This window comes from Trichosurus vulpecula, chromosome 3, assembly GCF_011100635.1.
Source record: "Trichosurus vulpecula isolate mTriVul1 chromosome 3, mTriVul1.pri, whole genome shotgun sequence".
NCBI classification, from domain to species: domain Eukaryota; kingdom Metazoa; phylum Chordata; class Mammalia; order Diprotodontia; family Phalangeridae; genus Trichosurus; species Trichosurus vulpecula.
In genome coordinates, this window is record NC_050575.1 from 174,692,802 (window position 1) to 174,981,159 (window position 288,358).

Genomic DNA, 288,358 nt, shown 5'->3' on the forward strand with positions numbered 1-288,358 from the left:
TAAGACTGTAAGTTGCAGGTCATTTACTGACATGCATTAATAGAGGGAGTCTTCTTCATCATGTTCCCTTCACAGCTGAAATCACAAGACTGACCAAAACCTATGAGCAAAACCCTTCTCCAGGCCCTTGGTATACAAAGAGGGAAAAAAAGGAATTGATTCTTGCTCTCAAGGAATTTACATTCTACTGGAGAGATAAGGCATGTTCGCCAACAAATAAACAAATGAATGAATAAGTAGACAAATTAATTAATAAATGGATGAATAAGTGAATGGATGAATAAAAGAATGAGTGGATAGATTGGATAGATAAATACATGAATGAATGAACAAATAAATAAATGGATGAATAAACACAGACTCTATAAATTATTGCCCCTTTTTGCATATGGACTTTTCATTTGCCAAAAGGGGACCAAAAAAGGACATTCCTATGAGAAAAGCACCCTGAGAGAATTCAGAAAACCTGAGAAAAAACTACTCTGAGATCAACATACTGAGAGGACCTGATTGAAAGCAGCCCAAAGGCACAAGTACTGACTGACTCCTGGCTGAAGAATCCATATTTCTTCCCATCCCTACCTGTGCCCCTGTCCCTGCTTGGCCTTGGCCCTCTGCTCCAGTTCTGCCCAGGCCCTATAGTAGCCAGGATCTATCCAATGAGTGGGAATACCAGTTAGTCTAAGAATTTCCAATCAAGCAATAGTGGGACAGGAGTGGTCAATAAATAAGCATTTATCATGTGCCTTCTGTGTACCAGGCACTGTGCTAAGTGCTAAACTAAAGTGAGCTGGAGTCATATGTTGCTGAGCTGTTTGAGAACAGGCACATATATAATTTCAGAACCTGAACTGGAATTTGATACTATCAACTAGAGAAGATTTATTTCCACCCTGGCAAACTATGGCTCCCTTCCCCCAAAGCTGCACAGAACTGGCAGGGACCAAGGTATTGACTAGAGGAGAATAAAAACAACTCTAGCCTAAACTTTCAAAGTAGATGGAAGGAGGCAATGACACCAATGTCAGAATGGTAATTGGCACAATGAATAAAACACCCACAAACAAATATAGATCCCAAGTTCTTACCAGTAAATAATTTTTGCATATGTACCTCCAATATTTGCTTATTTATAAATTATATATGTACATGTATATATGTGTGTGAACATACACACACATATGTGTGTATGTATATGTTGTGTGTTATATATGTTATATGTGTTCATATACATATGATCGTGTTGTGGCCAGGATACTAATGGAACTGGGGAGGCTTGAGTTAACCCTTAGATTCCCACAGCAACAGCTTGGAAGCCAAGAAGCAATGGAGCATACCTGAAGCAGTTTGAAGCAACTTTGCCCCAAGGTGGGTGGTGGCTTTGGACCTTAGATCACATAAATAAAAACAGCTTTAGGAATTTAGTGGAGAGCTCCTAAGACCTCAGGGAACTTCCTTTCCAACTGCTTTTATTCTTTTTCCTGACAACTTTCACCTGTTTTTGCCTTTTTGGGCTATTTTTTTTCTTTACTCCATTGGGAATTGTTTTTGCTGGGGGAGAGAAGTAATTAGATATGTTTTTATTAAAGGGATTGTTTATCTCTACCTTCAGGTTCTATGTGATCCATTGTACCAAATATTCAACCACAACAGAATTATTAGTATTACTATGCTTATAAATATATGTAATTGTAAAATTTACCATACCCACCTACCCAGCAAAACTGAGCATCATGCTCCAAGGCAAAATATGGATTTTCAATAAAATAGAGGACTTTCAAGCTTTCTCAGTGAAAAGACCAGAGCGGAATAGAAAATTTGACTTTCAAACACAAGAATCAAGAGAAGCATGAAAAGGTAAACAAGAAAGAGAAATCACAAGGGACTTACTAAAGTTGAACTGTTATGTTTACATTCCTAAATGGAAAGATGATGTGTATGATTCATGAGACCTCAGTATTAGAATAGCTGAAAGGAATGTGCATATATATGTATGTGTATGTATATATATATATATACATATGTGTGTATGTATGTATATATGTAGGTGTATACATAGACAGAGGGCACAGGGTGAGTTGAATATGAAGGGATGATATCTAAAAAAATAAAATCAAATTAAGGGAAGAGAGAGGAGTATATTGAGAGAGGGAGGAAGGGAGAGATAGAATGGGGTAAATTATCTCGCATAAAAGTGGCAAGAAAAAGCAGTTCTGTAGGAAAAGAAGAGAAGGCCGGTGAGGGGGAATGAGTGAGTCTTGCTCTCATCGGATTTGACCTGAAGAGGGAATACCATACACACTCAATTGGGTATCTTACCCCACAGGAAAGAAGGAGGAAGAAGATAAAAAAGGGGGGGATGGATAGAAGGGAGGGCAGATGGGGGTGGAGATAATCAAAAACAAACACTTTCGAAAGGGGACAGGGTCAAGGGAGAAAATTCAATAAAGGGGGATAGGTTGGGAAGGAGCAAAACATAGTTAGTCTTTCACAACATGAGTATTGTGGAAGGGTTATACATAATGATACGCATGTGGCCTATGGTGAATTGTTTCCCTTCTTAGGGAGGGGGAGAAGGAGGGAAGAGGGGAGAGAATTTGGAACTCAAAGTTTTAAAAACAGATGTTCACAAACAGAAAAAAAAGTTTTTGCATGCAACTAGGAAATAAGATACACAGGCAATGGGGCATAGAAATTTGTCTTGCCCTACAAGAAAGTAAGGGAAAAGGGGATGGGAGGGGAGTGGGGTGACAGAGGGGAGGGCTGACTGGAGAACGGGGCAACCAGAATATATGCCATCTTGGAGTGGGGGGAGGGTAGAAATGGGGAGAAAATTTGTAATTCAAACTCTTGTGAAAATCAATGCTGAAAACTAAATATATTGAATTAAATTTTTAGAAAAACAGCCAAAAAAAATTTACCACACCTCTAATGATTAAGGTACATTATAAAACTCAGGAAAGCCAGAGTGGTACAGCACAAAGAACACTGGCCTGGGAGTCAGGGAGGCCAGGGGTTAAGTCTTCTCTCTTTGACACCTGCTAGCCTTGTGGTCCTAGACAAGTCACCGGACTTCTCAATGATAAATCCAATACCATCAAACTTAAATGCAAACAGATCCCTATGACTAAGGCATGTTGACTTAGAAAACCACAAATTAACATTGAGGAGCAGCTAGGTGGTACAGTGGATAGAGTGCTGGCCATGGAGTCAGGAAGACTCATCTTCATAAACCCAAATCTGGCCTCAGAAACTTACTAGCTGTGTGACCCTGGCCAAGTCACTTAACCGTTTGCCTCAGTTTCCTCATCTACAAAATGAGCTGGAGAAGAAAATAGCAAATCAGTCCAGTGTCTTTGCCAAGAAAACTCCAAATGGGGTCACAAGGAGTTGGACATGACCAAAATGTTGAATTGAATTTTTATTTATTTTGTCAAACAATTTCCAATTACATTTTCGTTTCCTTTGGAGACAATGGGGGTTAAGTGACTTGCCCAGGATTATACAGTTAGTATCTGAGGCCAGATTTGAACTCAGGTCCTCCTGACTCCAGGGCCGGTATTCTATCCATTATGCCACCTAGCTGCTCCTCGATTACATTTTAATCTGGTTCCCACTTCCAGAGAGGTTTGCAGGTCAGTTGCGTAGGGAATTTGACACCTCCATTCTAGGCAACTCTTTAAGAGTTTATGTTGCAGAGAAGATGCTGATAGTCATTGATGGAGGGAATTTCTTTACCTGCAACTTCCCCATACCAATAATAAGAATAGTTAACATTTATAATATAACACTTACTATGTGCCAGACACTGTGCTGAGAACTTTACAAATAATATCTCATTTGATCCTCACAAACAACCCTGAAAGGTAGTTGCTAATATTATTAATATTAACTAATATTAATATTTAATATCTATATGTTATACTTATTTATGATGTATTTTATATTTTTAATAATAATATTATATTAATAATATAATATATTCTTTACTTTACAAATAGGGAAACTAAGGCAAACAGCGGTTAACTGACTTGCCCAGGGTCACATATCTAGAAAGTGTCTGGGCCTGGATTTAACTGGGGGTCTTGCTGACTCCAGGCCCAGCTCTCTACCCACTGTGTTACCTAGCTGCCTAATGAAAACACAAGTCCAGTTCCCATCTCTATAAAACTTACACAAACACTAGAAATTTTAAGATGAGATAACAATGAAGTAATACTTGTCCCAGAGTAAATAGGGAGCCACGGGCGTTTACGGAGTGGGGAGGTGTTATGGACAGATCTAGGTTTTTAGAAAAAAAATTGACTTTGGCAACTTTGTGGAGGATGCATTAGACAGGGAGAGACCTAAGGCAAGGAGACCAAGTAGAAGCCTATTATGATAGTCAGGTGAAGATGATAAGGCTTTGAACTAGGGTAATGGTTGTATGAGTAGAGAAGAGATTGATATGAGAGAAATTATGGAGGGAAATATGACAAGATTTGGCAACTCACTGAATATGTGGGGGGAGGGAAAGTGAGAAGCAGTTTGGTGAAGTGGAAAATACACTGGACTTGAAATAAAGGAGACCTGGGGGTTCAAATCCCACCTCAGACATTTACTAAGGGGTGAGACCCTGGTTATCACTTAACTGCTCTGTGCCTCACTTTCCTCCTCAGTAAAAATGAGGGGAATTAGACTCAATGACCTCCAACTCTCCTTCCAGCTCTAAATCTATGATCCTCTGAGTTAAAGAAAGTGTGAAGGATGAGAATCTGGATGACCAGAAGGAAGTTGATAAACTCAACAGAAATAAGGAAGTTCAAAATAGGGAATGGTTTGGAGGAAAAGATAATGAGTTCTGCTTTAGATATGTATGTTAAGTTTGAGATGCCTCAAAGACATCCAGTACAACATACGCAATGGGTAGTGTGTTATATGGACCAAAGTTCTGGAGAGAGATGAGGACTTGGATATAGAGAGCTGTAAATCATTGCATAGAGATGATAGTTAAACCCATGGAACTGATAACGTCACCAAAATAGAATCCACAATGTGAAGAAAAAAGACCCAGGACAGAGATATGCAGAAGATTCATAGTTAGGAGACATGATACTGCGGGTAATCCAGCAAAGAAAACTGAGAAGGTGGGGTCAGACAGATGAAAGAAAGAGGAGAAAGTAACACCACCAAGAGAGTAAATACATAGTAAGGGAGGACAGAAAACAATGTCAAATGGCACAAAGGGGTCAAGAAGGATGAAGATTGAGAAATTAAGACTTGGCAATTAAGAGATCAAGTATAACTTTGGAAAGAGCAGTTTCAGCTTAATGATGAGTCAAGGAGAAGGAGAAGGCTGAGAACATGGGACACTAAAAGAATGTTGGTTCCCCACACAGAAAAAAAGAAGTTCACAAAGGGGATGGACAAGGTGCGGGGACAATGGGTGGGAGTGGTAGAAATTTTCCTGTGCAACTGCTCGGACTGCCTAGATGTGGTTATCTTATAACTGCCTTTAGGGAGGGAAACCACCGTATAGACACTGAAGTTACAGTCACTGAAAGCCAGTGGTGTGCTAACACTGAAAATCTAACAATCAGCTCAGGAGCTGGCTCCAGTACATTGCTCTGGCAGGGTCCCAGCTTTGGAGACTATTATTCTAAGAGACCAGAAGCAGAGCACCAGCCGTAGCAGGCCAGCCCTGGGGTAAGTGGGCAGGTTTGAGAACCAGTACGCTAGTCCTTTAGATAACCTAGATTAAAGACCTCAACTTTGTGAGTCAACCAAATTGGAGACAGACACATTCATATCTGCTACTTTAGCACCTCCATTTTAATGATGTCACCCACCACCAACCCCTCAACCTATAATTAAGGACCTGAAATTGGAACATGAAAAGTGACTTTGTTCACGGGGATTGTGAGCCTCTCCAACTCCAGAGTTAGGCTTCCAATGTACAGAAATAAAGGGCCCAATACTTGTGAATATCTAAACTTACTGGGTTGAGTATTTAGAGAGAGAAGGCAGGAGAGGACACCAGGTCAAGGAGACATTCTCATTCTAAACTCACATGTCATCCTAATCAGGTACAATCCTATATATGGCCACCAGGTGACACCACTAACATGTCAGATAACTAACAGGTTGTCCAAGCCTTGAACAAATGGCCCCAGGAGAGAAAGAAGGCAGGAAAGGGCGGGACTATAGGGGACGAGAGCTGTCCCCTCTGGTTGTACCAACTGCTTGGTTTCTGCCAACCTTCCAGGCACTCGAACAGAGGAAAAAGTACAATTCCTGTTGTGACTACACAATCTCAGAGAGCACTGAATAGGAAATAGAGGAAGGGTAATGATAACCAGGCAGAAAGAAGGAGGAAAGAAGAGTATAAGAAATAGAAAGCAGAGGTCTAGGGAAAGATCCAAGCATGAGGGAGCTAGTGGCTTTGGAGTTAAACTGATCCTTCTCTGACTGAACTGGGTGCAGGGTCCATAAGGGGCCTCTAGAGTTTATTGAGTAGAGAGAGAAGGGGGGTGGGGCAGGTAGAGAAAGAGAGAGGGGTGAGCTTTAGGAAAATCACTTTGAGGGGTATGTAGAAGATGGGTTGGAGAGGGGAGAGACTTGAAGCCAAAAAAGGATGCCTAAAAAGATTATGAAAATAACCATGGTTTGGTAGAATTGCCTTTGTAAGATATTCTGCTAACAATGTCCAATATTTGTGAATATTAGCATATATGTTGAGCTCTGTTGCTGTAGAACCAGGAAATCCTTGATATTTTTCCACCCAGAAAGATGCCCTCTTTGTTTCCTAGTTCTAAGCTATTGACCATGAAAGCACATGCATAGCATGTGTATACACACACACATACACACACACACACACACACACACACACACACACACACGCCCTCAGTATTTTGAATAAGTACAGAGTATATCGAATAAGAACAGGGTCATGCTTACATGAACTGATGCAAAATGAAGTGAGCGGAACCAGGAGAACATTGTACACAGTAACAGTCACATTGTGCGATGATCAACTGTGAACAACTTAGCTTTTCTCAGCAATGCAATGATCTAAGACGATTCCAAAAGACTCACGATGGAAAATGCTATCCACATCCAGAGAAAGAACTATGGCGTCTGAATGCAAATCAAAGAATACTATTTTCACTTTCTTTCTAGTTTTTTTTTGGTTTTTTTTCCTTCTTGTGATTTTTTTTCCTTTTTGTTCTGATTCTTCTTTCACAACATGACTAATGTAGAAATATGTTTAACATGATTGTACATGTATAACCTATACCAGATTGCTTGCTGTCTTAGGGAGAGGAAAGGGAAGAGAAGGAGGGAGGGGGAAGGGGAGAGGAGAAAAATTTGGAACTCAAAATCTTATAAAAATGAATGTTAAAAACTATCTTTACATGGAATTGAGGGGGAATACTATTAAGTGGAGGGGAAAAATATAGGGCCACATCCCCCACGTAGACTCTGAGAGCTCCTTTGAGAGACTGGTCAGGTCACCCCAGTCATTGGAAGCAGTTCCCAGTAATGGCCAAGACTGAATTGTTGCTGGAGAATATGACTGCAGCTTCCTAGATAAGCCTCATTCTTGGATTTCCTATTTCCTTTGTACTTACTCTGTTCTCTGACTTGCATTCGAGCCCCTTCCTTATTGCAGATTGCTTGAGCCAGGTTTCCCCTTTCCCTTGGGTGTGTTTCATGGCTCCCCAGGGCAGCTGTGAGATATCTCTCTCTATTTCTGTTACCCCCTGCTAGTTCTCTGTCTGTGCTCACTAACTCCCCCATTAGCATCACTCCTCCCCTTCTGTCCCTACTCTTTCATTCTTTCTCCTTCATCCCTTCAGTGACTCTACATCCCTCACAGAATCAAGGGTCTTAGAATCTAAAGATTTGGAAGGGACCTCAAAGGTCATTTAATCCAACCTCCCACCCCATGCACAAAGTCCCTCAAAGGCATCCACGGATACATTGAGCCTCTGCTCAAATACTTCCAGCAACAAGAGAGACCCCCACTGCATGATCACTACCCAAGCAGCTGGTGGGTACAGTGGATAGAGTGTTGGATTTAGATTCACAAAGATGAGTTCAAATCCTATCTCAGCTTCTCCAAGGGCTCCTTATCACCTACAGAATCACCTATAAAATCCTCTATTGGGTGTTTAAAGTTAGCACCTTCCTATTTTTCCAGTCTTTATACCTTATATATCTGCCCGTTGAGTTGGTGACACTGGCCTCCTTGCTGTTCTTCCAGGACACTCCATCTCCTAGCTCCCGGCATCTTTGCTGACTGTCCTTCATGTTTGGAACATTCTCTCATTTCATCTCTGCCTCCTGGCTTCCCTGGCTTCCTTCAAGTCCCAATTAAAATCTCACTTTCTACAGGCAGTCTTTCCCATAATCCCTCTTAAATTTGCTTTTCTTGTGTTGACTATTTCCAATTTATCCTGCATGTAACTAGTTTACACGTTGTCTCCCCCATTAGAATGTGGGTTCTTGAAATCTTTTGTCTTGGGGTAGCGAGGTGGTGCAGTAGATGAAGCACTGGGCCTGGAGTCAAAAAGGCTCATCTTCCTGAGTTCAAATCCAGCCTCAGATGCTTACTAAGCTGTGTGACCCTGGGCGAGTCACTTAACCCTAATTGCCTTCAAAAAATGAAATCTTTTGTCTTTGTATCCCCAGTGCTTAGTACAGTGTGTGGCACATAGTAGGTGCTTAATAAATGTTTGTTGGCTGACTATTAGGTATGTAACCTCGAGCAATTCACAACTTCTGTCTGCCTCACCTTCTAAAAGTATAAAATGGGCATAAAAGCACCTACCTCATGAGATTGTTATGATAATAAAACAAGATAACTTAATGTAAGGTACTTTGCAAACCTTAAAGCACTATGTAAATTCTAGCCATAATTATTATTATGAAGTGGTCAGTTCCATTGCTGGAAAATCCTCATTATTAGAAAATTCTGGGGCAGCTAGGTGGTGCAGAGGATAGAGCACCAGCCCTGGAGTCAGAAGGACTTGCATTCAAATCCAGCCTCAGACACTTTGACACTTACTAGCTGTGTGACCCTGGACAAGTCCCTTAACCTCAATTACCTTGCAAAAAAAAGAGAAAGAAAGAAAATTCTTCTTTATTTCAAGCCTAAAGCTACCTTCCTGTAACTTCTATCAATTGGTTTCCTTCTGTTCCCTACAGCCAGCTCCACAGAATGTCTGCTCCCATCCATTCCCATAGAACAACCCTGAAGTTACATTATGTCATCAAACCTTTTGTGTGTGGTGGGGTTGGAGGGAGAGGGAGATGAAGACAGTAAGATTCTCTCCAGATTCTGTTAGGGAAAAGGAGGGATGGAAGGAGAGCCATGAGCCACTCAGCTAAGAACGGGTTTCCAGGGCAAGCTCTTTGCTCTCCTCAGCCTGAGCCCCAGGAGGATCCAAAAAGATGCACTGGAAGTGGGGGAAAAGGCCAAAACTCCTTTTCCCTTTTTTTCTTTGTAAAAAAATAACACCCAGCATTCTTTCTGTGAGAAAAATATTTTTTCTTCTATTTCAGTAAAAAGTTGGATGCTTTATATTTTTATTAAATATTAAAACAATAATTCTCTGAGAACAAAAGCTAAAAATTTCCAAGATGACCCGATTTCCAAGGAAGCTTTGAATAATAGACAGAATCTGCTGACGCCTAGCATTTGATGTCCCCATTATTCTTGAGCCTGTCAGCAATGATCCAATGAGGATGATAAGGCACAAGAGCACTTATCTTAGATGCATGTAAGTATAAATGAAGGGAGATGAGAGAAGGTCGAGGGTCCCTTGACTTATTGCAGGATAACATGTTGGAGTGGAATTCAGTCATCTCCTTTCCCTTCTTCCTGGTGTATCTCTTTGCACACAGAAAGTGCTTAACAAATATTTTTTCATTCACTCATCTCAGGGGGCATAGCAATGCAGGGTGAAAAGCTAGGTAATGATGCTATCTCTCCTTTCTGGGGCAAGGGGATCTATCTATTTTCTCCCTCACACACTCCGGATCATGGGGAGCACTCCCAGAGAACCTGCCATCTCACTGAGAGCTAAGTGGGCCGAAGCTTCATCTCGCAAACTCTGTAGGAATAGTTGTCCCCGTGACCCGTCTTCCAGTTGATTCCATCAGCCGGGCTCTCATGGGGCCCTCTCAGGTACTGACCATTGAGGTTGGACAAATGGCAATCATTGTACCACCAAGCCCCCTGGTAAGTCACAGCACAATTGCCTTCATATGCATCGTTGTCCCGGTCTCTGGTAGTGAAGCCAAAGTGGTTGTGATACATCAGGGAGTCACCTGCAGGAAGTCATTATTAGAAAATACAGATAGGTCATTTCCCAAAGTGAGTAACAGGCAGGACAGTTATCCCTTCCATATCTGGGGGTAGGAAGGAAGGAAGGTAGTAGGGTATGACACCCCCATCTGGAAAATCCAAATAAAATTTTTTAGTCCTTCCTTCGTATCAGAGAATAAATCTGAATATTTTTGCTTTTTCTTTATGGAATGTCTACAGTACCTTATTGTAAAATTTGGGTTAAGTATTTGATCATAGGCTATTATACAATACCATACACATATTTATGCATTTCTGAATTTCAAAACTTTTTCTGTATCATCTGCTGGCCTTAGCGTGTCATCTGTAGCTTCCACAAAATTCCCCCAAAAATTTCCATTTAATTTCTCATGCCAGCCTGTGATATATCAAAACTGTAATCTAGAGAAATCCTAGAGATGGTTTGTCTGAGGGGGGAAAAAAGATAAGGAACAAAGGTGGACAAAGTCAATGGATGGCTGACCTTCCTGAGGAGTTTGGGGAAGGGATTCTGATGGCTTTGCTGGGTTATGAACTGAGCTCCTTCTTAAAGAGCACAGCTGAATGTGATACATCCCCAGGTGAAATTGGGAACAGAGAATTTTGCAATGATAGGTAGTTAAAAAAAAAAAGACCCCAGGTTAAGAATCATGATACCTGTGCTTTGACATCACTTTTCTATTCGCTAGCCATGTGTCAGCAAGTTTCATGCTCTCCCTAGGCTTTCATATTCTCACCTGTAAAATGGGCTTCATACTATATGCCCCACAGACCCCACAGAAATCTTGTGCAGATAGAATTGCTGGTACTTCTCCCACCCACCCACTATATTTTATTTTGTAGAAGGTAAGATCCCTGAGTGCAGGAACTGTGTCTTTTGTCCTTGTTTGCCCAGTGCTTGAGAGGCAACATGGCACAGCGGATAGAGAACTGACCTCTGAGTGAGGACGACCTAGGTTGGTGCCTTCCCTCTGACACATGTTGCCCTGGACAAGTCACTTAACCTAGCTAGGTGACTCTCTTCAGCCTAGAAGTTTCAGAGAAGGTGCTGACCTGCATTGGTGGGAGTTCCATCACCCAGAAGCTCCCTATATCAATGAAAACAGGTCCAGTCTCCATCTCTGTACTATGTCTCACATTGGAAGTGCCCTATGCCCCCATGGATCTTCCCATCTTCCCTCTGATTGGCCGGTTCCTCCCAGGCCCTCCAGTTTAAGGAGGAGGCTCAGGCTAACCATGTCTTCATTTTTCTCCAGGCTCCACTGAATCTCCACAGGACTTTCTCTACCATAGCCCTTCCATGAGTAACTCTATGCCAGGGGTAGGGAACCTGCAGCCTTGATGACACATGTGGACCTCTACATCCTCAAGTGTAGCCCTCTGACTGAATCCAAACTTCACAGAACAAGGATTTGTTAAGGATTTAGAAGGCCGCATGTGGCCTTAAGGCTGCAGGCTAGACTAGAAATTTGCTAAGAGCAGGAATTGTGTCTTATTTATGTTTAAATGTCCCCCAACACTTTGCTGAAACAAATCAAAAGGCATGATACATTAGGTGAAAAACCACTTCAAAAATTAAAAGTACTAATGAATACTAATGAAGATATTTGACTCTGGTTAGCGACCATAGCTGACCAGACATTTGTGTACTTTAAGCAATGAAAAGGTATTGTCATTATAATTATGGGATGGATTGGAGTATGAGCTTCAAGTTCAAAAATTCGGGTTTCAAACCCTACCTCTGATACTTACTATTTGTGTGATTCTGGGGAGGTCACTTCTATGGGCATCAGACAACTCTCTAGGACATACCTGTTATGTTAATATAGGGAGGCAATCTATGTTGGTGGAGAGAGTCTCCAAACTGAGGAAATCATAGATCCTTCCCATATTTACAAATTTTCACAATGATCCTCAGGGTCATTATATGTGTATTCCATAATTCTCTACAATTCCTTGATTTTTTCTCTCCCTGTAGGATAATGGATCAATCCTTTACGCACCTGCATTTCCATCCACAAAGGCCCCCAGACCTCAGTTTGTAGTTCTCAGTCTCCCCAGCAATCTTGAATGACCTATACTTAGCAAGTGGTGATTGTAGTCAAAGTCTTGGAGGTCAATTCGGAGTTCACTGTCATCTAAGTGAGAAAGTTGGACAGCACCTCATCTATCATGTCTCATGCTCCCAAGAGGGGGTGGGGGTAGTGGGGAGCCTTAGGTTACTGGGAGTAAGCACAGTGTAGCAAAAGGGAATCCTTTCTCTCCTTAGCATCTTTCTTCTACTCCTTTGGACCATCACCCCTCGCCATTTGGAGGGTTCCTGCTCACAGCATGGGAAATAAGAGCAGATCTTATGTTGCAGTAGAGTTGAATACTCTAATGGGTTATTCCGTATCCCTCAATGTCTTGCCAAACCTCAAAGCCAGAACAACAACAACACACTGAGGCGTCTAAAATCAGATTTGAAAACTGTATCTCGTGTATTACTGTCCACAGCATGAGAAGCATCTGAGTCTTTATTGTATGGAGGAGACAACTACTATCTAAGCCTCTGAGAGCATATTTTTCTGTAGCTAAAAGTTGCATTTATTTTAAAAGCATTAATTATATTCCTTGTTTTGTCTCCATACATGTTTTGCCTCAGACAGTCACTTGCCTGGCCTGCCTTTATCCTGGCTGAGCTCAGTCCCTGCACTTAAGTTAGCAAAGGATAGCCATTCCCTAAAACTTGGTCAGAACCATCTAACTTCACTAAGGAAATTCCCAGAATGCAGCTGTCCCACAACTTCTCCAGGCTCCTATTGATCTGTCTTGCTGCGTAGACAAACCAGGGAGGAGCCTATGGACCCCAAGTCCTCTCCAACCTGCACCCAGGAAGAAAGGAGAAACCAGGCAGTCCTACCAGAACTGCCGCTCTCCCTTCCAGACATACACCCTAGAACCTCACCCTGAGCTGTCAGCAAGTGAAGATTATCATTTCCCAACCAAAACTCCCCCAGCCTGCTGCCAAAGCCATTCTTGTAAGCAGCCCAGGACCGGAAAAAGTTCACAGACCCATCAGCGCGTCTCTGGAAAACCTGTGGAGAAGGGAAGAACCTCCCCCGCAACCCCAAATAAGGTGTTCCTGCTTCCTCTTCCCCTCTCCCTCCCAAGGACAGGATAAAAATATAAGCACCTGATACTACTAGCATGAACTGTACATTGGTCTCCCAAGAGCAAGGCCCAGGAACTCTATCCAATAGAACCCTCCAACAGTGTACAATTCCCCACCCTCACATGAGATGATTGCCTCCCTCCTCAGAGCACAGCTAGACCAGGCTGAGATATGCTTGGATCACGGAAAAAGAGAATAGTTCAGCTGGGTTCCCTAAAGTTGATGGCTGTATCCCAGGCCCAAGCTGGCTGTAGTCCACTGTGGGGCCAGCTCAGTCCAAGCACTGACTTAAAGTGATCTCTGGTTCCCTCCCCATATTGACTACGGAAACCTCCTCTTGCCCTCCTCCCCTTTCCCTTCTGGCTGGTGCTGCTGAGGCCAAGAGGCTGGCCTGGGCACTTGGATGTGGGTGGGATCAGAACTGAGACTCCGGTCAGAACAGCAAACTTGACTCTCTTAGAAGCATCTATTTCCTGAGGGGCAGGGAGCAGGAAGAGTGAAACTACAGCAGAAGCAGCTCTCCAGGGCAGCAGGGAGAGATGCATGGATGAGCTGGGCTTATACTCACAGTCCAGCCTCCTCCATCAGTGTTCATGTCACACAGCCACATGCAGAGATTTGCAGTCAGGGAGATAGATGGTATACCAGCCCACTAAGGGTATTCCCTCTACCCAGCACCTCCTTACAATTTCTTGCCCCTGGGGGAGACAAAAAGTTAGAAATGGACAGGGACAAGACCCACCTCTTCCACATACCCTGTCACTCCAACTTTGGGTGCCACTAGGAAGCCTAAGGCAATGGAAAGTTTGGAGGGGAGAATGAGCAACTATGGGGGAGCTATAGTTGCTCTCACATGCCTTTGGGTAGTGGAAGAAACAGGCTGACAGAGTCTCTCAGAGTCCCGTAAGCCCTATGGGAATTTAGGCTGGTTCTCTCCTCTGTTAATAATGAGAAACTGGACACATCTGAACCTCTGACTCAGCCTTCTGGCCCTGGACCTGAGCAGTGAGAAAATGAGCCCCTGGGTCAAGGGGAGGGGTAAGAAGTCAGGAGAAGCAATCACCTGTCTTGCACAGCTGAGTTTCCAGCTCCTCACCTATAAAAGGGAAGAAAATAATCAAGCACACCTGGAAGTCAGGACCCTCATTCACATTTGCTTTTAGGCTGTGACTACATACAATATAATACAAAATACAATTCAGCAGATGTTAATTAAGGACCTACTATGAAAAGGGCAATCAAGGAGAGGCAATTTTGTTTAGATAATAATGGCTAGCATTTATGTAGTCTTGAGATTGCAAAGCACTTTAAAAAGGAGATTTCATCTTATCCTCACACCAACCCTGAGAGGTACTTGTATTCTTATTCCCATCTTACAAATGAAGAAAGTAAGGCAGATAGAGATTAAATGATTTCCCAGCTAGTAAGTAAGGATAGATTTGAACTCATGTCTTCCCGACTCCAGACCCAGCATTCTAGTCCTCTAATTCCAGAAACAGCGTTCTTTCCACTGTCCAATCTCATACCCTGATTCCAATTATTTTCATATCTCCACAATAGGATTTCTACACTAACACAGATGTCAGGGCAGCTAGGTGGAGCAGTGGATAGATTGCCAGGACTAAAGTCAGGAAAACTCATCTTCCGAGTTCAAATCTGACTTCAGATACTTACTAGCTGTGTGACCCTGAGCAAGTCACTTAACCCTGTTTGCCTCAATTCCCTATATGTAAAATGAGCTGGAGAAGGAAATGGCAAACCTCTCCAGCATCTTTGCCAAGAAATCCCCAAATGGGGTCATGAAGAGTAGGACTTGACTGAAAAACAACCAACAACCACCACCACCCCATCACAGAGTCCCAGGCTGAGCCACGGGGAATCAGGGTGATTTTCTTCCCAAGTGTTCCTGCCCTCTCCCAACTCAAAATATTGCCAATATCAGAGGATAGATCTATGTAAGGAGCTCCTAGGTCTTGTGGTTTTTTCTCTTAGACACAGACGGCACCGTGGTCTCAGGGCTGTTTCTCTTCCACCATAAAATTTCATCATTGTAGTTTTCCCAAGGCTAAAGGCAATCTATGTCCCCCTCGTCTCGCTCATACACACAAACGCGCACAGACAGGATGAATATCATCTGGGAAAATTGTTAGTGTTCTCTCATCCCTCGAATGATCGTCAGGTGGCACCATGGTAGGTAAGAGTGTTGGACTTGGGAGCAATAAGATTTGAGTTCAAATTCTGCTTCAGATACGTACCAGACGTGTGACTCTGGACAAGTCACTGAACTTTTCTTGTCTTCCGTTTCCTAATCTATACAGAGGGTAATGATAATAAAAGCTCCTGCTTCTCAGGGTTGTGAGAATCAAATGACAAGGTTTGTAAGCTCTTTGCAAACCTTAAAGCACCACATAAACATTAGCTGTTATTAATATTTATATTTTCCATGTTATGCTTCCCTCCCAAAGCACATAAACTCCTGGAGGAAAGGGACTGCCTTTCATTTTGTCCTTGTAATGAGGATAATATAATCCCCGCCCCCTCTCGCTCTACCTAGAGCATACCCCCTACTTCTGGCCAAGGCATTTCTTAACATTTCCATTAAAAACTCTTTCAGTAATGCATTACCACTATTAGAATCCTTATCATGGAAAATTCTTCAGGTTTAACTTTAATGCCTTTCAAATGTAGACTGATTGGTCCTGTTCTAAACCAGAGGACCTATAATAGAACCATAGACCCACAGAAATAGAGCCTTACCTATTCTTCCAGGCATCCCAGGATCTCCTTTTTCTCCTAGGGATAGAAATTGATTCAGAACTAGATACGTACTCATCTAGATTACAACCTCTTATAACAGCCCAACTCAAGACTGCAAAAAAGGAACAGTTCAGTTGGTATTGGCTATTCTCTGAATGGAACAAATAACTTGGCACTGGCCATTTTCTGAGTGGATGGAGACAGTTAACCATAGTAGAAACTGACTATGGACCTGCAGAGACTGTCCCTCACTACTGAGATAACCTGAGACACATCCTGATGGTCTTCCATCCAGAGTCTTCATTTCTACAGACTTAAATACAGCTTGCTTTCTGGAAGCTTGATAGCTAGGTTAAATGCCTGTTCCTTAGTTTTGTGTGCCTGGATCACCAGAGAAGTTAGGGGGAAAACAATGGGGTTCTGTTTGGCACAACTTTGTTTCCTGATTTGCAAAATTTTCCAAGGCTGGGTTCTGAGGAAAACTGAAGCCCAGAGTTTTTTGCTCTAGAGATCTACCAGTTTATGAGCCTCTCGACCTAGAACAAGAAATTCATGGGTTTTTTTTTCCCATCTGAGAGAAACTGGGTCTCTAGGAACAAAGAATCCAGTGTGGACGTTAAGATCTCCTCACTGCTGCTGCTCAAGAGAAACATGGCCTGGAGGTGTCTACACTTCAAGTGATCTTAGGAGAACAACTGCTTTCCCTTTTATTTGTGCTGCACTATATTCATTTCATGGCAATTTTCCTTCTGTTAGTAGAGGAAATCTGGAGAGCCTGGAAATTTCTGACCTACTCTGCCATCTTCCCACAATACCCCCAAAAACACACTGAGGTTTCTCTCACCTGGAGATTATTTGTCTTCCATTCTCCCCACCTTACCTTTGGGACCCTGTGTTCCTGACTCTCCTGGGTTCCCAGGGGGGCCTCTCCCCCTATAAATACCAAAAAGACAAATGCTAAAAACATGTCTTCCCAAAAATACTGACTCCTCTAAGCTCCATTCCCTCCAACATTCCAAGGGGCCATCTATATCCAAGCCCAGTCCTTGAGGCTTCCATACCTACTCTCCTATGCGCTCAGCAGCCCCCAGTGGTATTACTAGCTTGTGCCAAATTAATTTCTGAAACTGCTCACAATCCACAGACCAAGGCTGTATTGTCTACTCTAAACAGCAACTATATCACTGGCCTAAGAATAAACTCAAAAGGCCCAAATCTTGTACTGGTTCTATTACCTTCTTTGTGGCTCACTAGAAAAAAACCTGAAGACAGAGAACTTGAGTACTGGTTCTGACCCTTATGACCTCCTGCAAGTCACTTAACCTCTCTTGGCCTCAGTTTCCTCATCCATAAATGGGAAGTCCGATCATATGATCTTTCATTCAGTAGGAAGGGACCTTTGAGTAAGAGTACTTGGTTCTCAAGTTTTGCTTTTCTGCTTAAATCTTTTTTTCTCACCCACCAAACATAAGTAAAGTATGTGCAGATAGCTTTTCCTTGGCTACCTTCTCCTCCTCCTCCCTACAACTGGTCCCCTTTCCTGTACAGATGTTCTGTGCAAGGCCAAATAGGGAAGATTTTGCCTTGGAACTCTAATAAAACCCCATATCCAGAGTCACTGGGAGGCCAAATGCACAAAATATCTTCAGCTGCTCTTTTCATAACAGCAAAGAACTAGAAACTAAGAAGGTGCCTATCAATAGGAGAATATATTTTATGAATTTAAAAACTTTATTCTAAGAAAAGCCTTCAACAGACTGCCAAGGGGTCTAGGACACAATAATATTGCACTCTAAGAATCAATCAACCAACCAAGAAACATTTATTAAGTACCCACTATGTGCCGGGCACTGAATCAAGTGTTGGGGATACAAAAAGAGACTAAAAAAGTCCCTAACCTCAGAGAGTTTACAATCTAAAGAAGTGGTTCCAGAAAAACCTGGAAGATTGTATGAACTGATGTAGGTAGCATGAGTAGAACCCAAGAACATTTATTCAATAAAAACAACTTGTTAAGCAACTTTGAAAGACTTAAGACCAACCACAATTCCAAAGGACCAATGATGAAGCAGGTAACTCACCTCCTAAAGAGGTGATGAACTCAGGGTGAAGGACAAGATAGATGCTTTTGGACATGGTCAATGTAGGAATTTGGTTTTCTTGCCTATGCTTATTTATTACAAGCTTTTTTTTTTATTCCTCAATTGTGGGGAGAGCAGAAGGTTAGTGGGAGAGAGAAAAACAAGTGTTTGTTCCTATAAAAATTAATTTAATTTGAAAATAAAAGAGGAAAGGAGGTAAAAATAAACTGTGGCCTCTAAAATAGGCCTGGTTGTCAAGGCTGTACAACCTGTTCTCCTCTGGACCTTCTCTAAATCTGAACAAAGGAAGAATAGGAAACAAGTGAAAAAATCTTTCTGAAAACAAGTCCCTCCCTTTAACTTAGGAAAGCTCATCCAGGAAATGATACTTCACCCACTTGACACCCACATTGCCATTTTCTTTGCACAATTATAAGACTTTCAGAAATTCTTGTTTGCTGAATCATCAGCCATGTGGATGAGGGATGGGCCTTCTGCTGAGACAGAAAACTTCTGTTTTCAATCTAGAGCTCTAAAATGCCATGACCTGCATGATCCTGTCCTACTTCCTCCTTAGGGAGAAAACTATTAACAACTCAGTTTAAAAAAATCTGTTCTATTTTTCTCATTTGTGCTTTAAAAAAATGTTCAGAGAAAGTGTCTGTTATCTAAAATGTTCCTGGCAGAAGGCCAGGTTTGAGAGTTTCATGGGCTAGGCATTGAGAGATTAGCTGTTCATAGTTTAGCTGATAAAAAATAATCTTTAGCCATTTAAAAACGTACAAATTAGTTCGTATACAAAAAATGAATTTAATGGAAGAAGAAGGTGAGTAACTTAGAAGTGTGGTTGCCAGAGTAACTCTTTCCTGAATGGAACAATAAAAGACAGTCTACTAAGAAAGAGGTTGTGTTAAAATACAGTCCATGGCTCAATGACTTTTTCTACCTTTTCTGCTCAAGAGGAATATTGGGACTGGGAACTTGGAACTTGGAGTGTGTTAGGGGGGTGAAGAGAAGAGGGGGGCATATTAAGAGAGTTAAGGGGTGGGCTTTGCTTGGGCAAATTGAAAGCAAATTCTACCAAGGTAGTTAGACCAAGGTGCTATTAAATTAAAAAGAGAATATTAAGGAAGATATTTCCCAAAAAAAATAGTTGGGGATTTTCATAATATATAAAGCATATGCAACACATAGGGATAGGGGACTGGACCAGTGATTTCATTGGTATAAGAAATTCCAGGGTAAGGAACTCCCTTTACCAATGAAGGTCTGCAGCTTCTCTGCATTTATCATCTTAGAGGGTTGCCTCCAAATCACTGAGAGATTAAGTCACCCTGACCAAGGTTACACAGCCAGTATGTTTTAGGAGTAGGACTTGAGTATAGGTTTTTATGACTTCAAAGTCAATTCTCTGCCCACTACCCCACATTTCCTATAATGCATTATGCATACAAATATAAATTAATTACTATTTATGTCATTTTAATTATATTAGATCCTTATAGGAAAAGAAACCTAATTAGATAAATGGCTAGATAATTTGCTAATCTGTATCCTCTTGATTATCCAAGCCCAGAGAAAGCCTGGCCAATTGGTCCATGCAACTATACCTAACATATTACTAACTTCCTTGAATCAGCTAGATTACAGACAGGTAAAGTGCCTAGAATTCTAGAAATAATCCCTTTCTCTAGGGCTGGAGCACCAACAAGTATATCACTCCCAATCTCTCACATCTCTGTTCTTAGAAAGATACCTATCATGCCTGGAGGTCCAACTTCTCCTTTTGGACCAGTTGCTCCAGGAAGTCCAGGACAGCCTTGAAGGATAGCAAGTTTTTCAGAAGCCCCAAGACCCACAATTTTCACATCTGCAAAGAGAAATCATAAATTCAGCAGACATTTTTTAACTTGGCATACAATGGTATGAAGTCATTGTCCTACCCTCCATCAATTTATTTTTTGGTACCATTAAAATAGCAGGGAAAAGAAAAAGTCATTATAGTTTTAATATGTACTTCATGAAGACTTCTTCTGTCTTTTGTTTGTTTTGATATACCCAGCTCCTAGCACAGAGCCTGGCATAATCGAAGCTTAATTAATTGAGTATTGATTGATTGATTATTTAATACATAGTTCCACATTTGTCCACTACTACCCACAGGATTATTGTAGGGATAAATGAGAATGACATTAATGAGAAAGTATTGTAATTGTAAAGCAGTGTACAAATACTCATTATTGTAACAATAATTTTCCTTTGTATACTAGTTAATATTGATTTTATTCATGGGCGTTTTCAATCTTGTCTTCCTGATAACTATTAACTTCCAGGAAGAGTAAAGAGCATAAGCCTTGCCCTGGAGGAGTTGTGAAACAAAGGCAAACGTACAACTGAGTGTAAAGTAGTGTGGTATCCTTTAGAACCTAAACACTCAATAAAATCAAAGTAGAGGTTTGGTCAGAGGTGAGTCTTAGGTTGGACTTCGAATTTAGAGTATGTAGGAGCAGAAAGGAAGAGAGGTCAGAGAAAGCATTGCAGCAGCATGATCCAAGAAAACAAACAAGAACAAGCCCGGTATGGGTGAGGTCATTGAAAAGTGTCAGGGACCACTAGGAAGTAAGTTAAGAGAGGTAGGTAGGCTTTGGATGTCAAGATGAGGAGCCTGGCTTTGTTGGGAAGCAATAGAGAGTCTTGTTGAAGCAAGGGATAACATGATAAAAGGGAGATTAATGTAGCAGTGGTAAATGTAGGATGGATTAAAGGTGGGAAGATTGAAGGCAAGGAGACCAGTGAGGCAATGCAGTAGCAATCCTGCAGTGATGCAATAAAGGTATGGAATGCAATTGTGTCTGAGCCAGTGGAGAATAGAAAAATTCAGTAGCCATCTGAACTAACCCATACCTATAATAATAAAATTACTACTACAACATACCTGGCAAGGTTTCATCTAGCCTCCATCTGAATTCCTCCAATGAGGGCACCTCTTGACACAGCCCATGCCATGTTGGAATTGTCAAGAAGTTTTTCCTGATGTGAAACCTAAATTCATCTCTTTGTTACTTTCCCCTATTGGCCTAGCCCTGGTCCTAAGCTCTGGAGATGAACAAAATAAGTATAATTCCTCTTCCACATGACAGACATTAGTCATAAGCATTTCTTAAGCACCAATCATGTGCCAGACATTGCTAAGCATTGGGAATACAAAGAAAGACAAAAGACAGACCTGCCCTCAAAGAGCTCACAATCTAACAAGGGACAATATGAACTATGTACAAACAAGCTATATACAGGATAATAAGAAATAATTGAGAGAGGAACACTAAAATGAAGAGGAGTTAAGAATGGCTTCCTATAGAAAGTGGGATTTTAGCTGGGACTTGAAGAAAGCCAGGAAAACAAGGAGGCAAAATGAGGAGGGAAAGCATTCTCAGCAGAAAGACAATGAAAAGCCTAGAGCCATGAAATGGATTGTCTTGCTGAAGGAATAGGAAGGAAGCCAGTGTCATTGGATAGAAGAGTATGAATCAGTATCACTGGATGGAAGGGGAGAAGGTAAGATATAAGAATGGGAAAGTAGGAAGAGGCCAGGTTATGAAGGGCTTTAAACAGCAAACCAGAGATTTTGTATTTGATCCTAGAGGTGAAAGGGAGCCCCTAGAGTTTCTTGAGTAGACAGGTGACATAGTTGACCTGTGCTTTAGAAAAATCACTTCAATGCCTTCATGCCCTTCAAACTTGAAGACAGTTATCATATCTCAAAATCTTCTCTTCTCTTGGCTAAGTATCTTCATTTTCTTCAGCTGATCCTCAAGTGACATGAATTCAAAGCCCTTCACCATCCTTGTTGCCCTTCAGCTTATCAAAGTCCTTTCTAAACTGTGGCACCCAGAACCAAACAGATGGGCCTGCCCTGGTCAGACCACCAGTAAGGAACCATTGTCTCCTTATTTCTAGAAGGTCTCTCTTAACCAGCCCAAGATCACATTAGCTTTGGTTGCCATATCATTCTGTTTACCTCTGCAATTCAGTTTCATCTTATCGTAGGATGATAGATTTAGAGTTGGAATCTAGCAATTGATAAAAATTTATTAAGTGCCTACAAGTAACGGATTGTCCTAGGTGCTGGGGGATCTCAATACCAAAAAAATGAAGTAATCCCTAATCTCAAGGAGCTAGCATTCTATTAGGGAAGCAACACATACTATAGAATAAAACAAAATAAACACAATGGAGGGAAGGCATTAAAAGTTGAAGGATAAGGAAGGCCTTCATGGTAAAGTTTGTGTTAGAACCACATCATGAAGGAGAAGATATCAGGTGGAAGTGAGAAGTGAATGCATTCCAGATCTGGAAGATGGTCAGTTCAAAGACACAGAAACAGGAATGCTATGTGTGAAAAATGGCAAGAAGCCCAATTTGGCTGGACCAAACAGTACATACAAGGAAGTAAGATATAGTAGCTTAGAAAGATAGGTTTAGAAAAGGTTGTAAAAGGTTTTTTCAAAGAAGAGAGAGAGAGAAGAAAGGAAGGAAGGAAGGAAGGAAGGAAGGAAGGAAGAGGAAGGAAGGAAGGAAAGAAGAAGGAAGGAAGAAAAAGAAAGAAAGAGAGAGAGAGGGAGGAAGGAAGGAAGGAAGGAAGGAAGGGAGAAAGAAAGAAAGAAAGAAAGAAAGAAAGAAAGAAAGAAAGAAAGAAAGAAGAAAGAAGAAAGAAAAAAAAGAAAGAAGGAGAAAGAAAGAAAGAAAAGAAAGAGAGAAAGAAGAAGAAAAAGAGAGAGAAAGAAGAAGAAGAAAAGAAAGAAAGGAGGAATGAAGGAGGAAAGAAAGAAAGGAAGGAAGGAAAAGAAAGAGAAAGAGAGGGGAAGGAAGGAAAGAGAAAGAGAGAGGGAGGAAGGAAGGAAGGAAAAGAAAGGATGAAAGAAAGAAAGGAGGAAAGAAAGAGAAAGAAAGAAGAAAAGAGAGAAAGAAAGAGGAAGAAGGAAAGAAGGAAAGAAAAGGAAGAAGGAAGGAAGGAAAGAAGGAAGGAAAAGGAAGGAGGAAGGAAGGAAGGAAGGAAGGAAGGAAGGAAGGAAGGGAAGGAAGGAAGATAGAAAAGTTTTATATTATCCTGGAAGAAATAAGGAACCACTAGAGTTTTTAGTATAGGGTAGTGACATAGTCATATAGTCACTTAAGGAAATCACTTTGTCAGCTTCGTGAAAGATAAACTGAAGAGGAAAGACTTTCAGGAAAGAGACCAGTTGGTTAAAAATGAGGAAGGATGAGCTAAGGTCATGGTTTTATGACTATAAAGAAGTTGTTGGTGTGAGAAATGTCAAGATAGCATCTGGTTTGATATAGTGGGATGAGGAAAGTGAGAGCAGAGATAATAGTAAGCTTAAAAACCTGGAGACTAGAAGAATGGTGGTTGGTACCTTGGAACTAAAATAGAGAATCTGAAAAACAGGTAATCTGAGGGGAAAGATAATGTTATGTTTTGGACATGTTGAGTTTGAGATGTCTATAAGACATCTACTTCAAAGTGTCCCATACACAATTGATGGTGGGGAATGAAGCTCCGGAAAGACATTGGGGCTGGATCTATACATCTGTGAGTAATTTGCATAGAAGTGATAATTAAAACCATGGGAATTGATGAGGTCACCAAGAGAAGAAGAGAGAAGAGGCCTTAGGACAGAACCTTCAGGTAAACCTATTAAAATTTTTGTTATTCATGATGAGTCAGTAAAGGGATTGAGTAGGAGGAGAAACCAGAGAGTAGCGTGACAAAAACGCAGGAAAAAAGAGTGTCCAGGAAGAGGAGGCCAACAGTTTCAAATACAGAGAGGTCAAAAAGGATGAGGATTGAGAGAAGACCATCAGATTTAGCAATTAGACCACCATAACTTTAAAGAGAAATTTCAGTTGAGTGATGAGGTCAAAAGCCATAATTGCAAAAGGTTGAGGAGTGAGAGGAAAGGAAGTAGAGACAATAAGCTTTTCTAGGAATGTAGCTGAAAAGGAGAAATATATAGGAAGGAATCTCAAAGGTCATATAACTCAGAAAATTTCCATTTTCTAGATGAGGAAACTGAATTTACAAGAAGTTAAATGACTTCCCAAGATAATATAGATAGTATGTGGCAAAGACAGGCTTTGAACTCATTTTCTGAGTCCAAATCCAGTCCTATTCTCCATTGAGACCCCCTAGGTTCAACCCAATGTTCTAGCCTACAAAGATATTTTTGGATCCTGAATCTGTCAGTGGGTTAGTTATGCCTTCTAGCTTTGCGTCATCTTCAGATTCCATAAGGATTCTACCTGTGCCCTTGTCCAAGTAATTGATAAAAATATTAAGGAGATGAATCTGGAAAGAAATTATACGACCTGCTTTACTGAGTGGATATCGGGGAAAGGAAGGTAAAAGAGAAAAGTGAAAGGGAATTCTAAAATTTCAGGCAACTCTTAAATTCTGGTCTAGAAGACCAGAATTATCATTAACAGAATGGGGGAGTCATATGTGCTTGGGAGAAGATGGAATGTTTAATCTGAAATGTTTAATTTGAGGTGACATTGGGACATCTCCAAGTGGAGCAGCCCAGAAGGTAACTGGAAATATGAACCTGAAGGCTGGGTGAGAAATTGGGACTGGGGTCTCAGTTTGAAGATTATCTTTCTAGAGGGGATAGAAATTTTTAAAAAAACAGTAAGATTTCTAATTTTCTTAGAATCTAAAGTTGTCCAACAGAAAATTTGCTCAGCAGATAAACTCAAAAATCTCATTTGATTCATTGTGAGGCCTGATTCTATGAGAATATTAAGATGAGCTCAGCCTACGGAGATGGTCTGAATTAATTAGCACATTCAATCTTCAGTAAGGACTAGATCTGTTCTCACTCCCCTTGGTTCAGGTAGTGACTGACACACTAGAGTGTGAATGAGTTGTGAGGAATAGGTGGAAACTGGCATTTACACACAAAAGTGTCAAGAATAAACCTATTCATAACTCCCCAACCACAGACTAAACAGAAGAGACTAAATCAAATTGAGAAAATGTACCTTCCTCCCACCTTTATATTTTTTGTATTTCCTTAGTGGCGCACAGTGAATGATTAATAAATGCTTGGCATTTACTTGATTCCTTGCAGAGGCAGGGAACTATGGATGTGGAATATATGACTGAAGTGTTGATTGGTTTTTGTCAAACTGCCCTTTCTTTCCTTCTTTACTTTCTAATCATTGTTACAAAGAATGGCTCAATGAAGAAAGGTGGAAAAAGAAGTATTCAGAAATGAAGGTAATATTTTCAAAAATGGTGGCACAGTGGATAGAGTGCTGGCCTGAAGTCAAGAAGACCTGAGTTCAAATCTGTCTCAGATACTTACTAGCTGTGACCATGGGCAAGTCACTTCACCCTGTTTGCCTCAGTTTCCTCATTTGTAAAATGATCTGGAGAAGGAAAAGGCAAACTGCTCCAGTATCTTTGCCAAGAAAACCCCAAATAGGGTCACAAAGAGTTGGACATGACCTGTTCTTGTTGTTCAACAAGAACAAAGAATGGCTCAAGGAGTGGAGCCAGAAATGAAGGTCATATAAAAACAAAAAAGAAACAATAAATAATGTTTAAATGAAAAAATATTTTTTTCATTTTAAATAAAGAAGAAATGAATGGTTCAAATGTTAGTTCTCTTCTCTTGACAGCAAAATGTATAAGGAAACTAAATATGCATCTCTGAGGCTGTGGTGATAAACCCAGAAATATCAGATCTCCAAAACTACTTAGGGGTTTTCACTCACCCGGACATGTTTCCGCAGCCTGAATAGTCAAGGCCTTAGCACACAGGAACATGAGTATCTGGGTAGCCTTCTCCATGGTAGCTCTGTTGGGATCTTGGCCCCTCTCGTGTTTGCCTCAGAAGCAGATCCCAGACTCTTATAGGGAAGAGAAATCCAACCCTAATCCCAGCCTCTTGATTCTCCCCCTCCTGTGGCACCAGCATTGCTTATCGAGTAATCAAGAATTATATGTCCCCCAAATTAGACCCCTCTTAGCTTCCTGTCTAGCTGGCACCTTCCTTCCTGACAGAGTGGACTCTGGAACACTCAGAGGCTCTCTCAGGGAGTTGAGGTGGAAAAAAGAGTTGGCTCTGAAGTCAAAGGATGTGAGCTTCAATCTCAGCATTGCCACTGACAACTTGGGTGACTGGGCAAGTCACAACCTCTCTGGTTCTCAGAATCCTTATCTGAAAATGATGGGGTTTAACTATATTATCTTAAAGAGCTCTTCCAACTCAAACTCTAACTCTACATATAGTCTTATGCTCAGCTGTATTAGTCTGAATGGTCACAGGTGGGTTGTTGTTTCCAAATGTGGTTTCTCCAGTCTCTTCTAGGAGGTAGAAGAAGCATCATGATACAGTGGAAAGAGGGCTAAATTTGGAGTCAGAGAACCTGGGTTCACTTGCTACCTGTGTGAAGACAGGCAAGTCACTTAACCTCTCTGGGAATCAGGTTCTTCAAATGTATAATGAGGAGATTGGACTAGATGACCTCTAAGGTCCATTTCAGCTCTTAAATCCTATGTGTCTCAAAGATTGGCATTCCAAGACCATTTCTTCTCTGTCATTAGTCAGGAGAAAAACAAATTCATTCCAGTTTTCTCAATCCCAACCCTTCCATTTACCCAGGTGTGAAACTTGGGCATCTTTCATAACTCCTCACTGTGTCTCTGATCTTCCATATCCAAAGTGTTGCCAAGGCTCATTGATTTTACTTTTAACATCTTTCAAATACTTCCCCTTCTCTCCTCTGGCATTGCCACTGCCCTGGTACAGGTCCTTATCACCTCATGGCTAGAAAGTTACAATGCCTACTAGTCTCTCCCCACTCCATTCCATCCTCCACTTAGATGCCAAATCTTCCTAAAGCAAAAGTCTGACCATGTTACTTCACCTACTCAGTAAACTCCCAAGGCTCCCCATCACCTCTGGGATCCAAAATAAAATCCTGTTTGGCATTCAAAGACTTTCCAAAGTGCTCATATGGTTGGGCACCAACCCCTTAACACACATCTTCAGTACACCCTCTAACTCTATGCCCCTATCAGATATCGGCACCATCCCGCATCCCCTCCCCTATTGCAGATTGAGCTCCAGGATCCCTCTCCTCAGGAGTCTTTCCAGTTTAAGGAGTCTCTTGGGGTCTGAAGATGGCACAAAGTCCAGTGCTCCAAAGGTAAAAGCATTTTCATCCCCAAATTATCAATACAACCCCTCAGAAGGGTCAAGTCATTTGGGCTAAAACTCCCCCTGGCTCCAGACAGAACCTTAAGGAGACATTGGCCTCCTTACATTGAACTCGGGCCTGGATACAACAAGATAGTCCCTGTATGTACACAACAATGGGGCATTTGTATAACTATACAGAAACCCAGATTAATCCCCAAATTTCCCTCTTCCTGTTACACAATTAGATCTTAAGCATGGGCAGGCATTTAATCCTTTCCTCCCAATTCACACCTGCCTGCCTCTCTGTTCACCTCTTTTGGAGAAGCAGCAAATACAGAGTAAGTAGCTAATGTTGGACTTGGATTTAGGCAAACCTGGGTTCAAATTCTGCTTCTGACTAGGTGTATGATTACAGGTAGGTCACTTAACCTTTATGAGTTTCGATTTCCTCATCCACAAAATGGAGATAATAAAATTCATCGTAACAGCCTCACTGGATCATTGTATGACTCAGATGAGATTTACTGTATAAACTACTAAAATCCTTAAAACACTACCAAATCATTTTCCTAGATGCTCTGTTTGGGGCACAACTTTGAAATTTTTAGGATTTCCTTGGTAGGAAGAAACCAGGGCCTAGAATGCTACCCTTTATTAATATTTCATATATATTTTGTCCATAATCACAACTTCACAATATACCAATGTATTCATTTGGACTCATTATTTTCAGTTCTGGTTCAAGAGTTTCATTCTTTGGCCCAGTCTACATGGTACCCTTCTGTGGTCCCTGAGATCAGGGACCAGCCTATAATCTCCATGGAAACATTGCTTTGTAGGTTTGGAGAGTTTAGCTAGCATGGTATTAGACATTAAGCACTTTTAAATGCCATCTATTGCATGGAACCTTCAAGGAATGTTGGCATATCAGCCCTAATATTGAGGGTGGGGGGAGGTTAACTATCATTTGGAAACCTTCAGACTGTGGGGCCCCAAATGCATTAAGAGCCACCTGGACTACAGCTCTACCCGTGGCCAAAGGGGAAGTGAATGTTCATTGCTTGGTTTCTGCTGAAACTTTCATCAGTCCCACTCTCGTAGGGAAGGTGGAGAATGGGAGGAGCTGACCTTTAAAGAACCAAGGTCAGAGCCCTATTTTTCTTCAAGGCCAAGGTGGTGAAGAGGACCTGAACCAGACCCCAAGGAAGCATCCAAGTAACAGAATGGTCTGGTCTGCCTCTTCATGCTCCTTTCCCTCTCCTTTTGCCTTTGCCAGAAGAAGGAAGGAGACACATGTCCAGGTGAGTGGGTAACCCGTTTGCTGACCTGGGTACCTCCAAAACTCTTCTTGAAACTGCTACTGGGGAAAAGGAGGCAAAAGGCTCCCAGACCCAAAGCACTGACAAGAACCCAGGATTCAGCAGGTAGACAGAGACTGAGGATGTAAGAACATGGCTGGCCTCCCCAGTGGTAAACCCACGTTTCACAGAGTAGGCACTGTGATATCAGGGCACCACAACCCACCCAATATCTACTCCATTCAGTGACCAAGTGTCTAGAATTCCACCATTTGTATTTCATTCCTTTGAGTTCTCTTAATACTCCTGATTTAAAATGAGAATTCTTCTGGAAAGTGACATTTTTTAGGCCCTTAACCCTACAGCGTGAATGCATATGACTCCTTCCCTTTGTGACTCTTATTGAAGTAGCTGGAGAGGCTACCAGCTTAGGATGCTGGTCACGTACCATGGAGGGTATTCCATGAAAGGGGAGGGGGGTGTTTAGCATTTGCAAGATGCACAAATGGTAATAACAAACTTCCCTCACTCGATGATTTTGCTGAAATATGTCATTCTACATGAGTAGCCAGGTGGTAAATGGCCATAGGAAAAAATACCACCAAAGATGTGATTCTACTTCTGGGTAAAGTGCAATTAATCTAATGGTGACAGTGAACGCTGCAGAACTAAAATTTGTCTAGGACTGAACTCAATTTTCCTATGCCTAAGTTGTTATCATCATTGTCTTATGTATAATATCAAGGTTATTTAAAAGGTTAGCCAGAGGTCATCAAGGAGAAAGGAAGGATGCACTGTGCTTCAGGTCTTGAACTGGGGACAATGAATTCCCCTGTATTCAACTCTGCCAATTACCACCTGTGTGACCTAGGATAAGTCACTTACCCCCTCTGGGCCTCAGTTTCCTTCTCCATGAAATGGGAGAGATAGAATAGATGGCCTCAATACTAGATGGCCTTCGAATTCTAAACTGACAATCCTTTGGTCTATGACCCTACTATTCACATCTCCACTCCTCCATAACTATCCATAGGACCACTGATGATAGATACTTCACTTAACAAGGTGGGTACAAACAAGCCAGGCTAAAGAAGATCAGGTGAATGAGGGCCTCTGGTGATTTGAATTTTCTGGGCAGCTTAGAGATTTACAGAAAATCCTTTGGGTTTTAACTTTTATGGCTGAGACCTCTTTGTGGTACTTGGGTCCCCTTTCTTCCTAAGAAAATTCTAATGACCATCACAGAACCTGAGGCCCCCTCAGAGCCTTGGGGCCATTACTCTGGACATCAATTCTCACAGTCTAGAACATGTTCTAAGTCAGAGGTTGTTAACTTTTTTTTGTCCTAGACCCCTTTGGCAGTCTACTGAAGCCTACAGACCCTTTCTCAGAAAGAAGTTTTTTAAGTGTATAAAATAAATAGAATTGGAAAAAAACAATTATATTGAATACAATTATCAAAATGTTTAAAAAACAAGTTTGTGGGGCCCCCTGAAAGAGCCATGGACCCTTAGTGGGTAGGAATCTGTGAACCCCAGGTTAAGAACCCTTGTCCTAAAGGCTTTAGACCAGAGGTTCCCAATTTATTTGGCCTACTGCCCCCCTTTCAAAAGAGGAAATTACTCAGTGCCCCACTGGAAATCTACTTTCTTTGATCTTTTAATTTTTTTAAATTTGCATCATTTAAAAAATATATAAAAATTTTAATGGCTCATCTTAAATTTAACAACTTATTGTAAATTTATGGAGTTTTTTCCTGCATTGAAATTTTGGTGGTGCAATATTGTGCCATGTAACTGTAGTACTGTATCGTAAATAAGCCATTACAGCCACATATTCCTGCTGATGCATGCTGACTTCCCAACAATGTGTGACAGGCTCACCTGCCAATACTTGCTTGTTAAGACCTGTCAGTGGACTTGACCACTGATTGATTATCACTTGTATTTTGTGTGTTTATTTGGAAATAATGTAATCACTATGACTTTAACTCTGTTACACAGCATGAAACATGTACTACAAAATATTCTTCTCTTTTTTCCTTATCTCCCACCACCCCTTATTTTTATTCAACACCCCCAATTGCACCCAAGGCTATTACTGCCCCCCTGGATCGGTCCAGTGCCCCCCAGGGGGTGGTATCACCCACTTTGGGAACCTATGGTAGACTAGGGGACTGTTTCAGTCAAAGGGTCACACTTGAGGACCTAGAGGACTACATGTGGCCTCAAGGCTACAGGTTCCCCACCCCTAGTTTAGACATTGAACTGCTAACCCGACTGTCCTCTACATCACTCGAATTGCTTATCATCAGCTTAATCTTCTGCACATCGTAAACTTCTGAAATGTATGTTTGAATTAAATTTTTCTAAGGCTACTGCTGTAATTTTACAGATAAGGAAACTGGAGCTCAGAGAGGTTAAGTGAATTGCTCATGGTCAGCTAGTAACGTATCAGAGGCCACATCTAAACCTCCTGACTCCAAGTTGGATACTGCTCTATCCACTCACATGCTACCTCTCACAAAAGACCTTTCGAGAACAGTTTGGTGGTGGTGATGGTTTCTTTTTTTTTCTTCTTAAATAAATCTACACCATGAGTATGTTTTCTTTGAATTTGATGCCTTTTCTCTAACCCAAGAATTATCTATGGCTCACTGAGTTCCCCTTAAGCAAGGTCAGGAAACTGGGAGGCTGTGATTTGCCAGTCCTCATCACATAGGTTAATCTTCACTCCTTCAAGATTTGACCAGAATTTCTCTGTTTTTGAAATGAACTCATTCAAAGGTCAAGCTACTCACCATTAGCCAGGACCCCTTATCAAGGATAAATGAGCTGGTCTATTGGCTGCCCTTCCTTTAGCTCCAAATACCTTCCCTGCTTTCCCCTACTGCCAGAGCTCACTGGCCCAGCTAGTAGAAGATGGGTAGATATGGGAAAAGATGGGTAATCTCAAAATGGCTCTTGTAAAGGGGGAAGTCCAAGGAAAAAAAATGGGAAATAAAGACTCAGCTCAGTTTTCTTCATGATCAGCATGTTTCAACTTTCTGTGTGCTTCCTGCCTTTACTGGAATAGGGAAGGTTAAATTCTTTCCCGGCCCCTGTGCTATTGCTGTTAACATACTCTCCAATGGGGTTCCCAGTCCTGCTTGTATAGTGCAGGCATTTGTTTTTTTGGGGTCAGATTAAGGGTCAGAATTTGCCAGATAGAGAGATCTTCGAATTCTTCATGAGATTGGGGGGGGGGCAGGGGAGTTACTTTGGCTTAGATGTTCTTAGGGACATTACTGGATAGTGCTTTGGAGTTCAAGAAGAATTGGGAAATTGCAAGGTAGAAAAAATAGAGGCTTTTTCCTGGAAACTTTTCAGATTTGGAATGAAACAAGTTGGACTCAGAGCAGTGGGTAGAAGTGGATAGGCTGGTTTGTAATTATCTTTTGGGAAGCCAAGCAGTTTACCAAGGTCATCTCCTACCCCTACCTCTCCCCTCTTTGTTCCAGAGTGAAAGTTGTGGGTCTGGACCCTCAGACAAATTTGCCATCCTCCAAGGCTACCTGGCTTTCCTGGAGCTCCAGTGCCCAAAGGAGAAGCTGGCACAGCTGGATTGAAGTATGTGCCTGAGTCCAGTGTGAGACAATGCCAAGCAAAGGTGGAAAGGATGTAAATGACAGAAGATAACTGTATCCCTTGTTATCAGGAGAATTTTCAGGGGACCATCTGACATCAGACACCATCCCCAACAACCAATCCCTGTCGACCCCACCCCCACCAACCAATTCCTGTCTAATCCCTCTCTCAGACCCAGTTTCCAACCTTATATATTAGGAAGGCAGAATTTATGATTTCAAAGAGAATCTCATATGTGCCTAAAAGGTCTGGAACTGCAGGATATAAGGAATTCTCTAGGCAGAAGGCAGGAGAACTAAAGCATGTATTTACACTCCACAACAAGCCCACAAACCAGTGTCCCCATTTTGATATTTTCATCAAAGCTTCCAGGCCCAATAAGTCCGCCTTACAAGGGTAACCAGGAGCCCACAGAGAAGCGAGATGGTATAAGGCAAAATCGTATACATGCTTCCCCTCTACGGTAAGAAGATTACCCACTAGCCTCTAGTCAGCTCTGCTACCGCTAGGCTCAGCTTCGGCTGTAGGCGTCTCTGGCTCCAACCAGAAAAGGAAAGGAGGATCTTCAAGCTGTCCTCTCCCTCTTATAGAGTTTTTGACATCATCAAGTGCCGCCTGAACGACCAGGGCCGATTGGTTCTTGACTTGGCCCCTCCCCTAGCGTAGACCAGGTTAACACACCTCCCCTCAGCCAGCCCCATGACTCATCACACAGGAAGCTCTCCGATCCCTGGCATGGTCGCTGGGCCTCCTGCCCCGGAAGAGCAAGCCCCAGAGTCCAGGGAAGCTCAACGAGGCAAGCTGAGTCATTCAAAGAAAACAAAGTCCATTCTGGCTACACTATTATATTATATTGTTATATATTATAATATATTATTATATATATTGCTAACACCATCCCATCCTTGGTTACGTTTCCATTCCTAGCTCCTATCCCTGGTTCTTGTCTCCATGGCCATTCCACTTGCCATTAGCATTCCCCAAACTACTCAATAAGAAGCCTTGATGTAGGTTCCAAATGCCCATCCTTTATTGGCTCATAGAATGGCTGCTCTCCCTCTTCCCCTACCTGTGACTTCCACCAGTAAATGTTCAAGGAGTTTCATCTTTACCATATCCTCAGTGTGCATTCTTGCATTTTTTCAGGAGAAAGGGAGTCCTCAAAGAGCCCAGGAAAGATAAGATCAGAAAGAAGCAAAGGTAAGAGATGACAAGTAATGTCTTTGACTGCCTGCCTATCCCAGTTCTAACCTTCTTGGCACAGATCCTAAGCATTAGGGAATCTCCTTTCAGGGCCAGTAACTCCTGTGGAAAGGAATGAGGAATATGGCTGTACATAGAAGGCAGAACCAAATTAGGGAGAGAAACAGCTGGTGAAGATTTCACTTTTCTTCTCCAACCCCCTAACATTCAATTTCCCTTGTGACCTCAATCCTAAGATTTCTGCCTTATTCGATTTCCCATCATTCCCAATAGGACTCCTTCCCACCAGACCAATTCCTTCCTCCCCCATGGGTTGGAGAAGAGGTAGAAATGTGAAAAATACATTTCCTCATCTATAAAATGAGGAGGTTAGACAAATTGGCATCTAAGTTTCTTTGCAGTACCAAGTTGGCCTGTATTTTCCCCTCAGGAAACAAAGGGGCTTCAGGCTCTCCAAGAGCCAAAGGTAAGGGAAGTCCCAAGCACAAGGCTCATGCTTAGCTCTGAGAAAAGCCTCTTGGTCAAATATGGTCTCCTTTGAGCTCTACCTGGAGACTAGAAAAAAAATCATAGCCCAGAAGTGTTAGAGCCAGCTTTGGATGAGTAGCAAGGCAGCAGATTCAGATACAGCGAGAGGAGAGAACAGCCCCAGATGGAGAATCCCCAGCCCAGAACTCAATATACCGTTTCCTGTTCCTTTCTCTGTGGATATGGGAGATGAGCAGTATTATAAACAAAAAGAAGAAATGACTCCTCCTCTAGGTTCATCCTATATCACCACCCCCAAATCCCTCTCCATCCCTTAGCCCTAATGTCACTCCTCACCCCTCAATCCCAGTGTCCCTCACTTCCCAACAGTCCCCCTCTATCTCCTAACTCTTACATTCCAACCATCTTCCCTCATCCTCAGTGTCCTCCTCCATCCCTACCATTCAGTGTCACCCCTTTCCATCTCCTAATGTTGCACTATTCATCCTTCCTGGGGAAGATGGCAGCAGCAGTCATGCCCACATGCAGAAGGGCTGCCTCTGACCTAGGTTTTACTCCTGTAGCTCTCCACTGCCAAGTCCCTCCCACTATCACTAATAGTGATAAGTATAAGTAAAGGGGGCAGATCTTTTAGCTTCTTCCCCTATTTCTAAGGGATCAAAGGCACAGTCTCCATCCATATACATAGGACCAGCAAGGTTACTGAGTAAGATATAACAACTGTTATTGGAAAACTTACAGACCAGTGAAGAGGAGGACAAGATCCAGTGAAAAGTACCTGGGATATGTTCCGATCACCAACAACAGGATTGTTTAATCTGTGTCTCACTTTAGGAGAAAAAAGAGCTCCAGAACATTCTCCAGTTTGAGTGAAAACTTCCCACATCCTCAGAGTAGAAGAATTGTTTACATTTCTCCTCTACTGGGTGGCTGAGGTCTCAGTGATGCTGAGAACTAAAGGTAGCTCTATAGGACTGGAGTACAGAGAAGAAATGGTAAACCACTCCAGTATCTTAGCCAAGAAACCCCAAATGGGGCAAGAAGAGTCAGACATGACTGAAACAACTAACCATCAAAACCATGGCCTGCATGTGCCGAGTCTAGAACTGCAACATGAGAATAAGTACACAATGTTCACTAACCACGTCAGCACAAAATGGGGAACCTAATAGAAGGAAGGGTGGTATAATGCCCAGATGATAGATCCTTCCCTATTATCTGAGCCCACTTCCCCAATGAGACTGGTCATGGGAACCTTCTTTCAAGGGTTACCAGCCCTTCCTAACTTTAGGACCTTCCATCGTCTACATCATCATAAAGACCTCCTCACACCGGGCCATTGTAGTTGTGGTATCTCGAAATTCCTGATTCCTTTCCTGGGAGCTTATGTTCCTACATGAATGAGATAAAGACAATAGAGAAACTGAGATAGAGGCCTTTCTAAAGAAAATGTGTATCTAAGTATGTGTTAGATTGTGTTTATGTGTTATTTTAGTAATAGGTATTGTGTTTGGATTGTGTATTTATGTGTAGAGGAATATGTAAATGTGCATCAGGATATTGATATGGAGAGGAGGAGGGGGAGAGAGGGAGAGGGAGAGAGAGAGGAGAGAGAGAGAGAGAGAGAGAGAGAGAGAAGAAGAGAGACAGAGAAGAGAGACAGAGACAGAGGAAAGAGAGAGAGACAGAGAGAGAGACAGAGAGAAGAGAGAGAGAGAGAGAGAGAGAGGGAGAGAGAGAGAGAGAGAGAGAGAGAGAGAGGGAGAGAGAGAGGGATAGAGAGACGAGACAGAGAGAGAGAGAGAGAGAGAGAGAGCGAGAGAGAGAGAGAGAGAGAGAGAGAGAGGGAGGGAGGGAGAGGGAGAGAGAGAGAGAAGAGAGAGAAGAGAGAGAGAGAAGAGAGAGAAGAGAGAGAGAGAAAGGGAGAGAGAGAGAGAGAGAGGGAGAGAGAGAGAGAGAGAGAGAGAGAGCGTCTGAGAGCCCAAATCCAGAGTTCTAAGTTTATATGGACTAGGTCAGTCTTAAGCGGTTTACTGAGTATCTCTGACTCCAGCCTTTACCTAGGGTTCCCCTGAAAACATCAGAATTCGCGCTGATGTTTAGGTCCCTAAAAAGGAGGAAAGGACTCAGCTCCCAAGTAATTATTCAGACTAACAAAGCATTCAATATAGGGCAAGCACACACGAAACAATTAACAAAGTGACTCTCTTCCTTCTCCAGGAGTTTTTTACTTCTTCTAGGAGTCTATACAATTCTCCAGACTTAGGATCCTTCCATAAAGCTGAGAGACATATTCCCCCCACCAAGAGGAGAGTACTTCAGATGCTAGAGTCAAGCGGCTCTCCTCTCCAGAAGACGGAAAGGCGGGTGAGGAGGGATTTTAGACCCTGTTTAGGGCAATATCAAGGCTAGACTAAATTCTGAGAAGCGGGTGGACTCAGGACAACACCTGGACACACTCACTACATATGTTTTAGAGTATATTGGGAAGATGCGTGTTTATACGTTGTAATGGGTGTTACCACGCAGGTGGTTGGATGAAAACAGTGGACTTGAACGCTGGACAAAATCCTGATGCTACTTTGTTGTCTGGGAGCAGCCCTGCCTAACTTTGCTGTCTTTCCTCTCCACCCCATCCCTTCCCCAGCAGAGGAGCTGGGCTTTCTGCTGTGTCAGAGAGATGATGTGAGTCCGGAGCTCCTCATTCTAAACATCTATAGGGAAAGTGGTAAAATAGGGAGATCAATTTGACAGAAGAGTATTAAAGGCTGGTGGCCATGATGGTGAATGTCTGAATACACTTTCCCTACTGGGGACCCAGCCTTTGCTGCCCAGAACTGCCGGTGTCCTGAGGCAAAGGGCAGAAGGCGGGACACCGGTGGGTGGTTACTGGCAAGGGTGTAGGTGAAATGCGAAATGCCCACTGGCCGGCTAGATTTCTGTCTTAACGTCCTCAGGAAACTCTTAAATATGCCAAGAACATGTTGTTTTCTACCCAAGACATAAACAAAGATAATAAGACACCAGGGAACTATACTTCTATTTTCAGGGGAGGCTGGTGGTCAGTTAAATGCCATGAAGCCAGTTTCAATGGGTTCTACTTGAGGGGGCCCACCAGAATTATGCCAATGGCGTTGGAAGTCGGGAAAGCATATAATTATTCCTACAAATTCACAGCAATGAAATTCTGGGCTTTGTAGGAACACAAGAATGCCCTGCCTTCTGGCAACTCCAGGATGAATACACACCCATCATCCCCAGTTCATCCTCATTCCATGCTGCTTTTGCGCTCCTGGGTGCTATTTTCCAGCAATGAAGAGTACTGGGAGTCCACTACCACTTAGGAGCCAAGTTTTACACCATGTTCTTGCCCCACTTCCACTGACCATGATCCTTGAGCTATTCTAACCCCTCTCCACTCACTAGCAAAGATTACCATACAATCTGAACCGTGCCTGCAAGAAGTGGTAGAGCATTATTGCAATAACCCCAGCTCTTTAAATCTTTCCTAACATTTGTCTTTTTCTGTTTGTATCCCAGAGTCTAACACAGTACCCAGACCATAGCAAAGACTTAAAAAATGCTTTTTCGTTCATTCATTCATATTTACTTGTTGCATAATCAAAAGATGCCTTGGCTATGGGGGAAGAGGGGAGGACAGGAAAGGGAATTGTACTCATTCCCACACACATGATGGAAATCCCTAAATGAAAACTAAAGAAGCAAAGGAAACCCTCTGGTACCCACTTGGACAACTACAACTAGCCAAGTACAGATGTAAGATGCTGGGCAGAAGTCAGAGGACTTGGGAAGAAAAGACATTGAGGAATAAAATGCCTTACCTGTCCCTAAATTGAGACCTGGAGAATCAGAAAGATTGACAGGGCTATTATAGTAGCAGGTTGTCTGGACCACATGGAACATGGGGGAACTTTCCCATGTGTCTCCAGCAGTGGCAGATGCTAATATTTACCTCTGGTTCTGTTGATCCTCCTATGCAGAGTGAAGACAAGCACACCTCTGCCCCCCCCCCCCCCCCCCTTACTTTGTTCTCACTTCCAGGGCCCTTCTTTCTGCCCACTAGGATAAAAAAATGAATGGCCATCTCGAGGTGCAATACCCTATATTTCCACTTAGCATGGAAGACCCTGGGAACTGAGGATTGCAATATAGATGACCCCTATGACAACACTGTCAAGGCTTTATTCTCACCCAGTGACACCCCACTGACTTCACAGCCACCACCTCAGCCAGTGGGTGACATAAGCAAGTCTCAGAGACAAAAATCTTGGCAGCCTCTCATGCTTTTAAACCCCACCCTTATTCCCAGACTCTGACAGAAGGTGACACTTTCTGAGAAATCTGCTTCCAGAGGACAGAAAAAGTATCCAGGCAGGTTCCTCAAAAACTGTGTCTTTAAGAGGATGGTGTGATTAGAAGCCAGACAGCCCAGAGAGTTAGGTGAGAGGAAAAGAAGTAGAGGCCCTGTTGCCTACAGCCTTCTCAAGGAGTTTAAGCCATGAAAAGGAGAACTGACATGTGACATTAAGTATGAAATGCTCACAAGTGTTTCAGTTTCAGGATAGAAAACTTTCTTCTATCTGATCATATCCTCCTATCATTTTATCATTCCCTATATCTTACTCTTCCTAAGCCCACTCTTTGTTTTCCTCAAATTCTCTAATCCTCCGCCCCTCGGGACTTTCCAGGCTGTTTAGTTCTGACTATTTTTCTTCCCTTCCAAATTCTCCACCTACAGTTAACTAGCTCAACATCCATTGTCTCGCTCTCAAATCCTTTGCTCTCTTGATCTGCAAACGGATGCCTTGCGATATTCCAACCCAGAGTTATTCCTAACATCAGCTCCATTCCTACTCAAATGCTGCTGAACGAACTGAGGAAATCATGCAGTCAAACTAATGGGGTACTACCAATTATATTAGCCAACCTCAGTTGAGCCTTCACTGCAACAAGGCAATCTATTTAGTGCTCCCCATGGAGCCTCATCCCAATATTTCTTCAAATCTAGCCAGAAAGACCCAGCAGTACAAGCACGTGGGCTAGACAACTGATCAGGTTAGGAGGGGGTGGGGGAGGGGAGCTAACCAGGTGGGTTAAAGGCTTTCAGAGATGTCCTAATTTGGATGGAGTAGAAGAACCTTTACTAGTTTTGTCCCTGATGTACCAGTACAATTTTCCTAATACCCCCATAGGCTGACCATTAATTATCTTCTTATTCACCATATTTTAAGACTATGCCCAAAGTTCCTTACAAAAAAGAATATGATTACATGCCTCACCCAACCCAACATGGCATCATTCCTCCTCATCATTCTTGGAATGGGTTGTTGTGTGAACAGCCTTATGGCTGCCTCATCTCCCACTTGAACTTCACCAGTTGCAGTGTCCAGTCCTTTATACTTATCTGGTGGTAAAGGCCCATGTTTCAGCCTGACACAGTTCAGGTTGGGATGTGCCCCAAGGGCAGAATCTAAAACTTATCTGGAACTAGCTAGTCATGAGGAATAGAAATCATGGGGAGAAGGCATAAATCCAATTCCCCATATCTATCTCTTTCAAAACTTTCACCCCTTTCCTTGTTGTCTTCCATCAGAGATCTGGTGATACAGGGCATTCATCTTTAAGGTGCCAAGTGTGCAGAACTCCCCATTCTACCACCTGAAAAGGAAAAAAGGACAATTCCCATCCTGGGCCTTCAATTGATTAAACTAATTTCGCAAAACCAAATCATAGTCCACATCCTCGTCAGCCATTGTTTTGGGATTCATTAGATTGTCTTTCAAGGAAAATGATAAAGGCTGGAGAAGATGTGGGGAAATAGAAACACTGTTACATTGTCGGTAGAGTTGTGAACTGATCCAGCCATTCTGGAGAGCAGTTTGGAACTATGGCCAAAGGGCTATAAAAATGTGCATACCCTTTGACCCAGCAATACCATTTCTAGGGCTGTATCCCAAAGAGATCACACAAGTGAGAAAGGGATCCATATGTACAAAAATTTTATAGCAGCTCTTTTTGTGGTGGCAAAGAATTAGAATCAAGGGGATGCTCATCAATTGGGGAATGGCTGAACAAGTTGTGGTATATGAATGTAATGGAATATTGTGCTATAAAAAATGAAGAGCAGATGGACTTTATAACCTGGAAAGACTGACATGATCTGCTCCTGAGTGAGGGGAGCAGAACCAGGAGAACATTATACACAATTACAGACGCATGGTATCTGTGATGACTAACTTTGATAGATTGGCTCTTCTCATCAATGCAAGGTTCAAAGACAGCTCCAAAAGACTCATGATGGAAAAAGCTATCCACATCCAGAGAAAGAATTAACAGAGTGTGAATGAAGATTGAGGCAAACTATTTGCCCTTTTTTTTTCTTTTTTGGTTTGGTTTCTTCTTCTCATGATTCATTCCACTGGTTATAATTCTTCTTTACAACTTGACTATTAAGTAAATATGTTTAATGTGAAGCTATATGTAGAACCTATATTGGATTACATGCCGTCTTGGGGGAAAGGGGGAGGAGAGAGAGAGGAGAACATTTGGAACTCAAAAACTTAAGAAACTGAGTGTTGTAAACTAAAAATAAAAAAATAAATTAAAAAAAAGATTTCTCTGCAATCATCAAATCTTTTATATTAAAAGCCTATAGACCATCTTACTCCCCGTTGTAGAAGTAATTCTCAGGGAAGCAATAATACAGGGACAAATAATGGGGTAAGGTTGAGGGGTTGTTGTTAGGTTTGTTTTTTTAAACTACTCCTATAACTCCCTTTCATGATTACCTTTAATTTTATTATCCTCTTTAATTAACTCAATTCTGTAGCACTCAAGGCATTCTTCAAAGAAACTTCTGTATCTCAGGCAGCATGCTTTCCACCTGTTGCCTATTAGTTCCTGCCTTCATTAACATTCCTCTTCATCTGGGGAATCAACAAATCTGTTAAATGGTTCTCTGCTTTGAAGGCCAAGATTAAAAGCTTATTTGCCTCTTCCTCTACCTGCCTAATACATAAGCACAATTCACTTTATCCCTTTCTTGGCAATCCAACCTTTCCAATGAAGTTATAAGAGCTAGTAATGTGGGAATTTATTTTGCTAGATCATGTAGAGATGTATTAAAGGATTTGTTTTTCAGGTTTGGGTTTTGTTTTAGGGAGGGTGTTGCTCATTAAGAGGTGGGGGAATAGAGAAAGGGACAGATTAATACGATAATTGTTACTTGAAAAAAAAAAAATAATAAACTTTAAAAAAAATTATGAGTCAGGGAATATTTTTGATGTAGATTTCCTCAAAAGTGTCTTGTACCAATCCCACAGGTCAACAGGCTCTTTTCTTTATTCCCAAAAGAGGGCACTTTATATATCTTGAACAATGCTTTGCCACTTCTAACCACCCAATCATCTAAGGCTCCCTTTTTTCCATAACACCCTTCCCCCACTTAAAAAAAAGATGCATTTAACGATATGCCCAGCTGCTCCTAGCACATCAACCCAGTGTCTCTAACATAAATTGTAAAATCTTCTATTTGACCTTCAAAGCCCTTTACAACCTGACCTCAAACTATTTTTCCAACCTCATCATATATTTTTTCCTCCACACTCTGTGATGCAGCCAAAGTGGCCCTCTCAAGGTGTCCCATAAACAACAGTCCCCAGTGCCCCATGTGTAACACTCCCTCCACACACCTCTTAACTCCATGCCTTTGCACTGGCCATAAGTTGTGCCTGAAATGCACTCCCTTCTCATCTCTGCCTTGCAGAATCCCTTTTGTCCTCAAGAGCTAGTTCAAGCACTACCTTTTCCTTGAAGGTTTTCCTGAATCCTCTAATTGCTGTTGTTTTTTCCTCCCAAAATATCCTTGAATTTCTTTTTATTATTATTTATTATTTGGTTGTTGTTTGTTATTATATGGTGTATATATATATATGTGTGTGTGTATATATATACATATCAGGTTATTTATATAACATGTATATATACATATACGCCATATATGTATATATATGTATGATATGTATACATATTTGTGTATGCAGAGAGAAAGAGAGAAGGAGATGGTAGGGAGTTCCCCCACCCCACCTGAGTTGATGTAGTCACAGTGTTAGGGGCGCTTTGGACCTGGGCCTCCTGAAAGGGTAGTGAGACACCAGGGAGTCTGGACCTGCTGACGTATGTCAGTACCGGGGCGGCTCCAACTGGAAGGGCTCCACCTTCGGGGAGGCACTGGGGAGGAGCTAACCCGAAACACCCAATATAAGGAGCACCCCAGAGAGGGTCAGGGGACTTTTGTAAGATTTCTGGTACGCCATTGCAATAAAGCTGCTTGTCGCTTCCGGTAGCTGCCTGGTGATTCTCCTCTCGCATCCCCCGGGGGGAGGAACCGGAGACGTCCGAAGACCCGTGGGCAGGGTGAGTGTGAGGCGGTAGTCGGGGAGAACGGGGTGCTATTGTGGGGCACACCCGTCCGGCCGCCGACAGCTGGCGCCCAAACGTGGGGCTTGACCAGTGAGGCCGCTCCTGCTCCCAATAGATAAGGGGAGCGGAAGACCAGGCAGAACCCAAGGAGACAGGTTGAGCCCTTGGGATGGGACCGAAGGTCTGTAAAGCCCGTGTTGAGCCGGAGGACAAAGGCGTACTCGCCTGCCAGATCTACAAGGTCTGTAAGGAGCAAGGCGTTAGAATTCATATAAGAGCATGTAGAGAGTGGGTGGAGAAAGTTTGGGTAGTTAGCCCGTGGTTAGAACACACGGGGGTGGATCCGCAGAGATGGGGTTTGGTGGGCCAGCAAATGGCCTCTTACCATAAAACGGACCCCACATTCTTAGACCCCAAGGACTTTACGATTTACTCGGCGATTGGGGCTGCCCTATCGCCCCAGCCACCCCCTATACGGGACGAAAGGGGGGCCCAAGTAGGGGCATCCCTGGCAGGCTCGGATGATGACGATGAGGAAGAGAAAACTCCCGAGCCAAAATCCATCTACCCTTGGGAGGCTTTACAGCAAGGCAAAGAGGACTTCCCATGTCCCCCTCCGAGGGAGGGGTTGTTAGCAGCCCCCAAAAGGAAGGAAGAGCAGAACTCCCTAGGCAAAGGAGGTGCTTCTTTACCGCCTCGGCACCTCTTCAAAGAGGGAAAAGAGGAACAGACAGGCTGGCGTAAGTGGGAGGGAACTCATGAGTTCAGGGAGAAGGAGGAAGGGGCCACCGCCCTGCTGGCAGAGATGACACTGGGGCCGCGGAAAGGCTTTTCGTTCAGTACAAAGGGTGCAGCTGCAGCCCGGCCCCCACAGAGCCTGCTGTCCTTCAGCCTACGCCAGGCTGTGAAGGACGGGGAGGATGTAGATTGGGCAGAGTGGGACTCCCCGATGGCACTACCGGTGCTGATAGAAAATCCAGGCGATATAGACGAGGACAGATATCACCGACCTGTTCCCTTTAAGTTTATTAAAGATTTGAAGGAGGCAGTCCAGAAATATGGCCCAGGCTCAGCCTATGTACAAAAGGCTTTAGAATCATCCTGCCTTACGCTCCCCTGGACCCCATTCGATTTTCAGGAAGTTGCAGAGGCGATTTTTGAGCCCGCCACGGCAGTAGCCTTCAAGGCTTACGTCCGTAGGGAAGCGCAGAAGTTTATTGCAGAGCATAATATTGCAGACGAGCAGGATGCCTTAGACATGATTTTGGGACAAGGACCTTATGTGTCTTTACAACACCAGTTAAATTATGACGACCTGGTGAGGAGGGCAGTGAATACCTGCCACATTAAGGCCCTCCAAAAATTAGGCACTCCTGGGAGCAAGGTCTCCTTAACTTCCCTCAAGCAGAGGAATAATGAATCACCTCTGGACTTTATTAGCAGGGTGAAAACAGTAGTCCATGCCACCTTTGGCAAGACGGGCGCAGCACCACCTCTGATAGTGCAGTTGGTGAAGGGAGGGCTGTTACCGCAATATCGTGCAGCGCTTGCATCGCTGCCACATAATCCCTCCCTTGATCAAATTATTGAAAAAATGATGGATTTGCCACACCGAGACCCTATGACCATGATGGCTTCATGCCTGGAAAAACAAACTCAGTTGATGGCACAGTGGGGCGGGAATGGAAGGAGGCTTACTTGCTTCAACTGTGGGAAAGAGGGGCATATGAAGAACGCTTGCCGTGCGCCATTTAACGGCATTAAATGCTTCTCATGTGGCAAGTTAGGGCATGTAGCCAAAAACTGTCGTTCCATGCTAAGACCATTGGAACTATCCTTACCCAGTCAAACTGCCATTTCTGAAAATGAGATTTTAAAGAAAGAGTTAGATGCCTTGAGAGCCTTTTGTGATTCAGTTAAGCAAGATAAGATTAAGCTCCAAAATGAACTGGCCCATAAGGTGGCAGTATGCAAAGCTTTGGCATTAGAATGTGAAAGAGTCAAGGAGGATTCTGATGACCAGATAAAGCAGTTGGAGGATGCTTTAAAAGATGTGCAAAAGAGAATGTATGATTCAGAAGGTAAAATAAAGCAAATGCAGACTCATTTTCTTGCTCTAAAGGAGCACTTGACGAATGAAGCAGCTTCAGGAAAAACAGATTAACAGAAGAACTAAGGGAGCAATTGAAAGAAATGAAAGCAAAATATGAGGGAGCTTCTGCTGAAGCAGGAAGGCTAAAGAACCAAATCAAAAGAAATGAAAAGTTAGTAGAGGAATTTAAAAGGGATAAAGGGAGACTAGGAGAAGAAAATAAGCGACTACAGAAAGAATTTAGCATGTCTGAAATAGAGCGAGAGAAGAGAGGAAGAAAAGCCTTGGAGATGGAAGGCCAATTAAAGGAGTTAGCAACAAAGTTGGCCCTCTCCATCCCTACGGAAAAATTTGAAAACATGAAGAGCTTACTATCAAATGAAGTGAATGAGAAAGCAAAAAAGTTCGTAGAGATGGAAAGGGAATATGAAAAATCACAGGCTGAACTTAGGCAGTTAAAGAGAGAACTTGAGAACTATGAAGCTAAGCTTTCTCAACATGTTAGGCCAGAAGAACATGAACAACTTAAAGACAAATTTGAACAAAAGTCAGGTGAATTTGGAAAGAAGATCACTGAGTTAACTTTGAGGAATCAGACATTACAGAAAGAACTTGAGAAGGTTGGTTCAGATAATAAGCTACTAAACCAACAGTTGCAGAACTTAGAGATTGAGATGCTGAACACAAAGCCAATGAATGTGACACAAAAGTATAAAGAAAGAGAAATGGAAACTGAGAAACTTAAGCCACGGATCAGGCCACATTCATAAGAATCATATACAAGATGGCCAAGATCAGGGGTGTACAATCACTCCCCGAATTACAGATGTGGCTCCCGGAACAGAGCAAGAGGAGGAATTTGCACACTCGGTAGACTCCAAGGACAAGATACCAGAAAAAGGCAACTTAGAATATGATCCGGAGGAAAGAATGAAGTCTCCTTTAGCCCCTCCCCCAACTCCTCACATTATATGAAAGTTTTGAAGAAGTTAGTAAGAGAAAGCTGTCTCCTAAACAACTGGAAGAGACCAGCCAGCGATCTGCCTCTGATCATCTTAAAAGCAGGGTCTCCAAGACCCCAATAAAGCACGGCACCTGGCCTCCGTTACATCAGAGGGCCAAGCAATTTGTGCATAGGATTCAAAAATCCTCTCTGTGTTTTTGTCTCTGTGTCTGTGTGCTGTATCTGTGTTTCTGTGTGTGTGTAACCTGACACCCTGTAATGTCCGCTGTCTCTTTCTCTCCCTCCCTGACTCCAGTCTCTTCAGAGGAGCGGGAGGGCAGGGGGGGAGAGCAGGAGAGAGGAAAATGTCTTCTTGTTTAACGGTTTATAGTTGTTGAAAATAATGCTCTTTCTTTCTCTCTTCATCCCAAATCTGGCCAATTTGGGATGTGAGGAGAGATAAGAGAGGAGGCGGGGACCTTTTCCCTGAAATTTAAAGAAATGTGTTACTCCTGATTTGATGCTTAAGATAAAGTCAGAATTTCTCATACCATTTGGCACTAAGGCAAATTTGGAAAATGCATAAGGAAGAGACACTCTGAGTCTCCCAGTATGAGGAGAAAGGGACATGGTACCACTGGATCTTTTCCAGAGTCCCACTCACCTTAGACTGGCAAATTCAAAGCTCTCACTTCCAAAAAAGTTTTTAAGGAGTGAACACAGAAGTAAAATTTACTTGAGAAAATTAGAACCATTAAGATTTTGATTTAGCAGATTCTGTTAACCATAGATAATCTGGTGAAGTATATAAAACCTTTTTCAAAATAATAATGCACGTATGAATGTGAAGAAAAATCAGTTTATATGACAAAAGATATTCTGTATCCCCCTCCAATCCGTAGACTCCTTGGGGGGTTAAGAATTCCAGCTCTATGTCAGAAGTATATACAAAGATGTTTTAATTCCTGTGTGGTGAATGAGAATCACCATGAGACTAGTATAGATAAAAAAGTTGGAAAATATTTAATGACATAACGGTATTAAATCTATAGAGTTAATAAGTACTTTTCAATATACAACTACAGAGATCCTTATGTGCAATTTAGTGATCCTCATTCCTGTTTGAATTTGAAACAAGTGGTTTAAAGCTTCCAAAACAGAGAAATGAAAGCTAAACGTGAAAGCCAATCTGAACATAGTGTACCCAAAAGACTGTTACTGTAGTCCTGAGAAACAAAAATACTTCTTCGGATAGGAATTATCGTCCATAGATATAACCCAGTCCGCCTGGGTGAAAACATTTCTAGCTCGCTGTGATTTTCCTACGTTTGCTACTTGGAAAGTTAGAAGTGATTTGCAATAGACAATAGAGGAGTTGCTTCTTTTCAAAATAATTGCCCTGTGTACATAGCTGCTTTTCTTATGTAGGCCCTTTTATTCTGATGTGCCTTTCCCCTAAAGTCCTCAAATAATTAAATCATAATACTAGAAACTGTAGAAAGTAAAAATACATGTCGCAAACAAAGGCTCTATTCCCTGTTCTTGACTTTGGCTACTTGTTGCCCTCGCGTACCCCGCTGACTACAGCCCTGGACCCCTGAAGCCCACACTTCTAGGCAATAGGTAAACAGAGGAACCTCTCCTCCCTGTCCCCCAAGTCCTTGCTCCCACCCACAGCACAGAACTTACGATTTTTCTCCTAGCCGTCCAAACCTGAACCCCCTATAAGAAGGTAAAGATCTCTCAGGGACCCCTCAATGATTCCTTAGACCTTTGATTCAGGTGCTGACTCTGCAGCTTCCCAGCACCTTTCCCCCTTTCAGTCCACAGCCAGGCTCTGCAACTATGAGAAGAAAAGCCTCTATGCTTGGTAAGCCTAATGTATGTAATGATTTGGGAATGCAGTTAATGTCATCTGAAATTTTTCTGTTTGTACTCTTATTGTACTTCTGAATTGTAGTAAAATTCTCCTACATTGTAAAATTTAAGTGACCAGATATGAGTTAGACAAAGTGATCTTTAATTTGAATTTTGGTGAAACTACAAATGAAAAACAATTGTGTAAAACTGGTTAAGTTACTTTCTCAGCCTTGCTAACCCTACCTTGTTAAGTTTAGTTTTCCTTTTTTTTAATTATGTGGAGAAGGTGGAAATTAATAATATCAGGATAAATTATAAGCTGTCTGAGAAAGAGAGATTTTTTATGAAGGAAAGTTTTGTGCACTCCTTTGCATAATTTTTGGTAAGACTCGACCTTGAATAAGTTTGCTCAGGGGAACAGCAACAGATAGCACACAGAGTTCTCTATGTAACCCCTTCCTAGAGACCATGTTGCTTCTCCTTATTTTGTAACATTGCCAAGACCCTTGGAAACTCTCTGCACGGGCAAGGTCATCAGCCCAGAAAAGAACTTGTTTGAGTTATGTGGGTCCTAAACAATGCACTTGGCTTGCTGAGGAACTGAAAGTTTATGTACAATAGATAGAAAGGATTCTAATATTTAGCCTTTACACCGGGACAAGTTTCACGTAGAGAATGAAAGAAGTTTAATTAAATCCCTTATGTATGTGAGTCCTATTGTCATAAAACAAAAAGGGGGAATAGCGGGGAGGCTGGACCCATGCGCAGGCTTGCTACAGCCGCCTTTACTGCCAATTTTTTGCAATTTCGTGATGATGGCCTTACGCCTGCATTAAAGTACTATGCTGGGGACCGGTGTCACCAACAGGAACCGGGCCACAAGAGGCACCGCCGCCAACTGCGTGCCTTCAAGGCAGCACGGTCTGGTGGAAAGATGAGAAAGGAGTGTGGCAACGGGCCAGGGAGGGTTGTAGTTAGAGGGGGGAGGGTATCTTTGTGTCTCCACAGATGATGCCACAGGAGAACAAATCTGGTGCCCCTCCGCCGTGTCCGTGAGGTTGCGCCCCCGTCGACGCCCAGGGAAGAACAGGACCGTCCAGAGAAAGAGGGCTGCCTTGAACACACCCTTAGCTGCCTGCTTGCCATGATCCAGTTGGCGACCCCATCCACAGCTGCTCCTGCCGTCTGGCCACCCCTGGCAGTGACTCCCACGCATTGGGCCCTTACCCCAAATCTCCCGATGTTCCAGTTGGTGACCTGCAGCCCCATCCTGTCTGTGTAACCCCTATTCCCTACCATGTTTTCCCAGTATGCACCATTAGAAAGACTTCTAGCACTGCCACTACTTTCACCTCGAACTGCACATGTTAGATGAGGCCATTGCGGCCATACAGACTGCCACTATACAATTCAATGGCGACTGGGAAGAGAACTATAACAACGCTAAGGCCCTGGTGGACACTCTCAGTGTCCACCAGTTGCTCCAATGGGCCTCCATTGGAGGACTTGTTCTCATGCTAGCCTTTCTCATCTGTTTGTTCCTGCCACTGCTTGATTTCTTGTATGATTGGGTTTTGCGCCGCTCCTTAGAAGCTGTAAAAGCCGATGTCATTAAACAAAAAGGGGGAGTTGTTAGGGGCGCTTTGGACCTTGGGCCTCCTGAAAGGGTAGTGAGACACAGGGAGTCTGGACCTGCTGACGTATGTCAGTACCAGGGGCGGCTCCAACTGGAAGGGCTCCACCTTCGGGAGGCACTGGGGAGGAGCTAACCCGAAACACCCAATATAAGGAGCACCCCAGAGAGGGTCAGGGGGACTTTTGTAAGATTTCTGGTACGCCATTGCAATAAAGCTGCTTGTCGCTTCCGTAGCTGCCTGTGATTCTCCTGCTCGCATCCCCCGGGGGGAGGAACCGGAGACGTCCGAAGACCCGTGGGCAGGGTGATGTGAGGCGGTAGTCGGGGAGAACGGGTGTCTATTGTGGGCACAACGCCCGTCCGGGCCGCCGACATCACAGTAGGCCCAGAATGTAACAACAGGTGTTAACTGACTGTAGATGTGTCTATACACCATCTCTTTGTGAGTCATGAACATCTCTCTGATTGAGGCAAGAAAAGAACACTGGATTGGCTGAGAAAACAAATTAGCTATCCCTTTGGGGGAGAGGCAGGGAACAGGGGGAGGACAGGAGCTTTGAGCTCAGGCCTCTAGCAATTTCACTCTTGATCTGGGCAGCGCAGCCAGAAGGACAGCAGCAGGAACATGACAGGGGTTAACTTCTTTATTCTTCTCAAGAAGGTTTCTGATATTGGGAGCATCAACTCCTACAGAATCCCCTAATTACTCTTCTCCCAGGTGTGGGTAAGAACAAGAGTTCTAACTCCTACAGCATTCCCCTAAGTCTCAGTGGGAGCCAGTCAAGACAAGAACACCATGAACATTCCCCTAAGCCTCAATGAGGGCTAGATGAGGCAAGCACAGCATTCCAGCTTTTACTCTCCACTTACTGACCAGTGCTCACTCTGTTTATAGAGGAGCACACAAAGAAGGCAATTTGCCAGCAATAGCCTCACAATTTTACATTACTTTAGCAATATCATGATGACTAGCACAGGGCACACACAGTGTGCTGTTTACACCTTAATTCAAATGTTTATATTATCCATCATTATATCTCACTGCACAAGCTCTTTGAGATTGTTACATCTCAGAAGCCTGGGAACTAGTAGATTGTTTATGGCCATGGATCCTGGGAACTAGTATCTAAAAAGAAAACAAATACACCTTACATACAGGGGGTTAAATTGCTGAATTCTGAAGTGCTCAAGGCAGTCAAGGTTCAGTATGGTTGTGGAGTGAGAGAAGAGGAAGGGATTTCTCTCTTTTTACTCCACATCTGGCATGGCATTTGGCAGTAAAGCAGGCAACAAACCATCTAGCAGTTAAAGAATGAGAGAGACTGAAAACAGGGAGCCATCTATGGAGGAGACTCCTACCAGGAAGAATGGATTTTCTTTATCCTTTCCACCTATATCAACCATACCAATTTGAAGGAAAGGTCCTTGACTGTAAGAGACATTGCATCCACTGGGAAACAGACCTACACTCTAACACAAATACTGTCAACAGAGGGAGAAGGCAGTTTCAAGGAGCATGACAATTGGCAGCAGAGAAGAAAGTCAGATTATGGAAAATAACAGACCCTGGGAAACCAGCTAATCCACCCACTCATCAAGATACTACATCCAAGGGGAGTTGCATCAGGACTCTATGAAGAGAGAAACAACTACTAGGCCATACAGGATGAGGAGTTATGGGATGCCTTTGTATCTGTGTATAAATGTCAGTTGGTTGATTGATTGATATATAAAGAAAGAATAAAATGGAATAATCCAACAATTCAGTAAGTATTCACGGAGTATAGCACCCCTTCAGCAATCCCAGCAACTTACTTTCAAAGGCTGGGTCCCCTGGTTCCAGATATGCTCTCATTCCACACCCTTAAAACTATCCCTTAGAAGCCCCCACCAATGCATTTACCTTTACTCTAGGCCAGAGGTGTCAAATATGTAGTCCAGGGTGCCTTGTGTGGTTCAAAGTACACCTGAGTTCTGCCAAACCAGATTAATACGTAGTTCCTATCTGAATCTAATGTTTTGATGTGTTAAAAAAAAAAGAAATATATAAACACATATGGTTTTCTAAGGCAATAAGCCACCCCAGAAAATCTTTTGCATGGTCTAGGAGGCCTCATTTCCATTTGAGTTTGACACCTTTGCGCTAGTCCCCCAGGTTAGCTCAAGGCAAAGGCAATTATTGAAATAGCATAGCATGAACAGTAGTACCAAAACATTTCCCCCATAAACCTCTCATATAAATGCAGTATCCAATAGAAGAGTGGACACACACACAACAAAGAACACCAGTAGGGAGGCACGCATGTAGGGAATACTTGTAGCCAAGCCAAACTTAACACAATAGGATCCTGATGTCTTTCCTCCTGGTGAAAATCTACATTTGGACTCTACATTCTTTATACTTCCTTTAACAAATTGTGAATAGAATCTTTTACAATCTGAGAATCATCTACTCCAAATCTTGGAGAAAACTTAAGACGTCTCATTGTGTCTTATCTGTCCCTTAAATACTATAATTTCATCAAACGAGTTATGGTAGGGGTGGAGGGTGCCTCAACTGATCAGTGATTACCCAGTCACTCCCTACTACATAAATACCTACTTTGTGCCAAGACTATGCTAGACAATGGATATATAAAGAAAAAAATGGAAATCATCCCTGCCTTCAAAAGCCTTGTGGTTTTATTGGGGAGAGGGGGAGGAGGGGAGAACAATATGTACATAGAAAATTAAATATAAAATTTGTTACAATTAATTAGCAACTGGAGAAAGAGAGATAGTTTTTCTATATGAGATGGCAACTGAGATGAGTTCGAAGAAAATTAAGGATTATAGGAGGTAGAGGTGAAGAAGGAATGTTTTATAGTTTGGGGAACAACGTGAGCAAAACCAGACAGGAAATAGAAGTTTATAGAGAAGGAACAGCAAATCTGAATGCAGATCAAATCTTATTTCGTACTTTATTTTTTCATAGGTTTTTTTTATTTGTGTTTTCTTTCACAACATGACTATATAGAAATGTATTTTGCATAACTGTGCATGTATAACATACCAAATTGCTTACCATCTCAGGGAGAGGGGAGGAAAGAGGAGAGAGAGAATTTGGAGCTCAGAGTTTTTTTTTTAATGATGCTAAAAATTATTTTTACATGTAAATAGGAAAAAATAAAATGTTATTCAAAAAACTTTTTTTAAAAGAAGGAACAACAAGCAGGGCAATTTGGTCTGAGCTTATACTCTATGTTGTCTCCCCGATTCGATTGTGAGCTCCTACAAGGGCAAGGATTGTCTTTTGCTTCTTCTTGAATTCTCATTGTTTAGCATAATGCCTGGCACACAGTAGTAGTTGCTTAATAAATGTTTATTGACTGAGAAAAAAATCACAGGTCCAGCCCCTCCACCTCACCCAGACAAAAATATTATGGCATAATTTTACCATAATTTATTTAGCTTTTAACCTTGTTTTTGGACATTTAGGGTGTTTTCAGGCTTTTATGTGCATGTGTAGGGTTGGTTTTTCTTTTTCAATTATAACTAATGCAATCATGAACATTCTTTAAGCATTTTTTTTTTTGCCGTTTTGACAATACTTTCATGATAAATTCACAGCAATGGAATTAGTAGGTCAGAGGATATGATTTTTTTAATTTTTACTGCACGTTGCCAGATCGCTCTTCCCCTAAAAATTCTGCAAGTTCGCAATTCTGCCAGCAGTGAATGACTATGCTGGTTCTTCTATAGCCCTATCAGCATAAAATTTCATTGCTTTTAAATATTTTTTGCCAGTTTGGCAGATGTGCAATGAAACTTCACATCTGTTTTATTTTGGATATCTTTTCCATTTAGTAACAGCTTATTTTTTCCAAATATGTAAAGATTATTTTGCATATTTTTGATTGATAATAAAGTTAAACATCACTAATATTACAAAATTACTAATAATTTGTCTCTTTTCAAAACTATGTCTTCTAACCACTTATCCATTGTAAATGGGGGCTTTTACTTTTGTTAATGTCTAACAATTCTTTACGTATTTTAGATAGTGGTATTAAAAAAAAATCTATCATATTGCTGAGTGAAGTGAGCAAAAGCATGAGAACACTGTACACAGTAACAGCAACATTGTATGGTGATCAACTGATGGACCTAGCTCCTTTCAGCAATACAATGAGCCAAGACACTTCCAAAAGACTCGTGATGGAAAATGCTGTCCGTATCCAAAGAAAAAACCATGGAGTCTGAATGCAGATTGAAGTACACTATCTTCACTTTTTTGTTGTTGTTTTTTTTTTTCTTTCTCGTGGTTTTCCCTTTTGTTCTGATTCTTCTTTCACCACATGACTAATATGGAAATATGTACATGATTATACATGTATAACCTACAGGACATTGCTTGCTGTCTTGGTGAGGAGGAAGGGAAGGAAAAGAGGGAAAAGATTTAGAACTCAAAATCTTACAAAAATGAATGCTGAAAATTATCTTTACATGTAGTTGGAAAAAAACAAAATACTATTAAGTGCGAAAAACTATCGTATTTGCTGTAAATATTCTTTCCCAATCCTCTTTTCTTTTAATTTTTGTTTTATATATATATATGTATATATATATATATATATTTAGTTTAATGTAGCCACTATACTCATCCTCTTCATATTAATTCCTTGAATTTGTTGAATAGAAAAAAAAGTCACTACCCCTCCATAATGGAATTAAATACATTATTTACAACCTTGGAGTCATCCTTAAGTCCTCCCTCTTTCTCACCCCTTATATCTAATTAGTTTCCAAGTCTTCTTGTATCTCAAATCTGTCAGCTTTCTGTACTCATAGGACCACCACCATAGCCCAGGCCCTCTTTACTTCATACCTGGACTATTGCAATACACCCTGCCTCCCAGTCTTCCATTGATCTTTTTGAGTTGTCTTTCTTTCTTTTCAGACTATCCTCCACAGTTTCCAAATGATGCTCATAAAGCACAACTCCTTGGCTCATGAAGATCCACCCCAGTGGCTCCCCCTTTGTTTCTAGTATAAAATACAAAATCTTCTGCTTGGCTTTGAAAGTCCTTTAAAAACTTCAATTTTTAAATGAGACAGGAGTGAAGGAAGACATAGTGGCAGAAGTCATCTGAATGATATGAGATCAGAAAGAGAGAAGAGGGAGTTCACAGTGAATGGCCTTGATTTTTTCTATAAAATATGAGGCAAGGTTCTCAGTTGGGCATGTTAAGGGAAATGAGGGAGACACAGGGGATTTGAGGAGGGATGAAAAGGTTTGGAAGAGCTGCTGTGGAAAGTAGGATAGTGAGTTCATAAGTGAAGTACAATAGGATTGCCTGGCAGCAGTAAGTATATGTCTATGACATAGATTTGTAGTCAGAACAATTGTATGATTTTCTCTATTTTTGTTCAACAGCATGTGCGTAGGAGCAGAGGCAGCAGATGGTGGAAATGATCCAATGCTAAGACTTGGCAGGGTACAATCAGTAATACGATAAGGGGGCCAGGGACTCAAGAGAAGAGGAAAGGATAGAGTTGAAGTGGTTCACCAAGGGGTCAGGATGGGAGAAAAAGGAGAGAGTAACTAGTGCAAGGGAAATGACCTGAGAGACAATTGCATGATGAAGTTGTGAGAGGTTAGTAAAAGTTAGGGAAAGTTAGGTTTCCACAGAATAATTAATTAAGTGTTAATTACTTGTCAGCTTGAATAAAGAAAAGAATAAAAATTAACCAGGATAAACATGCTCAACCAATCTAAATAAAGCTTGTGGTTTTGCACTGGCCTAAACCAGCCAGACAACAGTCAGGGTTGAAGAGAGAACTGGGTCAAATTGCTATTATGCATGCTTAATTGGCTAATTGTATATTACCTTACACACCCACAGGGAGGCGCTTTCTGCCATTTTTAATATGGGACATATATTGGGAGATGGGGGGGAACATACCAAGGAGCAACACGTAAGGAGCGTATAGGGAAGATTGTAACCCTGAAGGGAGTGGACCAATCCATTCTCTGAAGGGAGGTACTGAGCTGATGCTGCTTCAGTCTGCGTCAGTCTAACAGAATAAAGCTGGTCTCCCTCCTGTATTCTCTATTTTCTCTTCCCAAAGAAGAGTGAAGTCTGCTCCTGGTCAGGAACATTTCCGATTCCTCTGGATTCTTCTAAAATAAATTGTCCTTGATACCTGAATTTCAGTGTCAAGCATGTTTCTAACAAAGGGATTAGGCATCACAGTGTGCAGGTTCAGTAAGGGAAGGCAGAGGGAGAGGTAGAAAGCCAATAGATGATGGTCAGATGAGGATATTTTGGAATTCTTGAACATGGAGATGGTGCATTGGTTAGTGATGGCAAGATCAAGGATATACCATCTTTGTGTGGGGCTGATGTGGAATGGAGGAGTAAGTAAGTAGGTCATGGGAAGTGAGTAGATTGAGAGACTGAGTGGTTAGGATGTTTGAAGGAAAGTCAATGTGTATGTTGAAGTCCCAAAGAATGAGGGCAGGAATTGGGGAGGAGAGAAAAATTGTGAACCAAGTTGTTATTGTTTGTCCTTTATTCCTAAAGAGGTCCAAGATATCAGAAAGGTGATGCCAAGACTTGCAAGTGAATTGGATTTAAATGAGGCAGAGCTGTGCAAAGTCACCAACCTTACTTTCTCCTCTGGAGCCATCTGTGCCCAGTGGCAAGATTAGATCAGTACAACTGGAGATGGCCCTGGGTGCAATGGGAGACCTTGGCCTTTTTAAGCTAAGATCTTTCCCAGGTCTCTCTTTGACTGAGGCAACACCCATTCAGCCATTAAGGCTAGACAAGAAATAAGGCCAAGAATGGCCATTTTTATCAAGTCAAAAAAGAAATCCATCTGGGAGGGGAAGCCCCTCAAGGTTCCTGGCCAAAACAGAAACAGTTGCTATTTACATTCACTCTGAGCCTCAGGGCCCAAACAATGATGGAGTGGGGCTAAACTCATTGAGGTCCTGAACTCATTGTATAAGGAAGGGGAGTCCTAGAGGACTACAGACCAGTACCATGATTTTGATTGGGTGGTAGTGAATTCCTTGTGTGGAAATGGAACCACTTTCCACCAAATGGACTTGCTGTCTTAGTTGCCTTGAGCCAAGGAATTGAGTAACTGCTAGATAGTTTAGCAGATAGAGCGCTAGGCCTGGAATCAGGAAGACCTGAGTTCAGATCAGACCTCAGACACTTCCTAGCTGTATAAGCCTGGGCAGGTCACTTTAACTTCAGTTTCATCATCTGTAAAATGGGGATAATAATAGGACCTACACCTGAGTTCAAGCCCACCTCAGACACTCACTAGCTGTGTGACCCTGGGCAAATCACTTCACCCTGTTTGCCTCGGTTTCTTCATCTGTAAAATGATCTGGAGAAGGAAATGGCAAACCACTCCAGTATCTTTGCCAAGAAAACCCCAAATGGAGTCACAGAGAGTTGGAAACAACTAAAACTGACTGAATAACAATGACCTCCCAGGGTTGTTGTGAGGATCAAGTGAGATGACAAGTGTAAAGCCCCTAGCACAGTGCCTGGCACGTAGTAACTGATACATAAATGTTAGCTATTATTATTATCAGAGACTTGAACTCAGATCTTTTTGACTCCAAGGCTTCCTGAGTCTACACTCAACCATACTGCCTCTCATATAATAGAATGCAATTAAGACCAACCATTACAAAGAATCTGAAAAGATCTTCATGGAAAGGAAGGTGGGGAGCTGGAAAAGAAGGGAAATAGAACCAGAAGAACAGTGTGTGAGGTAAATAAAATGTGAAGACTTCACAGGGAATATATATGTATTAAATATATATCTACATCTATTATATATGTATTATATATATATACATCTAATATATATGTATTAAATATATATCTACATCTATTCATATACATACTTAGAAATGTTTTAAAAAATCAAGAAATAGGGAAATAGGGAAGTCAAAAATTCTGAGGCCGCGAGAGGTTGATGGCTCAGCCTCTGGGAAAGTTTACCCTGAAACTTTTTGTTCTTTCTTCTGTTTCTGGTTTAAAGATTTGCTTAGTAAGAATAGGGTCACTGTGACCTGCTTTCCTTTACTGTAAAAGTACTGTAGAAGAATGGAGAGGGTCTCCCCCTCCCCTTATCCTAACCTCCTTCTTTAGATTTATAGATGTCACCTGAGTTGTAATCATTAACTAAGGGAATGGGAATTGGAGTTTCTGTGCCTCAATTTCTCGGTTCTTTGTCTAGCTTTCGTGCTCAGATTGTAAGCCCATCTCCCAGCCAATGGTGAGAAGGGTCAGAGGTGGGCAGGAATTCTCTTGTTGTTAGGTATAATTATTGGTGTTTTGCTCCTTGTAAAGCACCTCCCTTGCTAGATCTGTTCTGGCAGAGGATGCCCTATTCTCGAGAACTGAATAAAATTTATTTCTGTTCCAATCCTGAGATGGCTCCTTATTATAGATTTAATTGGTGAGGGTCTTTCAATCCACACAACAAAATGTACACTAATTACAACTATATTAGAGGAAAAGTAAATGAAAATGAATGAAAAAAGAATTCTACTGGAAACTTAAAAGGAGTAACTAAAGAATTGTCATGATATTTTGTTGTTTGAAATTAACTAAATTAAATGCAAATCACTAAAAATAAGCTTAATTAATTACATTGGCAAAATTCATCTTCTTGGATTTGGGAAACCCCCTAGTCTTATCGGCCATAGAGTTACCCCATAGTTCTAGGTCAGTTAGTCACTCAGTAAATATTTACTAAGTGCTTATTCTGTGCCAGGTACTCTCCTAAGCCCTGGAGATACAAGGAAAGGCAAAAACAGTGCCTGCCCTCAGGGAGCTCATAGTCTAATGGAGGAGATAACATGGAAGCAACTAAGTAGATAAAAAATATATACAGTTATCCCTTCCACATCACAACTTTCCCCATGGCAGTTTTGATATATCGCAGGTCAGCATAAGAAATGAAATGAGAATTTGGGGGGAGTTTCACAGATGCCACAGATGACACACAAAGGTTAGCAGATGACACAGAAAAAGTTTAGAAACTCAGAAATGCATAAAATATATGTGTAGTATTTTATATCAACATATTTTATCTTTTAATACCATAATAATTCAGACTTCTTCTCTGGTATAAAGGGAGAGCCAAAAAATTTTATACAGATTTTCCAGGGTGGGGGAGAAGGGGCCAGGGCCATGACCCTAATCCCCATGATGTGGAAGGAATAACTGCACAGAGGAAATGGAAGTCACGCAGAAGGGAAGGTGTTAAAAAACTGGGAGAAACAAGGAAAACCTCTGGAAGTGGCTGGGATTAGAACAGCTGTCTTTAAGAAAGCTAAGGATGGGGAGAGAGGAAGGGGTAGGACTTTCTAGCTTTGGGGGATAGCTAGTGCAAAGATTGGAGAGAGGAGATAGGAGTGTCATGGTCAAGGAACTACAAGTGAGCCAGTATTGCTAGAACGTAGAGTTGGCAGAAAAGAGAAATTGTAAGAAGATCGGAAAGGTGCCATGTGGTCAGGTTGTGAAAAGCCTTAACTACCAAATAGAGGAGTTTATATTTGATACTAGAAGTAATAAAGTTCCACAGGAAATCTTTGTAGGGTATAAAGTGAGGGGGCAGGGAACATGATTGGATCTATGATTTAGAAAAAATTGTCCTGGAAACTGAGTGGAAGATAGAATGTAGAGGGGAGAGACCTGAGACAGAAAGATCCATTAGAAAGTTATTGTAATAGTCCAGAAGAGAAGTAATAATTAATTATTAGGGTAACAAAGTTTTAAAAAAGAGAGAGAAGTAATGAGAGTTGTGTCTGTATAAATGTAGAGGAGGGAATGTATACAAGTGATGTAGTGAAGATAAAAATGACTAGATTTGGCAACAGATTAGATATATGGAGTGAGTATGATTGGAGAGCTGAGGTTGGCACTAAGTTTGTGAGCCTGGGTAAATAACAGGACAGTAATAGGGGACCTGGGAAGGGGAAAGGGTTGGGGAAGAAAAATAAAGAGTTCTGTTTCAGACATGGCGAGCTTGAGGTGCATCATAGGAGACATCCAATTGGAGCTGTCCAGGAAACATGGTAATGCATGACCGTAACTCAGGAGACAGACTCCAGCTGAATATAAAGATTGGAAATCATCTACACAAATTGATCATTGAACCCATGGGAGTTGATGAGATAAATAAAGCAAGATAGAATATAGAGCAGAGGTTCTTAATCTGGTATATGTGAACTTGGGTTTATTATTATTATCATTATTTTGACAATTTCATTTCAATACAATTTATTTCCCTTGTAATCCTATGTATTATATTTCATGCTTTTAAAAACATTATTCTGAGAAGGGGTCCATAGTCTTGTATGGGACAGCATTTTCAAATAATAGGAGAGACATCTTTAGGAGAAACAAAGTAAATTTGTTTTACAAACCTTGCAAGATTTGGGCACACCTCCATAATGGAGGAGGCGGGGCAAAAGGGAACCTGCCTTAATTTATACTCTTAATGAAAAGATTCCCCGTCCACCTCTATCCCTTCTCACCATTGGCTGGAAGGCGGGTTTACAGTCTAGGTGTGAAAACTAGACAGAGGACCAAGGTTGATCCGGTCCATTCAGGTTTTCCCTATCGGACCTCAACTGCCTGGGTTGGCGTCTGAAAGTCTAGGAGAAGAAATGAGGTGGGGTGGGGAGAGACCTTCCTGGAGCAGAGAACAAATAGCTCACAGGAAGTCCATTATCTTCTAACATCTGAGAGAGGGGTAAGGGCATGCTCACAGCTCCAGGCCCTGACCTTCCAGAATCACAAGGCCAAATCCAAAACCTCTCCTACTTCCTTAGACATTCCCTAGAGAAGAGCGTAACCCCTATATTTTACCGTGAAGTCTTCACAATTATCCGTCCCATTTAGGCTTCACCAGACTGCCAAAGGGGTCCTTGACAAAATAGGCTAAGAATCTCTGGCATAGAGAGAGAAAGGAAAACAGCTCAGGACAGAGGCTTGTGGGATGTTCACGATTAGCTGGCATGACAAGAATGAAGAATCAGCGAAAGAGATTGAGAAGGATCAGACAGACAAATAGGAGAATCCAGAGAGGGAAGTGTCATAAAAACCTAATGAAAATAGAGAATCCAGAAGAAGGTGATCAACAGAGTCAAATAATACAGAAGTTTAGGACCAAGAAAAGACACACATACATGTATACATATGTGAATATATTAAATATATGAATACACATGTATGTACATGTATGTATTTGCATGGAGACAGAGTGAGCTCTGGAAATATAAATACAAGCCAAAAAACAAAAGACAGTCCCTATCTTCAAGGAGCTTACATTCTAATGGGCAAAGATAGCCCATGAAGAAGAGCTAGAAAACAAGAGAGGGGATTCAGAAAGACCAAGAAAGGATTTCCTCTCCTCCACTTCCCAGATGTCTTACTCCCCTATTTATCGCACTGGATCTAAAAGGTCAGTCCTCTCATTCTAACAAAACACAATTCTCATCACCCTTGACTGCCAGGCTGTCCAAGGACTAGTCCAAGAGCTGATAACTCGAAGGGTCTTTCATCCAAGTGGCCTGAAGATAGCTGAGCAGGGTAGGAAAACCAGATGGCAAGTGGGCAGTGCTAAGAAATCAGGGAGGAGTTCATCCTAGTGCTCAGAGGCTATTATAACTCCTGACATAGAAAAGAGCATGGGACACACAAGAGGATCTCCCAAACATGAAGAGGTCAGTTCAGCTATGCCTGATAGGATTCTTCTGGGTCCTCACCATCCTATGCCAGGCTGAAAACTCATGCCCAGGTAAGCAAGGGTAATCCCTTTACATCTATATTTAACTTCCAAGGACAACTCTTCTTCAGGAAGAGCCACAGGAAATGGCCAATGAGTCTTCATCTCCTCTTCATGACAGGGGACAGGCAAAATTCCCACATGTCCCAGGGACCTCTCTTGGCTCCCCAGATCAGAAAGCCTAGGAGTAGTGCTACCAGTAAAGATATTAGTGGGTCTGAAGAGTTTCATGGAGCTCAGCTGACAGCCTGGTTGTGGTATTTGTCCTTCATTTTCGAAGAGCACCATGACATCAGGGAAACGATGACGTGACTTGCAGTTGACTTTGAATGAGTGAGGGCTGTGCATGGTCACCAGCCTTACTTTCCCCTCCAGAGTCATCTGGATCCACTGACCAGATATTCATCAGGATGACTGGAGATGACCTAGGATGCAATGGGAGACCCTGGCCCTTTTAGGCTAAGGCTTTTTCATGTACTCACTTAGAGTGAGGTATTGCCCATTCAGTGAATAGTCCTCTTTAAGAAGTTAGTCAAGGGATGGCCTCCTTAATTAGAAAAAAAAAAAGATTTTAAAAAAATCTATCTGGGAGAGGAAGTCCTCAGGGCTGCTGTTCCAAAGAGAAACGGTTAACACTGACATTCACTCTAAGCCATTAAGTGGCGCTTGGGCTGGGACCTAGCCTGCAAGACTTAAATTGACTCTAAAGGTTGTCAGTGTCACGTTGCAGGTAAAAATTCCACATCCACAAAAATCCAGGCTCACTGAAAAGATCAAATGTGGATAGAAATACCCTGTCCTCCTCCTCAGTTATTTTACAAAAGGCTCCTTCACTTTGTAAAGTAATTACCCAGAAGATTTTTTTAAGAACAGGTTTCTTTTGTGTGTATATGATGTAATCGCTTATATGTACAACTTTTTATTGTGTAAAGGAAGGTCATCTGTTATCTATATATGTGTCACCGAAAGATTAACAATTTCAGAGGATCTTGCTTACACTCAATTGTCAACTCTAATACTTGGTTTATTTGAGCTAAGGTTTCCACTTATTAGGACGGTGAACATAGTAGGCCTTTAATAAGTATTTGTTAAGTGAATGGTACAGATAAGTAAACATTCTAAAGTTTGCAGTTACAATGAAATTCAGTCAAGGTTTTTCTTTCCTTACAATTTTGATTGAGGTAATTTTTGCTCAAAGTTAAGGAGACAGATAGATAGATAGATAGATAGATAGATAGATAGATAGATAGATGATGGATTGATGGATAGACGGATGGACAGATGGATGAATGAACAAATAAATAAATAATAAATAGAAAATAGCTTTTTTAATAGTAACATTAAAAACACTACCATGACTCATTTTTTCCCCTGCTGGAGTCACATGTGCAATGTGATGGGTTGAGGCTGAGAATTACAGTTATTTCAGACAGGGTCTTTGCTGCTGCTTCCATCATCTAAAGAAGAAGCCAGCAGTTTCTTGGGCCTCTCAGTCTGAGCCTAGGCTCTCACTTTGCATTTCAGAGGTGAAGGTGGCAGGTCTGGAATCCTCAGAGAAGGTCCTCATAATCCAAGGGTGCTCAGGAGTTCCTGGAGCCCCAGGACCCAAAGGAGAAGCTGGCATTTCCGGAGAGAGAGGTATGTGGTTGCCCTGGAAGATCCTTTATTGGGGGGGGGGGCGGGGAGAGAAGAAAAAGAAATGAGGGAGGAAGGAGAGGGAGTAGAAGGGAGAAAAGGAAAAAGGAATAGAAAAGAAGAGAAACGACATCAAAAGATCTTCATTCCGTGTCCTTCTCCTCCCCTTCCTCCCCACCATAACCACCACTAAGTCCAATTCTGCAGAGCTCTCTTATCTCCATCCCCATCTCCACGTCTGTCCTTGGACTAGGGCTAAGAGCAGCATTGGTCTTCATCCTTGGTCCAGAAAAGCTAAGACTGTCCCTTCCTACCGACTTAAGTGGTATTCAGGAGTCTCATCTCTCTCCTAAAATGACCTAAGCTTTCATTCTTGTGTTTGCAGGACCGAAGGGTCCTCCAGGGAACCCGGGCAAAGCTGGTCCAATGGGAAGCAAAGGTAAGAGAGGACAATTCCTCAGCATCTTTGATACACAGCTTATAACAGCAGCTCTCCAGTACCTGCCTCTATTTCAGTTCATCACCCATTTACTAAGTGCCTTATTTGTGTGAGGCACTGGATTAACTGCTGGCAAAATGCCTTATGATGTGAAGGGGTGATCAATTTGTATATCACTAAAAAGGAAAAATTTGGTAAAGTCAAGGGGAGAATTTATTTTGCTCCAATCCCAGAGTGGAGAAGTTCCTCCCAGTTACCTGCTTTTTCTGGATCTGGAAGGGCAGAATTTTTTAAAAGGAAGTACAAATATGGCAACTTGTTTTGCATTTTGTCAAACCCTCATCCTTGGGAAAAGTAGGGAATTGATTTGTTTCACAAAACCTAATGTTTCTAATTTAAGATTATTGGAGGATAAAAGACATTATATGAGAGAGTGACACCTACTGGTGAAGTGAGGTGTTGCTATTTAGCTCTGCCAGGCTTCCATAGATTCCTCTTCATGAAACGGACGTTATAAAAAAGTTTGGAGGTCAGTTATGAATACCCAGATGAAAGGAGGAAAAGAGGACTCCCAGGTACAGAAGAGTCTAGTCTCAGGAAAGTATAGTATGATGACAGGAAAGTTAAGGCTTTTCCGGGAGCTAGATAACAATTCTGATCAGTTTCAGGAGAGGTGTCAAGCACACAGCTCACAACACACCTGAATACTGCCCAAACCAGATTAAAATGTAATTGGGAAATATTTAGCAAAATAAATCAAAATACAACATAACAAGGGGCAACTAGGTGGCTCAGTGAGTACAGTACCAGCCCTGGAGTCAGGAGGACCTGACTTCAAATCTGGCCTCAAACACTTGACACACTTACTAGCCGTGTGACCTTAGGCAAGTCACTTAACCCCAATTGCCCTGCCTTCCCCCCTCCAAAAGAAATACAACATAACACAGATAATACTACATTTTAAAACTAAGTCAATATGTGACCTACAGGGATTTTTATGTACATATGAGTCACCCCTGTTTCTTGAGTTTGACACCACTGATCTTCAGCAAAACGGCCCTTATGACACAGTGCAGATCACCAACTTAGCCCTTTACTCTCCAAGAATTTCCAACTCAGTCTCTGGAGATTTTTTTCTGTGCAGAAGAATCTTCAACTTTATGATGACAGTTGAAGGGAAAATGGTACTCTCTTTTTAGAAATTCCTTTTGCAGTCTTCTTTGCTGAGATATATCTATTATTTAAAGAGGGGGAGTGTTATAATTACACATACTCCCAAGAGGCATTGAGCATGAACGTGCACGCACCTGCACAAACGCACACACATACTCACACAAGTATTGTCGAGTCTTCATAGTACCTAATAAATGCAGCTTCGTCCAGTGGAGAACTCCCACTAGGGTGGAAAAACAGGTCAGGAGTGCCAGAACAATAATTATACTTTAGATTTCTGCCCAATATTCCAATGTATATTTGGTCTTTATGAAGTCAAAGCTAAAAGGCTGATGGATTGCTATAATTCCTTTCCTGGGTGCACAGATGTTGGTGGATACAGGGACTAGGGAACCAACATATTATAGGAGAAGAATCAGGGAAGGGACCCTAGAATGAGATCCACTCTACTTATATTCTTTCTGAAATATAAACTGACGGAATCCTGGTAGTAACCCCAGGAGGTCATAAAGTCCATCTCCTGCCTCCAGAAAGCATTAAAATTAAACCATCTCAATGCTATTGAATTTAACAGACTGAGGACATACAGGTAGATAAGGCATAGGCCTTTCTCTCAAGGAGTTAAGGAGATAATTCAGGTGTACAAATAGATATTATATATACATATATATATACATATATATTTAACTAGGATAAGTATAATGGGGTTTCCCTATACTCTGTGTTGGTTCATTCCCCTAATCTCACCCACATAAGCAGGTTGGGTCCTCTGAGGGGCAGCTATTATAACTATTCTTATGGTTCTAGTAGTAACCTTGAGGATGGCAGGTGTTGAGATGAGGAAGGTGTTGAGGTGTAGTCTTACTACTATTGCTCCCAAGCCCCCACCAGTGTACTTCCCAGATGGCACAATTGACCTAACAAATGCATTTACTCAAAAGGCAAAGCAAGAACAATAATTACATAGCATTCCTCTCAATAACTTGGGATGTAATCACCCTCAACTACATGTAGTATCCATAGGAAGAGTGCATTCAAATTTAAAGTAGCTGGGTAGTGAGGCATAACTGTAGTAAAAACATGTGGCCAAGGCAACTTAGAACTCTGGAAATGTAGGCATTAATATCTTTTTTTCTCAGAGTCTATCTTCACAATGGTTCACTGATAGATGTGGCAGATGTGTTGGACAAATGGCTCTGCTGCTAAGCTGGGCTGCTCCACTGCTATAGGGCCAGGCCACTACTCTGCTAGGATGGGCCTCTTGGCTGCTGGGACAGTGTTGCAAAGAAGCTTACCCTGGGATTTGCAGAAATTCTCCAGGTCTGTTCCCTTGGCTGGGCCCTGAAGGGTTTTCACATCCTAGGCAGCAGGTGTCAGGGCAGAAAAGTATATAGCCTCTCTTCCATCAGGCTCTGGGGTCTTCCCTCAGACCAGTCTTTCTTCCCAAATCCAATGAATGGCCTTTTCTCAATCCTCATTCTCCTTCATCTCTCTGTAGCCTTTGACACTCTTTGCTCACTCTCTTTTTCTTGCTACTGTCTTCTCTCTAGGTTTTCAGGACACCAATTTCTCCTGGTTTTCCTCCTACCTCTCTGACCACTTCTCAGTTTCTTTTACTGGCTCTCCCTCCAGATCACACCCTCTAACCACAAATGTCCCTAAGGGTTCTGTCCTGGGCCCTCTTCTCCTCTCTCTCTATACTACCGCCCTTGGCGATCTCTTTAACTCCCATAGATTTAATTACCATGTCTATGCTGATGATTCTCAAATCTGCCCTTCCTGTCCCAATCTCTCTGCTGTCCTCTCACATCTCCAACTGCCTTTCAGACAACTCAAACTAAATGTTCAGAAGACATTTTAATTCAGTATGTCCAAAACAGCACTCATTATCTTTCCCCTCTAAACCCTTCCCCTTTTCAAACTTCCCTGTCAATGGTGCCAAGGGCACCACTGTCTTCTCCGTTCCTCAGGCTTGCAACCTAAGAGTCATTCAGAATTCTCTACTATCTCTCACTCTATCCAATCAATTGCCAAAACCTGTCAGTTTCATCTTCATACCATCTCTCATTTGTGCCCCTCTCTCAACTCTGACACTGCTGCCATTCAAGTGCAGGCCCTCATCACCTAACACCTGGACTATTTGCCTCAAGTCTCTCCCCACTCCAGTGTACCCTTAATTCAGACATGAAAGTGCTTTTCCTAAAGCTCAGGTCCAACCGTGTCACCCCTTTACTTAATAGACTCAGTAAACCTTCTATTACCTCCAGGATCAAATACAAAATCCTCTGTTTGGCATTCAAAGTCCATCATAGCCTAGACCCCACCACCACCACCTTTCCAGTCTCCTTACATCTTACACCCTGCACACACACACACACACACACACACACACACAGTATTCTTTGATCCAGTGACACCAGCCTCTTGCTATTCCACAAATAAGACACTCCGTCTTTTAAGGCTCTGAACATTTTCATTGGCTATCTCTCATTCCTGGAATGCTCTCCCTCCTCATCTCTGCCTTCTGGCTTCCTTTGAGCCCCAAATAAAATGCCATCTACTAAAAAAAGCATTTCCCAGCCCTCCCTAATTCTAGTGAGTACTCTCTTTTCATTCTTTCCTATTTATTCTTATTTGCACATGGTTGTTTGCATATTGTCTTCCCCTGATTGATTATGAGCTCCTTGAGAAAAGGAACTGTTTTTTCCCTTTCTTTGTATCCATAGCAATTAGCATAGTGCCTGACACATAGTAGATACCTAAAACATGCTTATTGACTGACTATTTCAGAGCTGGATACCCTCAGTGAGAGATCTCTTCGAACTCATGGTGATTAACCAGCACACTAAATCCTCATGTCTTCAGGCTAAGCCATAAGCAAGCATAACCCCAAGTCTCTACATTTGCCCAATAATTACAAAGAATTCTGGGTTTCAGGGTTCTCCAGGGATTAACTCTAAAGTTCTCTCACTGATCACACACAAGGGAGCGTCTGGGAAACAATGTGCTAAGGCTGTCTTTGCCTTAGATAAGTGGTCTCATCTGGCTGCTCTCTTAGTGTTTTTATATTCAACTCACACTCCCTTTCAATCAGCAATGCCAGTGTCTGAAAGGGGGCATGACCTCACACAAAAAGATAGAAAAGAAGCACAAAATGTCCTTAGACATTCTCAATATCTGAGCCAATGGACAGTTAAGTGACATACTTGTCCGAGGTCTCCCAATGAAGTGGGCCAGAGACCACAGATTGAATCTCAACCTCTTCATGTCACTGGGATCTAGGCCAAGGTTATGCTTCTGGGCCTGACTTCAACTTGAGACCTCACACCCAGCTCTAAAATTATCTTTCTATAAATTTTTTTAAAGTATCCTTCCATATCTGTCTCATATACAAAGTTCACTTCCTTCCTTCCCTCCCTCCCCGCTCTTCCTCCTCTCTCTCTCTGTCCACACAGGGAATCATACCCTTACCCATTGGGATTTATGGGCTGGATTTCTTTTTATGGGCTATGCCTTAAACTCAAATCACTGTGACTCTCATTTACTGGCCAATAATAGGTCCCAACCCAAGCCTCACTTGGTCATTGTTTGGATTCTGATGGCTGTGAGTGAGTGTAGATAGCAATTATTTCTGTTTTGGCCAGAAACCCTGAGGGTCTTCCCCTTCCAGATTGATTTTATTCATTTATTTATTTATTTATTAGCTATGTTAAAGAGGCCATTTTTGCCTCATTTTTACCTAGCTTTAATCACCGAATGGACATCACTTCTGACAAACTGAGACCTGGGAAAGATCTTAGCTTAAAAAGGCCAAGGTTTCCCACTGAATCAGAGACCATCTCCAGTTGTCCTGATCTATATCTTGCCATTGGACCCAATGGCTCCAGAGGAGAGACTGGTGACTTTGCACAGCCTTCCCTCATTTAAATCTAATTCATTTGTGAGTCATGATATCTCCTTCCTGACGTCATGAAGGACAAACTTGAGAGTTTGAATGATGGACAAACAAGAACCTGTGAGTGGTGGTGTTAACTGCCCCACTGGGGACCCAGCTGGCCAGTTCCAATTCCTTCCTTCCTTCCCTCCCTCTCTCCTCTCCCTCTCTCCACGTAGGAAATCATACCCTTACCTAGGGTGGTCTGGAATGTAAATGTAAGTTTACAAAGGAATGCAAATTTTGATTGCGGCAACTTAGCAAGATATCTTAAGGTTTACAAGCTGGATTTCTTTTTTTATGGACCATGGCTTAAACCCAAATCACTCTGGGTCTCATTAATTGGCCAGTAATAGGTCCAAGCCTCACTTGGTTATTTTTTGGATTTTGGTGGCTCAGAGTAAGAGTAAATAGCAATCGTTTCTGTTTTGGTCAGAAACCCTAAGGGTCTTCCCTTCTCAGACTGATTTTATTTTATATTATTGACTAGGTAAAAGAGGACATTCTTTGACTCATTTTTATCTAGCCTTAATAGCTGAATGGGCTTTGCCTCAGACAAGCCGAGACCTGGGAAAGACCTTAACTTTAAAAGGCCAAGGCCTCCCACTGCACCCAGGGCCTTTTCCAGTCATTCTGATCTATATTGTGCCACTGAGCCCAGGTGGCTCCAGAAGAGAAACTAAGGTTGGTGACTTTGCACACCCCTTCCTCACTTAAATCCAATTCATTTGCAAGTCATAATATCTCCTTCTTGATGTCATGATTCTCTTTGAGAATGAAGAACAAACTACAACATACAAAGGACTGCTCTACCCCTTATACAGCCCTAGGGAATAAGTCTATAGCTGTAGTAGATACATGACTGACCAAAGGTGTCAAGAAGAAAAGGGAAGGGAGCTCATTCTCCTGACCTAGTTGCGGTTTACCCCCTGGGTTGTTAGATAGAATTATACTTCTCCACCTATCACCAATTGCATAACTGGACAGACTCCAGGGAAGTGTGTAGTTGGCAACTCTTACTGGTCATAATCAACAAGAAAATAATTTCCCAGAACAAGAAGGGAAAAATCTCTCCAGAACAGCCAAGATTTAAAATTGATTTCTCTCTTTCAGGAGAAAAAGGAGCCCCAGGGATGTCATCTTCCTTTGGTGAGAATATTCCTCATAATTACCCATGACAAGTTTGGAGAGCTGTATGTAAAGAAGAAAAAAAAACTCTTAGCTTGAAGGGATTTTTTCTCCCTGGACACCAGGTTGTAGGCCTCTCCTGCCTGCGCAGTGCAATCCTGACATTGTGGCATAGGAGCCCTAGCTCTATGGTACAGTGGATAGGGCTCTGATCCTGGAGCTGGGAAGACCCAAGTTCAAATCCAGTCTCAGATACTTCCTAGCTATGTGACCTTGGGCAAATCACTTACCCTCTGTCTGCTTCAGTAAAATGAGCATAATAACAGCATCTACCCTCCAGGGTCATTGTAAGGACCAGATGAGATAAGTATAAGGCACTTAGCACAGTTCCTGGCATATAATAGGTGCTATATAAGTGCTCATTCTCCTCCCTTTCCTCCCCATTCTCCCTACCCTTGGGCAGTTGTTCTCTGGTACTTTCAAAGCTCTTGAAAGGAAAGGAGAGAATAACTGAAATGGAAGGCCAAGGCAACATAATTAAGTTGCCCCTCTGATGGGGCTCTTTAGTATACAAGGATCATAGGTTTAGAAAATGGGCCTGAGTGCCCAGGAAGCATCCTATCCTCTGTGGAAGAATTGTTCAGTAGTTCAGTTGTATCCGACTCTTCATGACCCTGTAGACAAGATTTTCTTGGCAAAGATATTAAAGTGGTTTGCTACTTCCTTCTCTAGTAGATTAAGGCAAACAGAGATTAAGTGACTTGCCCAGAGTCACACAGCTAGTAAGCATCTGAGGCCGGATTTGAAATTAGGTCTTCCTAACTCCAGGCTTAACGCACTATCCACTGATCCACCTAGCTACTCCATGGAAGAATTGCCACAAAATTTTTAAAAGGGGTAGGGAGCTCAGAATTTAGAGAGGAAGAGATGTTTGAGAGAATTAGTCCTATACTGGAGTCGCGTCAGAGATATCTTCTGGGTGTCTCTGGAGAGCATTGGTCTGTGCTTGATCTGCTGAGAAGTAGAAGACTGGAGGAACAGAGAACTACCAAGAGAAGTGAGGCCAAGAGGAAGGAAGAGCCAATAGCCTCTTCAGCTTCTTGCACTTCTGATACTGTACTTGGGGTGAAATCAAAGGAGCTAACGTGGCCCCTGTGCCCCATGTTTCACATCCTGGTTCTTGTGCCCCATTTGTCATGTTTGGTCCTCCTAACTTTGCCCCATTTTCCTTTCCATCTCCAGGGGCACAGGATCTGGAAAACATGCTGTGTAAAAATGGTGAGTGTGGCCCTGGACGGCAAGAGAAGCAGCTAAAAGGTAGCATCAATTTTGGAATTAGAGAACATGAATATAAAGCCCAAACCTGACACTTCCTACCTGTATAACTTTGGGCAAATCGTTTAACTCCTCTGGTTCCTTTCCCTCATCTGTAAAATAAAGGAATTGGACTAGGTGGCCTTTTTGGTCCCTTCCAGGTCAAAATCTATAATCCTATGGGAGCAGCCCCTCCAAGGTCAGGGCAACAGCTCTCAGGACATTGCTCAGGCAAGAAGGGCATTCTTCAATACCTGGATCTAGAGAAGGACCACCAGAACTCCAACAGCCTCTAGAACACCTGAGGGAGAGAGAAGGAAGGACAAGTGAAATGACTTTCCCCGTCACTTTGAAGGCTTGGGTTTATAAGGCTGGAATTTCAGAACTAATAATTTTGTCTTGGATACTATGTCTGAGTATAAAGTAGCTGCCACGAGGGGAACAATTTGATCTATGTCAGGGTAGGGACTGGACTTGTGATTTCATTATTATCATGAACTCCTGGAAGAGGAAATTCCCTCCTCTAATGCAGATTGTCATTTGTGCTTCCATTCACAGTCTTAGAGAGTTAGCTAGAACACAAAGACATTACATGATCTGCCCAGCATCACAGAGCCAGGGTGTGTCAAGCAGAACAAAGTCCACCTGACTCAGATGCCAGTTCTCTATGCACTTTGCCACACTGCCTCTCTCCAGATTACAACTAAAAAAAAGCAACACAGGCCTTGCCCTCAAGACACTTGCAGTCTAGTAGGAGCAACACAACATGCACATCAACGAGTATAAATGGAGGTAAACTAGGATAAGGACAAAAGAAGGATGGAGACAGAGTTCTGTAAGAAACTTGAGGAATTCAGAGATCACATTCAATTGGAAGGGAGTAGGGACAGGTAAAGGATATGGAAATAAAGGATGTGAAGACTTGGTAAAGGAGGTGGCCTAGTCTTAATAGAGAAAGATCGCAACAGCAGGGAGTGTGCTCCAGACATAGAGCATGCTCCTTAAATGCACAGAAGGAGGGGATCAGAGAATAGCTAGTGGGTTGGTTTGGCTAGAAAGTAAAGCACATAAAAGAAATTAGAGTGAAGTAAAGGTAGGTTGGAGCCTTATTGTGGTTGGCCTTACATACCAGACTAAGGAATTTGCATTTTTTTTCTATGACCATCAGGGAGCCCCTGAAGGTTTTTTAGCATGGAAGCAACAGAATCAGACTGTGCATTAAGAAGGTGAATTTTGCAGCTGCATAAAGGATAAACTGGAGAGAGGAAAGAAAGGAGGCAGGGAGGCCAGTTAGGAGGCTGTTTCAGTAGTAATGAGGGACTGAACTAGGGTGGTAGCTGTATGAGTAAAAAAGAGATGAATTTGAGAGATGTGAGGAGACAACATTGACAACACATGGCAACTGATTGTAGGCAGAGTGGTAAGAGAGATGAGAATGATGGCCCCGTCAACAAAAATAGAAAAGTTAAAAAGAAGGGCAGCTTTAGGAGGGAAGATGTTGAGTCCGGGTATGAACATGTTTTTGAAGTGCCACTGGGAGTCAGTCATTTGGAGATATAAGGGGAGAGATTAGGGCTAAAAATATAAATTTGGGAGTAAACTGCACAGAGGTGATCATAGAAGCCATGAGAGTAGACTAGGCCAGTAGGGAGAGAGAAAGAGAAAAAAGAAGCAGACCAAGGAAAAAGGCTTAGACACACCTTGCTTCATGCAGGCATTTTCAGCCTGAGCCAGATTTACCTCCTTTATATTTGGCATTTCCCTCTCTCCAGGACCAAGAACTTGCAAGGATCTGATAGATCAGGGGAAGATCCTGAGTGGCTGGTACACCATCTACCCCCATGACTGCACTCCCATGACTGTGTTGTGTGACATGGACACCGATGGTGGGGGATGGACTGTGAGTGAACACCTCCAGGAGCAGGCTGGCCTAGGCCCAAATCACTTCCTTCCTCTATGCCTCTGTTTCTCCATCTTTAAAATGAGGGAATTCAGCTATTCTCCAAGATCCCTTCCAGCTCTGACATTCTACAGTTCTATGGAGGGAACTAATACCCCATAGTTAATCATACTTTGTGAGGAGCCTGTTCAGGGCCTCTTTTCTTATCACTAACCTTTTCCTGACTAGGTAACTATTCATAGAATCTAAAATCCAGAAACCAAGAGTGAAAATGGGACCTTCATTGGTCCAGTGGTATCAAACTCAAATAGAAATAGGAAGCACTAAACTGTATATTGAAGGCCACAAATTGACTTTTTTTAAAAGAAATTTGTATATTTTTAGAATTTTTCTCCCAATTACATGTTAAAATTTTTTACATATTGACTTTTAAAGACACATACTAACACTATCATGATTTATTGTATTTTTATTAATTTTGTTAAATATTTTCCAATTACAGCCTAATCTGGTTTGGGCCACACTAGGGAGTATTATGGGTCACATGTGACTGTAGGCACCATGTTTGACACCTCTGCTGTAATCCATTTTCCTTTCCTTCTAATAAGGCATCCTTGAAGTATTTCTGGATCTCTAGGAAAGAGGTTCCACAGCTACAGAGAATATTGTCTATTTCAGTGTCCAAGAACTCTTCTCATTGAAAAAATCTCCTTTGGGTCTTACCTGACTTCCTTAGCAATAGAATTTTATCTCCTCTTATTGTGTCTTCAGGGGAGATGGAAAAGGGCTGCTCAGTGAGTTCCTTATAATAACCATCATGTGTCTGAAAGAAGTTAAGTCTTTTTTTAAATCTTTTTTTAATTTTTTTTATTTTTAGTTTACAACATTCAGTTCCACAGGTTTTTGGATTCCAAGTTTTCTCTCCCTCCCTCTCCTCCCCCCTCCCCTCAAGATGGCATGTAATCCAATGTAGGTTCTACATTTACCTTCACACTGAACTTATTTACATAATAGCCCAGTTGTAAAGAAGAATTATAACCAATGGAATGAATCATGAGAAAGGAGAAACGAAATCCAAAAGAAAAGGAGAAAAAAAGAGAGCAAATAGTTTGCCTCAATCTACATTCAGACTCCATAGATGAAAGAAGTTAAGTCTTGTCCTTAGTTTTCTATTCTCCAGGAAAAACTAGTCTCAAACTAAAACAAGAAGAAATTGTCTAAGGTTTAGTGAGAGAGTCTTCAGGATGGAGAAGTCATCTGACTATATGGTCTACGAAACACTATGTTAACTAGAGGACCCTGGGGGGATTTCATTATTCCAAGCATAATCACAGAATCATTGAATCAGAAAGGACCTCAGACTTCATTTACTCCAACCAATGTCTGAACAGAAATCTCTTCAACCATTTCCCAGACAAGTGGGCAGCCAGCATCTACCTTAAAATCTTCAACGAGGAGAAATTCATCACCTCCCAAAGCAACCCATTAAACTATGGAACTCTCTTTGCTAGTTGTTGTAGGCAGCAAGTGTCAATAGCCAGCAAGGTAGGTGAAGTTGCCCATGTACTGGGAGAGGGGGAAATTCCATTCCCACCCTCTCTGTGTAAGCCTAACTTTCTTTCAACTCTCTCCTCCCTCAAGGAAGAAGGGTCTTCCTTTCAAATCCACCCCTCCCAGAATGGTGGGCCATCAATTGAAAAGGGAAAGTACACTTACCCATGCTTCACTCCTGACAGCCTGACATTTTCACAGGCTCCTAACTTATTTCTAGGATTATCTAAATCCATACGTCAGGCTTGCATGGTCTAGCAATGTTCTCCCCTTTTGCCCTACTAGCTTAAAGTCCCCACACCAACAGCTGCTAACTCAACTTTCTGTCTCTCAAAGTCAAGAATACCTCCTCTCTTATTTTCTCCCTATGTGTAATTCTTAAAGAACATGTGCACCCAGCTTAGCATTTCAGCTGACCAACAGGGTTTTATAGTAGGCAAATAAGATCTAAATTGAAAGCAATAGATATGGAAGAAGTGCTCACACACCTAGCTATGCAAGAGGAAAAAGCAATTTTGCAAGGAAGCAGAGGAGGTTCTCCCCATACCCCTATAGGCCTGGTTTCTTGTGCTGATTCTCACCTCTTCAGAGCTTCATATCCCTCAGCTGCCCTTCTGCATCCCAATGCATCACCACACAGTGTCACTCAAGGTTTTTTGATAGACTCTCTCATAGCTTATATCTCTCACCAGATGCTTGCTACCATCTCAACTCTACTCTCTTCTGGCTTACTTGTCTCTTGAGTCTTTTCTTCTTCCTACTTCAGAGTCAAATCATCTCTCTGCCAAGTCTGTGTGCTCCCAAAGGCAGGCTACATTCTACTGAGGCAAAATCTCTCTTTCTATGACTTCTACCTATTGCTCTTGATCCTATGCTCTGGGATGCTATACAGGGGTGGGGAACCTGAGGCCTCAAGGCCACATGTGGCCATAGATTCCCCACCCCTGATTAGAGAATAATCCCAGTGATTCATCCATATGACAACCTTTCAGGCACTTGAAAATACTCTATCCACTCATAATCTTCTGTTTTCCAGACTATACATATCAACCTCTATTCCCTCCTCTTCTTCCACATAGGTTTTCCAGAGACGAGCTGATGGGTCTGTGAATTTCTTCCGGGACTGGGCTGCATACAAGAGAGGCTTTGGCAGTCATCTAGGGGAATTTTGGATGGGGAATGACAACATCTACCATCTGACAACTCAGAGTAAAAATCTCATCATCTCTACCCACATTCCCCTGGGTCCAGGCAAAGGGTCCTTGTCCACAGATATAGTGCATACAGAGAGTAGGGTTGTTCTTGCATGGTATGATGTGGAGAGCACTAGAAAATGTCCCCTTGCCCAAAAGTATCTCCCTACCTATTTGTCATAGAGACTAGAAGGCTATCAATAGAGAATCACTCCTTTAGCTCCTTTAGCATTAGAAAGATCTCTAGTCAATTCAGTTCAGTCCGATTCAATTCAACAAACACTTATTAAGTATCTACTATATGCCAGGTTTTGTTTCTATGAGGTTTTTTCCCTCACACAGATTCTATAAGTATAGAAATCTAGACTCTCTATAAATATTAATGTAACTATTCACATGCTAAATGTGAGTTCACAACCATCGACAGGCACCAAGAACTGATGACATACCTACTAGTGGGGGAACGAAAATATCTAGTATTGACAGTCTCAATATAAACAAAACTGGGAAACATGGTAGACAGGCTAAAGAAAGGCAGAGATCACGCTCATGGACAAATCGGGGGACAACATTTATAGGTTCCACTCGTCACAAAAGCCCTGGGGGTTGGAGAAGTCCAGCAGCCCTATCAATAGGAAGTGAAGAAAGAAGGTAGAAATGTAATAAATTAAAGTAGCTAGGCTGAAACTTCAAGCCCTAAAGACAGTCCCGTCCAGAGGCATCAAGGCATCCTTAGGAAGGAGGAGTTGACTAATAGAACACAATTTTCATACCCTTTCTGAACAGGAAACAATGAACTCCGAATCGACCTCCAAGACTTCGACCAAAACCATTTCTTTGCCAAGTACACATCATTCCAGATTCTAGGAGAGACAGAGAAATACAAGCTGATCCTGGGAAACTTTGTGGATGGGAATGCAGGTGGGTTATCCATGTATCTGTGACAGGGAGAGGGCTCCAGAGAAGGGGTGAAGAGTCATGTATTCAAATATCCCCCATCCCTTAAGAAAAAAACATTGCTTTTCCACCACCTTGCCCCTGCAACTCCAGCTGCCATTTCTGCTTCCTTGGCCAGAGCTTTCTACCTCCCTACAATCTATGACTTGAGCACAATCCCAAGGATGTGAAACCATTGGATACTCTCTAAGAGAACTCAAGAGAGACTCTCGCTAGGTTCTCATACTTGCTCCATCACTGACCTTGGGCAAGTCAAGCCTCAATCACACCATCTACAAGAAGAGGGGGTTAGACGAGATAATCTCTAAGATTCCCAGTGGCATATAATGTTATAATGTATTAAAACGAGGAGGCCACATGCTATTGTGTCTACCCCTCAGGAGCCGATGGCCCCACTGCCCATACGAAGCACTCTATGGCATAATTACGGGATAATGGCAACACAAAGCTTAATGACAGATTTCACATTTTAGAATAGCTTCTAAAGGTCACAGAACCAGCCTATCCCAGAGAATAAGAAAACCTAAAAGGGATGATAATTAGACAATACATGTATTGGAACGAATTGGTTAGAGAAAGGTGTACCCTGAAGGGGAAGACTTACGGAAATTCTGTGACAGGTTGTAAGGTGTGGAATGGAGAAGGTAGGAGATAGATTATTTGGGGGCAGAGAAAGACCCTGGATAAGACAAAAAGCTGCATCCCTTGGAGGTATATAGCAAGTGCTTAATAAATGCTTGCTGGCTTGCTTCTTCCTTTTTTATATAGTTAGCCCCAATCCTTCCCCCGAACTCCAGTCCCAACTAATGGACCAAGATGCTCCACCAGCACTTCAAACTCAGCATATCCAGAACTGAACTTTTCATCTTCCCAAATAAACCTGCCCTCCTCCCAGCTTTCTTATTTCTGTCAAGAGCACTACCATCTTCCCAGAGCACCGGATTCAAAACCACATCTTTTCATCTTCTTGCTCTTCCATCCCCTGAGGCAGCTACTTTCCAAGTCCTGTCAGTTCTGTAAGAGGAAAGGGAACAAGCAAAAAGCACCTACTAGGTTCCAAGCACTTTCCATATGTTATTTCATTTGCTCCTCACGACAACTCCGTAAAAAGTAGGTGCTGTTCTTGCTTCCATTTTACAGTTGAGGAAACGGAGATAGACAGAGGTCAGGTGATGTTCCCAGGGTCATACAACTAGTAAGCGTCTGATCAGGATTTGAACTGAGGTTTTTCTGACTCTAGGCCCAGCACTCTATCCACTGAACTACTTAGCTTCTATAACATCTCTCAATTTTGTCCCCTTCTGTTTACTTACAATTCCACTACCCTAAGCTGAGGCCCTAATCACCTCTGATCTGGGCTATTTTAATAGCTTCTTAAGTGGTTTCCCTGCATCCAGTCTCTCCCCTTATTCATCCTTCACACTATTCCCAAAATACTCTTCCTCAGACATAAATCTGAACAAGTCATTCCCTGATAAAAAGCTTTAATGGCCCCCATCGCCTCTAGCATAAAATGGGAAGCCATTAGTCTAACATTCAAGGCCCTTTATAGTTTGCCTCCAACCTCCTTATTTCACATTAGGCCATCGTATATCTTACACTGCAGCCAAATTGGATTCCTAGGTGGTCCCTGAACTCAATACATTAACTCTTGCCTCTTTATATTCATTCAAGCTTCTCCCCATGCCTGGGTTGCACTTGCTCCTCATCTCTGCTTTTTCTATCTTTTTTCAAGAATCAGATGAAGAACCTCATTTCTGTGATGCTTTTCTTAATACTCTCACTTTCTAGTACTCTCTCCCCACTTCCGTAATTTCTAACCTGTGTGTCCTTAGACAAGTCACTTAACCACTCTGAGTTCAGTTTCCCTATCTGAAAATAAAGAGTTTGGGACTAGATAGCCTCTGAGGTCCCTCCCAGCTCTAAATCATCCTTTATCATCTCTCACCATTTCTCCCTCTCTTTCTCTCTCTCTCTCTCTCTCTCTCTCTCTCTCTCTCTCTCTCTCTCTCCCTCTTTCTCTCTCTCTCTCTCTCTCTCTCCCTCTTTCTCTCTCTCTCTCTCTCTCTTCCTCTCTCACTCTCTCTCTCTCTCTCTCTCTTCCTCTCTCTCTCTCTCTCTTCCTCTCTCTCTCTCTCTCTCTCTCTCTCTCTCTCTCTCTCTCTCTCTCTCTCTCTCTCTCTCTCTCTCCCTTTTTCCTCTCTCTTCATCTCTCTTCTTACCCAGAGATGTTAAATGGTTACTAATTAATCAATGATAGAGCCAAGGCTGGGACCCAGGTCCATCACATGTTTCTCTGACTCCCTTTGTGTACTTTTAGAACATCATGGGCGTGGACAGAGCTAGACAACTAAGAGTTTTGGTTGTACTTTCATCTCTGCAGGTGACGCACTGAGCTACCACAATAACAAGCCATTTACCACCAAGGACCAAGACAATGATGAATACGACTCCAACTGTGCCGAGGTATTCAAGGGGGCCTGGTGGTATGGAAAGTGCCACCAGTCTAATCTCAATGGGCTCTACCTCCAGGGAAACCATGAAAGCTATGCCAATGGAATCAATTGGGTCTCTGGAAAAGGGCACAAGTATTCTTACAAGATATCTGAAATGAAGTTCAGGCCTGTCTAACCCCAGATACTCTTCAGGACCAGACTCTTAGGGGGAAGGAGCTACACAGGGAATTGTTGTTGTTTGATGTTGTTGTCCCCCCACCATAGTTGGGGGGGTCAGGATGGAGCAGAGATGCTACTGCTTTTGGGGGGGGCAGTGTGGTTTAAAGGTAATGCTACACAAGTTTTAAAGGCGTGGAAATGGCTTAAGAATGCCTTTGGCTCAATTTCTTTCTCCACCATCCTCTCCACTCTATTCCCACGACCACCACCCCAGGGCAGGCCCTCATCCCCTCATATGCATATTATCACAATAACCTCCTGACTGGTCTCCCTCTTTCAGTAGTCCCCAGTGCCCCAGCAATCCTTCCAAAACACATCTCTGCTCATATCTGATGTTAGATGCATATGCAGCTTAGATGGTCCCATGGCTACAGCACTAGGCCTGGAGTCAGGAAGACCTGAGTCCAAACCCAGCTTCCTTTGCTTTGTGGCCGTGTGGCCCTGGACAAGTCATCTAATCTCTTTTTGCCTCAGCCTCTTCAACTATAAAATGGATGTAAAAATCATATAAACCTACGTTCTACAGGGTTGTCATGAGGATCAAATAAGATATTTGTAAAAACACTCAGCACAATCCCTGGCACATAGTAGGTGTTATATAAATGCTCATTCCCTTCCCTTCCCTCTTCCTCAAAAATCTAAAATGATTTCACAGTGCCCACCAAATAAAAGCCTAATCTCAATTTAACCTTTGCCTAATCATTTACTTTCATGCTATATTATTGTTGCCTGCATATTTTTTTTCTGCCCAGAAGAATTAGAATCTCAGCTTGAAGGGACCTCATGGTCATCTTATACTAAATATACTTCAACAGGACTCTTCTAATCTTCTCAACAATATCCCCAACAAGTGTTCACATAGCCTAAAGACCTCAAGTGACAAGATTTTTTTTATAAGGCAGCTAAGCGACACAGTGGATAGAGAACCAGGCCTGGAGTCAGGGAGACCCAAGTTCAAATCTGGCCTCAGATGCTCACTAGCTGTCTGACCATGGACAAGTCGCTTAACCTCAGTCTCTTCATCTCTAAAACAAGGATATTAACAGCACCTATCTCCCAGGGTTATCGTAAGGGTTAAATGAGAGGGTTAAAACACTTGGCATACAGTAAGCGATGTATAAATGCTAGCTATTGAAGTCAAACACTGTCTTTTGACTCTTTCTGTATCTCCAGCACTTATCATGGTGCATGTTACGTAGGAGGAGCTTAATAAATGTCGATTGATAGATTGATCACTTCATTTCATTTTTGTACATTGTACATGGTCATTAGGAAGCTTTTTTCCTTATATTAAGCTGAATTCTATTTCTCTGCAATTTCCTCCCATTGCTTCAAGGTCTTCATCTCAGGCAAAGCAAAACAAATTGAATACCTCTTCCACCTGACAGCCCTTCAAATAATAAAAGCACCTAGCATGTCCTCCCTAAACCTTCCTTTCTAAATATCCCCAGTTCCTTCAACTAATCCTTATATAAGCCATTACATTGTATGGATTCTAATCCTCTTTCTAGGTAGATATTTTGTCTTAAGTTGCTTTTGTGTCAGTTCTGAATACAGAATTTCATGACTCCAGGAGCTGTTGAGTTGAATAAAAGAGTACTGTGTCCCCTTCATTTTGCTGCACTGTGAGGGAAGACTTGTCCAAAACCAGAGGGAGGCAGCACTACATCAAATATCAGTACAGTACTGAGGCAATCAAACTTCTTTTCTTTTCTTTTCTTTCTTTACTGATGCCTTTTGTTTTTATATGCATGTCCAAGTGTATCCCTCTTGGGCTCCACTCCCCAGTGAGCCAGCCCCTGTGACAAGAGTTTAAAAACAAAGGGGGAAGAGTGAAGAAGCGTTTCGGCAAAAAAACAACTAACACATCAACTGAGTCTGATGAGTAATGTTCCACAGCCATAGTACCCACATTTGCAAAGCAAAGAAAAAGGTGCCTTTTCTCAATTCTTCTCCAGGGCCAAGCTTGGTCATTTCAATGACACAGCATTCCATTTTGTTTTGTTTTAACTTCTTTTAAATTTATTATTGTAATCATTTTGTATATTATTTTCCTGGTCCTTCTTACTTCACTCTAAATCACTTTATATATCTTCCTTGCCATAATTCTCTGAGTTTTTCCTATTTGTCACTTCTTACGGTGAAGTAATATTCCACTACATTCATGTTCATATATATAAAAATTTTATTTGTTTTAAACTTAAATAAAAAATGAGAAAAGAAAAAATAAACATTGCCATGTACACAGAAGACCATAAAAGATGATTTAATATAAAACAACAAATTTCCATTTCAAGAAAACCTATATATTAAATACTACACATTGTTTTCAAAGCTGCCCAACTTTGCTTTGTTAAACCTGAAAATTTGGTTGAAGGAAACAACAGAGCTAGGTGATAGAAAAATCCATGTTGTTTATCATTTTCCCTTAAAGCATAGTTAGGCTAGCTTACTTGTACGTACAAGGAGTCAGAGCATAGGCCCTGGCTGTCTGAACAAAGGAATGAGAAAACTTATATACATTATTTTAGCAGACCTAGCAAGCCTGTATTACCTCATTTTTTATGACCTCCATGTATGTTTAACCATGATACAAGAAGAGGATTTTCCTTAATTGAATAGAGTTGTAAAGGATGTTGACAAAAGTCAGTTGAAACTACAGCCCAGCATCTCTGTGTCTCATTACATTCCATAACATAGTATATACCTGTAGAATATTAAGCAAGGTAACCTCTCTTGGGGTTAGGGTAATGTCCTTAGTGGCTAACAGGTAAGAATGTCTTGTTGACAGAGGTAAGGGTATTTCCTGAGCAAACTTTTAGAGAGAACAAAGAAGCCCAGGTCCTGGATCTTCATCCAGTTACTCATTAATTCAGGCTCTGGGTCTGGTTGAAATTAGAAATGATATAAAATAGTATAATATTTTCCACAGCTTCCTTGTAGGTTTTCTTTTGTTCTCTACTGTGCACTTTTTACTTTATTTTTTCCTCCTCTCTTCCCCTCTCCCCCCCTTAAGAAGGCTACAATTAATCATGGATATAGATATATATATACATATATATACACACATATATCTTTATATATGTGTGTATACACACATATATATGTATATATATACATATATACACATACATATACATATATTTATATATGCATATACATAGATATATATAAATACACACACATATACACTCTTACACCTATATGTAAGAACATACTGTGTGGGATGGATTTTACGAATCCAAGAATTAGAAACAGAGGCATCTCAAGGTGAAAGTAGAAAGGAAAATTTATTACGATCCCGCGGGAAAGGGCCACCCGGACATCAAGAGGACTGGGGGTCCTCTCAGTGTCAGAGCGCACTGGACACAGAAAATTGGGGTGTTTATATAGGTCCCTAACCGCAATTCCCCCTCCCAACCTCCTTCCTCTCAGCTTGCAGACGTAAGCTTTGAGGGTACAATCTGGACGCGATAAATCTACCCAGGGACAATGGCAAGGAACAAACAGTATGGTTATTTTTGACAAGCAGGTGACAAACATGAACTTCCCACCATTCTTATCCCATTCTCCAATCAATCTGAAGTGATAAATCTATCTTAATGACAATAACAATGAACAAATAGTTTGGTTATCTGCGACAGGCAGAAGCCAGTTGTTGGTTACCTCATCTTCACATCTGTGGCAAACTAGCCTTTCCCATCACCCATACATCTGTGACGGATATCCCCAGCACCCTTACACCTTGTCTCCCATCATTCATACCTGACTGGTCTTGCACGTCTACATTGCACCTGGCTTTCCGGCTTTTCATTCATTTTTCTGCTGAGCTGAGGGTCCCTTATCCTGGGGTCAGTACACAGGGGGTGAGCATCCTGTGTCCTATCCTTACTTTCAGAGGATTTTATGGTTGCTGACTTATTCACCTCAACCCTTCTTTCTTTCAGGCTTCTCGCCATTAGGTAAATACACAGGATGCGAGCATTCTGTGTCCTGTTCTTACCCTCGGGGGCCTTACAGTCACTAGCTAAGCTTGTGGAGGGGAAAACATCTAAGTAGAGAAATGGCTTTACAGAAAGGAAAATATCTAAGTAGAGAAATGGGACTCACTATCCTACTTATTTCTATTTATCTAATTTGTTCCCTTTATGAGAGGTCTTCACTCGTCCCACACAATACTATGCTTATTCACACTTGTTATCTGTTTCTCTGAAGGTAGATAGCATCTTCCATCATAAGCCAAAGTCTTTCTATATTGTGCCCCAATATATTTAGCCATCCCTCAGGCAATGGGAACCTACTTTGCTTCCCATTCTTTGCTACTGCAAAATAGGTTGCTATGCATATTTTAGTGTATCTTTCTGACTTTTATATGTTATGGGGATATCCTTAGCAGTGGGATCTCTAATCAAAAGGTATGGCCATTTTAGTCACTTTTTTAAAAGCATAATTCCAAAGTGATTTTCAGAAGAGCTGTACTTATTCACCATTCCACCAACAGTGTACTAGTGTGCCTGCTTTCCAACTATTTTACCAACATTAACTATTTCCATCTTTTCCATCATAAAGTGAAACCTCAGAGTTGTTTTCACAGGATCATATCTATGGGGCCTAGAAGGAACTCCAAAGGCCATCTGGTCCAACCCCTTAATTCTACAGATAAGGAAAGTGAGGAAAGACTTCAGCATGATTAAGCACAATCCTATAAGAGTACAGACTGATATCCTCCATAAGAAAATAATCATATGAATTATCCATGGCGTAGGAGTGTAGGATGAATATTTTTATACATTCTTAAGATGCCCCCCCTTCAAGATCATTAATGATCACTGTTAGGAAGTGCCCAACAATGGTGGGACTATGATATCTTTCCAACCCCCTAATCCTATGCCACTGAAAAGTAGAGGAGTTTAGATAGATAGATAGATAGACAGAAAGATATATAGATATATGCATATATGTGTATACATGTATGTGTATACACATATACATATACATATACATATACATATACATATACATATACATATACATATACATATATATACATATATACATATATATATGTATATATATCACAGCTTCAGGCTAGCAAGTTCAAGTCCAGGGGTTGAGAGAGATGTGCCTCAAATGAGAAAATGAGAATGTGACAAAATCCCTGTCTGAGGTGGGATGTACTAAAGTTAAAAGTGCTGGTAAATAGTTAACAACCAACTTGTGGGGTAGACAGTGGGGAGGAGAATGTATGCATGACACATTTCTAAGTTTAATTTACATTATTTTCTCCATCACTTTCTTAAGTCTTGACAATCAACAAAACCATAACTCAAGCCCTGATTTGTAGCATTTGCCAGTTTTCAAGGTGTAAAAGCTCACAGTGAAAACCAAACAGTGCCAGGTTTGAGTTGGCTCTGGCACACCCTTGGCTGTTATCCTCCAGGGTAGAATTGCTCTTTTCCCCTTCTTCAATGATTAACTCATAAACCACTTCTTCTTTGAAACTTTCCCTAGTAGTGCTCTCTCCTTCAGTCAATCAATGAGTGCTTATTAAGCTCCTGTCATGTGCCAGGCACTGTGCTAGGTGCTGCAGATACAAGGGCAAAAATGGAATAGTGCCTGTCCTCAAGGACTTTACCTGCTATTGAGGAAGACAATGTGTACATTTATATAGAATACGTACAAAATAAATACAAGTGGGACATGATGGACTGGGCAATGAGAGTTGTTTAGCTTATATGTGTGTGTGTGTGTGTACATATATATGTACATATTCTGCCTGTTTCCAGTCCAAGGGGGCTGATTTCAGGCCATGAGTGACTAAGGGGATTGGACTGTGTGAAAAGTCTTCTAAGTGGCTGCAGCTGGGAAGAAATGTTGACTCAGGAGTGGCTGTGCTAGAACTGAATATCGCAATCAAAAGATTCAGCCCACTCATCTCTCAGTCTCTTTTTTGTCAGCTAAGAGTGAGAGGGAGAGTATTGATGAGTGGGAGAGGGAAAGCTGGCTAAATTTCTCCAATCTGGTAACAGTAAGTACATGGTGCCTCTTTTATTAAAAAAAAAAAGTTTATTCTTTCCTGATTTTACAAGAATGAGAACTGCAAGATGAGAGTGCCCAAGCAAACAGGTAAGTTTAGGAGAGCCACAGCTCACATCAAAGGACCTACCAGCAACCAGTTAGCAGCAGAATCCACAGAAGCCAGTAGCAGCAGCCACAGGAGTTGGGAGGTGAATGAGCAGCAACCTAGAGATGGACTTGCCCAGGCAGTAACCTTGTAAGCACTGCAGGGCCCGGAGAAATTTCAGGCCAAGTAGCCTGCCTGGCCTAGCACAAAAGCGGATTGACCCACCAGGCTGAGATGTCATGCTCCACGAAGAGCACCCCGGCTAAGCAGTAGAATGATTGATCCATCACCAATGTCATACCCCCTAGCAAACTCCATGAGGATTCCATGAAGAGAGAAAGAAATTTCCAGGGCCAAGAATTAGGCCCTGTGGCCACATATGTTCACACAAGTACCTCAAGACCATTGTACTTTTAAGTACCTCCTCAATAAATCCCCTTCCTAAAAGCTAATTGATGTCTTCTAGCCAATTATTAAGGAGATGCACACTGGTGACATCTCAGGAGCTATAGTATCAGAAATCTCATAGTTACCTTTAGGTGATACAGAAAGGTTGAATACGCCCTTTTCAAATATTTAAACAATAAAAGCTGGCATTTATATAGTACTTGAGGGTTTGCAAAGTCTATTACCAATATTAGCTCATTTTACTCATTTATTTTACTTAGCTTTCTACTTCCTATAAATAGGTTAGTCAAACTCGACTTCTCTTCTTCATTTTTGTTTTGCCTCTTCCCTCCCCATCATCATTATTATCAACACCAACACCGCCATCATCTTCACCTTTCATCCTCATGTAGAGCTCTCCCAACCCCCAATATCTACTGGATCTTCAAAGAACCAGGATGACTGAGAAGAGCTACAAAGACTAGAATAGGTTTGCTCAGTGCAGAGTCTTTCCATTGGTCCCCAGAGAGTAATGCTGTGTGGTCTCCCCAGAACCTTTGAAAAGAAGAATTAGAGGATCCAGAAATGAAACGATAAAGCTCCAACAGCAGAGGAAAGGCCAGGAAACAATGAACCCAGGGCCCTCAGGCTCCACTTTACCGACTCAGATCCTGACAGTCAGCAACCGATGGCAAGTTTCTCTGATAGAGGTTTCATTTCCAAGGTATCTAAGGAACTGAGGACTAGATGCCAAGAACATGTGCCTTTTTTTTTTTTTTTGCTTCTTTCCTAAGCCCCATCCAGCCTCCCTTTCTTCTTTCAGTTACAATCTCACCCCAACTCCCCCTCTACCACCACCCTTCAAATGTAAGTTCCCTGGGTCTCCTTAAGGGCAGATGGTAGTGCAATGGATAGAGATCTGGGCCTGGAGTCAAGACTGGAGTTCAAATCTAGCCTCAGATGCTTACTTGGGAGAGAAATGATTATTAATAGTCAATGATTTGGGGAGATCCAGAGTTCTCTCTTTCTTCTAAATTCCTGATTTTAAAAAGTTCAGCTTCTCGAAGGACACTGCTGATAATGAAATGAGACCCACATTGGGGCCGCTTGGGTGGGGCATACATTCTTTGACTAGATAGTCCAAAAGAGGGGGGGAGGGGGGCATCTGGGTATAGAGATAGTTTTTTGGTCCAAGGATGACACGATGTCATTTTTAGCCCCTCATTTTAATATAGCCTGCCTCCCATTGTGGTAACCAATCAGAGTGGATTGCTACTCCTCTTACAACAGAACATATATGCCCTGAGCCTGCAGCCGGGATTGTCTCTGATCTAAGAGAAATAGCCAAATGACTACCCTTTTATTAATAACATGCTGGCCTTATTAACAAAATAATTAAATTACCCAGAAACTATGTCTCTTGAACCTTTTTAATCATCACACTTGCTGCGTGACCCTGAGCAAGTCACTTAACCTGTTAGCTTCAATTGTAAAATGGAGATAAGATACCTACCTCACAAGATTGTTATGAGAATCAAATGAGATATTTGTAAAAAAAAAAAAAGTGCTTAGTATAATGCCTGCCGTATAGTAGGCATTATAGAGAAGCTTATTTTCTTCCTCCCCCAACTCTGCTCCCAGTTAGAATATAAGCTCCTTGAAAGTAGGAATTGTTTCATTCTTTTTATCTTTGTTCCTAGCACGTAACACAATGCCTCACACATGGTAGCAGCTTAATAAATGCTTGGTGATTAATTCTCTGTCTGAGCAACAATGATCCCACCTTCCTTCTGCCTCCAGCCCATAAACTGTATTATCAACTTTCACCTCTGAGAAAATGCTGTTCGTACAAAACAATCCCTCCTCCCTCCTCCCTCTTCCCACATCCATACTCTTCCTTCCTCAACCCCTCTCCCAATCCATCCTTCATACAAACTGCCAGAATAATTATTTTGCTCTAAAACTTTAAGTGCTTTCCTAAAGCTCTTGAGTAAAATTGATGTCTTCAGACTATGTGATAGGATAGAGTGGGTGCCATCCACCATCAGCCACCACAATCACATTCCCCACTTTCCAACTGCCTGTGGAACATATCTCAACCTGCATATTCCCATGTAGCACTTCATTCTCAAGATGTCTAAAATCCATCACCCTCCACTTTACCACTTTCCTATTCCTGGCTCTCTTACCTCTAAAAATGGTTCCATGTTCCTCCCAGGCTAGAAACTAGAGGGTTATCTTCAATTTTTCAATTCTCTTCAATTCCTTCAATACACACCTAATTCCCATTCAGCCTTTCACCACATCCCATATATTCTTCCTTCCCAATGTCCATTGCATTTAATTGAATAAACATTTATTAAGTGACTACTTTGTGCAGATCATGGAGTACATAAAATCGAGATAAAAAGTGGTTCTTGTCCTCAAGAAACTTAACCGTCTAGGTTTACAGATTTAAAGCTAGAAAGGAACCTTAAAAGTCATCTAGTCCAACCCCACTGGAGGCCCAAAGATGTTAAGTGTTGTGCCCAAGGTCACACAGGTAAGTATCAAAGATGAAATTTGAACCTTTGCAACCAAAGGTAGTGCTTGTCCCTCAGAAGCCACATTTGTCTCTCTTAAACAAACAGGAGAGGATCACAGAAATTAAAAAGGGCAATTTCGATTACATAAAATTAAAAAGTTTTGGTAGCAACAAACCTAATGCAACTAAAATTAGAAAGGAAACAGTTAACTAAGTGGGGGGAGGAAATCTGCAAATTTTTCTGATAAAGATCTCATTTCCAAGATATATAAGGAACTAAGTCAAATTTATCATTAGAGCCATTCTTCAGCTGATATGAACAGGCAGTTTCCATGAGAAGAAACCCAAGCTATATCTATAGCCATATGAAAAAAAATGTTCCTAATCACTAATAATTAGAAAAATGAAAATTAAGCAAATCTGACTTCCACTTGACACCCTGAATAAGACTGGCAAAGCTGATAGAAATAGAAAATGACGAATGACTGGGGGTGGGGAGTGGGAGGAGAAGCACATGTGCACTGTTGGTAGAACTGTGAATTGGTCCAGCCACTCTGGAAATCAGTTTAGAACTATGCTCCCAAAATTACTAATCCATGTATATCCTTTGACCCAACGATACCACTATTAAGTCTATAGCCAGAGTTTTATTGAACAAGGAAAGGTCCTATATATACAAAAACATTTATAGAAGTTTTTTGTAGTGGCAAAGAACTAAAAACTAAGAAAGTATTTAGGAATTGAATTATGGCTGAACAATTTTTTGAATATATATTTATCTCACTAAACATTTCCCAATTACATGTAAAAAAAATTTTAGTATTCTTTTTTAAATTTTGAGTTCCAAATTCTCTTCTTCCTTTCTGCCTGCTCTTCCTAACCCCTTAAGAGGGCAAGCATTATGAAATTGATTATAGATGTGAAGTCATCCAAAACATAGTTCCATATTAGCAATGTTGCAAAAGAAAGCATGCAAAAAAGAAAACAAAAGGTAGTTTAAAAAGTATACCTCAGTCTGTACTCAGGGTCCATCAGTTCTCTCTCTGGAAGTGGATAGCATTTTTCATCACAGATCCTTTGGAATTATCTTGGATCTTTATCTTCATCAGAGTAGCTAAGTCTTTTACAATTGATCATCCTTACATTATTACTGTTACTGTGTACATTATTCTTCTGGTTCTGATCATTTCACTTTGCATCAGTTCCTATAAGTCTTCCTAGGTTTTTCTGAAATCATCCTATTCTTCGTTTCTTAAAGCACAATAATAGTCCATCACAATCATATATTCCTAATTGATAGGCATCCCCTTAATTTCCAATTCTTTTGTCAAATGGCTGAACAAATTAATGAATGTAACAGAATACTATTGTGCTGTAAGAAATATGAAAGATATCGTTTCAACCATCAACCAACTGATGCAGAGTGAACAGAGACTAAAGGACAGCCAACTTATTGCTCTAACAACAATTTTGTTAAAAACAAACAAACAAACAAACACCCCCAGTTTTGAAAGACTCAAGAACTTTGATCAACCAGGGGCCATTGATGAAGAATGCTACCCATCTCCTGATAGAGGGGATGGACTAAATGTGCATACATTTTGGACATAGTCAACCTGGAAATTTGTTTTGCTTGACTAGCCCTATTTGTCACAACGGTTTTGTTTTTTTAGTGAGGCGGGGGATGTGGAAGGGGAAAAAAAGTGCTTGAGAATTGAAAAAAATTAATTAAAAAACTAAGTCCCTTCAAGGTTTAAACCATAGGGCGTATCAAACTGGACAATCACACAGAGAAACCAGTCTCATTCTCACCCACTGTCACAGACAAAAAGCACGCTCACTCTTTCACTCCCAACTCGCTCACTCTTACTTTCACTCTCACTCTTTCCAAGCCAGCAGGGAAAGCTGCGCTTGCTCCAGCAGATCCGAGCTCTAAGCCCCAATAGGAAAAGCCAGAGGAGTGGGACATGGCGTCGGGCTTTAACATCCATCTCAGCCCCGCCCACTCCCTCTCGGCTCCGCCCACTCCCTCACCGCCCCGCCCACTCCCGGCCTCCCTTCCTGTCTCTCTTCCAGCAATGGTTACCTTGGGCCTATCCCGAGTGGACGATGCGGTGGCCGCCAGACACCCCGTAAGCAACGAGGGCTCCGCCCTGGGAATGGAGGGTCGGTTCCCGCAGGAGCTGGAGGAGAGGCGCATGCACGGGGTGGGGGGTCGGGGGACGCAGCATCGGTCTCCTGGTGTTTGGGGGGGTGGTCCCTCTTTGGTTGGAGGGTCTGTTGCCCTTTGGGAGGCTCTTCTAGGGAACCGGCACCCAAACCTGTGCTCATCGCAGGGGCTCCGGGAGTATGCTGCGTGCCAATCCCAAGCCTTCATGAAAGGCATCGTCACGTTCATCACAGGTAGGCGGGCGGGTTGGCTAAGGGGGCGGGATTGCCCCGGACCTCTGTCCCTATCCCCACTTGTACCCCGAGGTGCCCCCCTCCTTGGCCAGGGCACCCTGGGCAAGAGTGGGGTCAGGATAATAGGGGACTTGGCCATTAGCAGGCACCGGTGCAGCCTTCTTCCTACAAAAGGTCCTCCAGAGGAAGCTGCCCTATCCCATGCAGTGGAGCGTGCTTCTGGCCATGGGTGAGTACCCGAAGTTTGTGGGAGAAGACGGGGTGGGGGGAGGTACAGGGAGGGTGTCTACAGATTGAGAGGGATTGCTGAGTCTTGACTTGCTAACCACCCTGTGACCCTGACCTGTCTCAGTACTATCATTTTTGCCTTCCATTCAATCAGTCCCCCTCAAAGAAATGAAAGGGTTGGGGGAGGAAGGAGTTAAGGCAGCCTGGGAGCCCTCGTTTATTTGAGATCCCACTATCTCAGTGTAGCCCTGCCCCCAGGTCACTCTATCTACCTCTGCTGGGTGGAAATTATTTCCTGGTACCAGACTGAAGCCGGGGCTTTCTTTTCCCAAAGATCTGGGGGAGTCTAGAGAAGCCCCAGATTAGAGTCTGTCCCTCCCCCATTCCCACCCTTTCACTCCTGGAGTCCATCCTGCTCCCTTAGTTGCTGGCTCAGTCGGCAGCTATGCAGTGACCCGTGTGGAAACACAGAAATGCTCCGATCTCTGGCTCTTCTTGGAGACTGGACGGCTACCCCAGGACCATGCCCCAGGTGAGATGAGTCCAAAGGCCAGGCAGGTGGGCAGACTACCTTAACTTTCTCCCAGGCAACTCCCGGAGCTACGGGCAGGAGGGAAAGGAGAATGTGAATCAGAGAAATAAGTGACATATGCTGTCCAGAGATAAAAGGGAAAAGGGGCAGGGCACCAGGAAGGGCAAAATATCTCAAGGCCATTCAAACAAACTTGTCCTGGCTTGGGGTGGGGGTAGGGGAATAGGGACTGGGAAGGAATGGCTGTAGCTTAGTGTACAGCAGGCAGAAAGCCCTGAGATCAATGAGCTTGTGGGAAAATGATGTGGGGCTTAGGGAAAGTTATAAGGAGCTGGGTACAGGTTGCAAACCAAAGGCTGCATCATTGCAGACCCTACTTACTCAATACAAGTTTAAAGTGAGAGACTTTATAAAAAATGTTTTGCAAAGCTGATATCAGGGAACCATCTTCCTCCTCAGGAGCATAATCTAATATCAGGCCTCCATTCCTCCCTCTGTGAAATCAGCACAAAAAACCAAGTAGACACAGTGTTTCTTTCCTTTCTTACAGAGCAGGCTTCTCGAGGGTGTTCAGATCCAGAACAGAAGAAAAATCAGTATGGGGACATTCTGGAGTAAGGGTCCTCCGTGATTTTGTCTATACCATCATGGTTCTTCCAGCTGTGCACAAGCACTCCACTCTCCAATCTATATATACACATAAAAAATGCTTTAACATCCTGTACAGTCTGCTGCCTTTTTGCTCCCTAACCAAAAGGGCTAGAGATGAAGAATGACTTGAGCTGGTATGGACAGTAGGAAAGGTATTTAAAACTGTTTTGAAGAGAAAGACGGTATCTGTGGCATCAACATGCTTAGAGAGTTAGTTTTGGGGAGAAATAGGAAACGCTAGAGTTTATCTCTTCATTTGTCAGCCACTTCTAAGGTCTCCCAGCTTTGGCCCCTCCAGTATCAAAAAGCCAGAGTTGAAAAGGGCTGAAAGTAAAGTGGGCCTATGTGCTAATGGGGGTCTTCTCAACTTTCAAAGGTTGTTCTCCTAGAGGAGGATATAAATGGGGGAAGATGAGAGGGGACCACCATGGAACAAAAATCTAGCATTTTAACATATACTTATTAAAAGAATTAATATAGGCTAAGTGTTTAGTGTTTAGTGTTGAGAGATATATATATATAAAACTTAGTAAGACCTAGTCCCTGCCCTCATACAACTTCCCATTGAATAGGAAGATAAACCACATATACAGGTAACAGAATAGAGCGTGGTAAATACAAAACAAAGAAACAAAATGCCATGGCCTGAGATGTTGCACCCTATGAGACAAAGAAAAGAACTAGGAATAGTACACCACACACACACACACACACACACACACACACATACACACACACCCTGATATTAGCTAATTCAGTGAACCATGTCCAGACCCAAACCTCTGCTAACTTGGCTATGGGCTATCATTCAGATCCGCATGAGTAAAATGTTCAGTTAACCTGAATAGATAATAAAATTTGGCTCTGAAAGGAACCCTAGAGAGAATTGTTCTGTAGATGAAGAAATTGAGGCCTAGAAAGGTGAAAAGGTTCATCTTTAGTCAGACTAGTAATAAGAAGAGGGATTTGAAACTAGGTCCTTTGTTTCCAAATCCAATGTTCTTTCAGCTGTATCAAATGAATAGATGATTTTCCCTCCTTACCTCAATATTGGGATGTTATAATTATTTAATTACCATAAGATTCATTTTACCTGGTCCAAGAATAAATGCCCAAGGGGCCCATTAGGCCACTCTTAGAAAACAGCTAGTTGAGTAATTGCAAGTCTAGGACTCCAGAATTCTATGAGAATTGAGAATCCTATACCATGTCACACAGAGCTCCACTGAGCTCACAATTAATGAGACAATCGGATCAGAGACACTACTTAGCCTATCGAGCAGAGAAGAGGACGGTGGGCAGGTAACACCAGAGCTTCAAGAGCTTCCTTTTGGGGAAGGAAAGAAGACTTGAGAGGGACCCAGGAGTGTCACCATGAGGGTCCAGGATCTAAATAACCTGAAGGATAAGATCCAGGAGCTAAAGACCATCATCAAGTTCCAGGGTAAGCTTCATACCCATTCATTTGGCCTTTGACCCTGGCATGATGGGTGAAGGGCTCTTGGGAACAGACAATCAGCAAGTCTAGACTACCTACTGTGTGCCCAGACCTGTGCTTGGCACTCTGTGGGTATACAAGTGGAAGAGAGAGTCTGGTCGTCAGGCTTATAGGGCTGACTCCAAAAAGACAACACAGATGAGTAGAAAATGATACAGAACAAGTCAATAACAAAGTTTGAAATATGACACTCATATGTTCTCTGGCAGTTCAGAAAGAGAAAGATCAAACTATGGGCTTGGAGGAGGTTCCAGGGAGGTCCTAAGACTTGAGTTGGGCCCCCAAATAGGAGATTTGAGCGACCAAATAGCAATCAGGGGACAGGTATAGTAGTAGAGAAGGAGAAGAGGGCAAAAGATGAAACTATCATGGGGAGCTGTCAGGAGCCATGGAACTCTAGAGAGTGTACTCCCAGTCTCTCCATCTCCCCACACCGTTTACACTCCCTCCCAACTAGAGCCATTCCTACCAGGTTGGGATCAGTAAGACTCTCTTAGGAATAAATGCTGTTTTGGACACATCCCTATGTTCTGTGAAGAGAGATCATGGCTAAGAGAAGCAGGAAACAATACAAACTGATACCTTATTTATTGATTTGGGAACAACTTTAAGAAGTCATTTCCCTCTCAATTGCTCCATTGGTCCATGTGGGTAATGAGGGTGTGGTAGGAAGACAGGTTAGGAGGTGTCCCCCAGGGCTTTACTCTCGGGGACCATCACTGGGATTGGCTAGATGAGGTCTCCCACAGAGTCTACCTTGGAGAAGGGTACCACTGGCAGTATTTTCTGACAACTACCCCCTCATGTCTTGACTCCTGTGCCCATCCATGTTGCCTCTGATTTACCCGCAGAAAAAGGCCGAGTTCTACAAAGCAAGTCCTTCGAGGAGAAGACAGTCCAGAACAAGGATGTCATTAACATCCTGCAGAACAACATCCGTCATTTCTACCAAGACTGGACAATTGCCAAAAGAGTACGGGACTTGATCTAAAGCCTCATTGATTAAGGAGCCCAGACCATAGTTCTTATGTAGAATACAGCCATTTAGGCTGGGACACACACACCACACATGCACATACACATACACACACACACACACACACATACATACACATATATTATCTAGATTCTCTAGGGCTTTACCCTAAGTCACCTTTCTCCCTTCTTCTGCTCTGGGTTTTTCTGGACAGAAGATCATTCCCTAAAAGGGAAGGAAGAAAAACTATTTCTCTAGATTCCCTCAGCACCATGACCCAAAGTCATTGTGGTCCCCATAGTAGCTAAGCTACTCCACCCCATCTCCACCTTTCATGGAAAAAGTTTGGCCCTACACTGAGGGTTGGGGTGGAGAGGCGAGGGAGGAGAAAAAGACAAGGAGCTGCCTTTGACATTTACTACTGTGGACAAGTTATTTATCCTCCTCATGTCTCCATTTCCTCAACTATAAAATTAATGAAGAGAAAAGGTTGGACTAGCTGACCTCTAAGGTCCCCTCCAGTTCTAGATTTATAACCTAGATCAATGATCCTAGGACTTCTCCAAAGAAACTTCTCCCAAATGGGGACAATTTGAGTTGCAGAATAGACTAATCAGAGTATGGGACAAGAGAACCATAACATGGAGAGACACATTGGTCATTATGTAGGGCAGGGTTCCACACTTCCCTAATCAGGAGAGTCCATAAACCAAGGAGGCTTCCATACATCATCCCAGCTCAGGATTTTAGGCAAGAGAACTGTGCTGGTTCCAGAAGAAATGTGTTCCTTGGTCTCAGGGGACTTGGAATCATAGAAATTTAGAGCTGAAAGGAACCTTAGAAGTAACTTATTCCAACTCCATCTTACAGAAAGGCTTTGATATGAAAAGAAAGACACTCCCTGCTCTTGGAGGGTACTGAGTCTTATGGGTCAATCAATCAAAAAACATATATTAAGCACCTACTATGTGCCAAGCACTGTGCTAAACCCCGGGGATACAAAGAAAGGTAAAAAAAATACCTGGCCTCAAAGAACTTGCAACCTAATGGGGAAAGACAATATGCAAACAAGTTATATACAGGATAAATTGGAAATAATTCAGAGAGAAGGCACTTGAATTAAAAAGGCATCCTATAAAAGGTAGGATTTTAGCAGCAATTTGAAGGAAGCCAGTGAAAGCAAGATTTGACAACTATTTTTATGTTTGGAGTAAGTGAGAGTCAAGAGTCTAGGATAATGCCCAAATTACAAACCTAAGAGACTAGGAGAATGATCATGCCTTTCACAGAAATAGGAAACATAAAATGGGGATAAGTATACCCACAATACCATCCTCACAGGGTAGCTGTGGGGAAAGGGCTTTGTAAACTTTAAAGCACTATATAAATATGTGCAATTATTAATTTTGCTGGGTGGGGGTTGTATTGGGGATTGAGACTGGAGCTTGGGTCATCAGGGTATATGGGGAGGAGCAACTGTGATTCTGGAACTGCTCAGCTAAATTTCACCCAACCCTACAGCATGATGAATGGACAATTGCCAGGGCCTGCCGAAAGAACTTACCTTTGAAGCTGGCTACCTGCCGAAGTACTGTGGAGGTAACAACTAAGGGAAGAGGCATAGCCAGGAATCATAGAAGGTGGAAATAGTATGTTCTACCCATCCCTCTCAAAGAATAGTCCAAGGGGCCTTTCTTTGGGGCTTAAGTGGAACAATTTCAAAAGAGATCTGAGTTCAAAAGCCACTGGGTTATGTCTGGGAACAAAAAGGCCCCCAAAAGCAGCCCACCTCAGACCAAAAGGAAATTGTGAAGTTGCTAACCTCCCTAGTCCCTGATAGAAGCTCTGAAGTCTTGCCATTGGCTTTTGGAGCTCAGAATTGAGGGTAGCGGGTGATGTCATTGGAGCAGAAACCCAAAAGGAAACCTTTTAGAGCTATGCTTTACAGAGCTGAAACACACAATCTTATTCCTATCCCATTACCCCATACAAGCCTCCATCCTTGCACCATCACTACTCTTGGGCCCCATCCCAGTGCCTCCACTCTATCTTACCCTGTATCCATTCCTATGTCCTCCTTCCTTCCTGTGCATCATGGCCTTGGCCCAGCTCTCTTATACCTTCACAGGTAGCCCGGGAAAAGCTGCGTAAGTATGTTTTTGACCGAGTGAACGTTCACAATGTGATGCTGCACCTCGTTCGGCAGCGGGGGGAGATGCTGGAAAACATGCAAATAGAGCTGGACAATCTGCTGGACCAGCAGAACAGTAGCAAAGAAGAGCTGCGGCAGTTGCAGGTGAGAGGGTAGCCCTGTAGAATGGGAAACTATGTTAGCACTTCCCCTCATCCCTAAAAAAATAACCAAAATCTGAATTCTGAGAGAGACCACTCAAGATCCCAGCCTCAGGCTTAGGACTAAAAGAGCCTTGCCTAGAGCTTGCTTTGCCCAGGGAACTAACACCATGAACCACACCCAAAGTAAGCCCAGAAAAGGAGAAAAATACCCCCTGTGTGGAGACAGATTACAGAGCATGAGTACAAACCCAAAGCTGGGGTCAAGGAGGCAAGAGGGGCAGAGAAAGCGGTGTTGGGAAGGAATTCCTCCCAACCCGCCATTTGGTAGCTTCCTTTTTTAACTAATTTTCTCACTGAGTGATAAGCTCTGTTGTTTCTAGCTGCTGAAGAACTCCAAGTGCTGTCAGCGACCTCTAAATTCAGCACCTTCTAAATTTTAACACCCAGGGGCAAACCTCTACCTGCCCTGCCCTAATTATGGCTCTGGTCTTGCCCCATTCGAGCACCTTCCTACCCCTGGGGACCCCTTTTGTGCTCCAGCAATTCCTACCAAATGCACGCACAAACACACATACTGCTCTCAACTTCCTGGTCTTGCCCAGATCATCCGTCAGTTAGAAAACAATATTGAAAAGACAATGATCAAGATCGACACTAGCCAGAACATCTATTCACTCTACGTTCGGCTGTTGGATTATCTGAAAAAAGTGAGTTCCATCCCTCCTTTTCCCACCTCCATTCCCCTCCATATTGCATTTTAAGCAGGTTAGTTTAGTCACACAAAGTCTCTTTAGTGGGGTGGGATGGGGGGCGGGGGTTGGGGCGGGGAGAGCAGGAAGCAATGGATTTATAAAAGACCTGGTTTCAAATCTCAACTACCTCTGTGGTCTTAGGCAGGGCATTTAACCTCTCTAGGTCTCAGTTTCCTCCTCAGTAAAATGAGAGAGTTGGACCAAATCATGTCTAAAGTGCCTTCCAATATTTCAGATTTGAATCCACCTATGATTTCCTTACTTTAGCCTCAACCACCCCTAATGACTGTTGCTAGCCCCTGGGGGATGGACCAATTCAAAGTGAAATGCTATCTATGACATAGTAGGATTACAGCATCCGACTGAGGGGATTCTCCTCTGCTAAAGGATCTCTAGCTCTGACTTCCATGCTGCCAACCAAAGGCCAAAATAGAGAAATTGCCTCCATTGAAAAAAAAAAGACTGAAAAATATGTAAATCCAGTAGTTTCTTCTCCGGCTTCTCCAATGCTCCCTCCTCTTTCAATCAATTAAAAAGCATTTATTAAGCACTCACTATGTACCAGACACTGTGCTAAGCACTTCAGGTACAAAGAGTTAAAAGCAGTCCCCTACACTCAAAGACCTCATCTCCTAATGAAGGAGACAATAGGTCAACAAGTAAGTACATGCAAGTTATATACAGAGCAGGAGGAAAGCCCCTTCAGAGAGGAAAGCACTAGGTGCTGGGGGGACCAGGAAAGGCCTCCGGTAGAAGGCAGGATTTGAGCTTTTTCCTACCACCCAGCATATACATATGATTCAGGTGCATAAGTCAATGAACATTTGTTAAGGACCTGGGACATAACAAATGTTCCTCTTTTAAGAGGATTTCAGAATATAAAATACATATAAAATGTAAAATGCATGCAATAGAGGTTCTCTCCCAACTTACAGAGGAAAGTTTCCCACTATTCAACCAGTTTAAAATAGAAATTTTGAAAAGCTTTCCATCCTAAGATTTTATTTCAGTACAGAATACAGAATTTCATTCCTGTGGATGATCATCTACCCCTACACTCTGTAAACCTCTTAAAGTCTTAGAAGGTAGTCTTCTTAAGTTGGCTGTGGCTTAAAAAAAAATTACCTTCTACTAATGAGACCACAGGAGCATAGATTTGGTGCTGGAAGAAACCATAGATGCTATCGAGTTCAGCTTCCTCATTTGACAGATGGAGAAATTGAGGCAGACCGAAATTAAGTGATTTACCCAGAGTCATATAGCTAGTAAATGTCTAGGAAGGAGTCAAAGTCAAGTTTTCTTGACAAGTCTGGCACTCTACTACACTACCTCTTTAGTCTGGTCACCCTATCACATACACAGTCCATTGTTAACCTCACACTAAGTGCATCTCTGGCTGAGTAGAATTTCCTAAATCTGGCCAAAGTAAAATTGCCTTCCGGAACATACAGTCAACTATGTGACATGATAAGGTCTTTCTTGAAAGTCAGGACTATCATGGATGTCAAAATATATTAGAGTTAAAATTGTTGAAACTGTCTGATGTTGGATTTTAAAAATGGAAAAATATACCTGTTGGACAGAAAAGGGCTATTAAAAATAGAAATAAAAATAAAAGGTTAGTATACTACAATGGTATAAGAATTGAGGAAATTATTCAATGAATGATATTGGAAAACTTGTTTTTTAACCTAGAGAAAAGTAAATTTAGGTCCATGCCCCATGCCACAAATAACAAAAAACCCCAAATGGATTAATGAGATAAATGTACAAAATAAATCATAAAAAAGTAGAAAAAGCAGAATAATGTCCTTATTCCAAATGTAGTAGAGATAAATCTCTGTCAGAGAAATGAGTCTTAATTCTATGCATCTTTAATTACACAATGGAAAGCAATTAAAGATTTAAAAAAACAGAATGGGAAAATATTCATATTCATATATTCATTGTGTGATCTCCACAATTTGTAGGGAATTGAGCTAAGTCCATAAGAAGGATACTCATATCACCAATGGACAGAAGGCCAAAAATTATGAACAGTCAATTCACAAAGGAAGAAACATAAACACTTGGAAAACTGTTCATCCTCACTAATGATTTGGGGTGGAGGGACCCTGAGTCCTGGAACTTCATCAGTATACAGGGAGATCTGTATTGTCTTGAGGAAACTCCCTCTACCCATGCTGATCTACAGCTGTCCTACAACTTAAGATTTTAAAGAGATGAGTTTCTTCAACGCTTTGAGAGGTTAAGTGATTACCCAGAGTCATACCATCACTATGTGTCAGTAGTTAACCTTGAACAACTCAGGCTGATCCTCTTAAGCCTGCTTTCTCTATCCATTATGCCATCTGCCTCTCCATTAATAATTAAGGAAATTCAAAGGAAAACAATGGATTTGCCACCTCATGCCCATTAAACATAAAAATTATTAAAAACCCAATGTTCCAACACCATCCACTTAATTCTCACATCTGTCCCCATTTAGATCAGAATCAGATCCAGGTGTAGACAGGGGCCACCAAGCCCACATGCAATCTTCCTATTTGTTCCCCTGATCCCATTCCTTCCTGTCTTCCCAAACAAAAGGAGCTCATCCTTTTGCTCATTTCTCCTCATCCTTCTCTTCATTCTTTATCTATTTTCTCCTTCCCCAGTGCCCACAAATATGCCCAAGTGTTCCCTACCATAAAAAAAACCTCTACTTAACCTTGTCATTCCCTTATGCATATGTATATGTGTATGTATATATATGTATATGTGTGTGTCTATGTATGTATATATGTATGTGTATATATAGAGAGAGGGCGGGGCACAGGGTGAGTTGAAGATGAAGGGAAGATATCTAAAAGAAATAAAATCAAATTAAGGGATGAAAGAGGAATATATTGAGAGAGGGAGAAAGGGAGAGATAGAATGGGGTAAATTATTTCGCATAAAAGTGGCAAGAAAAAGCAGTTCTGTAGGAAGAGAAGAGAAGGCAGGTGAGGGGGAATGAGTTAATCTTGTTCTCATCAGATTTGACCTGAGGAGGGAATACCATACATACTCAATTGGGTTACTTACCCCACAGGAAAGAAGGAGGAAGAAGATAAAAAAGGGGGGATGATAGAAGGGATGGCAGTTGGGGGAGGAGGTAATCAAAAACAAACACTTTTGAAAAGGGACAGGGTCAAGGGAGAAAATTGGATAAAGGGGGATACGTTAGGAAGGAGCAAAATATAGTTAGTCTTTCACAACATGAGTATTGTGGAAGGGTTATACATGTGGCCTATGTTGAATTGCTTGACTTCTTAGGGAGGGTGGGTGGGAAGGGAAGAGGGGAGAAAATTTGGAACTCAAAGTTTTAAAAACAGATGTTCAAAAACAAAAAAAAAGTTTTTGCATGCAACTAGAAAATAAGATGCACAGGCAATGGGGCATAGAAATTTATCTTGCCCTACAAGAAAGGATGGGTAAAGGGGATGGGAAGGGAGTGGGGTGACAGAAGGGAGGGCTGACTGGGGAACAGGGCAATAAGAATATATGCCATCTTGGAGTGGGGGGAGGGTAGAAATGGGGAGAAAATTTGTAATTCAAACTCTTGTGAAAATCAATGCTGAAAATTAAAGATATTAAATAAATTAAATTAAACCCCCCCAAAAAAAAACACACAAAAAAACCTTGTCATTCCTTCATACTATGGTCTCATCTCCTCTTTGAAAAATCCTAGAAAAAGTCATCTGCTTCTACTGTCTCCTCTTCCTCACTTCCCATTCACTACCCACCTCCTTGTAATATGACTTCTGAGAGGATCATTTTCCTGCAACTTCTCTCTCAAAGGATCTTTTAACTGCTAAATTTGATGGCCTTTTCTCAGTCTTCATCCTACTTGTCCTCTCTGTAGCTGTCAACTCTGACCACCCCTTCCTCTCCTCTCTCGGCTTCTGTGACACTGCTACCTCCTGGTTCTGCTCCTACCTGTAGATCATCTACAGAAGGTCCACAGACTTTCTCAGTCTCCCTTGCTGGATTACCATCTATGTCCCATTCACCCTACACTTGGGTCCACCTGAAGGCAATATCACGGGTCCTCTTCTTTCTACATACTCTTTCCCTTAAGTTACTTTTTGGGGATACTCATCTGCTATGGGTTCATAGGGTTATAGGATCAGAGATAGAAAACTAGAAAGGACCTCAGAGATCACCTAGTCCATCCTCCTACTTCATTTTTATAGATGAGAAAACTGAGGGCCAAGAAGGTCAAGTGAAAGCCCCTGAAGTCACACAATAAGGATTATGGGATTTTGGCTGAGGTCCAGTGTGTTTTCTACTGCACCACTGCTGCTTCCCAATATAAATGACCCCAATATAGATATATCTACTTGGAATCTCTGCTGACCTGGTCTCATACTGCTAACTACCTCCTTCAAGGAAAGATCTCCATCTAGGTGTCCCATCAACATCTTAAACTCGATGTATACAAAACAGAACCATCATCTTTCCCTCTCAGATTTCCCTCTTTCCATTATAGACACCACCATTCTTCCAGTCACCCAGTTTTTGCAATTTCATACTCAGTTTTCAGTGACATTTCTCCACCTTTTAATGCCTTCCCCCAGCCAATCCGTTCTCAAGTAATCAATACTTCTTATAGAACACTGCTCTCATGTCTGCCCTTCTTCTGTACACTCATTTGTCCATTCCCCTAGTTCAAATCTTCACAAGTCCTCTCCTGGGTATTTGTAGTAGCTTACTTCCAATTTCTCCCTTTCATAAGGCTCTGAAGGAATCTTTCTCAAGTACAAATCGAATCGTGTTGCTCCCTGTCTCAAAAATTTTGAGTGATTCCCTATTGTCTCTAGGATAAAATATAGCATTTAAAGATTCCCATACATTTCATATTACTCCCTTTCATGCACTCTACATTCCCACCAAACTGGACCACTAGCTATTCCCCAAACTCTGAATTCCATTTCCCATATCTCTTTGCACAGGCTCAGCCTCCCTACCCAGCATGCACTTCCTCTCACCAGTCCCTCAAGAGGCTTTTTCTTCATTCAGGTCCCAGATTAAGTGCTGCTGCTGCTGTTCAGTTGTGTCTGACTCTCTGGGACCCCATATAGGGGTTTTCTTGGAAAAGATACTGGAGTGACTTTGCCATTTCCTTCTCCAATATGCCCCCATTTTACAGATGAGGAACTGAGGCAAATAGGGGTTAAGTGACTTGCCCAGAGTCACATGATTTATAAGTGTCCGAGGCTGGATTTGAACTCAGATCTTCCTGACTCCAGTCCCGGTGCTCTATCCACTGTACCACCAAGCTGCCCTTTTAGCATTCCCCATTCCCTGCAATTGTAATTGCTATTTTCTGCCCCTCCTCAATTTACTTTCCATTTATTTATATGTTTAGATACTGTATCCCTGTAGTTTACGTATGTGTCTTAAGGGTAGGGCTTGCTTCATTTTATCTTTCTTTGGGAGCTGCAAACAAGTCAACACTACTATTGCTTCAAGAACAGTAGTGCTGATTGACTGCTCTGTCATTCCATTCTCCATTCCTGGGATTGTCACCTTTCTCCAATCTATATTATCTCCCCCTCTAGAACGCAAGCTTCGTGAAGGCTTGTCTGTATGTTTAGCAGAGTACCTAACACTTACTAAGTGCTTAATGCTTTATCTTTCATTCCTTCACTGTCCTCATATTCTCAGCTCCTAGTACAACGTATTACAGAATGATATATACAGATCCTTAATAAATGTTTGTTGCATAAAGAAATTCCCTGTGTCCCTGTCGCCAGGAGCTGGCATTCTACCCGCCACAGCTAGACAAGCTGCAGAGCATGGTGTTGCTATACCAGAAGGATCTTTCTGACATGACTGTAATGACCCATGAAGCCATAAAGATGACAGAAGAGGCCAAGGTCAGAAAACTGAAACCACTGCAGGGAAAAAGATGAGGGAGCCCCCAGGGTTAGCTCTAAGATTCTCCTTTTGGGACAACTTATTGGTTAAACAATCCAGGAGACTTGCTTCTCCCCACTTCCTACCTTAGAGGTTCAAAGAAGATATATGACCATTATATATACAACCATTAGCCTCATCTTCATGCCCCTCCTGACCACACATCCCCAATCTCATGTGGCCCCAGATTCCTTCTCAACTCACACCTCACTCTGAGGTCATAGCCTAGTCCTGGCTTCCTCAGCTTCCTCCTGCAAAGGCTGTTGCTTCCCAAGAGGTATCCGGGACCTCAGTTTTGTTCACTTCTGTGATCACACAGAGCCCTGACCCGCACAGTGAGTCAGCCTGAGTTAACTCTGGTGGGGCCTCCCAGGGGCAATGAGGCAGAGGTAAATCAGCTTGGCTAGAATTGGTTTCTGAATCACTCATCATTCCCCCTCCCCACCATTCCTTCCCAGGTGAACATGACAGAAATGGAGACAGCCTTCCTCGCAGAGCGCAGGGCCAGGGAACAAAAGCTCACACAGCAAAAGAAATTGATTGAAAAAATTCTTTCTACTGCCAGTGACAGGCACCGGAGGGTGAGTCCCTTGGAGGTAGGGAGTAAAGGGTCCAATTGGGTGAGTGTTTGGAAGAAAGATTTCCATGTTCCTGCCACATCAGGAAGAGGGGGTAAGGCTTCACATACTCTGCCCAAAGTTCCTCCTCTAAAGAGATGACCACCCGTGACTAATACAATCAATGTTTCTGTTTCCTTCCACCCCCACCTCCAAAGGGCAGGAGAGACTTGGAATTCTCCTCCACCTTGATGACAACAGAGCCACTAAAAGGTAAAAAAAAAAAAATTAAAAATGAATAGCTTCTTTGAGTCCTAGCATCCAGCCTGGTTTCCTGGGGAAGGTTTTCTCAGATAGTCCCATTCCAGGGCTACACTTTCAAGAATTCTTCAGGCCCCAGAAGGCCAATCATTAGACCCAATGAGCGAGTTTGTGTATGGACTCCCTGGACAATCCATCCTTCACCTAACCAACTCACATGGTATGAGTCCTGGGGTAGGAACCCAAGGGGACAGGGCCTCACAGAATGATAGGAAATACCTACTCCCCAGGCCCCACTCTTAGATGGATGGCCTGTTCACATCAGATATTGTCCATAGTGTGCTTTGCCAAAGCTCCAAACCTGTATAAATGTGAGCTATTACTAGTGTTATTATGGCCCAGATCACATGTTCTAGCTTTGTTTGTTCCCTCCACCTTGGGAACTGAAACTTGTCATGCAAACACACACATACAAACATATATACATGCATATAATATGTATATATAACATATGTATATTTACAAATATACATATGCATGTGTTTGTATATGTCATACAGAATCTAGTCAAGTTTTCTTTTCCCTGCTTCTAGTACTTGTGTTGGTGGTACTTGTTTGTGGGAAAGGGTACTGGGACCCAGAACAGAATACAACTGGTCACCTCGTGAACTCTCACACTAAACGCAAAGAGCTCTGCATATATCATCTCACTTGAACTTCGCAACTCTGTGACATAGGTGCTATTATTATCCCCAATTTACAAATAGAGGCTGAGTTGAGATTTGCACAATGTCAGAGGCAGAATTTGAAGTCAGGCCTCCCTCACTCCAAGTCCAACACTATCCACAACATTACCTGGCTGCCTACACAGCACCTGGTACTGCAGAATCCATCCTTAACTCACAGTGGATCTCACCTGACTCGTCTCAATTTTCTATCCATTACATTCCTCCATACACATCATGCTAGCTGCTGTCTTCTTGCCCCTCTCACTCACACCACTGTTCTCTGAACTGAATTATTTTAACCATAAAGGTTAGAAAAGCTTTCTTTTTTCACCACACCCGGGAATTAGTTTCTTCTTGCTGTCAGGATCAAGGATCCTAAATAAGCTGACGACTATAAGCAGCCCCCAAAGCCTTGGTGCACAGTTGAGCTGGCATCCCTACCCTCTGGCCTGGCCCATCCTATCACTTACTGGTCAGTGTGTGCATTCAAGCAGCTACAGTGGCACTGAAGGCCCTGGTGTCATATGGCTTTCACAGGGTATGACTAGGGGATGAGTCTCTTGAGTCCCCAAATACACACATTTGAATAGAACTCTAACTTCCCAGGGGCTTGTGTTAACATGGCTTTACCAGAAAGAAAGGTGAGGGAAAAAATAGAATTTAGTAGCTTCTTTTAAAAAAATGAAAAAGGTGAGGATGACCCCACAAGCCACTGAGTTAAAGTACTCCTCACACCTCACTCTGTCCCCACCTCTCCCCAGCCCCAAACCAGTGGCTCTTTCCTGAGTCTGAAGCAGCAATGTCAAGGGAAGGATTTGTAAGGGACAAGAGACTAGAGTTCATGTTGGAATTGTGTCATCTTCCAGAGCCCCATTTTTTTCACCTGTAAAATGAGGGTACTGGATTACATAATCCCTCAACGTCTCTTCCGACTCAAACACTTTATGAGACACAGAGACTCAGTAGGCAGGCACTCTGGAGGAGACTCAATACCTCCCTTGCCTTCCATCTCCACCCCTAGATGATGGCTTTATTCTGTTCCTTCCAGGAAAAAAGCAAGATGTGTCCAAGTCTGATATTGAGTACCAAGCAACAGTGACCCACATAGTGGACAAGGTTAAGACTGCTGTACAGTGCTCTCACCTTTGGGTAAGATCTGCTTCTCCTCTTTCCTTGGGGCCCTCAGGTGGCTGGAGTTAGGGAAGAGATGATCATAACTTCGTATAGACCAAGCTGAGGATGGAAAAGCTCTGTGGGCTAGCTTGAGTAAGGACAGAAAGCACACACACACACACACACACACACCATCACCACAGCCAGTAGGTGGCTCTCCTTGTCCTAGGAACCACACATGGAGCAGCAGTGTATTATAGAAGAAAGAACAGTGAACCAGAAGTCAGGAGACCTGGGTTTAAGGCCTAGCTGTGCCATTCACAAATTGTTGGACCTTGGCCATCACTTCCCCTTTCTGGCCCTCATTTTCCTCATATATAAGATAAGGGGACTGGATTAGATGATCCTTAAGGTCCCTTCCATCTGTAACATTCTATAATTCTGACACAATGCTGCATGGTCACAGCCCAGGGTTCAGCCTGAAGTAAACAACTTTGTGCCCAGGCCACGAGCAAGCTGGATGTCCAAAAAGAAACGCAGGCATGGGATAGCGTTAAGATGACTAACGGAGTCTTTTGACTCCCCTTCCATGGACTTAGTGTATTTCAGGGGGTGATGGGGAGTTCTGATGACCCTGAAAAGGGGCCCCATCTTGCCCAGCAAAATAAATAGTTAGGAATGTCTATGCCCAAGGCAAGTTACAGGAACTCTATATATGGGTACCTGTGCTGCTGGCTTCTAGTACTTCTGGGCTCCACACATGATTACAGAAGCAAATTGTAAGGAAAGTTTTACCTTTGGACCAGATGACCTCCAAGGCCCCTTCCAATTCTATGTCTATAAGCCTAAGAACCATTCCCTTCCCCCGCTTTCACCATCATCCTTCTCCCCCTTCCCCCGCCCCCATCCCCACACACATACCTTTTCTGGGAGGGAAAGAGCCGAGAGAAGAGTGGACCTCTGATTTCACTAGTTTGGGTCATGGTGTCAAATTCAAATAGAAATGGGACCAAATAAGGATTCTTGCAGGCCACAGATCGATTTAGAAACCCACAAGTTGACATTGTATATGTTGTATTGCAGTAGCTAGGTTGCACAGTAGACAGAGTGCCAGGCCTGATGTCAGGAAAAACCTGAGTTCTAATCCAGCCTCAGATACTAGCTATGTGACCCTGGGCAAATCACTAAATCCTGTTTGCCTCAGTTTCCTCAACTGTAAAATAAGCTAGAGAAGGACATGGAAAACTATTCTAATTCCTTTGCCAAGAAAATGCCAAAAGGGGTCACAAAGAGTCAGACATGACTGAACAACAACATTTTATCATATTTTTATATGTTCTGTTAACTATTTTCCAATTACATTTTAATCTGGTTTTCCAGCAGCATGGAGAATGGTATGGCCTGCAGGCCAGGTGTTTGACATCTCTGGTGAGGTGTCAGTTTCCTTTTGGTGAGAAAAGTGACCACTCTTCTGTAACTTAGAGTCTCAGAGAGGTGCCTGAGTCCATATGACTTGTCCAGGGGTTATACAGCCAGTAAGTGTCAGAAGAAGGAGTAAAAATCCAAATTTTCTAGCTCTAACTCTACACTTAGACTAAATTCATATCAGGCTGCCAGTTAACAACCAGCACTATTTATTGAAAACGTCAGTAATTGGCCAACTGAGAGAATATGGAGTTGTTCCAACAATGTCGAGGGAAGGGGTTATGAAGCTAGACTGTATTTGTGCTCCTTCCTGGTGTTCCTGTCCAACCTGTGCTGCCTCTTCCCTTGCCTGTACAGAGCTAGGCCTCCACTTTTCTCTCCTTGCATACCAAACAGGATATTGCCGGCAGATTCCTGGCCCAGAAACACACACAGGAAAACCTGTTGCAGCAGACCAAGGAATATGAACTGAAGCGGAAGGAGCTCGAGGCCCTCCTGCGGAAGTTGGACCTAGAACGGGCCCTGCTCAAGTTTCATCAGAGCCCAAGTGTGAACAGGTACAGAAGGGGTTGACCCTAGTGACTTTTTATTCCCCTAAGCCTGGTTCTTATTTAGGAGTGAGTTCTCACAGTTCTTTTAAGCCTAGGACTTTTTATTCCCCTAAGCCTGGTTCTTATTTAGGAGTGAGTTCTCACAGTTCTAGCATGCCCCTAGAAGCTTCTACTGTACCCATAGGAAGCATGAAAGGGCTGTGGGCTGAGTACAAGTTCCAGGTCAAGTCAGCAAGCATTTGCTAAGCACCTACTATGTGCCAGGCACAGAGGATAGGCACAAAACAGCCCCTGCTCTCAAGAAGTTCCACATAGAAGCCACTATGTACACGATGTATACAGAACAAAATGGAGATTATCAATAGAGGGAAGGTACTAGCATGAAGAGGAACCAAAAGGTGGGACTTCAGCTGAGACTTGAAGACAGAAGGCAGGGAGGAAGAGGGAGGGCAGTCCGGATACAGGGGACAGCCAATGAAAATGCTCAGAGGCAGGAAATGCAGTAGTGTCACTGGATCTCATAGTATGTAGAGAGGAGTCAGGTGTAGGAAGATTGGTAAGATAGGAAGGGACCGGTTGGGTTTTCTGGCGGAGGTGGTGGTGGGGGGGCGATTCTTTTGCTGTTCAGTCCTATCCGACTCTTTGTGACCCCTTTTGGGGTTTTCCGGGCAAAGATACTAGAGTGATTTGCTATGTCATTCTCCAGCTCATTTTACGAGGAGGAAACTGAGGCAAACAGGCTTAAGTGATTTGCCCAGGGTCACATGGCAAGTAAATGTCGGAGGCTAGATTTAAACTCAGGTCTTCCTGACTTCAGGTCTGGCAGCCTGTCCACTGTACCACCTAGCTGCCCTAGGTTATAAAGGTTTTAAAAGCCAAACAGAATTTTCTATTTGGTCCTGTAGATGAAAAAAAGCCAATAAAGTTTGTTGAATATGGGAGTGACATGATCAAATAAAATTAGAATCAACAGGACTTGGCAACTGATAAGATGTGGGAGAGAGAAGAGGGAAAGTGAAGAGTCAACGATGGCACTTAAGTTGGGGGTTTCAAGGACTAGGCTGTCTTTACTCTGGGCAGGAGCCATGCTGCCTGCCTCAGTACGCATTCCCCTGCTTCTTCCTGGGCTCTGGGACCCACAGATATAAGAAGCTAGAGGAGAAAATGAAGGAGATGCTAGAAGAGGAGAATGAAAGACTCCAGCTGGAAAACCACAACATGATGAAGAGTGAACAACTGCTTCTCAATATCCAGCTGGGCATTGACAATCTGTTCATTCGACTGATAGGCGTCACATTGCCCTCAGAGGTACCACTGCTCTGGCCAAAACTCAGCCCAACTCTCTTCACTCTCCCTCAGGAACACAAGACATGCTCCTCTCAGCTTGACAAATCTAGGGAGAGCCAGTTTGGGGGAGGCCATGGTCATTCTCCCTGAAGTGACTTTATAGATTAGAAAACCTTTCAGTTCCCTAATTATCTGCTGAGTCTCTATAATTAAGTTATCTTGATATATTGGGGAAAGGTGCTGGATTTGGAATTTAAAAAAAAAGGTCAGATTGGAATCCTGGCTTTGTCACCTGTGTGAGCTTGGGCTTCAGTTTCTTCATTTGTTAAAAAAAAAAATGTACAAGGTCAACAGAACCTATTTATACTAGCAGTCCAACCACCAGGATACTCTTGGAGAATGTTTCATATGTTCATTCTATAGTGGGTGAAGCAGGACAGCCTGTAATTTGTCATAAAATGGTCTGTTTCAAGGGGGCAGAGGGTGGTGGAACAAGGCATAATGGATACAGAGCTGGCCACAAAAAAAAAAAAAAGCCAAGAAGCCCTGGGTCCAAGGCTTCCTCTGACACATGCCAGCTGTGTGGTTCTCAACAAGCCACTTTAATGCTCCTAGGCAACTCTCTAGAAAAATAAATTGTCATAAAGATGCTGACCTGTATCGGTAGAAAAAGTTCTTCCTTGGGAGCTTTCTACATTGATAAAATCACAGGTCTAGTCATTAGAAACTGGGGGGTGGGGGTGGGGAATGAGCACTGGCCCTGTAATCAGGAGGACTTGAGTTCAAATCTGGCCTCAGGCACTTACTAGCTGTGTGACCCTTGGCAAGTCACTTAACCTCAATTGCCTCCCCTCCCCCCCAAAAATGGAGTTTCTAAGGTGAGGGTGGGAGTCAAGAAATACCCCAGATCTAGTTCTGGTGAATAGCCAGGACTCCTCTCATCCCTGCCATGATTTTATAGCTTTCAGTTATATTCCTCTTCAGTTTTTATCTTCTTATTACCTAATCTAATCTTTTGAATCAAGCCTCATCTAGCCATCCCTCCCTCTCCAAGAATCCTTTTATGTACTGTTTTCTGAAGCTTCTCCAGTTCAGTTTTGTCTTCCTTGATAGCTCCCCTACTTCTGATGCTGTCAAGGGTTCAGTTCCCCCAAAACCTCTCCCCCAAACCCTACCTAGGTCCTAGTTTTTCTGAGGCAGTGGTACCTACCACCTTTTACCTTGTCCCTCCCCAGAGGAGTATAAAAAGGTACTAAGACATGACCCATCACCCAACACTTCCTCCAGTGTGAAATTTTGACCCTGGGGAAGCTCCCGCAGAAAGGAGATAAAGGAGGAAGTTGAGAAGAAAAGAGACATTTCTTTGTCTTCAGAAAGGAATCCCTGGTCCTGCTGATAGCAAAGATGCCTACAGTAAACTACAATACTGTGAGAGGAAGCTACTGTATCTGATAGAAAGAACCAAGAAATACGAGGAGATATTCGAAGAGGTAAATGAGGGAGGGCAGAGGCAGAAAGTTCTTATATGTACCACCTTTCCCAGCCCTTTCCTCCAGCTCCTTTCCCCTGGGTCCATCTTATGAGACCTCTGCTTTTCAGTACTCCCAGAAAGTGAGAGACTTCCTAGAAGAAACTACTCTAAGTGAGACACATAACGTGAAGGTTACTTTCGAAGATGTTGATGATGATGGGAGAGGTGAGTTACCATGGCGTAGGTGATAAATCTGGGGAAAAAACCCATTCAGCCTAATGTCTGAGGCTGGTGATCCTGCCTTTGGCAAATCCACCCTCCCCCTCCCCCAACCCCACAGACAAACTTTAAGCAACAGGGATAAGAGGCAGGAATTAGAAGTAAGACCTAGTTTTTAACTTGGGGAGAATTCAGTAGCTGAGGTTTGTAGTTGTCCCAGATGGGACTGGGGGAAGTCTGTAGAGTACTAGACACCCCATATAATTCTTCAGCTTAACATTCCCAGATATTCAGAGCTGCATTCCCAAAGAGGAGGGGCTGGAAGTACATGGGACAAGATGGAATTGGATTGGCACATTGTCCATCAGCTTTGCCCACACATAATGGTGATCTGTGTTCTGAGAACCTGGCCCACCTCTTCTTAGTCTCTGAATTATCAGAAATGAGCCTTTCTGCCACATCTCCACTCCAACCACACACCCTTCAGCTGATTAAGAAATAACAATTTACACTTGTAGAACATAAGGAAAAGGACTGGAACATGTGCTACAGGTTATCTCAAAGGGTTTATGTAAATAACATGCAGTATGGGTTTAGTTATAAGGTATTTCCTCCTTGATTTTCTATTTAACTGTGGATAAAGGTAGGCTGAAGGTCCTGGTGGGTAGGAAAGGGAGATGGGATATAGTGAATTTTGGGGGTTCCTGGTAAGTCACTCCCCCAGAATGACAATGGTTGCCAAATCCAGTGACTCTTCACCGTGGGAAGGTAACACTCCACTGATGGCCTCCTACTCAGTGGGGCCCAGGAGCTCCTCCATTCTCCTCTTGCCTTATACTTTTTTCCAGAATCCTTCCAGTTTCCTGATGTGGAACATAGCTATGTCCCTTCCCGGGATGAGATCAAGAAGCAAAGTGAAAATCTGATTGACACTAAACTCAGAAATGCCAAGAAACAAAAGAAGAAATAATGGTTCCTCCTTTAGTCTTGATCCTTTCCTTAACCCCACAAGGCCCTACATGTCAAACTTTCCAGCTCACAATGGACTGCCTACTTCCATGGTCAGTTTATTACACAAATAAAATTTTTTTCCAGAACTGAATATAGCACAAGCCATTCCTGTCCATGCAGCGGCACCTGGGTAGGGAAAGATGGGACTTGAATGGGGATTATCATCATAGGAGAGTGAGGGTATCAACCCCTATTCCCTGCTGTCAGCTCCACTTAACAGGAAGGGAGAGTTGAAGGCAGCACAGGAAAGCAAAAAGAGAGTTGGATGTGGGAACTGGGACACCTGGGATGTCTTTCTGGCTCTGCCACTAACTCATCTGTCATCAGCCTGTCAAATATTATCTGCCTGGCGATGTGCTATATACTAGGGACACAAAAAAAGGCAAAAGGTAGTCCTTGCCCTTGAGCTCACAGTCTAATGGATGCATGCAAACAACTAGGTACAGACAAGGCATACAGAGGATAAATTGGAGATAATCAACAGAGAGAAGGGTATGAAGAAAAAACTGGTTGTAGAAGGTGGGATTTTAGCTGAGACTTAAAGGAAGCCAAGGCCACCAGGAAGTGGAGGTAAGAAGGGAGACATTTCAGGCATGGGAGGCACCCTGCAAAAATGCCCAGTCAGGAAATGGAGCATCATAGGCAAACAAAAGAAAGAAAGCCAGTATCAATGGATCATGGAGAACATAGAGGGGAATAAGGGATAAGAAGACTAGGAAGATAGGAAACAGACACGTCATAAAGGGCTTCAGAAGCCAAGCACAGATTTGGAGTTTTTTCAAAATTTCTATTTGATAGGGAGCCACTGAATTTATTGAGTGGAGTGAGTGAGGGTGGGGGAGGGGTTAACATGGCCAGACCTGTGCTTTGGGATGATCACTTTGACAGCTGAGTAGAGGATAGACTGGAGTGGGGAGAGACTTGAGGTAGTGAGTCCCATTGGAAGGCTATTGTAGCCTAGGAGCAATATGATAGGAGCTTTCACCAAGGGAGTGGCAGTGTCAGAGGAGAGGACCAGGCATGCTGGGGAGCTATGACAGGTAGAATCAACAGAGTTGACAGCTAATTGGATTGAGAGGTGGGGGAAGTTTTGAGAGTGACCTTGGAGAAGTCTCTCTGGGTCTTTATAGTTTCCTCCTCTATTATATATGGGGGTCGCATTACATGAATTACATGTTGCAGTAAGAAAGCATTGAGATTAGACTGCCTGGGTTCAACTCGCTACTCTGCCACTTCTTATCAGGGACTTTCAGTAATCATTTTAATGACTACCTCGTTACCTTACTCCTTAATTCAGGAAAATCTAAATGGATAAAGAATGCATATTGCCAGATGATACCATCCATTTGTAGTGGGGACCAAAACAAGTCCTTCCCCATAGGTATAAGGCCTCCCCGGGCAAAGAGAAAGAGGCTTGTAAAATCAATGGGTAGCATTTAAGTGACTTGGGATCCCATAGCTAAGCAAATGTCTGAGGCAGCATCTGACCTCAGGTCTTCCTAACTCCAAGGGCAGTACATTATATACTGTGCCAGCTAGCTGCCTGTCTCTGTGAACTCAAATTTGTCTTTTTTGAGCCCTTTATAAACAAAGCTGCTCTATTTTTTTTTTTTTTTGAAGCCATGTTAGTCCGAGTGGGAAGGAAAGCTGATGGCCAAACCTGGGAAAATGCTAGATACTGAAGTTCTCAGGTTCCACTGGCACAAACCAGATAAGTGAAGTTCCCCAAAGTGTGCCTTCATGTGAGGTGGGGGCCTCTGATACAACAAAAGGGCATCTGGAGTCAGATGACTTGGGTTTGAATCCTGGCTCTACCACTTACTCCCTACTTTGGGCAAATCACTTAAATTTTCTGAACCTTTTTCCTTATCTCAACTTCTCAGGGTCCTTCCAGTTCTAATTCTAAATCTAGAATTACTCATAGGTTTAAGATTTAGAGATCATCTCCTTCTGTCTCTCTAAATCTATAAACCTATGAGATCATTTAATTCAAATACCCTCTTCCTCTCCCTCTCCCATTTCATAGATGAGCAAACTAAAGTCCAAAGAGCTTAAATGATTTGACTATGGTTATGCTGTTAGTGAGTGAGTGTGAGAGCTAGCATTTGAAACCAGGTCATCTTGGTTCTAAATCCAACACTCTTCCACTGTACCATGCTGTCTCTTGTCACAGACAGCCTGCTTAATTCATCCTTCCAGAACTATACATTGAACAGACAATAACCTGGGACCACAACTGAATACAAGGGAGTAGCTGGATGGTCCTCAGGAGAGTATTCAATGCTTTTAAAAATCCTAAACTGGTCACAACCATTTAAGGCCATCTTATTAATACTCTCATTCTCCAGAGGCAAATACAGCAACTCTATATAATTGCAAATCATGAGACAACATGGTCTCCTGGTACATCGTAACCCGGATCTGAGAGACGAGGTCTTGGGGGTGCAGAGTACAGCCTGTTGTAGTGTAAAACATGCTAGATCTTCAGTCAAAGACTCGCCTGGCTTTAAATCCTGTGTATCTGCCATTATTACCTTCCTGGGGGAGGGGGACAGGGAGAGACACCCCCTCCCAACTGCTCCCCCTGCCCCCAGCCCTTGGGCAAGTCATTTTACATCTCTGCCTCAGTTTCCTCGCCCGTAAATTGGGAATAATAAAATGAACTACCTCCCAGGGTTGTTACAAGGATCAAATGAGATGTGTTTGTAAAGCCCTTTGCAAGCCTTAATACCTAGCTGTCATTGTCATCATCATCAAGATGGAGTGAGGGATGTCTGAAGGTGAGTGAGGTATCTGGAGAAGTGGGGGTCTCTGGGAATAATGTGTGGGGGGGGGAGGGGACTCAACAGGATAATTCAGATTTCCATTCTGCCCTTGCCCCTTCTCTCCGCCCCACCCCACCCCACCCCCGCCAGCTTCGTAAGGTGGGGGACTCTGTTTCTCCCCGCACTGGCTCCGCCCACATTGCCGTGTCCCATATGGGCCCCCGTAGCCGAGGCGAAGCCCCGCGAGGTTCTCCTCTGGCCTCCCTCCTCCCCCTCTGCCCGAGCTAGTCCAAGATGGCGACGCAGGCGAGCTGTTGGCAGCGGTGCCGAAGGCCGCGGAAGCTGTGCCACGTCCTGTGAGGACCCCTGGAGACCCGGCCTGAAGCCAGGGAGGAAGCCGAGGCGGGGGCTAGCCCGCGACGATCTCGAGCCGAGCTGCGGAGAACTAGAGGCCGACAGACCACCCTGCTTCCTCCGCCCCCGGCCTTAAGAAGGGAGCCAGCTGGGGCTCTGCCCAGGGGGAGGGGGACGGGGAGAGGCCACCCCCCAACTGCCCCCCAGACTCGCCCTCCGTCTCCCTTCCCCGGGCATGGTCCCGCTCGCGCCAGCCCGGATCTCGCCCCTCCCTGACTGAGGACGCCGGGGAGCCCTCTGATTCCTCCGGGACCGCTGCAGGGAGGGAGGCGCGGAGCTGGGGAGCGGAGGAAGATGTTTTCCGCTCTCAAAAAGCTGGTGGGGTCGGACCAGGCTCCGGGCCGGGACAAGAACATCCCCGCGGGGCTGCAGTCCATGAACCAGGCGCTGCAGAGGAGGTTCGCCAAAGGGGTGCAGTACAACAGTAAGTGAGGCCGGGGGAAGGGTTGCCCCCTGGCTCAGAGCCCCGGAAGCCCCTGCGTTCCCACTACCCTCGCCAACCTCGGGGGTCCCGGGGCACCTGGCAGTCAGTGCTGAGCGCCGCTGCCCCGGGGTGGGGGATCCTCGTAGGTCTGGGGCTAAAAGGAGCCCTCTGCCCCCCTTCTCTTACTGTGGGGGGAGCGGAGCATTCTCTTTTCTTTTCCTTTTTTCTTCTGTGCAGTTCTTTATGGGAGTGGGAGGGAGGGGGCAGGAAGCCGGGTTGGGAGTTTGGGGGGCTGGTAACACCAAGTCCAAGCTGGAGGGATCATGGGATTTAGAGTTAGAAAGAATTGATGGATGAGCTCACCCGGATCCCAGGTTTCCCGGGGCTTTAAGCGGGAAGAACCCATTCGGTTTGTTAAGTCTCATAGGAGTTAAACCAGTTCAACTCCTCGACTGAAGGAACATGCTGGCAGAGGGGGATGACGCGACCTGCCCAAGGTCACACCCCCGGCGAGGGGGTACAATCAGAATTGGAGCCCAGGTCCTCGCCTGCCCGCCATCTGCACACCTCACACTCTTCCACAGACCCTTTGATCAGTGACACTGGCCGCCTGGCAGTTCCTTGGATAAAACACTCATCTCCAGACTCCGGGCATTTTTCACCAGCTGTCCCTCAGCGTAGAATGCTTTCCCCCCTCATCCCTACCTCCTGGCTTCCTTCATGTCCCAATTTCTACGGGAAACCTTTCCCAATTTCTCTTAATTCTAGTGACTTCTTTCTGTTATTTCCAGTTTATACGGTACGTGGTTTGCAGTTACTGTATGTTGTTTCCCCATTTGTTTATGATTTGTATCCCTAAGGCTTAGCAAAGTTCTTGGCACACAGTAGCACTTAATAAATGTTTGTTAAGTAACTGATTGCAGAGTTTTAGGAGCCGTAATAGATCTCATTTCTTTCTCCTAGCCCCCCCCCCCCCCCCACTCCTGCTGTTTTTTGAAACTCACTAAAGGCCCTGAAGTAAGGAAAAAGAAATTCTGTTTAATTCAGCAAGCATTTATTAAGCACCCACTGTCTGCCTGGCACTATGGTGTGTGCTGGACATACAGAAATTAAGGGTCAGTCTTCATTGAGATGAGTTTCAAAGGATGGTGCTAAGTTTAAAGAAAATTAAGTAGTGGTCAGATTGAATTAGTTCTGGCTTTTGGGCCCTTTCAGTGCTCTGTGCCTGTCACTGCTCCCCTACCCCCCCCCCCCCCCCCCCCCGATTTCTGAGAATTTGCATTTATATATTAATAGACAATGTGACCAGATTCGATTTTTGTTTTGTTTCAGTTTTTTAAGAATCAGTTTTAAAATATTGTTTTTGAGACGACCTGACATACTATCACAAATATAAGAAACCAGAACTAAGAGTAGCAGCTATTACTGATACAATGTTTTAAAAACTAAAACATTGCTCTTTTTCTAAAAAAATAGTGTTGTGGCAGTTTTTATTGGAAGATATTTATATGACTATCCATTGAATGCCCAAGGCAGCATAGTAGCAGTGGAAAATTGCAGGATTTGGAGTCAGAGAGCATGGGTTCAAACTCCTGCCCTGACTGTTAACTAGCTTTTGTGTACTTGGGCAGGAAATTTCATCTCCCAATGCCTTATCTTTAAAATGAGCAGGTTGAATTACATAAGTACCTTACAGTTAAAAATCTTGTAATATTCTGTGTGTCCTAGGTGCTATGGAAGTTTACAAGATAAAGGTGAGGCATAGTTCTTTCCCTCCAGGAACTTTCAGCCTTTCTAGTCTCATTTTTATTTAAACTTGGTTGTATTGTCATGCTAGGAGGTGCTGTGCTGTACAATTGTATAACTATCACCAAATTGAAATTATATAAGCCAGATGTGACTCTAAGACAGCAATAATTTCCTTTGGAAAGGTGAATGAGAATACAGAAGTTATAAAGTCTGCAGTATAATGACATTGACTCTATTCTTGCTGCCTTACACATCCTGAATAGCTCTGGATAGGACATAGCTCATTCTGTATGTTCCGTAAATGGTATATTGATGAAAAAGCCATGGTAGCAGTTTTGTTAAGCGTCTCTTTGGTTGAAAAATATTAAATTTAAAAAATATTAAGTATTGCTCACTAAAGCTTCCATTGGGGTTTTTGGTACAATGTTCTAGATAGCATTGACTATTTTACCTAAGAAATTACTACATAATTTGAAAAAGTAGCCTCTTGTTCTGTAACTCTGACTCTGAACTTAATTCTAGAATTCTTCCCAGAGAGTAGACTAGCTTATAATGAATGTGATTTTAAATTAATACACCATCTTATATAATAACTTATAGTCTTATTGGGTCATGGGCTTGTTCTTTGTAGTCTTAACTTTCAAATGTGGATTTTGGAAAAAGAATTTTTACACAGTTATAAAATCATAGATGGAAAGGACCTCAGCGGTCATAGAGGCCAACCTTCTCATTTTACAGAATGAGCAAACAGGTCCAAGGAGGTGAGGTGACTTGTCTCAGAGGTAGTGAGTCAGAATTTCAACCCAGGTCCACTAACCTCAATGCCTTTCGTTCTTCCTTTAATTTTTTTTGTTGTTACGAAGCAGTTCCGTGGGACTGTGTTTAGTAAAGTTCCAGAAAGTATGGATACTCTTATTGTATATAGTCTGTTACACATTGTGAACAAAATGATAATTTGAAGATAATGGAGAAAGTGAGAATTTAAGATTTTCATCATACTCAAATAATATAAATAAACTCCACAGCTCCCAGACATTTTTCTGTCCTCAGGTAAGTTTTTTGTTTGACAAATTGTTTGACATTTGATTTTGCTATATTGCAAATCAAGACAGCAAGCACTGGCAGCATTTAAAAGCTTTTATGTTGTACTTTGACAGTGTTTCTTTTCATTCCACTTTGACTAAAATGGGGGGGCTTGTTTCAAACAAAGCTTTCAATCTTCATATTAACTTGCCTTCGTGGTAAGATTGAATATTTAGAAGATGAACAGAAGTGCGTTGTCAGATTTAAGAACAAAGTTCACTATGGCTATATTGTAGCTGTAATTTATTTTCATTTGTTTCACTAAATGTTCAAATTCATTAAGGTAGAGATATGAAGTCAAATAACTACCTTACCAGGTAGTTCATATAAATTAGTAGGATTTATGATTAAACCCCTGATTTTCCTTGAAGCTGTAACCCACCATTAATATGACACCGTGTTTTAAAAAATATTTTTAAATGACTCTTTAACCCCTTGGAAATTTGGAGCAGCATTCTGGAATCTGTTCCCTCTCAGAAATGTGTATTTTTTCTGTGGAGGTCGCCCACTGATCCTGAGTGGGCTGAGAACTAGGAATTTTCATGTATTTCTCAAGGAGAAAAAGAAGAATACCTATTTATGGGCTCTCCAGAGTTATAGAGACCTTAGAGATCATTTGGTTCAGTTGCTACCTTATAGGAGTTTTGGTAGAATGTTAAGGTGTAAAGCTGGATTGTAAGGGCTTAAGAAGAGAGTGGGAAGAGAGAAAGTGAGGCTCCTTTTGTGGACACTTTTTTGTAGTTTAGAGTTCTGTCCTTTGCTCTCTTCTCTTCTCTCTCTATACCATTTCACTTGGGGGAGCTCATCTCTTCCCATGGATTTAATTACTATCTCTATGCTGATGATTTTCAAATCTACCTATTCTGAACAAAATTGTTGACCTCCAATCTTGCACCTCCACCTACCTTTAAGATATGTCAGCCCAGATGTCTGAATTTTAAATGTCAGAAGCTGAATTTGAAATTGGATCTTTTTTTTTTTTTTTTTTGCCTAGCACTCCATCCATTTCACCACCTAACTGCCTCACTAGAGATCAGGAAAGGCTTGACTTACAAGATATAGTATATAGTACCTCAGCTGAGTCTTGAAGAAAGCTGAGGTTTCAGAAAGGCTTGGATGAGAGTAAATTTCAGGCATAGAGGCAGGAGATATCTGTAAAGTCAAAGGAACAAAGGTTTCTTCCAGATTTAAATCCTTCACTTGTCCTGGTCTACCAATTTATACCTGATCTGAGCCAGGTGAATGATCTGTTCTCATTAAGAAATATTTCACATAGAGAATAATGTGCTGAAATGTATTGTTTATATATTTTTCAAACCTGCTAGCAAACCAAATGTATCTGGTGGCAATTGTATTTAGGCTTTAATAACCTTTTCTTGTTTCACTTATTCTGGGCTTATCACAGGTTTTCTTCCCAAAACTGAGTTTTTATATGTAACTCCTCTTCACCTGACATGTACTAGTATTTGCCTCCATTTTTTAATTTGAGATGTACTATTTACTATTAAGAAAAAAAAATGACTATCAATTGCCTGATCCAAGATTTGGAATAAGTTAATATTACTTCTTTTATGAGATCTGTTCCTTGCCTTGCAGCCACCCCTTCTCTTCCTTGTAATGAGAGACATCACCCCCTTCGGTTTGCTGAGGTCTCAATATAGCACAATATCAATTACCTGACTGAACATGAGGCAGCGAATTGTTTTAGTTCCTTTTCCACCTCACCTTGAGTGAACATAAAAATGACAGCACTTAAAAACAGACCTTCCAGCAATCACCAAAACTTTTTCTCTCAAATAGATCTCACAGTGGTCCAGTACACATTAAAAAAGGTCCCAAAGTAAAAATGAAACTTCATTAGTACTCAGAGTAGAGAATTTGCTTATCACAGAAACCTGAGTTTTTTGTGTTGTAATATGAGATATAAAGGCAAAAAAAAAAAAAAGCTCAGACATTTGTCATTAGGATATGTATATCTTTTAAAAATAGAACAAAAACACTCTAGGCTTGAATGATGCTTACTAACCCTATGGCCTTAATTAAGCAAATCATTTAACATCCTTAAACCTCAGTTTCCTTATCTGTAAATTGAGACAGTGAGGATCCTAAGGCCTCTTCCAGGTCTAGATCTATGATAGACTATATACATGAGCAGTTGATAGTGCTAATTGGAGAAACCTATCCTGTCAATGGATGGTGCAGCTAGTTGGCAAAGTGGATAGAGCTCCCGGACTGGAGTTCAAATTCAGCCTCAGACACTTAATATCTGTGTGACCCTGGGCAAGTCATTTAACCCTGTTTGCCTTAGTTTGCTCATCTGTAAAATGATCTGGAGACAGAAATGGCAAACCATTCCAGCATCTTTGCCAAGAAAACCCCAGATGGGGTCATAAAGAGTCAGGCACAACTGAAAACAACTGAACATTTTTACAAAAGGATAGTTGAGTGCTTGTTGCTCTCTTATTGTTGATAAATCTTAGGAAGCTGTGAGCTGGCCTCTTTACATGTTTTGTCACTGTGCAAATTTTCTAATTCTGTTTAATCAAAATGCAAGCATATTGAAAGTGATGCCTGTTATCTTGTCAAACTGAAGGAGATCAGATAAGACTTGTTATATTTGGCCTCCATAGAACTTCTAGACTAGTAAGCTATAATAGCAACTATCTAGAAGAGATGGTTTGGGGATTTTTTAATCTGCTGAAATAACTGATTAGTTTATCATGTGTTAGTAATTTAAAATTCAAACATTAATTTAATATCACTCTACCTGAAAATAGTATGGGGACAGCAGAGGGTGAGATGGATAGATAGTATCATGGAAACAACAAACATCAGCTTGGACAGACTATGAGAGACAGTGGAAGATAGAAAGGTCTGGTGTTGTGTGGCCCATAGGGTCACAAAGAGTTGGACACCACTGAACAACAACAACAAAAGCACAGAAGCAGAGATATCTCATTATTTTCATATTTAGCTCTCTGGGATATACTTGATGCTATTTCAGTTTTATCACCAGGGAAGATAAATTCCTAGTAGAAAACTACCATTTATTTGCTTTTGTAGGATTGGTACTGTCTGGTAAATTGCGCAGTGCCAGAGTTTAAATCATTCAAGGCATTTTGCAGTTTATAAAACTTGATGAATATTTCTAGCAGCCCACTAAAATATGAATCAGACAATAATATGCTAATTTGATGCAGACGAATTGGTGGGAGTCTGGGCCTATATTGATTCCTAAACCAAAATACTGTCCATATTTTCTAGGACTTCATTCAAATGATACAGAAGATAAAATTCCATAGTGTCTTCAAAGAACTGCGCTTTCTCACATTCATCTGTATAATAGCTGTGTGAGGAAAGAAGGAAAGAATTAGTACTGGTTACATTTTACAGAAAAGCAGATTGGAAAAAATAGCTATGTTGGAAAAGAAAAGATGAAATTTAAATGTATGTTAGTTGATGAAGATAAAATATATAGAGAAATTAAAACCTTAAGGCACTGTATAAATAATGTTAATGCTGTTATAATATCCAAGGTAGAAGTAAAGATTTTGAGGCTAGCAAAAGTAGGATATTCTATAGATTGTGAAGTAAACAGCGAGAAAGAATATATATTTGAAATGTTTCCTGGGAGAAAAATGGAGAATATGCATTAAGCCTAAACCTCAAATAGGCACAACCCATTTAAGCATCTGAGTCCCTGCCTCACAGCCACATTTGTAGCAAAACAGGTGCACAGGGTACAGTATGTCTACTTAATGTTCGAAGACCACCCGCCATAACCATTCACATAGTTAAGGGTATAATGGCTCATTAGCTTGGGGTCAGGAAAAGCCGAGTTTGAACATTGCCTTAGCTGTGTGTCCCCTCAGTAAGCTGTTTCTCCACTCTTAGTTTCAGTTTCTTCATCTGTAAAATGAGAATAGTAGCATCTGTCTGAGAGGGTTGTTGTGATACATGTATGTAACATGTGTGATGTGTTTAAAGCTCTTTGTAAACTTCAGAGTGCTATAGAAATGGTGATTATTGTTATCTTTACATGTTTCCTGAAGAGTTAACAATTAGAAACTTTTCTTTCCTCACGGCAAGGACAAATAAACAGTATGTTCAAATCTAGATTCTTTATAGCCATTTACTATGGATTCATTTGGGAGGTATTGCCCTATTTGGGGCCTGGTTTCAGGGATATTAACAATTTCCATGTGTTAGCCCCAGTCATTAATTTTCTTACATTTAATTTGAAAATCTGTATCACTACATTGGTATCGTAAGTCAATCTGGGAAAAGATTTGGGAAAGGAGGAAGTGATGAGAAGTATATAGGATAGGTGATCCATGGGATTTTTTTTTGTACCATCAAAATGAGCCACAGACTAAAAACATTTGAGAACTACTAGTCAAAATGGATAATTTAAAATATGGTTTAGATTGGGGGGGCAGTAAATTTGTAAAAGTTTTATGGAAGGAGAGGATTCTGGGAAGATAGCTGAGTAGGTCAGAAAATTCCAAGCTCTCTAGATTTTCCCCCACAAAAGAGTTAAAATAGCACCTTAGGGCTAACAAAGTATGGGTGGCGAAAAGGAAGAATAGGGGCACAAAAAAATCCCAGGAAGAAGTTTGGTCCAGTGAAGAGTAAACACCTTCAAGCTAGGTTCTGTTTTAATAGCAGCAAGCCCTTAAACAACAAGCAGCAAGTCCTGGGTTAGTTGGTTTGACAGGCTGCCTTGGCCCCAGCCGCAGTAACTTTTCACCCCAGGACAGTGAGGGGAGTTGGGCGTTTGAGCCCAGGAAGATTGAGGGAACCTCTGCTGACAAGGAATGCCAGACCCAGCTGTGCCGCAAAGAGCGGTGGGGGCAAGAAGGAACCACCACAGGCCCAGTGAGTGCAGAAGCAGTGGGGCAGAAAACCACTGGCTGTGGGCACTTACAGGAGGTTGGAGCTTTGGCTTTGGTTCCAGGCTAGAGGGGAGAACTGAAGATCTGGGACAAGAGGCACCATTTCCCATACTCCAGGGCTAGAGATGATTACAAAAACCAAGCTATTACCACAAAAAAATGCACAAGCAAAGGAGAAAGAATCCAATCATAGAAACCCGTTATGGGAATAGAGATGATGGGGTTCATCTTCAGAGGAGGATATTGAAGTAAAGAAACCCCAAAAGAGTCACGTCAGATGGTCACCTGATGAAAAAGAATTTATAGATCTTTAAAAAGACTTAAAAATCAAATGACAGAACTAGAAGAAAAACTAAAAAAAAAAAAATAAGAATAATAACTCAAGAAAAACAAGAAGGTTGTGAAAGGAAAGTTAACCAATTAGAAAAGGAGGTCCAGAATCTATTTTGGGGGGTGGGGGCAGGGCAATTGGGATTAAATGAGTTGCTCAAGGTCACACAGCTAGTCCGTGTCAAGTGTCTGAGGTGGCATTTGAACTCAGGTCTTCCTGACTCCAGGGCCAGTGCTCTACTCACTGCGCCACCTAGCTGCCCCAAGATCCAGAATCTTAAGGAGGAAAATGACACCTTGAAAATTAGAATTGGGCAAAGTGAAGCCAGTGAAATTATAAAAGACCAAGAAATAATTAAACAAAACATGAATAATGAAAAAATAGAAGAGAAAGTAAAACATAAGAAAACGGATTTGGAGAATAGATCAAGAAGAGAAAATATAAAAATAATTGGACTAACTGAAAGTTGTGATCAAAAAAAGAATCTTGATACAATAATACAAGAAATAATTAAAGAAAATTGTCCTGAACCATTACAACAAGGCAGGGAAGTAGAAATAGAAAAAAATCCATCGATCACCACTTAAGAGAGATTCTGTGAGGAAAACTCATAGAAATATCATAGTCAAATTCCAAAAACCCCAGCTCAGGGATAAAATATTAAAAGCATCATTATGATTTAAATATGAGGGTGCCACAATCAGAGTTACACAAGACTTAGCAGCAGAGACATTAAAGGACGGCAAGTCTTTTTAGCACAATATATCGAATCGCAAAAGATCTGGGGCTCCAGTCAAAGATATCATGCCCTGCAAAGCTAAGTATTATTTTGAATGAAAAAAATGGACATTTGATAAACCCTTAGACTTAAAAGACTTGTAAAAAAAATCCTCAACTTAATAGAAGATTCGACATACAAGAACCAAGAGAAACATAAGGTATATACTAACTGGCAAGCTCATAAGAAAGATCGGGGTAAGCCTGACTATGATGTGAATTTTTAAAAGTAAAACCATTTAGGAACAGCTGAAAAGAGTAACTATTTTATACAAGTGAGATGCAAAAGGAAGAAAGGATACAGAGGAATTAGATGGGGGAGGAGGGCTGGTAGCTCTGGTAACCTACTTTCATTGGGAATGGGTTTAAGAGGCAACAATACATATATATATTTAGAATATAAAAGTCTTCTAAATCTAGAAGAAATAAAATGGTAACGGCATAAAGAAGGGGGAGAAGACAAGGGAGGGATCTTTAGAGGGGAGACTGAAGGAATAGGTAAAAGAGGGGTATAGAAGGGTGTTTGGATTAATGGGAATGGGAGGATAGGGGAGGGATCTTCGGAGAGGGGAAAGCAAGCAATGGGAGGGCAAGGTAGTTGATAGAGGAGGGGGGTAGGCAAGTAAAAAGAGGGCAAGGTAGTGGGTAGAAGTAAAGTAGAGGAGGCAGGAGGAATAGGGAACAAGAGCTATGTACAAACATAAAAACAGATCAGGAGTAGTGTATGTTTGGAAAAGTATATGTCTATATATGCATGTATATATCTGTATGTGTATGTATATATTGAGAAACATCTAAACTGTATTGTAGCTTTCAGGGATGGGGGAGAGAAAAAAAGAACAAAGTTAAAAAGTACCCAACAGAAAACAAAAGAAAACACAAGGAAGCAAAGGAAAGATGGACAATTTTCAACACAAGGTGTATTATTTATCATACAGGTTTTCTTGAAATGAAAATTTACTATTACATATTTTGTATCCTCTCTTATGTTCTACTATGCACATGACATGCTTTTTTTCTTTCTTACTTTGTTAAGTTTCAGTATTTAAGTTTATGATATGTTTTTGTTTCTTTTCTCTATTCTGTATTCATGTTCTGGAAAAATAAATTTTAAAAAAAGTAATAGAAAAGCTTTATGGAAAAGGCAATACATTTAGATGAGAGAAATATTAATTAGTAGCTAAAACGTGTTATAGTTTTTGATCTAGACTTGTAATTATATTGGCATAAGGAACTCCCAGTGTGCTAGTTCCTTCTGCTAGTACAGATGAACTGTCTGGAACTTTTAGCTTTAGTTGCTCATGGTACTAAGTTAAGTGACTTGCCCATAGTCACATAGTTGGTATGTGTCAGCGATAGAACTTGAACTCAGGTTTTCTAAACTCTAAAGCCAATCCCCTATCCACAGTGCCACACACTGCATCAGTAAATTGTACAACTCTTAAGTTGAGATGGAGAGTATTCCAGGTACCTGAGATAAGCATGGAGATTGAATTGGGAGAATTGAATTAAGGGAACTTTGAGAAGCTCGATGCAGATCATGGAACTAAGGAAAATGAAAAAATTCTAAGGCTGAGTGTAGAGGTTTAAATTTTATATTTCTGATGAGTTACCACTAATGGTTTTGCGAAATGGAATTGATATGGTCACAGGGGCAGATAAACAAAATGGTTTGGTGACATTTGAGTGTAGAATGTACGAATGAATAAAAGAAAATAGCTAACATACATTTCTTTCATATGTTTGTCTTTATCAGTTTTTGACCTCTTTTTCCTTTTCTTTTTGACCTAGTGAAAATAGTGATCCGAGGAGACAGAAACACAGGAAAAACCACCCTCTGGCACAGGCTCCAAGGGAAGAAGTTTGTGGAAGAATATATACCTACACAAGAGATACAAGTCACCAGTATCCACTGGAATTATAAAAGTAAGAAAGTATAGGGATCCTAGGTAAAGATGGGTAAAATCTCAAGTGTGATTGGCAAGGTAACTTGCATGCTAGTTAAAAATTCTGTTGCAGTAACTGTCCTTTCTAAAAGATTTATATTTTGGGGGGGAAAATGTATGTTCTTAAAGACGACTTTAATTTCCTAGGATTCCTTTGAGACTTATTTGCCTGTGCTGCAAAAAGAATACTTCATTTGAATCTCTTATTTTAGCTTTAAAAAGTTTTAATGGTACCTAGCTAAACATTTTTTAAATAATATTTTATTTTTTCCTCCAATTACATGTAAAAACAATTTTTAATAATCTCTTTTTATTTTTAATTTTGAGTTCCAAATTCCATCCTTTACTCCTCTCCTTCCTCCCTGAGACCATAAGCAATCTGAAATGGATTACACATGTGCAGTCATGTAAAACATATTTCCATATTAGTCATTTTGTGAAAGAAAACTCAAACCAAAAAAAAAAAAGAAAGTGAAAAATAGTATGCTTCTATCTGTATTCAGACTCTACCAGTTCTTTCTGTGGAGACAGATAGCATTTTTTTCTCGTGAGTTCTTTGAGATTGTCATGGATCATTGTATTGCTGAGAATAGCTAAATCATTCACAGTTGATTGTATAGCATTGCTGTTACTATGTGCAATGTTCTCCTGGTTCTGCTTACTTCACTCTGCAGCAGTTCATGTGAATCTTTCTAGGTTTTTCTGAAATCATCTTGCTCTTCATTTCTTATAGCATAATATTCTGTTACAACCATATCCCACAGCTTGTTCAGCCATTCCCCAATTAATGAGCATCCCCTCTATTTCCAATTCTTTGCCATCAGAAAAAGAGCTGCTATAAATACCCTTCTACAAATAGGTTTTTCTCTTCTCTCCGCTTTTCCCCTGCCTTTTTTTTTAAATCTCTTTGGGGTACAGACCTAGTAGTGGTATTGCTGGAACAAAGGGTATATACAGTTTTATGATCCTTTGGGCATAGTTTCAAATTGCTCTCCAGAATGGTTGAAGCAGTTCACAACTCCACCAACAGTACATTAGTGTCCCAATTTTTCCACATCCCCTCCAACGTTGATTTATTGTTTTCCTTTTCTGTACTAATAGCCAATCTGATAGGTATGCAGTGGTACTTCAGAGTTGTTTTAATTTGCATCTCTCTAATCATTAGTGATTTAGAGCATTTTTCCGTATGACTATAGATAACTTTGATTTGACTGAAAACTGCTTGTTCATATCCTTTGACCATTTATCAGTTGGAGAATGACTTGTATTCTGACAAATTTGATTCGGTTTTCTTTATATTTAAGAAATGAGATCTTTATCAGAAGTATTTGCTGTAAATTTTTTTTCTCCAGTTTTCTGCTTTCCTTCTAATTTTGGTGGTATTGGTTTTGTTTGTGCAGAACCTTTTTAACTTAATGTAATCAAAATTATCCATTTTATATTTTGTAATACTATCTCTATCTTATTTCACCCTTTATTTTTCCCATATCCATATATCTGACAGGTAAATTATTCCATGCTCCCTTAATTTGCATTTTTTCTAGCTCCATAAAATAAATGTTTAGGCAGTTTGATTGGTATGGCACTGAATAAGTAAATCAACTTAGGTAGAATTGCCATTTTTATTATGTTAGGTTGGCCTGTCCATGAGCAATTAATGTTTTTCCAGTTGTTTAAATCTGACTTTATTTGTATGAAAAGTGTTTTATAATTGTGTTTAGGTAGTTCCTGGGTTTGTCTTGGTAGGTAGACTCCCAAGTATTATATTGTCTACAGTTGTTTTAAATGGAATTTCTCTTTCTGTCTCTTGCTGCTGGACTTTGTTGGTAATATATAGAAATGCTAGTGATTTATGTGGGTTTATTGCTTTGCTAAGATTGTTAATTATTTCAATTAGTTTTTTAGCTGATTTTCTAGCATTCTCTAACCATCATATCATCTGCAAAGAGTGATAGTTTTGTTTCCTTATTGCATATTCTAGTTCCTTCAGTTTCTTCCCTTATTGCTATAGCCAGCATGTCTAGTACGATATTGAATAATAGTGGTGATAATGGGCATCCTTGCTTCACCCCTGATCTTATTGGGAAGATGTCTAGCTTATCCCTATTATAGATAATGCTTGCTGATGGTTTTAGATAGATGCTGCTTATCATTTTAAGAAAGTCTCTTTTATTGCTAATAGGAATGGGTATTGTATTTTGTTAAAGGCTTTTTGCTACATCTATTGAGATAATCATGATTTCTATCACACAGTCAATTATTCTGATAGTCCCAGTATAAATCCCACCTGGTCATAGTGTGTGATCCCTGTGATATATTGCTGTAATCTCTTTGCTAGTATTTTATTTAAATTTTGTATATAAATATTTGTTAGAAAAATTGATCTGTGGTTTTCTTTCTCTTCGCTCTTCCTGGTTTAGGTATCAGCACCATATTTGTGTTGTAAAAGGAATGGTAGGACTTCTTTAACTATTTTTCCAAATAGTTTATATAGTGTTGGGATTAATTGTTCTTTAAGTGTTTGGTAGAATTCACTTGTGTTCCATCTGGCCCTGGGGATTTTTTCTTAGGGAGTTTATTGATGGCTTGTTTCATTTCTTTTTCTAGGGTAGGGTTATTTAAGCATTCTATTTCTTTTTTTGTTAATCTGGGCAATTTATATTTTTGTAAATATTTATCCATATCATTTAGATTGTCAGATTTATTAGGATATAATTGGGCAAAAGGGAACCTAATAATTCCCTTAATTCCTCTCTCTTTATTGGTGAATTTACCCCTTTCATTTTTGATACTGGTAATTTGGTTTTCTTTGTTTTTTTTTAATCAGGTTAACAAATGTTTTATTTTATTGGTTTTTTCATTAAAAAATACCAGCTTCTACTTTTTTTATTAGCACAATAGGTTTTTTTCCAATTCTATTCATCTTTGATTTTCAGGATTTCCAATTTGGTGTTTAATTGGGGATTTTTAATTTGTTTTTGGTTTTGTTTTTTTAGTTACACACCCGATTCATTGATTTGCTCTTTTTCTCTTTTACTCATGTAAGCATTTAGTAATGCAAACTTTTCCCTAATCTGTCTTTCACTTCCCTTTATTGAATGTAGTTTTTATTACATTCCAGTCTTAAAAGGATATATTTAATATTTTTGCTTTTCTGCATTTGGTTGTGAGGTTTTTATGTCCTAGTACATGGTCAGTTTTTGTGTAGATGCCATGTACCGTTGAGAAAAAGGTATATTCCTTTCTATTCCCATTCAGTTTTCTTCAGAAGTCTGTCATCTAACTTTTTTTTTTCTCATCTAACTTTTCTAAGATTCTGTTCACCTCCTTAACTTTCTTGTTTATTTTTTTTTGTTAGATTTATCCAGTTTTGAGAGGGGAAAGTTGAGGTCCCCCACAAGTATAGTTTTACTGTCTAGTTCCTCCTGTACCTCATTTAACTTTTCCTTTAAAAAATTAGGTCCTATACCATTTGGTACATATATGTTTAGTATTGCTATTGCTTCATTGTCTATGGTACCTTTTAATAAGATATAGTTTATATCTTTTAATTAGATCTGTTTTTGCTTTTGCTTTGTCTGAGATCATGATTGGTTACCCCTGCTTTTTTTTTTTTACCTCAGCTGAAGCATAATAGATTCTGCTCCAGTCCCTTACATTAACTCTGTTTGTGTCTCTGTGCTTCAAATGTGTTTCTTATAACAGCATGTTGTAGGATTCTGATTCTTAATCCATTCTCCTCTCCATTTCCATTTTATTGGTGAGTTCATCTCTTTCACTGTTGCAGAAATGATAACTGTATTTCCCTCCATCCAATTTTTCCCCTGTTTCTCCTTCTCTCTCGCACACCTTTCACCCTGTCCCTCCTCAAAAGTCTTTTACTTTTGACCATCACCTCTCCAATCTGCCCTCCCTTCTATCAGTTCCCACCCCATTCGTGTTTTATCCCCATCCCTTCTTATTTCCCCAAAGGGTAAGGTAGCCTACTACACCCAGTTGAGTGTGTACGTTATCCCCTCTTTGAGCTAATTCCAATGAGAGTAAGGTTCAAATGCTCTCCCACCCCTCCACTTTCCTATTTTCCCCTCCAGTGTAATAGCTCTTAGGCACCCCTTTTATGTGAGATAATTTACCCTATTCCAGTGCCTCAAGGCCACAGGTTGCCCATCCCTTCCTTCTATCTCTCCCTTCCCTCTTCTTCCAGTGCAATCTTCTTTCTCACCCTTTAATTTTGTGGAGTTTTTTGTATCATCCCATCATAATCAACTCACACCCATACCCTCTGTTTATGTGTCCTACCTCTAATTGTCCTAATAGTGATAAAGTTCTTAAGAGTTACAAGTATCATCTTCCCATGTAGGAATATAAACAGTTTAATGTTATTTAGTCTCTTATGTTTTTTCTTTCCTGTTAACCTATTTCTCTTGAGTCTGCTAGCTAAAGTTTAAAAAAAAACCTAATCTTGTGAGAATTTAAACTCCTCCATGATACTAGAATCTCTAACCTGCTATCTTAGCTTGCTGCCCAAAACACAAGATATATAAATGAACCATTTAGTGTTTATAATCTTGAGTTAGAGAATAACAGTAGGGTTTGAGGAATGAAGAATGGAAGAAAAGGAGCAGCATTCAGGGATTATTTTGTCATTTTCATTCCTATTATTGTTGTCATTGTATATTATTTTCCAGATTCTGCTTACTTCATTCACTTTGCTTCAGTTATTATGTCTTACCATATCCCTTTGTATTCTTCATATTCATCATTTCTTACAACACAAGTATCTGCTATTGCTTTTGTTTAACACAGTTTGTTTAGCTGTCCTCTAATTGGTGACATCTACTTTTTTTTCTTTAACAAGTATTTTTAAAGGAACCTATGATGTTTTTTGTGATAGCAAAAAATTGGAAACACTGTAGATGCCCAACATTTGCGGCATGGCCAAGTACATTATGGTACACAGTAAATATGCTGTAAGAAGTGATAAATTTAATGGTTACATATAAGCATAGAGAGATCTACCTGAGCTGATGCAGAATGAAGTAAGCAGAATCAAGAAAACAGTATATACAATGACTATTATAAATAGAAAAAAACAACCATACACACACAAAAAAAATTAAAAGTGAATGTTTCAGTATTATAAAAAACAAGCATGACTCAAAAGAAAACATGAGAAAATGATCTCATTTCATATTTTTGCGGGGGTCCACAAATTTGGTATGTTGCACACATTTTCATAGTTTTGCAATATATTTTCAGTTACATAGATTTTTTTTGTCTTTAAAAATACTATTTGATATATGGGATGGCTCTTGAGGAGGGGGAGGGATAATGAGGAAAACTAAAGTGATGTAAAAAAAATACATCAAAAACTTTTTTTTTTTTAAGAACTTTATATGTACTGAACACTGAGATTAGCACTGGGGGATATCAAGACAAAAACAATCCTTACCCTCAAGGAGCTCACATTCTAATGAAAGAAGAAAGCACATATATATATATATGGGTGTGTGTATATATATATATATATACATATATATATATATAAGGTAACCTTAGAGGGAAAGGTATTAGCGCTGGAGAGTGGCCCAGAGTTTGAACTAAGCCAGAAAAGGCCTATAGAAATAGTCCATGGACCACAATTTGTTTAGCCATTCTCGTTTAGCCATACTCATTCAAGGATTATTCACATCATCTATTTTATTTCTATTTCTTTACTACTATAAAAAAGTGCCGCTATAACTGTTTGGGGGGTTTGTGGAAGCTTCAATGCATATAATCCCCTTGGAGTATATGCCTAGCAATGGGATCTCTGGATCAAATGTCTGAGAGACTTTTCTAATCACTTTTTTTTTAACGTGAGTCCAAATATTTTCCAGAATGGTTAAACCATTTCGTACCTCCACCAACATTATTAGTGTGCCAGTCTTTTCACAGTCCCTCTAACATTGACTGTTCTTATCCTTTGTCATTATTGTCAGTTTGCTAATTGTGGGGGAGAAACCTCAGACTTCTTTTTTTTTAAAAATTTGTATTTCTCTTACTAGTGGTTTGTAACAGTCTTTCATGTTTTGAAATAATTATCAGTTCTTCTTTTAAGAACTATTCATATCCTCTGACCACTTAAGCATTGGGGAATGGCTCTTACTCTTTGTTAATTCCCTCTGTATCTTGATTATCAGACCCTTATCAGAGATATTTTATACAGAGGGTTCATAGAAGATTGTAAACTTGAAGTTATTTTTTATTTGTTCTCACTGTTTCGCCTTAATGAAAAAAACAAGGGTCTCCCGTGCTGAATTATGAATGATGAAGCATTTTTTAAGCTTTGCCATTCTAAGCCATTTAATATAAATCTAAAAAGTGAATAGTTGGTGAACCAGAGTAGTCAACCTAGCTTTAGTTAGGATCTAAGTATACTAGTATTTAATTTAGTAATACAGTACCCTTCACCTCTCCACCACCCCTCCGTCTAGTCAGGTGACGCTTATCAAAGGATCCTATGATCATTATGTTAAATGCTTGATTTGTGGGATTTAATCTGATCACATATTTCTGGAGCTTTAGGAACATTTCCATAAAAATATCTATCATGTAGCCACTTGATAACCATATTTCTGTTTACAAATTTTAACGTGAAGCTTTAGAATAATGGTGGGTAATAGTAAGATTTTTATTTTCTCTCTTGCCAGGCAGCTTGTTACTGCATTGGGGGTGGGGGTGGGGGCGGGGGCGGGGAATGTAGTTTTGTGGTAAGTGATTTTACTTTAATTGTAAAATTCATTTTGAACCTCTTCCCACAGCACCCTAAATTTAATTTTTAAACTTTTTCCAGTCTCTAAATGTATTATGGTAGCTACAGTGCTACATTTTTCACAGGACTACTTTTCCCATAGCACTGCTGAATTCGCGATTCTCAGCATTCTCATTTCTTTCTGTTCTCAGTTTAAAAAAAGTTTCTCGTGTGGATGATTGAGCCCTTTTTCTCTATACTCTGGCACTTTTCCAGGACACTCTCATATTAGATGTAACACCAAACTGATAATTACTCAGTCTTTATCATTTTCACAGTTCCCTACTGGCTCCCCTAGAGTGAAGAATTTGCTTCTGAGGAGTAAGGAGATGTAAAAATTCAAAGCAGGTTATGCACTACTTTGTAACAGCAGGCTCTATGATTTATAGTATTCAGTGACATATAGGATGGTAATGAGGTAAGGGTTGGAGGTAAAAAGAAGAGTATCAAATTCAAACTGAGTTAGAAGCCAAGTCTAGAGGGTGTTGTAGGCCCATTATTAAATGGTTATAGTTATAAAGTTACAAGTTATGAAGATGAGATGAGTACCATAGTTCTTGAGGTTCATGGTCCTGGGAGGTGCTGCTGATTAGTAAGATTGTGTGGAATAATAAGAATTTTATGATATTAATAGCTGACATAGCATATTAAAGTTTACAGAGTGCTGAGGCTGACAACAACTTTCTTGAGTTACGTGCTCCAAAGAGTTATCCTCATTTTACAGAGAAGGAAACTAAACTCAGAGGGGTTTAAGTGACTTGCTTAATGTCACACAAGTAGTGTGAGGTAGAGTTTCTGATTCCAAGGTCAACACTCCATATAGCACACTGCTTCACCCAGGGAAGAATTGAGGCATTCATAAACAAACAACTCTTTGGCCATAGGTTTAGGCTTTTGGAGTAGTTTTTCTTATAAATTCACTGACTTGAGTCAGATTACTGTTAATCCTTTATTGGGGAGTATATACCTAGGGGAAAGAACCTGTTAAGAATTATGAGTTCTGATTTTTAGGCTTTCAAACCCACTGACATAGAGGGGTTTTAAGAAGATACTTCTTTCTCAGCTTCTAGCGTTCACAACAGTATATTGGAAATTACAGAGCCAAACTGAGATTCTTAAGGAGGCATTGAAGCCAATGGCTTTGACACACCTTATTTAGGTCTCTAACTCCTATCTTCATTCTGGACTCTAAAGCAGGTTCCTTAATCTCTGTATTCAAGGCACTCTATCCACTGTGCCATCCAGCTGTCCTTATAGCTGTAGTAGTGTTTCACTTTATAACAGACACAAAGCTTCACATCCCATCCTCCCATCTCCCAGGAATCCAGGACCTACCTGGGCATTTTGCCATCTCTCCCACTTTCTCATCTGTGTAATTCTCCCTTTTCACTTCTTGTTCTAGTAAAAATAATATAATCTGTGCTACCATTACTATGACTAGATTTACATACATGTTTGTGTCAGGGTAACAAAACTGGGCCACTTGAAACTTATTTAAATTGTTTAACAATCTTAAATTTATTTATTAAATCTGTAGCCTTCTTTATGGAAAGGTCTTGAAATCCATATTGACATAAAAGTTCCAGTAAAGAGAGGAAATAGTGGTTTGAACTTTGACTCTTCTCAGGTTGCACTTTCCACAAAAACCGTTATTTTTACAAAGCCAGATATGTTTCTAATACTGTTTTATTTCTCTTTTCAGCCACTGATGACATTGTAAAGGTTGAAGTCTGGGATGTAGTTGACAAGGGTAAGTCATCCCCCCTTTTTAACCTAAAGTCCTAAGTTAGATGTGGTTTTTGCATGAAGATCAGCGTAATTTGTTTCCTTGCTAAAGTACTGGATAATTTTTTTCTTCTGTTTCAAATAGCCTTAGTTGTGAACAGTTTTATGATATGGATATTGTATATTCATTATCAGACTTAATCTCTGGTTCTGCTGGTACAAGAAGCTGTTTGTTGCATACTCCAGCCTGTCCAAGGAAATGAATTTTGTGTTTGTTTGTTGGGAGCCACTAATCCTGTTTATGCATAGGTTGGGTTTTTTTTAACCATTTAAATTATCTTTTATTCTATTTATGGTTTTAGTATACTGTATTAGCTTTTAAGATAGAATAAAACAAAAAATAAACTCCACTAATGTCACAGTGTAAGATAAGAGTCAAGAGCATATCTTTTATTCAATTTTATTTAGTAATTCTTTTTAAAATGACATTTCTGGTTACTTTGCCAAAGTTTCCTTCTTAAATCTGTGGTGAGTCTCGATGAATCCTGATAAATCTGGCAAAAGAGTGGATTTACTCAAGATAGTAATATCTTAGAAAAATGAGTTTAAACACTGCCCTAAATTCTTAACATTAAGGAAACGTGTCAAACCATAAGTTCTGAAGTTGTCATATAAAACTGGAGAGATTCACGTAGAATATATTTACTGGAACATCAACCTTATGAAATGCCAAGAATTAGGATTACAAGAATTGGGTTATGTCCTTTATGCATGAGTCCTTAGGTGCCCATCTCCTTTAAACCTCAAAAGATATCCAAAAAACTGCTCAGAATTTTTTCTCCATCACAGAAAAAAGGACTCTTTTTGACTCCTAAAAGATAAAGGGGTATTAGCATATTCCTGCAATACTTTTTCAACTGTGGAATACATACATAGACAAACTAATACCAGACTCCATCAGATGCTGGTTGAAACTCAGTCAAGTACTTTTTATTGGTTTTTAAGGGAAAGTGAGAAAACAACTGGCAGAGGGTAGGTTTCAATCCATAACAAAGAGTGAGGGAGTAGGTAGGAACATCTTTTATAGCCGTTTAATGAAATGCTATTTAATAAAATGTCTGAAGTTTCATTAACAATCTCTCATTTTTATTTCTTCTCAAACTCAGGGCAAAAATTTCTCCTCTGTGATTCTTTAGGTGAGAGTTTATACTAGTTGCATTATCCTTGCAGTAGTAAGCATTTTTGCAGTGTAGTGCTGAATAAGATCTGGTCTTTTTATTACTTTTCCAAGATCTTATCTTAATACACATTGATAGTTGCATGGTATCCTCCAGTTACAAGGCTTTATTTGAAATGGCAAACACTAGAAATATGTGTGAACATGTCATTTCCATGTTAGTAGTTTCTAGCTTAAAATTCATCTCTTATCTCCCTCATAGTCTTCCTGGGATACAATATTGCTAAAGATTTAACAAAAAAAGGACAATTTGGAACTGATTTATAATACAAAATTATTTTTTTGATCACCTCAATTTCAATGCTGTTTGTGGTAATGAAGTTCATATAGTCAGAAGTACATTAAGCCATTCCAATTTAGCCTTGTGTTGACTTACATGTTAAAAACCTCTTTTCTGCAGTGCTTTTAGTGTATTTTAGAAGTTGCTTCCAGAGAATTATAAAATGCCTTACTAGTCAAAGGTCCAGTTATTATTTCCACATTATGAAAAAGGCAGTATTCTCTTGCAGTCATTTGGAATCTGCTATTTCTTTTTAACCTAACAGTTTTTGCCTCCTAGCCTAGCTATTGGTTTAATTTCCCCTTCCAGGCTGCTATAAGAATTCAAAAAGCAGGTTTGTTATTTTCTACATATCTAGTGAACAGTGACTCAGCACTGAATTTTTTTGTAGTGAAGATTTTAATTATCTTTAAACTAAAGGCATTTCTTCTTTTCTTGAAGTGGAATTATTTTCTTGAAAGTCAGTAATTTCCTGAGTCAAAGATTAAATTGCCTTTTTGTTTTGGTTTGATTTTGTTTCCTAATTCAAAGGGTCACTGGAAATTGTTGTGAGTATTTATTTATTGGATATCCATGGGGCTGGGGGTGTTGATTAGACCTTATAATTAAAATTTCTAAATTATGTTTTTAACTGGTGGTTTTTAATTTTTCCCCCTTAGGCTAGGGAATCCATCTATAAAGCAGGGGCTTAACCTTGGGCCCACAGATAAATTTCAAGCGTTCTCTGAACTTGGAATGGGGAAAAAAGTTAAGTCTGTATTTTCACTACCCTATTTAGTTTATGCATTTAAAATAATTCTCAGAAGGGATCCCTGACACAAGAAAGATTTAAGTGCCCCTGGTCTGAAGTATGATTGATACCCCCGTTGTGAGGTAGGAGGCTCTTGTGAGTTTCAGAGAAGTTGTAAATTATAACATATCCATTATTGAGGAACTCCTAGGAATAGTTCATAGAACAGTGTAAAAACCCTCTCAAACCTATACCTGTATTTTCACTGTGTTTTAAGACATGTCATAATACATTTATAATACCATACAGTACCTTTTAGCATGTCCTAAAAGTAGTTCCTGAAATACTTGGTTCTCTTTCATAAGTCATTATTGGCTAAGCATCAGTACCATCTTTTAACTTGGAGATGAGATGAGATGCGTAGCAAAGTCATTTGACTCTCAGAAATCTAAGATGGCACCTGAAGTCTAAACATAAAAGGAATTGAGGCAGGTCAGTGGCACAGTGGATAGAACACTGTGGCTTGAATCAGGAAGACCTGAGTTAAAACCTGGCCCCAGACACTTATGGCTGTGTGACCTTGGGCAAATCACTTAACCTCTGTTTGCCTCAGCTTCCTCAACTGTAAAATGGGGATAATAATAGCACCTACCTCCTAAGGTTGTTGTGAAGATCAAATGAGTTAATAATTGTAAAGCACTTAGCATCGTGCCTGGTAGATAGTAGGTACTATGTAAGTGCTAGTTGGTGTTGTTATTATTATTATAACTATATACAAGATATATACAGAATAGATTGAGAGTAATTTCAGATGGAAGGCATTAAGATTAAGGCCTAATAAAGGCTTTTTTGTGAAGGTGGGACTTGAACTAAAACTTGAAGGAAGCCAGAAGACAGAGAGTGAGAAATGAGAGAATTATAGGCATGAGGCCAGCCAATGGAAATGCCCAGAGTTAGGAAATAGAAAATATGAGAAAACAAAGAGGCCAGTGTCACTTGATCTCCAAATATATGTGGGGAATAAGATATAAGAAACTGGAAAGTAGAAAAAGGGCTAGGTTATCAGGGTTCTGAAAAGACAGACAGAATTTGTAAGTGACAGGGAACCATTAGAGTTTGTTGAATGGGAAGGAGGGGTGATATGGTCAACTGCATTTTGGGAAGTTCATTTTGACAGCTCGGTGGAGAATAGATTGTGGGGGGAGACTTGAGGAAGGGATCCCAGCCAGCAGACTTTCACAATAGTTTAGTCCTGAAGTGATGAGAATCTGCACCGGGGTAGTGGCAGTGTCAGAAGAGAGAAGTGGGGTGTGTGAGAGATGTTACTAAGGCAGAATCAACAGCACTTGACAACTGATATGGATATGGAATGGGGTAAGAGAGTGAGGGATCAAGGATGACACCTAAGTTGGGAGTCTTGTTGACTGGGAGGATAGTTGGCAGTAAAAGATAAGTTAGGAATAAGGGAGAATTTTTGGAGGAAAATTATGAATTAATTTTTAGACATGTTGAGTTTTAGGACATCCAGTCCAGGATGTCTAATAGCCCTTTGGACATGAGAGACTGGAGGTCAGGAGAAAAGGTAAGACACTAGATCTCAGAGTCATCTGCATGGAGATGATTATTGAAACCATGGGACCCAGGATAGACACTTATGGAATTGCCATGGTTAGCAAGTGTGACATAGATGAAGATCCAACAAAGGAGACAGAACGTGTGGTTACAGATAGGAGGAAAGCCAGGAGAGAGCAGTGTCATGAAAACTGACTATGATAGAGATTCTGTTAAAATCAGTTACCTGATTTTTTGGGGAGAGGAGTAGACATAGAGGTGGGAATGTAGTTTGTAAAGGATTTTGTTTGGAAGTATGCTGTATTAAAGCATATGAAATATATTAATATATAATATTAAAACAAAAAGTAGCTTTTTTAATAAGGGAAAACATTATCTTAGAGGACTGGCTTGTAACCACATACTTATGAATAAACAGTCATACCAAATCTTTATAAATTTGTACATTGAGTTAAAACAAGCCATTGTCATGTTAGTTTCTCATAGAAACTAATTTATCCTTCTTTGGAAAAAGGGGAATATGGCTAGAATTGATTTAAAGCCAACAGGACCAAGAGGAAATAGAAAAATAGGCTAATATATAATAATAGATATATATAAATAAATATAGATAAAGCCTTAATTCTTACCTGGTGCCTTTGGTATCATTTATGCCCATCTGTTTACTATATAACTATATGTTGAGTAGAAGTACTGCGGCCTGGTTTGGGGATTTTTTGTTCTTAGTGTTTACTAGTAGTGTGAAAAGAAGTAGTCTCGAGTTTACTAGATATGCTTGCTGGCAGTCCCTTTAATGTTACTTTAAAAAATAACACCCTTGGGGCAGCTAGGTGGTGCAGTGGGTAGAGCACCTGGAGTCAGGAGGACCTGAGTTTAAATCCAGCCTCAGACACTTGACACACTTACTTGGGCAAGTCACTTAACCCCAATTGCCCTGCCTTACCCCTTCCAAAAGAAAAATAACACCCTATTAATGTTGAGTTAAAATTTTTTTGATGTGGAAGGACAGCCCTCTATACCTCTCAGAAACTCATCCTTATTACCTTGTTAGAAGTATAATTTGAACACCATTCTACTGTTTTTAGTGCACCACATTGTAGTTAAGGTTGGAGCTGCTGGGATGTAATTAGGGCAGTTTGGATCACAGTGATTCTAACTTTTTGTGGGTTCACTTGTTTAACCATTTTATAATCCTTTAGTGATTACAGCTGAAGCCGATTTTTTTTTTATTAATACCAGAATGATGGGAAGGTGTGGTATTGAGTGAGCCATCAGGCAGACCAATTTTTGGAGCATTATGCGTTTGTAACAATCATTTGAGTTTCTTAAGAAGGATAGGTTATTCAGTTGAACTGCCAAGCTTTCTCAGAAAATGATTCATAACTTTACAGTATTCCTTTGTTCTAATTTTGATTCTAGTAAAAGCAACTCTTCAGTTTATCTGTATGGCTAACCAGGATGCCAGGGCAGCTTGTTCCATGCCTGTACTTTGCCCCTCCTAAGACTGCTTTTAAAAAAAAGAGTGGGGGCAGCTAGGTGACCCAGTGAGTAGAGCACCGGCCCTGAACTCAGGAGGACCTGAGTTCAAATCCAGTCTCAGACACTTGACACACTAGCTATGTGACCTTGGGCAAGTCACTTAACCCCAATTGCCCTGCCTTCCCCCCTCCAAAAAGAAAAAAAAAATTTAGTGTTGTTTCTTCCATTAGAATGTAAACTGGAGGGCAGGAGCTGTTTTTTGCTTTGTGTATCCCTAGCACTTAGCACAGTGCCTGGCACAAAGTAAGTGCTTAATAAATGCTTTTTCATTCATTCAGCAGGAGTAATATACCAAGAATATGTTGATGATACTAAAAGAGTACTTCTGTGGGTGTTTGAGACTGATGTCAATATCCTAAAGAAAAAAGAAATAAAGACTAGGACCACCACCCCTTCAGATCACAATCGCGTTTGCTAGGGATACTTGCTATTTTTTTCCATGTAAATTTGAATCTGAAGTCTTTGTATCTTATTACAAGTCCTTTTTCCTTCCTCCCCCCCCCGCTCCCATTGGTGTAGTTTGCACTACCACTGGCAACCCCTTCAGTGGTTCTTAAACTGTGGGTTGACATTTGGGGTTGTGACCCACAGTTTAAGAAGCACTGGTGTAAATAACTACCAGTGAGGAAGCTCCCTCTACCAGAGCTAATGAGCAACTTTTCTCCAGCTTATAGTCTTAGACAGCTGTCTAAGACTGTAGTGACTTAGGCCTGTATATGTGGGAGGTAGGACTTCTTGCCTCCAAGGTCAGTCCACAGTTTTCTATAGAGTGCAACTTCCCACAAGTCCTCTTAAACACTATTAAATTAATATCATGATATAGTGGAAAAGTGTAGGTTTGAGAGTCCAGAGGACCTGGACTCAGATTTTAAGTCTGCTACTTAATAGTTTGTGAGTCACAGGCAATTCAGTTCATTTCCTTGGGCTTCCATTTATTTCCCTATCTGTAAAAAGGAAAAGATTGCACTAGATCCTTTCTACTCCTGGATGGTATGATCCTATGAAACAAAGTTAATAGAAAAGAAGATCTTAACCTTGTCTTTTGAACTTGGGATTTATAAAATCACCAGAGATTATATAAATGAAATATTTGGTAGGATTTTTAAAAATAATTTCCAGGGATTTTTTTCTCTTGTTCATGAAGAGAGATGATTGGAGGATCCAAAAATGAACATGAAGATAGGGATTGGAAAGTATCTTTGAAGTAGAATTAAAGGAATTGGGGTTATTTTGCCTATAAAAAAAGCAATTAAGTACCTACTGTGTGGTAGGCATTTTACAAGGCACTGGGGATACAAAGACAAAAATGAAAAGATCCCCCACTCAAGGAACTTAGATACTATTCGGAGAGACAATGTGTACACAGTAATCGGAGGAGTATATTGAATATATTTCAAGCATAATAGAGAGCCTCCGCGGAGGCACTGAGATAGAAGATAGTGTCATGTGACCAGATAGCAAGAAAGCCACTGTGGCAGAACCAGAAGAGTGCATGAAAGGGGATTCTTTATGATAAAGTATAAAGCTGGAAAGGTAGACTGGAGCCAGATTGTGAAGACCAGAGTTTGTATTTGATCCTAAAGTTAACAAGCGTTAGTCAAACAAGACTTAAAAAATGATTGGCTATGTGAAGTGAGGAAATGCGGAGAGTTGAGGAAGACTACAAGGTTTCGAACCTGAGTAACTGGAAGACTGATTTGTCCTTCTGAAATAGGGAAGTTCAGAAGAGGATTGGGTTTAGGGGGAAAGATAATTATTTTAGAAATGATGAATTTGAGATGCCTATGGGGCATTCAGTCAAAAGTGGCCTGAAGCAGTTGGAGTTCAAGAGACAGACTGGGGCAGCTAGGTGGCATAGTGAACAAAGCACCAGCCCCTGGAGTCAGGAGGACCTGAGTTCAAATCCTCCCTCATATACGTACTAGTTGTATGACACTGGGCAAGTCACTTAACTCCAATTGCCTCAAAGACAGAGAGAGAGAAAAGATTGAGATTGAGATTGAGATCAGGATACATAAATATAGGAAAAGTTCTCAAAAGGAAGATAACCAATGCAAGGATAATTGAGAGGCTATAAAAATTCCCTTTCCTTTGGACCTGTAAGAATAAGGTGTATAGCCACTTGTTTTGGATGGGTTGAAGTCCCACTTACAGATATTTTATCACTCAGTGCCCTTTTTAGCTCTATGATCTGTGACTCAAAAAGTATTGACATTCCGATAGCAATATATGATCTTTTCAGATTTAAAGGTATGCAATTTTATTATCACTGAAACATTTTCTTCTTTGGTTGGTGGAAAACCACTTCCTTTATTCTAATGAATAAAAGCCTTTGAGCTATTTTCCCGGTTTTCAAAAACACTGATCATTCTCTCATCTTTGCCCAAAAGAATGTATATGGCCAACTATTTAAGATCAAGCCATTGGCTTTTAAAGTAGTCTTAGGTAACCTATATTTTTTTATCTGGTGAAATACTTTCCCCTTTGTGATTTTCTTTGGGGGGGGGAGGGGGACATAGGAGGATTTACGAGGTTAGAAATGTTTCAGAAATTCTTTCTGACCTCTTCCTCTCTCAGTGCTTCTTAAAGCACAAGTGGAAGAAGTACTGCTAGTTTAACATTTATTATGAGGACTATAACTCTGTGCCATCACTGGTGTACAATACACAAGCATCAAAGCCATTAAGTGACAGCGACAGGAAGGAGAAAGAAGTCAGACTCTTAGTTACCATTTTCATGATGCCCATCAGAAGAAGGTTCCTTGCCCTCTAAAATTTTTCTTAAAACAGGTCTAGGAACTAGTTTGAGAATATTGAGACCTTACCTTTCCTCCTAGGCCAGTCCTTGCAGCCTTATGATCATTTTTGCTGCTGAATTCACTAGAAGCAATTTACATGAAGGTGTCTAACACAGTTTTTCCAACATCCTATTGAAACTCTGCTTTGTCATGCACTAGGGCTTCAGGTTAGTGCAACCTGGTTTTTCTGTCTTTTGTTTAAAATAGTCTGTACATTTACATTGACCTGTATGCATCTTAATTTACACTACATTTCAATTTTGAAATAATGTTTCATTTTACTTTCAGCTAAAACAGAGAAGGGAACAATTAGAATAGCTCTAATTTCTTTTCAAGCAGCTGCTTCATGCTAGTCCAGAATCAGTGTTACATTACTGCTTCTTGCCTAGGGCAGGGTTTCAATTTCACCCTAGCTTTCATTTCATTGACATTCATATGAAACCAGTTAGATGGAATTGATCCAGTAAAGTGTTTCAGGTTTGTAAGGCAGGAAATACAGTGGAATGGGTTGCCTCGTTAACTAGTAAGTTCTCTATCATTGGAAGTACCCAGGCAGAGGCTGGACAACTATTTATTAGGGATGTTTTAGAAAGGAAAAGGGAGATCATGTATCCAAGTAATGTTGAATAGCTAAACTGAGAAGGCCCTTCCAGCTCTTTGGATTCTGTAATTCTACAACAGTTATGCTTTCTTCCTTATTGCTGTGAGGGAGAAAAGGAGGTGGAGAAGGACACTCCATTCCATTAGACAGTTTTGTATTTTTATATATTTGGCAGTTCTAGCCCATAATTTATTTCTGTCTTTTAATAAGGAAAATGCAAAAAACGAGGAGATGGTTTGAAACTGGAAAATGATCCTCAGGAGGTAAGCCATTTTGAGATACTCAGTTCTTCATCTTCCCTCAAATATATTTTTTTAATGTTACAGGCCTGTTGTTTTATGCACATAATGTATTTCCAAGTTAATTTATTTGATAATCCTATACAAATTTCTGTATTTTCAAGTTTGTAATGATGGCCCTTTATTATTCTGGACCCCCCACCTGTCCCTTGGCTTCACTCTCCTCATCTCTTAAATTGAGTGTCCAGATCAAATCCACCTACTTCAGGTACTGACATTTGTCGCATCTCCTCAGAGCCCGTATATGGTAACAGCAGATGCAAATGGTACTAGTTGCCCATTCATGTCTCCTGTCCGTTTTATGTCTACTTGTATCTGATACCCGATTGTGCCAAACATCACCTGAACCATCTAACATGTGTTAGTGGAGCATATATTACCTTTTCTTTATCCCCAGGAATGACCACCAATATTGGAGCTTCCTGAGTAGTATTTTAAGTTAGCGGCCCTCTTGAAGTACCCTTCACAGAAATCTTAGCTCTTAAGCAGATTTCAGAGTGAAAAAGTTGATTTGAAGAAAAATCCATTCTTCAGGCTCTGAGACAATTTAAGCATCAAAGAGCTAGAGCACAAGGTCTCTGAAGATGAATTGAAGTTGTCAAAAGATATACAATGTTCACATCAAACATGGACCCTTCTTTATATCAAAGATGTACTGGTACCTCAATGCTGCTGGGTACATAGCAGGCTACGTACAGGCTATCACCTGTGAGATGCTGGAATTCAGAATCTGACTTCAGAATGTATAGACTTTGTTTCAGATACTTACCAATAAGATACCTCCAATAGTTTTTCTCTATTGCTACCTAAAAACCAGGCATAAAATCTTATGTAGGACCCAATTTCCAATAACTAAGATGACTAATAATACTTCATTGTGTGATGGAGGTGAATTTAAGTTCTTGAGGGCCATACCAGTGGGACTGTAAGTTCTTGCAGGTCCCACCAAGCTAGAAAGCTTTGAATATAAGCCTTGAAATGAACTGTGTGTCTTTCATTTGAGGATCAGTCTAGCCAGGTTTCTAAGGTTTGGTGGGGGTGGGACTGCAGTCTTCATTAATAGAGTAAAAACCACACTATTTCAAACAATAAGCCTTTTGAAGTAATGAATACAATAATTTGATGCTTTTAACTTTTTAAGTATTTCATTGTGCTTTCATTTCTATTTTTGTCATTTTTGCTCTTGGAAGTTAGCTGAAGCAGGTATTACCATATCCATTTTGTAGGGAAAAAACAGACTATTAACCAAGGAGAGGGCTTGTCCAGATCACAGGTTGAGCTAGTGACAAAGCCAGAGTTAGAGAACACATATATCTTCTGAATCCCAGTCCAGTGCTAGGCCACACTAACAAGGGAATTTCAGGCATTTTGCAAATAGCTAGTATTTCTGCACTCTAGCTTTATGACGTGCAATGTTACTGTACTTGACCATGTCTTTCACTTTGGAGTGAAATTCTGTCCTGATTGAATAGGAGGAGAACCTCCTTAGTAATACATGAGACTTTTGTCAGAGGGCTGAAATGAGTGATTTACTCTTTCCCAGGAGCGCCACAGCCAGTTAACCTTAGAGTTTCACAGAAACAATAGATATGACACAAAGTAGAAGAGGAGAGGAGCTGGGAAGGGTTACAACATTTTGCTAATTTTGCCCTGTAAAAGTTCTCTGGAAACATGTTATGAGCTAAACCAGAAGAAATATCCTACTCAAGCACTTTTTTCCTTTCTTCTTTGTACTAATTTGTTGATATAATGACAGCATCTAACCTTCTGAACTCCACAGGCTGAATGTTGTTGATAATTTGTATAAATGACAGAACATTTTAATTCTCTCAGTCAAAGACACCTGCCCACTTAGCCTTTAAAAGCTTTTTTGAGTTTAAAAAATATCTACAAATGCCTTTGGGGGAATGGAATTACTTGTTATCTCTGTTCCTTCTCTTCCTAGGCAGAATCAGAGCTGGCTCTTGATGCTGAGTTCCTGGATGTATATAAGAACTGTAATGGGGTAGTCATGATGTTCGATATCACAAAGCAATGGTAAGGAAGACCTAAGGTGGTTCTCTAAATTAATAGCCTCTCACTTATTTTTGGCAAAGTCAGTATGACTGTATATTCAGAGTTAATCATGTAACTTAACATGATACCCTCCTTATTCATCTGATAAAGTGACCAAAACAAGATCCTTATGTCTCAGATTATTGCCTTGGGCTCTGCTTGTTTTTAGAAGATGTTATTGCTAATATGTACATTTCCTGGACAAGAACCAATGCCCAAGGATGGGGAACCTGCAGCCTTGAGGCCACATATGGCCCTCTAGGTCCTCAAGTGTGGCCCTTTGCCTGAATCCAAACTTCACAGAACAAATCCCCTTAATAAAAGGATTTGTTCTATAAAACTTGGACTCAGTCAAAAGGCTGCACCCGAGGACCTACAGGGCTACATACAGCCTTGAGGCCGCAGGTTCCCCACCCCTGGCCTAGGTAATACTTGAAGTTAAAATGGAATTTCATATTTTTTTATGTGAAGATTGATATCAATGTCTAAAAAAGAACAAAGAAGGTTGATAGTCACGGGTTAGCTGGGTAAAGAGTGAACAAGGTCTAAGTTAGCTATGTCAGATCAGTCTTTGGCTGATGCACATTTGCTGATCTCTTAAGCTCACTAATGCCACAATCTTGGGAATAGCCAGGTGGCAAATATCTTCTTTATTCAGACTTGACCTATATCACATTTGTATATCTGAATGTATGTGTTTTGAAGTATCAGTTTTTAACTCACCTAATTATATAGACCTTTATCTTCTTTAATACTTCACCAATACCTTGGAAGTTTAATGTGATTGCCTTTTACCAGCATTTTTATAATATTTTGAGTGTGGTTTCTAGTGATTGATAAACACCATAGATCAGCTCTTGTATATTCAAGGAATATAGAAGTTGCTGGTCATTTGACCCAGATTGTTACCAGATTGACAGCAGATGTTGCAACACTGTATACCCCTTCCTCCCTCTAGTACAATAAAAACCATAACTACCACACTTCAGGATAGGTTAGTAGAAGCTTTATTTAGAAACAAAATATACATTGCCATGAGGAAACTTATTTAACAAAGCAATGCTGTTCCCCTTTACAAGCTTTTATACCATGACAATTTGCAGTAAACTTACAAGGGCATTTGTCTGCATTTTTGCTTTGACACATAACTCTGTCATTGTCTAGTCTACAAATACTGTCTGTCAGCTTTTTTAGCCTAATAGAAGGACATGGATGGGAAGGGTTTAAAAACACAAGGACAAAGAGCAGTGATGATTTTTTTCTGCTTGGAATGGAATGGAATAGACTCATGTCAAAAGAGGGAATATGCAGTGCCTCTCTCTTTTTGCCTCCATGCCTGTATCCCTTAATAGGGTTGCCTCATTGTGCCATGGAGATATCTTAGGATTCTTAAAGGCTATGCCACTATAGCCCACTGCCTGGAAGGTTCTACCATGCTGGAAAGGCAGTTACAGTCCTGGAGACAAGACTGTCTGTTTTGTGAGGACTAGCCTTGTCAAACATGGAAAGGTTTATTATTAGAGACTGGCCACTATGTGATGAATTCTTTGGCCAAGGAAACTCAAGGAACAAAGATAATTTCAAAATGGTTCCCAGGCCTTTGCTCCCTTCTGTTTCTGCAGTCATTGATAGAAAAGGAAACAGAAGATGCTAAGATTCATATAGTTTTTAGACTAGCTATGAATACCTAATTTAACATGCTACCAAAAGAACTGAGTCATAGAAATTTTGACCACATTGCTCTAAATGAAACCAGAAGGCACTCACTGTCCAAAGATAACAAGAAATATTATTTCTTGAGTTGCTTGTCTTGCATTGCCTTTCTCATGATGAGCATTTTTTTTAAAGACCACTATCAAGATAATTATAGCTTACTTGCCAATATCTGTTACAGAGGGTGAGAAGGGAAAGAAATCATATGAAGAACTTGATAAGAACTTCATATTAAGTCAGCATATACTTTAATACTTGGTAACTTGAATGTGAAGGTGGATAAAGGAAAGGATGGGAAAAAAAATGAATTGAAAAATACGGTTTAGGAAAAAGAAATATAAGAATCCAAAAGTTTGGATTACACAGAATCCCATATATTATAAATTCTTTGATGAAAAGAGAACCTGGAGGTAGTAGGCATGGCAAATACCAAATGACATTACAAGAAAAAAAAAATTTGGTAAGAACAATTGGTCTCATGTTTATATAACAAGTGAACTTCTTTGAGCAAATACCAAAATCAATACTAAGCCAAAAGAAAGCATAAAAGTAAAGGATGGAATTTGATTGAAACACCTCTAGTCTGACCTCTTTAAACAATGTGGAAAAAATAGGAAACAGATAAAAGAACATACATAGATAGACCTATCCCCATTTCCTGTGGAAGTTTAATATAAATTATTTGCTACACTGAGGGGTTCAAAAAAGCCTAAAAATTGCTTAAGCCAGCAAACATTTGATCTCCTTGCAAAATGGAAAGATAACCAAGGACAGTACCAATCTGGACTTTCAACATATTTGTAAAATCCTACAGAGGAAGATGGTGAAACATTAGAAATAATAGTCCTGCTGAAAGAGGGTAAGTAAATCAACTGCCTCATAACCAGTAAGGACCCAGACATCAGGCTTCCTGTCTACTCAGACTGGCCCAGAACTTTTGTTCTTGCTCTCCCCTGTCTTCTAACTAAGGAAAGTAAAACAAGTCACCATTCTACCCTAATCCTGGGGAACAGCTCCTCTGACTATTTCAGTGGATGTAACAATCTACAGTCATATGGCTAGCAGACTGTCTTCCCTTCTGAATCCATGTGATTCATAATTCAAAGCTGTCTAGGTAAAAACTTCCTTCCATTACTACCCCTCAGCCAAAACTATTCTCTCCAGAGTTACCAGCAATCTCTTTTAATTGCCAAATCCAGTGAATTTTCTCTATCCCCATTCTTTTTTACCTCTCTGAAGTCTTTGGCACTGTCAGTCACCCTCTTCTTCTTAATACTCTTTACTCTAGGTTTTTGGGACACTTCTCTCTCCTGTTTCTCTTACCTATCTAACCACTCTTTTTCAGGCTCCTTTGCTGGATCTTCATCTAAGTCATACCTGCTAACCATGAGTGTCCTTTAGGGCTCTGTCCTGGGACCTTTTCTCCCTCTATACTATTTCATTTGGTGATCTTATCAGCTCCCAAGGATTCATTTGTCATCTCTATGCACATGACTGTCAGATCTACTTATCTAGCCCTGTAACCTCTCTGCTGACCTCCAGTCTCACATCTCTAACTGCCTTATTGAACATCTCAAACTGGATGTCCTATAGAAGTCTTACAGTTAATGCGTCCAGAATTAAACTCATCTTTTCTGGAAAACCATCCTTTCTTCTTAACTTCTCCATTACTGTTGAGGATACTACCTTCCTCCTGTTCACCTGGACTTGCAACCTAGGTGTCATCCTTGACTCTGTCTCTCTTTCTCTCTCTCCCTCTCTCTCTCCCTCCTTCCTTCCCTCCCTCTCTCCGTCTTTCTCTTCCTCTCCTCCCTCTCCCCCCCTTTCAGTGTGTTGCCTGAGTCCTGTCATTTCTACCTTCACAACAGTGTCCTCTGACACTGTCACCATCCTAATACAAGCCCTCATTATCTAATGCCTGAACTGTTGCAGTAGCCTGCTACTTGGTCTGCCTGCCACAAGTCTCTCCTCCAGTTCATCCTCTACTCAACTGCCAAAGTAATTTTTCTAAAATGTAGGTCCAACCTTGTCATCCCCCTACTCAGTAAACTCTGGAGACTCCCTGTCATCTCCAGGATCAAATGCAAAATCTTCTGTTTGGCATTCAAAGCTCTTGGTTACCTAGTTCTTTCCCTTCCCCTTTGCATCCCCCCATGTAGTCATCAGAGCAATGACTTTGGCCTCCTTGCTATTCTTTGCATATTACACCCCATCTCTCAACTGGGCATTTTCTCTGGCTGTCCCTCACACCTGGCAAGCTTTCCCTCCTCATATCTGCCTCCTGGCCTCCCTGGCCTATTTCAAGGCCCAGCTTAAATCCTATATTCTATAGGAAGCTTGTCCCAATCTCTTAGTTCTAGTGCATTCACTCTGTTGATTATTTCCTATTTATCTTGTATGTAGCTTGTTTATACATAGTTTTTTGCATGTTGTATTCTCTTAATTGTGAATTCCTCAAGAGCAGGAACTGTTTTTTACCTTTCTTATTATCTCCAGAGTTTAGTACAGTGCCTGGTACATAGTAGGCACTTAATAAAAGTTTATTGACTGATTTTGCTCTAGTTTTGGAGAGTTGCAGTTTTTGTTCAGGGCCAAGCCCCCACTTTTGCCTTTGATCTTATCTCCTCTGGAAGGATATCCCTTTCTTTACTCATCTCCTCTCTAATCTTTAGTCTGTATATAGTGTTCCTTCCCTGGTGCCTACAAACATACTGTATCTCCCCTATCCTTAAAAAACCTTCACTTAAATCTGCCCTGTCCTCAATCTAATGCCTTGTATCTCCATTTAAAAAAAAAAAAGATTTTGTTTGAATTTTATGAACATAGGAGAAAGAAAACGTTTCCATGTACAAAGTAGAAGAGAAAAAGAGGATTATATGTGAAATGATGTATCTCTGCTTCATACAGCTCATTTTAACACACACATAACTTCAACATGTTACTTGTTTTTAATAAGTTTTTAATCAATTTTTTTACATCATGGTTTTCCCCAGTATCCCTCCTCCACCTGCCTCTTTCCCTCTCCCAGAGAACCATTCAATATAACAAATGATGTTTTTCAAGTTCCCCCTTCTCCCACCAAATAAAAAGTTAAAGGAGGTGGTTAAAAAATCAGCATACCCAAATACATTAAAAAAGTATAAAAACACATACAAAATACAAGACCCCTGGGCCTTCCACCTCTGTGAAGGGGTGATTTGAGAGTGTCCTCTCATTTCTTTTGAGCAATGCTTATTCTTTATAATTTTGTAATGCTTCTGAATTTTTTCTGGGTGGTTATTTCCATTTACATTGTTGCAGTCATTGTGTATATTGTTCTTTTGGCTCAGCTATCAATTCATGTAGATCTTTCCATGTTTCTCCATATTCATCAGATTCATCCTTTCTTATAGCACAGTAACATTCCATTACATTCATGTACAACAGTTTATTTAGCCATTCACTGTTTGATAGGTATCTACTTTGTTTCTACTTCTTTGTTGTTGCAAAAAGTGCTGCTATAAATATTTTGGTATAGATAGAGACTTTGTTCTTATCAGTGGTTTCATTGTGGTATAAGCCCAATAATGGAATCTTTGGATCAAAGAATATGAACTTTTTATTTTCTTTGTAGAATTCCAAATTGCTTTCCAAAATGTTTGTATGCAGCGCTACCAGCAGTGTATGAGTGTACCTATCTTCCCCTCCAAGGCTCACTATTGACATTTCTTTGTTATTTTGGCCAATTAGCAAGGTGTGAGGTGGACCCTTAGGGTTGTTTTGACTTACATTTCTCCTCTTCTTAGTGATTTGGAGCATGTCATACTGTGGTTCATACTTTGCAATTCTTCTTTTAAAGTAAATGTGATACAAAGATTTTTTTCCCCTTCATCTGTTTTTCTTCTTATCCTGGATGTATTGATTTTGTCTGTGCAATGAAGCTTTTCAGTTTCATATAATCAAAGTTATCTGTTTTATCTTTGGGAATTACCTCTATCCCTTACTTAGTTAAAAATACATCTATCCACAGCTGTGAGGTGTATGTGAGCTACTTCTCTTGTAATGTTTTATTTAATTAATATAATCTTTACTATTAAGGCTAACATACCCATTTAGAATGTATTGTTATTGAAGTATGGTATAACATATTACTTTTTGAGATGTCTTATTTGTGTTTCCATCTGGACTTTCTTTTATTCTTTTCTATGCATTTTTTAAAATGCTTCAATTGACCCTTTCTTATTTTTTTGGCAATGCTATCACTACCTCTTCTATTTCCCCCAAGCTTCTCCCTCCAATAAAAAGAGGGAAAATCCTGGTAACAAATAAGTATCATAAGTGAAACATCTATATACATTTGTCGTACCAAAAAATGTGTGTCTCACTTTGCATATTAGGTCCATCACCCCTCTGTCAGAAGGTAGGTAGCATACTTCATCATTAGTCCATTGAGTCGAGGTTGGTCATTGCATCTATCTATGTTTTCAAGTTGTTTTTTTGTTGTTGTTTTATTTTCAGTGAGTTATTGAGGATAGTTTCAATACGGGCCCACAGGATTAGTGTGAAGAAAACATTTTGAAAACACCAAGTCGTTTTACTTTACAGTGTTGTTATTACTGTATATTTTATGTAAATCTTCCAGGTTTCTCTGAAACCATCCTTTTCATCATTTCTTATAGCTCAATACTATTCCATCACATTTATATTCTTTAATTTGTTCAGCCATTTCCCAATTGATGGGCATCTCCTTTGTCCCCAGCTCTTTGCTACAACAAAAAGAATAGTTATAAATATTTTTGTATGGATAAATGTTTTTCTTTTTGATCTCTTTGGAATATAAACCTAGTAGTAATATTGATGAGTTAAAAGGTGCGCACTAAACTCTTTGAGCATAGTTCCAAATTGCTTTCCAGAATGATTGAACCAGTTCCCCTATATCTCTTCTCCCCTTAATAGCCAGAAAAAGCTATCTACATTTGTGCTTTCCACTTACCCTCCACCTCATCCCCTTCCAGTCTGATTTTTGACTCTACAACTTGACTGAAACTTCTTGCCAAGGTTTACCTACCTCTTAATTGCCAAATCTGATGGCCTTCTCTCAGACCTCACAATTCTTGACCTTTATGCCTGTGTTAACCATGCTTGCCCCTTTCTAGATAGTCTCTCCTTTAACTTGCATAACCGTTCTGTCTTTGTTCTCTCTTACCTGTCTGATAGTTTCTTCTTTGTCTTTTTGACTTTATTATAATCTGTGTCCCATCCCCATTGATGCTTACATGAGAGCTCCCCCAGGGCATTGTCCTGGGCCCTCATCTCTTCTTTCTGGATAATCACATCAGCTCCCATTAGTTTAGTTATTTCTATTTATGACACCCAGGTCTTTATGTCCTGCCCTCAAATAGATTTTATTACCTCCCCCTTAAGCCTACCCTTCTTCCTAAGTTAAATGTTTGCCGTAAAGCATGCCATCACCTTTCCAGTTACCCAAGTTCCCAACCTTGGTGTCATCTTCCATTCCTTACTTTTCCTCATCTTGCCTTATATCTAATCATTTGCCAAGTTCCTTTGATTGTGCTTCCACACATTCTCTCAACTTCTTTCCTGTCACACAGCCACTACCCCTAGTTCAAGTTCTTATATCCTTAAACTTGAAAGCATAGACTGTTGTTATAGCTTCCTGATTGCTCCCTGTTTTCAATCTCTTTCCTCTCCAGTCCATTCTCCATATAGCTACCAAATAGATATTCCTAAAGTACAAATCTGACCTTGTTATTACCCTAGTCAAGATGTGTAATAATTCCCTATTACTTCTAGGAAGAAATGCAAGTTCCTCTAGTTGTCAGTGAAAGCCCTCTACAGTCTTTTCCAATCTCTTTCTAAACTGATTTCACATTATTTCATTCCCATACTTCATATACCAGCCTACTGGCCTACTTACTGTTTCCTGTACACAATGTTCCATCTTCTGCCTCTCCCTTTGCTCAGATTGCCCTTTATGCTGGAAATGCTCCCCTTCTTCAGCATCTTAGAATCCCTAGCTCTCTTTAAGACTAAGCTTAAATGCCTCTTCCTACATGAAATGTTTCCTGGTTACCCACCTCTGGATGTTAGTGCTCTCTTTCCCTCTCCTCTCCTGATGACTTTGTATTTATTTTGTATATATTTTTATTTACTTATTTTTGCATATTTCTCACCAATAGAATTTAAGCTGCTTGAGTGAAGGGTCTGTTTCTTTTCATTACTGTGCCAGTACCTGGCAAGGTAATTGAGTAAGAATTTGTTTAATTAAATTGAATATCACCTCACATAAAATAGCAGGAAGAAATAGAGAGAAAGTATGGTTGCAGAGAGCTTGGTATGAGGCCTAATTAGGCTTGATCATCCCAAGAGTGCGTAAAAATGAAATGAAAAGGAAGATGACAGACCAAAAAAATGGAAATATCTGTCAGCATTTCTATAAACAAATTCTTCTTCATCTCTGACAGTGCACCTCCTATATTTGGACTTTAATATCTTAGTCCTCAGTTTGCAGTATAAAGAAGTTGAAATATAAAAAAAAAGTTTAAAAAAAGCAGGACCACACAAAGTATACTAAGAGATTTGTACAATTTTGAATGCTTTAAGAGGTGGATTCCAAATTATTTTTCAAGATATTTTGAAGGAGAGGATAATACCAAATGTTTCAGGGTGAGGGGAGAAGTAACAGCATTACCACTTCCAAAAGGTGAAAAAGTTCAGAAAGTACTGAGCAAAAGGCTGTTGACCCACATACCTACCTTATGAAAATGATCTACACAGGTATTGAGGATTTCCTTGCTAACACACACACACGCACGCACGCACGCACGACGGGAACCAGCAGTTTTTTTCAAACAGTATTCTATACTAGACCACATATAATTGACTAAAATGTAGAAAATACCAAAAAAAAATCCCAGTTGTTGATTCTTTTAAAAAATTGAGTTCATAGAGCAAAATGTAGCCTTAAAGCACTAATTTCCAACAAGCCTGTGTTTCCTATGCTTATGTCAGAATCACACATGATCCATCCCACGAAAGATGAAACAAAGGGAGAGAGAAGAAGGAACAAGTATTTAAGTACCTACTATGTCTTGACACTTTCCAGACTTTAATCTCATTTGATTCTCACAACAACCTTACAAAGTGGGTGCTAGTATTGTCTTCATTTTATAGTTGAGGAAACTTTGTTCAACTCTTTGATTATTAATGTCTTAATGGGCATAAAATATGGAGACATATGCTCACCAAAGGTGTTTGCTGTTGTCTTGAAGGATGTCCAACACAGAGTTTAGATGGAAGAGGGGTTCCCTCTGAATGATGAGGTCTTTCACATGCTCCTGATTTCAGGTGATTTTGCTGATTGCATCAAGCCCCAGAATATTACAGAACCTGTCAAATGAGATTCATAACCACTCAAAGGAGTTTGGTCTAACTATTCACACAGGAAGAAAGTAATGTATGAAGAATGCCTTTTGTCCAGACTATGATGTTACAGTTGGATGAACAGCCACAGAACTGGTCCATTGATACATACATACATACATACATACATACATACATACATACATACATGTATGTATATAGAATATAATATATATACACAGGACACATGCTGTAAATGGATAGTAACTTGGACAGGAAGAAGAGAACAGGCTAGATTGCATTTAGGAAATTATGCAATATTTTTAATGATCCCAAGCTTCTCCTTAAAACAAAAATTTGTATTTTTAACACTGACAGTCTTCTGGTGAGAGACAGCTTATCATAGTGGATAGAGAGCTGGGCTCAGAACCAGGAGGACCAGAATTCAAGTCCTGCCCCAGAGACATACAGATTTTGTGACTCTAGGCATTGCTTAACCTCTTATTGCTCCCAGGTAACTCTCTTAAGATTATGAGTTTCAGAGAATGTGCCAACCTGCATTGGTGGAAGGAATTCCTCACCCCAGAGTTCCCTGTACTAATGAAATAAAAAATCTAGACCCCATCCCTGTCCCTTTTCTTTTGGTACTTATACAGAGGTTCCCAAAGTGGGCATTACTGTCCCCTCTGGGGCACTGGAAGGATTCAGAAGAGAGAGGTGGTGGTAGGTGCAGTTGGGGGAGGGGCATTGAATAAAAATAACAGTGGTGGAAGCTTAAGGAAAGAACAGAAGATAAAGTTTTGAAAAACCATTTGTGAATGTTTCATCTGTTGTGTAACAGAGTTAAAGTCATAGTGATTACATTATTTTCCAAATAAATACACAAAATGCAAGTTGTAACTGATCAGTGGTCAAGATTGCTGACAAGTATTAACAAGCAAGTGTTGGCAGGCAAGTGTGTCATGCGTTATCAGGAAGTCTAGCATACATTGGCAGAAATATGTGTGTATAATGACTTGTTTATGGTATGTTACTATACAGTTAATGACATAATATTGCGTCATCAAAATTTCAATGCAGGAAAACTACAAGTTTACAATAAATTATTAAATTTAAGATGTGTCATTTTTTAAAAAATATTTTATATTTTTTGAAATTATGCAAACTTTTTTTTAAAACCACCTGTTAAAGAAAATAGATTTCCAGGGGTGGGGCACTATTTTTTTTAAAGGGAGAGGTAGGCCAAATAAGTTTGGGAACCTCTGTTATATGGCTTCAAGGCATGGAATGCCATAGTCTCCAAAGAATTAAAGTTACTGTTTACCCAAAGGGCAGTAAAGAGATAGAATGATAGGAGTAAGTGGACTGTTCTGTGTTACCAGTAAAGAATTATGCAGGAGAAGCAACATAAAAGACTATCAGAGAAATATTTGACTAGAAAGGGAAATGAACTGGTCATATAGAAAATGAGGAATGGCTCATGTACTTCATGGGCACCAACACAATTCCATCATATTAAGTGGATGCCTTGTGGGAGTTTTACAGGAGGACTTGGAAAAACATTATACAGGATGAGTTGAGCATGGGTTGTGATCTAAACCACTGGAGGGGAAGTATCTGCATCAATAAGATCACAGTTCCATCAAAGAATAAAAGTAAAAAGGGCAAGAAATCATAGAATTCTTATACTGTAACCCATTTTAAATAGATTAAAGGACATTTTTTACTTATTCAGTTGGTAATTAACATATGCAGCTTACTTCTATAAGAACTTATTTAAGGCAAATAGCTTAGCAAGAAACAACCGTGTGGAAAAAGAACATCTCATGTGAAAAGTTGCAGCAGCTGCTAGTTATTCAAAGAACTCCCAAACTTAATGTATCTACATATAAGACAGTGAAACTTTTCCATTTATGTAATAGGATAATTCATTGGGTTTATTTCAGGCTGGCCGAGGACACCTTTGGATTGTATGATTTGTGATAGACTGTTAGCTTCAAATAAATACTCCAATAACTGTTGCCCATTGTTCAGTGGTACTCCAAGGGCATTAGTTTGTCGACAGAAATATTCCATCAGATCCTCTTTCTGTTAACAAGTCTCAAATACTTATGAAAGATGACATGGAAGGTCACTGAATTTACCACTGACTTTTTTTAAAGTGCTTGGATCACAGCAGCTAAGCTGATATAAGAGAGTCCCTTTGGCCTTAGGACAGATTAGTATTTCCTAGTATCTGATTATTTCATTTGAGTGAATCAGTGCTGCTGACTTTTTAAATGTTGGTCCATTTTCAAAATGTTTACATTATATTGCTAGAAATGCTTTTGCTTTATTGATTTTAAAGTGTCTGACTTTTCTATTCTCTAGCCATATGAGCAGCTCTATGACTTACTCAGATTCTTGATACTAAAGTCTTAGCCCAGATAGATCATTTTCTATTAGTTAAAAAGGGCCTAAAGGCTAAGCAGAAGTTGTTTTGAGCAGTAGGTATAGTAATGCTTCATTCATTTGAACTGTATTCAGAATTTGATTATTTGACCTGAAATTTGCCAGAAATTACTTCCAAATATGTGTGAAAGAAAATCTCACAAACATTTATATTAACAAGATATCAAGCAGCATTAGAGAACAGACTTTTAAAAGGGCATTAGCATGATATTTTATATAATAATTATGTTTATGTATAACAGATGTACTTCATCTGTTCAGTTAAAGCAGTTTTCATTATCTTGCCTCCTTAGCACATAGTACAGTGCCTGACACATAGTAATGACTTGATAATTTTTAATGAATAAATACTTGGACACTTGTCAGCAATTAGCTTAAATGTACAGTATGTACTTAAAAGCAGCAAAACTTATTTCTTTTGAAGTATGATTAAGATTTTGTATTAATTTATACATTTGCTCCCCCAAGCAATCCAGAATGTTGAAGTTCTTTGTGCATTTTTTAAAAATAACTTGTGTCGTTAAAAGTTCTGAAACTGCTATTACCATATTTAAAGTAATAAGCTAGGTGATAGAGGGAGCTAGACCTGAAGTCAGGAAGACCTGAGTTCAAATCCTGCCTTAGACATGCTCTCATTGTGTGACCTTCAGCAAGTCACTTAAACCTCTACCTCATTTTCTCCCTCTGTAAAATGGGACAAGAAGTAGCACCTACCTCTGAGGGTTGTTAGGAAGATAAAATTTTTAAAGCACTTCACAAACCTTAAAGTGCTACATAAATGCCAGCTAGCTATTAATTAGAATCCAAGGAGAATAAGCATTTGGGCTTCAACATAATTTATTCAGGAAAATCTCTACTTGACTTTTGGGCAAAGCATTTTTAGAAGGGTCAAAGAAATTAATCTGCTGCAATGTGCTAAAACTGGAATAACTTTACCTGTCCTGTATGATCAAGGACCTTCAACTACATACTTCGGGAACTTCCCAAAGTGCCGACCCATGTCCCCGTGTGTGTGCTGGGGAACTACAGAGATATGGGGGAACACCGAGTCATCCTGCCAGATGATGTGCGGGAGTTTATTGATAACCTCAACAGGTAGGTGGTGTCAGGCAGTGCTTGTTTTCTATAATCACTTTCGTCTTTGTTCTGTTTTACCTGGACAGTCAAGTACTGTCCCATCTCATCTTTGTGTCCCCAGCATTAGTACTGTACCCTGCTCATAGGAGGCACATAACAAATGTTTTTTGAATTGAACAAAATAATTCTGTGTTCCCAAGTGCATATTAGTATTGAATGAAAATCTCTTCATCCAAATAAATGATAATAGTTCATTCAATTAAACATTTGTTAAGCACCTTCTACGTGCAAGATGCCAGGGATACAGAGACAAAGACAAAAGTGGCCCTACGGTCGAGATGCCTACATAATCAAATACTTACTGAGTACCTGTACTTTACCTGGCATTGTGCTCTATCAGGAGTGGGGGGAGGAAGGGATAGATGAAAAAGCCTAAGATATAGTTCCTGCCCTCTAGGAGTTCCCATTTTTGTTACATTCTCCCCCATCCCATAAATTATTGAGGGCAGAAACTTTCATTTTTGTCTTTTGATCCCCAGCACCTAACATATTTCCTTATAGATAGCAGGCACTTAAGTTACTGAAGGCTGCCGGAATGTACAGGTAGAATTTTCAGCATACAAATGGGTATATCCTGTGATCTCAGCACTGAGCCCTCTTCAACATTGGTGTAGCACCTCTTTTAACACACTCAGGACCGTATCCCTTATTAAGACAAGGGATCACAGAAAACCATCGTGGCTTCGTGAAGTCATGGTCGCTTAACCTTAATTCCTTTTTTTTTTTTTTTGTTCAGGTTTAGTAGACTGATAGATAAGGGAAATTCTGTAATTATAGTTGATTTAGATTTTAGTGAAATATTTGATGACACTGCTAATGCTGTTATTGTGGAAAGGATAGAGATGTGGCAATAATACAGTTAGGTGGGTTCAGAGTTTATTGAATGGTAATATTCAAAAACTAGTCACTAATGAATAGTTTCAGTGTCATTTTGGAACAAAATCTCCATTTGAGTGCCTCAGAGATCCATACTTATCCCTGTGCTGTTAACGTAAAAGCATAGGTGGAATGATTATCAATTTGCAGGTGACACAAAACTAGGAGGGATAGCTAATACATTGGATGACAGAATATGGATTCAAAAAAATATTGACAGGCTAAAATATTGAGCTGAATCTAATAAGATGAAGTTAAATAGAAACAAATGTAAAATTTTATGCTTGGCTTCAAAAATTCAACCTTACGAGTATAAGATGGGGGTATGACTTACAACAATTCTTCAGAGAAAGATCTATAGGTTTTTAGCAAAGAGCAAGCCCAATATAAGTCAATAGTGTGATGTGGCAGTCAGTCAACAAGCATTTATTAAGCTCTTACTATGTACCAGGCACTGTACTAAGCACTGGGAGTACAAAGAAAGACAAAAACAGTTCTTGACTTCAAGGAGCTTACATTCTAATGAGGGAGACAACATAAATAGATTTTTACAAGAGACATACAGAGGAAATGGAAGGTAACCTTAGAGGGGAGGACAGTAGCAGCTGAGAACACTTGGAGATCTTCTGCAGAAGACTGAATTTGATCAGAGTCTTGAAGGAAGCCAAGATTTCTAAGAGACTGAAGTGAGGAAAAAGCATTCCAGGCATGAGAGACATCAGTGCAAAGGCATAGTGACAGGACATGTGTGAGAAATGGCAAGTAAGCCAGCATAACTTGAAGGAGTGCACAGAGGGAGGAAAATATGAGAAAATTGGAAGTGTAGGAAAGAGCCAGGTTGTGAAAAACTTTAAATAACTAAGAACTTTATACATGATCCTGGAGTAACAGGGTGGCATGGTCAGACCTGCACTTTGATCATTTCAGCAGCCATGTGAAAGATAGATTATGATGTAGGGAGACAAATTAGAAGGCGATTGTAACAGCCTAAGTAAGAGGTGATGAGGGCCTGAACCTAGTGGCTTTGTGACAGAAGATGATATGTACAAGAGATGTGAAGGTAGAAATAATAAAAGTAGTGAAAAATTTGGCAACACATTAGATATATGGGTAAGAGTGAGGAATCAGGGATTGTTAAGTTCAAGATATCCAAATTTCAAAAAGATATTGCTGATTCCAGACTGGAGCTCAGGAAAGAGACAGGGTTAGATGTATAGATTGGGGAATCATCTGCATAGAGATGATAATTTAACTTATAGGAGCTGATGAAATCAACAAGTGAGAAAAAAGAGAAGAGGACCCACGACAGAGCCTTTTTAGTGAGCATAACGTGGATGAAGATCCAGCAAAGGAAACTAAGAAGGAGCAGTCAGACAGGTAGGAGGAGTACCAAGAAAGAGCAGTGTAATGAAAACTCAGATAATTGATCGTATCCAGGAGGAAAAGCCAAGAAAACTCATGCAGTATTAGGCTCCGTTAGTAAAGTCATAGAGTTCAAATGTTATGTTCAGTTCTAAGCATTACATTTTAGGAAGGACAAGATAATCTGGAGAGTATCCAGAGAAAGATATACAGGATGATGCAAGGCTTCATTCAGTTCATGCCATTTGAGGATTTGTTACTAGAATTGGAGGTGTTAAATCTGAAGAAGAGATAACTTTTAGGAACATGATAATTCTTTAGGGTTGTCTTAGGGAAGAGCAGTTAGATTTGGTCTGTTTGGCCCTTTGGGGCAGAACTAAGAGTGATAGGTGGAAATTGCAAAGAGCTAAATTGGGGCCTGATGTAAAGAAAAACTTCCTAACTATTAGAGGCATCTAAAATTGGAATGGACTGTCTCTGACAGTAGGGGATTCCCCCACTGGAGGTCTTCAAGAAAAGGATAGAGGACTATTTGTTAGATATATATGATTCTTGTTTGAGTATTTGTTGTGTTAGATGGCCTCTGAAATTGCATCTAAGATTCTATGGATAAAAATCCGCAGATCTACCAGATCTGTGTCTAAGACATAGACATCAACATAAAGCCATACTCTCTGCATATTTTTCCCTTTTTGTGTTCCCAAATTCCATTTCCCCATGCATGGATGTGATTCCATTTGCCTCATATGTTTGTCTCCACTAAAAAGTAATTTTAGCACAGCATGTAACTACTCTACCACCTTGTTATATTGTAGATATGACCTTGGATTCTTGAAGGCTATGCCATCAGATTGCATGTGCTGGCAGGTCCTTCCAAGATAGAAAGGCTTTGAACGTACCTCTAGCAATGGATTACATGCCTTTTGTCCAGGATTAACCCAACCAAGTTTAAGTAGAGGTTCAACACAGGCTTGGCACCAGAAGAAAAAATTTTTGACAAGAACAACTAATAAAGACCCTACAAAATTGTAGAGAGATTTCTATTGGCATTAATACCTACACTGATGAAAATAAATATTCTTGAAAATTTTGTCACATGTGAAATTAAAGTCATGAAGTATTATCACACAGTCTGCATGTTACTTGTTTTGAATTCCTAAATCTCCCAGCTAATGCTCTGGTCTCCACCAATCTATAATTGAGCTTAATTTATACACCTAGAACATGTGTACATGATCCTTTTATGAAGCAGTTGTTTTGTAATACATAATAGCGTAACCCCAATTCACCCATTTTTAATTGGGAAAAAAGTTAAAGTTATGAGGTTTTTTGTTCAGTAGCCCATTAATTCCTGAGGGCAGCAATTAGACCTCCACATCCAAGAACAACTATGTCAAATCTTTTTCTAGCTTTCTAAGAAGAGCTTAAGTCTCACTTTTGTTTAAGAATGTAAATTCAACCATGAACTTCCCTTAGCATTGAATATCACCTCCAAGCCAGGGGCATTCATCTTGGATGAAGAGGTTTGCCCAGAATAAGACATTCCATATTCAGGCATTGCCCTTTTGTTATTTGGTGCCCTTTGGATAAGTTTTGTAACTTCTTTTGCATTATCTTCTTTCTCATTTGTTTGTTTTTTTTAAACAGACCCCCAGGTTCTTCTTACTTTCGATATGCTGAATCTTCCATGAAGAACAGCTTTGGCTTAAAGTACTTGCATAAATTCTTCAATATTCCATTTTTACAGCTACAGGTAAGTTCCTTTTGGGGAGAGAAATGGAACTGTGGGCAATCAAGGTACAAAAGAGAAGAAAATGGTTTTTGTGACTGATAGCAGGGCAATTTTCCTTGATAATATCTTAAAAGATGCTTTTTTTATCATGGCTTTCAGGTAGTCCAATATTTCTTAAATTATCTCTCCTGGATCTCTTTTCCAGGTCAGTTGTTTTTCCAATGAGGTATTTTACCTTTTCTTCTAGTTTTTCATTTTTTTATTTTGTTTGATTGATTCTTGATGTCTCAGAGTCATTAGCTTCTATTTGTCTAATTCTAACTTTTAAGGAATGATTTCCTTCAATGAACTTTTGTACCTCTTTTTCCATTTGGCTAATTCTACTTTTTTAGAAGTTGTTTTCTTCCCTGAATTTTTGTATACCTTTTTCCATTTTTGTACTTCCTTTACTAAGTTGTTGACTTATTTTTCATGCTTCTCTTACATAACTTTCACTTCTTTTCCCAATTTTTTTTCTATCTTTATTGATTTTAAAAATCCTTTTTCTGCTCTTCTGGGAGGACTTTGTAGGCCTGAGACCAGTTCATATTTTTCTCTGTGGTTTTGCATGTAGGCATTTTGCCATTGTCCCTCTTTTCTGAATTTGTGTTTTGATCTTCCCTGTCTCCCTAGTAATTTTCTATGGTCAGGGCTTTTTTGTTTGTTTTTTACTCGTTTTCCAACCTATTTAGTGACTTTTAAAGTTGAGCTCTGTTCCTGGAGTACAAAGGGGAATTGTCCCAAGCTTCTTGCAGCTAGGGTCAGGGGCTTGGCCACAGGCTCACCTACTACACCAGAGTCTTCCAGCCTAGTTGTGCCTGCTACACCAGGGCCTCTAGCGCTGCTGCAGTGTGGCCAAAGGCCTCACAGCTAGCCTGCTGTGCCACTGGCCAGCTGAGTCAGGGGCACAGGGCCTTAGTTGCTGATCTGTACTGGGGCTAGGGGCCTTCCACTGACTTGCCTGGACACTGCCAATGCTGAGCTGTGCTCACTTTTTACCCACATGAAACAGATATTTCCTGTAGTACTTCTAAGTTATCTTGGCCTGGAAAATCGTTTCACTTTATCCTTTTGTAGGTTTTATCACTCCAGAAGTTGTTTTGAGGTGTAATTTAAAGTTGTTTTGAGGAGAATTGGGGAGAGCTCAGACAATTTCCTGCCTTTCCCTCACCATCTTGGCTCTGCTGGCTTTTGTGACCGAGTTAGAATTCTCTGAAATATTTAATAGTTCCTTATTTCATACTTGTCTCCACTAAGGATATGGCTATTTAAAATTCAGCAAGCATTTATTAAGTATCTGCTATGTTCAAGGAATTAAGGGTACAAAAGCAAAAGTGAAAAGAATGGTCTCCTCCTTCAAGAAACTTTATAGTCTTCAAAAAGAATACACCATTTACCAAGGTTTGGGTTTATGAAGAAGAATAAAAAGATGAAATATCTGCAGGTGGAAATGTTTAGCAAGCAGCTCAGGAAAGAAATTTGGAACTATGTAGATAAACGAACTTTTGGGAACTAATGAGATCTCAAGAGAGTGAAAAGACAGAGAAGAGAATAGTCTAGTATGGACCTTAGGGAAACCCACAGATAGGAGCAAGAAAAGGTTGGTGAGGATCCAGAAAAAGAGATAGAATCACTCAGTTTCAGAGTTGGAAGGGACCTCAGTGACCCATCTAGTACAACACATACACAAAAAAGAATCCCTGCTACAACACACCCAACAAATGACAGTCCAGCCTCTGCTTAGGGAATTCCAGGAAGGAGGTAAGTAAGGAAATTGTAAGAAAATTGCCCTTGATGAATTCAAGTCACCCAGCTTAGGTAAACTATATCTTCCAAACCTGGAAGAACAGGCAGACTTAATTTCTGAGCCACTGTCAATGATTTCTGAAAGATTAGGGAAAACAGGAGAGGTACAACAAGATGGGAGAATGGCAAATGTCCCAGTTTTCAAAAAAGGGGAGCCAACAGAGTTGCTGGAGGAATCAGTTCCCTGTTAGTTTTTTGTTGTTGTTGTTGTTGTTGTTGTTGTTGTGTTATTTCTAGTGTAAAGGTTACTGTTTGGACAATCCAAAGGATCTGACTGCTCTTCCCCCCCAAACCCTTTGAGATTTGCTCTCCCCAGAGAGTACTCATATCACAATGTGTTAGGCTTTCCTCTTCTTTATCCCAAACTCTAAGAAGGCAGTTGCATCCAAAGCAGACTTTCTCCTCGTTAGTTCCTCTGCCTTTTGAAGGGTGAAATTATCACTAAAGCAAATCAAAAAGTTATTATTTGTTCTGTTTTTGGTAGAAAAGAGAACTATAAAATATATCTCAATAATTTAAGTTTAGTATCAGTACAGTATCATACCTTTATGTCAGATTGGTGATCTATTTCCCAAACTTCTCATCTATTTCCTCTTTCTTTCTAGGTGGTCTGTAATGACAAAATTACTTGTTTCTCCCTTCATTGATCTTCATTTATTTATATTTCAGTCCTAAGTCTTGCATCTCCAGCTTTCTATTGGACATCTCTAATTGGATGTCCTACAGATATCTTAAAATCAGCACGGACTGTCAAGGACACAACCATCCTCCTAGTCACTCAGAGTTGCAACCTTGGTTTTATCTTCAACTCCTCACTCTCACCACATATATCCAGTCTATGTGCAAGTCTTATTATTTCTACTCTTGAAAGAGCCTTTTCATTAGTCTCTCTTCAGGTCTGTCTCTACTGCAGTCCTTTCTTCCCCTGAGCTGCTAAAGTGATCTTCCTAAAGTGCAGGTCTGACCAGTAAACTGACTCAGCAACTCCATTGACTTCCTGTTATATCCTCAATCAAATATAAAATCCTCTGGTTGGATAATTAAAGCCCTTCACAACTTGACTTCTCCCTACCTTTCCAGTCTTCTTATGCTTTACTCCTCCCCCACATACTCTTCCATCCATCAACACTGACCTTCTTGTTCTTCACATATGATACTCCATTCCTGGAATTCTGCCCTCCTGCAACTCTGCCTCCTGACTTCACTCAAGACTCAGGTTAAATCTCATCTTCTACAAGAAACTTTTCCCACCCACCCCCCACCTTCTCCTTATTCCTCACTGCTAGTGCCTTTTCTCTGAGAGTGCCTCCAGTTTACCCAGTACATATCTTGTAGATACATAGTTAATTTGCATCTTTTCTCTCCCATTAGAATGTGAACTCCATGAGGTCAGATAGTCTTTTTTGCCTTTCTTTATATTCCCAGAATTTAGTACAGTGCTTGGCACATACTAAGTATTTAAGAAATGCCTATAGATCTTGCTTAATCCTAGAGATAATAGCCATTGAAATTAATTAAGCAGATAAGTAGCATAATCAGATCTGTGGTTTAGGAATATTACTAGGCTATCTAGAAGATAGATTGGAAGAAGAGGAATGGTCAACAAGAACAGTTAGATGCGAGAGATATGGAGAGAGAATCAACAAGACTTGGAAATTGGTGGTATATGTGGGATGAGGGAGAAAGAAATTGAGGATGACTCCTAGGTCATGAACCTAAGTAGCTTGTAGGATTGGAGTAGCCATCGCAGAAATAAGAAAGTTTGCAAGAAGAGAAGCTTTGAGGCCAAAAATAATGAGTTCTGTTTTGATATGTGGGGTTCGAGGTGTCTGTCCAGGGGTGGGGAACCTGTGACCTAGAGGCCACGTGTAGCCTTCTAAGTCCTTGGGTGCAGCCTTTTGACTGAGTCCAAGTTTTACAGAACAAATCCTTTTCATTAAGGGAATTTTTTTCTGTGAGGTTTGGATTCAGTCAAAGGGCTGTACCTGAGGACCTAGAGGGCTACATGTAGCTTCAAGGCTGCAGGTTCCCCAACCCTGGATTTAAACCCATACAATAGGCAATGGGTAATGGTGGAACTGGAACTTTGGAGACAAAGTAGGACTACATATAGAGATCTGCAAGTTACGCACGTGGCAAGACAACAGGTATTTATTAAGTGTTTATTTATATGTGCCAAGCATTGTACTAAGCACTGAGGATACAAATACAGGCAAAAAGAAAAACATCCCCTGCCTTCAAATAATTTGCATTCTAATGAAGGAAAATAACCTGTAAAAGTGAGCTGGAAAGGGGTGCAGAATGAAAAGGTACCCAGTGGGGGCATGTTGACAAAGTCCAAGAGAATCAGAAACACAGAAAGAGGGAAATGAAGCATGCCAAAATTGAGGCCCCAGGAAGGAACTGGGGGAAGGAGGCTGGCATGGTGGAAGGATTTTCTGGCATGAGAATGCCCTAGGTGCTGAGAGTGAGAAGCCAACTAAGTCATGGTAGTGAAGTCCAAGAGGGTCAGAAGCTGGGAAGGAAACAAAGCTGTGGGAGCTGATGAGGTCAGTAAGATAAAGTGTAGGAAAAATCAAGCTGGGTCACTTACTTCACTGACTTCAGGTCACTTACAGTTAAGGGGTTTAATATAATGATGATCCTTTGAAAAAGACTGAGAAGGGTTGGTAAGCAAGTAGGAAGAGAACCAAGAGAGAGTAGTGTCACAAAAACCCAGAGAGTAACCAGGAAAAAAGTGTTTAATAATGTCCAATACTACAGGCAGATGAAAGATAAAAGGCCTTTGGATTTAACAATTAGGAGAGCATTGGAAAGAACGCGTTCTGTGGCATGACAAGGTAGGAAGTCAGATTACAGAAGGTTAAGAAGCAAATAAGAAAAGGATTAAAGGTAACAGTTTTGTTATAGGCTTTTGGTCAGGGGACTCAGAGGGAATCTACTTGAAGAGAAGGGAGAAGGTACATCAAGGGTAGAGAGGGAGGTTAGCCTTTGTGAGGAATGGGGCCACTTCTTGAGAGACTGTAATAAAGGAGGAAAAAATGAAGGATGATTTCAAGGTGTTTGAGATACAGAAAAGAAACTCACAGCAGTAGTTTCTTTGCTTAGTAAAGAATGAGGTAAAGGCCTCTGCTGAGAAGTTTGGAGTAGGAGGTAGTATGGGAAACTTGAGGAAAAAAAATGGTTTAAAACAACTAATGTGGGAAATGTGAGGCAGAGAGTAAGAATCACTTAGGAGTAAAGTTACTACTTTGTTGTAGTGAGAGCCCAGTTGAGATTAGATAACATAGATTTTGAGTAAAGAACAATGTAATGTTGAACTAGATAGCTATAGAATGAAAATTAGGAAGGGAGGGAAAGTATCTTTCCTAATTGCAGACTAGATTATATATCACAGGATTGTTTGATGATAGTTTCATAAAATTTCTTATGTGATCTCTCCCCTATATGACATTAAGAAGTATCCAACTTTAAAATGTAATTCATGACCAATCATCTGTATCCTTGAAAATGTTATGAAAAAGTCTGTTGGTCATGAGATACTTAGATATAAGAGGCATCAAGTCTGTGTCCACAGCTTCTTTCATTTTTAGTTCTATACTCCTCTGCTTAATAAACTCTCTGTTGGAACAGAGACAGAAAAAAGTGGTTCAGCAAATCTAAGCAGCATTCAAACCAAGTCTTGACAGCATGTGCAACATTCTGTGCCTATAGTTCCCCATTTGTTACTTACATATATTGTTACTTCTAAGGATATTTTTTATAAATCCTAATCCCATTCATGGAATTCGGTTCTTTTTTAGCATCAATTCTTTTTACACTTTTTTACCATCTCTCTGGATTTAGTTTTAAAAAATTAAATAGTATGACCAGAATAGGAATGAGAGACACCATTAGAACTTAGCTAGTGGTACCTTTACTGTTCTTACTGTGCGATTAGAGAATATCTGTCTTGATATCTAACATCTAGAAAAAAGTCAGCATTACTTGGGGCTTTTGTTGTTGGTTTTTTGTTGTTTTGTTTTGTTTTGTTTTTTGAGACTGAGCCTGTTTGGCCACTTAATGGACTCAGTTCAGTAAAGATTGGCACTTATGCTTTATCCTGCTCTGTTTTTCCAATCTTGACTGATTCATTCCTTCTTAGGCAGCCTTGGAAGCTTGGTGGACACTTGACCCGCTTTAGCTCTACTGTACCTCAGAACTCTTCATCTAAAATGATCCACCAGCCTCAGTGTCCCCACAGCATTCACTACAATTGCAGGCTGTTTTAGTGTTTAAATCATATAGATTCCTTGTGTTTTCTTTGCTATCTAAATTTGATTAGCATGTTTCTTGGAAGCAGCTTGGTGTAGTGGAGAGGGCATTGGACTTGAAGCAAGAAGACCTGTGTTCAAATACCGACTTGGATACCCAACTAGTTCTGTGACCCTAAACAAGTCATGTAACTTCTCTGTGCTTTAATTGCCTCATCTGCAAAATGAAGTGGTCAGGCTTAGCTGCCTCCAGCTCTAAATCTGTAATTCTGTAAAGTTGACTATCATTCCATAACACATATGGTCTCATCAGAGAATCTCAATCTTGTTTCATTTATAAATTATTAATCAACAGCAACTACAAATACTAAGTAAAAGAAGATGCCTGAGTCCTTTTATCTAGGCTAATAGGAAAGTTGAACCAAGTAGCCAAGCAACTTGAGTAAGAAAGATTTGTTTCCAGTGGATCATAGAATGGAATTGGAAGGGAATTTAGGTTACTTAATCCAGCCTCCTACACCATACAGGAATCCTCTGCAGCATGACAGGTGGCCATACAGCCCATGCTTAAATACTTCCAGTAGTGGAAAACTCACTGTTTCAAGGGGAAACCTATTATATTTTAGGCAGCTCTAATTATTATGAAGCTCTTCACTCTGTAGAGCCGAAAACTGACTCCTTGTAGCTTCTACCTATTCTTCCTAGTTTTGCCTTCTGAAATTGCACAAAATAAATCTAATGCCTCTTCTAGGTGGCAGCCTTCCAGTCTTTTAAAAATAACTATTATATCCTCCTAGACATCAGTCTCTTCTCATATGACATGGTTTCAAAGTTACCCCCATCATCTTTGTCATCTTTTTCTTGACACACTTCAGTTTGTCAGTGCCTCTTAAAATGGTAGAGAATTGAGCATAGGACTCTAGATAAAAGGAGTGACTAACACAAAGCAGTGGAGCTATTAACTCCTTTTGTAGGCATTGTACTTATAATAGTGTAGCCTAAGATTCTGTTAGCTTTTTTGACAACAAGATAACCATCTGGGCTCAATGAGCTTATTGTTAACAAAAACTCTTTTCACAGTAATTCCCAACAAGTCACATTTTCCTGTTCTGTACTTGTGAAGCTTATTTTCTTTAACCTAGGTGCAAGGCTTTGTATTTATTTATGTTTTGTCTTGGCAGATGTGGCCCATCACTGGATCTTATTAAACACATTTTGAATCCTGATTTTTGTCTTCCAAAATAGCTATCATCTCTCTCAATTTTGTGTTCTCAAATTTTATAATACTGCTGTCAGTATTTTAAAGTCATTGATAACACTGTTGAACTTGGCCAAAGACCAAATCCTGCAGTAAACTACTAAAGAAACTTTGCAGATTGATGTTGAACTAGCTAAGAATCCCTTTAAATGGTACTATCATTCACCCTGCATTTCTTCATTTTGTCCACAAGACTATAATGGGAGACTTTGTCAAATGCCTTGTTGAATTCTAAATATACTATATATAGCATTGTCCTAATCTCACCATTTTTCCAGATTTTCAGATTCATTCTTCAAGGAAAGTACATATGACCAGCAAGTGGTCACTAGCCACCACAACCTGTGCCTTCCTCCAGTTACTAGTAATAAATTGGTCTTAGACAATTTCTGATTCTAATATTCTTCCAATTCTAATATTTTTTGATTCTATGAAGAGATTTCAGATCCACTAAGAACTTCTGGGTACCCCTTATGGAAAGCTATTAGTTCTTTAAAAAAAAAAAAAAAACAAAACCCTGTAGATTCACCCTCTACAAATAGAGTTTTAATGCCTTCTCTACGTCATGTTCTATTGTCAGCTTCCTGACCCTAGCTTCAGTGTTCCACTGCATCTCAGAATCTTTTACTGCCCGTCTTCCTTCATGAATTAAATCTTCTAATACTGTCTAGTAAATCTTTGGGGCAGCTAGGTGGCACAGTAGATTGAAGTCAGGAAGACTCATCCTCCTAAGTTCTATCTGGCCTCAGACACTTACTAGCTGTATATCCCTAGGCAGGTTACTTAGCCCTGTTTGCCTCAGTTCCTCAGCTATAAAAATGAGCTGGAGAAGAAAATGGCAACCCCACTCCAGTATCTTTGTCAAGAAAACCCCAATTGGGGTCACAGAGTTGGGTAGAACTGAAAAGTGATAGAAAAACAAAAGTAAATTTTCATCCTCACTAATATGCTGGGAAAACATAATTGTTACTCAGACTCTTTAATTTTCTCAAGCAAAGGAGAGAAGTAATCTTTCATTTAACAATGTGGTAAGTGGTTGTCTTCCGCAGGAAAACATACCACAAACTCACCAGGTCACTAGAGCAGTTCCTTTGCTTTCTCTGCCTCCTTGTTCTCAAATGGAACTATACTCCCTTGTGACCCTCCCTGAAAATTTGTCCTGCCAACTGCTGCTATACCTGTTTGCCATGTGTTTGGGCTCTTCTCAAAGAGATACATTTAGGATGCCACTTTTAAGTCAGCTGCTCTGCTTCTGTCTTACCAAGCCCTACTGAGCTGCTCAGAGGGATTAAAAATAGCAGATAGCATTAATTTAATATTTAGTTAGTTCAGTTAAGCATCTACTTCTGCTCCTTAAGTAATTATTAAATGCAGTCTGCAACATGAGCATACCCTGATATTTTAAACTCTTGCTTGCAGACCCTTCCCATCTCTGAATTCCCAGTCTTGCAGGAGCTAAATCTTAAAAATGGAATGATGCTAGTATGAAGAGATTTTCTTTTATTTATTTGTTTGTTTGTTTGTTTTTGGTTTTCACCATTCACTTCCATAAGATTTTGAGTTACAAATTTTCTCCCCATCTGTCCCCTCCCCCCCACCCCAAGATGGCACACAGTCTGATACAGGTTCTACATATACATTCATATTAAACATATTTTTGCATTAGTTATGTTGTAAAGAAGAATTAGAACCAATGGAAGAAACCATGAGAAAGAAGAAACAAAAGAGAGAGAGCAAATAGTATTAATAGTATTCTTTGATCTGCATTGAGACTCCATAGTTCTTTTTGTGGATGTTGAAGGGATTTTCTTATGGAATTTCCAGAGACTAGCTTCACAACCAAAGGTGGGCCACTGTAGTGGTTCTGGGATCAGTGTGCCAGGCCTAGCTGTTAAAACCCTACTTGCAGCAGTAGGGGGAGCAGCTAAGCTATTCTTGAAAAAAAAACTTGTCTGTGTAAAATCCAGCTCTGCAGTTGATTTGGAAAAGGAGGAAATTACCAGGAAGATTTGAAATAGTATTTAACAGCAACCAGTGGGCAGTAGAACTTTAAGATCTAAAATCAGCACTAATATATATTGACTGTTAGGGCCTTCTCAGCAGGGGAGTGGGATTTGCATAGGGAAAAATTAAAGTGCTCACTTAATTTTTAAAAAGATGTTAGGATTCTGTAGGCTTAATTTACTCTGGTTAAATCTAAGTTACTTAAAATTTGTACCAATTACCCCATTATCTGAATGCCTTATCTCTTCTCTCTCTGAACAATGTTCCCCCCAAAATATTGAAAAGCTTTCTTTATTTTATACAATATTTGAATGTTCAGTTTCTAGAATAACCTCTTCAACCTCCAGTATTTCTCACAATTGATTTAATTAGTTTTTTCTCAGCTCATTGCAGAATTTTATTTGTTGATCTCTTTAGGCTAAAACTTTTATCCCTTGATCTCACTTGTCCTGTTGAATATTAAAAGAGTCTAGATCATTTTATAACCTTTTGTCACAGCCCCCATAGGAAAGTTTTTGGAACAGTAGAAAATCCATTCTGTTCATTGAAGATTCCTAAGTTTTCCATCATGATTATGTTTATGCTATTGCAGCTGTCATTTAAGCTCCATTTTAGTCTCAAGTAGCACAGCATTGTACAGTTAAATGTTTTAGCCAGTTGCCTGCTCAGGTGTTTGAATTCTGACACTAAAGGAGACACAGAGCCAAAACACGTAAAACAAACGTTCTTTAGCTTTAATGAATTGGAGGGCAAAAATGGTTTGGTTTTCAGGTAAACATTTGAACTGTCTATAGCACTTCAGTAGAATTTATGTTTATCACAGTATGTTTGTACATGTGTAGACTTCCTGTCTGACCATCTTTCTCCCATTTCCTGTGCTATATCTTCATCCAGGTCATGCCTGCAAAAACAAGAGTCTGTCCTGGGCCCTTTTCTCTCCTCCCTCTATACTATCTCAGTTGGTAAGATCAGCTCCCTTGGATTAAATCTCTATGCAAATGATTCTCATATCTATTTATAAAGCCCCACTTCTCGTTTCATATTTCCAGGACATCTCAAACTGGATGTCCTTCAGACATCTTAAATGTAACATGTCCAAAACTTTCCCTCCAAATCCCCCTTTCTCTTCAACTTCTTTGTTACTGTTGAGGGCGGCACTATCTTCCCATTTACCCAGACTCACACACTAAGTAAGGGTCATCCTTGACTTCTCACTCTTACCTTGACACATGTGCTGTCAAGTCCTGTCAAATCTACCTTCACAATATCATTTAAATAATACTTTCTTCTCGTCTCTGTCATTTGTCACAATTCCTGGTGCAAGCCTTCATCCCTTCACTCCTAGACTATTGCAGTAGCCTTCTGATTGGTCTCCCTGCCTTGTCTCTTTCCACTACAGTCCATCTTCCTTCCAGTCAGTTGCCAGAGTAATCTTCCTAAAATACAGGTCTGACCATGCCCCTTGCTACCACCCCTCCCAACTCAGTAAATTCCAATAACTCCCTGTTATATCCATGATCAAATACAAAACTCTCTGTTTGACTTGTAAAATCTTTCACAGCCTGATCTTTTCCTACCTTTCCAGTCTTCTAACTCTTTATTTCCCTCTATATATTCTTATGTTCCAGGGACACTGGCTTTCTTACTGTTCCATCTCCTGACCCCAACCTCTCTTAATTCTAATGCCTTCTCTCTATTAAAATTATTTCATATTTATCCTATATAACTTGCTTTGCATATTTGTTTGCGTGTTGTTCCCCCCCCGCCCCCATTAAATCATAAGCTTCTTGAGGGCAGGGACTTTTTGCCTCATTTTGTATCCCCAGTGCTTAGCACAGTGCCTGACACACAGTAGGTGCTAAAAATATGTTGATTGATTGATTAAAATGTTCTACCAGGTGGCCTGAATTTGGCTTTATAGGCCTTTTATTTTCCTCGTCCTTTGGATCGTTTCAAACAGCAAATGACACCCCTCCTTTACAGACGGGTTTGTATACTAAGTTATTTGAACATGAACTAAAACATATCTTTAGGTCTTATTTCTTAAGGAAGTTAGAAATGAACTGCATCTTTCTGATTTAAAGCATGTTCTACTTCCTCTTGCATCTTAGTATTTGTGCTAGATGGAATTGTTGATGGACAAGTTCTTATTAGCTCTGAAGCTGCCTGTGAAATCTAATCCCTGGAGTTGAGGGACTAGAAACTCAAACTTAGATTATGTGTATTCCAGACAGTTAGGTCCCACTTACTTAAACCCAGCTTGCTTCCAGGTTCTGCTCTGCTCTGCTGGATGGGAGCATCATAATCACATATTCTTCCTTTTTCCTTATGAAGGGAAAATGGTACAGATGTCATGGCAATTTAATGGGATGTGGACCTTAGTGAGATTAACATCCAGATAGGCTAGAATTGTGCTCTGTGGCCTAGATTAAAACAATGTTCCTTTGTGCTAAGCAGAAGGCATCCTTTGGCACACGTTCCTTATTTCAAAGGTGAGGAAGCATCCCTTTGTGGTGGCAGTGAATTAAATAACTATTATCCTATCCTGGATTTTCAGTGTGTTCTTACATTACCATCTCTATTCATCTACTATTTAATTCATTAAACCTAGGCAAAGTGGTGACACTTGGGCTGATGAAGAAGAAATGGAGTTCCATTTCAGTAACCTTTCCTACTCAAACCTATCTTTATTTCTCTTTCTTCAGAGAGAGACATTGCTACGGCAGCTAGAAACTAATCAGCTAGACATCGATGCCACATTGGAAGAACTGTCAGTGCAGCAAGAGACTGAAGACCAAAACTACGAAATGTATGTCAGCCAAGCTTCATTTCTACAGTTTGATAGGATTTTAGGATCTATGTGTCACTGATATCTCTCTGGTCCTACCCTTCCTGCTCTTCCAGGTTAGGGTCCTAGAGAAGCATCATTTCAGTATGTGTTTTAAGGCCATCTAGCAGCCCTCTGAGAAAAAATAATGTATCTACACTCTTTTTTCTTTATGTGTGTGCTGCTTTTGAGTAAAAAATCATTGACACCAGTTGACATGCATAGTGACAGGTTTTTTAGTTAAATACTTTATGCCTTCTGATAGTCAGAAGTAAAATACCTGCACACAGGATACTCTAGTGCCTAGTCTGAGAATTTTCTAGTTAGGACAATCTTGATCAGTGTGAAAAATTACCTTTTTGTTGTTTTTTATTTGTTGTTCAGTTGTTTCAATCATGTCTGACTCTTCATGACCCCATTTGGGATTTTCTTGACAAAGATACTGGAGTGGGTTTGCATTTCCCTCTCCCCCTCTCCAGCTCATTTTACAGATGAGAAACTGAGGCAGACAGGGCTAAGTGACTTGTCCAGGGTCACACAACTAGGCCAGATTTGAACTCAGGGAGGTGAGACCTCCTTCAAGCCCAGCACTGTGTACTGCACCATCTGGTTGCCCCCAGTATATTTTAGCTGTTTGTTTGGGTTTTTTAATTATTAATGTGCAATAAAATATTTAGAGTAAAATAAACTCTTCTCTAGCTTCCTGTGTTCTAAGAAGAAACAAATTAAACTTTAAATGTAACATACCCTATCTTGGAAAAAGAATATCTGGCTCTTTCATTGTACCTGAACCAAGGCTGCAATCTCCCATGGTTACTCCTGGTTCCTTAGGAAGAAGACAGAGATAAATTGCTTGAAGGTCAAATGTTAAGAAATCACAAGGATTCTTAAGACTAGATTTTCACTTAGCATTTGAGTTGACTAAAGAATAATCACACTGCCAAAATTCAAGACCACTTGATCTGTATTCATTTAGTGTGACCAATAATAATAATAACTGATAGAAGATGTTTTAAGGTTCACAAAGCATTTTACACCAAACATCGTGGTGCAGCAGAGAGAATGTTGAATGTGGTGTCATTGAGCCTGGGTTCAAATCCCTGATCATGGATAAGTCACTTAACCACTCTGTTTAAGAATTATTGAACTAGATAATCTCCAGAGGCCTTTCCAGCCTTAAATATATGATCCATTAACAACTTGTAAGGTAATAATAACCACAGTCTCAGAGCAGTTTTTTGAAAAGGACAATGGCTGATACCCACACAGTTTACTGTTCTGATTTCCACATACTTGGTCTTGTTTGGTCACTAGTGAACTATGGCATAGTTTTACTGCCTTGAATCATTTCATCCAGAAGATGATTATATGTTTATCAACCATTATTATTACTGGAAAAGGAGGAAATCAACTACAGATGTAATAAGTGTCTTAACTATCCAGTAAAGTTTTCAGTTGGTAGTAAATTCAATTCCACAAGTATCTGTTGAGCTTCTGTTATGTGGAAGGCACTGTGCTAGCCCCAAGGAATGTAAAAACAAAAAAAGAAATATAGTCCTTTCCTTTAAGGAATATACATTCTGCTGTCAATACGTGGTAGGGAAACATTCTCAAGCTAAAGATTTTGTCAGACTGCCCATTTATGAGACATTTCCCAAATGTATTAATTTATGTTTTGTTTTGTTTTTTATGTTGGGTGTATATGTTTTTTAAAAAAAGATAATTCATCATTTATGAATTTGTTTTATTTTTGTCAAAACTGATTTTCATAGAGATTTCAGTGCATCTAGGTCCTTCAGAGGCTAACTTCATGTTCTATCAAGGCTAATGAAAGGATCTGTGATTACTTTGGGGCTTATACTTCCCTGTGTGCTCCCCGCATAAGATAAACTTTATGTTTCTTACTAGCTAATTAAAGCCAGTCATCAGTGTTTTATGCTTGTCTATCCCTTCTTTTTTTCTTTTTTTTTAATTTCTTATTCATTTTTAACTTAAATACAAAACACACAAAAAAAGAACATTCCCATGTACATTGCACAACATAAAGAGAGTATTCAGTATAAAACAATGAATTTCCATTTCAGACTGTTTACTTTAAAAAAAAAAAACCTACGTAATAAATACTATACAATGTTTTCAATCTGCTTTTCTGTGCTTCTTTCTAAGTTTTCTTTTGATCTCTGCTCCAAACTTATTGATCCCTTCTTTATGAAGATCAAATGGAGATAATAGATGTAGAAACGCTTTTAAAAGTATAAAGCTTAATACAGATGTGAGTTACTTAACAACTAGGTCCATTAACAAGCAAGTTTGAAAGGCTTAGGAACTCTCAATGACCAATATAGTTCCAGAGGCCTCAGGATGAAATTTGGTACCCACCTCCTGATAAGTGATAGACTCAGAATATGGATAGAAATTTTTTTTCAGACATGGCTAATGTGGGAATTTGTTTTGCTTAACTGCGTATCTGTAACAAGGAGGGGGAAAAGGGAGGAGTGCACAGGTAGGCAGGAGGATGCCACTGTGAAAATGAAATAAAATTTAATTAGAAAATTAAAAACCAATAGGTTCTTTGAACAACCGTGGAGTGATGAAGATAGCACTTAGTATTTAATTACCAGCACAAATTAGCTCTCCAACTAGAATGGGATCTGAATTAGTAGGGATGTTTGGCAACTAATATTTATGGTTTTGGAAATTTGGACCTGCCCAAAACTTGGCCAGGTAACAAAGGGATCTTGGGATTGCTGACAAGTATCCCTGTCTATATGTACCAAATCCATGGAGCAAGGTTAGTTTATTTAGGAAATTGTCGGTTAAGGATTTTCATGCCTAGATTGCCCGTACTTTTCACAGGTTACTATCCAACAGAATTGGCTGCCTTTTGAGGAAATCTGCAAGTTCAGCGTAACTAATTGCCTCTTAAAACCTTTCTGGTACCAGATTTGGCTAATGGTGTCTGAAAACTGCAAGAGATTAAATGGCTTGGGTGAGAGCTGGAACTTGAGCTTTGGTTGCCACAGAAAAGATTGTTCTAAAGTGTCCAATTTAGATAAATCCCCAGGGTAGCCTAGGTGAGGGAGAAAATAAGGGTTTAACTAGCCGTTCTCCAGGAGGAAGAAAAGTATAAAGTGAAAATAGTTGGTCTTCTCTATATCTCTTCCTGGCTTTACTATCAGCCTTGAAATTCAAGGCTTCTTTTAAATCTCCTTTGATTGAACATTAGATAGTTTTATGATGAATTCTGGCCAGCACTACAGTCTGTGAACCACATTCTAGAAAGGTTTGCACAATTGTGCTGTTTTTACTCCTGTCCTGGGAATAACAAACTACAGTAAATATCTTTCTGGAAAGCACTTAAAATTTTACATGACTAGTCTTGTTAAATTTCTCAAAAAACATTAATTAACTAATAGCGGAAACTGTACACAAAAACTTATCCAGAATCCCATAGCCAGGGAATACAGAGCTGGGGCTCCCACCAGGACTATGCTATGACCTCTAGATCATACCTCCCCCCTAATTTTTCCCATTCCCTAAGAATGTATCTGTAATAATGATTGCCATGTGTTTTTGTGGATACTGCCAGACTGTGTTTGGGGAGTAGCTAGCTATCTATGCATGATTGACTTCAGAATAATCAAAGAGCAATCTGTTAATGCCCAGTCCATCCTTAGGAGAGAAGACAGGTCCTGTCCAATGTTATATATGGGCAGGTAGCCTTAGAGAATAGTCATCTATATACCCATCCCCCAAAATTCATAAAACAGCTGATTCTCTAATCCGTGGCCCAAATGCTTGTGTACCCCAATAAAAATTTGAGCACTCCTACCCTGAGCCTGTATGCATCCCCACCTTGCTCTCTTCTCTGCTAAGATTACAGCTCTTTAAGGGCAGAGATTCTCTCTTCTCTTTCCTTTGGTATACCTTTATAATGTCTGGCACAGGACAGTTACAAACCAAATGTAGTGCATGTTACTGACATAAGGGATCTAGTAGAATTATATCGAATGAGTATTTTTTTTAAATCAAGAAATAACCTGTAACTTAGCATAAACATTAAGATTACCTGAGAATACATGGTTCAATCCACTGATATTATTGCCTTCCTATCTATGTATGAATAGTTCAGTCTTCTCCCCACCCCCACACACTATTAGCATTTCCATTCTTGTACATCTGCTGAACACCACATTTCACTTCCCCTGTTCTGTGTATTTCTCAAATCCCATCTTTTACAGAACCTTTCCAAGACTGAGCAAATAAAATACTTCTCACATCTCAATCTAGCCTTTTTTCACTGAATTTATTTTGAGCCTGTTTAACTTAAAGCCCCTCTAAAATGAATATTATAATAAGATAAAAATTACACTTAAAAAGAACTAATCCATAGAATGAAAACTGTTCATTTATATTAATTTATACACTCTTTTCTAGAACTTCTAAATAGTGAGAGTGTATTGATTTCTCACAATTTACCATTTGCTATCATTTTTCAGAAATGCTTAGTAAATTGCCAAGTTTTTGCAGAAAAACTCCCTGAAGAGTTGATTGGCTATTTGTGCACACTGTTTTGAGGGATTAGCAGCTTTTTGGAGATGCATAGCTGTCTTCCATAATTATAGCAGTAGGAGTACCAATACAGAGTTCTCTAAACTGCTTTCAAAATAACCTCCCTAACTGATGTGCCGGAGCTAACATTGAAGAGGCAGCTGACATAATTTGTCTACTTAGTATTTTAGATCAGAGGTATCAAACCAGATTAAAACATAATTGGGAAATATTTTTCAAAATGGATAAAGGATGATAACATTACATTCAAAACTAAGTTAGTATACATACAGCCTGCAGGAATCCTTATGTATGGAATAGTTCAGCACTTCCTAAACTGTGAGTTGCAAGTAGAAAAAGTTTAAGAAGTCCTTTACTTCTTTTTTCAGTTTAACACTACTGTTTTCAATAGTTTGGGACAAGGAAAATCTCTAAAGACTGTTTTTACAATAACTGAAATATCTTCCTTTCCACTCCAACCTCATCTTTATACTTAATACATTAAAATGCCCTCCAGATACCCAACCTCCTAATCAGTGTTCTCTGTTTCCTTGACCCTTATCTTCACCCATATGGAGGCTTATACCTTAGATCTTACCATCACATAGAACTATGCTACCTATGCTACATAGAATTAGGCTACCTCCAAGAGCCTAAACACTGGTATTATCCTCCTGCTCTACCTTACCCTGAACTACTATTCTTCATGCTCAACAACTTATAACTAGTCCACCCCTCCCTGTTCTCTCAGCCCATCACCCCTGTTCTAGCTTCCCTTTCCTCTCTTCACTGTCTTTAATTGACCAGTTCAACTATTATCCACCATATTCCCATTTTTGCTAAACCCTAGGTTACCTGCAGTGTCCACCTTCACTCCTGAAAATATAAGAATCAGTGCACACAACCATCATTTCTACTTGCTGCTTCCACTTCCCATTCACTACTCAATCCCTCTGTGGAAGAAAAATTCTCCTCTTTGCCTTCCACACCTTATAATATGCCTTCTAAAATTACCATTCTACTGAAACTATTCTCTAAAAGGTTCTGTGAAACTTTCATTCCTAACTACTGAGTCTGATAGCCATTGATTCGTCTTCATTCTACTTGACTTTTTCTGAATCTTTTTACACTCTTGAATACCCCCTCCTTTTGGATATTCTGTTCTCTCTTGGTTTGCATATGAAGTTGTTCTCTTTTGGTTCTACTCCTACCAGATTCCACAGGGTTAGGCAGGTTATCTTCAGGAAATCCACAGACCTTGGTCTCCTTTGCCTGGATTATCATCATGTCCTGCCATCCCCAAACGGATGCCTTCAAAACCTTGTTCTAGGCCCTCCTCACTCTCCATTTTCTCCCCTGTGTTACTTGTATTACTCCCTGAGGATAAGTTCCGTTTATTATCTGTTTCTTGTGCTGGACACTGAAATCCTTTCTCAATGCCAAGCATTCAAACTCTACTGCAGAGAGTAGAGTGGGTTGGTCACGTTGTCTGAATGCCAAATGTACATTTGCCTGAAAGACTATTTTACAGAGAGCTCACACAAGGCTAGCACTCACATGAAGGTTAAAAGAAGCAATACCAGAACATTCTCAAATTCTCTCTGAAGAACTTTGGAATCGATTGTGAGACATGGAAGACATTGGAACAGGATTGCCCAGCATGGCATGCCCACGTTAAATAAGGTGCTGTGCTCTATGAGCAAAGCAGAATTGGAGTAGCTCAAAAGAAACATGAGGTTTGCAGATTTAAAGACGTCTCCATTCCAAGTGTTCACGTGGACCATAGGTTCCCAAAGTGGGCAGTACCACTCCCTTGAGGGCACTTGCAATGATTGGGGGGTGGGGTGGAGGGGTAGAGTGTAGTTTGAAATGATGCATATTTCAAAAAAAAAAAAAAAACACTGTTAAAGGGTTAGAGTACGTTTCCAGGGGAGTATTTTTTTTTTTAAGGAGCCAGTAGGCCAAATAAGTTTGGGAACCTCTGGTGGACTGTTTGTGCCCAGCCAATGGTAGAGCCACAGTCAGACACACTGTACCTTAACTCCAACATAGTAATGTCATTTTGGTCCTCTTTGAGAAGGAAGGACAGCAACCAGCTATTATATCCATGTTGATGATTCCCAAATCTACACATCTAGCCCTAATCCTTCTCTCGAACTCCAGTCTCATGTTATCAGCTGCCTGCTAGATTAGTCTCTACCTATTCTATGTTCTATCAGCTTCTCAGACAATGTATTCGAAAAAGTTTGTCATTTCCCCTCACCCCTAACCTGCCCCTCTGTTGAGAGCAGCTAGGTGGCACAGCGGATAGAGTGCTGGGCCTGGAGTTAGGAAAACTCATCTTCCTGAGTTCAAATCTTGTCTTCAGATACTAGCTATGTGACCCTGGGAAAGTCACTTAACCCTGTTTGCCTCAGTTTCCTCATCTACAAAATGAACTGGAGAAGGAAGTGCAAAACCACTTTAATATCTGTGTCAAGAAAGCCACAAATGGGGTCACAAGGAGTCAGATATGACTGAAAAACAACTAAATGATAGCAACCACCATCCTTCTGTCACCTGGTTATTCATCCTCTAGTTCAATTTGCAACTGTGACTCTCTGTACCTCACCCTTTACAACCAATCCTTTGTCTTGGTGATCCTACCTCTACAACATCTTGTCTATTTTCATATGCCAGCTAACTTCGTTCAGGCCTTCATTATCTCTTGCCTGGACAATAACTCCCTACTTCTCCCTAATTCATTTCTCCCCCCTCTCCATCCTCCATAGAGGTGCCAAATGATTTTCCTTAAGCATTATTCTGCACATGTCACTCTCCTGGTTCCTGCTGCCCTTAGTATAAAATAGACACTCATCAGCCTAACACTTAAAGTCCTCTAAAATCTGGTTCCCACCTACTTTCCTTACTTCATATCATTTCCATATTCTTTGTTCCAGCTGAATTGGACTATTGGCTGTCCCCCGAATTTGACATTTCATCTTCCATCCCCTCTGCCTTTAACCAGGTTGTCCCAAACACTTGTATACCCCCAGAATCCTTAACTTCATTCAAGGCGTCACTTACTTCATGAAACCTTCCTTGATCTATCAAGTTTTTACTACTCTCACCCTACCTTAAATTACCATGTGGGTGTGGGTGTAAAATGTAAGCCTTTTGAGAGCAAATCAAATTTTTGTATCTTCGGTATTGTGCACATAGTAGGCACTTAATAATGTATGCTGAATTTAACTGAAGTGTAAAAAGAATCTTACTCATTTTCCTCCATGTACAGATAATTTATGTGTAATTTAAAATATGCACCTGTATAAGGCTAGTTTTACTATGTCCAATTTGTTTAGCATCATAGATCATACATAAATTCAGAACTGGAAGGGACCATAAACACCATGAAGTCCAACCCCCTCATTTTACAGATAAGGAGACTAAGACTCAGAGAGGATAAATGACTTGCTCAGGGTCTCAGCTAGTAAGTGTACGAAGCTGGATTTAAACCAAGATCCTAAATCTAGTACGCAGTACACTACACCATATTGATAGATTTGTTCACATGTATGTGGTATGGACATACTGCCTTATGTGAAGCTTTTAGAGGTCAGGGAGCTTATTAAGGACATCCTTTCATTTGGGGATCTAAATATTCAACAAAAAAATGCTGTATTACTCATGGGTAAATCATCAGGGAAATAGAGCCGAATAGACATTTCTGAGGTTCCTCCTCGCAGTCGATTATGGTAACTGTGTTTTAGATCAAGAAGTCAGAGGCATTGTGGTATAGAGGATAGAGTGTAGAACTTTGAATCAGAAAGCTTGAAACCTGCTTCAGATACTTAGTAGATGCATGCTCCTAAAACTGTTTTAATTTAACCTGTCTGAGCTTCGTATGTAAAATGATGATATCAGTAGTATTTACCTCACAAGGTTGCGAGGCTCAGACACACGCACGTATGTTAAGTGCTTGGTGAACCTCGAAGTACTCGATAAATTTCAATTATCATTATGGTTGCCATTTTCTCATTTCCTTGACTTACTGTATTTCAGTTTTCTGGAGATGATGGAAGCAAGAAGTCGAGGACATGCATCCCCATTAACAGCCAATGGACAGAGTCCATCCTCTGGTTCCCAGTCACCCATTGTGCCTCCCAGCACAACATCCACAGGAAGCTCCAGCCCCAGCACACCTCAGCCGGCCCCTCAACAGCTTCTTGCAAATCCTGCTATGTGCACCTCCCTTCCACCTTCTATGTCCCCAGTGCCCCAAACCGAGGCACAGACCCAGGCAGCTACTGCTGCTACTTCCCCAGTCCCACCAAACCCAGCCCCACCCCAACCTCAGCCCCAACGTCGAAGCATCATTTCAAGGCTGTTTGGAACTTCACCAGCTTCAGAGGCTACCCCTTCACCTCCTGGTAAACATTGAGCTTCCTGTAACTGGGGCACACTTGCATATATGTGTACTTAGCAGGCATGATAGAACAGCAGCCTTGGTACAGTTGAATATAGCAAGGTCTTCCGCCACCTAGCCTAAGTTATTTAGAACCAGATATTTTGTGATCCAGCAGCTGAGAAATCACTTGTTGATTTCAGAAACCATGAGGTCCTTTCAGTTCCTAGAGTTTCTAATGGATACCTTAGACTCATTCTTTTGGACAACCCATGTGAGGCCTTTGCTATTTAACCTGTATGTGTTGAGATTTCCTTCCTCAAAATGATGGCAGTATTTAAAGTAGTATGCATGAAGATGAGTGGACTACCTAGTCTGATGGAGCCCTTGGGCAACCTTTGTCAACAGTGGGCATACCTTACTCCCTCCCTGAGTGATCAAATCCTTAGGTATACACTTTTAGCTCCTGGTTTGTTAAATGAGGAGGGGTAATAATTATGGATATCTGCACTTCATTCAGAGCCTGCCCACTCCTTAGAGGCACCAGCAAAAGTCCAGAGTGTTGAAGATTTTGTTCCTGAAGACAGCCTGGATAGGAGCTTCTTGGAAGATACAAATCTGAAGGATGAGAAGAAAATCAGAACAAAAGTTGAGCATGAAAGTGACAGGTAAGAGATGTTAGATTAACCAGACTTCTAATTTCATACCAGTCTAGATGTAGAAGTTCCATCAAATTTAATAGCTATAGTTATTTAGGATTTATTCCAGATTCTTGCCTACAACCATAGCTGCCATTCTCTGCCTTCATTTCCTTCATGAGTTTCTTCTTATTACTCCTTTGGGAGTAAAAAAGCTTCCTGTTAACTCCCACATGTTCCTCCAGCACTGTGGGCTCTGCAAGTGCCAGCATCTGCATTAGCAGGCTGGCTTTTTCAGAGTAAGGGCTACCTTTGTTCAAAACTATTAAATCCTTGACCAGTCAGAGGGGAAAGAGCTATGATACATCTAATATCTTTGCCAAGTGGATCTTATGATTTGATTTTCAAGTTCAAGAAAGGACTTGAGCCAAATTGACACAAAACTGGTAAGAGCATTAAACTTAGTCAAGGTAGTGCTGGGGGAAGATACTCTGTTAGATGTTGAAGTATCAAAAAGTACTATTAGTTGGGAGTCCCATGGATAAGTGTCTCTAAAGGTTTTGGCAACAATGCTTAGTGCCTGATAAGCACCTTGAGCTCTAGCGTATTGTGACTGAAACTTACTCACTCAGGCAGATTTGCCAGACATGCAGCATGAGGATTTCAAAGTAAGAGAAACCAAGACAGGTTACTCTCAAATTGGTGACCCAGCTCCCAGGCACCATCTGTTTCCCATTTATCATAGCGTGTGAGAGTTCTTTTTAAACAGTTACTTAATAAACTGAGCAGCTCTTCAGAATTGGAAAAGACCTGTACTTCATTCTTGGAGAGAGGAGGAAAGAATTTCTAGTACAAAAAAAATTTTGAGGAATAACATTAAGCAGCCCTTAGAGAAATCAGATGACCACAAATCTCCCTTTTTAATGTCTCCAAAGCCATAATAATGGTCTGATGAGAGGGTTAGAGATTCTTAGGCTATATGAGGACATGTATTCTCATTTCACTTGAGGCAATTAACAGGGGTTTTCCTGGGCCAGTACATGTTTTTGAGTTAGGGGTTAGGGGAGCATTGACCATGCCCATTTCAGAGAAACACTGAGGTTGAAGCAGGTGGTTCTTGTGAAGGTTTTAATCACTAAATGCTGCCCTAGAGCACTGAAAAACACCCTTCTGCAATCAAATCAGTAACTCTTGGGAGGATATAGAAGAAATCTTGTTTCTAGCCCGAGTTTCTACAGACAGTTCTGCCACAATGCAATATATACATTCCCAAAAAACACTGCAGTATAGGTAACATCATACAATAAAAACCACAAAGCCTGTGAGGAAAATGGGATTGAGGCACAATACTTAAAAACTTCATCAGTGACACATTAAAAAAAGATAGGAACCTAATAAATGGTAGCACAGCTTTATACATGTTAAATGATTAAGAAATACATAGTGGCTGTGTCAGTGACCTGGGGGGGCAGGCTGAAGCTCTGGGCCTTGAGGCTAGTGGCCACAGCAGAAAGTTGAGGGGTGAGGAGTGAAACCAGCCTTTCTCTGCCCACAGCTCCTACCCCACCAGAAGATATGCACTAAATATGGCAATTTTTACCTTGACAGAAACCTAAAGTTTGCTTGTGGAAGTGGGTGTCAAAAGGGTTTCCTCTTGTGAATTGTTGTAAAGTGATTCCATTTTCTGCATTCTAGAAGTTCCTCGAGAAAGAAATTGCTCAGAAGGAAACTCAAATTCTGATTTAGGCTCAAAATGTTTTCTGATATATCGATCAAGTTGGAACAAATTATCATTTTTGAAACATGCTATAGCTGAACTTACTGTACCTTTTTCTGTTCCACCTGCTCTGTTAGCGCCAGAAGTGACAGTAAATGCTGACTGCTGAAAACTTCATTTACCTTATTTCTCCCCTGGTAGAGGTACTGCTTGGGTTATGGACCAGAGAATGAGTAGCAAAGTGAAATTGCTAATTGAGAGTTGCTCTGTGCTCTGCTTATTCCTCTGTAATGTGTGTGTCCTCTGTGTAGTGATGGGGAAGCCACTGGGGGAAACCCCATGGTAGCTGGTTTCCAAGATGACTTGGACCTAGAAGACAAGCCATCCTGTAAGTCCTCCTTGCCAGCAGGCTCCATCCCAAGTAGAAACATCACCCTCTCCAGTGAGGATGAAGCTGATGAGGTGTCAGATTGCCCTCAGGTCACCAGTCTGACCACCCAAGAGAATTTGGAACCTGAGACAAAATGGTGAGTTTAAGCAGGAGGAAAGATTGTCTTTCCCCTACGTGGCAAGGAACAGGGGACAAAAAGAGGTAAAGAGGAGTAGTTTAATTTAGAAAAACGTTTTTCTAAACCCCTCTGTCTAGGCCATTATAGATAGTGGGAATGAGGGCAAAGTTTAGGTGCAGCCCATGGCCCATCTTACATGGAGCTTTGAGACTAGTAGGGAGAGGTGATATCTTTACAGTAACAAGAGGATCATATATCTAAAGTTGAAAGGGATCTCAGTACCCACTAGTGATTTCATCAGCATGGAGAATTCCCATAGGATTCTTATAATTGATTCATTAAGTCCTAAGGTAGAAGCTGTTTAAGACTGAGAAGTTAGGTGACTTGCCCAGAATCACACAGCTAATACATATCGGGGTAGGACTTGAACCCAGGTCAAGTCCAGCAGCACTCTATTCAGTGCATTAGACTGTCATTGGACATGCAGATACATGTGATACAGGGATGATAGGTTCAGAACCAAGTATGCCATGTGAGGCTAGAGAAAGAAGGGGGTTTGCTATATCCAAGGGTCTGTCTGTACTCCTAAACCAACCCTTCTCTAACACATGGTATAGTTTACCATTTCCCTCTCTGGCAGGGCAAGATACATTTACAGCAAGCTAAAGTTTACCATATACCAGTCATAGGATCAGAGACATCTTTGCCAAATTGCAAGGTCTATATTTAAGCCTCCATGATGATATTTTAAAGGTCTCTCACCATTTTCTTCATTCCCTTTTCAAGGTCTTCCAGAAATTCCTTGAAGCCACAAAGTGAAGCAGCTTCCACCAAAGCCACTGACCCCAAACTTCAAGTTAGTTTACCCACTCATTCGGGATCTGAGAAGTGCAGTAGCACTAAACCTACTTCTGAAGCCCTGCTTGTCGCTGAAGCTCCATCCCAGGCACCCAAAATGATTTCTCGGAACAAGAATTCCACTTCTAAATTCAGAGAGGTGAAAGATGAGAAACAAGAGTCCTCAGAGAGTGATCCAGAAGGACCCATTGCTGCTCAGATGCTGTCCTTTGTCATGGATGATCCTGATTTTGAGAGTGAAGAGTCCGACACTCAGAAGAAAGCGGTAATGAAATCAGCCTTTTTCTTACCCTCTTTGCTTGTGTTGGGCTGGTCAGAAGGTGGGGCTTCTCTATACCAGAATTATCTGATGATGAGAACCTAGCCTAGGAGTTAGAAATTCAGGGTCCCAGATCCTGCTGTGCCCCTGATTAACTGTACAATTTTGAAAAATCCCTCAAGTCTTAGTTTTACCATTAGTAGATGGAAGGAAGTATTCTTGCTTACCAAAGTGTCATCTGGGAAGGAAAAAATGAAATAACAGATGGGAAAGTTGGATGAGGAAGTTTTGAAACACCGTGTAAAATGTAGGGTCATGTTATTAACAGCTTTTACAAGGTCAAAAGTGTACTCTTTTTAAAGGAAAGATGTGTGTGAAATACAGAGTGATAGTTATCATGGAAGGTTAGAAGTCTACATCAGTGTAGTCTAGATCACTGGCTCAAATTATAGCATGGATTTTTTTTTAACCTAATTTCCTACTTAATCTTAAGAGAGGTGTGCTTTGAATATCTTCTTCCTTGGGGTGATTCAAAGCATTTACTATTCAGTAGACTGTGTCAGCTAGAACAGACTTTGCAATTCTAGCCTGTCAGGACATCATCCTTGTTAGGGGGAAGTTTAGGGCATTTGTCCTTTTGAAAAAAGTCTGCTGAGTTGTCTCTGTCATAAGGCTTCTTCAGGCTAAAAAGATGTCCAACAGGAAATGCAAATTAAATGTTCTCACCCCATTCCATTTGTTCCATCTTCTATTCCCCTCCTCCCACCTTGACCCAGAAGTAGCCTAGGAGAGTGAGCAGTGGGAGTGAATCACTGTGTCCCTGGGCCCCAGAGGGAGTATCACAGCCTGAGAGAGGTTCCGACCTTGGCCATGTACTATCTTCGATCACACTCAAGGGACCGCTGCTCCCAACTCTCCAGTGGGAATCCCGGGCATCTGTATTAACAGGAGTAAGGAGAGGTTATAAAGCACTAGGAGCACTGCACTGCAGCAGTGGGCCCTCCAGGCAGAAATCAAGGAGATGCTTTCAGAGTCATGTCTCCCTTCTACAGCTCAAAAAAAGGAAAGGAACTTTGCTGGGATATGCCTGGCCCTAGGCCATTCTGTAACAGAAGAAAATCCAGGTTGATAATATGGCAAGCCCTAAGGTTCTTCTTTCCTTCCCTCTATATAACTGTGGGAAAGCTAGATGCATGATCAGGAAGCTACAGAGTCATTCATCGATTCTTTCTTCATCTCTCTCTATAAGTCTTTAACCATCTTCCTATAAACCAGGAGAGTCCAAGCTTATTGACTTGAGTCCCACCCAGATCCTTAATTGTGTAAGATCTGACTCTAAAAATACCTAAAGATCATTTTTTTTTTGGAGGAGGAAGGCAGGGCATTTGGGGTTAAGTGACTTGCCCAAAGTCACACAGCTAGTAAATGTGTCAAGTGTCTGAGGCCAGATTTGAACCCAGGTCCTCCTAACTCCAGGGCCAGTGTTCTACTCACTGTACCATCTAGCTGCCCTGGTCATGTTTCTTAAAGACCAACTTCCCACCATCCAAAGGAGGGAAAATTGTTGCAAGCCCCCATATTCCTGCTCTGGCATTCTAGGGATCTTACAGAGACGATTGATGAGAAAGTCATTGGGTCTAGAGGAGCCTTATTAGCATACCAAGCAAACTCATGGAAGAACTAAACTGGAACTCCCATACTGATTTTCCAGATGATCTTGGACAGGTCCTTCACAAAACCTTTGATCTTTTAGTATTTCTTTAAAGTGTCATGTAGTTTAGTAATTGAAGAGGACTAATTGTGAAGAAATGATTGGTCACATAGATCACACTCAAGTTCCACATGAAGCTGATACTTGCTTCACAAAGGTAAATAAGAGTCCATTTAGAAACACTAAGATCTTATACCAGATGACAAGATAAGCTGCAAATGGGTAATGAGTGATACCATAAGCAAATTAGAAGACCATGGAAATTACATGTCAGATTTATGGATAGGGGAAGAGTTCATGACCAAATAAGCAATAAAGAGGTTAACAGCAGATAAAATGTACAATTTTGATTAAACAGGTTTTTTTTACACAAATATAGCCAATGCAACTAAAATTAGAGAAGTAATTCTTTAAGAAATAGAACTATTCCCCAGTTGATAAATGGTCAAAGGATGTTAATAAGCCATTTTCAAAAGAAGAAATCCATGCTATCAATAACCATATTGACAAAATGCTCAAAATCACTAATAATTAGAGAAATGTTCATTAAAACAACTCTGAGTTACCAACTCCATACCCATCAGATTGGCTGAGTTGACAAAAATGGAAAATGACAAATGCTGAAGACTCTATAGGAAAACAGGTACTTTAATTCACTGTTGGTAAAGCTGTGAAATGTTTTTTCTGGAAAAAACAATTTGGAACCATATAGGCCCAAAAGTTGGGGAATGGCTGAACAAGCTATGGCATATTATTGTGATGAAATACTATTATGCTGTAAGAAATGATGAAGTAGATGGTTTCAGAACTGATGCAAAGTGCAGTGAGCAAAACCAAGAGAATAATTTATACAGTAATAACAATATTGTGAAGATAATTGGCTTTGAAAGACTTGGGTACTACAATGGTCAACTGCAATTCCAAAGGACTCATGATGAAACATTCTGTCCACCTCCAGATAAAAAGCTGATGGACCCAGCAGGTAGAAGCATATTTTATTTTCTTTTTTGACATGACTAGTGTGGACATTTGTTTTGCATTTTTATACATTTTTGTGTTGTTTTGTTTTTCTTGCCTTCTCAATGGATGAGAGAAGAGGGAGGGAGAGAATTCAGAACCTAAAATAAAATCAAATTTAGAAACATTGAAGTCAGACCTCAAAAAATCATTCCCATAAAACGGTTTAGACACAACAAACCTCTGATGTAGAAAGTACAAGGATTTATAATTCCCATTATACAGATGAGGAAACTTAGCTTAAAGGGAAGTGGTCAGTCTTCATACCCACATCTGCCTTGCAGTGACTCAAGTCCAAGTGTGCTGATTTCATACCCTATGTTTTTTCCACTTGACTCTCAATTCAGGAAACAACAGAAAACCTTTGTTACTCTTGGCACACCCGTGGAGATACCACCTACCTGTATAATAAGGGCAATGAAAATTGGTAGACATGTGAAGAACTGGGATCATAGATTTATAGGTCCTCTATTCCACCCTCTTGGTTTTATGGATGAGGAAACTGGTCAAAGGGGGTTAAGTAACTTGCCCGTGATCACCCAGGGTAGTAAGTAACAGAATCAGGATTTGAATCAAAATCTTCTGGCTCCAAATAGAATACTTTCCAATATGACAAGCCCTGTCTTTCATTTCCCGTGATTACATGCCCTCTTTCTTTTTTTTAGTTTATTTTTTTAGTTCTCAACATTCACTTTTATAAGATTTTGAATTCTAAATTTTCTCCCCCTCCCCAAGATGGCATAGGCTCTACATATACATCCATATTAAACGTATTTTCACAGTAGTCATGTTGTAAAGAAAAATTAGAACCAATAGGAGAAACCTCTAGAGAGAAGAAACAAAAAAGAACAAATAGTATGCTTTGATCTGCGTTCCAACTCCATAGTTCTTTTTCTAGATGTGGATAGCGTTTTCCATCATGACTCTTTTGAAGCTGTCTTAGATCCTTGCATTGCTGAGAAGAGCTAAGTCTGTCAAAATTATTCATCACGCAGTGTGGCTGTTACTATGTACAGTGTTCCCCTGGTCCTGCTCACTTCACTCAGCATCAGTTCATTCAGGTCTTCCCAGGTTTTTCTGAAGTCTTTCTGCTCACTATTTCTTAGGGAATAGTAGTGTTCCATTACATTCTGTGTGCCACAACTTGTTCAACCATTCCCCAATTGATGGGCATCCCCTCAATTTCCAGTTCTTCGCCATCACAGAAATAGCTATTATAAATATTTCTATACATGTGGATGATTACATGCATTCTTGTAGAAGCAGAGTAATGTAATGGAAAGAATGCTGACCCTGAAAGTCAGGAATTTGGGGTTTGAATTGTGCCTTTTGACACGATCTTTCTGACCATGGTTATGTCTCAGTCTCTCCAAGTTCAGTATCTTTATCTATAAAATAGGGATAAGAATATCTGTCGTGTTTTCCTTATGGGGTTATTTTAAGGATCAAATAAGATGAGGTATGTAAAGTGCTTAGCAAAGCCTAAGTCACTTTATAAATGTTAGCACTTGTTAGTGTTGCTTGGAGAAGAAGCTGTGGTTCTGAACTGACGACTTTTATTAGAGAAAACTATGATTTTGAGCTATGTCTGATTCTTATAATTGACACCCTCTCTCTCATCAGGAAGAGTTTCCAGTGAGAGAGGACCTCTCAGATGTTACAGATGAAGATGTGCCCCCTGCAAAGCTTCCCCAGCCCATTAAGCCTACAGTTCACTCCTTTAAAATGAAAAATGACTCAGATCTCTTTGGTTTGGGCCTGGAAGAGACTGGGCCTAAAGAAAGCAGTGATGAAGGTAAAGTGCTTAGCATACATGTTATCAAGTCACTTCTCACCAAAGCCAGGCTGCACCACTAGGCAACATTTCAAAAACGAGGAAAACCTCGTATTTGTCTAAATCTAAGTTATGGCTGTGATGTTGTTGGGGTGCCATTTTCTTGACTTTAGCTTCTAGAAAATTTCAGAAATTATTCACCATTGCAGCATTTATTATTTTGGATGTTGTGTGACTTTGTAACTTTTCTAAGGCAATGGAGGTTTTATTACACATTAATTAGTATTTATAGATTTCTTTGGAAAAACAGAAGAATTAGGAAAGAAGAAAGTGCAGGGTCTAAGAAATTGTAAAACTTTCCACAGGACCTGTACCTGTAGTATCTGTTCCAGGGCTGGGGAACCTTTGGCCTCAAGGTCACATATGGCCCTCTAGGTCCTCAAGTGTGGCCCTTTGACTAAGTCCAGGTTTTACAGAACAAATCCTTTTATAAGGGGATTTCTTCTGTGAAGTATGGATTCAGTCAGAGCCGTACTTGAGGACCTAGAGGGCCACGTGTTCCCCACCCCCTTAACACTCTTGCTGCTTCCCAGCAGCCAGGTCTGAGGGATGGTTCCCCCATAACACAGGGGAGCTTAATTCTGTATTTGAGAGCATCTGAGCTGGTGACAGGAATGAATATCTCTATAACGGTTTGATTTCTGAAAATGTCAGCCATCCAGGTGACCATCTAAATAGCAGAACTGGAAATTCTTCCTCCTGGTTTGTCTTATTTCTGTCATTTAGTCTTTTAGAATGTTATCAGTCTGTAAGCTACTGATCCCCATATTGCTGCTTTTACATTTGTACTGACCACATTCTTTACTTAAAATAGGGAAGGGAAACATAGACATTACAATGTAACTAAGAAGCATTAGGCTTTACAACCTAGTGCAGTTGACCATTCAAATCATTCTAGGCTGGTATGTGTCTTCTTGAGGTACTTTTTTTTTAATATTTCAAAACTAACAAAAAGCTTCAAGTATCTGAAAGCCATTTTATTGTGTATTTATTCAGCCTTAAGTGTGGCTGTGGGTTATTTATCCTTTATTAAGCCTATTTGCTATACTACTGTGTTGGGTTTTTTTAAAGCATCTGAGTCAGTACACCAGAACAAGACCAGCTATTACAGATTCGGCATCTGAACCAACTACTTGTCAAAAGTTCAACAAGTGTTACAGAGAACAGTGACAAGATCAGTGTTGGCATCAGGTGGAAAGTCCTTCTGCATTAGATATACTTCATCACTAATGGGTCCTTCATGTCATCCTTTGGCATCATGTCCAGAATAGAAATGCCCAGCTGGCTTGAAACAGACCTCGGGCACCAGGGCTTACTTTCTGAGGGACCTGGAGGAAGTTATTGAGCCTTTTCTTGCCACAGATTTTCCCTATGAGGTAAGGCATTTATGAGGCTGGATACTGAGAATAAACCAACCAACAAAGTTTTATTGTTTGCATAGCTTTGTGCAAAAATGGTAAGGAGGAGACCATCTCAATAGTTTCTACCTTTGATGGTCACTGGATCTTAGATTTAGAGCTGGGAAAGGGGGCCTTAGAGGTCATCTAATCCAATTCCTCCCCAAATGTTCACATGGAATATTTGTGCCCGACTTGTGGTAGAGCATTCTGAGCTCTTATTGGTCTGATCAGCCAGTTAAACACACTGAAACTTGTCATTTTGGTCCACTTCAATAATGAAGAACAACCAATCCAATGCCTCATGTTACAGATGGTGATAAGTGAGCCATGGTCACACAGTAGTAATTGGCAGAGCTAGAATTCAAATCCATGTCTTCTGACTCCAGATCCAATGCTCTTTCTGCTACACCACACTGATTGGGAAAGTAAGACATTTAGAAACTTAATAGGAAATACTATAAAGTAACGAATGATTGAATAAAATTAGGGCTTCCCAGTGTGCCAAAAGCACCATAACTCAATTGTTTAAAATTCTTTATTACTCTATAGAAATATTTGTAAATGGTGATTGGGTTTCCAAGCCAGTCTACAAAACCTATTTAACCTGTAACTGAATTGTAGTTACTTTAGCTACTAATGGGTTGACTATCTCTCCTCCCCTCCCCCCACTTTGTTCCCCTGCTTGATATGGGAGCATGGATTTCCCTGTTCCTGCAACAGGAGTGGAGACATGCAACAATCTTTGTAGACTTTCAGGAGGAGGAAGGGAAGAACTAGCTGCACTAGATGAGTACAGCATTCATAAGCTGTACCGGTGCTGGTATCTCAGGGACTATAAACTGTATTTGGGAGATCACCAGAAGCTGGAAGAATCAGGGAACGCTTTGTGGAAAATAAATGGTGATGATCCCTGAAGGATGAAAATATACAGAGAAAAGGAAGGCATTCTGTACAGCAAAATATCATTGAGGCAGAGATGTGAACATTACTTGAAGATAGGTAGTCTGAATTGAATTGAACAGAATTACATGTTTTTCCAAAACAAGGATCATGTTCACTTTTTGTGGTTACCATCTCCAGCATAATCCTGATCCTGATCTCCAGGCACAGGTACTCCAGATACAGGCTTTTGACTAACCCACAGAATTGAATCAGCTCTAGGACAAGGTATGGAGTTTATGGATGACATCTAATAGTATTTCTGGGCAGCCTGCTGACCTCTCCTAGATTTCCTTGTAGTAGATACAGACCTTCGTATTAATAATTTCCTCTGGGGCATCTCAGAATCCTAGACTGTCACAGCTTGAAGATACCTTAAAAATTTAGTTTAGCCCCTTCATTTTACCCATTGAGAAACTTAAGAACTTCTCTCCCCTTGTACCTCCAGGGCTAATGATCTGGGAAACTCTTCCTAAAAGACGGGGACTCAGCACCAGAGCCAATGTCAGCAAAAGATGGCATCCGTCTGACATAGTTTGCAACTTTCCCTGGTAATAAAAGTTCTAGCATGACAAAAACTTCCTGTTTCTCTTGCAGATAAGGAAAGCAAACTCCCCTCTAAGGAAAAGAAGAAAAAGAAGAAGAAAAGCAAAGAGGTACCCTCTCTGTTGTGGACCAATGAGGGTTGGGGGGAGATACTACTCCAGTGACTGGGATTGGGGAGATGCATTTGCTTAATCCTTTTGGGTCTTTGAGAAAGAGGTTCTCCAGTGAGCTTGGTGTTATACTAGGAATCAAGTATGTTGAATCCTGTTTCTATCCTTCACTCCAATTAAATGATTAAGATCTTGGCCTTCTTGTCTTGATTTGAAGGAAGTGTTATACCTGGAAATGACAAAGGAGATCCTGCTTTTCCAAACTTACAGGGTCCCAGCAAGACTTGGCTTTGCTATTTCTAAAGTTGACTTCAGAATGATGCTATCCCTCTGGGGAGAGAGCTGAACCACAGTAGTCAATGGGCAAGCACCTTGCCCCCGTGGAGCACCCAGGCTTATCCAGGAAATGGCCTTCTCTCTCTATGCAGCGTTTCTATCTTTCTCCTTTACCCTCTTCCCCAAGCAAGAGCCATATCACCCTGTGTCAGAGTTGCAGAAAGGTTTAGAAGTAAAATAGCTTTGATCTCTTCTCCTGACACTCTCCCCATGTATCCTTAGTTCCAAAGTTATATCCTTACACCATTTCTTCTCTCCATTCTCGGCCAGTTTGGTGCAGACCTCCATCTTCTCATACCTAGACTCTTTCAGTAGCCTTCCTGTTGATTGCCCTATTTCAGGTGTCTTTCTGCTTCCACCCATCCTCTTTAATGCCCAAATGACTTCGCTAAAAACCCATCTCTGACCATGTCTCAACACACACAAACAGAATTGCAGTTATGTTCTTGTTATGTGATCCTTGATCCTCATTATGTCAAGGATCCAATGTAAAGTCCTCCATTTAGCACAGAAAGCCCTTCACACCCTGACCCCTTCCTGCCTTTCCAGTCTTCTTACACTGTATTCCCCTCCACATTGTTTCTTGCACTCTATACTCTATCTCCTGACTCCAGGCCTTGTCACGGACTCTCTCCCATGCTTGAATGCTCCCCCTCCTCACCTCAACTTCCTTAGTTTCTGAGGCTTCCTTCAAGACTTAAATCAGATACCACCTTTTTCAGGAGGCCTTTTTCCATTGAGTTTGAGATGCCAGTGATACATCCTGTTTCAGATGAAGCTCAGAACAGAGTTCAGGGGTAGGTTTGGACATTGTATTCATAGAGGTGATTATTGAACTTAGAGGCGAGAAGATCACCAGTGGAGAAGAGGACTCAAGACAGCGCCTTAGGAAACACTATTAGTAGGTGTAATAGAGAAAATTAGTCAACGGGGCAGGAGGACCAAGACAGAATAATGTCACAAAAACCTATCCAGAAGAGGGAAATAACAGTGTCGGAGGCTACAAAAAAATCATAAAAGACTGTCAGAATTGGTATTTGAGAGATCAATTGACAATTGGCGACTTTGGAGAGAACCTTTCATTTAAGTAATGAGGGTTTAGAAACCTGATTGCCGAGGGTTTAGAATGTTGTGGGAAGAAGAGTCATTGAGTAAAAACAGCTTTCTCAAGAACTTGAGCCATAAAAAGGGAGGTGAGATATAAGTCAGTAACTAGTGGGGATGGATGGATCAAGTGAGGCCTTTTTAAGGATGGGGGAAATTTATATGAGTGGATTTGTAGTAGCAGAGAAGCAGTAGACAGATGGGCAGAGATTGAGCAGTCTGCCAGAGAAGATAGGATGGAATTCATGTAGGGGTGTTTGCCTTAGCAAAGAAAAGGACCACCTCTTCCTTAGAGATGAAGGTAGAGGAAGATATCTGAATGAGGAAAAAAAAAGGCAGCTCTCAGCAAATGGCCTCAATGGGGAGGGTTGGCAGGGGGAGTAATATGAGAAAAGGTTCTTAGCTTAAAGAGTGATGGGGAGGAGGCTTGAGGAGGGATAGAAGGGTTTGGAAAACTGACACAGGGTATTTGAGGGACTGTTGGAGTTTCCTATGAGGGCAGGAGTTGGGGTGGAGATAAAGACTGTGAAGCCTAATTCATCGAGGAAGGAAAGTGTTCTAGCAATGGATGAGATAATGGCTACCGGAATCTGAATTGAGTGATACATTTTAATTGCCTTTTACTGGAGACATTGATGAGTAGTGGTGGTAGAGCAACAATCTGGAAGTAGCAATGGGGAGCAAGGAGTATTCCGACTTCAGTTTCTGCTGTATTTATCTTGTGTAGACACAGTTGTTTGTTGTCTTCCCCATTAGAATGTGAACCACTTGAAGGCAGGGACTATATTTCTGTCTTTCTCTGTATTCCCAGTGCTTAGCTCAGTACCTCGAAAACAGTGCCTTTCACATGCTTGTTGATTGGCTTCTGCATCACCAAAATAGTAATTTGTCTGACATGACAGACCTGCAATTTATAACTGCATGGGAAGGTGGGGGTTAGATCTAGGACTTTTATTGGCCTTTCTAGAAAGGTCGACCCAATTTGATTTTCTCTGGGCTTACAGGAAGACTGCCAGACTGCTTCTCCGTCCCATCCCTGGGTCAGCTTACTATCAGAGTTCTTAATATGTTGTCTGTCTTACCTTACAGGAGGAGGAAAAGGCTGCAAAAAAGAAAAGCAAGCACAAAAAAGCCAAGGACAAGGAAGAAGGGAAAGATGACAAGAAGAGGAAGAAGAAGCGGAGCAAGGAGAAGAATGAGGAGATCGATGAACTGGAAGCCTTCCTTGGGGGTGGGGCTGTAGCCCCAAAACAACATGGGGGTGGAGACTATGAGGAGCTCTAGGCCTGGGGTGCATGGGAACCCACAGACCTGTCATTCATCTCTGCTTCTGAGCCTTGGCAGGATGGGGGCTGCCAGGTGGGACCTGGGCTAGGTCTACCAGATGCCCCTCAAGAGGCCATGAAGGTAGGGGGAAGGGGAGTTCCATGTGTGTGTCCTGGTAAAGACATTCCAGTGTGAAAGGACCAGTACCCAATTGGGTGGGGAACGGTCAGGTGTAAGGCTTGGGTAAGGGGAGAACAAAGCCTAATTCGGACTCAGCCCTTTCTCCAGTAAGCCCAGCGAGAGGAAGAGAGGGGCACAGCTCACCATCATCCCTGCCCACCCCTCCTATTCATTGTTATCTGCAGGACACTCCCAATTTAACTGCTAAGGAAATAGCAGTATCAGCCTAACCTTGAGAGGAATCAGAGATTTCAGCTCTATTTTTCATAACGTTTTTTTTTCCTTAACGAAAGATACTTGGCCTTTGCTCCATAGTAATCGTTATGTGAAAGAGACAGAGATAGTAAGGGAAATTTTGTTGAGCTGCCTGCCATTCTGAGACAGGAGAGGCCCAGCGCAAGCTTACTAAGTGTTCCAGGTATACCTTTCCCCGTCCACCAGAGCTGGTGATGGCTGCTCTTTGGTTTGAGGCAGGGGCGCAGAAGAGATGTGGGTCCAGGTGGGAAAGGGGAATAGTAGTGGGATGCAAGTATCTTTTATATTAATAAACCATTCATCCACCTTGACTGGGTTCATGGCCCAGACTTCTTTGCCCTGTTGCCCCAGTAACCCTACAGTACTTCTCAGGGACATGACAAAAGCCTTTTGAGGCACTTGCAGGAATCCCAGCCTGTTTACATTGGGGTGAGGGGTGGGGGGGATTGGAGCAGAGGAGCTGTGGAAGGAGGCAACCACTTTAGTTTCTAAGGCTTCCAGAAGCATTCCAGATCTAGTTCTTGTCTCCAGGTTGTCCCTGTGTTTTGGCATATTTCAGGCCCCTGTCTCTACCTATGCCCATGGTCTCCTCTTAATGTTCCATGTTCCCTCACCTTAGAAGGGAAAGCCATGACATCTCTAGATACCATGATATTATGTACAGGAACCAGCCCATTCCAAAGTATTGGTGATTAGGGTAAGGGATTCTTCACCCTTCTACAATGCTTTAGAACCCTGATCCAAGGTTCAGTGTTTCTCCTAGTGCCCCATTCTCACAAAACTTGCAGAAGAATTTACCCTTTCCTATTCCAAAGACCAGGATTTGTTCTACTTGGCCAGAGGAAATGATGATTCACAGCTGCTTCTCTCCAGCCCAGCCTTGCCCATTTTCTTCCAGGTTCCATTATCTTCAGAGTGGCTGATCTGTGTGCAGTGGACAAGTGAATGGGGTCTTGGATGGCATTACTTCTTGGAAGGCAGTTTTTTTTCCAAATCTGGTCATTCCCAGCCTCAGTTTTGGCCAGAAGGAGGGAATTATCTTCAGCATTTGGGCTTAGAGAGGAAATACCACAGGGAAGCAGGGGTGTAAAATACTTGTGTTTTTTAAAGGTTTGTTCCCATCATGTTCTATTGGATGCTCCACTCTGACCATAAAGCTCTCTTTTACTGCTGTCTTGTGTTTTCTTCCACATCCCACCTACCACTTGGGATGATTATGGAGTTAGGCTAAGAATAAAGGTGGCATTGGGAGGCCAGACAGAGAAGCAAAGGAATGTCCAAGCCTTGAGAGCACTACTAACCTCTGGCTTCTTAAAAGTAGGCTAAGAAAGGTCCATCCCAAGGAACATACATTTAGGCCAAGGCAGAACACCACTGAACTAAGACATCCTCCTTCCATGAATCCCCAAGGGAGAATGATAGTAATCGTTTTTGGTCCCTGAATCTAGAAAGCGAGAATCAATGTGAATACTAAAGGCAGTAGCTAAGTCCCAAACTTGGGCATGAGGGGAGCAAAAGGACCCTGTATAGCAGTCCCTTTGTAGGGAATAGTCCTGCTCAGTATGGATATAGATGACCTTGAATTCAGTCCTAGAAAGTGAGAAAATGAGAATACTCCCACTCTAAGCTCAGGCAGAGATGGGAATGTGTTCTGGTTGATCCTCCAGGCTTCAGCATACTCCATCATATTTATGATGTGTATAGAGCACTGTGCTAGGCACTGAGAAACATGGACTCCCAGAATTTAGCAGGTGGGCACAGCTCTAAAATAGAATAAAAAATGGATAGTGGGGTACTGATTGTTCTATTGTATCCAATTTAAAACATTTCTCACTGAATTGTGGAGTTTCAAGACTCCTTTTCTCCAGTCTTTGGTGACATAATTCAGACTTGGCCAAAACCTAAGATAACAGGTTCACAAATTTTAGAGCCTGGGACCTCAAAGGGCATCTAATCCAACCAACTCATAGAAGAGCAAACTGTGGCCCAGAGAAATTGTGATTTGTGCAAGGCTGCCTTGGAATAACCTCTAAAATCCATTCCAAAATCTTACTTTGACTCCCATTTTCCCACAGGGTTGGTCTTAGTCTTTCCTTTGACAAGGTATGATTCTAGGACTAAGCTGAGTTCTTTTTGGCCCTATCCTTCCACCCCCTGCCAATGTTTCTACTCAGGCCCACCAGGGCTCAGGATGGGTCTTTGCTGAGAGGGGATTCCTACTGCCACTTCTTAGACCCGGTATATGCCCACCGTTCCCTGTACCTTGATCCCCTCTACTACCACCTTCCTCCAGGGTGCCTTTTCCTTAGTTGATGGCAGAGTAGGACTGGGTCAGGAAGTGCCCTGCCCCTGTTTGCCCCTGCTCCGCCCATCTTCCACAAGCTTGATGGTTCCCTGGCACTTACTACCACCTCCACAATGTTGCCATGGGAACAGTCACCAATGTAGAAGCCATAGCCCCACCTCCCCCATGGAAGTAAGGGAGGATGATCAACCATGCGCCTTAGAATCTCATCATACACACATAAGAACTCTGGGAGCTGAAAAGGATGGGACTGAATAAGGAGCAGGGGAACTGCTAGACCCTCTTAGGAGGCTTCAGACTAATAGTTGCTAAGCAACATGTTTTCTTTCCCCTTCCCCTAATCTATTTTGGGGACGTGCCTCTATAAGGAAGATCCACCTCCCCCTCTGAGGGGCTATTCTCAATGGTCACCAAAAAAGGGAATTCAGTGACTCCACCCTCACTTTTTTCAGGGATGTTTTGAATACCCCTTGAAATATCCTACTCTGGTCTGCCATCCCCCCGGTTTCCCACATCAGTTTCTATCATCCAGGGCTGGGCAGATAATATTAAAGCCCCCCTGCTCTTTTTAAAATGTCCCCTGCTCAGAGTGCTAAGGAAGGGACAAGACAGAGAGAACAAGGCCTCTTTCACCTTCCTTTCTAGGGCTCAGAGACTTCCAATAATTTTGTACGATAGGATTAATCCAGGGATTTATAATTTTAGATTTTCTTTTCACTGGAGAAGAAAAGCAAAACAACTGTGAGGTTTACAGTGATGAAGAAGCTGTTTCCCTGTTCTCAGGAAGTTCCTAAAACAATACAAGTTATGGCTAAAATTCATTATGTGTATGACTTGCAGTAGTCCTTTTACATGTTATTTGATCATCAAGTACCTAATTTGCACCGAGTACTACTGTGCTAGAGGCTGGGAGTGACCGATTCAAGGTCTAGATAAGACACAGTCCCTGAGTGGTCAAGGAGGGAAATATGATGCAAACACAATTTATTACATGCTAAGTAGGCAAAAGAGACACAAAAGGTGCTGTGTGAAGTCCAAAGGGAGATCCTTGGGACAATTGGTAGATGATAGGATTCTTAACAGATCTAGTCCAGCCTCATTTTACAGATGAGGATGCTCATGTCTAGAAGTCTCACATTAATGCCCAAGGTCTTACAGGGTGGGGCAAGCTCCTCTTAACTCCCAGATGCCACCCCTCTGCTAGGAGGTGGTAAGTGGAATGGTGTGCAGGACTTGGATTCAAGAAGTCCTGGCTTTTGAATCCTCTTTCAGGCACTAACTTGCTAGGTGGCCCTGGGCAAGTCACTTAACCCCTCAAAATCAGTTTCCCCATTTGTAAAATGGAGATGATAGCTGCAACATTTCACAGGTTTGCTGGAAGTCATGTAGGATAATGCTTCACAAATTCTGATATGAGATCAGGCATTATTGTGAACACTTTAAAGACGAGGAAACGAGTAAGGAAAATGAAATGGACGCAAACACCCAACTGGAAAATGGAGACTGGAACTCCACTCCTGTGTTCTTCCCTTTCTACAGAGTCAAAAGACATAATTTCAGTCAGAAGCCTTTCATGAGGAAAGGGTTTGAGCAAAACATTAAAGGTCTTGATGGCTGAGGACAAGGAAGAGATGGGGCTCCAGATGGAAATAATGATTTGTGTACCTGGAGGCAGGAGGGTCCATCCCCCACCTCCATAAATCGTGGAATGATGTGGCAAGGGGGGATGGGGAGATGAGTCCTGAAGAGAGAACTCGGTTTGAACTTCACTCTGGCACTGTTTGACAAAGGACAAGTCAATCTCTCTGAACCAGTTTTCTTCATCTGTGAAATGGGGACAATCATTTCTGCAGTACCTCAGCGCTGTTGTGGAGGTAGAGTGACATGTACATAGTGTTTTGCAAACTTTAAAAAGCAGTATACATGTCAATTATCACAGGGCACCTCCTCATGGACCATATTTCCAGCTACCCTGTGGGAAGGGGCACTCAGGGTGGGCTGTTGGGTACAAGCAACAGGACCAGCTGGAGGGATAGGAGACTGCAGGCCATGGCTCTGGTCCCAGCCCTTAGTGCCACTTCCTAAAGTGTAGCTCCATCTGCTCTGGTATTTATATAGGTGAGCTGTTAGCACCTTCTACCGTGGATCAGATGAAACCATAGGGAGAGGTGACAGAGAATTAGGAAACGGGGGTAGGGGAATTCATGAGGAAGAGAATAAGGCAAAGGGTCAAGGCTAATACCAGACGGTTCTGTGCCTTCACTGGTAGTAGCCTACTGTAGAAGGGGGGAACAATATAAAGAAATCCTGCAGAACTGCTTCTCTTCCCTCCCCCCTTCACCCCAAACTACTATCCCATCTGCTCCCACTTTGGGCCAGAGAAACAAGAGCCTTCTCCCCTCCACTTATGGCCCTGCAGCTTCCTCCTTGCCAGAAAAACAGCTAGGATTCAGCTAGGATACTTTGGCTCTACTCCTTGTTCAATTGGGCTAAGCTCCCTCCCTTTCCTCCCACTCCCCCCCAAAAAAATCCTCGCACATTTATTCAAGATTTCTCTTCCTTGGAAAGAAAGTATCCACTTCTTCTTGAGCTTAGTGGAAAGAACACCACTTCTGGAATCCAAGGACCTGGGTTAAAATCTCATCCCATGCCTATGTGACCTTGGTCAAGTCACAACCTCCTTGGTCCAGTTCCCTCATCTGTAAAATGACATGGTTCAATCAGATGGCCTCTGAGGTCCCTTCCAACTCCAGATTTATGATCCTCATCCCCAGTAGTGGAGATCTTGAGGCACATTAGGCTGAGAGAGAAAGGACTCATCTAACATTAAGGAAAGACATAGATCATGGTGAGTCATAGAATCACATTTAGAGAACCATCTACTCCAAGGGTTCTTAAGCTAGGGTCCATGGGGTGTGGAGCCATTTCAGGAAATCCTTGAACTTGGAGGGGGGGGGAAGGAGAGTGGCATCTTTATTTTCACTGATTTTTTTATTTCTTTCGTAATCCTATGTGTTTTATGCATTTCAAAACATTCTGAAAAGGGGTCCATAGACTTCACCAGACTTATCAAAGAAGTCCATAATGCAAAAAAAAAAAAAAAAAAAAAAAAACAAAACCTTAAAAACACCTGACCTGGTCCAACCCTCTCTTTTTACATATGGGGAAACTAAAAACTAGGGAAGGGATGGTATTTATCCAAAGTCAAGCAACTTACAGGGATTGTCTCGGGAGGGGATGGCAGCGTGGTATGGGAAGGTTAGCCATAAAGATCTTTCTGACACGATGGCCAGGAAGAAGAAACATTGACTTGAAAACAGATGTAAGTGGCTTTGGAGTACAAGAAGAGTTTCACCCTGTTGGGGATGGCTGAGATCACCTAAGTTGTTATTCCCCCACTTCTAGACCCTAGAATTGACTGTACAGAGGGTCGGAGGCGGGTGGCCCACCTAACCGAACCTAGCTTTGGGCGGTCCCCGGATGCGCTGCCCCTTTAAGCACGGCCCCAAGAGTGGCCGTCGGGGGCAGCACTGAGCTGGGGCCCGGCCGGCGCCGCTGCCTCGAAGCTTCTGCTGGAGCCGGGGCGACCGCAGCGGGGCCGGGGCCGGGCCGGTCGTGCGGGGCCGCGCTGCCCCCCTGGGCCGTCGTGGCAGCCAGAGGGCGCCCGGGCGGGGGGCGCCAAGGTAAGTGCCCAAGAGGAGAAAGGAAGGGGCGGGGGGCGGGGGGGAGGAATCCATGCGGGGGACCCCAACCCTGAGCCCGCCTCCTGTCCCCAAATGTCCTCCCGCGACCAGAGGGATGATGGTGATGATGATGAGGGGGGAGTCCCCAGGACAGCTCCTAGGGGAGTCGGGACGACCAGTCGGGGGAGCTGCAGGGCTGGAATGTGGGGGCGACTCTGAGCTCCCGGACCTGTACAGCATTCCTCTTGGGGTTGCGGGAGGGAGGGAACAGGGCATCTACGCAGCCCCCTCCCAGACCAGCTTCTTCAGGAGGAGGGGGGTGCCCCCCGGAAAGTCTCCTCCTCCTCCCCCTAGATAATATCCTCCCCAAATATCCCGGCCAAAGAAGGGCGACTGACCCCCAAAGCTAGAGGTGGGGAAAGGGAACAGCAACTGGTTCCTGCACCTATCAGATACCCCACCCCGGTTGAAGGAGTGGGTCCAAACCATCCTAGCATAACCCCAAGGCCTAGCTCTTTCCTGGCCCTGAGTATGGTAATGGGAAAGGAATGGGGGGAGGGTAGAGATGGGATGGGGAGGTGAGAAGGGGTGGGGGGTTGGGTGGGAGATCTGGGCAAGAGGAAGCCCTCTCCAAGCCCTTTTCTCCTCTTGGCAGGTACAGAGAATCCACCCATTTATAGGGGATATAGATGGGGGCTTGAAACAGTCTAAAGCTCCTGCTCGAATAAGTGGAGTCCCCTGAAATCTTTAATAGACCCAGTCTATTGCACAACTGTTCCCCACATCCCTCCAAAAATTGTCATTTTCTCCTCTGACCTCCTTGGGGGCTTTGTCGTGCCATGTCACCACCCCCCACAACTTCTTGCAGGTGTGGCCAGCACCAGGGAGCCTTCAGCTGGTCTGTCTGCCCTGTGAGTGAGACATGGGCAGAGAGGACAGGTATAAGAACTTTAGAGAAAGGAGTGATCTGCTCTTTAGCTCCCCAGGGTAAAGGTTTGATTTTCAGTGGGTGAGAAAAGGAAGAAACTCTGTCCCCATCCCTTCTCAAGGTTGGGCTTCCCTGGACACTACTGAACAGAGATGGTTATCACCAAGTAGGCGGGAACCCTGGGGACTGCAGAGGGGACTCCAGGATATGGGGGAGTGGAGGAGGAAGAGCTGGAAGGAGCTCTATATGTACTTGCAGGGTACATTCTGCCATTACCAGAGGAGGGTCTTTCCTGAAGGAAATGAAAAGGCAGCCTAGCTGCTGGATATCTTTACTCCCTACCCTTCATTCCCAGCGGCATGTGTGCATATTGTATGTACCCCCTAGTTTCCATGGAGCTGGCTTATCCACAGAGGGACCAGACCTTCATATGCCAATATCAGATAAGAAGGGACTCTCTCTTTTCTGCTGGGGTCTTCAGAGATAAGTACTTCATCAGGATGCCCCCACAACTGATCTTGAAAGGGGTGAGTTCTCTTGGAATTTCCTTCAGGGCACTCAAATGTTCAGTACACATTTATTATGAACCTGCTCTATGCAAAGTACCGCACTAGGTACCAGGAATTTCTCCTTCTTGGTCTAAACATATTGTTTGGGTCTGGGTAACTCCTAGTGTAGAAAATACCTCCAACCAATACAGATCAAATAAACACTCATTAAGCACCTAAGGTAAGAAATCTGGCAGATACTGAGATGCAGTGACAAAAATGAAAGTCCCTAGTCTCAAGGAACTTCACAAGATCAGCAACTAAGAATTTTTCAAAAGTATTTTCCTTCAATTAGTTTACACTACATTGGGAGGAGACATATGTAGATAATTTGAGGAGGGTGAAAGCACTAAAATAGATCAGGAAAAATTCCACTTAGAAGGTGGCACCTGAATTGCATCTTAAAAGAAGCTAAGCATTCTAAGAAGACAAGGAAAGAGGCAAGAAAGAAATGCAATCCAGGTATGGAGAAGAAGGGGGAAAAGTCTGTGCAAAGGCACAGAAATGGAGAAATGGCATGAAGTTCAGGAAATGGCAGGTGGGTTATTTTATTGTAATGTGGTATGTACTGAAGGGAGGCAATGTGAAATAAATTTAAGCTGGGATCTGTATTATGAAGAGCTTTAAATGCTAAGGTGAGGAATTAGTCTTTTCTCCTAGAGGCAAGAGGGAGCCACTCAAAGTTCTTGAGGAGACTTACCATGGTCAGGCCTGTACTGAAACAGTTTTTGCATCTGTATGAAGGATGGAGAAGGAGAAAACAATGGAAGCAGGGAGACCAATTAGGAAGCTGAAAATAATCCAGGCAAGAGGTAACTAGAACCTCAACTGAGGTGGTGGCCACACAAGAGGAAGGAAAGCTACAGATTCAAGGAATATGAGGATAAAATTGAAAACACTCGGCAACAGTTGGAGGAAGGGTAGTGAAGAGATTGAAGAATGAAGGGCCCCTCTAAGCCCTGTATGTGGTGATGGGAAATGGGTAGAGGAATGGTAGAGATGGGTATCGGGACCTGGGAGATAAGTATATATGAAGAAGCCTCTCCGGACCCTTTTCTCCTCTTCCAAGAGCATAGAGTCTGCCCATTTGCAAGGAAGAGAGATGGGCCTTGAAACAGCTAAGGTTATGAACCTCAGACACTAATACAGAGAAATTTTATGGAGGGTGGGTGGGTGGGGAGAGTGATGGGAGATAAGCCTCATTTAAGGACAAGTTGAGTTTGGGAAGCATATAGAACATCCTGATGCAGGTGGAGGAGGTGGCTGTTGGGGGACTAAAGCTCAGGAGAGAGGTCAGGCCTGGTTATTAAGGTCTAGGAACCACCCACATAAATGGGTGGCAGCCAAATAACCTCAGCAAGAAAGGGGGTTTATTAAAAGAGAGTCCACAGAGCTTTGTGAGGGACACTGGGCAACATCCACAATTAGAGAGCGGGACATGGATAATTCAGCAAAGAAGACTGGGAAGGATGGGTCAGAAGAGTAGGAGGAGAACCAGAAACTGGTAATGTCACACATGTTAAGGGGAAAGACAAGAAGAGCAGCATGGTGGAATGGAAAGATCACCAGCTTTGGAGTCAGAGAGCCCGATTCAAATCCTGCCTCTGACGCTTCCTTTCAGTATTATGTAGGCAAGTCACAACCTCTCTGGGCTCTAGCACCTTGTCTATAAAACAAGATTAGACTAGATGGCCTCCAAAATCCCTTCCGGGAGAAGAGATGGTGAACCATTTCAAAAGTTGCAGGAGAGGTCACAAACAATAAATCAGAAAAAGCCATTGGATCTAGCAATTAAAAGAAGTCATTGGTAAATCTGGAGAGAAGAGTTTCAATTGAGTGTGGAGTCAAGTCAAACTGCAAGAGGGTAAGGAGGTGGGGAGAAAATAACTTTTTCTAAGAGTTTGGTATGAAAGGGAATAAAGACCCCTTGAGGGAAAGATGGAGTTGAGTGAAGGCATTTTAAGGATGAGGAAGACCTGAGCCAGTTTGTAAACAGTTTGGATAAGGAAAAAATGCAGATGAAAGACAGAGGGGTGTTCTAAGGCAGAGCTTCTTAAGCTTTTTAGTTTAAGAAGCACTGTTTAAGGGATAACCTCCCAAAGGTGATGAAAAGGGATTAGATGAAGCACTGATCTAACTAGCCACAGAGAGATGGACCAGCATCTTGAGCAGAGACTATAGCAAAAGGCAAATGAATGAATGCGTGAAAAAGCATTTACTAAGTAAGTGCTTACTATGAACCAAGCACTGGACTTTGCAATGAGGATACAAATATAGAAGAGCGCTTCTGCCCTCAAAGAGCTCACTTTCTAATAGGGAGAAACAACACATAAGTTTCAGCTGCAGCTCAGATGAAAATGCCTCATGGTCCTTGGTACCGCTTCAAAGCAAATGGTATTATGTCTTCTGTAATATGTCCACTGACACAATATATCCATTTCTGACCCTGAACCATGTAAGATGGCTGAGGATTTTGGCAGCAAGAACTTTCTCTTCCAGGTCTTCAGTGGCTGTGGCCGCTAAGGAGTCCAGGTCTTTGGCACCTGCAGAAACAGTTGCCAGATCCTGAATGATGGCTGCAGGCACTGGACTGGGAGGGGAGATGGTGGGCTGGGGTGGAGGGGAGACTGCTATTTCCAAGACTCTTGAGTTCCAGATTGTTTCCTTCCAAGGTCTTAGGTGAGGGAGTAACTGTGGTTTAACTTGCCTGGCACAAGAATACCTTGCTACTTCAGCTAGGCTCCCTTGCCTGACCTGCTGATGGCAGCCGTTCAGCAGCTGGTAGAGATGGCTGACCCCTTCTCCACAAGGCTGCTCCTCTGAATGGTGGCTTTGGAGGCTGGACTGGAAGCAGGGCCAGGGGCCTGGGAGGTGCTGCTTTTTCTGAGGCTCTTGAGCTTACCAGCCCACCCATGGCAGTTAGTCAGTGGTCGGTGGTGATGTTCTAATAATTTGCAATAGAGAGTTTATTCTCCACAGGGGCTAATCCCTTCCATCATGGCTTTAGAGGCCAGGCTCTAAGCAGGGTTAATGATGTAGAGGGCATTGCTATTCCCAGGGCTCTTCAGCTTAGGGCTCTGGACGGTCTCCATGAGGGTCTCAGTAGAAGTAGTAGTTGAGGTGAACCTGATACATGCCACCACTTGGCACTCTCCCTTGGGGTTGTGATGAGAGGTTTTGAGGTGTAAAAGATGGGCAAAAAGGGGAGGAATGATAGGTGAATTCTATATAATAGGAGACTTGAAAAGAGATTTTGCTGGAGGAGGGGGAAGGGAAGGTGGTGTAGGAGGCTTTAAGAGAAGTTTGGAACAGCCACTGTGGGGAATATGGTTAATTATGGAAGAATAACAGAATTACCATGCAGCAGAAAGGGTCTGGATTGAGATATCAACATGAATTTGTAGTAGGCCCATCAGCAAGGCTGTGTAGCTTCCAGCAGCAGCACATAGCATTCAGCCAAACAAAGCACTCGGCAGCATTTCAACAGGATGGGAGGTGGATGATGGGACAAACCAGGGCTAACAAAATATAACCAGACATAGGAAAAGAAGCTAGGAACTGGAGAGTAGAAGGCTATGGGGTTGAACTAGTTAACTACAGGATCAATACCATGAATGGAGGAAAGTGAGGCCAGAGCAAGTGTGATGGCCTGAAGAGGTAGAGAGCCAGGAGGTGGTGGTAAGGATAAAGAATAGGACTGGAAGTAGTGGGGCATGGGAAGAAACAGAAATATAGTTATGGTCAGAAAATACCAGTTCTGGATCATGGGGGTAGAACAGCTCCAAGTTGTGAGATCAGGGCTGTGATCATTTGAGGTAGAGTGAAAGTACAAATCATGATAGATATGGAGGGTGATAAATTGGGAGGCAGGGTACTTAAGAGGGATCAATGTTCATATTTAAACATGTATATAATCATATGTGTGTATACTTGCTGCAGATTTTTTTAGATAGCTTTTATATAGAGCTTTAGGGTTTGGAAAGCACTTTACCAATATTACTTAGGTGGCAGCCAGTTGTTACAAGGGGTAGAGTGCTGAGCCTGGATTCAGGAAGACCCTAGTCCAGATTTGGCCTCACTCACTAGCAACGTGACCCTGTGTAAATCACTTAACCTTGCCTCAGTTTTCTCAACAGTAAAACAGGGATAATAATAGCACCTACCTCCAGGGTTGTTGTGAGGACCATAGGAGGTATCTGTAAAATGCTTACTACAGTGCCTGGCACATAGTTAAGTGTCTGTAAGTAAGTGTAGTAAGTAAGATCTGTTAGCTGTTATCTCATTTTATCCTCACAACTATCGTTCCCATTTTGCTGATACAGAAACTGAGGCAGACGTCAGTTAAGTGACTTGCCCAAGGTCACACAGCTAGGATTTGAATTCAGGTCTTCCTGACTCCAGGCCCAGCACTCTATCCACTGTACCGCATAGCTGCCTCAGACAGTCCTGTACCTGAACACTTTCTCTGGTGGATGCCACAGCTCGTATCTGCTTCTCTGAGTTAGTGATGGCAGCCTGATTGCAGGTACACAGAATTGTCTATTCATCCTAAAATGGATCCATGATCTCATCGGTCTGTGATCTTATCAGTGTGTGTGCTACCTCCACCAGTGCAGATTGCACCTGTTCCGGATACCGTCTTATTCTATGCATTTCTTGTCCATATCCTTTCATTAATTCATCATAGGATATTCCCTATACCTAGAACTTTCTCTGCCCTGATTAATGTTTTGTGGCAACTAATACAGCACATGACCATTCTCTTATCCCTCACTGTCATCATCTGATTTGCTCACCCCTTTTCCCATCGTCCATGCCCTTGCTGAGGCATGTTATCACTGTCACTGGTATAGCTTGCTCACCTAGCCCCTTGGGTCTCCAGCAAGTTTAATTTTTCTCATAAGATATGCCATTATTCCCATCTCTGGGAGACTATTAGTATAAAAAATGGTCTACTAATAATTTGCATTTCCACATCACTTTGAGTGTAGTAGAAGGTTCTGTCCTCACGTCCACTGGGATTGCAACAGAGTAGAGCGTCCCAGTGAAGAAAGCTCCTACTACCAATACACACTGGGAAATCTGGGGGCAGCTTTTAGAATCTCCTCTAAGACAGCTGAGTTAATAGTGGTAGAGTGACTTTCCCAGGGTCACACAGTGTGTGTGGACTTAGGGCCTAGGTCTTTGACCCAAAACTGACCTTCTATCCACTATTCTACACGTTATAACAGGGACTGAACGTTTGTTCAATTTAATACAAAATGCTTCCCTCGTAACAGTCCTGTGAGGTGGGTAAGGCAAATATCCTCTATTTGCAGATTTTGCAGACAAAGGGCTTCAGAAATACTAAGTGACCGGCCCACAGTCACACGGGTAATAAATGTTGCCTCGTGCTCTGTCTTTCTGCTTGTCTTTACATTCCCAGCACTTGGCACACAGTTAAGTGCTCATTGCTTAGAGTTTTGTTTTTTGGTTTTTTTCCTCTAGACTCTTAAGCTCAATGCTCAGTTACTTTCCATGACATTACAGTTTCTCCCAAGGTGGTAGGATGTTACGTAGGCCACTCACAAACTGATCTAGTTTTGATTCCTAAATATTCCTTGGGCCCTGGAGACCACTTTTGGTTAGCTCAAGTGGAAAGTATGAATTGGGGATTGTTGCAAGTATGTCAGGAGTAGAATGGAATGTGAATATTCCCCTGGTATTTTTCTACCTACATGTGTAGGACCACCTATGCCATCTCAATCATTTGGATAATTAAAGAAAAATTGGACTTGTTTTAAAAAAAGTGGGGAAGTGGGGAGGTTATGGAAGGAGTACTTTTTCTGATCAAATTAACATGGCTTCAGTGAAACTAACATGCATGTTCAACTCACTGCAACAGATCATGGGGAAACATGATAAAGGTATGGTAGCAACCTTCAAGGAGCTTATAGTTGAAAGTTCTGTCTGGCTGCTGAGACTATTTGGGGCCACCTGTGCTATTTAAGGTGGGGAACATTCAAATTTAGCGATTATACATGTTTCCCCAACCCTCATTGTGATATAGTCCATTTTGAGCTCGTTTATGTTTGGGGGCAGGAATCATGAGTTGCTATGGCACAGTCCTCTTGGGTAGCATGTCTTAATGTATTCCAGCCTTGGTGGGGGGAGTAAGTGGGCTGTATTTTCATGTTGCACATCTCTTTCTGTTAACACTCTTAGTTGAAATTATATGGGTGGCCTTATGCATATGTGACTATATGATAATACAAAAATTTAGAGCTAGAAGGATCTTACCCAACCCCATCATTTTTATAAATGAGGAAACTGAGGGCCAAGAGAATAAGTGAGTTGCCCAAGGTCACACAGATAATAAGCAGAGCTAGGATCCTAATACGCATCCTATGATTCCAAGTACAGCCCTCCTTCCACAGCACCATGTGTTAAGTGATTTGCCCAGGGTTACAACCCCCAATATGTGTCAGTGGGACTTGAACCATGATCTTCCCAATTGTTTAGCCATATGTCAGTGTAGAGACTGACAGGGTGTAGTGTATATTTGTGACCATCCCACACTCTCCCTGTTTTACAGCCTAAGTGAGCAGGGAAAGGGTCCAAAGGGGTCTAGAAGCCTATCCTGCATCCATGTGCCTTTTTCCCTTCCATCACAAAGTCACAGCTTTACAGCTGGAAGGCATCCTAGGCCATGTGGCCCAATGCCATCATTTTACAGTTGAGGAAACATAGATTTAGGAAAGCTAAAGTGACTTACTTGGCCAAAGTCAAACAAAAGAGTAAGCCTCAGAGGAAGGATTTGAACCTATGTTCTCAGACCCTAAAACAACTCCTCTTTTCCACTGTACCATGATGTCCCAGTCTCATGTCTTCATGCATTCACCATGCTTGCTCTCCGAAATAGGATTAGCTTTATACTATTTGGCCACACCAAGGAGTGCTGTTGGCAGTGGGTGGAAGTTGCAGAGAGGAAGATTTCAACTCTACAAATGGGGGAGGTGTATTAACAATTAGAGCTGTAGAAAAGTGGAATGGGGGGATCACTTCCTTATTAAAGGAGGTCTTCAAGCAAAGGTTCCTGAGGGTGTTGGAGAGGAGAGTCCTAAGAATCACAGAAGACATCTGAGTCTCCTTCCAGCTCTAAAATTATGTTTAACAGGTGCCCATGATTCAGACACAAGAGAAGTGGTTCATCTGTGACTTCTTAGGAATCAGCCTTATGATTTTATGTTTTATATATAGCCAAAAGTCATTCATCACAAGGACCATTAATGAATACTCCCCATCCCATAACCATAGCCCAGTAACCATGGCAACACCAGCGGCAAATTCTTGAGTGGGAACTCCCTGCTGAATAGCTCAGCTCTTACAGAGCTTTCTTCATAATTGTGAGGTAGGTGGGAAAAGAACTATCCCCATTTTACAGATGGGGTAACTAAAGAGGTGACTTGCTCACAGATACTAGTCAGCTAGTGAGTGTTGAAAACTGAGTCGATCCTAGGTTTCCTGACCTCAAATCCACTTAGCTTTCTCCTGCACCCTCCAATGACAGGAACTGGCCTTTTTTAGCCCTGGGGAGGGAGCCATGCCAGATCCTGTGACAGGAATTTATCCCAAGTCCCAGATGGAGAAAGGGTTGTCAGTAGCCAAAAGGTGGACAAACCACTAGGCCAGAAATTTGCTCTCAGACTTCTGGCTATTTCGACAGTGGGAGGGATAGCTGCTGCCAAGCTAAGCTGCCCCAGGTGGGAGGGAAGGAGCTGGAATAGAGGCTCAAGCCTCCAGCTGATTCTTGGGTCCTTTTCCTAGGTGCTGCTAACCAGCAGGAATGGAGCTTCCTTCAAGCCGTCCACCAGTATCAGGCCGCCAGAGCCGCTACAGCACTACTGGCCCAGGTAACCCTGGGTTACAAAAGCTGTGATATTCCCAATTCCAATCCTTGACAGATCCTGAGCTTAGGGGAATCAGGTCTCCACCTAACTTTGCCTCTCTTCTCCACCCCTTTACAGGGCCAGACTCCCCCGAGGCCGTCTGAGACGGAGCCGGTGGCGTGGGCGCCTCTTTTAAGATGACCCGAACGGACCCACCGGATCTGCTGGTGTCGACCGTATACCAAGACATCAAGGTGGCCGCCCCGGGCCCTGCAGCCAGTGGCCCGCCATGTGAAGGCCCAATGTCCCGGCCCGCGGCTCCCGAGCCTTTCAACAAGCGCCACTGCCGCAGCTTTGATTTCCTAGAGGCGCTGGACGGGCCGGCCATGGAACCCCGCGGTCCCGAACGGCACCAGCAAGAGCCGCCTCCCGTGGCGCCGCGGTACGGACCACCTGGCCCTGAGCCTGCTCGGCCCCGCCACCGCGGAAAGGATGGGGAACCCAAGCGCCGGGCCCGCTCCAAAAGTGCGCCCAGGGCTAAGACCAACCTGGTGCCAGCGGCCGCGCCTGCCTCACCCCCAGTTCCTAGAAGGGGCCGTGAAGTGCAGAGGGCTCCGCCCCGAGAGCCGCCCTCTCCGAGGCGAGAGCCCACCTACCCAGCTATGCGTGCGCTGGCCAATGAACTTCACCCTATCAAGCTCCAGCCGCAGCGCAGCAGTGCTAACCGCATTTCGCCCCTCTGCCCTGCCAGCCGCTGCGTTCCTCCACCGGAGGAGCCAGCTCGGGCCCCAGCCCCGGCCCCCCACGTACGCTGCCGCGTAGACATTAAGCCTGATGAGGCTGTGCTGCAACATGCCGCCCGTGGATCCCGCTCTATCCCCCCGGCAGAGAGCCAGGCCTGGGCACGTGTGCCCTTGCCCCACCGGGGGCTCACGGTGCCTGGGCCTCGCCATGTGATGCTGTCGCGCACGCCCACGCCTAGTGACTCCTACAGCGGGGAGCCACGAGCGTTGTATTGCGACGGTCCCTTCCCTGGGCCGCCCTCGCGCGACTATTCTGAACGGGGCTGCCCTCCTTTCGCTGCCCCGCCTGGCCCCACTAAGTTCTTCTATACAGAGGAGCCCAGCGGCTACCCAACTCTCCCAGCCCAAGCTTTCGACAGCTATGGCACCCGCCCCTATCCCGGGCACGGCCTCCAGCCCTACTACTCTGAGGAACCTCAAGGGCCCAGCCCTCCACGAGGCTACTACATGGAGGACGCCCGTACTTACCCTATCCAGGAGCCCCCCACTCGTTCCTACTACGGGGAACCCCCCCGTTGCTACGGTCCCCGCTTTGGAGATGACCCCCGCTACATCGAGGATTCTCGAGCCTTCTCTTCTCGCCTTTTCTACACTGAGGACTATACCAAGTACCGCGAGCGAAATGCCATGTCCAGGACTTACCCTTACCCCCGTGGGGGACACCAGTCCTGGGGAGACTGGCAACCCCTCCCCTATCGCACCCTACAAGTTGCCCCCCTACCGCCTCCAGGCCCCGGGGCCCTGCTATCCTCTTGGCACGGAGGCACTGGCACCAGCCCGCCTCGGCTGGCCACGGACAGCCGCCACTATTCTCGCTCGTGGGACAATATCCTGGCGCCTGGCCCACGCCGGGAGGACCCTCTGTGCAGAGGCCGCAGTTATGAAAACCTGCTGGGCCGAGAGCCAAGGGAGTCCCGGGGCCTCTCCCCCGACGGCCGACGGCCTCCGGTCGTGGTCAATTTGTCCAGCTCTCCCAAGCGGTACGCGGCCTTGTCGCTGTCGGAGACGTCCCTGCAGGAAAAAGGCCGGGCTGGGGAAGGACCGAGCCGCGCCTGGTACGTCACCCCGGAGATCACCATCACTGACAACGATCTGCGGGCTGCGGAGCGTCGGGTCGGGGGCTGGGAACACCTCGGAGGTCGCCCTCCTCCACCGGCCCCTCGCCCCCCGGCTCGTGACGGTCCGGCCTCAGCTCGGCAGCGCAGCCTGGAGCAGCTGGACGAGCTCATCACCGACCTGGTCATTGACTCTAAGCCCCCCACAGGTTCCACGCCCCCGGACAGTGACAGTCTGGGCCGCCAGCTGCGCCAACTCCTGAGCGACGGGCAGACCCGGGGGCCACCCGAGCCGGAGCTGGGGCCCGAACCGGAGGCCGTGCCAGAGCCCGGGTCGCCTACCAGCCCGGATGTCCCACGCCGGGACGAGACGGCCGGCGGCTCCCCGGAGCTGAGCGCAGACGAGGACGACCTCATGACGTGCTCCAATGCCAAGTGCCGCCGCACCGAAACCATGTTCAACGCCTGCCTCTACTTCAAGTCCTGCCACAGCTGCTACACCTACTACTGCTCGCGACACTGCCGCCGGGAGGACTGGGACGTGCACAAGGCCAGCTGCGTCTACGGCCGAGTGGGCAGCGTGTGCCGCCACGTGCTGCAATTCTGCCGCGAGAGCCCGCCAGTGCACCGCGCCTTCTCGCGCATAGCGCGCGTGGGCTTCCTGTCGCGCGGCCGTGGGGTCCTCTTCCTGGGCTTTCCCAGCCCGGGTTCTGCAGAAAACTTCCTGCAGTTTGGCCTGGAAAGCCTGTTGATGTCGCCCACTTATTTGTCCCTGCGCGAGCTGGGCGGCTACGCGGACCCGCTGGGCGGCTATGGACAAGAGCTACAGGCGGCCGGGCGCCAGTACGAGCCGGCCGAGTGCTTCTTGCTCAACGTGACCGTGGCCGTGGGACCCGACGTGCCGGCACGGCCGTCGCCCAAGAGCCCGGTGCCCACTGTGCGCAAGTTCGCTAAGGTGGCTCTGGCGACGCCCGGGAGTCCCGAGCGACGACGGCGCGCACCTCGACGCGAGCCCGAAATGGAAACGCTGATCTTGACGCCACCGCCCGGCACGGCGGGCCTGGGCCAGGAAGGCGAGGCCGGCCGGCGAGCGCGCGAGGTGGCCTTCATCCACATCCAGCGCGAGCTGCGTCTGCGCGGGGTCTTCCTGCGCCACGAGTACCCGCGCATCTATGAGCAACTCTGCGAGTACGTGGAGGCCAACCGGCGCTTCACTCCCACCACCATCTACCCCACGGACCGCCGCACTGGCCGCCCTTTCATGTGCATGATCATGGCCGCCTCCGAGCCCCGAGCCCTAGATTGGGTGGCCAGTGCCAACCTGCTCGATGACATCATGTGACACCCCCCTTTCTCCTCTCTCTCTCTCTCTCTCTCTCACACACACACACACACACACACACACCCTCTCCTAGGAGCATTAGGTTTTGGACGCGTGTCTCCAACCGCCTTGGATTCCCAACTGCCTTTCTACATTGGGTCTCGCACCCAAAGGCCTCTCCTAGCCTAGACAGTCCCACATCCCGACCAAACCCTGGTTGTGGCCCCGCCCTCAATGAGCCCTTCTTGCCTTTGGCCCCGCCTCCGGCTGCCTCTTCCCGCCCCCAATTTCCCCCCTCCTGGCTGTGGCCTCGCCCCTAACCTCTCCCACTGGGTGTGGTGGCCCAGCCCTCAACCTCTCATCCCAACAGGGCCCTGCCGCAACTACTCTTCTCTTGGTTTTGCCTTCTCCCCACCTCCTGAACTTGGTGTTCTCGTCAGTTGACCCTCTTTCCACCCTCCTGTGCTTTCAGGTACACTGATGGTGTAGAGGTTGCCCTGCGGCTTGTCCGGCTTTTTCCTTCCGAGGAAAGTGTGTATGTGGGAGTGCAGAGGGTCCTTGGTTTGGAACAATGTGGGGAAAGTACACTGGCCCAGGCCACAGTGTCTGCACATCACTCTTTCCTACTCCCAGGCCACTCTCTACTCTTTGCCTTCTCCAATCTCTGCGGGTCATCACCACTCCTAACAAAAAGAGAAACTGAGTCCCTTGCCTGGGATGTAAAGGGTCACAGGCCCAGGGTGAGAAATTTGTTCCTTCCTTCTTTCCCCCATCCCCACCTAAAGGTGCTTTTTCATGCCCACTCATCATCCCTGTTCTGAACTTCTTTGTTAACCAAAGCTACCTTTTAGTCACTTTAAATACCCTTATCCTACTCAGGTCATTCCCAAGTAGGATTTGGGGAGAGGCCTCCAGTTTCCTTCAAATTGAAAAGATATATACTAAGTCCCTGCCTTTTCTCCTCTCTGCTCTCTACCCCATTCCCTTAGAAAGATAGCCCACCTCAGCTAGACTCCAAAACTGGACTTTCAATCATAAAGATCAGAACTAGGGGAAGGGGTGCAGGGGAAGGATGGTGCTAGGCAGGATGGTAAGAAATCGAGAACTTCCATGTCAGTAGAGGATCTGGATGCACAAGTTCTGTTACCTTTGCTCCCCTCCCCCTCCCTCCTTCCCAATCCATTTTACAGAGACACTGGTCTCATAGAGGTTGGTTGGTTGGTTGTGTGTGTGTGTGTGTGTGTGTGTGTGTGTGTAATTGGGGGGAGGTGAAAGCAGGACCTAACCTGTTGCCAAGTCTGGGGGAGGAGATAAATGTGCCTGTTCTTATATTTGTGTACACATCTGTAGGGAGGGAGCCTATGCCCCAGGAGAGTGGGCAGGTGTTTACATACTAGATGCCTGTGGTTGGGTATATTGTCACCTACTTGAATTCATGATCTCTGAAAATTTGGGAGGGAAGAGAGCTTTATAGATCTCCAACTTTATTATCTATTGATAAGCCATATTCCTGCCCCTTAACACCAATTCCATTCTTTAGCCCCAAGAGAGGAGGATGAAGTGAAGACAAGGTCACTGATGCCATGTTAGACACAGGAAATGCTGCTGCCTAAATGGCTAGAGGAAAGCTGGCAGGACCTTCCCTGAGCTTCTGGAATGAGAGATGAGTCCGTGCCCCAACTCTCCCCCTACCATGTATCAGACATATCTCCTTTGGACAGACCCCTGTCCTGTGTGTCAGGGAAGAAGGTGACATAGTCCCTACTATCTTAGGAAGCTCCTAGTCTGATTATGGAGCTAGAATGAGCACATACATAATATTTATTTATTAGAATACATTTATATACATGTATTAGAACCTATAATTTCATCAGTGTGACTTCAGAACTGATAAATCACAACTTCCTTTATACCTTAGTAATCAGTCTTCAAGAGATGCTGTGACTGAAAAAAAATTCACCTGATGCTTAACTTCCTGGTGATGAGGCCTTCCAAATTTAGCTAGACTGGTTCTCAGATGACAGATGTATATAGGCCATTGCCAGGCCTAAAGTTGTACAATATGTTAGCACCAGCCAAGGCTTGTGTTCTGCTAGCATAACCTTTTTAATATGGGTCATCTGAATATCATGACGAGGCAACAGAGGATGACTTTACTGAGGAATGTATATGTGCATACAAAAATATATGCACAGACACATTTGACCAACAAATATTTATTAAGCACATTCTGTATTCAAGGTGCTGTAGACACAAAGACAGAAAACAAAACAGTGCCTGACCTCAAGGATCTTATATTCTATAGTGGAAGTGGGGGGTGGGGAGGGAGACAGGGATAACATGTTCACAAGTAAGATAAAAGGCAGGCAAAGCAAGAAAAGCTTTATTTACCAAAAAGTGGGGGGGAGGGGAGTGGCATATGAGCTGAGCCTTGAAAGAAAGCATTTTGATAAGTGGAAATGAGGTGGGAATACCTAACTTCAACAGAACAGAGATACTTCATTTTAGAGTAATTGGGAGGAGGAGAATAGGGGAAGGAGGGATTCTCAAAGGGAATCAAGGGATGGAGAGATAGGTGCAAGAATTAGAGCAAGGCTTGGGGGGGGGGAAGGAAAAGAGTAGGTAAGCCTGACATAGTGAGGAGAGGCTGAGAGTAGTGGGGGTGAAGAGAGGACATTGGTAAGGCAGTACATACTAGTGACTCTCTGGATCTGAATATTCACTTAGAAATGTGTGTTGTAATGAGGTGGAGAAAAGGGGGACATTTCCTGCTATTAATGTCGATAAGACAAGGAGAAAATAGAAAAATCTGTACATAGTAACATAAATGCCAAGGATATACTCAAGTGCTAAGAAAATATCACAAGATCAGTATAGGGTGAAATTAGTCAGGTAATGCTTTCTGGAGGAAATGGGATTTGAGTTGATTTAGGCCAAACAAAGGGGTCATGGACTGATGAAAAAGAGGAAAGCATTTCAAATCGGGAAACACCCAGACAAAAGCACAGAGACTGAACAGGCTAGAAAGTAAAAGATGGGAATCAGAAGTGACATTTTAGTTAAAGTATTAGAACTGAGGCAGCAAGCTGCTTTGCTAGAGTGGAATGGAAAGTTTATAGAAGGCAATGCAGTGAGGGGAGATGAGAAGGGCCTTTAAAGTCATACTGAAAAATTATATATGATAGGCATACACAAAGACACTTTTTCTGTGCCAAGGCCATATGCCTTCATTTAGATCTTGTTGGATCCTCTAGGACCAGGCCTCTCCAAATCTCAGTTTTCCCATGAGTGATATGGGCCCATGGGTCAGATTAACTCCTGTGTTCCAAAAGATGCAATTGGATTGGTCATTCCTTCACTCTCACACCCTGGGGATCCCAAGTTTCCTCCCCTCCCCTCCCACACAAGTGGTAGCTCTCATTCTCAGGCACACAAGCAACAGAATCCATGTGGAGAGAACTGTGGCAAGGTCTCCCTTCAGGGCATTTTGCCCCCTCCCAAACATGGTCCCAGGCTCGGTTCACTCTCCTTGGGTGTCCCCACACATATCTCTTCTCTATGTCTGTGTTGGGAGAAGGCAGCACTTCTCTCCTGTCCCATCCTCGAATCTTCATTAACCTCTCCCTCTCCTTCGGAGGGACAGACTGCTTTGGGCCTGAAATTCTCCATCACGGAGGCTGCCTCTAGGGGCAGGGTGGGGAGAAAGCTGAATTAGAGAGAAATCACGACCTCCGAGACCGGGAGTGGCTTGGAATGCGGTGTGTATTTATGGCTAGGGGATGAATAGTGAAGTAGGGTGGACTCTGGGGACCTAACTCAGATCCCCTGCCTCTAAGCTGCACAGTTGGCTTTCACTCCTCTCAGTCCCTTCCTTTTACGCCCCGGCCGCGACCTCTCTCCCCCGCCCCCTTCTCCTACCGCTCTATCCAGCTGGGAGAAGAGAGGAAAATTACCCTTCATTCCCACAACTGGTGAGGGAGGAAGGGCACAGAAGAGATTTATGCGCGTATATCCTTCCCAAGCCTGGTTTCTTTTGCACCATCGCGTGTTTGCACGGCGGCTCGCCGCTCTTTCCTTTTCCTGCCACTTTTCCCCATAAATTTAAGTTGCACCAAGAAGCCGGAGGGATGGACCCACTAGCCCCGCTTCGCCACCCCGTCTGTTTGGCTGTAGCCAACCCTCCCCTCCTCATACACTAGCTAACGCCACGGGGTCCCTAACTCCAGCCCAGGCTATGCTCCGTGCATGAATATTTCATATCATGCGTGGATATGCGTCTTGTTCACACCCTGGAACGGGGTCCTCGGTGGCCGAGAGGGGGAGGATGGTTCCCTGAGAGAGGAATGATTATTTCAGAGGTGGTTGGAGTTCCTTCAGATAATCATAAAATAGAACTTGAATGTAACTTGACTGTAGCGTCTTTTTGCTAGGGATGGGAAGGAGGGAACTGGCAGACTGGGAGACAGTACCCTGGACAGCAGTCCTACCCAATACTCTTCGAGGAGGGTGGGACGGAGACTTGACAGACCGAGGAAAAGGAAAAAATATCACAGCTGGAAAAAATCCTAGTGAAATCTTTCCCCTATAGGGAAACTAAGGCTCAGAGAAAGTAAAAGGGGGAAGGGGTGGTAGAATCGAGGTCCCCTGAAACTCAATCGACATCGAGGCTTCTGGTGTGCTCTATCAAACTCTGCCAAAAGGCACAGCTCCCTCCCTCCACCCTCCCACCCACCCACCCTACACCCACTTATTACACTGTAAGTTCCTTTAGAACATCTTTGTATCCACATAACGTTTGTTCCATTAAACCCATTCCCTACACCCACTCATATACATCATGGAAAGAGCAGTGGAGTTGGGGTTAAAGAACCTGGGTTCAGAACCTGACCCTAATAGTTACTGCCTTTGGCAAGTGTTTCTCTGTTCTAGGCCTCAATTTCCTTAAAATGAGAGGTTGGATTAAATAGTCTGTAAGGTCTTTTCCACCTCTGACTCCTATTGACTGACTCCATTTATCCATATAGACATATCTAATACCTTCTTAAAACTTGTCATTGATTCTCTGATTTTTTTAATCAAATAAAAACAAACCCTCTCAGTCTATCATTTACACAATCTGACCCCAATCTTGCCTTTCCCTCCAGCCTTTTGTGGTGAGAAAATGTAAGGGTAAACTGAGGTATATGCTCTGAGCAAAATTAGTTTATTAACAGTGATTTGTATAACTATTAACAAAACAGATCAGACTGGCCACCTCAGTATGGCTAGCAACCCCAGTGAGAAGCGGTGACCCTCTTTCTTGACACACAGAAATGGAGGGGGTCTGGGTAGTTTTGGAACATTGTAATTGGCTATACTTGGGAAAGTGGGTTGGCATTCGTACCCTTTACTGACAATTAAGTAATGTTAATTGTTTTATGGGACTCACCATCTTGTCCACACCACCAGGTTTGCTGTCCCCCAACTGCACAAAAACAGGCCAGGACAGATGACATCTTTTGTGGAGTGGCACCAGGTTAAGCTGGTTGGGGCTTACAGACAACAAAAAGATGTCCCAAGGACCAAAAGCATGAATGATAATATTCCTTTTCAACCACGCCTTTAAACTAACTCGGAGGGAAAACTGCGTTCCTGAGCAAGGTGAATCCAGGCAGATACTAAGTCACTTATAAAAATCAACACAGAATAAATTCAATTACATTGTAAAATCAATATAGTATAAATCAGAGGTAATATTAATTTTTATCTTTTCACATTTTAAGCTCCAACTAAAATGTACCTCACAGCTTCTGTAGCATCCCTTGGCTAGAAGACCATCTCCCTTAGGGGCCTTCCCAGGTGCTGCCCTCCTTCCAACAATTTATCCTCTCCAAACAAGAGGGTTGAACCTCTCTCTCTTAATTCTACCTCATATTGTATATTGACGTCCCTATCTTGCGCTCCCTCCCAAAACTAAAAGCTCCTCCCAGAGAGATGAATTTGGAATCAGCCCTGAGTTACTGTGGACTCTGGCACTTGGTACTTGACTGAACTTGGGCCAGAAATTTGCCCTCTCTGGGGCTCAGTTTCCATGTCTGTAAAATGAAGGGGGATTATGTTCCTATGACCTGGGCCTTCTCTGTCTCAGGGACTCGGGGAATATTGTTCAGGGAATGAATTGAATAAGCATCTCTTATGTGTAATGTGACAGCTTTCTCCATAAACCTAAAAACAGTCCTCCTACACAGTTCCCCCGAAACCCGCAAACCCTCGTCAGTTTCATTCATGCGGGGTCCTCCACCGAAAGCAAAGAAATTTTCCGTTTTCTGGTCGAAAAAATTAAATCGCCTTTCCCCTTCCGTAGTTGAACCTTTCCCTTAACGAAAACAATCGCGTCATCCGCGATCACCTAAGTTCTGATTGGTCAATCCCGTCGCTTCTACGTTTCGATTAGTTAAGTCGCACCGCGAGGGAAGGAACTCCGGAGAGCGTGATTGGCCACCCTGCAGATTGCGCCCGCCCTCTACGCGCTGATCAAAGGAAGAGGGAGAAAGTGTGCCCAGCATTGGTGGGAGGGGCCGGTTTGCGCGTTGGGGAAAGATGGCGGAGGCCGACCTCGCTCAGATCCCGGATGTGGACATCGATCCCGACGGTGTCTTCAAGTACGTGCTGATCCGAGTACATTCAGCGCGGGAATCCAACCCCAACGGCCAGGACTGCCCAAGCAAAGAGATCGTGCGCGGCTACAAATGGGCCGAGTACCACGGTGAGGAAGGACTAGAGGTGGCCATGGGAGCTGGGGGGGGGCGGGGCGGGGCGGGGGAGGCGGGGTCTAGGGAAGAGGGGGAAGGAGCCCATAGGCTGGGCCCTCGGCGAGAGGGGCGGGGCCTACAGTTACGGGTGGAGCCCCGAGTAAGAGGTCAAGACCGAACCCCACGTGGACCCGAGGGCAGCTGACCTGGGCGACAGTAAAACACCCTTTTGGTGGCGGTGGAGTCCCCCATTCGGCTCCTTCCAGCGGCCAGATGCGTCAGTTCCTGTGCCCTCCTCCCAAATCCCAGTGGCTCCCACTGCCCACAGAAGGCTGTGCAGTTGTTTTAATCTCAGTAACTACTGTGGTACAGTGGAAAGAGCATTGGATTTGAAGTTTGAGTGCCTGAGTTCAAATCCGTGCTCTGACACTTAACCATCCCGACCTCGGCCAATCTCTTAACCTCACCGGCCGTTATTTTCCTAATTTGTAGAATGGAGGCGCAGGACTGGACAATCTCCAGTGCCCCTTCCAGCTCCCGGCATCCCCCTTTCATCTGCTGCCTTGGGTGCAAGGGCAGGAGCATCCTCCTCTTGGTGGGAGTCGAGAGGCCGAGGCACCCATCGCAGCTCCACCACTTACTAGGTGTGACTTGGGGAAAGTCATTTCCTGTCGATGTGATATAAGGATAATCATCCCTGTCCTGTCTTCCTCACTGTTAGGAAGCTTAAATGAGAGGCGATACAGAATTGTAGAGCATTAGATTTGGAGTCAGAGAACTGTACTCAAATGCTGGCTCAGCTACTTTTTAACATCTGTGCTTTGGGCAAGTCGTTTAACCACTTTTCTCATTTGTAAGATGAGGAGATTGGTTTAATGACCTCTTAAGTTCCCTTCCAACCCTAAATCTATAAAAGTCTGTGATAATGGCTCACACTTATATAGCTCTTTTCAGATTTGCTAGGTTTTATATACAGTATTTCGTTTGTTCCTCAAACTAACCCAGTGAGTTGTGATTCTCATTTTACAGATGGGAAAACTGAGGCTTTGAGGTTAAGTGACTTGCCCAGGCCACAGCTAGTAAATCTTAAGGTTGGATTCAAACTCATGTCCTGATCCAAAACTGATGAGTATAAGTTATACAGCACTTTGTAAGCTGGAATGTGCTATTCACACAAAAGGATTGGACTTAGATACTCTTTTAAGTTCCTTGCAGTTCCAGCATTTTATGTTCAAAGAACAGGTAAGAGGTTTTTACAATTATTATCCTTGATATGGAAAGGACTGTTATTCTGAGCAGAACAAATAGGCCCCTTTAGGACTCATTACTGATTTCTTTAGAAATTGATTTGGATAATGCAATAAAAATCATATTCGATAAAGAACCATGAAACAGATTGAAAATTAATTGGAAACTAAATAATCTAATCTGAAAGAATGAGTGGGTCAAAGAATAAATTACAGAAACAATAAATAATTTCATTAAAGAGAATGACAACAATGAAACAGCATACCAAAATTTATGGGATGTAGGCAAAGCAGCAGTTAGGGGAAAATTTCTGTTTCTAAACACTTAACATCAGTAAGATAGAAAACAAGCAGATCAATGAATTGGTCACACAGTTCAAAAAAACAGAAAAAGAACAAATTAAAAATACCCAATTAAACACCAAATTGGAAATCAATCCTGAAAATCAAAGGAGAGATTAATAAAATTAAAAGTATGAAAACTATTCAATCAATAAATAAAACCAAGAAATAGTTTAATGGGGGGGGGAAGCAATAAAATAGATAAACCATTTTGGCTAATTTGATTTTAAAAAAGAAGAAAACCAAATTACCAGTATCAAAAATGAAAAGGGCAAATACACCACCAAGTAAAGCAATTATTGGGAGTAATTATATGGCAATTATAAAGCAATTATATGGCAGTAAACCTGACAGTCTAAGTGAAATGGATAAATATTATATATATAAATATTATATATATATAAATATTATATAAATTATATAAATTATTATAAATATAAATATTTATAAATATATGAATTACCCAGATTAACAGAAGAGGAAATAGAATACTTAACCTATCTCAGAAAAAAAAAAATTGAACAAGCCATCAATAAACTCCCTAAGGAAAAAATCACCAGAACCAGATGGATTCACAAGTGAATTCTACCAAACACTTTAAAAAACAGTTAAATCCATTACTATATAAACTATTTGAAAAAATAGTCAAAGAATGAGTCTTACCAAATTCCTTTCATGACACAAATATAGTGCAGGTACCTAAACCAGGAAGAGTGAAAACAGAGAAAGAAAACCATAGAACAATTTCCCTAATGAATATTTATGCAAAAATTTTAAATAAAATACTAGCAAGGAGATTACAACAATATATCACAAGGATCATACACCGTGGCCAGGTGGGATTTATACCAGGAACGCAGGGCTGGTTCAGTATTAGGAAAAGTATCAACATAATTGACCACATAACAAAAATAATGATTATTTCAATAGATGCAGAAAAAGCTTTTGACGCAATACAGTACCCATTCCTGTTAAAAAACTCTAGAAAGCATAGGGATAAATTGAGTTTTCCTTAAAATGGTAAGTAGTATTTATCTAAAACCAACAGCAAGTATTATCTATAACAGCGATAAGCTAGAAACATTCCCAAAAAAATCAGAAGTGAAGCAAAGATGTCCATTATCATCACTATTATTCAGTATTGTACTAGAAATGCTAGCTATAGCAATAAGAGAAGAAACATAAACTGAAGGAATTAGCAAAGTCCAGCAGCAAGAGATAGAGAAATTCCATTTAAAGTGACTGTAGACAATATAAAATACTTGGCAGTCTACCTACCGAGACAAACCCAAGTACTATATAAACACAATTATAAAGTACTTTTCACACAAATAAAGTCAGATTTAAACAATTGGGAAAGTATTCATTGCTTATGGATAGGCCCAACCAATGTAATAAAAATGACAATTCTACCCAATTTAATATACTTATTCAGGATCATACCAATCAAACTACCAAAACATTATTTAATAGAGATAGGAAAAACAATAAAATTCATTTGGAAGAACAAAAGGTCAAGAATATCAAGGGAATTGATGTAAAAAAATGTGAAGGAAGGTGGCCTATCCTTATCAGATCTCAAACTGTATTACAGAGTGTCAATCATCAAAATAATCTGGTACTGACTAAGAAATAGAGTGGTCGATCAGTGGAATAGATTAGATACACGAGACACAGTAGTAAATGACCATAGTAATATAGTGTTTGATAAACCCAAAGATCCAAGTTTTTGGGACAAGAACTCACTATTCGACAAAAACTCCTGGGAAAACTGGACAACAGTTTGGCAGAAACTAGGTATAGATAAACAACTCAAAATGGGTACATGATTTAGACATAAAGGATGATACCATAAACAAATTAGGGGAGCATGGAATAGTTTACCTATCACATCTATGGATAAGGGAAGAATTTATGACCAAATGAGATAGTGAGCATTACCAGTTGTAAAATGCATAACTTTGATGACGTTAAATTAGAAAGGTTTTGCAAAAACAAAACCAGTACATCCAAGATTAGAAGGAAGGCAGAAAGCTAGGGTGGGGGGAATTTTATAGCAAGTGTCTCTGATAAAGGCCTCATTTCTCAGTCAAATTTATCAGAATACAAGTCATTCTCCAATTGATAAATGGTCACAGGATATGAACAAGCAATTTTCAGATGAAATAAAACTATAGTCATATGAAAAATATAAATCGCTATTTATTAGAGAAATTAAAACAACTCTGAGGTATCACCTCACACCTATCAGATTGGCTAATATGACAGAAAAGGAAAATAATAAATGTTGGAGGGGATGTGGGAAAATTGGGACACTAATACACTGTTGGTGGAGTTGAGAACTGACCGAACCCTTCTGGAGAACAATTTGGAACTATGCCCAAAAGGCAAAAACACTGTTCATACCCTTTGACCCAGCCATACCATTACTAGGTGTGTATCCCAAAGATTTTAAAAGGGGTGATGGGGATGAATGACCTCATTGTACAAAAATGTTTATAGAAGTTGGAAATTGAGGGGATGTCTGTCATTTGGGGAATGACTAAACAAGTTGTGGCATATGATTATGATGGAATACTATTGTGCTATGAGAAATGATGAGCAGGGTGCTCTTAGAAAAATCTGGAAAGTCTTATATGAACTGATGCAAAGTGCAGTGAGCAGAACCAGAACATTGTACACAGTAATAGCAACATCGTATGATGATCAACTGTGAAGGACTTGGCTGTTCTCCGAAATACAAAGATACAAGACAATTCTGAAGGACCTATGATGAAAAATGCGTCTGCCTCCAGAGAAAGGACTGATGGAATCTGAATGCAGATCCAAGCATACTAGGTTGTTGTTTTTTAACTTTCTTTGTTTTTCTTTTGTTTTGTCTGTGTTCTCTTTCACAACATAACTAATATGGAAATATGTTTTGCATGTCCACGTATGTATAACTTTTATCAAATTGCTTACCTTTCCAATGAGGGATTGAGGGTGGGAGATAATTTGTAACTCAGGTTTGTAAAAATGAAGGTTAAAAATTGGTTTTACATGTAATTGGAAAAAAAAAATATTAAAGCAAAAAAAAAGACATAAAGAAATTGATTTGGAACCCCTTGGGGTAAGGGCAGGGCTAAATGGATCTGTGGTAACTTCAAGATGAAGGCTGTCTTTGTGATATCACAATGTTCCTTTTTCCACAGCTGATATCTATGATAAAGTGTCAGAGGAAATTCAGAAGAAGGGCTTTGACTGTGAGTGTCTGGGTGGTGGCCGAATCTCCCACCAGAGCCAAGACAAGAAAATTCATGTGTATGGCTATTCCATGGTGAGCGCTACTTGGAATTATTTTTGCATGGAAAAAAATGTGGTTCCCTTTTTTTAGCCAGAGCCTAGTGTATGCAGAGCACTAGTCCCCGAGCTGCTAGGGACATAGTGTGCTACTTGGAATGGGGCTTAGAGTTCAGTAGAAGGATGATTCAAGCACAGACAGTTATAATATACAATATTACATGATTAGTGTATTAAACAATGATAAAATATTTTGCTCTGTGAGATCTGAGAGGTGGTATGGTATAGAATGAATCAAGGTGGCCTCTGAGTCAGGAAGACCAAGTCATTTAACTCCTCAGTCCATCAGTTAGTCAGTAAATATTTATTAAGCATGGTGCCCACAGGTGTCTCTCAAGGTGCTGATCTGCACAGGTGCAAGTTTTCAACAGGATCTCCCTACCCTGATGAAATTACAGATCTAATAAAAAATATGAGGTCTGTCTAAGGGGGAAATTTTTATTGCTCTTACTAAATATGCCATTGGTCATTGGTTGGAGAATGTGGATGGCTCAGGAAAACCCATCCCCATTCCTGGAACCACAACCTAAAGGGCACATGACTCCAAACAACCTTTCACAAGGGCATCGAGGATATGAAACAAGGTCCACCTATGAAAAGGCACTAACTATAATGTGGAAAGAAAAGACCTTGTCCTCACATCTGACCTGAGAACTCTCGCCTGATTTGTATACATTGGGTATTCATTCCCCTTGGATTGGAAGAGCAGGGCAAGGCTTCAACTTTCAGCTGAGGGCCAGTCTACACTAGGGGATCCACTGTCTGTCTCCTTAAGGATTTGGCCTCCCTTTAACTGGGTCACTGGCTCTGTGGTGGTAATTAGGACTTCTATGTGTGAGTCTTCCCTGATCTCTGCAAAGAGACCATGGTACCTGGCAGCTGGTGAGATATCATGCCCTTGGGAGACTGAAGATTCATTTGTCCACTTCCCTTCTTTTGTTTCCTTTCTATTTCTTCAGGGTTAAGAAATAATAAGAGTTAACACTTAAGTTCTGCAGGGCTCTTTACATAAATTCTTTCTTTTTAAACAGGGTGCCCCTCTTGTCCAGTTCTAAGGTCCACTGGCCTTACCGGCCTATCCCTTTTCCATCTGTCTCTTCAGCAACACGAGCCCATCTCTACTGGCACCCTGAGTACCCTGACCTTAGAGCCACAAGATCATGTTGCTGGCCTGGCTCATGGCATTCAGAGCCTTAGAACTGATTCTGTGACACAGTGCAAAGCATGCTGAATACTGCATCGTAGGCCCTGAGGTTCATATCCTAGCTTTTTGATTTACCTTCTGTGTGATACAGAGCAAGTCACTTAGCTTTTCTGGGCTTTAGTTCCTCATCCGTAACATGAGGAATTTGGAGGAAAAAAGCACAGACAAGCAGGACAGTTTTGCAAGTAATGTGTGGAATTTATTATATATTTTTTTTGAAAAGCAAGTAACAGAGATTCACAGTTTCACATTCAATCTTTTTTATGTTCTGCTATGTATATGGATATTCCCCTTTTTTTGGTATTTCAACAGGATCCCCTTACCCCGATGAAATTACAGATCTAATAAAAAATATGAGGTCTGTCTAAGGGGGAAATTTTTATTGCTCTTACTAAACATGCCATTGGCCATTGGCTGGAGAATGTGGATGGCTCAGGAAAACCCATCCCCATTCCTGGAACCACAACTCAAAGGGCACATGATTCCAAGCAACCTTTCAAAAGGGCATCAAGTAACTTTAAACTTTAAATGAAATATAACCTCTAAATGAAAAATAAAAGGAATTAGACTGAGGGTTATAACCACTCAAGCCACTTCTTTCTCTAAATCTGTGATCCTGTTTCCCTATTGAAAAAGCAAAATATTTGTGGGATGGAGAGAAGGTGAGAGGGAAAAGAAAAAGGAAAATATATGAGAAGGTCCAAAGGCTGAGTCCCCAAGCTTGGGGTGAGAGACTAGTTCCATGCCCTAGAGCCAGGAGTAGAGTTAGAGATTTGCCATGACTATCTCAAGGTGTGCTCCAAGATATGTGTGGGGCATCATGGTGGATGAGGGTAAAGGCTCTGGGACAGAGGAGCCGGGATCCTCGAGAGACCCAACAATCTGACAGTATTGTCTCCTTTCTGTAGGGTTTTGGACGTGCTCAGCATTCTCTCTCAACGGAAAAAATCAAAGCTCACTACCCCAACTATGAAGTCACCTGGGCTGATGATGGTTACTGATGGGGCCTGGGTTGCTGCTTGCCTACGCTGTCAGACCTGTCCTTGAACTCTTGTCCCCTACCTTTTTGTTGTGTTGTATTAAGAGGGCACGTTGTGATACCCTGGTGTTTGCCTCCTTTTGTGCCTTCCAGTGCTGTGGTGCCCAGCTGGGCCCCAAGGGGCATTCAGGCACAGAGTCCCCAACTGGAATTAAAAATGCTGGGCCCTGGTTTGTGTGTATGTTTGTGTCAGGCCTTCACTCACCCGCAATACCCGACACATATTAAGCACCTGCTGCTGTGTGCAAAGCATTGTTCTGGGTTCTGAGATTACAAAGACAAAAATGAAATTCACCTTGCCCTTAAGGATTTCACATTCTGTTGAGGGAGGATACTCAACATACATAGAAATAAGGGGAAGAGAATCAGGAGAGACCTCATTTAGGTGAGAGTATCTCTGGGAGGCTCCTTTATGATGTTATGGCCATACAAGACCAGAAGGAGTGAGAGCTGGAACCAGTATCTGGGCTTAGCCAGCAAGAGGTAGCCCTACATGCCAGATGTCCCTACCCTCAGAAAAGCCCCTTCCCCAGCCTCACAATCTGACTTCCTGCTGAACTAGACCAGTCCTAAGCTGCGTTTGGTTTGGTTTGTTTCCTCATCCCTGACTCTAATTACAGGAAGATGGGTCCTTTGCCCATTCTTGAGGGGTACAGTGAAGAATGTCTCTAGTATCAATGCGCTGTCTTCATCCTTGCTGCACCAAGTACCAGAGAACTTGCTGTTTCCTTTTCCGTGGGCACCCGGCCTCCTGTCCCATGAAGGAGCTAGCCAGAGACCAGTGTGGTGTGAGCTGGTTCATCCTGGGGCCGAAGGGCAGGAGCATACCAGTTCAGCCCCTTTAGGGCCTGATAAGGAGAGGAAGGGGAACAGCTGGAATAGCATCTCCCCCAGCCCCCGTGCCTACTCCTAAGGGCTTCTCTGCCCCAGTTTATGACCCGATTGCCTCTGCTTGAGGCCACTATCCTCAAGGACATCTTGGGAAGGGGCCCCAGCAGGACCTTGCGTAATTGGGACCCAGGTTCTGCCTTTGCTTGCTCAGGCTCCACCCAACTAAGCAGCCATGCCCCTAAGTGTTTCATTTACCTGGATCTGTACTCAGCAGCTTTTGGTAATTCCCAAAACCCAGGAGACTTGGAAACAGGGATTTCTTTGCCTCCTTTGGGCCTCAATTAGTCCCCATATCCTTTAATGATGGAAACTAAAAACTGGGTAAAACCAGCCCATATTTATTTTTAATGTTTTATTCATACCTTTTTGTTTTTATACTGCAGTTATTTCTTGACATCCACCACCACTCTTGAAACCCTCCTTTGTCACAAAGACAGTTAAGCTGGACCAATGCAGTAATGGCATCTGGGAAAGTATGCCACATTCTGCACCTATAGTTCCCTACCTCTGCCTAGAGTTGGGAGTTATGTTTTTTCATCTGTTCTCCAGGACAAATTTTGGCCAATGTAATTAATCAGCATACACTGCCTTTAAATGTAGTCACTGCTCACATGATTCTCCTGGTTCTAAATCTTCCCATGTTTTTCTGAATTCCTCAAAGTTGTGGTTTCTCATGGCACAATAATACCCCATCATATTCATATACTAGTTTGTCCCAGCCCCCTCCCAGTCAGGGGGCACTCACTTTGTTTCCAGTTTTTTCTATCACAAAGTACTGATAGAAGTATTTAGGTATATATGGGGCTTTTCTACCTTGGACCTCCTTGGGGTTCAATGCCCAGTAATGGGATCAGTGACTTTTCTCACATAATTCCAAACTTTTCTAGAATTGTACAGATTTACAGTCGTAAATGTGCTCAAAGGATATGAATAGTTCTCAAAAGAATTGGTGTCAACAGCCCATATAAAGAAATGCTCCAATTTTAATACTAATTGGAAGATGAGTTAAAACAACTCCAGGGCCATACCTCACACTTTATATCAGAGTATAAATGATGACAAAAAACAAATAGTCCAAGCTGGCAAAGCTGTGAAAAGATAGGTATGCTATCTTTTAGATAGTAGAGGTATCCAATCTTTTTCATGGGCTGAACAAATCCACCTTTTTAATGAGGTGGAGAAGTCCCAAGTAGCATCAGAGCAGAACTGTAGTCTCTTTCAGAGTCTTTTAGAATAAAAATCATAGGCTAGGATGGGAAGAGACCTTAGGGATCATGTGGCACAACCCCCACTGTATAGATGAGATCCAGAGAGGAGAAGTAACATCCTAGGTCATGTTGGGCCAGCAAAACCTAGACTACAAACCAGATTTCCTGTTCTCAAGCTGTTCTCCCCCAACTTATGTGCCTCCTGCTACCCAAACCCATGCAAAGAAAGAGTACATGAGTTGCCACCTATTCACCTTGAATGAGAGGATCAAGTGCTCTCAGGGACCAGGAGCAGGACAGTGGATTTGGCCAGAGCCAGTTAATGGAGGGGAAGATTGGGCAGAGCCCATTTCCCCCATACCAAGACAACCCACCGGCAGTGGAGTCAGCAATTGCTCCATCGACTCCCACTTGTCCTCCAGTGACTTCCCTTCACTATGCCAATTGATACCAGACTCCCTCCTTTGCCACTTATGTCCCAACGCCCTTAGCTCAACCCACAGTCTCTATTTAGTCCACTCTAGCTTTGAGCCACAAAGGCTTTTCTGCCCCTGCTTGGGGCACACCTGCTGCTCATCCCTTCCTACCAAAGCTTGTTGGATGTAAGAGGCCAATAATCCAACAAACAGCCATCTGTGCTGTGTCCTGCCTTCCAGCTCCTGCCCAGCTCTCTGGTGAAAAAGGTTGCCTTTCAACTTAAATTTCTTACTGTCTTTGAGGGTCTGATCTCCAGCATCTTTCCCATGGTTGACCGATTGTTCGTGGTCTTACAACGATGGGCCCTAAGGGCAGAGCCAAGCTTATGTCTTTTTCACGTGCTGGGCAGAATACCATTGATTACACACACATCTGAGGATGGGGCCGACCGTTCCTTACCAACCTCAGTCCTCTTTTGCCTCTCAGTCAGGGAAGCATTTAGCCCTGGTTCCTCTTTTCTAAGTCAGTCACCAGGATACCCAGTGCACCCTTCTGGCTAGCCCACATCAGTGTGGGTGACAGGCAAATAGGCTAAGATATTTCTGGAAGTTTGTAGTCTGCCATGTGGGGTCCAGGGATCAATCCAAGCTCAGGCTTAAGTGACCCACCTCCCCCACATCCCATGGGGCCAAAGGGGCACATCCCTCCCCTCCCTGGAATGCATTTTATAGCCAGATGTTCAGCATTGTCAGCGTTGGCTTGAGGGCTGAGGAGGGGAGTAGGGAGTCCTAGGAAATGCTGCTTCCCTGGGATCAGCACTGTGTAGCAACAGTAAGCTGATAACTGGGGCAAAGTCCCCCCACTTGGGCTTTCCAAGCTCTACCTGCTCCCTGGTCATTGCACAGTCTGTCCTTCTTCCTGACTTCTCTCATCCACTCTCTCTCCTCCTCTGCCCCCATTCCTCTTTACACAGCACCCTTCTCCTCTGCTCTGCCACCCACCTTCCTTTACACAATTTCCCCTGTCCCAGAGACAATGTACCTGCTCCTCTTCCTCCTCTTCCTGGCCCCTTCTTCAGGTGAGTTGTCAGGGGTGTCAGTTCCCTGCTGGAAAACGGCTGGGCCAGGGGGTGGGGGGGGGGGAATGTAGATACTTCCAAGAGGAGCTATGAAGGCAGTTTTCCACCCAGGAGCCTGACTGGGTCTTTGGCAGCTGGTAGGTGTCCCTTGACTGGGAAGGTTGGGAAGGGGAGTTGGAACTAGATCTTTGATGAGTGCCTGCTATCCCTCTGCTCTCTGGCTCCCTGTGAGCAGATAGAACACCTAGGGAAGCTAAAGGGAACTCTGCCAAGCCAGAGGGAGAGAGGATCCTGGGGGCATCTCACTTCCAAGACTGTTACTCTCCAAAATGCTCAAAGTCTCAGGACCCTCTCCTGAGGAAGGGGGCTTTACTTGGACCTTATGAGAATGTCCCCTGGTTGGGGGAGATGGCTTCCTTTGTTTATCTGCTTTCTTGAGTAAATCCTATCAGGCATGGGACTTAGACATATAGCAACTCCTTGTGGATAATTCACATGATTCTTTTCCCTAGCCCTTGTAATTTTCAGAGACCCTACCTAGGTTCTTTCCCTACCTGGTATAGATTCCCAGGAACCTCTGCTTGAACCCCTCCTTGTAGGAGGTATCCCTAATGCTGAGGCCTTGGAGAGGCAGAATTCCTGGGTCCTGTTCTCAGTCTTCTCCTGGGGTACAAGAAAAGCTCATTCCTTGTTCCATGTCTCAATTTCCCCTCTAAAAATAAGCCATTGGTGTGCCGAGCCATTTTTATGAGCTGGAAAAATCCACCCTTTCAATGTCCCTTTCTTTATCTTCCCTAGGTCTGGGAGTTGTCCTAGTGGGGGACCTTCACAGCTAATAGGTCTCAAACCTGGAAGGGCATCATGCAAACCTCCCTCAAGAGAGATCCTCATCCTAGGGCATATAAACCTGCCTCTACCCCTAATCCTAGTTTCAAAGGGGGAAGGATAGTAATGGGAGAGAGGTGGAGGGGAATCCAGAACCATCCCCCAGCCCTCTCTCCTCCAGCTCATTCACTTGTTCAATCTGTACTAGCAAGTTACTATGTGAACCCCAGGAAGACCATCTGCAATTTTGTGTGTGACTTCTGGGACTGCTCTGATGAAAACCAGTGTGGTAAAAGACATTGCCAATGCCCCTCCCCTTCTATCCCCTTCCACCCCCATTACAGAGGAGGCTCCAGCCTGAAGGACCCTGCCAGGACAAATTCAGTTGTTTTCCCCACCCCAGCCCTTCCCCAACCCCTACCCTAGCCTCTGTCTCCAGAGACATGGTATGAAGTAGGACACGAGAGGACCCCAAAGGGATCACTGGGTCTTGCACCAAGGGAAGGACAAAGAAGAGGTTCTGTGGCTATAGCTTCCCACCCCACTATAATTGTGGTCCTAAGTGGAAGCTAAAGGAATATCACTCTCCCATAGCACCCTATTGGACACCTCTGAGCCTGCCTTTCAGGGGAAAGTAAATAGTCACTGCACTCCCTATCCTAAGGCTGGAGGGCCTGATTTGACATAACTTCCTGGGCATCCCAAGGTTACCACCAAGAGTCTCCTTCCCTGCATGCCCCTTTCACCTGTGACTTTGAGCAAGATACCTGTGGCTGGCAGGACATCAGTACTTCTGGCTACCGCTGGCTCCGGGACCAGGCAGGGTCATCCTTTGGGAATCCAGAGCTCTATGCAGACCACACATTTGGCACTGACCTGGGTGAGATAATGAGAAATGTATCTCCCCCATCCCTGAGATCCTCTACCATCTTCCCTGATATCACATCCTTTCTCCTGAGGCCCTCATCCTCTCTCCTGAATCTGGTGCTTTTCCCAGGCTGGTATATGGCTGTAGGCACCCACCAAGGAAAGGAACCAGCCACAGCTGCCTTGCGCTCCCCTGTCCTCCATGAGGCAGCAGCCACCTGTGAAATAAGGCTCTGGTACCATGGAAATATCCAAGGTAGGAGGCCACCAGCCCCACCTAACCTTACACTGCCTCCCATCCTCCTCCATCCTCATTCCCCAAACACCAACTTTGCTTCTCTCCCCAGAATCCCCTGAGGCTTCCATGCCTTGGTTACCCCCTCATACAACACTACACCCTAACCTTAGGTTGGAGGAAGTGTTCCAAGGAGTCCCAGAGGAGAGTTTTGGAGGGTGTTGGGAAGTTCCAGGTAAAGAGGACTCCTTGGAGAAGAGATCCTCCAAGGGGAGGATTAGGAAAATTTGAATGAATTGTCTGGGAATCCTCAGAAAAGAACTCATTTCTTCAATAAACACATTTACTGATGTTAACTGGGGGTACTAGACACAGATGAACAGATTATACCCAGTTCATGGCCTCAGGAAGCTTACTGTCTAGGAGAAATGGAAGCGCTCTAGATACAGAAACATGTTCTACTTGGCCATTCACATTTGTTATGGGGAGGGAAGGTAAGAGAGAGAGAAAACAGAGTTTTCTTAATTGAAAAAAAAATTTACTTAGAAAAAAAAAAGGCATTAGAGAACAGATCCTTGGCTTAAGGTGTATTTGTCTTTGAGGAGTCTAGGGAAGCCTCAGGGCCCCAATAGAAATCTGGGAGGCAAATCTAAGCCCAGCCTTTGCCCTTGTAGATGTGGTCGAGCTTCGAATGGAACTAACACACAACTCAGAAACGCTCGTGTTGTGGCAAAGCTTAGGGCAATTAGGAGGAAGCGGCTGGCAAGAGCTGGTGGTGGCCACAGGCCGGGTTCAGGGAGACTTCTGGGTAAGCTGTGGCCCAGAGACAAGGGCTTTAAAACAGGGAGGGAGTCTGGGGGTGATCTTGTAAAGGAATACCACACAGGCCTGGCCAGAACAGGAACTGACTTTCCCCCTACCCTGTCTCCCTAGGTCACCATCTCTGCTACACGTAATGCCACACATAGGGGGGCTGTGACCCTGGATGACGTGGAATTCTGGAACTGTGGCCTCCCTTGTAAAATCTTCTGTTCCTCCCCCCTGCTCCCTAAGGCCTTATCCCAGGGCTCTAGGATATCAATATCCCCTCCTTCCCTAAGCCAGCAGCCTCTCCTCTGGAAAGGGTTACATAGACCACAAGGGGAGGGATCTCAGGCCTGCCCACCTTCCCACAATGTGACCATAAAGCATACTTAGAGTCCATAGGGATTCCTGGGCAACCTTCACTCCCTTAAGCTATTTTTCCCGATCTGTCTTCCTCCTTGCCGCTGGGTCTGGGACCACTGAACTCACCCTCTCTTCCTCGGCTCAGCTCCTCAGAACAGCTGCACCAGATACCAACACCACTGTAACAATTATGCCTGCGTGGCCTTGACTCAGCTGTGTGACGGGGAAGACAACTGTGGGGATGCCTCTGATGAGGATAGACAGGCCTGCAGTAAGGATGGCAATGGGAAGGGGATGGTGCAGCCCAGTGGAGGAGGGACAACAGATGAGACGAGAGGGATGGTTCCTGAGTCCTTCCTTCCTATCTGCAGTTAGCCATGAAGTGACAGACTTTGAAAATGGTCTCGGTGAGTGGACAAACACAGCAGGGTGGGTGATAACCCAAGGTTCGGAAGCCTCTGTAGCCTCAGCTGCGCCAATCCGAGACCACAGCAAGAACAGTGCATCAGGTAAGACTGGGAGCAGAGGTCGATGGAGGCAGCTTGAGCCCGCACTCCAGGGGCTGCCTCCAGGAAAGGGAGCCCCAAACTCCAGCATACCCCTCCACCCTTCCTAGCTCTCCCAGATCTCCTCATGCTTCCACTGCCTCCTGAAACCTCATCTGCCTTCTAACTCCCTCTCCACCCTTCCACACCCGTGCTCCAGGCTCTTTTCTGCTCTCCAAGGCGGATCAAGGAACTCCTGCTGTCCTGGTTAGCTCAGTGTTCCATCCTTCAAGTACCAACAGCTGTTTGGTAAGTCAGCTAGGGCCAAGGAGGTAATGCCCGAATGGGGGAATGCTGTGAGAGAAGGTGACGGGGGAAGGTGAAGGGAGGTGGGGATAGCTTTTATCCAGGTCCCAGTCCCATGTCCACCTAGACCCTTCGTCAAGCTCAGACAGGAGGAGACAGGCACCCTCTCCCCAGACTGATCTTCACCCTCCTCCCTCCCCTCCCCCCAGCTCACATTCTATTACTACCTGCACGGCTCTGAGGCTGGAAGCCTACAGCTGTTCCTGCAGAGCCAGGACCCTGACTCACCCCAGACAGACCCCATACGAACTCGCCAAGGGGAGCTGGGGGCTGCCTGGGTCCGGGACAAGGTCACCATCTACAGCACGCATCCCTTCCAGGTCAGTGGGGTCATGGCCTTGGGTGTTGTGTAGAAGACAGGTCTAAGGGCATGAAGAATTCTGGTCTCGAAGATAGCATCAAACTGATTAAACATGAATTCAATCCAATCACCTTTTTTAAGCCTTTGTTAAGGACAGATTTCTGAAGCACCAACACACTACACCTCAGATATCTTATCTGTGGCAGGGAGGAGAAATCTGGTGTTCCCTGGAATAAGTCAGCTTTGGGACATGCAGTTTAGGGAACATGGCGAGACATTCCTCTAAAGACTGGATGTACAAGTAGCCCCTGCTCTCAGAAAATTCCTACTTTTAGATCTATCCTTAGACCCTCAGAACAGAATTTCTCTCCTACCTCACCAAAGTGTCTACTGGACATTTTCAACTGGATATCCCATAGGCATCTCAAGCACAACCTCTCTAATATTTGCCTTCTCCTTAATCTCCCTACTTTTGTCAAGGATACCACCATCATTCTCATCACCCAAGTTCCAGTCCTCATCCATGTCATCCTCAATTCTTCTCCCTCCCCCCATATCTAATCAGTTGTCTTGTCTCGTCCATAGCATCTCCACCACATTTCCTGTCCCCTTCCCCTTTCTACTCTCACGACCAGGTCACTAGCCCAGGCCCCCATGACCTCTGCACTGAACTATTACATCAGCCTCCTAACTGATCTCCCTGCCTTACCTCTCCTTATGCCAATCCATTCTTCACAAGGTCTGAGCATATCAGTCCCCTGCTCAAAACAATTCCAATTGCTCCCTATTGTCTCTGGGCTACAGCGGAGTCTCCCTTGGCTGGCAGTTAAAACCTTTCCCAATCTGGCTGCAGCTCACCTGCCCAGACTGATTACACTTTACATCAAGCATTCCATGGTCCTACCAAACTGACCTACTGGCTATTCCTCACACATAGCTTCCCTTCTCCTGCCTCCATCCCTTTGCAAAGTCTAACCCCCATGCTTGCAATACAATCTTTCTTCTCACCCCCACCTCTTACAGTCTCTGATTTCCTTCAAGTTCAGCTCAAGGGCCACCTGCTTCACGAAGCTTTTCTTGATCCCCTGAGTTTCTAGGTGTCTCCTCCCTGCCCCTGGACTCAATATTACTTTGTATTTACCATGGACATATTTGGACTTATATTTTGTTTGCCTCAGAAGAAAGTAAGCTCCTTTAGGGCCAGACTTTTATGTTTGTCTTTGTATTTCCAGCACCTAACACAGTTCCTGACATATAGAAAATAACTTAATAAATGCTTATTGACTGACAGTTAAAAAAGAGTTAGTCTTTGTTAGGAACAAAAGAAGCAGCACTCTGTGGGAGGGCTGCCCCCTGGAATTGGGAGCTGAGTTCCCCATCGCCTCCTAACAGATCCTCCTGAAGGGAGAAACTGGGCCTGGAGGGGTCGTGGGCCTTGATGATCTCATCCTAAACCAACACTGCAAACGAGTGACCAGTGAGTGACACTCCTACCCTCATGCCTTCTGCAATGATTCAGCATCTGTCCTGAGTTCCCTCCCACTCTCCCCAGAGAGACCAGCTCCAAGAACTCCAGGGGGCTTGGGGCCCAAGGGCTGTCACTGTACCCTATTCTACTTTAGTTGGGCCCACCACAGATAATCCATTTTATCCTCAGAGGCTGAAGACACATCTCCCCCAAAGGCCTCTGCTCCTGGACCCTTGGCTGGTGTGCCCCAGCATCTCCAGCAGATCACCAAAATTGGCTCCAGGACTCAGACTGACAGTTTCTGCGAGCCTGATCATTTCTCCTGTGGGGAATTGTGTCTCCTTCCGGAGCAACTGTGTGACTTTGCGCCCCAGTGTGAAGGGGGTTTGGATGAACAGAACTGTGGTAAAGAGGACGTCTTGAGCAAGAGAATGACCTGTTGGTCCCTCTCTCCAGTCCCAGACCCTCCTTTTCTTGGAGTTTCTGCTTTGGACAGACCTAACTGGGAGAAGGGTGGTCACTGAGGGTCTGAGTGGATGGAGAAGGGATGTGTGTATGAGGTGGGGGTGGGGGAAGATTAGGAACAATCTAAGAGGGGCAGTCAGTGGGGCTGCAGTCTGAGTAGGTTGCTTGGTTCCAGGGGGAACAAACTTTGAGTCAGGCCTTGGGGGCTGGGAGGATGCCAGCGTGGGCCACCTACAGTGGCAGAAGATCAGTGCTCAAGACAGCTCTGACCCCAGGACCGATGCTGAAGGGAATGAAGCTGGTGAGGTTCCCTCCCTGCCCTCCCCCAGGAATGGCATCCCTTTCGCTGATCTATTAAGCACTTGCTGATGTCTGGGTTTCAGTGAACTCCCATGCTCTTAGAGGTCTCCCTGCCTCTTCCAGCCCTCTTCTAATCCAGAGGGCTCAAAGTAGAGGGTAGAGTCCATGAGCTGGGGTTCTATGAGTTGGGAGGAGGTATTTCTGAACTGGTGGGTTCCTCCTTTAAAAGGGGATTGTTTCTTTCCTCAGGACACTTTCTGTCGGTGCAGAGGGCATGGGGGCAGCTGATGGGGGTGGCCAAGGCACGTACCCCTGTTCTAGGCCCATCTGGCCCAGGTTGTACCCTCAAGATGGTCTATTACCTTGAGGGCTACCCCCAAGGTACTTTCCCATCCTTCTTCCCATTTCCAACTCACTTCTAACCTGTACCCTCTGCCAAGCCAGCTCAGAACATGGATTGTCTGTGAACTTCCCCATACCTGAGTTTCTGCCCCTAAAGTTGTCACCGATCCCTGCTTCTCTCTACCCCTAGCTCTTTAGTTCCTGGATATTTATTGCAGGAGGGTACCAAAAGCAGTTTGGACTTCCCTCTGTCCACAGGGTTCTTGGCACTCCAGGTGGTAGAGGATGGTGCCCATAAATTGGCCTGGCACATTCAGCGAAACAGCAATGACACATGGACACAGGTGACAGTGCCACTTGGAGAAAGGATGAGGCCTTTCCAGGTACCCAGAAATGGCCCTAGATGAGAAGCATTGGGTGACAAGGACTAAGGGGACTAGAAACATTCAGCTGGGAGGAAGGAAAACTTTAGTGATCATTGAGTTCATCTAGCCTAGCTCCCTCCTTCTGTAGATGAGGAAAGTGAGTGTGAGAGTCTGAGTGACTTGACCAGAGTCACAAAGGTGGCAAACAAGAGATCCAGGATTCAGATGTGGGTCTGGTAGTTCCAAATGCACAGCTCTTTCCACAACACTGTGCTGCTGTTTAAGGGGGAAGTGTCTTCAAGAATCTGTAAGGCTGTCATGTGGAAGACATTTTAGATTTGTGCTTGTCACCAAAAAGGAAGAGCCAGGGAAGACGAATGTATAAAGGTCGCTTTCCACTGGACACAAGGGAAAATCTGAGAACAAAGAGAGCTGTCTAAAAGTGAAACCAGCTGCCTTGTAGGGAGTTGATTGCTTGGCACTGAAAGGCTTCACCCGGAGATGAGGTGACCTCTTGAGGCTGTCATGAAGACAACCAGAGGACCAAGTAATCTCTAGAGAGCCCTCCAGCTTTGAGATGATATGACATAATCAGAAGGTCCAGTGTTGATCTGTGTTGCTCGACCATATGTATGGTTAAAATGGAAGGTTTCTTTTCAGTAGGGGTGGGCATGGTAGCTTAGTGATAGATGGCAGTGATAGATATGCAAAAGAAAAGAGAGTATCAATAAAATATTTTAAGGATGCACAGAAGAAAAGAAAAGATGTAAAAAGAGCATAAATGTAACAGGTAATTTAAATTATGTACTTCTTAAAAGCAAACTATGTGCAGCAGTTCATCGTTTCTTATACAATCTTCTTTATTATATTAATAATAGCTAACAGTTATAGAGTGCTTTAATACTCACAAAGCACTTCACATATTCTATCTCATTTGATCCTCCCACCAACCCTATAAAGCAGGGACTGTTATTGTTGTGATAACTATTATCTGTTATATTATGAAGTCAGCTGGGCAGTACAGTGGATAGAGTGTTAAACCCACAGTCAGGAAGACCTGAGTTCAAATGTAGTCACAGGCACTCACTAGGTATATGACACTAGGCAAGTCACAACCTCTGTCTGCCTCAGTTTCCACATCTGTAAAACAGGGCTAATAATAGTACCAGAGTCGTTGTGCGGATCAAATTATATAATATTTGTAAAGTGCTTTCGCACCATTCCTGACGCATAGTAAGCACTTAACAAACTCTTGTTCCTTCCTCCTCATCATTTCCATTTTGCAGATGATGGAAATAAGACTTAAAAGAGGTAAAGATGACTTGCCCAGGGCCACACAGCTAGTCAGTATCTGAAACAGGATCGGAATTTAGGGCCTCCTCATTCTAAGTTCAGGGGTCTATGCTCTATGCCCCTATTTTCCTCTGTAGAAATATCTGTTAGTTGATTGTTAACAATAAGACAGTTTAAAAGACAACAGAGGGATTGAGTCTCCTGGAGGAGGGAGGCTTCGCTTAGAGTCACTTCTGAGGACCTCCCTGTTACAGGTAAGGGAGACTGCTTGAAGTAGGGACACAAGCCTCTGGCCCAGAGATGGTCCCTTAATTTCGTTTTTCTCCCTCTCATTTCTCCCCTGACCTCCAACATGGACCCCAAATCGTCCTCAGCTGGAGCTCCTGGGGATGGTGGATTTGAATGCCCCGGGGACAAAAGGGATCGGAGTAGATGAAATTAGCTTTGTGAACTGTAACCCTAATGCGACCACAGAGAAGGACACAGGTATCCATACTGGATAATAACCTATGACTCCCCGCCCCCCGCCCCACGCCTCATGCCCCACGCCCCACCAACATTCTTCAACTATTACTGAAGATCTCCCTTTGGTAACCTCTACCTGGGAGTACCCCAACCCTAAAGGGCATTCCCCTGCAGCAGTCTCCTGGAAGGGAGACAGGGATGTAAAAAGGGGAAGGGGTGCTCCCCTCTAGTTTTGCCTGGATGGGAAACTAAAATCAGTGGGGCAGGGGGTAACATAACTCTAGTTGGAGAGATTTGGTGGGTGGGATCTGCCTCTCTTCACAGCCCCCTTCTCCTTCTTTCCCTCCTGGATAGAACTCTCATGCAACTTTGAACGGGACTCCTGTGGCTGGTATCCTGAGCACAGGACCGATGCCCTGTGGCAAAGGGCCTCAATGCAAGGCCCAGGCTACGACCATACCACCAGCCAAGGTAAGGTCAAGATGTTTGGATTTTCTCTGGCTAGACCTATGCCCTGGGCACCCTTGTCCTTTGTGCTGCCTACCTGCTGGAAGGGAACCCATAGCCTAAGCAAGGAAGGGTCAGGGGAAAGTGGGGAAAGAAGAGAGACAGGGAAGGATGGAGTAAAGATAAAAGTAGGAGTCAGGAAGAGGTTTGCCACCCCGAGCACTCCTGTCTCTCTGCAGGCCACTTCATGTATTTGGATCCTACAATGCCTCCTGCCCGAGGAAAAGGTTCCCGCCTCCTTACAGCCCTCCAGGTTTCCCCAGCTCACAATGAATGTCTCTCTTTCTGGTACCACCTCTACGGGCCCCAAATAGGTGAGCAGCCCTATGAAGAGGAGGGGATTCTCAGGCAAGGGGTGGGCTCATTTGAGCTGGGTCTGAACTGATTTGGAGGGTTTATCTAGATACCAGCTTAACTAACGGGTCCTTACCACCTTCTCAGGGACACTGCGCCTGATGCTAAGACGGGTTGGAGAGGCCGATACACACTTATGGGCACGGACAGGCACTCATGGCAACCAATGGCACCAAGCCTGGGCCACCCTCTCCCACCCTCCGAACTCTGTCACCAAGTACCATGTGAGACTCTTGCCCTTCTAACCTCATGGAAAGCTCTCTACCTCCAGCCCCACAGGAAGTTCAATCCCAGCCAATCATTTATTAAACAATAGTAAACAACGTGCCAGGCACCATGCTGGGCATTAATACAAATAAGGCAAAAACAGTCCTTGCCTTCAAGGAACTCAAATTCTAATGAGGGAGACAACATGAGGAGACTTGGGGAAGAAGGCACAGAGCTGAGCTTGTCCTTGTGAGCCCCAATGACAAGAGGATCTTGGGCTCCAGACTTGGTGCCCATCCTTGAGATGAGAGCTCCCAGCTGGATCTTAAAATTGTTCATTAGTAATACCCTGGGCTGGAAAGCCTCAGCCACCTCTTTCTCTCCTCTAGCTGGTGTTCGAGGCTCACAGGAATGGGTACCATGGCAGCATTGCAGTGGATGACATTACCGTGCGGCCGGGTTCCTGCTGGGCTTCTCGACGCTGTTCGTTTGAAAACTCAGCCTGTGGATTTTTATCTAGTGGGCAGGGAGCCTGGCAACGACAGGGCAATGTTACGGGCAGTGCCATAAGGGGCCCACGTGCAGACCACACTACAGAGACCCCTGAAGGTGACTGTGATCAGGAATAAAACCACAGTGGGGGGGTGGGGGAGGCTTGGGAGAGACTGTAAAGAACAGGGTGGGCCCAAGGTGCCCTGGGTCAGAAAAGATGACTGATATGGGGCAGGCACTGGGGTGCCCAGGGGAATTGCTGATATGGAACAAGCATTCACTACCAGGACACTACATGATGGTGGACACAAGCCCAAGTGCCCTGCCCCAGGGTCAGGCAGCCTTCCTGACCTCTGAAGAATACTCACCCCTGGCCCAACCTGGATGCTTGACTTTCTGGTATCATCTGAGCCTTCAGAATCCAGGTGAGGAAGGAGTTGGCATCTTAGTGTATGGAAATCAGGGGGACAACGTGTATGATATAGCTTAGGAATATCTCTCCAACCCCTCCCCCCACCCCAGGAAGAAAATATCCCCTCAGAGAAGTGAAAGAAACCTTTTACCAGGTTACTCAGAGCTCCCTGAAGGTCCAAAAAGGATTAAACAAATTTCTAACTTGGTTCATATAACAGTGAACTCTCTTTGGGAGTCACAGAGCTTGGAGAAAGGATTCCAAACCCACAGGATAGGGTAGTTGGCCCTGTCTTGCCTTGTTCCTCAGCTTCCCACTGGGGCATTACCAGGCACACTCCGTGTCCACGTGGAAGAGGACAAGAGACGCCAGATATTCAGTGTGAGTGCTCATGGTGGTTTTACCTGGCGCTTGGGCAGTGTGGATGTCCAGCCTGAAAAAGCATGGAAGGTGAGCGGGGCAGGGATGCGGACATTCTCATACCAACCCTCTCTGAGTCCCCTCCGATGAGGGGAGTTGGCAGCCTGAACGCTTGCTTTTCCTGGACCCATTAATCTTCAGTGTCAGCTAGACCTGATACCTTCACACCTACTGGAACCTTTCTCTCACGCTCCCCAGGTGGTATTTGAGGCGATTGGAGCTGGAGTGGAGCACACATACATTGCTGTGGATGATCTACACCTAAAGGATGGGCCTTGTCCTCAGCCAGGTAGAAGTCCAGGATACCTGTGGCCTCAGAAAAGAGGCTTGAAGTGGAGGGGGAGGGGATTAGAACCATCAAGGGAAGAGTCCAAGCTCACATGGCCAGGGCCAAAATACTCCTACTAGAAACAAGGAACAATGTGTTTACTCCTCATTTGCACAGCATTAATTTGTCAGAATGCGAACTAATCTTTCTTAGCCAATTCCTTTCCTGAGAAAGGACACAGGACAGATTTTTCCCCCAGGTCGCTAAGTCTGAGGAGCTCTCTCTGGCTTGGTACATTGAGGATGAGCAGGATAGCAAGGATGGGATCATAACAGGGATGGGGACAGCAGATGACAGTGATTGAAACAGTGATGGTGACAGCCGTGAGGGCTACTTGCAGGGTCCTGTGACTTTGAATCAGACATGTGCAGTTGGAGTCACACACCTTGGCCAGGCCTAGGGGGCTATAGCTGGGACTGGAGCAGTGGTGCCACACCCTCTAGATACCTCCAGCCTTCTGTGGACCACACCCTGGGCACTGAAACTGGTAAGTACTCTGATCACAAGTGGCAATCAAAGTGAAGATGATATATTGTATTCCTAATGGTGTGTCTAGGGTAGGAGTTGGAGCTGGTCATTCTTGGTGGCTCAAAGTCCTGGCTGGAATTTCCTAATTCCACATTGTATCTGGTTCCAGAGAAAGCAGGGATGCACTTGGAGGAAGTGTGTGTCACCCCAACTTCATCTCCCATCCCCATCCTGGACAAATCTAACTCTGCTGTCCTTTTCCCCTCCTTCCACTTACCCCCAACACTTTCCAAGTCCCTGGGGGAATAGGTGCAGAACCTAGGGCAGAAGAGCTATGGGCCTTGGAAATGGACTTCAGGTTCATTTAGAGAGGGCCGCTGAGGGATTACCAAATATAGTCATTCAGTGTAACTGCTGGGGGCCAGAGGGGATAGTTTGGTCTAGACCTTTATGGATGCTGCCAATGGTTACCTAAGCCCTAGGGGACCCAGGTTGAGACGCTCCAGTCATCTTTGGGATCAGGATCACCCCACCTGGGAGAGGTACCCTCCACCCTGCTGGGCTTTCTCTGGGGCTGTGCAAAGAGGGAGGGGGCTCAGAGCTTTCTTTCAGGTGCCCAGCTCTCTCTGGTTCCCAGGTCACTTTGCCTTCTTCGACACCAGTGTTCTGGGCCCCGTTGGTCGGGCGGCCTGGCTTCGAAGTGAGCCTCTCCCCCCTACTCCTGTGGGTGGTTCCTGTCTTCGATTCTGGTATCACATGGGCTTTCCGGAGCATTTCTGTGAGTGGAATCTACATGCAGGACTGACTGAGAAAGGAGATTCAGATAGAGCAGGAAAAGAAGGGAAGGGCTAATTTCCTGTGGAGGGAAACAAAGAAGGCCTTAGCTGTGAGGAAGAAGGGCAGTAGGGTAGGACAGTGGTCAAGGGCCTTAGAAGCTACCTCTTCTCTGGTCTGGTAGGGATGCCAATGGGCCTAGACAGGCACGTCCCCTAACTTCACCCACTGGTATCTTGGCAGACAGGGGCGAACTGAAAGTCCTACTAATTAGCTCCCAGGGTCTGCTGACTTTGTGGGGCACTAGGGGATATCTGCGTCACCAGTGGCTTGAAGGATATGTCCAGGTGACAAGCCTAGTGGAATTTCAGGTAAGGATAGGGGTTGAAGGGATGGGGAGGCTGTGCAGTAAGGCAGAGATGGAGGTTCAGATCCCCATCTCAGCCCACTGTGATCCTTGACTCTTCTTTCCACCCTTGGTAGATTGTGTTTGAAGCTACCCTGGGGGGTCAGCCTGTTCTGGGCCCCATTGCACTGGATGACATTGTGTACCAGACAGGGCAGAGCTGTGAGCCACCCATGCCTGCTAAAGGTGAGATGCTGTAGGGATCATGGGAGCGTAGGTCTCTCTAAGCAGGCAGGTAGTCTAATGCCCCCAGCCCTTAGGATAAGTCATATATAGCCTTGCACGCTATCTTCCATCATTCATATCTGTGGTCTCTATAAAATGAAAGAACCGTACTCCACTTAGATAGCTCTCACATTCTTTTCTCTTTTCCTGTCACAGCAGCCCAGCTTCTGGCTTCTTCCCTCTTACCCTAAAACTAGAGGCCCAGGGAATATGAGAAATTCAGAATGGTGACACATTACCACCTGACAGGGATCTTCTCCACTCTGCAGGAGAAAAGTGAGGCCTGGAATAGGACAAGGACTTACCATGGGTCCCATGGGTGGTTCCTCTGTTTCAATTTAGTGCATGTACTCTTGGAACATAAGTTACTTGGTGCCCGTTGTCAGAGGCTTCTAGGACTGGTTTCCCAATTCCTCAGAAAGCTGACACCCATGGGGGACCTTTGGTCTCATCACTTGCCTTTACAAATTAGGCTCCACTGGCCAGGGGATGGCTATCCCTCCTCTTCTTTAAGGGTACAGTAGTACGTCTCTAAAAGGGAGTAAATATTTGCAGGTCTGGAGAGGTTTAGACGAGGTACTGTAGCACTGAGTTGACTCTAAGCCCTGAGAGAGGAAAGAACAGACAGATCTTGGTCCAAGGGGGACCTATATGAGAAACAACTAAGGCTGTCACCTTCAACGGGGTCTTTAGGAAGGGGTTTTAGGAGAACATGATTCTTGGTGCTGATCTCCAACAATGGGCAACTTGCTCACTACCATTCAAAGTCCCAGGTGTCTGGGGTCCTGAGGTCCTGGCAATGTAAGCTGGGCTGGGACTCTGTGGCAAGGAGGGTCCCAGCCAGGACAGGTATGAGCTCCGCCTGAAAGAGTTCCTAGACTTGAGCCCCTCATGATCACGACAGCTCTGTCCGTACTCCTCTTCTCCGCTCACAGAGGAATCCTCAAAACCTGTGACGATACCTGTGACGACGATCAGCCTTTTGGTCGCTCTGATCCTGGGGTTGCTTGCCTTTGGTGTTTGGCGCCGGCTGAAGAACGGAGGCTATCCATTTGGGACGCAGAAAGAGAACACCGCTTCATCTGGCTTTGATAATGTTGTTTTCAACTCGGTAAGAGTCTCCTACGTGGGAATTTGTGAAGGTGGGGGGAGCAGAGGATCTAGAACACAGGTGTCCGTCTCCCTCCTTTCAAGGGGAGGCCTGACCCCTAATCTTAACATTAACTTTGGCTAAACCCCTCCTCCCTGAGCTCTGGTTTCCTAAACTTGTAAAGCAGGAGGCGCAGAAGCATCGGAGAATGTGCAAACACTCGTCTGACCCATACTGGAGTCACTAAACCTGGATTCAGAGCCTGCCTGTGTTAGCTTAGGTTAAAGCCCACGTTCTCATCTGTACAGTGAGGGGGGTTGGATCAGACGGCCTCTGAGGTCTTTCAGCTCTAGATCAATGTTCCTAAGAAACGGGAGATGTTTGATTGAAAGGGACTGAATTAAGTGAATATAGCATCAATCACCTATTTTTTGAAGTTGCCGTATGAACATGTCTTTGCCAAGTTGGATATCACAAGGAAGGTAGTGGGATATCCATTATTTAGCTCCTAACAAAATGACCCCCACACCCTCGCCAGTTCTGTCCAAGCGTGTACACTGGACCTACATGGGGATTCTCTCACACAGAACTCTGTGCTCATCATGTCGCTGAGTCATTTCCGACTCTTTATGACCCTATTTGGGGTTTTCTTGGTAGATACTGGAGTGGTTTGCCATTTCCTTCTCCAGATCATTTTACAAATGAGGAAACTGAGGCAGACACGGTTAAGTGACTTGCCCAGCTAGCGTCTGAGGCTCATAAAGATAAGTCTTCCTGACTCCAGGCTCAGTACTCTATCCACTGAGCCATACAGCTCATTAAAATAACTAAACCCTTTCCATTACAGGATCATGTCACCCTGCCCCCAATTACAGGTGACCAGTAGACCACCCCAGATGAAATTCGGGACCTTTTGTCTGGCCTCCTGACTGAGCTATTCTGCGGGGGAAAGGAGATCACTTGCCATTTGTACTGCAATTTCAACTTCAGATACAGGAGAGAACTGACATAGCCCCTGCTCTCTCAACATAGAGGCAGGCCAAAGGTGCCTGGGATGATGGCAAGGCAGCATGTGCCATGGTTGCATGAGAAATATTTAATGCAAAAGTTAAAACTTCTGGAAATTCATTCCCATTGATAACTGTTTTCTACACAAGGAACCTCCCTTTTGGTTTTGAACTGAGATTTGACTAAGTGGGAAGATGGGCCTTCTTGTTCTTGAATAAATGCACTTTGTGATGTTGACTTCTTCAATTCTGCAGAAATTCATCTTTAATCAGTGAAAATGTCACAGGAAGCTTCATGAAGGACTCTTTGTGTTAATACTTCCTAAACAAATTAAAACACCTACTTTCCATCACATTGTAGATACTTCGGCAGGAGTCCAATCAGTATTTCTACCTAGGCTTGAGCATTATGAGACACTGGGTGTTTGTCCTGGTGGCACCATTTTACCCGTCTACTGGCAGGCTGTGAAATAATCCTGAAGGATGAACTGCTTATTTTTTATGACAGGAAGCTGAATTAGCCAATATGCCAACAGACAGAGATCCAATTAAGCAGGACTGGGGAAAGGCACTCTGGTATGAGACCAAACTAAACCATAGGAGACAGGAAGAATATAAGACTAACAGGACATGGCAAGCTGGTAAGCACTAGGGCATTTTTGTTCAAAGACAAAGAATAAAAATAAACAATGCAAAGCTGTAACAGGATTATAAAAGTCAATTCTTTTCCCCTATTCATCCTCAATCTTAATTCTCTTTTTTAAGAGGGGAGCAGAGAAGTGGCAAAAATTATTGGGAAGGGGGCAGCTAGGTGGTGCGATGAGTAGAGCACGGGCCCTGGAGTCAGGAGGACCTGAATTCAAATCCGGCCTCAGACACTTGACACGCTAGCTGTGTGACCTTGGGCAAGTCACTTAACCCCAACTGCCTTCCCTTCTCCCCTCCAAAAAACAAACAAAAAAATTACTGGGAAGAGGGAGAGGAAGAGGAAGAAAAAAGCTCAGCCTAGGATACAGACTCGATTTAGAAAGGCAAAAATTCAGCTTAGTGAAAATAAGAGTGAGGGGCAATATCCTATCTTCGAAGGCCTTCAGGAGTCTTTCCAGCAGAAGCTCTCACCAGTTTCCTTCCTATTCATAGAAGACAGTAGTACATGAAGACCATGAGAGGCACCATCTATACACACCAAGAGAAAGAAAACTCCCCCAAACATCTTTTTGGGACTTGTGTTCAGTCAGGGGGAAAAAAGCCACTAAGAGGCCATGGATATGGGTAGGTTAAAACAGCCTCCGGGACCCTCCCTGCCACCGAATGCCAGTCCAGCTAAGCTTTTCAATGCTTGAGGCACTTTGGTCTTTGAACACTAAAGGACAACTCCAACACAATCACCCTTTCTAACCACTGGCAAATTGTACTGAATGATATGCGAAGTCTCTTTTGGTTCTGACATCTATGGCTGAATCACATTTCATGTCCTTGGTGTTTTGTCTTTAATCCTAAACATCATCAACTTTATTTGGGGAGGGTACAATGACTGCAACAATACCGTAAAGTTGGCTTTAACACTTTATGCAACCTAACTTACTCATTACTTTGCACTACATGTATAGGAAAAACTAAGATCCATCTGGCTAGACTGAGGTCTCAAGTTTCTTTTCAAATACATGAGGACAGACTCTGCTTTCAAGGTCTGAGACTTATGTCTAGAGCCAAAAGAAGTGACTGTTACTTGTCGAAGCTTGAAGAAAAGTTTTACTCCTACTCCAGTTAGAACATACAATATACATACAGGATAATGTAAATTCACCTTGTAGGAGACAATAGTTGTTCTCATACAGTAAGTTGTATTACCTCTTGCCAGATATTTATCTGAGCAGAAAAGTTTTCAAGAAGAAAACAAGTTATGTTCTTGGCAGGCGTTTGAATACATCACCCTACAACTTACCAGGGGTGGGGAACCTGTGGTCTTGAGGCCACATGTGAGTCTTAGGCCATTCTGAACAAGTTGTGGTATATGAATGCGATGGAATACTGTTGTGCTATAAGAAATGATGAGCAGGTGGATCTCAAATAAACCTAGAAAGACTTACATGAATTGATTAATGCTGAGTGAAGTGAGCAGAACCAGAAGAACATTGTACACAGAAACAGCAACATTGTGTGATGATCGACTATGATTGACTTAGTTCTTCTCAGCAACACAGTGATCCAAGACAATTTCAAAAGACTCATGATGGAAAATGCTGTCCACATCCATGGAAAGAACTATGAAGTCTGAATGCAAATGAAAGCACACTATCAGGGGCAGCTAGGTGGCTCAGTGAGGAGAGCACCAGCCCTGTGTGACCTTGGGCAAGTCACTTAACCCCAACTGCCCTGCCTTCCCCCTCCAAAAAGAAAAAAAAAGCACACTATTTTCACTTTTGTTGGTTTTTTTTGGTGACTTTTCCCTTTTGTTCTGCTTCTTTCACAACATAACTAATGTGGAAGTATGTTTACATGACTGCATACGTATAACCTATATCAGATTTGCTTGCCTTCTTGGGGAAGGAATTGGGAGGGAGAAAAAATTTGAAACTCAAAATCTTATGAAAAATGAATGCTGAAAACTATCATTACATGTAATTGGAAAAAATACTATTTACAAAAAAAAATTTAAATAAATAAATAAAACTTAGGCCATTACGTTTTCTATAATGCCACTGGCCAAACATGAAGCACTCCAACTACACTACTAATTAGCTAGAAGGTCAAATTGAGCCAGTTCTGCTGCAGAAAAGAGCTGCTCCCTCTCCATCTAAGCAGAGGCCAGATCTCACTGAAAACACACTTAAGAAACTGGATGTTTTGTTAGGAGAAGGTCTAAATCTATCTTCACTCTCTGATAGCGGATTCTGAGAAAGGCCGGGCTTCAGCAAACTAAAAAGTAACTCTTTGCCACAAACAAGAAGGGTAACAAACTTTTATTAGTTTCTCTTGAAAATGCAGGCTAGGGAGAACAGAGGTCACTTAAGTTGGTGACACATTTGCACTCTTTGCAAAACAGGGAGCAAGATCCCTGGATGCCAAACAGATATAACCCCCTCCACACTAACCCTCCCCTTAAAACGCATTAATTTAAATTGATCCCATTTCAACATATGCCCCAATGCCTCAAAAAGTTATAACTGCTTTTAGAGAGATAAACATTTGCTGACAAAATTAAGAGGATTATTAGTTCTGGCTCCTCAATCTTCAGAAAAGGAAATGGGAAAAAAAAGTCAGGAGAATCATTTAATTTGCAATGTTTTGTTTTTTGTTTTTGTTACAGCAGGTATAGATTTGGAAGGTTCTTCCCCCAAACAAGTCTGATACCCCTGTGTTCAGCTTGGCAATGTGAAGAGACACATTGGTTCTGGTGGTGAAGGAGAACCCGCCAGACGAGATCAGTCTGAACGAACTGATTTCGAGGCTTTGTGTTCATTTCCCCTTTGGTCCTGTCTCAAGCGGCTTTCCAATGTCCTTCCCACGAAGCTTGAGACCTAGAATGAGAAGAGTCAGCCTACTGAAGACCTCGCCCTACCCTCTACTTAGATAGCTCTCAGATAAAACAAATGGTAAAGCAGCTCAGCAAGTCATTTTCACAAGTCGGACTTCCAAAATAACCACTGGCCTTAGCCCATATATCAAAGTCACAGCCCTCCTACAATTATCTTCACTTCACTCTCCTTGCTCCCTGCCTTGCTAAACTAATACATCCTAGCATGTCATACATGCTCACTTCCCCCTCAAAATACAGGAAAACAACAGGAGACTGTGCTTTTCATCTCACTTGTTGCCTGTTCCTTTGGTCAGTCTAAAGTAGTCTAGGCACTCCTTATAGAGAACTGGGCTGATTATTCCATGGCTAGTTTAAAAGGTCCATGGTCACTTCTGATCTTAAGAAGGAGAATCTGAACACATCTCTTGAAAAGGAACTAATAGAAAATATTCTGACTTCTTTGTCACCACCACTCAAAAAGGTGGTGGCAGGAAAGCGGGCTGAAGACGCTTCTATCGTGGGTAGCAATGGGCTTTTCTTTAGCTAAGAAATGAAAATAGTAACACGTGGGCCACCAACATCAGAGCTCAGTTGTGAAGAAAGTGATCCTGGTTTAACTATCAGGGAACCTCTAATCCAGAGGCCTCTGCAAATAGCTTATGGACCACAGTATGGAGAACAATTGGTCTTAGAATGAGGTATCTCTTTCCTTAGCCCCTAAAAAGAAGATTTTGATTTGGGGGGTAACATTGAGGAAAAAAATTTTAAAATCGAAATCTCAAAGAGAAGAAAATTGAAAGGTACTACTCTCCCACATGACTTATCTTGAGGCAAGTTTTCTCTCATACCCTAAAATCTCTCAAGGATGAAGGCCAATTATGTTCGTCTCCAAATCATTTCTAAATGAAGTTCTTAGTAACACTGAGATAATATCACCACCTCTAAAACAGAGAAAAAACCCAGACCTCTTTTCCCTTGCACCTCCCATTAACTTTACTTTGCCCTGTGGTTAGGTTGTTAAGGGCGTCTCTAGGAAAACACAAAACTGTCTCTAAGCTTAAGTGTCATACTACAGTGGTCAAAGCCAAACAAAGATACTCACCAATGGCTCTTTCGATCTTGCCCAAGACCTGGTTATTGGGAATGGCCCGTCCACACTCATAGTCAGCAATAACTTGGGGCTTTTCATTGATTTTCTAAAGAGAAGATGTGCTTTAAACACATCAGTTCAGTACAGGAAATTCTCAGAAAGAAACAAGCCAATATATCCTACAATTCCTTCATGTTCTTCAAAGGGCATATGAGTTGACAGATGGCATGACTATTTCAGGGAGCTACTAGAAATTTTGCATCATAGATCTAAGAGCTGAAAGGGACCTCCAAGGCTATCTAATTTAAACTCCTCATTTTAAAAATTAGGAAATGGAGGCCCAGGGAGGTTAAGCCACCTGCCCAATATCATCAGAGGTGGGATTTTAACCTAGGTCTTCTGGTTCCAGCCACAGCTAGTGTTCTTTCTACTGTACTACAATGCCTCTGGTGCCAGACAAGTCTGTAAGATCAGACGGCCCAAGACACTAGAAACAGAAGAACTCTAGGTGAGGCAGCACATGCAATGGCAACAACCTCAAGGGATTTTTGGCGCTGAGCTATTCAATTCAACAAACAACGAGTGACCACTACATGCAAGGCACTATGATACGTAAGGCAAATACAAGGACCAAAACAAAACCAATTCTTCCTTCCGCGTGCTGATCACAGACCAATGAAAGGTCATCTGAAAGAAGGCACACTGACAAGAAAGAGGTAAAAGAATCAGGAACACTTCAAGAAGGTAGCGCATCAACTTAACCTTGCAGGAAGATGAGGACTGTGAGAGGCAGAGAAAAGGAGGTAGTGTGTACTAGGCACAAAGGACAGCTGGGGCAAACAAACAAAAGTAGAAGACAGCATGCTGAATTTGGGAGAATAGCTATTAGTCTGATTTGGTTAAAACAGGACTCATGAAGGGGAGTAATCTAATGTAATTAGTAATCTAATCTAATGTGGAAGGCCTTAACTGCAAGCATGAAACAGTTTGTGTTGGATCAGACAATGTGGTTAGAAGGTTTTTTGAGTTGGGGGGTCATATGCTAAGATCTGTAACCTGGGAAGATTATTTTGGCAACTATATAGAGGATGGAGTACAGAGAGAACCTATAAATGTGGAGACCAATTAGGAAGAACCAGGCAATACGCTACATGAGATAAAGTTAAGAAGCAGCAAAAGGAAGTTATAACTGGATTACATGTTCCATCTTGAGTTCAAGAAGTCTCAATTCAACTAGCAAGAACACACTGCCTTCTCTACTGTGTATTCAGTGTGCTCAACAAATACTTAACAACCAACATAACTATTCTCTAAATGAAGCTACATCTACTAAGTACTTACTGTGGCCAGATCCTTCTGTGTCAGTCCCTTGCTCTGCCGGCCCTGTTGGATCACTTTGCCCACTTCTAGAGTGACCCTGTCATGGTGAAGTTCCTCAGTCTCTCGGTCCAGCTTGGCTGTGTTCTTTGTGATGGAGTGTTGTTTGTTTTGGCCAGCCGCCCCTACATACAAAACAAGAGAGGAAGTAAAGAAGACTGAAACAGAGCATAAGGAAAACCTTTTCAAAATGGTAAATCAGATTTCACAACTTCCCAGCTGGTAATATTAATGTTTTTATCAACTGTGAAACTAGACTGTCAAAAGATTCTTTCTAGGGCACCAAGGTGGGCAAAAGGTGAGGCTCTCTTGACTATAATCTAACCAAAGCTGCCTCTTTGAGTTGCTCTGATATAACCATGTTACCTCCTGTATCGCCAGAAAATAAAATTGCCCAGGCATGTCAGAAATTCAGATGCTAAGTCCTTAGTCTGTCTAAGGATTAGATAGCTCTTTTGCCATGAATTAGTAATATTAACCTCTCACCTGAAGTTCCCAAGAGGCAGTAAATATGTGCACATGCGTACACCCAATCAGATACACACACACACACACACACACACACACACACACTCTCTCTCTCTCTCTCTCTCTCTCTCTCTCTCTCTTCCTCTCCCTAATATACAGCTTCCTTTTGGGACTTAAAAGCACCTACATTTCTTGGAAGTCTCCACATCTTCTCCTCTTCTCTGAGCTGCTAAGATGGCCTATAAAAACCAGAAGATATTTTTGGGTCAGAATTAGGTCTTGCAGCATCTGGCATGTATTCATTTAAGCTACCACTAGGCAATTTGCCCTTTCCTAATGATTACTGCTTTAAAAAAAAATGATACATAATAATGATATTTGGTTAAATAGCCAAAGCTGCTGATAAGAAAATCTTCCATAAGCATGTACTTTGGTGGTTCACAATAAATTGCTACCAGGTGAAAGAGAAATTGCCTTTTAGGAGGGGGAGAGTAGAAGGGGACCTGGTGAAAACGAAGCAGTAGATTTCTCAGTGACCTTCAGTCAAATGACACTGAAGTTTTCTTAGAGAATGAGACAGCTGCAGACATTGCTGACTGTAGTTTTACTTGATGTATTTGACTTGTTCTCCCTTGATCCACTAATATTCAAAAGAATAAGGTGAATTCTTTCTGAAGAAATAATGATTGAATGATTGGTAGATTTTAATCTTAAGTCCTTCTTAAGACCTCTGAACATTGTGATATGTTATTTCTGGTAAAACTAAAAGTTGCTTATATATCAACACAAACATGAAAAAACTTAGCATGTGTATTCTGGTTAACTCCTCTGATGGCTATTTATAGTGTCAAATGCTTGTGGATATTTTTTTTTCTTTGTAATAAAATCAATTTAGCAGCCACTAGAACAAAATTCAAATCAACACAGGTCAATCCAAGCCTAAACAGTATCAGACATCCATAGCCAGTCATAGAGACAAAAAAGAACTGTTTTCTTGAAGACTCTTAGTTTCTAGGACACAAAATGTGAGTAAAAATTATATACTCTCCCTTTTGACATCTTTAATAGGTTGGCCTCCCAATGAAATTCAGTAAGCAAATTATTATATCCCCAGTTCCTAACACCAAAAAGAAGAAAAAGCCCCTCCCCTCAAGGAGCTTATTTGTGTACTAGGGAGAAAACATGTCCACAGAGATAAATTGAAGTAATTTGGAAGGGGAGAGGGGGAAATCAGCAAAGGGCTTGGCATGAGATGACAGCTGAGCTGAGTCAAAGGGAGCTAGGGATTATAAGAAATAGGGTTAAGGAGTTTAAGAGCATTCAAGGCATAAGGGACAATCTATGCAAAAGGCAGAGGCCAGAGACAGACTATGGAAATACAAGCTGATGATTGTCTAGGAGTTCTGAAAGACTGCTAGTCTTTCACTCCTACACTTGCACAGCAAGAAGAAATTTAATCAGTGAGTTTTCTTGACACTAGTCCACAGTCCAGCAACAGAAAGATGTTGGGCTTTCTTAATTAAGGAGGATTTTAAACGTTTAAGAAGTTAGAGGTTCAGATTGTAAGCACTGACAATCCTCCTTAATCAGTGGGTGAGCTTTTCTAATTCCTCAACCCAGGTCAAAGGATCAGAGATAGGAAAACTGTGCCAAACATTACATTATGTGGTTGAGTAATGAATGGCACGGCAGCTTCTCTAACTTTTATCAATGTTCCCCATTAGCCAACCTTTGCTCAGGGCACCTATGGGGACAGTGCTTTCCTTCCCACGCACGACCCCCCCAAACAACTTTTTCTTTTCAAAGAATGACGAAATAGGGATAAAGTTCTCTTCAGTTCCCTAATTTCAATACGGGGTGACCCTAAATTCTCAAGAGCTATACCCACACTGTGCAAGTTCTCTCAGATACTACTAAACTGGAAAGGCTTTGTGAGCCATTAGCCATCTGTATATTTGCTGCTCAAACACCAGCCTAGTTAAGTTCAGAAAGGCTCATTAGTGAAAGATTAGCTGAGGTAACTCATTAAACCATCAAGCAAAGCATAAATATATCTTTTACCAAGGACTTTCTTCACAACAGTTCTGTGAGAGGGATGGCAAGTAGTCTCTCCATTTTATAGAGGGAGAAATTGAGTAAAGAGCCTTTGATCACAGGGATACTAAGCAGCCAGGGTTGCTATATTTGAGGGAGAGAAGCCACCCCCCCAGATGAAATCACAGACACTCCAAGACAATTTCATGAATGAAAAGCAGAAATCACACTACCCTTTATGCAACAAAGAGCCCCCCGGTGGGCCTGGAGGTGCTCCTATCCCCTACTAGGCTGATGTTATCTATCTCTCTAAGGCCCAGCAGAGGGCCCTGCGGCCAGGAGCCATCTGGCACAAGTTTTCGGAATGGACTCGAACTTGGGCTCATAGTTTTGGCGTTGGAAGGGGCCATCCTGTGCAATCCCTTCATTTTACATTTGTGGAAACTGAGGCCCGAGGAGGTTAAGTGACAAGCCCAAGGCACGAGCCCCGGATAACTCCAACCGAAACCCCGAGGTCTCTCTTTCCAGGGCCCCACGCTGCGTGATGCCAAGGGAAAGGCTGCCAATATCTCCTGTCCCCCGAGCCCTACTCGGCCCCGGGGCTCCGGGGCACAGGAGGGTCCGCGCTGGCGGCCTTCCCTCGTCCTGCCCTTCTGGGCCTTCGGCTCCCAAGCTCCAGGGCTGCGCCCAGGCTGGGCCGGCATCGTTCTCTTCTCCGCCCCAGCCCCCGCGTGGCGGGGCCGCGGCCCAGGGAGTGCTGTCCAGCCCGGACGAGGCATCGGGCCCGGTGACTCAGCAGCGGCTGCGGCCGGGGTCTCGGCCCGATGGCGTCGGGCCCCGCGAGCCCCGGCCGTTCGGGGAGCCCGCTGCGGCAGGCGGCCGGGAAGGCGGCGCGGCCTGGCAAGCCCCGGGCTCGAGTGAGGACGCGGCGGTGGCGGCCGGCGGGCCGTACCTGCTTGGACTTGGCCTGGGCCGCCGTGGGGCCCTTCTTGCGCAGCACCGTCACCGTATCCCAGTCGCTCTCAGCCATGGCGGGGGTGTGAGGGGGGTGTCTCCGCTCTCGGGGAAGCCGGACTCGGGGAGCAACGCAACGCAACGCTCCGCCTGCCTCGATCGCTCGCTACTCTCCTCGCTCACCGGGCGCCCCACGCCTGCGCGGTCAAAGAAGCCACACCCCGCCCTCTCGGACCGCGAGCCGCACCTTTCGCCCCGATTGGCCAATAACAAGAGAAGAGGCCGTTGTTTCTTCCAGGAAATAGGGGACAATCTATGTCAGGGCTGGGATGAGGAAATGCCTGGGACCTGGCGCGGAGGGGGAAGAGAAGGGCGCCGTATCGCGCTCGCCGAAACTACCTGTTCCAGCATGCAATTCGGCGCATTACAGGTTTAGCGAAACTCAATGACTGGAGAGGAGACTACAAAGACCAGGATGCATTACGACTTTCTAACGCCGTTTCCCACCCCCAAAGGCGGGCGACGCTGAACAGGAGGTTATCTGGGGATTGTAGTCTTGGGCAGGTGCGCTGGTTTGGCCTCTGGAGGTTCAGTGCCCTGCGATGCTTTCTTCTACCTGCCCCTTATCTTCTCCGCGGACTCTTCACCGAGACAGGAAAAACTTGGTGTCTGGGATACAGAAGCCTGGGCTAGAGCTCTGAAAAGGACCCAGGAGTTGTGACTGTTCCTTAGGGCTCAGATTACACCTCCGCCTTGTCCCGCTTGCTCTTGTACCTCCCCCGTAAAGTGCCTGGCACAGAGCCCGGGGAACTAAATCACGTGCCCCCGGGAAGAAGTGAAGAGGAGCGGGGGACCCAGCTGTGACACAAGCCAATGCATTTGTAGCGGGAGGGCACAGCAGAGGAAGGCCAAATCAACGTGGTCACAAAGCCGAAGCACACAGACTTTAGAGCTAGAAGAGTCCTTAGACACCATTTGACCCACTCTCCTTAAAAAGAAAATGCTCTTTTTTCAGGTCTCAGTCAAAATGCCGCCTTCATCAAGAGGCGGTGCCAGGACTCCCTTAATGACGATAGTCGTTTCCCTCGGATTGCTTCCAGTATACTCTGTGTACATCTTGTTTGTACATAGTTTGTACGTTGTCTGCCACGTTAGATTGTAAGTACCCTGAAGGCAGAGATTAGTTTTGCTCTTTTGGGTATTCCCAGCAGCTTAGCACAAAGGCAGGCGGTGGTACAGTGGAGAGAGTGCTAGGCCCTGAGTCAGGAAGACCTAAGTTCAAATATGGCCTCAGATGCTCACAAGCTGTATGACCTTGGACAAGTCACTTAACCTTAGTTTCCTTAATTGTGAAATGGGTATAATAATAATACTTACCTCCCAGAGTTATTGTGTAGGTCAAATGGCAACTTTTTTTTTGAAGTGTTTGGCACACAGCAGGCACTATATAAATGTTTATTGCCAGGGGCAGCTGGGTGGCGCAGTGAGTAGAGCACCGGCCCTGGAGTCAGGAGGACCTAGGTTCAACGCTGGCCTCAGATACTTGACACTCTTACTAGCTGTGTGACCTTGGGCAAGTCATTTAAGCCCAGTTCCCTTGTCTTTATTCCTTCCTTTCCCCTCCATAGCGCTTGCGCACAGTACAAACATCAGTTACAGACGCTTAACTGGCTGAGCATGACCTGCTCTACAGGCTCGTTGGCTGGTCTCACAGAAATCGTTCCTTTGACTGTGGTTTTTCCGAATGTCCAGGAAACACTACCTCCTAAGTTACTCATGCCTATTCTAAAAATGTCGGTTTGGAACAAACCCCTGAGCTTTAATGTCCCGAGGTGTAGACCTTTTTTTCACCCGACAATGTTGTTACTATAGGGCTAAAGGAGAGACTGTGACCACTGAAGAGAGTTGAGGAAGTCCTAAGATAACAAGAGGACAGTGTGATGATTGTGAAATAAATTCCTTGAGAGCAAAATACAAAAGCCTTGGTGTCAGGCTTGTCCAGGATTTTGCCAGTGACGCTGCCACCCTCCTTCCACAAAGCCAAGCGAGGCTTTGAGAAGATTAGCAAAGGAGCAAGTCTAAGGGAGACCGCAGAGGTGTATTGTTAGGTGTTAAGGCTGTCATTGCTGAAATTAAGCAGTATAAACCTGTCACAACCCCTCACGAAATTGCTCTGGTTGTTTCAATTTCTGTAAACAGACCAAGAAAGTGACAGCATGATATCCAATGATATTATAAAAAGGAAAAAGGTTGGGAGAAAGGGAAGAATGGAATAAAATATATGAATAATGAATTAAATGTAATTAAAAGCATGAAGTTTGACAGAGGTAGCATCTCTCCATATTTTATTAACACAACCAAAGGTCAACAATATGAATTCCACAATGCTGAGATGAAGGAAAAGCCTGAGACAGTTTCTGGGTAACTAAAAATCAGTTTATTAATTAGGCTAGCAAATAATCAATAGAGGTCAGTGGTTCTCTTAGAAGTCAAAGACCCTGCATGGAGGCCACTTGAATGTTTAAATACCTTTGGAAAAGGGGTTGTCTCTGACAGGTGGAAATCAACTCTGCTTAGTTGAGTGAATGAATATTATAATTATAATTATATAATAATATATTACTATATAATTATAATGTTATAATGAGAGATGGGCTTTTTCTTTTTCCTTTTTGTTGTTTTTTTTTTTAGTTTTCAACATTCACTTTTATAAGATGTTGAGTTCCAAATTTTTTTCTCCATCTGTCCCTCCCTCCCTTTCCCCCTCTCCTGCCCCCTCCCCAAGATGGCAAGCAATCTGATATAGGCTATACATGTACAATCATGTAAACATATTTCCATATTAATCATGTTCTGAAAGAAGAAACAGAACAAAAGGGGAAAACCATGAGAAAGAAAAAAAGTGAAAATTAGTATGTTTTGGTCTTGATTCAGACTCCATAGTTCTTTCTCTGGATGTGTATTAGCATTTCCATCATGAGTCTTTTGGAATTGTCTTGGATTATTGTTTTGCTGAGAAGAGCCAAGACTATCAACATTGATCCTCACAGAAAGTTGCCGTTACTGTATACAATGTCCTCTTGGTTCTGCTCATTTCACTCAGCATCGGTTCATGTAAGTCTTTTCCAGGTTTTTCTGAAATCTGCCTGCTCATCATTTCTTATAGCACAATGGTATTCCACTGCATTCATATACTACAGCTTGTTCAGCCATTCCCCATTTGATGGACATCGCCTCAATTTCCAATTCTTTGCCACCACAAAAAGAGCTGCTATAAATATTTTTGTACATGTGGGTCCTTTTCCATTTTTTTATAATCTCTTTGGGAGACAGACCTAGTAGTGGCATTGGCAGATCAAAAGGTATACGCAGTTTTAGAGAGGTGTGCTTTTTCTGACAAGGAGCTGGGTAAGTGACTTTGATCTTGTCAGACAAAGAAACTCATCTCAAGCCAGACCACTTCCACCTGGGACAATCTAAGGGATCCATCTCCACCCAGACCTACCGGAGTTGAACAATGGGCCAGAATTCACCTAGATCAGATTCTCTTTACCCTTATAGCAAAAATAAACTCTCCCAGTTGGGTGGGGTCCCACCCAAGATTGAAGAGAATGTCTCAATGCCTTGTCCTTCACAAAGAAATAAAAAGGAAAAACCTCTATTAATAACTGACCTACAAAAAACTGGTTATTACTATAATAAGAAAATAATCATTTTTCTCAATGCCTATGCTGTATTAAGTGAAAAGCTCTCTAGTATATATTGTACCTACTCTTGAAAATACAAATGCCCGTTGCCATAATTTCTAAGGATGTCAGTAAAGAATCACTCAATACAATGGTTTGGAATGGGTTAAAAACTGGGCTGGAGGTTGTTGCAGAAAAACCTCCAGGTTTCTTTGTCAATTGAAAGACTAACCTAAAGATATGACTGGCCGTGAAGTGTTTGGAGAAGAGGAATTGACCCTGAATCTTAAAGATATTCTAAGTTGTGACTTTGGAAAAGTTGAGAAGGTTGTTGTGATAAAGGAGGATAGTATGCTTTTCAAAGAAAAGAGTGAAATCCCAAATTGAAAAACATGTTCAAGAAATCACTAAAGGGTTAAAGATTACCTCTAGTTCTTAAAAAACACAGAAGTTAAGTTTGAATGTATGGCCAAACTTTCTGATGGAGTAACTATAATAAAGGTTGGTGAAACAAATAATATAGAAATGAACAAAAAGAAAGACTGAGTTACTGGTGCCCTAAATGCTGCATGTACAGGTTTTGAAGAAGGCATAGACCCATGAGGTGGTTGTGCATGGCTTTGATGCATTCCAAAAACCTTAGAAATCATAGCTCCAGCTAATGAAAATTTAAAAATTAGAATAAAAATAATGAAAAGACACTGAAAATCTTGGAAGTGACCATTGCTAAGAATGCAAAGGTTGAAGGATCATTGATAGTTGAGGAACTTTCACAGAGCTCTTTAGAGGTAGTTATGACGTCACACTCAGAGATTTTGAGAACATGAAAAAAGAACAATTGACCAAAATAGATTTGTGAGACCTGCTTTTCGGGATGCCACTCATGTAGATTCCCAGTGAACTACTGCAAAAATTGTAGTCACTGAAATTCCTGAAGAAAAGAAGGAACCTTGCTTGGGAGGGATGGGTGGCATAGGTGAGGGCATAGGAGGTGGCATGGTCTAATTTCCTAGACTTGTGGTCTGTCATTATGAACTGTGATGATGCAAGAGATGACTCAAGGCAGAGGACTAACTTCAGAGGAGTCATTTGGCGACACTGATTGAAGTAAAGGCTGATGTTTAAGAAAATCACTTAGGATCATCAGGTACTGGTTGAAACTGACAAAAAAAAATTGTAATCATTTACTGCTAACATCATCTATGCCTGCAGATAATTTATTTTGTACTTTTGGACAGAAAGATATTTGCATAGATGCCAGATTCACACTGATGTCATTCTTTCAACTTAAATATTTAACCGTGAAATCAGAATTTGTTGCTTGCTGTTACTAGAAGGAAAATTCAAAACCAGCCTTTCTGTGCAGAGTAAGAATAATCAAAATTATATACAAAGCAGGGAAATATCTGATTATGGGACATTCTTTGTATAATAATGTTTTTTTGCTTTAGAAAAACTTTTTCTGAACTTAACACCAAGTAAAACGGACATTTCCACATACATAGTATTAACCAAAAATTTCACAAGTCTATGAAACATTGCATTACAACTAGACTTATTACGAGAAATGTATATGCATATGTAATGTTAATGGGATAGAAAGATCTTCCCTGTCCATTAATAGGCCTATGTGACCTCCTTTGAGCTCTGGCGCAGCTCACAGCTGTGATACATCCTGAGTCACAGAGCCTATTGGGGGAGGGAAGCTTGCTTAGGGGAGGCTTGCTTGTAGAAAGGCTTTCACACCTTTAGGCACTGAGTCATGAGGGTTGTGATGCCTTCTGACTCTGAGACATATATATATACTGAGTTGGTATTTTGCTTTTGGGGGTTTGATTATGAGAAGGATCTTTTGATTTCCTTGTTGAGATTCTGAGTAGCCATATGTTTGAAACTCCCTTACTGGTCAGATGTAAAGACTATCTCGATCCAGTGGTGTATGTAAAGTGTACAGCAATATTGCTTTGGTTCAGGCAGTTAAGAGCCCTGTCTGTTGGTCTTTGGGCTAATCTCTCTGCTTGTATTTTCTCTGACATTCAGGGTGCTGACCCTTCCCCTGAATTAGTGAATGTAATTAAAAGTAGGATTGTTAACTCCTTTTTGAGCAGTCTTTCCTAGAAAAGCAGATCTAAGAACCTGTGCTAGCAGGCCATCCTGAATATGCTAGGGTGCTTGCTGCTACAGCATGTGGACCCCTAAGAAAGTACATAGAATTTACAATTCATACAGAAATTTGCATATTTATGATAGTACAACGAAGGAAGGAGGAAAAAACAAAAATCCCCTCCTCAAGGGGAGTGATATGGGAGGATGAAAGGTACAGTAGAGGTGGGAAAAGGACAAGACCCCTCCTAAAGGGGAGGAGCAAGGCAATGGCAAAAGCAGAGTCCCTTTCCCTTGGGAATTGCTAGTCTTAATAAGCCCATGAAGATGGGAGGGGCTGCTTATCTGCAAGGGTCCCAGGTGCACAAGCAGTTTCTTAGGTGCCCATTTTGACTCCAAAGGACCCATGACGAATCCAGCTTGGGGTGCAAACTGGACTTATGTCAACTCAAGGTGTTCAGGGCCTCTTGCATGCTTTAGGTCCAGTGTTTCTGAAAAATATGGCAACTAAAAAAGACAAGTTCAGAGGACCCTTTAACATTCCTTAACATCAGTAAAACAGAAAATGAGAGTTATACTTGAAATTGAAGATCCCTATTATGATTGGCTTGCTTTCTTTTTAAGTCTAAGACTGAGGCTTCTAGTACTATCATTCACAAGCCCCTGCCGGCATACTCCTCATTACAACCAACCGACTGAACTCTATTAGCTTTTTTTTAAGGGATTTACTGAGTTGGAAGTACAGGAAGAGTTGGTACAAAGCAATCTCCCTCTCCTCCACCAAAAAACCTGGGGAGTGCTCTCCAAGAGTATTGTCTCCAAGGGGACACAAAGTCTCCAGGGAAAATGGGCTGAAACCTAAAATATAAAGGTAGTGAGATACATGCGTTTACTCTTATATCACTGGTACTTATTAGTTTCACACCACTGGAGGACTCACATAACCTGTCAATCATACCACCCATGCAATCACCTCACAAGGTGGTTGTGAGGAAAAAGCTTTGCAAACTTAAATAGCTATGTAAATAAAATCATTATTTATTATTATATTTGTACCTTGACCTTTCTAGTCTGACGATGAGGGAAACTTGGAGGCGGGGCTTTCTTTCTCCAGAGGCCCATGGGCATAGGGTATAGAATGTCGGGTCTGGGGAATGTTCAGATCTGGCCTCAGACACTTACTAACTGCGTGATCCTGGGTAAATCATTTTAACCTTGTTTGCCTCAGTTTCCTCACCTGTGAAATGAGCTGGAGAAGGAAATGGCAAAGCAGTCCAGTATTTTTGCCAAGAAAACCTAGGATACGACTGAATACAACTGAGCAACAGCAAAAACGTCTCTCAAACCACGCCCTACTAACTCAGTTCTCAGCTCTTCAGTGGTTAAAGCAAAACCAAGGAGGTCAACATTCACCAATACAGAAGGAACTTCAAGCAAGAAAGAGCTCATTGCTGTCTCTCATTGTTTTATGGGCCCATCCTGACGATCAGATTTGGGAAACAGCAGGGGTCAGTCTCTAGTTGGGGGTGTTCTAGGGGCCCCAGGCTATCTCTTATGTCTCAGAGGGCATGTTCCCTAGTAAAGGAAATAGACCAGCCCATAGTTAAGGATTCATAGACTCGTATTGCTATTAGAACATCCTCCTAACTGCCATCCTTGTTTCCAGGGGATTCCTGTTCAAGTAGGAGTTAGACTACCCGTTCTCAAGAATCAATGGCAACTGAGGCTTTGGTGATGATGGAACCCACCATCTTCTTTGGGGAAGCACACCATGACTATGATAATATATGTCAGTGATGCCACAGTGTACCAGCAATGTGCTAGCAGCTGCTGTGAGGGCGAAAGACCAGCAACACCAGCATGCAGAACTGCTTCTAACACAGGTTCTTTGATCTGCTCTTCTAAGGAAAACAACTTTAAGGAGTTAACAGTCTCATTTTAATCAAACATATATATATACATATATACATATAATTCACTTAGTTCATGGGGAAAAGCCAGCATGCTGAATTTCAGAGCAAATACAAACAGAAATTACAAACAGTGACAATATAAACAGACCAAATCAAAATACATAGTTACCAGAGAAGCACCAACATCTGGGTTTTTTCAAAGCCAGGGGGCTCTTAACAATGGCTGCCCAGAGTCTCTTCTAGTCCAATCACACAACACTCTTCCAGTGAGTGAGAGCCCCAAACAAAATGCTAACCTCTGGGTTTATATACCCTGGGTCAAAGGGCATCACAATCATGCAACACAAAACCATGTGACGCTTCTTCAGGCATCACCATCATGCAACTCAAACCTATGTGAACTAGGCTTTCTTGTTTCTTAAGCAGGTCATCAAAGACTCCCAGATTTAATCAAAGAAACAAAAGCACTTGATTACTAACAGTGCTCCAAAAGTGAAAACAGTAAAAAAGTCCCACCTTAATTACCAGTACACACAGATAGAGGCCATTTCAAGATTCAACAAAGCAGGTTGGTTTGGTGTTGATTGCAGAAAAATGTCAAATACTGCCAATAAACTTGAAATATATCTCTCCTACAATGTCCTTTGTTTTCCTATTCAACATTCTCTTACTTGACAATATCTCTTGCAAGAGCTGGGAGATCGATTGAATTGACCCATCAGTACATTCCACATATTGATAAGTACTAACAAAAGCTGTCATCTAGGAATAAAATATAAACATGGATTTCTAATGTGAGCTTATTTTTTTTTTTTACTTCACTTCTGGGATTGAGAGAATGGTCACCAGAGACCCTGCCCAAGGCTTTAAATTAGTCCAACCAATCACTGGCTTTGTTGTCAGTTAAGAGCAGTATAGTTTGGGCAGTGAAGGCTTGCTAATTGAGAGAGGCAAGGAATGCCTTGAATCTTTGGTATTTGATTTTGAGATCAGATTTTCAAAGAGCCAAATACCAGGCTGTATAGTGTATCATAAATTACTTTGTAAATGGATGTAACGTCCTGTTCTACATGTAAGGGTTGAAAAGGCTAGGCATGTTTTTCTGTCAAGGGAAAAGTATTAGGAGGCTAATACTGCCCTGTTGCTGTTGAATTAGGTACCAACATACCTGCTTGGTCCGATACCTCCACCTTCCTCATAACACCATATAGATCAGAAATAGTGGTATGTACTGTAGAAATTGAAATCCCAGTATAGCAAGATATAAAACACACAGCCACTATTTTTTTTTAAAGAAGGTAGCAACATTCTCTTCTTTAATTAAAAAAATTGCTATTTATGTTGTAATAACCTCTTGGGTCAGGCGTTCCCTGAAGGGTTAGGCCTGTGAAGCTACGTATAAATTTTAGAGTGTATAATGGGAGCTCTTATGGGAACAGCAGACATATGAGGAAATCCAACTCTGCAACATGTTCTGTGATTCCCTGTGCCTGCATCCCCAGAGACCGCTGAGAGCAGGCTTCTCCAGTGCTTGAGCTGAGATTTTTTATCATTCCTGAGTTAAAGAGCCTGCTTATTCTGATGTAGGTATCACAACGTTCAGGGCTGGATCATTTGCATAAGATTCTCCTCATTAGTGGAGAAAATGATGGCTGGATGTTGCAGGTCTCCATGGGGACGTACTAGACAACCGAGCTATGAAGAGGAGAGACAGTCTTCTTCCTTCCTGTTTTAAGAGAGTTCACAACACGGTTCTAACCTCTCTTCAGGGAGAGATCCATGAAGAAAGAGGATGCGGTTTAAAAGGCAGACATGTAGGAGAAAACCAGCTTCTCAGTATGTCTCTAATTTCTAGCTTCCCTCATTAGAGACTTCAGAGAATTTCTCCTTGAGTGAGATTGGGATCTTTCTCTAGGTGGAGCTGAGATAGTTTGCTTAATGAGATGTGTTTATTGTGTAGCATATTTTAATAACATCTCCGATTTCTGTTTGTTATCTTCTTGGATAAATGGATTTATTCATTATTTGTGAAAGTCTTTTGTGTAACTAGAATTGGGGGCAGTTAGGTGGTGCAGCGAGTAGAGCACCGGCCTTGGAGTCAGGAGGCGCTGGGTTCAAATCCAGCCTCAGACACTTGACACACTTACTGGGTGTGTGACCTTGGGCAAGTAACTTAACCCCAGTTACCTGCCTTCCCTCCTTAAAAAATTTAAAAATTATTCCCCTAGACTTCTCAATATTTAGCAGGGTAATAGTAATGATAGCTAGCATTCATATAGCACTTACTATATGGTAGGCACTGTACTTAGCACGTCACAAATATTATCTCTTTAACCTTCACAGCCGCTCTGGGAGGCAGGGGCTTTTATTATGTCCATTTTGCAAATGAGAAAACTGAGGCAAACAAGGCTTGCCCAGGGTCTAGAAGCCATTAAGTGTCTGAGGCCACATTTGAACTCAGGACTTCTCTTAGAATCTAGATCTGAGTCTAGTGCTCTGTCCGTTGTATCACCAAGCTGGTTAATCTGATACACAGCCTCCGAGGAGGGCACAGCTGCCAGCTCTGAGAAGGCTGACCCCTTCTGTTCCCCTCTAGGCAAGAATCAAAGCCTCCATTGGAGAAGGATGGGTAAGATTCCTGAGGTATCCATCAAATCCTCCCATCTAGCTGCATTCACAAACCCATGCAGACATACACATAACCCACATGGGGAGCACACAGACCCCCATATGTACTATATTGTCTACCCTACTCTGCATTACTTCCCCAGTTTCTGTTACTTTGAATGAATATGTTCGCTAACTAATGATGATTGTCTTTTGTGCGACAAGCATGTGATTGGTGGGTGCTAAGCTGGCCAAGAATAATTGTCTCTCAATATGGTAAAGGACTTTCCTTCCAGAATGACCAGGAAAAATGGTTTTTATTCTGAACCCCATCCCCCCAAGAGTGCTGTGTCCCTAGGTCACCAATATCTGATATGTAGCAGATAGATATCCTTCAAGCCTAGAGATAGGAGAGTGGAGGAGTAAACCCCAGCCGCTGCCCTCTTCCTGCTTCAACTAAAAATGGAAATGGGGCTTTCTGGATCCCAGATATTATCTATTTATATCCCTGCACCATGGGCAGTCTGGGGCCCTGTGGCTCAGGCTTAAACCCTGTGACGCGAGCCAATCTGTATTACAATATCTTTTGTTTTTATATCACCTACATTTCCCATTATATTACCCTTCCACTCTGCCCTCCACCTCAGAGCATTCTTTACAACAAAGAGTTAAAAACAAAAGTGGGGAGAGTCAGCAAAACTAACCAACTCATCAAAAATGTATGACATTATCAGCCAGCATTATCTTCAAGGTCACTTTTCTGACGTTCCTAGAATGAATGTTTCCTCTGCATCTAGAAACTTGACAAGCCTTGAATCAATCCATTTACATTCAGTTCAATACAGTAAACCTTTATGTAATGCCTACTTGGTCGTGTTTGTCTTTTCTTCGGTATTCCCCCATATTCCTCACATACCAAAGGTGCCAAATGGAGAGAAAGTGTATGACCTGAGTAGCTTCAGGAGACTAACATAAAAGTAGTTGTCCAAATGTGCCAAAACATGATCTAGTTGTAGCACTGCAGCCAAGTCTTTTAAAACAAAGGCAATTGATTTCTTTATGGTAGATTGGCCAGACACACAAAAGACAGATGAAGCACGGTAAGCTGGCATACTATTGTAGGGACTCTGTTAAATAGGGGATATTGTCTCCTCCCTCCTCCTTTTTCCTGGGCATCCACGGCTCTGACATTGTAATTTGTGAATTGTTAACGAGGCTGTGGCTGCTTTGATGAGGAGCTCACCAAAAAAATCTGGAAGAGAAGCCTGGAGAATCATGCCTAGTATACTGTATGAGCAGTGCAATTAATAATGGGGCCAGATACAGTAGGGTGAGGAGTGGGGATAAATATTAGAAATAGCAAAGAAAACTTCTTACTAACCATTGTACTTCAGAATTTGCCCATCAGTGGGCCAGGAAGCAGCCACAGTCCCTACAAGAGTGGGTATAGGGAGCACCCTCAATTAAATTTATGAAAATGTCCTTTTCTCCTCTTTTTAACTTTGATACTGGGGTGGAGGATGCCTTATACTTCCCTCTACCAGTGTCTTTTGGGCAAATATGTTACCTTGTTATGAGATCAGATCTTAATGGGACCTTGTACTAACACCAGTCTGTGGGGAGTTCAGATCTCTCAAGAAGCATTGAATCACATGCTGTTCATGAGTGTTTCTGTTACAATTTTATAAGAGACATTCTCCAATTGATAAATGGTCAAAGGATGTGAACACGCAATTGTCAAAAGAAATCAAAGCAATCTATGGTTATATTAAAAATTATCTAAATCACTATTAATAAGAGAAATGCAAATTAATGCAACTCTGAGTTATCACCCCATACTTAGCAGATTGGCTAATATGACAAAAAAAATTAATGACAAATGCTGGAGGGAATATGGAAAAGTAGGTACACTAATTCACTGTTGGTAGAGCTATGAACTGGTCTAATCATTATGGAGAATGATTTAAAACTATGCCCAAAGAGCTATAATACTGTGCATAATACCCTTTGACCCAGCAATACCAGTACTAGGTCTGTGTCGAAAACAGATCAAAGGAAAAGGATATATATGTATACATATGTATATATATACGTACGTACAAAATATTTATAGCAGCTCTCTTTGTGGTGGCAAAAAATTGGAAATTGAGGGGTTGCCCATCAACTAGGGAGTGACTAAACAAATTGTTGCATAAGATTGTGATTAAATATTACTGTGCTTTAAGAAATGACAAGGATGATGGTTTCAGAAAAAACATGGAAAAGGCCTATATGGGCAGATGAAGAGTGAATTGAGCAGAACCAAGAGGTCATTGTAACAATAACAGTAGTATTGTAATGATAATCAACTGTGAGAGACTTGGTTACCTCGATCAATATAATGATTGAAGACAATTCAGAGTACTTGTGTTGAAGAATGTTATCCACCTATAGAGAGATAGCTGATGAACTCTGAGTACAAACTGAAGTACAATTTTTTTTACTTCATTTTCCTTTTTTTTTTTGCAATGTGGCTAATATAGAAATATATTTTGCATTATTTCACATGTGTAATTTTTATCATATTGCTTGCTTTCTCAGTGGGGAGGGGAGAGGCTGGAAGGAGAGAGAATTTGAAACTCAAAATTCAAAAAAAAATTTTAAATAAATAATAATTTTTAAATTAAGAAATTTATGTTGCAATTTTATTTGTAATACTGTTCAGTGAATCTACTGTAATCAGTAATACAATTGTATATTACTTCAAATCCCATAAAGTTGGAAGGAGATAAGAATCTTTTTTTTTTATATAAATTTCTTTATTTATTTTTAGTTTACCACACATGGTTCTACATAGTTTTGAGTTCCAGATTTTCTCCCCTCCCTCCCCAAGACAGCATGGAATCTCATATAACTGTCATGTATAACTTCGCATTGAATTAATTTATGCACTAGTCAAGTCGTGGAGAAGAATTTTGACCAATGGAATGAATCATGAGAAAGAAGAAACAGAACCAAAAAAAAAAAACCAACCCAAAAACACAAAAGAGAAGCAAAAAAAAAAGGCAATCATGTAGTGCGCCTCGATCTGTATTCAAACTTCACAGTTCTTTCTCTGGATGAAGATAGCATTCTCCATCGTGAGTCCCCTGGAGTTGTCCTTGCCCCTTAGGTTGCTGAGAAGAGTGCAGTATGTCAGGGTTGGTGGAGATAAGAATCTTAATGAGAGTCAAGGATAAGCTAATTTAGATAAATTTATGAAAAATTGTATGAAAATCTTCATTGTATTTTAAGCTGTAGACTACACAAAATAGAGACTGCTTGATCTGATTGTGTCTACAGAGGTCTAGGCCGACTTAAGTGGAAAGGAGGCCTTGGCCTGATAAGCTCTAGCTCAGAGCACCACCTGGTGGTTAATATAGAGATTGCAGTCTAAGTACACACTGCTTCCCATGCATCTGGGAGGTAAGAGGGTGTGGTCTCTGTCCACCCACCTTGCCTTTCTGTTTTTAATGGTCCAGTAAGACAGGTGCCTTCTGTTTCAAGGAAAGTCAAGAAGTACTTAATAAGCACCTATTATGTCCCAGGAAGAAGAAACACCTGTGTCTTTGTACTTATTAAGCATCTATAATATTTGAGAAACTAGAGAGGCAAAGACAAGGAAAACCAGTCTCTGTCATCAAGGAGCTGACATTCCTGGACCATACAATGAGTACATCCTTACCCGAAAAAGAATCTCCTCCACTATGCACATGACAAATTGTCATCCAGTCCCTGCTTGAAGATCTGTGATGAGGGGACCTTCTATTTCTTGGGTAACCCCATCTACTTTTAGATAATTCTATTTGTCAGGATGTTTTCCCTTAAATTAGCCTCTTTGTAATTTAACTTAGGAATTTAATTTGGCAGTTGAGTGGGCAATAGATTGGAGAGGGGAGAGGTTGGAAGTAGTAAGGACAACTAGGAGGCTATTAAAATAATTCAGGCTAGAGATGATGAGGGCCTAGACTAGGGTGGTTGGCTATGTGAAAGAACAGAAGGGGATAGAGGCAAGTGATGTTGTGGAGATAAAACTGGCTGGATTTGGCAGCTGATTAGGTACGAGGGTTAAGAGATAAAGAAGAGTCAAGGATTGCTCCAAGGTTGCAAACCTTGGGAGGGTTTTGGTGCCCCTACCTGAAAGAGAAAAGCTTAGAGAATGGATTAAATTTGATAAGGGGATGAGGGGAGATGATAAGTTTTATTTGAGACATGTTGAGTTTGAAATACTGGTGAGACATTTAGGTTAAAATTAGTTAAAACAATGCAGGACTAGGGTTAAGGAGAAAGATTAGCTCTAGATAGATAGATTTGAAAATCATTTGCATAAAGATGATAATTAAACTCATGAGAGCTGATGATATTGCCAAGAAGGAGGAAAGAGAAGAAGGCACAAGGTAGAACTTTGAAGTACATTAGTGGGTGGGAGATAAATAATAGTACAGCAAATGAGGCTGAAAAGGATTTTCAGTAAGACCTTCTCTAGAAGTTTGGATAGGAAAGGAAGAAACGACACAGGATGGTAGTCTCAGAGAGTGGAGGAATCCAGTAAAGGTTTTTTATGAATGAGGGAAACCTGGAGATGTTCACAGGTGAGATTGACAATGACAGAGAGGGAGAATTATTGAAGGGGTAAGCTTGACAAGGCTTATAGATTTTGAGCTAGCAGGGATCTGAAGTGCTTGTATGGCAGCTGAAAACCCTTTTATCTGTGGGAACCTAGACATGAGCTGTATTCAAGATAAATTCTATCATTTCCCAGGGTAGCTCTGAAGTTGGCATTGGTTGGTTGGTTGTTGTCCTTGATTCTCAAAGAAGACCAAAATGACATCACTATGTTGGAGTAAAACCATACGGCTGACATCTTTTGATTCGAGCACAAACTGGATTTAAGCGAGGCAGAGTTGCTCCATGTTATCAGCCTTACTCTCTCTTCTAGAGTCATCGAAGTCCAGTGGGAAGACAAAAGTCAAGGTGACTGGGAAATGGCTCAAGATGCAGTGGATGACCTTGGCATCTTTGATGTCTAACTAAGCTCTAAGGCCAGGGGTGGAGAACCTGCAGCCTCAAGGCCACATGTGGCCCTCTAGGTCCTCAAGCTCGGCCCTTTGACTGAATCCAAACTACACAGAACAAATCCCCTTTAATAAAAGCACTTGTTCTATAAAACTTGGACTCAGTCAAAAGGCCATGCCAAAGACCTAGAAGGCCACACATGGCCTCAAGGTCACAAGCTCCCCACCCGTGCTCTAAGGCTCCACAATACCTGCTTTAGTAGTCTTGGAGCAAGTTGTTCCAACCATTCCACCTTGTAGAGTGGTGGGGAAAACAAGTAAAAAATACATGATTTTGGGAGGTGAAAACCTGGTCTTTATAAAATCAGGGCTTAGAATCTGGGCAGTGAAGTGGGTAGGGGATTGGCTTTGGGGGTCAAGAAGAGTTCAAATTCTGCCTTACTAGTCAAGTCATTTAGTCTTTCTCAGCCTTTATTTCCTCGTTTACAAAATAAAGAGACTGGGCCTGATGGCTTCTAAATTTCCTTTTAGGTCTAGATCTCTGAGCTTAGGGGCCAGAGATTACATAACAAATTTGTGCAAAGTACCCATATTGTTCAGGGTCCCGTCTAGACAAAAATAAGATAGAACTACCAAGTGGCACTGGTGAGCAAGACAGAATGAATTGTCAATCACCTTCAACCTGAGATCTCTCTCTCTCTCTCTCTCTCTCTCTCTCTCTCTCCTTCCTTAGCAATTCATTCCCCCTCTGGAGTATAGCTTTCCTTTCAAACCTGGGATGTTGCCTTGCAGAAGAGAAAAAAAAATAACGGCCTGCTTCAGCTCAATCATCCAATAATGTGGCTGTACCAAAACCAGCTCAAGCCTACTAAGACAATCTTTTAGGGGATTGTTGTCTGTCTCTGGAATTGATTAAGTAAAACAAATTAATAAAGCCTCACGGCCATTAAATGTGTGTTTGCAGTGGCAAAATCCAAAATGAGTTTATAAAACCTCAAAAATTCGCTGATATATTTTTTGGAATTTTCTAATTTGTATGAATGGAGCTGGAAAAAGTCATGAAATCTTGCTGATTGGGCCACCACAAATTTATGTAACATAATCCCAAGGGGGCCCTCACTGCAACAAGGCATGACTCTTTACAGCTCCCTAGTTGATTCACTCTTCAACTTGCCACAGAGCTTATTCTAAACCTTTTCATTCCTCCTCAAGATACCAAGACACTCCCTTCCTCCACCTTATAAGCTGAGAACCTTGCCTCAATTCACAGAAAACAATGAGGCCATTCACCATGAGCTCCTCCTTATTTTATATCACTCAGACATTTTCTCTTGCTATTTCTTCCTTCACTCCCACCTAAGATGAAAAGTTAACCTTTTTCTTTTCTGAGGCAAACCCTACTACATATACCCTTAATTTCATTCCATCCTATCTTCTTCAAGTAGATTGTCCTCTCTACTATTCCCACTCTCTCTAATCTTCAGTCTTTACCTTTCTATTGCCTCCTTCCTTGTTACCTACAAATATATTCATCTCTCTTCAACCATTAAAAAACCTTTACTTTGCCTTACTAGCCCTGTTATCTACTATCCTATATTTCTTTTCCCTTTTTCAGTTAAACTCCTTGAAAAAGCTATTCACAATCAGCCTCTCCAGTTTCTTTCCTTTCACTCCCTTCTAAAACTTCCATAAGCCCCTCGAAGGCAGGGAAAGTTCCAAGTTTTTGCTTTTGTATCCCTAGCTCTCAGCCCAGGGCTTGCTGACTCGTGTTTGGACAATAAACATACAGGCTTGCATCCAAAGACTTTCCATTTTGTAAAGACCCATCAGAGATTGCAATCTGTTGGGACAGCCTTTAAAAGTTCAGGGTCACCTCTATGCTGCAATGAGTCATCTAAAAACTATAGTCCTATAGTGTTAGTAACTTTTTAATAGTTCAGGTTCAAGTTTAAAGGTCTTTTTTTTTTTAATTTAAACTGTCTGGTGGTGGAGAGGTGGGGGTCTAAGACACCTGTCATTGTGCCAGAGGCACTCCCAGCAAAAGTTGAGTGATGACAAAATTCAATGTGAGCCCTTACCAAAATTGTCATTAACTTTATTCCTTACTTAAGTACATTTACCCTTTAATCTGGGATTTGGCACTGACTTCCTAGCTCTTTTAATCCTTATGACTTGGGCTGAGGAATTAGAAGTGCCCTTTGGTCTCATAGAAGGATGAGTATGCCCCTAATATGAATCTTCTTTTTAACTCTTTTATGCTTAGCTTCAGTTCAGTCATTTTTCAGTTGAATCCAATTCTTTGTGATCCCATTTGGGGTTTACTTCGCAGAGATACTGGAGTGGTTTGCCATTTCCTTCATCTCATTTTATAGGTGAGGAAACTGAGGGTTAAGTGACTTGTCCAGGGTCGCACAGCTAGTAGGTGTCTGATCTGAACTCAGTACAAGAAGTCTTCCTGACTCCAGGTTCAGCACTTTATCCACCGTATCACCTACCTGCCCCCATTAACACTTAGAATCATCTTTAATTAAGAAAATCTAACCATTTTCCAGTTGTTGACTAACTTTTTCTTGCTGTGAAAATATAGGAGGGAATTAGTACTGAAAATCAGCAGTGCAGGAGAAGTCCTGATGAATTAGCAATTTATTTCTCCATATGTGTAAGGCCAGTATATCAGCTTTGGAGTCAGAGGACTTGGGTTCAAATTATGCCTCTGATACTATGTGACCTGTGTGACCTTTGGCAAATCACTTAAGCTCCCTGGGCCCCAATTTTCTCCCATTAAATAAGAGGGTTAGACTAGATGGCCTCTCCAGTCCCTTCTACCTCTAAATCTACGATCATTTGATGACAAGAAGGAGTAGATTCTTGTCACCCACTTTTTGTGTCATGGTTTTATGGTTGTAAAGTCTTTAAATGCCCAACTTGGGCCACTAATGTTGTTTGAATGGACTTGGATTAATTTATGCATATTTAAGCTCTAAGTCAGATTAGGAACAATGGGTAGAAGTTACAAAGAGGAAAAATTAGATTTAATGGAAGGAATGACTTCCTAACAATTAGTGCTGTCCAAAAATGGAATGAGGTAGTGGATTCTCCATCACTGAAGGTTTTCAAGCAAAGACTGGGTAATCACTTCTCAGATGAGTGGTAGTGTAATACAGGGAAAATTAGGAACCCCTGAGAAACCCCTAGCTACTGACAAACACTCCCAGAAAGAATGGACTCAGATATCTTTGGCATTTAGCAAACCCCCTGGGACTCCATGACTCCACTAAGGAATGTCAATAGATAGGACCATCCCACTGAAGGATAACCTGACAGACCCTTTCTAGCAGATATCCCTGGGGCTCCATGACTCCACCAAGGAATGCAAATGAGATTATCCCACTAGTGCGATAACCTGACTGAATCTTTTGATCAGCCAGGACCTTTGTTCCTGTTCCACTGCCCTGTACCCCCACATATCCTATATAAGCCAAGCTGTCACCCCAACACAGGGCCATTGATTTGTGGTTGCAGTACCCCAATGGCCACTGGCTAATAAATTCTACACTTAAAACTTATACTCTGTGGTGTGTCTCGCTCGCTTCTGGTACAACAGTAGAGGGCACTATTTTTCAGGTATGGGTTCTGAAATCCTGAAATTCTATAATCCTGATATCATAGCTATATGGCTAACAATTTAAGTTGTTTTTCTTAAAAGAATATCTATACATGTACCCACAAACATCTGGAGGGATTATAAACAAGTTTTAATAGGCAACTAGAATAAATAGGAAAGGGATTGGCATGGATATTTTAATATATAAGCAACTTTGAATTTAAAAAGCCATTGAAATGTTCAATGGTCTCAAAAAGGATATGATTTTCATATTCAGTGACTCTGAATATTAAAGTACATCAATCCTTGTTTCTTCAGAAAGAATTTGCCTCATTCTTTTGAATATTAATGACATGTTCTAGAGGGAAAATACATCAAGATACATCAAGAGAAGCTACAATTAAATTAGTTTGACATTGTCTTATTTTCCAGGATAATTTGAATATCTTCTGATTAAAAGTTTCTGAAAAGAAGTGGCTGCTATTTTTTCTTACCATGAAAAAAGTAGCTCTTTTCCCTCCCCCAGCTTCACTCCATAGCCATGTATTGTGAGCTGGTGAGGTCTCTGTTCCTGGAGGAAGCAGCTTGGGTTATTTTAAAAAATAGCTATTACTTGCCAGTTCTCAAAAAAGCAATAGCCATGAGTAGAGCCAAGATGGTGGAATAAAGGCAGGAACTCACCTGAATTCTCCTAAATTCCCTTCCAAACAACTTTAAAATAATATCTCAAATCAATTTCCAGTCCAAGACAATTTAGGAGGTTGGCAGGAAAAATCTGTCAGACTAGTGTGGTGATTGGGCCTGGAGCACAGTGCAGGCCTACCTAAGCAACACCACCAGCAGCAGCAGCTTCAGGTGCTCTCAGCCCACAGACAGTAAGGGAGTTGGAAAACTGGTCAGGAAGAGATTATTACAGGAGACCTTTTGCTGGTGCTGGTTTAGGACCCAGGACTGTCACATTGCCCATACACAATTCTGGGTCTAAGTCCCAGGGCAAAGAGGAGCACCAGTACTTGCAGATACAGGGGAACAAGGTCCTTTCCTGGGTAAAGACCAGAGCTCAGGCCAGGAAAACACTGAGCACACCTCTCCTTAGATCATACCATCTTGGAAGAACTGAAAACTTTTACAGACCCCCAGAATTAGCTTGGAAAACATCAGTGTGAAAAATATGAAGTTTGGGGCAGTGCCTCCTTGACTTTGGAAGCAGAACTCAACTTTAACATAAATTTTAAAGTCAAGAAATAGGTTTGAAAAATGAGCAAACAAGAAAAAAAGAACCTGACCATAAAAAGTTACTATGATGACAGGGAAGATAAAGACACAAACTCAGAAGAAGACAATGATGTCAAAACAGCTAAAAGCAAAGCCTCAAAGAAAAATGGAATTGGAAATGAACCCAACACGAATTCTTGAAAGAGAACAAAAAAATTTTAAAAAACAAATAAGAGAGGAAGAGGAAAAATGGGGAAAGAAATGAGAGTGATATAAGAAAATTATGAAAAGAGAGTCAATGGCTTGGTAAAAGAGGCACAAAAATCCACTGAAGAAAACGCCTTAATAAATAGAATAGGCCAAGTGGAAAAAAGATGTACAAAATTCACTGAAGAGAAGAACTCCTTAAAAAGTAGAATTAGTTAAATGGACAAGAATGTACAAAAGGTCTCTGAAGAAAATCATTCCTTAAAAATTAGAGTAGGGCAAGTGGAAGCTAATCTACTTAAGAAACAATCAAACAATATCAAAAGAATCAAAAGAAAAAAATAGAAGAAAAAGCAAAATGTCTCATTAGAAAAACAACTGACCTAGAAAATAGATTCAAGAGAGATTATTTAAGAATTTTTGCATTACCTGAAAACCATGATCAAAAAGAGGATTATCAAGGAATACTGCCCTGATATTCTAGAACCAAAAGGTAAAATAAAAATGTAAAGAATCCATCCCTCACCTCCTGAAAGAGATCACAAAACAAAAACTCCCAGGAATATTATAGCCAAATTCCAGAGCTCCCAGGTCAAGGAGAAAATATTGCAAGCAGCCAGAAAGAAACAATTAAAAGATAACAGAGTGGGGCAGCTAGGGGGCACAGTGAGTGGAGCACTGGCCCTGGAGTCAGGAGGATCTCAATTCAAATCCAGCCCCCTCAGACACTTGACACATGTACTAGCTGTGTGACCTTGGGCAAGTCACTTAACCCCAATTGCCCTGCCAAAAAACAAACAAACAAAAAAAAACAAACAATAAAAGATCACAGAGCCACAGTCAAGATCACACAAGATTTAGCAGCTTCTATATTAAAGAATTGGAGGGCTTGGAATATAGTATTCTGGAAGGCAAAGGAGTTAGTATTAAAACTAAGAATTATCTATCCAGTAAAACTAAAAAAAATGGATATTCAATGAAACAGAAGACTTTCAAGCATTCCTAATGAAAAGACCAGAGCTGAATAGATTACTTGACTTTCAAATACAATACTCAAGAGAAATATAAACAAACTTTCTCTGATAAAGGCTTCATTTCTCAAATATATGGAGAACTGAATCAAATTTGTAAAAGTACAAGCCATCACCTAATTTTGTTTTCTTAATTTTGACAATTTGAATGCCTAGCTTTGACTTCCTTATTTTGAAATTTGACATCCTAATTTTGACAAATTGACTCTCTAATTCTGACTCCCTACATTTGATTCCCTAATTGTGTCAATTTTTCTTCCTAATTTTGAATTTCCATTTTTGACTCCCTAATTTTAACTCACTAAATTTGACAATATGACTACATAACTTTGACTCTAATTCTCACAAAGTTTTAAAAATTTTGAGTCACTAATCTTGACCTCTTGATTTTTGACTCTTTAACTTTGCCAATTTGACTTCCTAATTTTGCCAATCTGACTCCCTTGATGCCAAGGTCATCCACAATGTCTTGGGATATTGCCAATCATCCTGACTTTTGTCTTGACACTGGACTTCAATGACTCTGGAAGAGTGAGGCTGATGACTTTGCGCAATTCTTCCTCACTTAAATCCAATTCACATGGAAGTCAAGACATCACCCAGTGGTGTCATTAGTACTTTTGAAAAATGAAGGACAAACAACAATTCTCCTTAGGTCATCCTAACTGAGTCAATCACAGAATCACAGAAACAGAGAGTTGGAAGGAACCTCAGTAGCCATCTTGTCCAACGTATACACAAAAGGAATCTTAACAACAACATATCCAAGAAATGATGGTCCAGCCTCTGCTCGAAGACCTTCAAGGATGGGAAACTCACCATTTATTAAGGCAAGAAATTCCACTTTGGGACAGTTCTAATTGTTAGGATTTTTTCCCTGCCTAAATCAGTGTCTTTTCAACTTCCTCCCGTGTCTCCTGGCTCTGTCTTACAGAACAAATGGTCAAGTCAATTCAATAGACATTTATTAAGTGTTTACTAAGTGCCAGGCACTATGGGGAATATAAATACAAGCTAAAAAGAAAGACAGTCCTGTCCTCAAGAAGTTTATGTTCTCATGGGGGAAGGCAACACATAAAAAGGAGCAGAAAAATAGGGAGGGGCATATTGGTAAAGTCCAGAGAGTCAGAAGCAGAGTTGAGACAGGAAATGACCTTCATTTGTCATTCTTACACAAAATGGAAGTTCTGGGTAACTTACCAATAGCAGAAGGGGCCTTCAGGGATGAAGGAGTGTTCCAGGGTAAGACTACAGGGATGAAAAGAAATTCAGAAAAAGTTTAAATCCTTCTTTTTTATATCCTCTGAGCCATCTTTTCAAATTCTTTCAACAGATCCTCATAATGCATAGACATAGGGCCCTTTATCCAACATTCTGAATGCTTTCCAACTTATCAGTGCCCTTCCTGAACAAAACACTCCAGATATAGTCTGACCTAGCAGTATAGACACGCTATCATCTTTTTATTCCCAGAGCTATGCCTCTCTTAATGTAGTTCAGGATTTCATTAGCTTTTTGCATTAGCTGTAGATTTATATTGAACTTTTAATGTACTAAAATTCTCAAGTTTTTTTTTTCAGACAAACTATTGTTTAATCACATCTCCTTTATCTTTTATTTGAGAAATTAAGTTATTGAACCCAAGCATAAAACTTTACATTTTTTCCTATTGTTGAAGAGTTTATTTAATACTCTGTGAATTTCTCTTCTTTAGTTAAAGCACTGTTCTTTATTCTTGTTCATCCTTTGTTTTTGAAGAGGACCAATGACATCATGAGGTGATGTCTTGTGAATTGGATTTAAGTGAGGCAGAGCTGCACCAAGTCATCAACTGCACTCTCTCTTCTGGTGGTGAGACAAAAGTCAAGAGGACTGGTGATGGTTCAGGATGCAGTGGATGACCTTGGCGTCTTTGATGTCTGACCAGCTCTAAGCTCTCCACAGTGTCTGCTTTAGTTGCCTTCATGGCTGTTAGAACACATTGTTCTCATCTACCCATTCCAACAGGGGAAATCTTCGCATGCTTAGTGTAGACATTCCCATAACTCACAGATGGATTTAGGGCCTATCAGTTACCTTCAATCTCCTATACCGATTGCCAAGATAGTTTTATCAGGGTGTGGCCACTGAGCATTCTACAGCTTCTTGGAACCACAAGTGAGAGTTGAGTGACAGGTAGACACCAAAGGTAGATGGGCAACCCTGAAAAGGACTCAGCAAACCCTTATGCCAGAAATGCTAGTCCTCCCTGAACCCCGCATACATCTCCCTTTATTCTTACAGCTATAAGGAAAGAACATGGATACATGTACTGATGGATATCTAAACCAAATCCTTTACTAAACTGTATAAAATCTGAACATTTTATAATCTCAGACTTGGTTGAGAAAATAAGACAAATGGGCATAGTGTAGAGTTGGAAGACAGATGAGGGGAATAAGTAACCTATTAACAAGATATGTTTAAGGCAAGTTAGGACAAAGCAAAATTTTCCATGATAAAGAAAATTTCTCTAAGTCCTTCAAGGACTTAATCTATCCACAGCCCTTGGTAATAATATTAATTTTTCTAGAAGTACAACAGTGTAAAATAGACCTAGAACTTTGATTCCACACTATTACATTTCATCTTATTAGATTCATCTCAATGTCTTAGACCGTTTAGATCTTTTTAGATCCTCATCCAGTATGTTAACCAGGGGTGTCGCTGAAAAATGTTTAATAGCGAGTTCTCTGAAAAAACAATTTATGTATATATACTTTTAAAGTTTAATCTGCATTATTAACATTTTATCCATCACTTCATCTAGATAATCAATAAAAAAAATCCTGATTTGTAGAATTTGCCAATTTCCAAGGTATAAAACTTATAACTCAGTTGTTGTGAACTGATACAAGTCAGCTCCAGCATACCATTGGTATTAACTCTCTCCTTGTTTTGTGTCCCCTGAAAATAAGCAGCCATCTGTCTTTATCCGAGTTATTAATAAAAGTGGTAAGCAGAACAGGAATAAATACAGATCTTTGTGGCGCTCCACTGTAGACCTTCCAAGTTGGCATCAAGCTCTTAGTGACTACTCTTTAGGTCTGGCCATTCAACTAGTTCTGAACATATGTAATTGTCCTATAGTCCAGTCCATATATCTCTGCATCTTCTCCACAAAACAGCAAGAGATTCATTATCAAATCTGTTGCTAAAATCAGGATAAACTATTTACACAGTATTTTCCTGACCTACCAGTTTTCAGGATAAATTATACGTGTGTATGTGTGTGTATATATGTGCGTGCATGTGTAGGGGTAGACACACACATACATGCACACAGTAGTCTCCTGACTTACCAGTTTAGTAACCCTGTCCATAAAGAAAATAAAATTAGACTGGAATAGCCTGCTCTTGGGGAAGTCACACTGGATCGTTATGATTACTGTTTCCTCTTCTAGATATTCACTAGCTCTCTTTAATGTTATGTTCTGGAATTTTGTCAGGAATTAAATTAAAACTCACTAGTATGTAGTTTAAATACAAATACAAGCAGTAAAGAAAGACAGTCCCTGCCCTCAAGAAACTTATATTCTAATGGGGGAAGGCAACACATGAAAGGGAGGGGCAACAATTTATGGTCATCATGATTCAGTGCCACGCTGAGAACAACGGGTGAGTAATTTGTCTTTTTGAAGTATATATGTGACTCTGTTTGAAGAATCATTTAGACTCATGAAATACTTGATTATGTGAAAATGGGTTGACTTGATTCCTTTTCTCAGACTTCATTTACTTGCATGTTTTTGTTTCTGCATCTAAAGAGTTTTCTTGCTCAAAGTGCTCACAGTACTTGAAGGTGGAGAATAATTAAAAACGCTCCCTGAAACCCTTATGTGTGTCTAGGGTCTCTTACTTCACAAAACCATTCATTTTTCATCTCTCTTCATTTTCTCATCTGTTAAATGGGTTAATAATATTTGTACTCCCTATTTCACAGAGCTGATGTAAAGAGAAGTACTCTGTAGGTTGTGAAGAGCTAAAGAATTGTAAACAATTCACATTATTAATTGCCATTATTATCAGGGCAGGAATTCCTTCAGGAGATGAATTTTGAAGGATATGTTACGATATAGATTAGCAATTCCCTGCCAGGTGTGTTGGCACACCCCTGCAATCCCTGTTTCTGGGGAGGCTGAGACTAGCTCTCTCAAGCTGAGTTCTGAGCCGCAGTGGGCTGAGCTGGTTGGGAGCCTGCACTAAATTCTTCATTAATACGGTGAACTCTCAGAAGCGGGGTGTGTGTATGAATGGTGGGGATGGTTAATAAGTTGTTTAAAGAGGGGCAAACGGATCCAGGACAGAAATGGAGTAAGTCAGAATTCCTGTGCTAACCATAATGGGTCCAGGCCTAAAAGTTGCCCTTGCATTTCTAGCAAGGTCATAATCAAAATAATAACACTGACAACAACAATAATAATAGCTAACATACAGCGCTCACTACGTGCCAGACACAAGTTACTGTTTTACTGCGCTTTACAATGATTATCTCGTTTGGTTCTCACAACAACCCTGGGAGCCAGGTGCTATTATGATCCCCAGTTTACAGATGAGGAAACTGAGGCAAACGGAGGTTATGTGACTTGCATAGGGTCTCACAACTGGTAAGTGTCTGAAGCCAAATAGAACTGGGGCCTTCCAGACTTGCAGGTCCAGTGCTCTATCCATGATGTCACCTAGCTAGAAGACTCAGTCTGGAAAAGGAAAATAGACCATATTCATAGCAGTTCACTACAAGAGGAGAAAGGGAAGTATGACCAGATGGCAGGAAAACATGAGGAAACTGAATTTCCAGTACTGTTAGTAGGCAACTATATGTGTTTAGGTGGCTGCATTAGAACGGTCTGACCTTCTAGTGTTATTTTGTGATATCATGGCTAAGGTGGACTCGGGTGGACTTGGATCTAACACCTATAAGTTCATGGATTTGGGTCATGACTACATTTTGATTAGCAGCTATTCTTGTCTTCGTTATGTTTATTATACTGTATGTGTATTTCTATATGTGTCATATCCCACGTCAGACTTAGGTCAAGGACTCTGTGTTAGGGGCCTCTTTTATCTCTGCCGGCACTTAACACAGTGCTTTATATATAGCAAATATTTTCATAAGTGGTTGAATTGTGATCATTTGTTTTAACTAAGGTCTCTTTAATTTACTACTGTCTTGATATCCGTCTATAAAAGTTAAAGTGTGGCATTTGCAGATTGGCAGGGAGTGAGGCGGCAGCACCATGAAGGCCTCAGGCACCCTGAGAGAGTATAAGGTAGTTGGATGCTGCCTGCCTACTCCCAAGAGTCCAGTGCCACCTCTTTATCGGATGTGGGTCTTTGCTCCTAATCATGTTGTAGCAAAGTCCTGATTCTGGTACTTTGTTTCTCTGTTGAAAAAGATGAAGAAGTCTTCTGGAGAAATTGTATACCGTGGACAGGTCTTTGAAAAGTCCCCTCTTAGAGTGGAAAACTTTGACATCTGGCTATGCTATGATACCAGCAGTGGGACCCACAACATGTACAGGGGTAAAGTACAGGGACCTGACCGCTGCTGGTGCCGTTGTCACTCAGTGCTACCGAGATATGGGAACCCACTACCATGCCCGGGCCCGCTCCATCCAGATCATGAAAGCTGAGGAAATTCCTGCCAGCAAGTGCTGCCGGCCCACAGTCAAGCAGTTTCACGACTCCAAAATCAAGTTCCCTCTGCCCCACAGAGTTGTGTGTCACCAGGACAAACCACGCTTTACTACCAAGAGGCCCAACACCTTCTTCTAAGTGCAGAGACAAGAAGGCACCTGTTTTATTTGATCTGTTTAAATAAATTTCTCAATTAAAAAAAATAAGTTAAAGTGTGTGAATTTCCTAAGAGTGCGTGTATAGGTGTACATGCATGTATTTGAATTTCACAGGCCTTGTATTTCTTAGAAAAAATTAGACCATCTCCGTATAGTTTCATGATGGTTATCATCATGTTCTCAGCATTTCCTGTGACATAACATCCTTTTCCTGTCAGGAAGCTCCTCCCACCACATGTGACTTAGGCTTCCTGTGATGTAAGTAGGTCACATGGCCTATTAATGGGTGGGAAAGATCTTCAAACCTAATTGCTACTACACGACTACATACCAGGCTAAGTGCTAAGTGCTTTATAAATATTATCTTCATTTGATCCTCACAAAACCCCTGTGGAGTAGGTACTATTGGTGTCCCTGTTTTGTAGTTGAGGAAACTGAGGCAGATTGATATTAACTGACTTGCTCAGGGTCACACAGTTAATAAGCATCTGAGACCACATTTGAACTCAGGTCTTCCTGACTCCAGGCCCAGTACTCTCTCCACTGCGCCACTTAGTGGTCTCTAGTCATAGATTGAATGTTATCTGAGGACCAGCCTAAGTTCAGTGTCTTCACCGCCAGGATAGCTACAGGCTGAATTTATTTTTGGTCACAGAAACTCAAAAAGACAGTCTCCTGGGTTATAGAGGGTTTGTAATCTGCTTTAGTGGATGGAATGCCCACACCAACAAAATCACAGGCCCTTCAAAATATTTGCCCAGGCAACCATTTCATGTGGAAACACCCCTAATCCCAGAAGTGTTTCTGATTTAAAATAACATTTTGCCTTTGAAATTTATTTTAAAATGTTAGCATAATGAATAGATTTAATCATTGTTTTTCCTTGTACTGGATTTAGATGGCATTGTTTTATATATGTATGCACACACACACACATGTATATATGTAGGTATAAACACATTTACTTGCGTGTACATATGCATATGCAAAGTCACTCCTTCCAGCCCTACTTCCTGTTTGTTTGCTTTCTAAAGCACTTGATGCCTCCCTAAAGAGCATGTCCAGTTCCTGGTTCCTGGTACTCTTGGAAGGTTAATGAGCAGTTTTTAGTGAGGGCTTTCGGAGCTCTTAACTGGTCTTATTTTGTCAATTGCCCTGCATGAATATGTCAAGTGATTCTTTAGGTTCCATGGCTGCTGTAGATCCTGTCACTGGCTTGGAACTTTGAGCGATGGCAAATAATATTGAGAACAATATTGCAGACGCAAGTAAAAGTAACAAATAACTATTTCCTTCATTACTGAAGAGATCAAAGCTTAAAGACATGAGACCCCCTCAGGCTCTTTTCTTTTCCCCTGCTCTTTCCTATGCTTTTGGGATCCTCGCAGAAGGGAGCTACTTGCCGCTTAGTCTTTTTCTTTTGTTATTATTGAAGCACCAAATAATAATAATAATGACAGCAATAATAGCTAACACTTATATAGCACTTTGTATTGTGTGGGATGAAAAACCCTCACCAATTAAAAAGTTAATTTTTAATAAGGAGCCATCCCAGGGTGGGAACAGAAATAAAATTTTATTCAATTCTCGCGAGAATAGGGCATCCTCTGCCAGAGCAGACCTAGCAAGGGGAGGCCCCGTGCAATGGGAAAAGCATCGATAATTATACCTAATGCAAGAGAATTCCCGCCCACCTATGACCCTTCTCACCATTGGCTGGGAGGCAGGCTTACAATCTGAGCACAAAAAACTGGACAAAGAACCGGGAAATCAAGGCACAGAAACTCCAATTCCCATTCCCTTAGTTAATGATTACAACTGAGGTGACA

General features: G+C 42.1%; 8 protein-coding genes and 3 pseudogenes across 9 annotated transcripts; 9 read left to right on the forward strand and 2 right to left on the reverse strand.

Annotated features, from left to right (window-relative positions):
• Nucleotides 1–9,593: 9,593 nt before the first annotated feature.
• On the reverse strand, nt 9,594–42,860 carry LOC118842311 (annotated as a pseudogene).
• Nucleotides 42,861–60,841: 17,981 nt separating this feature from the next.
• On the forward strand, nt 60,842–79,523 carry LOC118840924 (ficolin-1-like). The gene is made up of 9 exons (XM_036748308.1): nt 60,842–60,943; nt 62,456–62,569; nt 62,952–63,005; nt 69,226–69,261; nt 70,483–70,518; nt 72,327–72,454; nt 75,085–75,214; nt 75,985–76,119; nt 78,539–79,523. The coding sequence occupies exons 1-9, from the start codon at nt 60,862–60,864 to the stop codon at nt 78,784–78,786; spliced, it is 963 nt and encodes a 320-aa protein (XP_036604203.1). The 5' UTR covers nt 60,842–60,861; the 3' UTR covers nt 78,787–79,523.
• Nucleotides 79,524–89,910: 10,387 nt separating this feature from the next.
• On the forward strand, nt 89,911–91,752 carry TMEM141 (transmembrane protein 141). 2 transcript variants are annotated; one of them, XM_036751295.1, is made up of 5 exons: nt 89,911–89,997; nt 90,202–90,268; nt 90,411–90,497; nt 90,921–91,028; nt 91,579–91,752. In XM_036751295.1, exons 1-5 carry the CDS (start codon nt 89,944–89,946, stop codon nt 91,644–91,646), a joined length of 384 nt encoding a protein of 127 aa, XP_036607190.1. In that variant the 5' UTR covers nt 89,911–89,943; the 3' UTR covers nt 91,647–91,752. The 2 variants fall into 2 exon arrangements, with proteins under 2 accessions (XP_036607190.1, XP_036607191.1); XM_036751296.1 differs by having other exon boundaries at nt 90,414–90,497.
• Nucleotides 91,753–93,053: 1,301 nt separating this feature from the next.
• CCDC183 (coiled-coil domain containing 183) lies at nt 93,054–111,725 on the forward strand. Its single transcript, XM_036751297.1, has 14 exons — nt 93,054–93,123; nt 94,029–94,150; nt 95,675–95,752; nt 96,282–96,449; nt 97,051–97,155; nt 102,981–103,103; nt 103,602–103,724; nt 103,919–103,973; nt 105,738–105,838; nt 107,624–107,784; nt 108,921–109,086; nt 110,439–110,555; nt 110,665–110,761; nt 111,604–111,725. The coding sequence occupies exons 1-14, from the start codon at nt 93,054–93,056 to the stop codon at nt 111,723–111,725; spliced, it is 1,608 nt and encodes a 535-aa protein (XP_036607192.1).
• A 3,035-nt stretch (nt 111,726–114,760) lies between these two features.
• On the forward strand, nt 114,761–199,384 carry RABL6 (RAB, member RAS oncogene family like 6). The gene is made up of 15 exons (XM_036750192.1): nt 114,761–115,369; nt 125,996–126,130; nt 134,646–134,693; nt 143,635–143,687; nt 145,669–145,760; nt 158,259–158,399; nt 162,327–162,432; nt 174,477–174,580; nt 183,191–183,558; nt 184,054–184,201; nt 186,200–186,415; nt 187,184–187,520; nt 191,866–192,037; nt 195,013–195,071; nt 197,601–199,384. The coding sequence occupies exons 1-15, from the start codon at nt 115,240–115,242 to the stop codon at nt 197,793–197,795; spliced, it is 2,304 nt and encodes a 767-aa protein (XP_036606087.1). The 5' UTR covers nt 114,761–115,239; the 3' UTR covers nt 197,796–199,384.
• Nucleotides 199,385–213,741: 14,357 nt separating this feature from the next.
• On the forward strand, nt 213,742–217,866 carry AJM1 (apical junction component 1 homolog). Its single transcript, XM_036751363.1, has one exon. It carries the CDS (start codon nt 213,742–213,744, stop codon nt 216,742–216,744), a length of 3,003 nt encoding a protein of 1,000 aa, XP_036607258.1. The 3' UTR covers nt 216,745–217,866.
• A 5,319-nt stretch (nt 217,867–223,185) lies between these two features.
• Nucleotides 223,186–230,796, forward strand: PHPT1 (phosphohistidine phosphatase 1). Its single transcript, XM_036748277.1, has 3 exons — nt 223,186–223,468; nt 228,235–228,359; nt 230,495–230,796. The coding sequence occupies exons 1-3, from the start codon at nt 223,303–223,305 to the stop codon at nt 230,585–230,587; spliced, it is 384 nt and encodes a 127-aa protein (XP_036604172.1). The 5' UTR covers nt 223,186–223,302; the 3' UTR covers nt 230,588–230,796.
• Nucleotides 230,797–235,170: 4,374 nt separating this feature from the next.
• Nucleotides 235,171–249,732, forward strand: MAMDC4 (MAM domain containing 4). Its single transcript, XM_036749884.1, has 28 exons — nt 235,171–235,333; nt 235,751–235,924; nt 236,042–236,167; nt 236,821–236,954; nt 237,080–237,164; nt 237,459–237,584; nt 237,685–237,822; nt 238,019–238,107; nt 238,314–238,484; nt 239,858–239,942; nt 240,123–240,338; nt 240,574–240,699; nt 240,948–241,079; nt 241,299–241,423; nt 243,073–243,184; nt 243,518–243,634; nt 243,850–243,984; nt 244,112–244,248; nt 244,621–244,840; nt 245,011–245,148; nt 245,467–245,585; nt 245,754–245,844; nt 246,224–246,370; nt 246,989–247,129; nt 247,369–247,496; nt 247,609–247,717; nt 248,692–248,867; nt 249,694–249,732. The coding sequence occupies exons 1-28, from the start codon at nt 235,171–235,173 to the stop codon at nt 249,730–249,732; spliced, it is 3,699 nt and encodes a 1,232-aa protein (XP_036605779.1).
• Nucleotides 249,733–252,801: 3,069 nt separating this feature from the next.
• On the reverse strand, nt 252,802–259,582 carry EDF1 (endothelial differentiation related factor 1). The gene is made up of 5 exons (XM_036752115.1): nt 259,295–259,582; nt 256,496–256,547; nt 255,805–255,965; nt 254,476–254,569; nt 252,802–253,374 (listed from the first exon to the last, which is right to left on the reverse strand). Exons 1-5 carry the CDS (start codon nt 259,370–259,372, stop codon nt 253,313–253,315), a joined length of 447 nt encoding a protein of 148 aa, XP_036608010.1. The 5' UTR covers nt 259,373–259,582; the 3' UTR covers nt 252,802–253,312.
• Nucleotides 259,583–263,082: 3,500 nt separating this feature from the next.
• On the forward strand, nt 263,083–263,987 carry LOC118842314 (annotated as a pseudogene).
• A 21,984-nt stretch (nt 263,988–285,971) lies between these two features.
• Nucleotides 285,972–286,509, forward strand: LOC118844500 (annotated as a pseudogene).
• The last annotated feature ends 1,849 nt before the right edge of the window (nt 286,510–288,358 follow it).

Coding starts and splice junctions, on each gene's coding strand:
- LOC118840924 (XM_036748308.1), top strand. CDS start 60,862: ATGAAGAGGTCAGTTCAGCTATGCCTGATAGGATTCTTCTGGGTCCTC. Junction 62,570..62,951: donor TGGCATTTCCGGAGAGAGAG/GTATGTGGTTGC, acceptor TTGTGTTTGCAG/GACCGAAGGGTCCTCCAGGG. Junction 63,006..69,225: donor TGGTCCAATGGGAAGCAAAG/GTAAGAGAGGAC, acceptor TCTCTCTTTCAG/GAGAAAAAGGAGCCCCAGGG.
- TMEM141 (XM_036751295.1), top strand. CDS start 89,944: ATGGTTACCTTGGGCCTATCCCGAGTGGACGATGCGGTGGCCGCCAGA. Junction 89,998..90,201: donor CGGTGGCCGCCAGACACCCC/GTAAGCAACGAG, acceptor TGCTCATCGCAG/GGGCTCCGGGAGTATGCTGC. Junction 91,029..91,578: donor ACCCCAGGACCATGCCCCAG/GTGAGATGAGTC, acceptor CCTTTCTTACAG/AGCAGGCTTCTCGAGGGTGT.
- CCDC183 (XM_036751297.1), top strand. CDS start 93,054: ATGAGGGTCCAGGATCTAAATAACCTGAAGGATAAGATCCAGGAGCTA. Junction 94,151..95,674: donor ACTGGACAATTGCCAAAAGA/GTACGGGACTTG, acceptor CCAACCCTACAG/CATGATGAATGGACAATTGC. Junction 96,450..97,050: donor AAGAGCTGCGGCAGTTGCAG/GTGAGAGGGTAG, acceptor GGTCTTGCCCAG/ATCATCCGTCAGTTAGAAAA.
- RABL6 (XM_036750192.1), top strand. CDS start 115,240: ATGTTTTCCGCTCTCAAAAAGCTGGTGGGGTCGGACCAGGCTCCGGGC. Junction 158,400..162,326: donor TTTATTGATAACCTCAACAG/GTAGGTGGTGTC, acceptor TTTTTTAAACAG/ACCCCCAGGTTCTTCTTACT. Junction 184,202..186,199: donor GTTGAGCATGAAAGTGACAG/GTAAGAGATGTT, acceptor TCCTCTGTGTAG/TGATGGGGAAGCCACTGGGG.
- AJM1 (XM_036751363.1), top strand. CDS start 213,742: ATGACCCGAACGGACCCACCGGATCTGCTGGTGTCGACCGTATACCAA.
- PHPT1 (XM_036748277.1), top strand. CDS start 223,303: ATGGCGGAGGCCGACCTCGCTCAGATCCCGGATGTGGACATCGATCCC. Junction 223,469..228,234: donor CAAATGGGCCGAGTACCACG/GTGAGGAAGGAC, acceptor CTTTTTCCACAG/CTGATATCTATGATAAAGTG. Junction 228,360..230,494: donor ATGTGTATGGCTATTCCATG/GTGAGCGCTACT, acceptor TCCTTTCTGTAG/GGTTTTGGACGTGCTCAGCA.
- MAMDC4 (XM_036749884.1), top strand. CDS start 235,171: ATGGGAGAGAGGTGGAGGGGAATCCAGAACCATCCCCCAGCCCTCTCT. Junction 240,700..240,947: donor TGCTGAAGGGAATGAAGCTG/GTGAGGTTCCCT, acceptor TTCTTTCCTCAG/GACACTTTCTGTCGGTGCAG. Junction 243,635..243,849: donor CGACCATACCACCAGCCAAG/GTAAGGTCAAGA, acceptor GTCTCTCTGCAG/GCCACTTCATGTATTTGGAT.
- EDF1 (XM_036752115.1), bottom strand. CDS start 259,372: ATGGCTGAGAGCGACTGGGATACGGTGACGGTGCTGCGCAAGAAGGGC. Junction 254,570..255,804: donor CACAGAAGGATCTGGCCACA/GTAAGTACTTAG, acceptor TCTTCTCTTTAG/AAAATCAATGAAAAGCCCCA. Junction 253,375..254,475: donor CAAGATCGAAAGAGCCATTG/GTGAGTATCTTT, acceptor TTCTCATTCTAG/GTCTCAAGCTTCGTGGGAAG.